Source organism: Salmo salar, chromosome 29 (assembly GCF_965601325.2).
Source record: "Salmo salar chromosome 29, fSalSal1, whole genome shotgun sequence".
NCBI lineage: Eukaryota > Metazoa > Chordata > Actinopteri > Salmoniformes > Salmonidae > Salmo > Salmo salar.
The window spans coordinates 9,602,612-9,890,969 of NC_138319.1; the positions used below are offsets into that span (position 1 = coordinate 9,602,612).

Sequence of the window (288,358 nt, forward strand, 5' to 3'; positions counted from 1 at the left end):
GGCAGAGCAGGCAACAGATGGCACACAGACAGCAGAGTTGGGGACAGATATGCAGGGACAGACTGGCAGAGACAGGGAGTCTCAGGTAAGTTTGTTGAGTCTTTGTTTGGCAACATTATGAAAGGTTCTCCATTTTTTTAACTTGTAAAATAGGAACATAATTGGAAAATGCCATGGATACCCCCACTCTCAACTTAAACTGGTGACTGAACTAAGATTTGTTAAAGGCAATGGTATTGCTGTTGTGATTAGTTGTGTAGTTTTGGGTACCGGTAGTTAGGAGTACGGCAAACACCTTATTTCTTTGGTTCCTCAATATACATTTACCATATTACAATGTAGGCTATGTGTTACAGCACTACTTTTGGTGTCCCCCTCAGGAATTGCTCGAGAAAATTTCATGTAATTGTCCCCTCCAAAGTTGATATCAGATTTTCGCCCCTGCTTCCCACAATAAGTTGGGTGAATTTTGGCCCATTCCTCCTGACATAGCTGGTGTAACGGAGTCAGGTTTGTAGGCCTCCTTGCTCGCACACGCTTTTTCAGCTCTGCCCACAAATTTTCTATAGGATTGAGGTCAGGGCTTTGTGATGGCCACTCTAATACCTTGACTTTGTTGTCCTTGAGCCATTTTGCCACAACTTTGGAAGTGTGTTTGGGGTAATTGTCCATTTGGAAGACCCATTTGCGACCAAGCTTTAACTTCCTGACTGATGTCTTGAGATGTTGCTTCAATATATCCACATAATTTTCGTTCCTCATGATGCCATCTATTTTGTGAAGTGCACCAGTCCCTCCTGCAGCAAAGCACCCCCACAACATGATGCTGCCACCCTAGTGCTTCATGGTTGGGCTCTTCGGTTTGCAAGCCTCCCACTTTTTCCTTCAAACATAGCGATGGTCATTATGGCCAAACAGTTCTATTTTTGTTTCATCAGACCAGAGGACATTTCTCCAAAAAGTATGATCTTTGTCCCCATGTGCAGTTGCAAACCGTAGTCTCTAGGAGACAGAACGCGTCTCCTTCCTGAGTGGTATGACGGCTGTGTGGTCCCATGGTGTTTATACTTGCGTACTATTGTTTGTACAGATGATAGCGGTACCTTCAGGCATTTGGAAATTGCTCCCAAGGATGAACCAGACTTGTGGAGGTCTACAATTTTTTTCTGAGGTCTTGGCTGATTTCTTTTGATTTTCCCATGATGTCAAGCAAAGAGGCACTGAGTTTGAAGGTAGGCCTTGAAATACATCCACAGGTACACCTCCAATTGACTCAAATGATGTCAATTAGCCTATCAGAAGCTTCTAAAGCCATGACATAATTTTCTGGAATTGGCCAAGCTGTTTAAAGGCACAGTCAACTTAGTGTATCTTCTGACCCACTGGAATTGTGATACAGTGAAATAATCTGTCTGTAAACAATTGTTGGAAATATTACTTGTGTCATGCACAAAGTAGATGTCCTAACTGATTTGCCAAAACTATAGTTTGTTAACTTGAAATTTGTGGAGTGGTTGAAAAGCGAGTTTTAATGACTCCATCCTAAGTGTATGTAAACTTCAACACTATCAAAGCTGCAGGCTAAAGTTAAATCGAGACTTGGTGTCCTCTATCATAATCGCTTCTCTTTCACCTGTTAGGGTTGCGTCAATTCGAATCTGGCATCAGAACAAAATAGTCAGCACAGAGTAACTTCTGATTCCTTTGTACTTTAATTAATGCAAATACTTGAATGGTAAATATAAACACCACACAGGGCAGACAGAGAACTGAGTGTCACATCCTTTGTTCTTCCTTAAATACTCTGAGAGATAGTTCCCGCTCACTGCGGGCCTGTCAGAGGGAGGATGAGCATGGTTTAAACTTACTCATCCTATCGTTGGCGTGCAGGCTGGTCCAAGCCTCTAGACGCATCTTTGTTGCCAAGCATAGTTGTCTTCTAGCTTATCTTCATGTGTGTACCCGAGAGTCAGACACCAAAGGACAGTGCCTGTTTTTATGCTACAGTTAGGACAGTTTCTGCTTTTGTGCTACAGCTATCTTCCATTCTACCAGCCCCTCCCGTACACCTGTCCTTGAGCGGCCCCACAACCAGGAATTGTGTGTGTGTGTCACGAGTCTACTCAGCCTACACTCCTACTAGCCAGCATTAGTATTCATAAGCTATGCACCACAACTAGTTTAAGAAAATATAACCCAACACACCCCAGCTGCCAAACTAACCCTGATTCAGATGACCATCCTACCCATGCTAGATTACGGAGGCGTAATTTATAGACCGGCAGGTAAGGGTGCTCTTGAGCAGCTAGATATTCTTTACCATTCAGCCATCAGATTTGCCACCAATGCTCCTTATAGGACACATCACTGCACTCTATACTCCTGTAAACTGGTCATCTCTGTATACCCGTCGCAAGACCCACTGATTGATGCTTATTTATAAAACCCTCTTAGGCCTCACTCCCCCCAATCTGAGATATCTACTCCAGCCCTCATCCTCCACATACAACATCCGTTCTGACAGTCACGTTCTGTTAAAGGTCCCCAAAGCACACACATCCCTGGGTCACTCCTCTTTTCAGCTCGCTTCAGCTAGCGACTGGAACGAGCTGCAACAAACACTCAAACTGGACAGTTTTATCAATTCATTCAAAGACTCAATCATTAACACTCTTACTGACAGTTGTGGCTGCTTTCCTTGATGTATTGTTGTCTTTACCTTCTTGCCCTTTGTGTTGTTGTCTGTGCCCAATAATGTTTGTACAATGTTTTGTGCTGCTACCATGTTGTTGACATGTTGTGTTGCTACCATGCTGTGTTGCTATGTTGTGGTCTTAGGTCTCTCTTTATGTAGTGTTGTCTCTCTTGTTGTGATGTGTATTTTGTCCTATACTTTTATTTTTAATCCCAGCCCCTGTCCCCACAGAAGGTCATTTGCCTTTTGGTAGGCCGTCATTGTAAGGTTAAATAAAATAAATAAAATTGACAGTGCCATGTTGAAAGTCACTGAGCTCTTCAGTAAAGCCATTCGACTGACAGTGTTTTTCTACGGAGATTGCATGGCTGTGTGCTCGATGTTATACACTTGTCAGCAACTGGTGTGGCTGAAATAGCTGAATCCACTCATTTGAAGGGGTGTCCAAATACTTTTGTGTATATGAAGTATAGTTTCAGCCACTTGCGAATTTAAGTAAAGTAGGCCTGCAAACGCTATTGCTGGGTCTGAGCCCTTACAGGCGCTACATGGTCAATCTGCTGCCTGCATTGGCTGTGCAGCATTTACGGTGTTATGGCCTCTGCAGAGCAGTACAGAGCTGTTGTCAAGGAAGTGAGTTTTTGTTTACACAGGACCTCCTGCCCCCACCTACGGTCAACAAATCATGTCAATGATGAGCCCTCTGCATTGTTACAACATTTGAGAGGCGCACAGCAATGAGGCATGGTGCTCAATGTGGCCTCTGGATGATTTGAAATTGTGTTACGTTTTCCATATGGCGCCTCCGAACACATTTTTCGGATCAACCATACATTGTCTCTTAGCCTTGGTAATACATTAAGCGCAAGCTGGGTGTCAGTGGTTTTCTAATTATTTATAGGCATCTCAGGCTATTGATATTTTTTGATTGATTCTAGGACAAGGTCTACCTGTATTTTTTGGGGGAATAATTCATTATTACGCTGATGGGACAACTTGTGGTATTGCTTTTGTCACTAACAAGCGACCAATCGTGTGAGGGGCAACCTTCTAAAAAGGCATCACAATTATTGTTGGTCACCTGACGTAGTAGGGTAAAGTAAACCTTCGGTAAATCGCTTCCGTTGGCAGGGCCAGTGACCACCAGTAGGACACAGGCGGGCAAGAGCCGGGAATTGCGCGACGACTTTCTTTTCTCATCTAGCTCAATTGATTTACGATAGTCTTGCAAAAACAAGGATTGCACTTGATTTTAAACAATGGCTTCACTGTCTATACATTCAAGTGTGGATTATGCTAAAACCCTTCTCCCGGAATCTTGGGTGAGGTAAGGATAAACTACCAGGTGTCATTTAATTTCCCAGCATTATAGGTAGCCTATTTAGAGCTACACCTACTAACACGCGAGAACTGGGACGAAAGTAACACTTTTTTGCTACACCTACTAACACGGGAGAACTGGGACGAAAGTAACACTTTTTTGCTACACCTACTAACACGGGAGAACTGGGACGAAAGTAACACTTTTTTTGTTGGTTTTTGTCTCCTAATTACTCAGATCGAAAGAAGTAGCGACTCCAGATTTTATGAAAAACGTCTTAGTCTGTGTCCTCTACCATTAGCAACTGTAATTTAATTTTCTAGGGTAAATAAAATATACCTTGAACAGACCTATGCAAAGTTAGTTTTGTAACTGCCGGCGGGCGAGAGTAACACAGAATTGTGACAAGTAAAATCTGGCGGGAAGTGCATGCTGTTCTATATCAATATCAGTCTTATGTCTGGTTTGTAATGATCGTTAGTTCATACACTTGAAGGTATCAGCCATAATTGCATGTTTGTTTCAATTGGTATAATTATGCTATAGGTTTGACATCAACATTTTAAGCAATGAAAATGAATCAACATCAATGTTTAGCAAACAATATTTTGCCTTGCAATATTAATGACTAAAATGGAACAGCTATAGTAACCATTTTCTCATCTCACTTTAATGTGAATGTAGTAGGATGTTTTTCAGTTTTCAATGCAAAAACGTACTTTGTTTTTGTACTTGTATTGCTCAAAACCACTTAACTTGGTGTAACATGGTCAGACTGGGCTGTTTTGTTTGGGGGGGGGGGGGGTTGCAGGGTTCATCCTCCATTAGGAATGTGCTGATTTCACTGCATAATTTTAGCTTCTGTTTTATCTGAGAAATGTTTTACTTTCGTCCCAGCTATCCCCCATATCCTACTGCATTTAAGCCACCGAACATGAAATACTATTCTGAATCATCTAAAGACGCACCTGTGAAAGGTAGTCTACATTAGGATTTGCCAATGAGTCATGTCCCCGTGCGAGACAGACCAGTGGCCTTCTTCCAGACACCATATTTTTTTTAAGAGACACGACTGAACTGCAACTTCCGTTTAAGAACAAAACCGATCTCCACATGGTTTTGAGTAAACTGTTTTGCAACAGAATAGGCGTAATGAGTATACCCCTGTTTAACGCGCCACCAGTCTGTCGCGCAACAGGCCATGACTAATTGGCAAATCCTAATTATGTAGACTATGGTGCGTCTTTAGATCATGCAGAATGGTATTTTCAACGTTGAACCTTCAGATACGTTATGTAGAGCAAACATACCTATCCGACATGTAGAACAAGGAATCATGTCCACCCTAGTCATGGCATTTCTACAACTGAGTGTGGCCATGCCCCAAATTAGTAAGACTTTTTAAAGTGGCCATCTTTAACTCGAACATCTGAACTTTAATACAATTATGATAATATAGGCTGAAAGCAAAAGATGTCAAGTAATGTTAATACTTCTGTGATTTGACTAATGCCTGTGGTGTGCCCTTTGTCATACATTTCCACAGAGGTCTACCTCCCCTCTTCTACTCATTGGCAGTGTAATGATGTTGCAATATTATATTGAATAGGACTGAAGTTTTTTTAAATTCAGATATTGTCAATCACTAGGTATTGACTAAATAGTTATGTGACTAGGCATGAAACTCAATTCTTGATTAGCGGACACTGGGAGAACAACCTGTTCAGACTTAACAACTCTAAAGCCTTGTTCACACTGGCAGTTTGAAGTGACAAAAATCCTGTTTTTTTGCATATTTGAATCTGTTATTTTTCCTGCTTTCTGAACATCCAAAAAGCACATGGAATCAGATATTACAAGCCACATTTCAAACCACCTTTGTAGGTGCTTTGAAATCAGATGCAAATCTGGTTGCTGGCCATATGATTTATTTGCCCTCAAGTGGTTTTTAGACTTATTTGGCATAGCTTGCTTGCTTGTTAGCTAGCTATTATGTGGAAGCTCCTTAAAGGAGGAAGGGGAGGACCATCCTCAGTGAATTTCATACAAATGTAAAACGTTTAAAGTTATCCTTTTTAGATAAAACTACACTAAATATAATTACGTCACCAAATAACTGATTAAAACACTATTTTGCAAAGGTCTACATTAGCCTCAACAGCACTCAGTATGGTAGCACCATGGTGTAGCTGGAGGACAGCTAGTTTCTCTCCTCCTCTAGGTACATTACATTAACTTCAATACAAAACCTAGGAGGCTGTTGGTTCTCACCCCCTTCCATATGTAACCGATGTGAAATGGCTAGTTAGTTAGCGGTGGTGCGCGCTAATAGCATTTCAATCAGTGACGTCACTCGCTCTGAGACTTGAAGTAGGGTTTCCCCTTGCGTTGCAAGGGCCGCGGCTTTTGTGGCGCGATGGGTAACGATGCTTCGGTGGGTGTCAGTTGTTGTGTGCAAGGGTCCCTGGTTTGAGCCTGGGTTGGGGCGACGAGAGGGACGGAACCTACACTATTACACACAGACTTGCACAGTAATTATAACAACTTCCAGAGGATGTCCTCCAACCTATCAGAGCTCTTGCAGCATGAACTGACATGTTGTCCCTCCATTCGAAGGATCATATAATTAATCTAGTACTGAAAGCATAAGCTACAGCCAGCTAGCACTGCAGTGCATAATGTGGTGAGTAGTTGACTCAAAGAGAGAAATGAAATATCAAATGTATTTCTTCCAAAATGAAGGAGAAGCAAGAGAAATGGTGTCATTTTTATTTCAGTTTCACTTACTTAGCAAATGCAGCTAGCAAGTTTAGCTTACTGAAACAACCTGCTCAACCAGAGATTGCTATGTTAGCTAGCTGGCTATGACTTTCCAAGTTAAATTGGTAATACCAAAATCTTATTGCCACCGGGCCTGCTGGTGTAATAGCTTAATGACTTGACTGTACACTAATGTTACTGCATAGAAGCTCATTTGAAACTGTTGGACTAAGGATTACACCCTACATCAGCTAGATGCGGGCAAGAGTGTGCAAGGCGGTATTGCATGTCACTGTCTGTCCATGTGTCACTCAAATTTGTCTCACGACCTATGCACCTATCTTGTAAACTTTCATTCATAGGCCTGGTTGTAGCAACCTCACGATGGGTATAGGGGAAGTTTGAGTATCTTGTAGCCTAACCCTATTGCTGTTACATTGAACTGGGTGACTGTAATATGAATGAGTCATCCAATATGCTGTAATAGAAATAAGGCCATCCTCATGAGAGAAATTGTCCTCCCTCAGCTTAAATGTCACTGACCGCCACTGCTTTACATTTTGACAAGAACATGTGATAGGATAACTAGCTTGTTAATTGTTTACAAACAAATTAGTGAATTTTCTAAACTGATAAACCTAACTTGCTAGTTGACTGCTGTAGCTAGCCAAAAAGGACTTGTTTTCAAAGTTGGATCATCTTAACTGTTTTTTTTTAAAGCCTCAAAAGGATAACTTAAACTTTTTCTTACACTATAATTTTGAACATTCAAAGTGACTGGGAAATGTCCATGGCAGCCATTGTCACCTTAGCTTGCTACATAACTTCTTTAGTTATAGGAAGCAGGAGCACCACCAATCAGCCTACACCACTGCACACACACCCGTCATTACTATGAGAAATGGCATGGACATGTCAGCAAATGATTTTCTCAACACACACACACCTGATTTGGTCACTTGTAACCTGCTGTTTGGACAGTCATTATTCCTAAACAGATTGGATAAACTAGGCCTGCAGTGTGAACAAGGCTTAAATGATTAGAAGTTAAATCACATTCATATAAACTCGTTTTCTTTAAAGTTCAATTTCAGTTCTGCACAACTAGGTCTGTCAATTTGTTGACGGCAATGAGGCTATTTAAATCAGGCCTGCAGTGTGAACAAGGCCGCTTGCTCGCTACCAACTGCTACCAACTGAAAGTCGAGTTGCAAGTCATCATATGTGACGAGAGTCCACACCTCTGATATTTAGACTTAGTGTTGCCACCCGTTCGTTTAAAATACAGAACAGTTCCGTATTTCACTGAAAGAATAAACGTTTTTGAAATGATCGTTTCCGGATTTGACCATATTAATGATCAAAGGCTCATATTTCTGTGTTTTTATTATAATTAAGTCTGATTTGATAGAGCAGTCTGACTGAGCGGTGGTAGGCAGCAGCAGGCTCGTAAGCATTCATTCAAACAGCACTTTCCTGCATTTGCCAGCAGCTCTTCGCTGTGCTTCAAGCATTGCACTGTTTATGACTTCAAGCCTATCAACTCCCGAGATTGGGCTGGCAATAAATACTATAGTGCCTATAAGAACATCCAATAGTCAAAGGTGTATGAAATACAAATGGTAGAGAGAGAAATAGTCCAATAATAACTACAACCTAAAACTATTTAACTGGGAATATTGAAGACTCATGTTAAAAGAAACCACCAGCTTTCATATCTTCTGAGCAAGGAACTTAAATGTTTAGTTTTTTACATGGCACACTTTCTTTTCCAACAGTGTTTTTGCATTATTTAAACCAAATTGAACATGTTTCATTATTTATTTGAGACTAAATTGATTTTATTTACTTATTAAGTTAAAATAAGTGTTCATTCAGTATTGTTGTAATTGTTATTATATTTATATATAATATTAATCGGTATCGGCTTTTTTTGGTCCTCCAATAATCGGCATCGGCGTTGAAAAATCATATCGGTCGACCTCTAATACTTATTCTGCTGAGACCTGATGATCCTAATGCGACATTTGAGATGCTGTCTCATCGCTGCGGAGATGTGGTAAAACAAGGAGGTAGACGTACAGTATTTCTCTGTAAGAAGTCTAGCAGGTAGTATCACTCCACACTAAGAAGCTAGGCACAAAACAGTCTAAAAGTCTTAACTGGAGACATTACCTGTCCTGAACACGACCTTGAACTGAACTAATTTTCCTTTTTTTTGGTCCTTTTTACTTCTATACTGACAGGTCAGTGTCAACTATCCAAACAACACTCTCACGCCGGATCCTTCCCCCACCCAAGCCTCGCCCCTTCAGGCTCTGTACCCAGAGTCGAAAGCAGAGGAAAGGGGTAGTGGCCGCCTCCCTGGATGACCTCCTAGACCAGGTAAATGCATACTCCTGGGCTACTACGTTCAGCAGGACAACGTTGTGGAGCGTTCAGATACAAATATATTTAGCAGAACAAACATACCTCTGACAAGTAAAATAAGAAATCACTTGGGTATCTTAAGATGAATGCACCAACTGTAAGTCACCCAGGATAGGAGGGTCTGCTAAATGACTAAAATATGAATGTATTCTGCTCTGGATGTAATTTCTATCTGCAACGTTTGCATTCTGTTTGTGCCGATGGGGTATTCACAATGCTTTGCATTCAACATGTCAGTCTTTTTAAAGTATTCAGAGAGCCATTTCATGGGGACAGAAAATCAGTCTCTCCAACACTTACATCAACCCCACTAAATAATTGGTGTAAGATTTTTTTTCTTTTAAGTAATGTCTTTTTAAAGGAGGAACGTGAGGTGGAACTTCCTGCAAATGAGATGTCATCAAGTCCAAGGACAGGTTACATTACCTTGTGAAGTTAATATACACAAAATTGCAAGCGCTGCTACTAGACAGGCAACTCTGTAACCAAATGTTAAATAAAACGTCAACATTTCAACACATTTAATACACTCCTGGTTTACTGACCCTGTTAAGGTGATGCTGCTTGTTGCAATTGTTGAGTAACCTCACCCGGGAGACTTGGGGTCCGACGTGGAGTGAAATGTTACAGAATGTTCAGATAGAATTATGTTATGTAGAGCAGGGAATCATATGCAAGACATTTCTATCGGAAGAAAGTTTTTCCCTCCTGAACGCAACCCAGTCTCATGTTGTGCAAATGACCTACAGTATTTGTGATTCGCAAATAGTTATAAACTCAGCAAAAAAAAGAAACGTCCTCTCACTGTCAACTGCTTTTATTTTAAGCAAACTTAACGTGTAAATATTTTTATGACCATAACAAGATTCAACAACAGACATAAACTGAAAAAGTTCCACAGACATGTGACTAACAAATTGTATAATGTGACCCTGAACAAAGGGGGGTCAAAATCAAAAGTAACAGTCAGTATCAGGTGTGGCCACCAGCTGCATTAAGTACTGCAGTGCATCTCCTCATGGACTGCACCAGATTTGCCAGTTCTTGCTGTGAGAATGGTGAGGGCTAGGGAATGGCCCTAGCCCTCACCCTCCGATCCAACAGGTCCCAGACATGCTCAATGGGATTGCGATCTGGGCTCTTTGCTGGCCATGGCAAAACACTGACATTCCTGTCTTGCAGGAAATCACGTACAGAACGAGCAGTATGGCTGGTGGCATAGTCATGCTGGAGGGTCATGTCAGGATGAGCCTGGAGGAAGGGTACCACATGAGGGAGGAGGATGTCTTCCCTGTAACGCACAGTGTTGAGATTGCCTGCAATGACAACAAGCTCAGTCCGATGATGCTGTGACACCGCCCCAGACCATGATGGACCCTCCACCTTGCCGGTGATGTCTGGTGAGGACCTGCTTTACAACAGATCTACAAGCCCTCTCAGCCTATTGCGGACAGTCTGAGCACTGATGGAGGGATTGTGCGTTCCTGGTGTAACTCGGGCAGTTGTTGCCATCCTGTACCTGTCCCACAGGTGTGATGTTCGGATGTACCCGTCCTGTGCAGGTGTTACACGTGGTCTGCCACAGTGAGGACGATCAGCTGTCCATCCAGTCTCCCTGTGCGCTGTCTAAGGCGTCTCACAGTATGGACATTGCAGTTATTGCCCATGCCACATCTGCAGTCTTCATTCCTCCTTGCAGCATGGCTGAGGCACGTTCACGCAGATGAGCAGGGACCCTGGGCATCTTTCTTTTGGTGTCTTTCAGAGTCAGTAGAAAGGCCTTCTTAGTGTCCTAAGTTTTCATAACTGACCTTAATTGCCTACTGTCTGTAAGCTGTTAGTGTCTTAACGACCGTTCCACAGGTGCATGTTCATTAATTGTTTATGGTTCATTGAACAAGCATGGGAAACCGTGTTTAAACCCTTTACAATGAAGATCTGTGAAGTTATTTGGATTATTACGAATTCTCTTTTGAAAGACAGGGTCCTGAGAAAGGGACGTTTCTTTTTTTTGCTGAGTTTATGGTTGCTCTTCCAAGGATGGTCACCTGGCACGTCATCCTTAAAACATCTGTAAAAGTGCAGTTCTCCACAAATACAATGTTAAAATTGTTGATTGAACAAAATCGTTATCTACTTTTAGCATATTTTCTTAAAAAAAAAAAAATGAACAACTTGAAAATCACATGATGGTGTGTGCTATGACACCGGTCCTCCCCAGACAGCAAGTGCCTTCCTGTTGACATGCCAGTTCCTCATCCTGGTGCTAGAGGAAGATGGGACAGTGGTGGACTCTGAGGCCTTCTTCCAGTCCCTGCCAGCCAATACTCCAGTCATGGTCCTGCAGGAGGGAGAGATGTGGACTCGAGTACGTATACATGCATGCATACATACAGTTGAAGTCGGCATTTACATACACCTTAGCCAAATGCATTTAAACTCAGTTTTCACAATTCCTGACATTTAATCCAAGTAAAAGTTCCCTGTCTTAGGTCAGTTGGGATCACCACTTTATTTTAAGAATGTGAAATGTCAGAATAATATAATTATTTCGGCTTTTCTTTCATCACATTCCCAGTGGGTCAGAAGTGTACATGCACTCAATTACTATTTGGTAGCATTGCCTTAAACAATTTAAACTTGGGTCAAACGTTTCAGATAGCTTTCTACAACTTTCCCACAATAAATTGGGTAGATTTTGGCCCATTCCTCCTGATAGAGCTTTTGCAACTGAGTCAGGTTTGTAGGTCTCCTTGCTCGCAGACGCTTTTTCAGTTCTGCCCACAAATTTTATGGGATTGAGGTCAGGGCTTTGTGATGGCCACTCCAATACCTTGACTTCTTTGTCCTTAAGCCATTTTGCAACAACTTTGGAAGTGTGCTTGGGGTAATTGTCCATTTGGAAGACCCATTTGCGACCAAGCTTTAACTTCCTGACTGTCTTGAGATGTTGCTTCAATATATCCACATAATTTTCGTTGCTCATGGTGCTATCCATTTTGTGAAGTGCACCAGTCCCTCCTGCAGAAAAGCACCCCCACAACATGATGCTGCCATCCTAGTGTTCCGCGGTTGGGATGGTGCTCTTTGGCTTGCAAGCCTCCCCCTCTTTCCTCCAAACATAATGAAGGTCATTATTGCCAAACGGTTCTATTTTTGTTTCATCAGACCAGAGAATGTTTCTCCAAAAAGTACAGTCTTTGTCCCCATGTGCAGTTGCAAACCGTAGTCTGGCTTTTGTATGTCGGGTTTTGGAGCAGCCTTTCAGGTTATGTCGATATAGGACTCGTTTTACTGTGGATATAGATACTTTTGTACCCGTTTCCTCCAGCATCTTCACAAGGTCCTTTGCTGTTCTGGGATTGATCTGCACTTTTCACACAAGTACGTTTATCTCTGAGACAGAACGCGTCTCCTTCCTGAGTGGTGTGATGGCTGTGTGATCCCATGGTGTTTATACTTGCGTGCTATTGTTTGTACAGATGAACGTGGTAACTTCAGGCATTTGGAAATTTCTCCCAAGGATGAACCAGACTTGTGGAGGTCTACAACTTTTTTTCTGAGGTCTTGGCTGCTTTCTTTTGATTTTCCCATGATGTCAAACAAAGAGGCACTGAGTTTGAAGGTAGGCGTTGAAATACATCTACAGGTACACCTCCAATTGACTCAAATGATGTCAATTAGCCTCTCAGAAGCTTCTAAAGCTATGACATTTTCTGGAATTTTCCAAGCTGTTTAAAGGCACAGTCAACTTAGTGTATGCAAACTTCTGACCCAATGGAATTGTGATTAAGTGAAATCATCTGTCTGTAAACAATTGTTGGAAAAATTACTTGTCATGCACAAAACAGATGTCCTAACCGACTTGCTAAAACTATAGTTTGTTAACAAGAAATTTGTGGAGTGGTTGAAAAATGAGTTTTAATGACTCCGACTTAAGTGTATGAAAGCTTCCAACTTCAACTGTACATACATACAGTCAGGTCCATAAGTATTTGGACAGTGACACAATTTGCAAAATTGTCTCTGTATGCCAGCACAATGGACTTGAAAGGAAACAATCAAGATGTGCTTTAAGTGTAGACTTTCATCTTTAGTTTAAGGTTTTTTTTCAATTATTGTATTAAACATGTAGGAATTACAACCTTTTTTATACATGGCCCCCCAATTTTAGGGGCTCAACTAATTGGACAAACTAACAACCATAAATATAAATTGAGTTAATACTTGGTTCTAAATCCTTTGCTGTCAATGACTGCCTGAACTCTGGAACCCATAGACATCACCAGATGCTGGGTTTCTTCCCTGGTGATGCTATGCCAGGCCTTTAACTGCAGCCGTCTTCAGTTCCTGCTTGTTCTTGGGGCGTTTTGCCTTCTGCAAGTGAAATGCATGCTCAATTGGATTCAGGTCAGGTGATTGACTTTGCCAATGCAGAGCATTGCACTTATTTGCCTTAAAGTATTGTTGCTTTCTCAGTATACTTCGGGTCATTGTCCAGCTGCACTGTGAAGAGCCGTCCAATGAGTTGACACATTTGGCTTAATCTGAGCAGATAATATAGCCCTGAACACTTCAGAATTCACCCTGCAGCTTTTGTCAGCAGTCACATCAATAAATACAAGGGAACCAGTTCCATTGGCAGCCTTACATGCCCACGCCATAACACTACCTCCACCATGCTTCACAGATGGTGGTACTTTTCGGATCATGAGCAGTTCCTTCCCTTCTCCATACTCTTCTCTTCCCTTCATTCTGGTTACAAGTTGATCTTTCATCTGTCCATAGGATGTTCCAGAACTGTACAGGCTTTTAAAGATGCTTTTTGGCAAACTCTAATCTGGTCTTCCTGTTTTTTAGGATAACCAATGGTTTACATCTTGTGGTAAACTCCCTGTATTTATTCTGGTGAAGTCTTCTCTTGATTGTTGACTTTGACACAGATACGCCTACGTCCTTGAGGGTGTTCTTGATCTGGCCAACTGTTGTGAAGGGGTTTTTCTTCACCAGGGAAACCATTTTTCTGTCATCCGCCACAGTTGTTTTCCGTGGTCTTCCGAGACGTTTGGTGTTCCTGAGCTCACCAGTGTGTTCTTTTTTAAGAATGTATCAAATAGTTGATTTGGCCACACCTAATGTTTTTGCTATTTCTGATGGGTTTGTTTTGGTAATTTTTTTTGCCTAATGATGGCTTGCTTCACTGGCAGTGACTGCTCTTTGGCCTTCATATTGAGGGTTGACAGCAACAGATTCCAAATGCCACACTTGAAATCAACTCTAGACCTTTTATCTGCATATTTGTAAATTAACTAATGAGGGAATAACACACACCTGTCCATGGAACAGCTGAGCAGCCAATTGTCCAATTACTTTTGGTCCCTTAAAATGGCTGTAATTCCTACACTGTTTACCTGCTTTGGATGTAAATACCCTCAACTTTAACCTGAAAGTCATTCATTATTTAATGTAAACTCAAATGCTGTGGTAGATGGCTAAAATAACAATGTCCAAATATTTATCGACCTGATTGTACATACACACAGAAGTGAACTTTTATGTGCAAGGCATACTGTTGCCTTGGAAAAAGCATTAGAAGATCACTATCTGCTGCAACTTCATATTAAATGAGGGCTGGCCATGTCGTACTTCTGTTGTAGGACTGTGACTCTTACAAATTTTGGATGTCACGTTTCCCAATTGTGGAGACTTGCTGTATTATCACACACCACAAGAGGGCCACACTTTCACATCAAACCAGGGATCTCCAAGTAGCTCTCTGGAACTAGAGTTGGAGATCCCTGGTTTGATGTGAAAGTGTGGCCCTCTTGTTTTTAGAAATGTTTACAAATGAAAAGCTGAAATGTCTTGATTTAATAATAAGTAGTCAAGCCTTTTTTATGGCAAGCCTAAATAAATTCAGGAGTACAAATGTGCTTAAGTTGCATGGACTCACTGTGTGCAATAACGGTCTTTAAACATGATTTTTAAATGACTACCTAACTTGTACTCCACACAATTATCTGTAAGGTCGAGCAGTGAATCTCAAGCACAGATTCAACCACAAAGACCAGGGACGGTTTCCCAGTGGTTCACAAAAGTGCAGGTAATGATAGATGAAGAGGGGGAAAATAATAATAAATACAAGGAGCTATTGAATATCCGTTTGAGCGTGGTGCAGTTGTTAATTACACTTTGGATGGTGCATCAATACACCGTCACTACAAAGATGCATGCATTCTTCCAAACGCAGTTGCCGGATTTCACCATGAGGCCAATGGTGACTTTAAAACAGTTGCAGAGTTTAATGGCTCTGATAGGAGAAAACTGAGGATGGATCAACAGTACTAACCTAATTGAGTGAAAAAGAAGCCTGTACAGAATAAAATATTCCAAAACATGCATGCTGTTTGCAATAAGGCACTAAAATAATACTACAAAAAATGTAGCAAAGAAATCAACGTTTTGTCCTGAATACAAAGGTGTTGGATTTGCCCCAACAAAACAATCACCGACGTCCACTCTTCCTTTTTTTTTTTTCTAGCATGGTGGTGGCTGCATCATGTTATGGGTATGCTTGTCATCGGCAAGACTAGGGAGTTTTTTTTTTTTAAATAAAAATAAACCGAATAGAGCTAAGTACAGTCAAAATCCTAGAGAAACTTGGTTCTGTCTGCTTTCCAACAGACACTGGGAGACATTCACCTTTCAGCAGGACAATTACCTAAAACACAAGGCTAAATATACACTGAACAAAAAATATAAATGCAACATGTAAAGTGTTGGTCACGTTTCATGAGCTGAAATAAAAGATCCTCAATTTTTATTTCTCTACCATAATCTGACTCCAATGTTTTAGAGAATTTAGAAGTATCTCCAACCGGCCTCACAACCGCAGAACGTGTGTGTGTGTGCGCGAGTAGTTTGCTGATGTCAACGTTGTGAACATGTTGTACCCCATGGTGGGGATTATGGACGGCGTTACAGTTTTCACTTAAATTGTCTTAAATCTATGGCAATAATTGAAAATGGCTGTCTCGCAATGATCAACAACCAACTTGAGAGCTTGATGAATTTGTAAAAGAGTAATTGGCAAATATTGTACAATCCAGGTGCAAAGCTCTGAGACTTACCCAGAAAGACTCACAGCTGTAATCGCTGCCTAAGGTGATCTCTTGACTCCGGGGGTTGAATACTTATCAAATTTTTATTTTGGCATCTTTCAGAGTATTTTGTGATTGTTGACAAAAAATGACACATTTTAATCCTATTTTGTAAAACAACATATTTTGGAAAAAGTCAAGGTGTGAATACTTTGAATGCACTTTATGTCTAAATCATGCCTTGATTAGAGGGAAGAATAAACCAGAAGTGTAACTCACCTAGCTTGCCAGATTTGAATAGCCCTGTCTTAGACTGACCTTTGTCCATTCTTGTACAGGTCCTCCCAAGTTCCAGCCAGCCCAAGAGAAATGGAATTGGTAAATTGAGTTTCGACCTGTACAAGTTGAACCCCAAGGACTTCATCGGGTGTCTAACCATTAAGGCGACTCTTTATGAAATCTACACACTATCGTATGACGTTCAATGCACCAGGGCCAAGGGTATCTTGAAGTGAGTACACTACTACCACACCATCTCTCAAGGGGAAATGTGTGGGGGGTGGGGTTTTTAAATGTCAGGTGAAGTAGACTGATTTACAGGAGCAGTCAAAAGTTTGGACACCTACACATTCAAGGTTTTTATTTTATTTTTCCTTTTTTTTTAGATTGTATAATAATAGTGAAGACTTCGAAATGATGAAATACCACATGGAATTTGTAGTTGCCAAAAAAGTGTTAAACAAATCAAAATGTATGTCATTTCAGAATCTTCAAAGTAGCCACCCTTTGCCTTGAGTTTTGCACACTCTTGGCATTCTCTCAACCAGCTTCACCTGGAATGCTTTTCCAACAGTCTTTAAGGAGTTCCCACATGCTGAGCACTTGTTGGCTGCTTTTCCTTCACTCTGTGGTCCAACTCCTTCCAAACAATTTCAATTGGGTTGAGGTTGGGTGATTGTGGAGGCCAGGTCACCTGATGCAGCACTCCATCACTCTCCTTCTTGGTCAAATAACCCTTACACAGCCTGGAGGTGTGTTGGGTCATTGTCCTGTTGAAAAACAAATCATGGTCCCACTAAGCGCAAACCAGATGGGATGGCGTATTGTTGCAGAATGCTGTGGTAACCATGCTGGCTAAGTGTGCCTTGAATTCTAACTAAATCAGTGTCACCAGCAAAGCACCCCACACCATCTCACCACCTCCTACATGCTTCACGGTGGGAACCACACATGCGGAGATCATCCTATCACCTACTCTGCGTCACAAAGACACGGTGGTTGCAACCAAAAATATTGGTTTAATGTCATTGCTTGTGGTTTTTGGCCCAAGCAAGTCTTATGTGTCCTTCTGTAGTGGTTTATTTGCAGCAATTCAACCATGAAGGCCTGATTCACGCAGTCTCCTCTGAACAGTTGATGTTGAGATGTCTGTTACTTGAACTCGGAAGCATTTATTTTGGCAGCAATCTGAGGCTGGTAACTCTAATGAACTTATCCTCTGCAGCAGAGTTAACTCTGGATCTTCCTTTCCAGTGGCGGGCCTCATGAGAGCCAGTTTCATCATAGCGCTTGATGGTTTTTGCAACTGTACTTTCAAAGTTCTTGGAATTTTCCAGATTGACTGACCTTCATGTCTTAAAGTAATGATGAACTGTCATTTCTCTTTGCTTATCTGAGCTGTTCTTGCCATAATATGGACTTCGTATTTTACCAAATAGGGCTATATTCTGTATACCACCCCTACCTTGTCACAACACAACTGTTTGGCTCAAATGCATTAAGAAGAAGAGAAATTCCACAAATTAACTTTCTGGAATTACAGGCACACCTGTTAATTGAAATGCATTCCAGGTGACTACCTCATGAACCTAGTTGAATGTCAACAGTGTGCAAAGCTGTCATCAAGGCAAAGAATGGCTACTTTGAAGAATCTCAAATATAAAATTATATTTTGATATAACACTTTTGGTTACTACATGATTCCATATGTGTTATTTCATAGTTTTGATGTCTTCACTATTGTTCTACAATGTAGAAAATAGTAAAAATAAAGAAGCCCTTGAATGAGTAAGTGTCAAATCTTTTGACTGGTACTGTACATTTTTATAGGCACTGGTCAAAATGTAAAATTTTTAGCAGAGAAATATTCAAAGTCGGCAGGTCATTGTGTCCTCTTGTGTTTTTGTTAATTCATTCCCACTGGGCACAGACGTCAGTTAAACGTCTAGTTCGGATTTACGTTTAATGGCGTGGCAACTAATGTGAAACCAACAAGAAATTGGACTAAAGTAACAAATGTGTATATACATTTCTTTGCCAGTTTTCCATGTTGATTCAATGTCAGATGGGACAATTGTTCGTGTTTAAATGACATGGAAACAATGTTTAATCTACCAGTTTGTCCAGTGGGTTGGCTGCAAGGATATCTGAAGATTCCAATTGTTTTTTTTAACATGAACAAGTTGGGGCTTACAACTGGGTCTTCACTGAACAAGTTCTGAGATATCACAATATGTGTTTTGACTGTATTAGGAAGTTTTCAGCTCTGCCTTTCGCATTCTCTTTTAGATCTCTTCTGCGTTACCTGACGTGCGTGGCGAGAGTGGCGGGGCAGCTGCTTCTGTGTGGTTCCTCATACATACTGCAGTACATTGGGAATGATGACTACTAGGACATGACCAAAGTCCAAGGCCCTGTTTGAGCTCTTTAAAATGCACCAGGTGAAAAGTGTCCAGGGCCTCCCGAATGCCATTTGTCTCACTAAGTAACTGGGAAAATTCCTTCATGAGATGCGTGTAGGCTTTGGTACCGGCTGGTTTTGTTGAGCCATTGCAAATGTATGTAAAACAACGTTGATACACATCAAATAAAAGCACTGCCTTGCTGGAGGAGGACGTAAATACAATATGCACATTTTTACTATGGGCAACATATTCCAACTTGCATGCATCTCTAGTTAGGATGGTGTGATTTTGTTGATTTTTAGTCATTAAAAAAAAAAAATCTGGTTGGCCTCTGTAGCAAAATATCAATGTTCTTAAACTATCCCTTAATCTGGATGGCCCCATTGTGTCGTATGTTTTTAAAGAGAAAAGCATGCCTGACATGTTGCTTGGATTGACTCGATGGTGACTGTTTTTAGTGATTCCATTCCCCATCAGAATAGCAATCTACTAGGGTGAATCTCAAGTATTTCCTCTCCATGCATCTTCTCAGATTGCATTGGAGGAGATCACCTCAGATCTTGTCCTCCAATGAGTTTTGAGGATGTGAGGAATCGAGCTAAGACTTTATGGCCCAATGCTAGGTAGCATAGGTTTCGAATAGCTGACTCTGAAAAATCTGTCATTGTGCCCTTGAGCAAGGCCCTAATTGCGCCTGTAAGTTGCTCTGGATAAGAGCATCTGCTAAATGACTAAAATGGGGTTTACTCCAGGACCAATTGAAAGCCCAACTGTCTGGGACTGGGCATTGTCTAAGTACAAAAGTTCAATTTGGAAGCACTCTGAAACTGAAATGTCACTGAATAGTTGCCCTGTCTGTCAAATCTATAAATAAAGGTTTTTGTAAAACGTCTCATCTGACTTGATACAAGCTATTAGTTTGTCAATGATTGTATATTTTCTGTGGGCTATGTCAAATACATGGACATTGGGGCTCCTATGCTTCAGTCAGAGCCTAGCTGCAGTCATTTTGCAGACTGCCATGATTTCCTTTGTCGGCCTTAAGCTCTTTAAATCCATTGAGCTGTGTGCTAGTGATGGGTGGTCAGAATTGGTACAGTACATTATCACTAATTCTGCTGGGTAACCACAGTGACTTTTCCATATCCTTCGCCAGAGCAATAGACACACATTTCTGTGAACAGGCATTTAGAATCTTTGAGTGCAATCACACTACTCGTGGACACTTCCCAATACATAACTTATCAATCCTGTTTGTTCTACATGGTACAATTCTATCTGTACATTGTGTATTGTTACACCCTCCTGAACAAAGGGCATTGGTTCCTTTATGGGCAGTCCAAAGTTAGCAGTGTGAAAGCCGCACTTCTGATATCCTCAATTGGGTGATTTGATAATTTTAGTCTTGCAGGAATGTCATCTATTCATGGTCAGAGGAATTAAGGGTATTAGGCTACATTCTGGGTTGTGTTCATAAGGGGACACCGTACCAAACGGCATAAAATGGACAGACTACAAATACCTGTCCGAGACTAGCTTGTTGAGCCATATGAATACAACCCATCTAGTCCCCCTGTTTCAGTCTGGTGTGCTTAACTCACAAATGTGACTCTCCACCTGGATTTGGTGTTACAGTATATTGCAACATTTGAAGAAAAAAAACCCCACACATTTTAACATTGGATAAAAGTTGATTCAGCTACAAAATGTATCATTCACTGCATTTTTGAGGAACAATGGGAAAGTTAATTTTGCTTTTTGAAAGTTGATAAACTTGTAAACTCATTTTTGAGAAAATGGCCTTTGACTCTTTTATCTAGAGAAGAGCTCTTCCTTGTCTACACCCATATGCCATTGTTCACACCCGCTTAAGCTTTAGCCCCACCATCTAATTTCGCTCTCGGCGCGTTCAGAGCGCACACTTGGCGCTCTGGGCCAATTTGTTTAACTCTGGATACCATAAAAACAGCCTACCAGCTCTGCTGGCAATAATTTCATTATGCTTTTTTGTTGACGTTTACTAACACAGGCCATATTCAACGGGTGTTGTACACTTTAGTTTAAGACCAGTAGCTAGCTAGGTAAACAATGTGTAAGATCACACACGTAACGTTAGCTAACGAGCTAGTTAAACAACAATGAACATAACGACACGATTTGGCACAAGAACCCTGCATGAATCTGCTGGGAGCATACCAACCAGGTTCAATGTTCAGCTTGCTAGGCTCTAACTAGCAAAGCAAACGGCTCTGGGATACGAATAATAATGTCATACACGTGACGTTAGCTAGGGAGCCAGCCAGCTAACATTAGCTAGCTAACAGTACACTTTAGCTTGAAATGAAACCATTTTCTGTCAATTAGAAATGTGTAATATCTGAAAATGTAGCTAGCTAGACTATCTTGCCCGTATGCATGATGGACGTGTCTCCCTGTCACGGATGCCCTTAGTTTGAAGATGTAACCCATAGACAGGTGTTTTCTCCATCTCTTTAGCTATCATACTCGAATTCCACTGATTTCAGAACTCAATTCTCCAGAAAGTGGAGCGCAACACTTATGCAGCTCCACTACACGATACATTAAAAAAAGCTGCGTTCGACAGGATTACCAACGCAGACTGACCAGCTCAAATAGACAGAAGCCTTATATTTGGCAGACCAATCCAAAATCCTCTCTCGACATGTCCAGCCCACTCATTTATCTCAGCTAATCATGGCTAGTGGGAAGGTAGCTAACTTTTTCTGTGGCTTAACCAACAAGGCTCGTAATTTAACAATTTTATTCGTATTTACATATGGCATCCAAGTATGTTATTAAGGCACATGAAAGTTCACATGTTCCGGAAGACATTTCTGCCCCAAAAATTAAGTTGTGACTTGCGACATACGCCTAGTTTCCTGAAACGGGTCACAAATGTGCAACATGTACTTCCTTTTGTGTTATCATTTCTTGTCACACCCTGTAAGGTATGTCCATTGTACCTTTTTGCAGTTTGTACCTTTTTATTTTTTTTAGGGTACCACCACAGTGACAAAGATGTTTGTTCCTTTCAAGTGGCAAATATTAACTTAAGTCCCTTACACTTCACCATCCCACTTCTGACAACAACGTAGCAAATTCAGAGGGTAGCCCCAACCGGGACTCGAACCTGGGTCCAGCGACTGTCAAGCCAACACCTTAACCATTACACCAAGAGGTCTGTACTTGACTAGGTGGCTCAGTGTTGGGTTAAGCTCGCTACAAAATGAATTACAATATTGTCACATGCTCTTACGTAAGTCGATTATAAAGATTTCAGAACTGTCAGCAGACATGCTCAAACTTGCAATATAACGATAGACCACAAACTGGTACAACACTTCAACTCACGGGTGGCCAAAAATAACTGAAAGCCACACCCCCAATGATTATACCTTTTTATATTCAGAATATTTGGTACAAAAATGTACAATTACTAGATTACCCGCACATGTACGTTAAAATGTACCGAACAGTACCATGTTAGATCATATGTGTACCTCCTGAAGGTATATTATGTGTATTTTGATGTTTTTGTACCCAAGGGAACTACACTCATAATGAATGAGTGTAGTGAGCTCAACTTCTAACTTTAGCACTTGAAATGGTGCAAGACCTAAAGCAAATACAGCCTAGGCTACTCTTTAATTATTCAACAATGATGTAATAGCCTACATTTGCATCATAAGTCACAACTGAATTGAAGATACATTATTTCAACAAACTAAGCCTGATAATATACTTCTCTTGTGAGAAAGGGGATGGAAGATAACGGTTCACTACTTTATTCCACAGCTGGGGTGTCATTCACTTGTCCAGCCCTACTGGGCGTGGAAGTTCGGCAGAGGTGAACAGGAATTTAGCGCGCCTGCTAATCAGTTCAGTTTACCAGGCTGCATACACACTCCAGCCGCCAAGACACCCTTGCACACAGACAGAATGAGAGAAATAGTTCACATACAAGCCGGACAATGTGGGAATCAGATTGGCACCAAGGCAAGTAGAGACCATTGAACTGAATGACTTTTTCATTAAGAATAACTTTTTCATTTTGAATTAAAACCTTGCATGTTTTGTGTAAAAAAACTATTTCTTAACTTTATTATGCCATCGCACACGGATTTTGTGCGATGGAGCCGATGTTTTTTCAACGGGAATCATCCGTTGCCAGATGAATGACAACGGATGACGGATGAACGGTCTGTCTGTCTTTTAACTCCGAAAATACCTTAGCCTAAATGTTTAGAAGCTGATGTGACAAATTATAGGCTAATTGTAGGCCAATGTTGTATAGCATATGACCCCATGCTTTGGGTCATAGGCTACGACTTTGCCTTTTGAAAATGTAAATTGCTATCGCTTAATTACTAATCTATTTAGCCTATAATAAACTTCATAACGGTCCCTAGCGTTCAGCCATGGAGTGCCATGAAATTCGCGCTGTGCGAGTCTATCCATTTCAGCAGCTGAGTGTGCTTCAGTCATCAAATAAGACCGAAGGATGCACAATGTTCAATCGTTTTTTCATGATGCCTTGATAACTTTCGGATATTTAACTGTAACCTTTTTTCCTCCTATGTTGATAACTCGACAGTTTTGGGAAGTTATCAGCGATGAACACGGCATCGATCCGGCAGGAAACTATGTGGGTGACTCATCGCTTCAAATCGACAGGATTAATGTGTACTACAACGAAGCGTCCCGTAAGTGTGTCTGTTGTAGAATGAGTCATCATGCTTCCAAGTTGTTCCCAATTGATAAAGGGATAGAGCATTTAACATAAACGCACTCATGGTCTGCTACAGGGTCCTTACTTCTGGTGCTTTGACAAATTGCCATTACTCTTTTGCCACCCTTTGCTGCAACCTGAACTCAGTGGTAGATGTAACAATAAACGTAAATCCGAACACTCCATTTAAACTGAACAAAAATAAACGCAACATGCAACAATTAAAAAAATTCAATGAGCTACAGTTCATATAAGGAAAAATAGTAAATGGAAATTAATAGATTAGGTCCTAATCTATGTATTTCACATGACTGGGAATACAGATATGCATCTGGTCAAAGAGACCTTTAACAAAAAAAGGTAGGGCCATGGATAGGAAAACCGGTCAGTATCTGGTGTGACCACCATTTGCCTCTTGCAGGGTGACATGTCTTTCGCATCGAGTTGATTAGGCTGTTGATTGTGGCCTATGGAATGTTGTCCCACTCCTCTTCAATGGCTGTGTGAAGTTTCTGGATATTGGCGGGAACTGGAACACGCTGTCGTACACGTCGATCTAGAGCATCCCAAACATGCTCAATGGGTGACATATCTGGTGAGAATGCAGGCCATGGAAGAACTGGGACATTTTCAGCTTCCAGGAATTGTGTACAGATCCTTGCAACATGGGGCTGTGCATTATCATGCTGAAATTTAAGGATGACTGCGGATGTATGGCACGAGGGGGGGTTCTAACCATGGAGTTATTTTAAGATGGTCATACTATGGATCATTTAACTATTGAATTAAGGACTCCTTTAGGTACAAAAAAAAAATTATGTATGAACAAATGATTTGATATAATACTGAATTTGGCCTTTCCTACTATAGCCCAGAGAAATGCATTGAATAACACATTCATAAATGGCAAAAACAAAAATCATAAGAAACAAGCTCTTGAAGTGTCTGTCCTATATCTAGGAGATATAAGAAAGCTCCGGAAATATACTGTGCATTCGAAAGTATTCAGAACCCTTTGACTTTTCCACATTTTGTTACATTACAGTCTTATTCTAAAATGGATTAAATAGATGTTTCCCCTGGGTCAAACGTTTCGAGTAGCCTTCCACAAGCTTCCCACAATAAGTTGGGTGAATTTTGGCGCTTTCCTCCTGGTCAGGGCTTTGTGATGGCCACTCTAATACCTTGACTTTGTTGTCCATAAGCCATTTTGCCACAACTTTGGAAGTATGCTTGGGGTCATTGTCCATTTGGATGGTCCATTTGGATGACCCATTTGCGACCAAGCTTTAACTTGAGATGTCTTGAGATGTTGCTTCAATATATCCACATAGCTTCATGAGGCAGGAAAATTATCTATTTTGTGAAGTGCACCAGTCCCTCCTGCAGCAAAGCACCCCCACAACATGATGCTGCCACCCCCCTGCTTCACGGTTGGGATGGTGTTCTTCGGCTTGCAAGCTTACCCCTTTTTCCTCCAAACATAACATTTACATCATTTAGCAGACACGCTTATCCAGAGCGACTTACAAATTGGTGCATTCACCTTATGATATCCAGTGGAACAACCACTTTACAATAGTACACCTATATCTTTTTTTTTGGGGGGGGGGGGGGGGGTAGAAGGATTACTTAATCCTATCCCAGGTATTCCTTAAAGAGGTGGGGTTTCAGGTGTCTCCGGAAGGTGGTGATTGACTCCGCTGTCCTGGCGTCGTGAGGGAGCTTGTTCCACCATTGGGGTGCCAGAGCAGCGAACATTTTTGACTGGGCTGAGCGGGAACTGTGCTTCCGCAGAGGTAGGGAGCCGAGCAGGCCAGAGGTGGATGAACGCAGTGCCCTTCTTTGGGTGTAGGGCCTGATCAGAGCCTGAAGGTACGGAGGTGCCGTTCCCCTCACAGCTCCGTAGGCAAGCACCATGGTCTTGTAGCAGATGCGAGCTTCAACTGGAAGCCAGTGGAGTGTGCGGAGGAGCGGGGTGACGTGAGAGAACTTGGGAAGGTTGAACACCAGACGGGCTGCGGCGTTCTGGATGAGTTGTAGGGGTTTGATGGCACAGGCAGGGAGCCCCGCCAACAGCAAGTTGCAGTGATCCAGACGGGAGATGACAAGTGCCTGGATTAGGACCTGCGCCGCTTCCTGTGTGAGGCATGGTCGTACTCTGCGAATGTTGTAGAGCATGAACCTACAGGATCGGGTCACCGCCTTGATGTTAGCGGAGAACGACAGGGTGTTGTCCAGGGTCACGCCAAGGCTCTTAGCACTCTGGGAGGAGGACACAATGGAGTTGTCAACTGTGATGGCGAGATCATGGAACGGGCAGTCCTTCGTCGGGAGGAAGAGCAGCTCCGTCTTGCCGAGGTTCAGCTTGAGGTGGTGATCCGTCATCCACACTGATATGTCTGCCAGACATGCAGAGATGCGATGGTCATTATAGCCAAACAGTTCTATTTTTGTTTCATCAGACCAGAGGACATTTTTCCAAAAAGTACGATCTTTGTCCCCATGTGCAGTTGCAAACCGTAGTCTGGCTTTTTTTATGGCGGATTTGGAGCAGTGCCTTCTTCCTTGCTGAGCGGCCTTTCAGGTTATGTCGATATAGGACTTGTTTTACTGTGGATATAGATACTTTTGTGCCTGTTTCCTCCATCTTCACAAGATCCTGTGCTGTTCTGAGATTGATCTGCACTTTTCGCACCGAAGTACGTTCATCTCTAGGAGACAGAACATGTCTCCTTCCTGAGCAGTATGACGGCTGCGTAATCCCATGGTGTTTATACTTGCGTGCTATTGTTTGTACAGATGAACGTGGTACCTTCAGGTGTTTGGAAATTGCTCCCAAGGATGAATCAGACTTGTGGAGGTATACAGTTTTTTTCCTGAGGTCTTGACTGATTTCTTTTGATTTTCCCATGATGTCAAGCAAAGAGGCACTGAATTTGAAGGTAGGCCTTGAAATACATCTACAGGTACACCTCCAATTGACTCTAATGAGTCATCGGAAGCTTCTAAAGCCATGACATCATTTTCTGGAATTTTACAAGCTGTTTAAAGGCACAGTCAACTAAATGTATGTAAACTTCTGACCCACCGGAATTGTGATACAGTGAGTTATAATTGAAATAATCTGTCTGTAAACAATTGTTGGAAAAATGACTTGTCATGTGTCATGCACAAAGTAGATGTCCTAACCGACTTGCCAAAACTATAGTTTGTTAACAAGAAATGTATGGAGTGGTTGAAAAATGAGTTTTTCCTACCTAAGTGTATGTAAACTTTGTGTGTGTATGTGTGTATATATATATGTATATATATATGCATTACTATTAGTGTCTTAACGACCGTTCCACAGCTGCAATGAGCGTTCCATGCAGCTGCATGTTCATTAATTGTTTATGGTTCATTGAACAAGCACAGGAAACAGTGTTTAAACCCTTTACTATGAAGATCTGTGAACTAATTTGGATTTTTACGAATTATCTTTGTAAGACAGGGTCCTGAAAAGGGGACGTTTCTTTTTTTGCTGAGTGTGATATATATATATACATACATATATATATATATACTCAGCAAAAAAAGAAACGTCCCCATGCAGCTGTGGAACGGTCGTTAAGACACTAACAGTTTACAGACGGTAGGCAATTAAGGTCACAGTTATGAAAACTTAGGACACTAAAGAGGCCTTTCTACTGACTGAAAAACACCAAAAGAAAGATGCCCATGGTCCCTGCTCATCTGCGTGAACGTGCCTTAGGCATGCTGCAAGGAGGCATGAGGACTGCAGATATGGCCAGGGCAATAAATTCCGATGTCCGTACTGTGAGACGCTTAAGACAGTGCTACAGGGAGACAGGACGGGCAGCTGATCATGCTCGCAGTGGCAGACCACATGTAACAACACCTGCACAGGATCGGTACATCCAAACATCACATCTGCGGGACAGGTACAGGATGGCAACAACAACTGCCCGAGTTACACCAGGAACACACAATCCCTCCATCAGTGCCCACACTGTACGCAATAGGCTGAGAGAGGCTGGACAGAGGGCTTGTAGGCTTGTTGTAAGGCAGGTCCTCACCAGACATTACTGGCAACAACGTCGCCTATGGGCACAAACCCACCGTTGCTGGACCAGACAGGACTAGCAAAAAGTGCTCTTCACTGACGAGTCACGGTTTTGTCTCACCGGGGGTGATGGTCGAATTCGCGTTTACACCCGAGGCCTGTACTCTGGAGCGGGATCGATTTGGAGGTGGCGGGTCCGTCATGGTCATCATCATCGGACTGAGCTTGTTGTCATTGCAGGCAATCTCAATGCTGTGCGTTACAGGGAAGACATCCTCCTCCCTCATGTGGTACCCATCCTCCAGGCTCATCCTGACATGACCCCTCCAGCATGACAATGCCACCTGCCATACTGCTCGTTCTGTGCGTAATTTCCTGCAAGGCAGGAATGTCAGTGTTCTGCCATGGCCAGCGAAGAGCCCGGATCTCAATCCTATAGAGTACGTCTGGGACCTGTTTGATTGGAGGGTGAGGGCTAGGGCCATTTCCCCCCCCCCCAGAAATGTCCAGGAACTTGCAGGTGACTTGGTGGAGGAGTGGGTTAACATCTCACAGCAAAAACTGTCAAACCTGGTGCAGTCCAATAGGAGGAGATGCACTGCGGTACTTAATGCAGCTGGTGACCACACCAGATACTAACTGTTACTTTTGATTTTAACCCCCCCCCCTTTGTTCAGGGACACATTATTCAATTTCTGTTAGTCACATGTCTGTGGAACTTGTTCAGTTTATGTCTCAGTTGTTGAATCTTGTTATGTTCATACAAATATTTACACATGATAAGTTTGCTGAAAATGAACGCAGTTGACAGTGAGTTGTTTCTTTTTTTGCTGAGTATATATGTATATATATATTGCTTTACACTTATTTAATAAATTTCTTGGGTAGGCACAAAACGACCTTCATTCTTCCATTCATTTTTTTTAACCCTTACACAACTCCCTTGACACTTATGGGGGTCGTAAAGCAAAACTGAGAACACCATCGTGTTTGTGAGAATCTCCCCTTGACATTAGGGGAGATTAGATTGTAGCCCAAACCTTTCGGACGTTACAAACAGAAGTTGGCACATCGACGGTACCAACGTCAGACGAGTCTCCTGATACCTGTGGGGGTCATGGAGCAAAACCGTTTTGGACACTACAGACGTTTTTGTGAGAAGACCGATTTTTGGGACGTCTCATAGTCTGACAAACACCGCTGTAGCTCTACTACCTTTCACCGCAGATGCGGAAGTGTGATACAAGCTGATGCGGTGGATTGAGATGTGTCCAATGCAAAAATCTACAGCTTTTTTTTAATGTTGCTTAGATTGTTACTTACTATGTTAAGTAAAGTCTGTGAGACCAGGCTGTTTTATATAGCATGATGTGAATACATTATTTCTGAAGCATCTATATACACCTTTTAAATTCATTTTATATTCATTCAGCCTTTAAAGTTAGTGTTAGTTAGGACTGAAATATTCAATGTGAGGGAAAGATGGCAGGCCGCATTGAAAAGGGAAATGTTATCTGGTTGTTGGCAATTCCTTAAGGCATAAAATAAGGAATGTGTTTTAGGTAATAGGTTGTAGGCATACCTGACGAAGTCTTGTTTGTGAAACAATCTACTGTACAATACCATGCATTCTGATACATTTGAAATGTATTCCAATCTGTATAGGTGTTTGGTTGTCTTTTTTCCAGCACACAAGTATGTCCCCAGAGCAGTCCTTGTGGACCTGGAACCTGGGACCATGGACAGTGTCCGGTCGGGGTCCTTTGGACAGCTATTCAGACCTGACAACTTTATCTTCGGTAAGTGGACACTGTAACACTTTACTTAAAGTCAACAGCTAAATAATGCATTATTATTAGGTATTATAGGCATCTAAGAGCATTTAAAATATCCTATTATATGGCTTATTTTGTCTCTATGTAGCTAACACATGTTTTTCCTACTGATTCAAAATGGCTGTTTTTAGGTATGTGTACCATTTCAGTGTTTCATTGTTTCTTCAATATCAAGGACACACAGCATGAGGTTTTGTGGCGGTCACGTGAGGTCTACTGGGCCCAGTTTTTGAAAAACTTTTAATCTGGATCAGAATGATCAGATCGTGCTGGCTGTTTTTGAGACAGTGTTTCAGAGCATAATGGGAAAGATCATTCTGATCCAGATACCACAATATCAAGATCACAGAATACGGATTCTCAGTGTTTCGAACAAACCTACACCTTGCCATCTACTGGACAGGTTATGGTACTACTTCTACACTGTCATAGGGAAACAGAGAGGAAGGAGTAAACTACACAAATAAAGGTACCTGAGATAAAAATAAAATAAAAATTAGCCTGCATATCACTTACAAGTAAGTACATACATTTATTTGACACTTCTCAATATAACAACTGACCACATACCTAAACTGCTGTCAATTTAACACAATTAACCTTTGGTTTTCAGATGTAATGTTTTTTGTTGTTGTTGCCTTTCCTTAGTTTCATTGCAATGTCTTAGTTGTAGTGCTTTTAACCTTTCTAAATACAACCTGAATCCAGCCATCCAGTGGGATCAAAATAATCCAGATTTTCGGCATCAAAACTATCCTAATCACATTTCAAAAATGCAAAAAACGACATTCAAACCTGATTAAAGGTAAAATTGGATTACAAAATCCAAATCCATACCTGCAGGATCAGAATCAAAATTTTCAGTTATGAAAAACCCAATTCTGACATTTAATCCTATCTGATTGTCGAAATCCAATCTGATAACTTTTGAAAAACTGGGCCCTGGGGATCAGAATTGATCAAGTTTATAACACAAAGCCCCTGAAAGCTCCCTAGATGAGTCATGGCATCAAAGCAATGGATGTTTTGGTTCTGAACAGTGCTCTCAAAAAGGATGACTGGTTGTTTTTTAGGAGGGTATTTACTTTAGTTACACGTTTTCACCCATCTCTAATTGGTAACCATAGGGAAATCCTTCAAGGATTTGATAGCAGCATATACAGACTGTTTAAGCTTACTCGAACGGGAAATATGTGAGGTAAATGTGAATATGTGAAGGCTGTTAAAATGGGATCCTCTACAGACATAACAACTGATTGTCAATCTACATCAAGGACTTGCGTGATGTGTTGTCTACTACAAACCAAAGATATGACGTGACTCTAAACTACACATGATTGTCATACAAAAATAAAATTGAATTAAGTGATCTACAGTTATGAATTAAATCGTTCAATCAGCACACATCATAATCCATATGATGTCCTAGTCCAGTTGTTTTCATTAGGGCACACAAATGGAAAACGTTTTAAAATGTTCTGCAATTGAGAACAGAAATTAGTTTCTCATTGGACAAGTCAAGGAAGTCCCTCACAGAGAGTTTTCTTCTGTTCGAAGTCCCTGTACAAACATTCCTACCTGGGTTCAAGTGTGGTGGTGCCAGCAGTATTTTTCAGGAGGTGGATATAGTCATTAGGCACCATTAGGCATCAAATGAAAAAAAGCTGAGTGAAACAGGGAGGGACTACCTAGGTTTGTCCAATAAGAAACACTTTGAAGTTTTCTGTTGCATGACCTAATGAAGACTGGGATGGATCAAGTGTGGCGGTCTCAGCAGAAGTTGTCGGGAGATGCATGATACATGGCCTTAGTCATTTACCTTTTCATTAGCAGCTACGGGGAGACAATGGGAAACTATTTGACAGAACATGTAGCTTGTACAAATGCCAGACTCAACCTACATTCTTGCCTAAATGTCTTTGGACATTTGTTTAATCAACTTTTCAGGGTTTTCACGTGGATTTGAGCCCGAGAATCTCACTTCACACACACACCCTGTACTGACCCCACATTCTCTTGGCTTAGACTGGATGATAAATGGCTCACAATTAGCTTGTGTTTGAGGTAGTGGGGGGGTTGATTTGGGGTTACTGGAGGGATGGGGTGTAGGATTTAACTGACAGTTTTCATCCCTTTTATGCTGTCCTTGCAGGGCAGACGGGTGCAGGGAACAACTGGGCCAAGGGCCACTACACTGAGGGAGCAGAGCTGGTAGACTCTGTGCTAGATGTGGTGAGGAAGGAGTGTGAGCACTGTGACTGTCTCCAGGGCTTCCAGCTCACCCACTCCCTGGGTGGGGGCACGGGCTCAGGAATGGGCACCCTGCTCATCAGCAAGATCCGTGAGGAGTACCCTGACCGCATCATGAACACGTTCAGCGTCATGCCCTCACCCAAGGTGTCTGATACGGTGGTCGAACCGTACAACGCCACGCTCTCTGTGCACCAGCTGGTGGAGAACACGGATGAGACATACTGCATTGACAACGAGGCGCTCTACGACATCTGCTTCCGTACCCTGAAACTGACCACGCCCACTTACGGAGACCTCAACCACCTGGTGTCGGCCACCATGAGCGGTGTGACCACCTCACTGCGCTTCCCTGGCCAGCTCAACGCCGACCTTCGCAAACTGGCCGTCAACATGGTGCCCTTTCCCCGCCTACATTTCTTCATGCCTGGCTTTGCACCACTAACCGCCCGGGGGAGCCAGCAGTATCGCGCCCTGACAGTGCCCGAACTCACCCAGCAAATGTTTGACGCCCGCAACATGATGGCGGCGTGCGACCCGCGCCATGGCCGCTACCTCACCGTGGCCACTGTTTTCCGAGGGCCCATGTCCATGAAAGAGGTGGACGAGCAGATGCTGGCCATCCAGAACAAGAACAGCAGCTACTTCGTGGAGTGGATCCCCAACAACGTCAAGGTGGCCGTGTGTGACATTGCGCCCCGCGGCCTTAAGATGGCCTCCACATTCATCGGCAACAGCACGGCCATCCAGGAGCTGTTCAAGCGCTTCTCGGAGCAGTTCTCGGCCATGTTCCGCCGCAAGGCCTTCTTGCACTGGTTCACAGGGGAGGGCATGGACGAGATGGAGTTCACAGAGGCCGAGAGCAACATGAACGACCTGGTGTCTGAGTACCAGCAGTACCAGGAGGCCACGGCTAATGACGGGGAAGAGACATTCGATGACGAGGAAGAAGAACTCAATGAGTAAGGATAATGTTGCCTGTTTGTAAAAAATATATATATATATATTTTTTTTTTAACATGTTTTGATGTGTACTGTTTTATGCCCAGAGGTCTCGGAAGCTGTGGAAATAAAACCTTTTTAAAGGCTTTGAATGTGTTGTATGTTAAGTTTTTGTCTAGTGCAGTTATCCATTGTGTGATATGTTGTGTATGGGGTCGTTCCATTTGATTTTTATCACTTTTTGACTGCACCCCTTCTGATTTGAACAAAACTTTCTATACCTATTTGACACTGGTGGAAGTGGTCAGAAAGGAACTTTTTAGACTGGAATGCCAAAACATTTAGGGAATAGAGGTGCTCAAAATGTTGCATACCTCACCCTACCAAAAGACATCCATTCCTTCTTCTGGAAAAGATAAAAGGTTGAGTCTCATACCGTTTAAAAGCTTCTGAGAAAGGTTTTCTAACAACTTAATCGTTTATTTTAACGTAAATTATCAACCTCAAAAGATGTCACTAATGTTGTAGCTTAGACCCTATTTTACATCATCAGAGGGTTTTCATGTTGGGTGTCATGTTTTGGCTGATAAATGTACTAAAATGGGAATAACATTTCAACTTTAAAATGGTAGCACAAAGATTATTGGAGGTCACCACATCAGAAAATGTTGTTTTAAACTATAGTGTTAATCTTCAATAGGAAACCTATTGTAATCAAAGAAATACAGTTAATAGAATATACATTCCCATTTAAGTTGACATTCAACTGTGGGTTGACCGGCGGTCACCTTTGTGGTTAATCTATCTTTGAAATTAATATTTCAATTCAATTTAAATTATGTACCAGCTAAATTGCAGTGATCTGAAGGGATATGTCCATTCTATGAATGCTATTTCTATGATTGAAATGACCCACTCAGTCTTCAAGAGTATACTGTGTCTTTTACACATTTTTAGATAATTGACGTTAAAGATGAAAAATAAATAATAATATAACCCTGTTTGTAAGCTTTTAAATGATATCAAACTTAACCGTTTAACTGTTCCAGTGATGAAGACATGGATGTCTGATGGTAAATAAATAAATAAAATCTTATTTACAATGACGGCCTACCCCGGCCAAACCCAGAAGACGCTGGGCCAATTGTACGCTGCTGTACGGGACTCCCAATCACGGCCGGATGTGATACAGCCTGGATTCGAACAAGGGACTGTAATGACGCCTCTTGCACTGAGATGCAGTGCCTAGCCCGCTGCGACACTCGGGAGGGTGGGGTATGCAAAACAGGTCAACTTTGAGCACATATATCTCCTAATTGTTTTTGCATTCAGGTCCTGAAAGTCACTTTCTGAACACTTCTACCATGGGCAAATATGTATAGAAAGTTTAGTTCAAAAAGTGATTGAAATCAAATGGAACAACCGTATATTCAAATCTGTATGTACGTTTCTCAATTCATGTTGGTCAGTTGTGGGCATGATATGTTAGATGGTTGATGTGTATTGATTAGTACATTGGGAGACTGATTTGCTAAGCTTCTGCTCTAGTCTAGTGCAATGCAAATGAAAGACAAAGACAAAACATGAAACTGTCTTAACTTTTCCTTATTCATCTCTTATTCTTTATTTTACCTTCAATTTTTTGTGTTTTATACACTTTAGAATACCTTTAGAATATAACTTGTTCCATTGGAAGTGTCAAGCCTTAAGGGACTTCCTGGATGAATAAAGAACAACACTAGTGTAAATGCTTAGTAGATATAGCTCCAGACTGTGATAATGGACAATACAGAAAAGTACACTGCCAATAGCTTGCTAATCATTCTCCCTCTATTGTGGTTAGAACTTGATTTCCTAGCAGTTCTATTTGGGGGACAAAGAAAGGGAACCAGTCATTGTAAACCCCAAGTGCTTTGTTCATATCCGCCTCAGTCATGTACCACAGCAGACAGGCTTCAACGTTCCTATGGTGGGGGCAAATCCCCCCTCCTAACCCTAGTTACTCACAACAGCTGCTGAGCAAGGCTTTCTCTATTTAGAACTGTGGAGCTAACAATAGGGGACCTCCAGTCTGCACCAAACTATTTAGAGCTATTCATGGCCTCAATGAGTCTTCTGCCATACACGTACTAGCGTAGTGCTAAAGTTGGAAGCATTGAAGTGAGAAACAGATACCAAGTATGTGTGAAAAGGTTTATACCTTTAAAGACAAATTCACTAAATGTCCCAATAAAAGCACCTTGCATGCTGTGTGCTTTAGGAAAATGAAGCAAACAGGAAGTGAGTCTTTCCCCGTGATATGAACAAGATGAAGCATGATCACCATCTGATTTTGAAAGGTCTCTCACTATATCAGCCCAATAGTGGATACTTGGCCCTAACAACATTTACAGGTCTGTAAGGTGGAAGCTCCCCCACACTGCTTACACCTACTGTATACAGATCCTTCAGATCTGTTAACATCTTAGTGTTAGGGCCATGGAGAATGGGCAGGAAGTGAATTGGTATTGGCTGTACGTTGACTTGATGTGGTGGTTGGAAGGGCTTGGCGTGGTATGCACAGCTGGTGTCACAGACGCTCTTGGCCCGGCCAGTTAGCTGGGAAGTCAGCTGCAGAAGTGCTTCATGCCACTCAAGTTACATTGGCGCTGACCCTGAGAACAACTCCAGGGTGTGTGTGTGTGTGTGTGTGTGGTGTGTGTGTGTGTGTGTGTGTGTGTGTGTGTGTGTGTGTGTGTGTGTGTGTGTGTGTGTGTGTGTGTGTGTGTGTGTGTGTGTGCGCCTGAATTATTTTATGTATTACATTATTATTACATTAGTATGAGCAGGCAGTTTATTACACTTTGATCTTGATACATGTTAACTGTATCCTGTATCCAACAGGGAATGGAACCTTGAAGCCCCCATCTTTGAAGACAATGTTATCTCACTGAGCTAAAGCTAAGGCATTAGCATTGGAAACAGAAATATCCAGCAATGATGCTGACAGTGTTTTTACTTTAATAGTGATTGTTTACGTATTATCAGATACTGTAAGTGTTTATCCCTGTAAGGATTCACTGGCTCAGAAATTATCAAATGAATCGTTGATAGCAGAACAAATCTGTGAGCAAAAGAAAGCCAATTGAACTCTATAGAAAGCTGTTCTTGCATTAGAGCCAGATACAGTACGCTAGATTGCAGTATGTCACAACCAACAGCCAACCAAGTAGTTTGCTTTAGTAAGTAAGAGGTTGCAATTATCTTACAGCATTTCGGGTCTGAATAGTATGTGAATCAAACCTCCAATAAATGTTTCCTTGAAATTGTCAATTTGTTGTGAGTTTGATGATTGAAAATAACTACAGTTGGTGAAATTGTCGGACACTGTCTTAAAGAGACAGTACTTGCAGCTGTTAAAGACCAAGTGTAACCCTCCCATGTGTCTCTGTAGCCTCACTCTAGCAGAAACCCACTGCCTATTAAGGGAGGACTGTGCTGGCTCTCAGACTGGGTTATGAAAATATTGCCAAATAAGGGGAAGAGTGACTTAGTATAAGTATTTAATGGAGATGAATGGAAGGTGCACATTGGTACTGCATAGGGAGATAGAGTATGTGCATGAATGGCACCCACTGGTGGGTATATAGTGAACAAATAACTAAAGTAGGACAATGACACTGTTGCTTTTCTGGATGCTTGAGCCAACAAGGGGAATGCTTTTTGCCCTTTTCTTTAACAAAGGTTATGGCATACACCCACAATTAGATCCTATACAGCCTATGGCAGCCTTAGCCTGTAGGCTATTAAAGTTTGGTAATCTTGTATAAGACATGTTCTTATAAACAATAAAGGGATAGCGTTTCTTCCCTCAAGATGAGTTATGCTGCTGTTATAAAATGCTAGTCATTTTAATCAAGTGACAAAGTAGTTATTTAAAGATAGACTAAGCGTTCTAACGTTGGCACAAGCAGCACCCCTTTCCCGCCTAAAATGCTTTTGTTCATAGTGCATTATTGCTCCTTGTCAGTCTAGCCTGGTCTCATAGACTAGACGTAACATAGTAAAAGTAAATATAATTACTCAAATTAGAAGGATTTTATTGCTTTTAGTATGGTTACATAAGACAGATGGTTACTTAGGTTACCAATAACATGAACCTCTAGCAACCCAAAGGTTGTGAGTTTGAGTCTCATTGAGGACAACTTTAGCATTTTAGCTAATTAGCAACTTTTCAACTACTTACTACTTTTTAGCTACTTTGCAAATACTTAGCATGTTAGCTAACCCTTCCCCTAAACCTTTTAGCTAACCCGTAACATATAAGTTTAGCGAATTCGTAACATATTGTACGTTTAGCAAATTTGTAACATATTGTACATTTAGCAAATTCACAACATATAATATGAATTGTAATTTGTAACATACACTATATATACAAAAGTATGTGGACACCCCTTCAAATTAGTGGATTAGCCTATTTCAGCCACACCTGTTGCTGACAGGTGTATAAAATCGAGCACACAACCATGCAATCTCCATAGACAAACATCGCCTTACTGAAGAGCTCAGTAACTTTCAACATGGCACCATCATGGGATACCACCTTTCCAACAAGTCAGTTTGTCAAATTTTTGCCCTGCTAGAGCTGCCCCGGTCAACTGTAAATTCTGTTATTGTGAAGTGGAAACCTCTAGGAGCAACAACGGCTCAGCCACGAAGTGGTAGACCACACAGCTCACAGAACGGGAGCGCCGAGTACTGAAGCACGTTGTGCATAAAAAGTGTTTTCGGTTGTAACACTCACTACTGAGTTCCAAACTGCCTCTGGAAGCAATGTCAGCACAATAACAGTTCATCGAGAGCTTCATGAGCCTAAGGTCACCATGCGCAATGCCAAGCGTTGGCTGGAGTGGTGTAATGCTTGCCGCCATTGGATTCTGGAGCAGTGGAAACGCGATCTCTGGAGTGATATATCACGCTTCACCATCTGGCAGTCCGACAGACAAATCTGGGTTTGGCGGATGTCAAGAGAACGCTACTTGCCCCCAGTTTGGTGGAGGAGGAATAACGGCTTGGGCTGTTTTTCATGGTTCGAGCTAGGCCACTTAGTTCCAATGAAGGGAAATCTTAACGCTACAGCATACAATGACATTCTAGACAATTCTGTGCTTCCAACTTTGTGGCAACAGTTTCCTGTTTCAGCATGACAATGCCCAATGCACAAAGCGAGGTCCATACAGAAATGGTTTGTTGAGATCAGTGTGGAAGAACTTGACTGACTTGCATTCTATTTTTCTGGAAGCTTGCTTCAGGGTATTTTCTCTATACCAGGGAGCTAATTTCTTGTGAATTTTTTTTGTTTGTTTTAGAGGTGTGACTGCATCTAGGGTATTAAGCAAGGTTACATTTTTATCCTTGCTTAGGTGGATAACTGATTTTTTTACGCCGACGTCCTTGGGTAGATGGAGGGAGTCTGGAAGGGAATTTATAGCACAGCTTTTGATAGTCCTTGGTTGGGGTCTGAGCAGGTAGGTCACGTTCCTTATTGGTATTAATTTGTGGATGTCCATCACCCATTTCATATGATACACTACATGACCAATAATATGTGGACACCTGCCCATCAAACATCTTATTCCAAAATCATGGGCATTAATATGGAGTTGTTCCCCCCTTTTGCTGCTATACGGAAAAATTAAATAAAAAATGTATGAAATGTATGCATTCACTACTGTAAGTCGCTCTGGATAAGAGCGTCTGCTAAATGACTAAAATGTAAAATGTAAATGTTCTGGGATGGCTTTCCACTAGATGTTGGAACTGCTGCGGGCACTGATGTCGGGCAATTAGGCCTGGCTCACAGTCAACGTTCCAATTCAACCCAAAGGTTTTCGATGGGGTTGAGGTCAGGGTTCTATGCAAATGGCGCTCCACCAAACTGAAAGTGTTAGCTTGGAAAGACAGTACCGTGCAATATCAAAGAGCCCTCACTGCTGCTCGATCAACCTTATTTTCTAATCTAATTGAAGAGAATAAAAACAATCCAAAATGTGATTTTGATACATTCACAAAAATAACTAAAAAGCAGCATTCCTCTTCACTTCAGCAGTGATGAATTCATCAACTTCTTAAATTAAAAGATCATGACCATTAGAAAGCAAATTACGGACTCCTCTTTGAATCTGCATATTTCTCCAAAACTCAGTTGTCCTGAGTTGGCACAGAACTGCCAGGACCTAGTACCCTATTCTAAGGAAACAACTGAAAGAGCTATTTCCTGTGCTTGGCCCTCTTATGTTGAACATAATAAATGGCTCCCTGTCCTCCGGATATGTACCAAACTCACTAAAAGGGACAGTCATAAAGCCTCTCCTGAAAAAACCAAACCTTGACCCGGAAAATTCAAAAAAACAACTATTGGCCTATATCAAATCTCACATTCCTGAAAGAAAAACATGAAAAAGCTGTTGTGCTGCAACTCACTGCCTTCCTGAAGACAAATAATGTATACAAAATGCTCCAGTCTGGTTTTAGACCCCATCATAGTACTGAGACTGCATTCATGAAGGTGGTAAGGGACCTTTTAATGGCATAAGACCAGACTGTCCTCGTGCTCCCAAACCTTAGTGCCGCTTTGACACCATCGATCACCACATTCTTTTGGAGAGATTGGAAAGCCTAATTGGTCTACACGGACAGGTTCTTGCCTGGTTTAGATCTTATCTGTCTGAAAGATATCAGTTCGTCACTGTGGATGATTTGTCCACTGACAAATCAATTGTACATTTCAGTGTTCAGTTTTAGGACCACTGTTGTTGTCACTATAAACACTGCTCAAAAAAATAAAGGGAACACTTAAACAACACATCCTAGATCTGATTGAAAGAAATAATCTTATTAAATACTTTTTTCTTTACATAGTTGAATGTGCTGACAACAAAATCACACAAAAATAATCAATGGAAATCCAATTTATCAACCCATGGAGGTCTGCATTTGGAGTCACACTCAAAATTAAAGTGGAAAACCACACTACAGGCTGATCCAACTTTGATGTAATGTCCTTAAAACAAGTCAAAATGAGGCTCAGTAGTGTGTGTGGCCTCCACGTGCCTGTATGACCTCCCTACAACGCCTGGGCATGCTCCTGATGAGGTGGCGGATGGTCTCCTGAAGGATCTCCTCCCAGACCTGGACTAAAGCATCTGCCAACTCCTGGACAGTCTGTGGTGCAATGTGGCGTTGGTGGATGGAGCGAGACATGATGTGCTCAATTGGATTCAGGTCTGGGGAACGGGCGGGCCAGTCCATAGCATCAATGCCTTCCTCTTGCAGGAACTGCTGACACACTCCAGCCACATGAGGTCTAGCATTGTCTTGCATTAGGAGGAACCCAGGGCCAACCGCACCAGCATATGGTCTCACAAGGGGTCTGAGGATCTCATCTCGGTACCTAATGGCAGTCAGGCTACCTCTGGCGAGCACATGGAGGGCTGTGCGGCCCCCCAAATAAATGCCACCCCACACCATGACTGACCCACTGCCAAACCGGTCATGCTGGAGGATGTTGCAGGCAGCAGAACGTTCTCCACGGCATCTCCAGATTCTGTCACGTCTGTCACGTGCTCAGTGTGAACCTGCTTTCATCTGTGAAGAGCACAGGGCGCCAGTGGCGAATTTGCCAATCGTGGTGTTCTCTGGCAAATGCCAAACGTCCTGCACGGTGTTGGGCTGTAAGCACAACCCCCACCTGTGGACGTCGGGCCCTCATACCACCCTCATGGAGTCTGTTTCTGACCATTTGAGCAGACACATGCACATTTGTGGCCTGCTGGAGGTCATTTTGCAGGGCTCGGGCAGTGCTCCTCCTGCTCCTCCTTGCACAAAGGCGGAGGTAGCGGTCCTGCTGCTGGGTTGTTGCCCTCCTACGGCCTCCTCCACGTCTCCTGATGTACTGGCCTGTCTCCTGGTAGCGCCTCCATGCTCTGGACACTACGCTGACAGACACAGCAAACCTTCTTGCCACAGCTCGCATTGATGTGCCATCCTGGATGAGCTGCACTACCTGAGCCACTTGTGTGGGTTGTAGACTCCGTCTCATGCTACCACTAGAGTGAAAGCACCGCCAGCATTCAAAAGTGACCAAAACATCAGCCAGGAAGCATAGGAACTGAGAAGTGGTCTGTGGTCTCCACCTGCATAACCACTCCTTTATTGGGGGTGTCTTGCTTATTGCCTATAATTTCCACCTGTTGTCTATTCCATTTGCACAACAGCATGAGAAATGTATTGTCAATCAGTGTTGCTTCCTAAGTGGACAGTTTGATTTCACAGAAGTGTGATTGACTTGGAGTTACATTGTGTTGTTTAAGTGTTCCCTTTATTTTTTTGAGCAGTATATTTTTCCTCTTAGCAATGTCATTCGGAAACACAATCTAAACTTTGACTTTTATGAGAACGACACATACATTTCGATGAAACATGGTGAAGCCCTAAAATTGCCTAACCTGGAAGCCTGTGTTTCAGACATAAGGAAGTAGATGGCAGTAATTTGTTTTATTTTAAACTCAGACAGAACAGAGATAATAGTTCTAGGTCCCAAGAAATAAAGACATCTGCTATTTGATCTGACAACTAATCTTGATGGCTGTACAGTCATCTCAAATAAAACAGTGAAGGACGTCTGCGTTACTCTTTTCTGACGAACATATCAAGACTATTTCAAGGGCAGCTTTTTTCCATCTTCATAACATTGCAAATATCTTAAATGTTTTGTCCAAAAATGATGCAAAGCTAATCCATGCTTTTGTCTGAACCACTAAATAAACTTCAGTTAGTGCTAAACACGCTCTCATGGTGCTCATGAGGACAGCCACAGGAAAGGAAGACCCAGAGATACCACTGCGGCAGAGGAAAAGTTCATTAGAGTTTATTTATTTATAATTTTGAATTAATACTTAAAACATACAATATACTTGCAGTGAAGCCGCTCAACAACTACATCACATTAGTCATCTAACAGACTCACATCCAGAGCGACACACAGAAGCAACCAGGGTCAACACCCTGCTCAAGGGCACATCGACAGATCTCCCATAAGGTCAAAAACGGGGACCTGAACCAGCGATCCATCAGCCACCGGCCCAAGCTCCCAACCACCAGGCCATCATCAGCCCTCCAAGATCCCCCACACAGTTCCCCAAGAGCTGCCCCTCAACCAACAAGTGCTCAGCATATGTGGGAAATCCTTCAATACTGTTGGAAAAGCATTCCAGTTGAAGCTGGCTGAGAGAATGCCAAGAGTGCAAAGCTGTCATCAAGACAAAGGGTGGTTACTTTGAAGAATCTAAATATATTTTGATTTGTTTAAAAAAAAATGGTTACTACATATACCATATGTGTTATTTCATAGTTTTTGATGTCTTCACTATTATTCTACAATGTAGAAAATACTCAAATAAAGAAAAACCCTTGAATGAGTAGGTGTCCAAACTTTTGACTGGTACTGTATGTACGTTTGAACATCTTGAAGAACGATCTGGCCTTAATGTCCATGCACATTTATAATCTCCACCCGGCACAACGAGAAGAGGACTGGCCAACCCTCAGAGCCGGGTTCCTCTTTAGGTTTCTTCCTAGGTTCCTACATTTCTAGGGAGTTTTTCCTAGCCATCGTGCTTCTGCATCTGCATTGCTTGCTGTTTCAGGCTGTGTTTCTGTATAAGCACTTTGTGACATCTGCTGATGTAAAAAGGGCTTTATAAATACATTTGATTTCAGTTGCTTTGATACTAAATAGAGTGTCTCGGATTGAGAATAGGTTGGTCAGCAAAGCACTGAAGAGCTACGACAACGCTCTGTAGCACACAGCTATTCCACCGAGGCAGCTGTGACACTTTTTGGGGGTATGAACCCAACGTGAACCGGCAGGAACTGGCTCATTGGTTGATGCAATCCAACGCCTGAGAAGAGGAACATGAGCATGGAGATGAGTGCAATGCAAGATCTGAGTTCCAGACCAACTATGTAAAATGCCTGTGCAGTTGGCCCTCCCTGGCATGCTGTCAGCCATACCTGGGACAACTTTAGAGATCTCTGTTTTTCTACAGTCAAAAGACTCCATTACAGCAGTTGTTTAGCAGTCAACCTATTTCCTGTAGTCTCAAAATTATTAAAGTTAAAGATTTCTACTTCAAATGGAGCACACTTTGTTAATAATATGTATTAAATCATATGAAATAATGTTATTAACATAAGTTGAATCACCCACATAAGTATACATGGGTGCACAGGTATCAACTTTGAAATATTCTTTGTTTTTGCCTAATGGCTAATGTTGCTTCTAGCACCTAGCATGGCACTTGGTAGTAGCCTGCAATTCACACCTCCCATGTAGATAGCGTTAATTAGCATAACTGTCAGTGCTCCTCTTTCCCGCCCAGAATGACTTTGTTCATTGAGCAGCTTAGCTGCTCAAGCCAGTAGGTGGAAACCAACTTCAGCTCTGCAATTCACTGCCATTTTGCCGACGTAGGCGATGACTATTTCCATTGGTGGCAAAAATGTTCTTGACCACTGGGACACATTTTTTGGGGCTGTGAACCCAGTGTGAACCGGCAGAGTTCTGTCATGGAAGTTCTAAAGAATCAGGAGAGACTTGGATAATTCTTCAAGCAATCGTACTTTAATATCGATTAATTATTACAATAATGGAGCTGGTCAACGAACCACCCATAGGTGATTCGTTGAGAGCCCCACAATACAGAAAATGCTGAGGTCTTATATAGTGGACCTAAAAATGCTTAGCCATGGCTGGTTCCACCTTTCCCCGGCAGATCAGGGAATCATAAGCTACATGTTTTCTTCTTGTGGCTATGTGTATTGGGTCATAGTGCACAAACAAGTGATAACGTTAGTTCCATTACTCCTCTCTGTTCAAGCCAGCCTCTATTCTCTTCATATCTCCACACAGCTGTGCCCTTGGAAGACAGTAAAAAAACATGATGGACTGAAAAACTGTGGTCACTCTCAAGAGGCTCTTTGTCTTGACCGTGTGACTAAGTTGAACAAAGGCAGAGTGGAAAAATACCAGCTCCTTCTTACAAGACCATCAAACAGACAGTGGAAATGTACAGGTTTAAGGCTCATACAGTGCATGTGCATAACAAAGTTTAGCATTAAGACCTATGAAAGTAATTCTTCATTACATTGTCTCTGCTATACAAACTTAAAGAGGTTATACAAGATTCCTGTCGGTTCAAGCTGGTTTCATAGCTGTAAAAAAGTATCCCAGCAGTCCTAAAAAATATGCCGCCGACTGAAGTGGAGTCACAGCCTACGTCAGCGAAATGGCAGCAGCGCGGTATATTATTTAGTATTTTTTTCGGGGGTAGATCAGCTTTAATATTGCAGATAGATTGTGGTTAACGTGTTGGGCCAGTAAAATTATATATATATTTTTTATATATTTTCCTTCTTTATTATTTTCCCCTAACCCTACCACCCCTCCCCAAATTGGAGTAAACTAATTAAATATGTTTTCCTTCTTTATTCTTTTCCCCTAACTCTACCACCCCTCCCCTAATTGGAGTAAACTAACGGACAACAATACTTAGTCTTACACTTCCAGCTTATGCATACTACATAAATTTGAGGGGCAGTATATTTTACATTAGTTAACTTTTGTTTGTTTTTAGTCCAAGCCTTCAGTTACCGTTAACCCCTCCCATCTATCCCTAAAGACCATCCAGTTTTGATTTCTAGATGCCATACATTTTTTCACTGTGCTGTGATGTTATGAAGTTATGAACCTTTCCCATTGTTTCTACAGATTGTAAATTAAAGATAAACACATTTGCTAAGAGTATTATTATATTACTGATCGATTGACTATGACTTTTCAAATCCCCCACAAGTGCTATTTGCAGAGTTAGCTCTATGTAAATGTTGCAATTTTTCAGCCATTCCTGAACCTGTGACCAAAAACAAGCTACATATGGGCAGTACCAAAACAAGTGATCTAATTATTCTGTCTCTTCGCAACAAAATATGCAGAGCTGGGATGGGATGCATTCGGATGGTATTCAGACCTTCACTTTTCCACATTTTGTTACGTTACAGCCTTGTTCTAAAATGTATTAATCCAAAATGTGGAAAAAGTGAAGCGGTCGTAATACTTTCTGAATGCACTGTATGTATAACATTCTATTGGTTGTAAGAATTTTGATAAAGTATATTAATTGAAAAGCTTTACGTTTTGAATCCGGTATCGTTTTGTGTATCAGTTTGTAAACCATGTGCCATGGAATAAGTACATTGAAAATCTCCTCCCAACTATTTTGCAACCTGTATGGTGCAGCTGTCAAGTTGCAGCTTTAACTAATTTTGTCTTAGTTGCTCTACACTGCCTGGGCCATGCAGCAATGCTGCCCGGTTAACAAACAAATGTTTGGCAGGAAAGAAGGGCAGAGCACTGAGTGTTTTGCTTATTATCGCCATCTACATGATGAGGTGTGAATTGCAGTCAATTACCACACGTCATATGCTCAGGTAAAAGCAATAAGCCATAGCCATAAGCCCAAACAAAGAAAACCATGTTTCAAATTTGATACACCCAGGTATACTTATGTGAGTGAGTCAACTTGTTAGAATTTTATGTAATTTAATACCTTTTATTAACAAAGTGTGCTCCATTTTAAGTAGAAATAAACATGATTAAATTAACAAAATTTTTATTAATTTGACACTAAAGGAAATAGGTTGACTGTTATGTTAAATAACTGTGGTCATAGCAGTCTTGTGGCTATTGCAGTCTTTTGACTGTAGAAAAACAGCCATCTCTAAAGTTGTCCCAGGTGAGGCATGCATTCAAGGGAGGGGCAAATACTCCTGTGCCTTCCACCATCTGAACAAGGCCACAGTCACGACTTCCCAGGTCGAAACACTGAAGTTCCAATAACTCCGACAGCACGTGAACTCCCCCCGTTAGTAACTTAGCCAAAAGCTCTGACAACACTGTGCAATTTTAAACTCAGCACTGGACTGAGAGCAAAACATTGAATGAAATATATTTGTCCCATTGTTTTTGTTTACATTTTTTCAACTCCAAGCAATGAGTAACAATGAATCACAGGATCTGATGTGGTGTGTATTCATGGATGCCAAGGGAAGCCAGGCGTACCAAAAACGATTTACAAATAAATTAACACCAATTATAAAAAATGTATCTTTCTTCCCTGTGTTTTCATAATTGTCCTTCAATTCGCAATTGGCTGTATCTATCTCACCGGAGAAAGCGCCCCTCTGTCTCAGAATGTGTACCACATGTATCTGATGCTGTCTGGACAAAAAGAGTATGACATGTTGCTGCCAAAGCGTTTGATTGATTGATGCCAGCGAGCATTTGGCCTCAGTTGATAAACCAATTCTAAAATAATTAGCCAATCAGCATTGAGTTGAGCTCAACTCTGGGTGGTCCTGGCGCAGCAACAAAAAAAATCAAGGGAGGCCAGTTTGGACTTGGCATCACACCAAAAGCAAAATGTCATTGTCAGAAAAAAAATCTGTTTCTGGTCTGGTTGTTGTCCTGCAGTAGCCAGCTAGCTAAATCGGCCCTTTACTAAGGCATGGATGGAGACGGGAATTTGGACTTGCTGTTTTTACTTAATTCTCCGTACAGGCCAATGATTATATTGGCAATTCTGATCTAACTATAAATTCATACATTGTACCACTGGCCTGAGAATATTTAAGTTCAATATGTATCCTAGATGTAGTAGGCTCACGTTAACTAGCTAGCTAGTTTAGCTATGGATATTCAATTTAGTTATGGATATTCAAGTTGATATTCAACATGTCATGAGTCCTTCAGTTTTAATACAATGGAGAAAACGTGTTTATATGTCCTATTGCGCGCTTGGCGCCATTTTGTATTTGTTACAAAGCTTAACAATTCCCAATTCCTCTTCGGATTCACATGCAGATCACCAGGTGGTCTGCTGACTTGCAGAAGGGTCTGGTTTGTGTGTCCTTAACCTGCTCAGGGCCATTCAGAGTTGTAAATGGAGAAAAGAAGAGTAGTTTATTGGTCTTGTGATGGGTTGAATAGGGGCGCTGTCAATTACAGAACTGTAAATCCTGGCCTGGAGTGTGGTACTCTGTCCACTCGTGGGCTAACATTACAACATTCCCCTCTTGTGGTTTCAGCTTGGATGGTTTTCCCGAGCTGTGAACCACAATGTAGGACTGTCCACGAGCTGTCATTTTGATGCTGAGTTTCCTGACCACGTCATCCAGTCAGCCGTCTTGGTTGACCTAGGCAGTAACTTAGCTACAAAGTTAATGGCACATGACATTCAACCAATACACCATTACATTTCCTTTCCTATGAAGAGACGCTGTGGCACTTCATTTGTGGTTGTATGGAAGACTGTTTATGGCAGTTGAGGCAAAAATAGGTAAATAAACACATTCATTCTGGTTACCGCACCTTAACTATCTAAGCCGACATTTTGGAAACATTACTCTATTAGGACACTTGTCTAAGATGTCTTACTTAAGGTGTTCCTACTTCAGTGGTGTGTTGCTTAAGGCACTAGTATACGTGGACTTAGGGGCATCAGCTTAGGGAGCCTGCAGACCTCTGGGGAGGCAGTGGCTGTACTGCTTATAAGACTCTCGGGATCACTTGCCAGCTAACCAAAGACTGGTATTGACTCGGACCTGGCACTGGTGATTCTAGTATAGGTCCTTATTACATCCTCCATTGGATGTGTGCACCTATGCATGTAGTAAGAACAGACGCCAAGGTCAATGAAACCAAGGATCATGATAGCGGTCAAAATACTGTCAGGCATTGTCTACGAGTGGGTGACGGACCAGTCTTTGGACTTATCATCAGCAGGGTTGATTACCAGGCCATCATTAAGTAGACTAAGATCAACGACCATCGGTCCCTCATAAAAAAAATTGGTCTTGAATGGTACAGTTCAGCCAATTCAAGTGTCACAAGCGTCGAAAGGATTGGACCAAGGCGCAGCGTGTTGCGTGCTCATCTTCTTTTATTTATGACAGAGAACACTTAAACAAAATAAACAAATGACAAACGACAGTTCCGTAAGGTACTAACTATACGAAAAACAACCACCCACAAAACCCAAAGGAAAACAGGCTGCCTAAGTTTGGCTTCCGATCAGAGACAACAAAAGACACCTGCCTCTGATTGGAAACCATACTCGGCCAAACCTGGAAAACGAAACATTGAAAATGAAAACTAGAACACATTCCCCTGGAAACAAACAAACCCCAAACCACACAAAACAACCCCCCTGCCACGCCCTGACCATTCTACTATGGCAAATGACCCTTTTCACTGGTCAGGACGTGACATCAAGAGTGCGTTTTGAAAATGAATCAGGAATTTTTATCTCAGTGTCCAGTTTGTCCCGGGGAGATGGTACATAGCTAGGTCGCCTATGTGGACAATTGCTCCCTCTTGCACACTAACAAAGACAGTCTGGTTAGGAATGGTAATTTGAGTGAATGAGTCATGAAAGTCATAAGTCATGGTAGTGGATGTGAATGGTGTGTTAACAAGCCACTTGTCTCCTACTAACTCCACCTGAGTGGTGAACACATCATCCCTGGTTGTCAGTCTTGCATGGCAGCGCTCATCGCTGGCTAGGGGTTTAAAGATGTTCGGTGTTGTCCCTAACAAATGGTTCGCTAGGGCAAAAGTAATGAATGTCTTTAGTTCTAGTACACTAATAGATTGTTTGTGATTTTCACGTGTGTTGTCTTGCCAGAACCCTATGTTGAGTACGGGTTTTAACCTGTAGATATTCCCTACATCAATGACAAAGAGTGTGAGCAGCAATCCCACATTCTTACCAGCTGTACATGGGCATAATCATGATTCATGGCCTCTACCAATTTTCCTACTAAATGAGAGTAACGTGCATGTTAACCCCCAGAATAGTGCCTTGGAGCGTCTTTCCTACATGTTGTAACCTAAGTGACTGGGCTTTCATCTGCTGTTGTATCAGGGGCATCTCATCTGTTAGTTCTCTAACATAATTTTTGACAGTGGCCAGACTGACGGCGTTGACGGCAGTGGTACCTAAAGAGAGTAGTGACCCTACAGCTCTTGCTACTGAGCGTAAGGCTCTAATGAATCGCTTTTTGGGCTCTGGTAATTCTTGGAGAATTTTTGGAGTTGGGCTAACATGTCAGCAGTGTCTAGCTGGGCGTGCTTAACTGCCTGGCCGATCCAATCAGACCCGGAACCCACTCAGGTGTGCACTGGGGGGAATGTGTTTACGGTACACGTTCTCAGAGTCCAGGCAGACATACACTCTCTAGAGATTAGTGGACAAGTGTGTACTCTACAGTTGGTCATTGACCCTATCCCCTCCACTCTTATCCAGACCATTTCCGGAGACCTTCTCACCTCGCTCATCAACTCATCCTTGACCGCTGGCTACGTCCCTTCCGTCTTCAAGAGAGCGAGAGTTGCACCCCTTCTCAAAAACCTACACTCGATCCCTCCGATGTCAACAACTACAGACCAGTATCCCTTCTTTCTTTTCTCTCCAAAACTCTTGAGCGTGCCATCCTTGGCCAGCTCTCTTGCTATCTCTCTCAGAATGACCTTCTTGATCCAAATCAGTCAGGTTTCAAGACTGGTAATTCAACTGAGACTGCTCTTCTCTGTGTCACGGAGGCTCTCCGCAGTGCTAAAGCTAACTCTCTCTCCTCTGCTCTCATCCTTTTAGACCTATCTGCTGCCTTTGATACTGTGAACCATCAGATCCTCCTCTCCACCCATCCCCGGCGCGGCTCACTCTTGGATTGCGTCCTACCTGACAGGTCGCTCCTACCAGGTGGCGTGGCGAGAATCCATCTCCGCACCACGTGCTCTCACCACTGGTGTCCCCCAGGGCTCAGTTCTAGGCCCTCTCCTATTCTCGCTATACACCAAGTCACTTGGCTCTGTCATATCCTCACATGGTCTCTCCTATCATTGCTACGCAGACAACACACAATTAAACTTCTCCTTTCCCCCTTCTGATAACCAGGTGGCGAATCGCATCTCTGCATGTCTGGCAGACATATCAGTGTGGATGACGGATTACCACCTCAAGCTGAACCTCGGCAAGACGGAGCTGCTCTTCCTCCCGATGTACTATTGTAAAGTGGTTGTTCCACTGGATATCATAAGGTGAATGCACCAATTTGTAAGTCGCTCTGGAGAAGAGCGTCTGCTAAATGACATAAATGTAAATGTAAATGTAATAGTCCTGGATCGTTGCGCAGGATGATAACCACTGGGGGTCTGCTCGTTAGTACATTTGGTTGGTTTGATTTGACAATGGCACAGAGTGTCAGGATCAACCAGAGCAATCCCATCCTAATCTGGATTGACCTCAAATCAAATCAAATGTGTTTATATAGCCCTTCGTACATCAGCTGATATCTCAAAGTGCTGTACAGAAACCCAGCCTAAAACCCCAAACAGCAACAAGCAATGCATGTGAAAGAAGCACGGTGGCTAGGAAAAACTCCCTAGGAAAAACTCCCTAGAAAGGCCAAAACCTAGGAAGAAACCTAGAGAGGAACCAGACTATGAGGGGTGGCCAGTCCTCTTCTGGCTGTGCCGGGTGGATATTATAACAGAACATGGTCAAGATGTTAAAATGTTCATAAATGACCAGCATGGTGAAATAATAATAATCATAGTAGTTGTCGAGGGTGCAACAAGTCAGCAACTCAAGAGTAAGTGTCAGTTGGCTTTTTCATAGCTGATCTTTGAGAGTATCTCTACCGCTCCTGCTGTCTCTAGAGAGTTGAGAACAGCAGGTCGGGGACAGGTAGCACGTCCGGTGAACAGGTCAGGGTTCCATAGCCGCAGGCAGAACAGTTGAAACTGGAGCAGCAGCACGGCCAGGTGGACTGGGGACAGCAAGGAGTCATCATGCCAGGTAGTCCTGAGGCATGGTCCTAGGGCTCAGGTCCTCCGAGAGAAAGAAAGAAAGAGAGAAAGAGAGAATTAGAGAGAGCATATTTAAATTCACACAGGACACCGGATAAGACAAGAGAAATACTCCAGATGTAACAGACTGACCCTAGCCCCCCGACACATAAACTACTGCAGCATAAATACTGGAGGCTGAGACAGGAGGGATCAGAAGACACTGTGGCCCTATCCGATGATACCCCCGGACAGGGCCAAACAGGCAGGATATAACCCCACCCACTTTGCCAAAGCACAGCCCCCACACCACTAGAGGGATGTCTCCAACCACCAACTTACCGTCCTAAAACAAGGCCGAGTATAGCCCACAAAGATCTCCGCCACGGCACAACCCAAGGGGGGGGGGCGCCAACCCAGACAGGAAGACCACGTCAGTGACTCAACCCACTCAAGTGACGCACCCCTCCCATGGACGGCATGGAAGAACACCAGTAAGCCAGTGACTCAGCCCCTGTAATAGGGTTAGAGGCAGAGAATCCCAGTGGAGAGAGGGGAACCGGCAAGGCAGAGACAGCAAGGGCGGTTCGTTGCTCCAGCCTTTCCGTTCACCTTCACACTCCTGGGCCAGACTATACTTAATCATAGGACCTACTGAAGAGATAAGTCTTCAGTAAAGACTTAAAGGTTGAGACTGAGTCTGCGTCTCTCACATGGGTAGGCAGACCATTCCATAAAATGGAGCTCTATAGGAGATAGCCCTACCTCCAGCCGTTTGCTTAGAAATTCTAGGGACAATTAGGAGGCCTGCGTCTTGTGACCGTAGCGTACGTGTAGGTATGTACGGCAGGACCAAATCGAAAAGATAGGTAGGAGCAAGCCCATGTAATGCTTTGTAGGTTAGCAGTAAAACCTTGAAATCAGCCCTTGCCTTAACAGGAAGCCAGTGTAGGGAGGCTAGCACTGGAGTAATATGATCAAATTTTTGGGTTCTAGTCAGGATTCTAGCAGCCGTATTTAGCACTAACTGAAGTTTGTTTAGTGCTTTATCCGGGTAGCCGGGAAAGTAGAGCATTGCAGTAGTCCAGCCTTGAAGTAACAAAAGCATGGATTAATTTTTCCGCATCATTTTTGGACAGAAAGTTTCAGATTTTTGCAATGTTACGTAGATGGAAAAAAGCTGTCCTTGAAACAGTCTTGATATGTTCTTCAAAAGAGAGATCAGGGTCCAGAGTAACGCCGAGGTCCTTCACAGTTTTATTTGAGATGACTGTACAACCATCCAGATTAATTGTCAGATTCAACAGAAGATCTCTTTGTTTCTTGGGACCTAGAACAAGCATCTCTGTTTTGTCCGAGTTTAAAAGTAGAAAGTTTGCAGCCATCCACTTCTTTATGTCTGAAACACAGGCTTCTAGCGAGGGCAATTTTGGGGCTTCACCATGTTTCATTGAAATGTACAGCTGTGTGTCGTCCGCATAGCATTGAAATTTAACATTATGTTTTCAAATGACATCCCCAAGAGGTAAAATATATAGTGAAAACAATAGTGGTCCTAAAACGGAACCTTGAGGAACACCGAAATTTACAATTGATTTGTCAGAGGACAAACCATTCACAGAGACAAACTGATATCTTTCCGACAGATAAGATCTACACCAGGCCAGAACTTGTCCATGTAGACCAATTTGGGTTTCCAATCTCTCCAAAAGAATGTGGTGATCGATGGTATCAAAAGCAGCACTAAGATCTAGGAGCACGAGGATAGATGCAGAGCCTCGGTCTGACGTCATTAAAAGGTCATTTACCACCTTCACAAGTGCAGTCTCAGTGCTATGATGGGGTCTAAAACCAGACTGAAGCGTTTCGTATACATTGTTTGTCTTCAGGAAGGCAGTGAGTTGCTGCGCAACAGCTTTTTCAAAAAATGTTGAGAGGAATGGAAGATTCAATATAGGCCGATAGTTTTTTTTATAATTTCTGGGTCAAGATTCGGCTTTTTCAAGAGAGGCTTTATTACTGCCACTTTTAGTGAGCTTGGTACACATCCGGTGGATAGAGAACCGTTTATTATGTTCAACATAGGAGGGCCAAGCACAGGAAGCAGCTCTTTCAGTAGTTTAGTTGGAATAGGATCCAGTATGCAGCTTGAGGTTTTAGAGGCCATGATTATTTTCATCATTGTGTCAAGAGATATAGTACTAAAACACTTTAGTATCTCCCTTGATCCTAGGTCCTGGCAGAGTTGTGCAGACTCAGGACAATGGAGCTTTGGAGGAATACGCAGATTTAAAGAGGAGTCCGTAATTTGCTTTCTAATGATCATGATCTTTTCCTCAAAGAAGTTCATAAATGTATTACTGCTGAAGTGAAAGCCATCCTCCATTTGCGAATGCTGCTTTTTAGTTAGCTTTGCGACAGTATCAAAAAGAAATTTCGGATGGTTCTTATTTTCCTCAATTAAGTTGGAAAAATATGATGATCGAGCAGCAGTGAGGGCTCTTCGATACTGCACGGTACTGTCTTTCCAAGCTAGTCAGAAGACTTCCAGTTTGGTGTGGTGCCATTTCCGTTCCAATTTTCTGGAAGCTTGCTTCAGAGCTCATGTATTTTCTGTATACCAGGCAGCTAGTTTCTTATGACAGATGTTTTTAGTTTTTAGGGGTGCAACTGCATCTAGGGTATTGCGCAAGGTTAAATTGAGTTCCTCGGTTAGGTGGATAAGATACACCATTGCGTTGTAAGGGTTCTTTGTGAAGGTTTGGAAGGTTGGAACTGGCAACAGATTAAGCATCCCTGTATGTGCTGTGTCACATCCTGTTCCATGTGTGGCCAGTGGCCCACTTGTTGCAAGACTTCAGATGTAGCCTTGACATCCTATGGCCTCCGCAAGGCTCATTGTGGGCATGGGCTATCATCACCCCCCTTCGGGGGGGTGATGATGTCTTTGGGACCACACATCTGTGAGTGGTGTTGGTGGACCAGGACACAAGCCAATAGGTTATGCCCAACTTTGGGGTGGAACGAGTGTGTGAGCAGGGCCCCATGTTCATGGGAATCGTAGTTTTATTGAGGCTGACATCACCCGCCATCTAGGAGCGGGTACTCATCAACTGGCGATGGGTCCAGACCACACAAGAAAGCCTCCTTTTTGTTTAGGGGCTGGGTGGAGGGCCATGATTTCTCGTCCACAATAAGGGATGCCGGAGTGACTGAGTGGCCAAGAGGGAAGTCCTTTGTGTCTGGCTCGGTGTCATGGGGTGGTTGAGTAGCTGAAGTCGGCTCTCCACTGTGGAGTACAGTGTTGCACCAAGTGTCTTGGGAAGGTGGTAAGGCCAGGGGAGCAGCTGTGGTCACTTGTCCACACTTGGTTCTTGCTCCAGTCTATCAACGGGACAAAGCAATCTATTAACCTCTCCAGGGTATCTCCAGGATCCAGGTATCCAGGGTATCTCCAGGAAATCGTCCCACCTACTCAAAAGCCAGTGGAATCCCGTGGCGCGATATTCAAATACCTTAGAAATGCTATTACTTCAATTTCTCAAACATATGACTATTTTACACCATTTTAAAGACAAGACTCTCGTTAATCTAACCACACTGTCCGATTTCAAAAAGGCTTTACAACGAAAGCAAAACATTAGATTATGTCAGCAGAGTACCCAGCCAGAAATAATCAGTCACCCATTTTTCAAGCTAGCATATAATGTCACATAAACCCAAAGCACAGCTAAATGCAGCACTAACCTTTGATGATCTTCATCAGATGACACTCCTAGGACATTATGTTATACAATACATGCATGTTTTGTTCAATCAAGTTCATATTTATATCAAAAACCAGCTTTTTACATTAGCATGTGACGTTCAGAACTAGCATACCCACCGCAAACTTCCGGTGAATTGACTAAATTACTCACGATAAACGTTCACAAAAAACATAACAATTATTTTAAGAATTATAGATACAGAACTCCTTTATGCAATCGCTATGTCCGATTTTAAAATAGCTTTTCGGCAAAAGCACATTTTGCAATATTCTGAGTAGATAGCTCGCCATCACGGGCTAGCTATTTTGACACCCACCAAGTTTGGCACTCACCAAACTCAGATTTACTATAAGAAAAATTGGATTACCTTTGCTGTTCTTCGTCAGAATGCACTCCCAGGACTTCTACTTCAATAACAAATGTTGGTTTGGTTCAAAATAATCCATAGTTATGTTCAAATATCCTCTGTTTTGTTCGTGCGTTCAAGACACTATCCGAAGGGTAACGAAGGGTGACGCGCCGGCGCGTATCGTGACAAAAAATGTCTAAATATTCCATTACCGTACTTCGAGGCATGTCAATCGCTGTTTAAAATCAATTTTTATGCGATTTTTCTCGTAAAAAAGCGATAATATTCCGACCGGGAAACCCTGTTTTCGTTCAAAGACTAAAAATCTAAAATGGACTCTTCACGTGCACGCGCGCACCAGTCTCATTGTTCTCAGATCGACCACTTACCAAATGCGCTACTGTTTTTCAGCCATGGCCTGCAAAGTCATCTTTCAACGTTCTGCCGCCTTCTGAGAGCCTATGGGAGCCGTAGGAAGTGTCACGTTACAGCAGAGATCCTCAGTTTTCAATAAAGAGAGTGTAGAAGGCCAAGAAATGGTCAGAGAGGGCACTTCCTGTTTGGAATCTTCTCAGGTTTTTGCCTGCCATATGAGTTCTGTTATACTCACAGACACCATTCAAACAGTTTTAGAAACTTTAGGGTGTTTTATATCCAAATCAAACAATTATATGCATATTCTAGTTTCTGGGCAGTAGTAATAACCAGATTAAATCGGGTACGTTTTTTATCCGGCCGTGCAAATACTGCCCCCTAACATAGAGAGGTTAAGTCTGACACAATTAGCAGTGGCTTGGTTTCGAGGCTGGGAACGTACACAGGGTGATCAAGCGACACGTTCTGGAAGGTTAGCATCGTTCCAATTTTAACTCACGTTTAGCCGGGTTGATGTCAAAATCAAATCAAATCAAATTTATTTTTATATAGCCCTTCGTACATCAGCTGATATTCTCAAAGTGCTGTACAGAAACCCAGCCTAAAACCCCAAACAGCAAGCAAAGCATGTGAAAGAAGCACGGTGGCTAGGAAAAACTCCCTAGGAAAAACTCCCTAGAAAGGCCAAAAACCTAGGAAGAAACCTAGAGAGGAACCAGGCTATGAGGGGTGGCCAGTCCTCTTCTGGCTGTGCAGGGTGGATATTATAACAGAACATGGTCAAGATGTTAAAATGTTAAAATGTTCATAAATGACCAGCATGGTCAAATAATAATAATCATAGTAGTTGTCGAGGGTGCAACAAGCACGTCCGGTGAACAGGTCAGGGTTCCATAGCCGCAGGCAGAACAGTTGAAACTGTAATGTTAGTAATGTTAGAGACATTAGGGAAATGGTAGAACCAGAATTGATCAGAGCTTCACAGGGCAGACAGTCCTCAGGGACTATCGCAAAGGTAAGACCTCTTAGAGTTGTTTTTCCTTGTCATCTCCCCAACAAAGTGGAGAGGGGGTGTTTCATAGGGTTACGGCTCATCATTAGTATTTGTTTTGATGGTTAAAACAGACGTGCTTATTTCGGGGTCTGGAAGTCACATAGTTGGATTTTGAGTGGAAGTGGGAGCGGACACGTTAATGTTATACTGATGTTCCATGCCTAGTCATAGAGATTTGTTTTCCCTGTTTAGCTGGTCACGTCTTTTTATCTCTTTGAGCAATTCTTCCACAGAGGCCGTGCTCAGCATTGCATTCCCATTCCATGTTTTGTTACCTTTTGTCACGCTCTGGCAATAGAGAGGTTTTTGTTCTCTATTTTGGTTAGGCCAGGGTGTGACTAGGGTGGGCATTCTATGTCCTTTTTTCTATGTTTTTGTATTTCTTTGTTTTGGCCTGGTATGGCTCTCAATCAGGGACAGCTGTACATCGTTGTCGCTGATTGGGAGCCATACTTAGGCAGCCTGTTTTCCTTTGGGGTTTTGTGGGTAGTTGTTTTCTGTCTTGTGTGTTCACCTAGCAGAACTGTTGGCTTTTGTTTTCTTGTTTTATTTAAAGTGTCATTAAAGTTAATATGAGCACTTACCACGCTGCATCTTGGTCCCCTCTGTCAGACGATTGTTACAGAACTACCCACCACAACTGGATCAAGCAGCGTGCTCGGGAGGAGATTGACACCTGGTCTCATCAGGAGTGGATTGGGAGGAGAGACTGGACTTGGGGCCAGGTGATCGACAGATATCGGAACCTACCCGGGAAGAATGAGAGGCAGCCCCAAATAATTTTTTTGGGGGGGCACACGGGTAATTTGGCTGGACCAGGGGTGAGGCCTGAGTCAACTACCCATGCTTTTTGCGGTAAGCAGGTGCCTGCCTCTCGCACACTCTCTCCAGTGAACCTGCCCAACCCAGTACGTCCTGTGCCTGCTCCCAGAGCCAGGCCTCCTGCATGTCTCCCCAGTCTGGTGAGTCCTGTGCCTGCTCCCAGAGCCAGGCCTCCTGCAAGTCTCCCCAGCCTGGTGAGTCCTGTGCCTGCTCCCAGAGCCAGGCCTCCTGCATGTCTCCCCAGCCTGGTGAGTCCTGTGCCTGCTCCCAGAGCCAGGCCTCCTGCATGTCTCCCCAGCCTGGTGAATCCTGTGCCTGCGCCCAGAGCCAGGCCTACTGCAAGTCCCGTCAGTCCGGAGCCGCCAGAGCTGCCCACCAGTCCGGAGCCGCCAGATCCGCCCGCCAGTCCGGAGCCGCCAGAACCGCCCGCCAGTCCGGAGCCGCCAGAGTCGCCCCGCCTGTCCGGCGCAGCCAGAGTCGCCCGCCTGTCCGGCGCAGCCAGAGTCGCCCGCCAGTCCGGCGCCCATGGCGAGGGTCCTCAGTCCGGGGTCGGTGGCGAGGGACTCCGCTCTAGAGGCGCCACCTAAGTGGGGTGGGCCAGTGGTGGAGCGGGGTCTGCGTCCCGCTCCTGAGCCGCCACCGTGGATAGATGCCCACCCGGACCCTTCCCTAGAGGTTTAGGTTTTGCGGCCGGAGTCCGCACCTTTGGGGGGGTACTGTCACGCCCTGGCCATAGAGAGGTTTTTGTTCTCTATTTTGGTTAGGCCAGGGTGTGACTAGGGTGGGCATTCTGTCCTTTTTTCTATGTTTTTGTATTTCTTTGTTTTGGCCTGGTATGGCTCTCAATCAGGGACAGCTGTACATCGTTGTCGCTGATTGGGAGCCATACTTAGGCAGCCTGTTTTCCTTTGGGGTCTTGTGGGTAGTTGTTTTCTGTCTTGTGTGTTCACCTAGCAGAACTGTTGGCTTTCGTTTTCTTGTTTTATTTAAAGTGTCATTAAAGTTAATATGAGCACTTACCACGCTGCATCTTGGTCCCCTCTGTCAGACGATCGTTACACCTTTTTGGTCTGACCCTTTGTCTGACTGGTTAGCAACATGTGTTTTATTAGGTTGGCTGTCATACGACCTATTTTGCGCATACCGGTTGTTATTTTTACACCTACCACGATAGGTGGGGGAGTTGCAATTATTGCGTTGCGGTTGGTAGTCAGGTTGATGATTTTGGGGGGTGGCCGCATTCCCTGTCTGTCGTGTGGGTGGCTATGGCAGCGGATACAGAGGAGGAGAAGGTAGTTCCTCCGGAAGTTTAGTTTTCCTCCATTTTTGCTCAGCTGCCCGCTACCCTGTTTTGTAAACTTGCAATGAGTCACTCGTCCACGGAGCAGGAGGGAAGGGCCGAGCCGGCCGGGAGGAAAGGGGACAGTGCGAGTCATAGGATCGGGAAAGGGAGGAGAGTAGGGTCGAAAAGGCAGAATCAGGGGACAGGAGGGAAAATGATTTAGCAGAAGGGAGAGATTATAGGATAGAAGAGGAGAGAGTAGTAGGAGAGAGAGTGAAGATTGCGATGGCGCATGGCCATCTTGGTAGGGGCTGAGTCTGGGTAGGGGCTGAGTGGAGGAAACGGAGACAGAAAAGGAAACAAAGTAGTGATCAGAGTCCTGTAAGGGGGTTGCAGTGAGATTAGCAGGCGAACAGCCTCTAGTAAAGATGAGGTCAAGCATATTGCCTGCCTTGTGAGTTGGAGGGAATTAGGAAAGGGTGAGGTCAAAAGAGGCAAGGAGGGAAAAGAGAGAGTTTGAAAGAAATGAATCCAAGGCAGACGACAGGAGGTTCTCAGTTGCCAAGTTTGAAGAGCGGTGGGCCATCGTCAGGAAATGAGCTTATCAAGGTGTCAAGGTCATTGAGGAACTCTCTACGGGCACCTGATGGGTGATAGATGACAACAATGTTAAGCCTGAAGTGACAGTGACCGCATGGAATTCAAATGAGATGGACAGGTGAGAGAGGGAGAACAGAGAAAATCTTCAGTTAGAAGAAATGAGTAGCCCTGTGCCACCACTGCGATGAACAGATGCTCTCAGACTATGAGAGAAAACAGTCAGCTGAAGAAAGAGCAGCTGGAGTAGCAGTGTTCTTTGGGGTGATCCATGTCTCACTCAGGGCCAAAAAGTCAAGGGACTGAAGGGCAGCATAGGCTGAGATTTACTCTGCATTCTTGATCGCAGATCGGCAGTTCCAACCGCTGCCAGAGACCATGAATTCCACATGGGTTGTCCGCACAGGGTTACAGCCAAGGTGTGGGGAGCATCTGTAAAGCCTACAGAGAGAGGAGCAAATGGGTATAGAAAACACACACATAGTTGCCAAAGCTACAAAAGAGCAAAATGAGAAGGTAAAATACTCAAGTGAGAAAGTGGAGCCTTCCTCTCTTTCCATCCTCGAATAACTTGGCAGAACCGTCTTTGTTTCGGTGACGGTCTTAGCTGACAGCGCTAATATGGGATTATAATGATGACAGAGCTACGTGAGTTTGTATTTTGAATTTTGTGGTCGCACATTGAGATTCGTGGTACTATTTGCATGTGTCATTTAATTTCGCAAGCTTGTATCATGATGTGTGAAAGATTTCACAACAGTAGCAATACATTCAATAAAATGTGCAAGTATAAAAAAAATGTAAGTCAATTGACGAGTATGAATATTCTGCTGTGAATCAAAGATACATTTGCAGATTTAGAATCTGCACATGCTCAGAGTTCTGTCACGTTACCAAGAGATTTATTTGCTTGGAAAAAAGTTTTGTACGTTTGTAGAAAGAGATTTGCAAGTAACATTTTTATTTGCGCTTGGGGCAGGACCTTTTACTCCTGACCAATCAGTTCCCTCTGCCAAAACCACAGCCGCCTAACCATTGGCTGGATTGTTTCATCAATCAAATCTCAGGATGTAGCTACCCACATGAGCAAGAGAGGATGAGGTAAATTAAAACAAAACAAGCATTGTGTCAAGAAGCAGTGCGGCTTGGCTGGGTTGAGTTTCGGAGGACGCACGGCTCTCGACCTTCGTCTCTCCCAAGTCTGTACGGGAGTTGCAGCGTTGGGACAAGACAGTAACTACCAATTGGGTATCACGAAATTGGGGAGAGAAAGTGTATATATATATTTCATACTCATAAATGGAATAGTTCTGAAATTATACTTGCAGATCTTACTGAATTTATTCAAATGTCAAGTAACAAGTTTGAGACTGTTGTTAAAACTTCTTCAGGATTGGTGTGTCCCCTGCGGGATGGTTGAGCTAACGTAGGCTAATGCAATTAGCATGAGGTTGTAAGTAACAAGAACATTTCCCAGGACATAGACATATCTGATATTGGTGGAAAGCTTAAATTCTTGTTAATCTAACTGCACTGTCCAATTTACAGTAGCTATTACAGTGAAAGAATACCATGCCATTGGTTGAGGAGAGTGCACAGTTTTTAACATGAAAAGGTATTAATCAACAAATGAGGCACATTTGGGCAGTCTTGATACAACATTTTGAATAGAAATACAATGGTTTATTGGATCACACTAAAACTTTGCACATACACTGTTGTCATCTAGTGGCCAATATCTAAATTGTACCTGGGCTGGAATAATACATTATTTTACTTACTTACTTACTTACTGACTTTATTGTCCCCATGAGGAAATTTTTAAAGTGGCGTTTAAATACCAATAAAAATATATTTTTTTAAAAGAGACTAGCCTGCTGGCCTTACAGAGTCGATAGTAACATTAGCCCGAGCCATTTAGGAGGGATATCACACCTGGCACAAATGATTGTCTAGTCCTGTTTTTCCTGCTGAGGGGTGCCCTATACCTGCGCCCAGAGGGGAGTAGTTCAAAGTCCGGGTACAGCGGGTGGCTTGGGTCTAAAATGATTTTGTGAGCCTTGAGGAGGGCCCTGACCTTAAAGATTTCCTCCAGGCCTCTATGTTTGACTCCAAGTACCTTGCTTGCTGTGGTAATAATCCTTCTCAGCATATTTATATGGCTGACAGTGGCATTGCCAAACCAACAAACAATACAAAAAGTTAAAATACTCTCAATGAAATATTTGTAAAACAGAGTCAGTTTAGTACAGTCTACATTAAAAGATTCCAGCATTTTTGAGAAAGTACAGTCTCTGTTGGCTCTTTTTGTAGATCAGGTCTGTACATTTACTCCACTGAAGCTTATTGTCCAAGAGGACACCCAGGTATTTGTATTCCTCTACAATCTCTATATTCTGACCTCTGATAGATGTTGCAGAGGTAGGTGTTGTATACTTCCTGAAGTCTATGCACATCTCTTTGGTCTTGTTGGTATTGAGGACCAAGTGTGATTCCTCACACCACTCTACAAAGTCATTTAGGACCGGGCCATGATGTTCCTCGTCATCATGCAACAGGCTTATCAAGGCAGTGTCATCAGCGAACTTAACGAGGTGTCTGTCAGTATGGGAACTACTACAACTATTAGTGTACAATATGTACAGGAGTAGGGACAAAACACATCCCTGAGGAGAGCCTGTGTTGGTATTGCGTATGTCCGACACGTGGGGACCTATTTTGGCTCGCTGTGAGCGTTGGCTCAGGAAGTCCAACAGCCACAAAACCAGCCCCCTGTCACGTCCTGACCATAGTAAGTTGTTATTTTCTATGGTAGTGTGGTCAGGGCGTGACAGGGGGTGTTTATCTGGTTTTGTATGTCTATGTTCAGTTCTAGTTTTTGTATTTCTATGTTGGTCGTTGTTTGGCATGACCTCCAATTAGAGGCAGCTGGTTGTCGTTGTCTCTAATTGGAGGCCATATTTATTAAGTTGATGTTTGTCCCACATGTCCTTGTGGGTGATTATCTTTTGAGTAGTGTGTTGTCCTCTCTGCATCACGGTTTTTTGTTTTCTGGTTAGTTTAAGTATTTTTGTATTGCATCACGTTTCACTATTAAATAAAGATGTGGAAATACGAAAACGCTGCGCTTTGGTCCGCTCCTTCTAACAGTCGTGACACCCCCCATCTAAGGAGAAGTCCCGAATGAGTCTCTGTGCCGGAATGTAAAGAAAAGTCAACAAACAGAACCCTAACATGGGATTTGGCACCCTCTAGACATCTATTGACCATGTTAAGGAGAGTAAGAATGGCATCATCAACTCCTCTGCTAGGCTGATAGGCAAACTGAAATGGGTTGAGAAGCTTCTGGGTGACGCTGAGAATATGACTTTTCACAAGTTTCTCAAGGTATTTCATTACTAAGGATGTCAAGGCGACAGGGCGGTAGTCATTCAGCACAGAGGGATTAGATGCTTTAGGAATTGGTATAGTTATTGAGTTTTTCCACAATACTGGCATGTGTTGCTGGTCGAGTCAGGATGGGAAAATGTCTGTAAAAACACCAGCCAATTGTCCACTTATTTTATCTGGGCCTAGGCTTTTGTATATGTTATATCCCCTGAACAACTTTAAAACATCAGACTGTTTAACAACAACTCTCTCAAACATTTGTAATGATGCTTCCATTTGTTTTACCTCCGACACAAAGTTGTCTGATTCAAATCTTGAGAAGAAAACATTCAGTTCATTAGCCATGTTCTGGCCCTCATATCTCCCAAGGTCAGCACTGGTTTTTCCCCTGCCTATGTGGGGGGGGGGGCACTAGCCATGGATTTAATCTCTTGCCAGGCCACCCTTGCGTTTCCTGAGGAGAGGGTCCTCTCCACCCTTTGCTTGTATGCCTCCTTGTCCACCAGTATCTGTCTTTTGATCTCACGTTGTACATCTCTTAAAGCCTGTCTATCACCCTCAGCATAAACTGCCTTCTTCATATCAAGTAGTGATTTTAGATGTTTTGATACCCAAGGCTTATTGTTAGGGAAGATTTCACAGGTTTTAGTAGGCACAACTGACTCAACACAGAAGTTTACATAGTCTGAAACAACATCTGTGAGTTCATCAAGATCAGAGCTGCCGTGCTCAAATACCTCCCACATAGTACAGTCAAAACACCCCTGGAGACAAGTGATACTGTTGTCATTCCAGGTCTGGACAGTTTTAACTGTGGGTTTCTCCCTCTCCAGGAGCCGACAGTAGGTTGGCCTGAGGTAGACCACATTGTGGTCAGATGTCCCCAGGGGAGTTCTGGTGGTGGCAGAAAACGCATTTGGTATTGTCCCATAGCACAAGTCAAGAGTCCTATTTTTCCTAGTGTGACATTTCACATACTGGTGGTATGTGCGCAGGACTTTGTGCAAGGTACCTTTTGTTAAAATCCCCTAAAATAAATTTGGGTGTGTCGGGGGAGATGGATTCCAGTTTCTGTGACATATTATAAATAATCTCTGATACCTTTTTTATATTAGCTTTAGGTTGAATGTACACAACAGTAACAAACAATTGGGGGAACTCACAGGGCAGGTAGTAGGGTCGCAGTGACACAGAAAGCAGTTCAATGTCGGGGGTACAGAGTCTCTCTCTTACCAGGATCGATTTACACCACTGGTCCCTGACAAGCAGGCAGACGCCCCCGCCATGAAGTTTCCCTGTGACTATCAGATCACGGTCCGCTCTGACCAGAGTGAAGCCGGCCGGCTTCTCTGTCCGGTACTCTGTCATCCAGCCAAGTCTCAGTAAATGCCAGCTAACAGCCCTCCTGATATTCGTGTTGGAAGCGCAGATTCGCTGACACCTCATCCGCTTTCCCCCTCAGTGACCTGGCATTAATCAGCAAGGTGGTGGGTAAGGGAAGTTTGTTCTTTAATTTATTAAGTGTTTGTCTGATTCCCCTGCGTTTTTCCACATTTGCATTTGGGTTTGTAATCCACTCGCAGACAATCAGGGATTAGATGGGCCATTGGGATATCCATCGCATTTGTGTTTGTGTTTGAATTGCATTGTAGTAAGAACTCCCTGCTTTATTGGATTCTGCTGCCAGCAGTGTTTTCATAATTTAGTCCGTTTGTAGCGGGTATGTACACGATCAACAAGATCAGTCCAAAACCCCACCACTGTGAATCCATGGTTGGCAGATTGTTTGTAAATTAAGTGTACAAATTAAAAACATAAAAGAACGCCACACCAAATGTCACACACACTGCAGGATGCAACAGAGCCGCACCCCCAATCAGAGCTGATGGCCTTTCTCTTGCATTTCAAAGATGATGGTACAAAATAAATATAATAAAACTATCTTTTACCGGACCTAATGTGTTATATTCTCCTACATTCCTTTCACATTTCCACAAACTTCAAAGTGTTTCCTTTCAAATGGTACCAAGAAAATGCATATCCTTGCTTCAGGACAATGAAAAAAAAGGGCCGATCCTTAAGAGGTTTTACATCTTTCACACATCATGATACAAGCTTTCAAAATTAAATGAAACATTTGCGAGTAGTACTTGCAACCACAAATCTCAATGTGCGACCATGAAGTTCTCAATACAAACATAGCTCTGTCATCGTTATAATCCCATACACTAATTGTCTAGCAGAGGTGAAAAGCACACCTCCAGGTAGTAATTGCTGATAGCCTAGGAGAGAAGAAACCACTCCCCCTCCAATACAGCCACTGATGACCAAAACAAGTCACAAATTGCCCTGCCCTTTAATCCTGGTTGATGTGTGAAAAATCATCTGCAATGAATGAGTAGTCAGCCATTCACACACCAAGTAGCCAACTGGGAAGACAGGCAGCACTTAAAGTAGATGGCCCTAGCTAGCAAAAAGACAGTGCTAGACATCAACAGATAAAGACAACAATTGTACATCACTCCTGGAGATATCAGGAGTCCTCTAGCTATAGAATGAAGCACACAACTATAGAATGAAGCATACCATCACTGGACATAGTCATATATAACATGTAATAGCATAACACAACAGATTAGATAAACAGGATTGACACTCACTCACGGTTTCACAAACAAAGCTGTGAAAAAAGGACGTCCCCAAATTTTCCTCTGGTTAAATAAAGGTTATATACATTTTTTTAAATATATATTGCGCTGCCGCCACTACATTTTTAATTATCACTAGAAGTTGAAAGAACCCTATCTTGAATTGCAAAGAACCATTGACGGGCTCAAAGGGTTCTTTGGGTCAGTATGGTTCCACATAGAACCATCACCTTTCACAAAGAACCCTTGAGGAACCGTTATTTTTTTGGTGTGTACACCACATCAGGAATTTATGTTTGGAAGATACTTGAATGTTTTATGTTTATCTTATTTTAAAGGTTCACAAAATAGACAGGGTTTAGTCAGATGCACGTGTTGGAGAATGTTACCATGCAATTTTTGGAAAGAGCAAGATATACTGTAAGATGAATATCAAGATCCTAAATGAAGATGTACTGTATGAATGAATACAGGACCTTCTCCTGTTAACCTATCGTAGTTACATGTACCTACGATCAGTAGATGGCGCCATTATACAGCTTTAAGAAGGTGCTATTAGAATTTAGTAAAAGTCTATGTATACTTATAATCTTGGGAAAGTTATAATCAAGTGATCAACTTATTCACCAAGATAGCAAGTGGGTACAAGTTCCCAACAAAGAGACTGAATGGTGTGAAAATACAAATACATATACGGTGTGTCACTATGATCAAGCATATTCTCCTCTGTTCCTCTGGTGATGTGGAGGTTAATCCAGGTCCTGCAGTGCCTAGCTCCACTCCCACTCCCCAGGTGCTCTCATTTGTTGACTTCTGTAACCGTAAAAGCCTTGGTTTCATGCATGTTAACATTACAAGCCTACTCCCTAATTTTGTTTTACTCACTGCTTTAGCACACTCTGCCAACCCGGATGTCTTAGCCATGTCTGAATCCTGGTTTAAGAAAACCACCAAAAACCCTGAAATCTCCATCGCTAACTGTAACATTTTATGCCAAGATAGAACTGCCAAAGGGGGCGGTGTTGCAATCTACTGCAAAGATAGCCTGCAGAGTTCTGTATTACTATCCAAGTCTGTACCCAAACTATTCAAGCTTCTACTTCTAAAAATTCACCTTTCCAGAAACAAGTCTCTCACTGTTGCCGCTTGCTATAGACCTCCCTCTGCCCCCAGCTGTGCCCTCGATACCATATGTGAATTGATTGCCCCCCATCTATCTTCTGAGCTCATGCTACTAGGTGACCTAAACTGGGACATGCTTAACACCCCGGCCATCCTACAATCTAAGCTTGATGCCCTCAATCTCACAAATTATCAATGAACCTACCAGGTACAACCCCGAATCCGTAAACACGGGCACCCTCATAGATGTCATCCTAACTAACTCGCCCTCCAAATACACCTCTGCTGTTTTCAATCAAGATCTCAGCGATCACTGCCTCATTGCCTGCATCTGTAATGGGTCTGCGACCAAACGACCACCCCTCATCACTGTCAAACGCTCCCTAAAACACTTCTGCGAGCAGGCCTTTCTAATCGATCTGGCCAGGGTATCCTGGAATGACATTGACCTCATCCCGTCAGTAGATGATGCCTGGCTATTCTTTAAAAGTGCCTTCCTCACCATCTTAAATAAGCATGCCCCACTCAAAAAACTAGGAATAGATATAGTCCTTGGATCACTCCAGACCTGTCTGCCCTTGACCAGCACAAAAACATCCTGTGGCGTTCTGCATTAGCATCGAATAGCCCCCGTGATATGCAACTTTTCAGGGAAGTTAGGAACAAATATACACAGGCAGTTAGGCTAGCTTTTTCAAACAGAAATGTGCATCTTGTAGTACTAACTCAAAAAAGTTCTGGGACACTGTAAAGTCCATGGAGAATAAGAGCACCTCCTCCCAGCTGCCCACTGCTCTGAGGCTAGGAAACACTGTTACCACCGATAAATCCACTATAATTGAGAATTTCAATAAGCATTTCTCTACGGCTGGCCATGCTTTCCACCTGGCTACCCCTACCCCGGTCAACTGCCTCCACAGCAACCCGCCAAAGCCCCCCACCATTTCTCCTTCACCCAAATCCAGATAGCTGATGTTCTGAAAGAGCGGCAAAATCTGGACCCATACAAATAAGCTGGGCTAGACAATCTGGACCCTCTCTTTCTAAAATGATCTGCCGAAATTGTTGCAACCCCTATTACTAGCCTGTTCAACCTCTCTTTCATATCGTCTGAGATTCCCAAAGATTGGAAAGCTGCCGCGGTCATCCCCCTCTTAAAAGGGGGTGACACTCTAGACCCAAACTGCTACAGACCTATATCTATCCTACCCTGTCTTTCTAAGGTCTTCGAAAGCCAAGTTAATAAACAGATTACCGACCATTTCGAATCCCACCGTACCTTCTCCGCTATGCAATCTGAATTCAGAGCTGGTCATGGGTGCACCTCAGTCACGCTCAAGGTCCTAAACAACATCATAACTGCCATCGATAAGAGACATTACTGTGCAGCCGTATTCATCGACCTGGCCAAGGCTTTCGACTCTGTCAATCACCACATTGTTATTGGCAGACTCGACAGTCTTGGTTTCTCAAATGATTGCCTCGCCTGGTTTACCAACTACTTCTCTGATAGAGTTCAGTTTGTCAAATCGGAGGGCCTGTTATCCGGACCTCTGGCAGTCTCTATGGGTGTGCCACAGGGTTCAATTCTCAGGCCGACTCTCTTCTCTGTATACATCAATGATGTCGCTCTTGCTGCTGGTGATTCTCTGATCCACCTCTACGCAGACGACACCATTCTGTATACTTCTGGCCCCTCTTTGGACACTGTGTTAACTAACCTCCAGACGAGCTTCAATGCCATACAACTCTCCTTCCGTGGCCTCCAACTGCTCTTAAACGCAAGTAAAACCGCACCTGTTCGCCCGTCCAGCATCACTACTCTGGACGGCTCTGACTTAGAATACATGGACAACTACAAATACCTGCGTGTCTGGTTAGATTGTAAACTCTCCTTCCAGATTCACATTAAGCATCTCCAATCCAAAATTAAATCTAGAATCAGCTTCCTATATCGCAACAAAGCATCCTTCACTCATGCTGCCAAACATACCCTCGTAAAACTGACCATCCTACCAATCCTTGACTTCGGTGATGTCATCTATAAAATAGCCTCCAACACTCTACTCAACAAACTGGATGCAGTTTATCACAGTGCCATCCGTTTTGTCACCAAAGCCCCATACACTACCCACCATTGCGACCTGTACGCTCTCGTTGGTTGGCCCTCGCTTCATACTCGTCGCCAAACCCACTGGCTACAGGTTATCTACAAGTCTCTGCTAGGTAAAGCCCCGCCTTATCTCAGCTCACTGGTCACCATAGCAGCACCCACTCGTAGCACATGCTCCAGCAGGTATATCTCAATGGTCACCCCCAAAGCCAATTCCTCCTTTTGTCATCTTTCCTAACAGTTCTCTGCTGCCAATGACTGGAACGAACTGCAAAAATCTCTGAAGCTGGAGACTTCACTAGCTTTAAGCACCAGCTGTCAGAGCAGCTCACAGATCACTGCACCTGTACATAGCCCATCTGTAAACAGCCCATCTATCTACCTACCGCATCCCCATACTCTATTTATTTATGTAGCTTGCTCCTTTGCACCCCAGTATCTCTACTTCCACATTCATCTTCTGCACATCTACCATTCCAGTGTTTAATTGCTATATTCTAATTACTTCGCCACCATGGCCTATCTATTGCCTTAACTTACCTCATTTGCACACACTGTATATAGACATTTTGTTTTCTTTTGATCTACTGTATTATTGACTGTATGTTTTGTTTATTCCATGTGTAACTCTGTGTTGTTGTATGTGTCGAATTGCTATGCTTTATCTTGGCCAAGTCGCAGTTGCAAATGAGAACTTGTTCTCAACTAGCCTACCTGGTTAAATAAAGGTGAAATAAAGAAATAAAAATAAATATTCCATTCAAACAATGAATTGCTCTGTCAATATATACATTCCTTAGCATAACTCAAGATAATGTGAAATCCCTCCCATTGTTACACTTGAGTGTAATTAGATATGTATTGTAGTTTTGACTCTTTCTTTCTTTGATTTTATGAGATTTTTACGTTTCAAGGTTAGATTTAATAGGGTATAACCCCATTTAAACTATATGCTCATCCAGTAATTTGGGAATGGTGTCTTCCCATTAAAATCAACCGGGCATATCTGATGAGTGGCTAGCATTAATGAGTTTGGAGAATAAGAGTGTTATTTCATGTGCCAACACTGAGGAGTTGCTCAACGTACATGAGACTGTTTAATTGGCAATCAAAATTACACAATTTCTCACTAAATGTATAAACATACACAGATCTTGGCAAGGCTGCTGGTGCCTTTTCTGTGAAGTCATTTGAAATTCTGGGCACTTGTGTAACAGGGTTGGTTAGGTTTTGACTTTCCACTGCAGATATGTATTCAATGTTTATGTATTCCGATTGGTTGGTTCGGAATACATAAACATTGAATACATATCTGCAGTGGAAAGTCGAGGCTACCCTTGCAGATAGGGGGAGATTGCGAATGTCAATTCTCCCCAGGATGATGAGTCTATGCAAGTGTGAGGTCACTTTCTAAATTACTGTATTCTATTTTCATTTTAATGTTTACGAGTTCACTATGTACATTTCCTGATGTATGTGTGTATATATAGGGGGCTAATGTGATCGTTACATCTCGAGCATGCTAGCTAACTATCATACATACAGCAATCATACATACAAAAGCACAGGAAGCCCCCAATATCTAACAGGCACTGTGTACACACACACACAGTGTGTGTGTGTGTGTGTACACAGTGCCTGTTAGATATTGGGGGCTTCCTGTGCTTTTGTATGTATGATTGCTGTATGTATGATAGTTAGCTAGCATGCTCGAGATGTAACGATCACATTAGCCCCTGCTAATACACATAGTCCAGCAGGTAGGATAAATAATTGTTCCATTTCATGATACAAATATCAAACATGGTTCACTAATACTAAATGCCTTAAGCAACATTTTAAAGATTGGAGGCAATCTGGGAAGAGTGTCAGTCAACCAGGTTAAACATCCCGATTTTCTGTTAGAAGAAAATAGGGTAAAATCATTCCAAACAATATAAAAATGACATTAATTTAATCGACCCACTAAATAAACTCCACAGATAATATAGACAATCATTCTGATCATAAAGTACTCTTAAGACCTTAATAGGGGTCATATTGATGTAATTTTGACCATAGTCCAGTGCATAGAAAATGATGGACTTTGTGGTAGTGCCGCCAAATTTCAAGTATTTTTGTAAATAGTGCCATCACAGATTTTGTCCTTTACCTCCCTGGTGGCCATTTCCAATATGGCCAGCAACCAGCTGCATTGGGACATATTGGACTAGATGTCCATAAATAATTTGTACATATTACCCAATGATAGCTTAAAATATTTGAGGGTGTCTGGAAAACACTATTTAAAAAAAAACTTTTTTACAAACTTTGTGTTAAGGCTAAAATGTCTTATCATAAAAATATTTGTTAAAATGGTTATCTGCTGGAAATAATGTGATTTTACCTGAAGTGATGTGTACAGGGCAGGTTTCCTGTCATTTTTCATAAAATGTACACATGTTTTACATTTACATTTTAGTCATTTAGCAGACGCTCTTATCCAGAGCATACATTTCATTTCATGCATTTTTTATTTTTTTATTTTTTTTGTACACAAAACAGAATATCATATTACATATCATTGCAGTCAGTAGACTTCAGGGAACACACATTTTACTTTTTAGAGTGTGTACATGTAAACTATTGGAACTAATCGTTTTCACCACTCTTCTACTAAAAGTTTAAATGATACGTATATATGGCATTATTGCGTTCTCCAGACCCCAAATATTTTAAGCCATCGTTGGGGTGGATTTATGGAGATATGGCCATGTGAATCAAGTCCAATATGGCCCTGTGCAGCTGGTTGGGGCCATATTGGAAATGGCCGCCAGGGGGTTAATGGACTAAATCTGTGATGGCACTATAGCCACAAATACTTCTTTAGACATGCCCCAGCTGTGTGTGAATTTTGGTGACTATCACAAAGTAAAAAATAAAATCCCAAAGCCACTGGATTATGGTCAAAATGACTTCAATATGACCTCCATGAAGGTCTTAAAAGTATTTTATGATCAGAATTATTGTCTATATTGGTTTATTTACTGGGTAGATAACATTAATAGGCTTGGGCAGTATACACCGTATACCAGGGTAATTGGAAATAGCCACAGGATGGTTTTTCAATACCGTTGAAACTATTTCTTTGAAGTTTTTCAATACATTTTAATATTTGTAGCTACTTTTTCAGCAGATACCTGCTGTCTTGTGCAATAAGTTAGGAGATAAAGCAGATTGCGTTCCTCATGTCAGATGTCACATTATTTTATATTATGAAGCTTACCATGAAGCTTACCATAGTTCAACAGAACAATCATGTTTTTGTTCGTAAATAGCACAATGGGAAAAAGCGGGAGAAGGTGAGTCCAGCTGTGTATTGACAGGGGTCGCATTTTATATTGAAAGTCAACTATGTTTTTTAGCTTCAATAGGGTGATCAGGGAAGTGCAACTATAGTTGTCCTTCACAGAAAATACATTACTGCAACACATTCGGCAGAAAATATACGTGTAATGCTATTTGGCTGGCAGCCACACAAGTAAAGGAGCTTACAATGAAAAGCAAGGTCTTTTTTGCAAAAATGATGCATGGCCATCATATTTCTAATGTTGATCATTGAAAGAATATAGCCAGCTACATTTCCTAATGTTTTGCTTGAAGTTAATCTTGCATTTTACTGGAAAAAAGTAGGCTGGCTACACCGAGAAAAGTACAGGAGAAAAGTAGCTACACATCAGTCAGAGCGCTGTCTACTGATAGAATGCCCGTTAGTGCATCCAAGTGGAGAAATGCAACTGAAGCACAACATTTGTCTGATGCCGAGCAGAAATTCCAATAAGAAGTTTACAAAACTCAGCAAGATATTTCTATTTGTTTTATCTTTTTTTCCTGCGTGAAAAATGCAGAATTCTGTGTTAACGCGACCCCTAAGTTTAACTTGATAGTTATCTAAGTAGCTGAATTAATAAAGTGGCGGGGCATCATATTGTGTTAGCTTTCTGCCATGTTTAAGAAGTCAAAGCCCTTTGGATGAGTTATTTGTACAGCGGCCATTCTTGATTTCCATGAATTTGTTCTTGGCCGGTCTTCTCCTCCCCCCTCTTGTCCTGAGCAGAGCTGACAACTCTGTTGCCCAAGTGACTCCAGACTTCACACAGACACAGCATGTACACATTCTGCTCCAGAGCCAGTACTGTTCTTCCTTCAGACAGGCATGCATCAAAATGTTGTTCATTTTCACAAATGTTGTTTATTTACATAATACCTCTTGTTCACATTCACTTGCAAACTCACCAAAAATGACATTCAGTAGCTCCTACCTATATATGTATAACTTTATGAGCTGGATTACCTGTCTGCAATTAGTTTATTTTGTCTGCGTTTGTTGGCATATTTAGCTAGCAGCCTCCATGGAAATTCCATATTACTTGTGCTAATTTTGTTAGCATTCTGTTAATAGATGCCCAATTGTCTTTTTTTGCATTTTTTGGAGCCCCCTTGTGCACTATGCCTGTACTAGAGTATATCCTAGGAAGAGATAAGGACGGTATGACGATATGAAAATCTGGACACCAACCCTAAATGTTCCAAAGTAATTTTGATATTGTTTGGAAGGATTTTATCCTATTTTCTTCTAACAGGAAATCTGAATGGCAGCCATTTTATAAAAAAGCCCACCCTGGTTGCCTGTCACACTTCCCAGACTGCCTCCATCTTTACAACGTTCCTTAAGGTACACTACATGACCAAAAGTATGTGGAAACCTGCTCGTTGAGCATCTCATTCCAAAATCATGGGCATTAATATGGAGTTGGTCCCCCCTTTGCTGCTATAATAGCCTCCACTTTTCTGGGAAGGCTTTCCACTAGATGTTGGAACATTGCTGCAGGGACTTGCTTCCATTCAGCCACAAGAGCATTAGTAAGGTCGGGCACTGATGTTGGGTGATTAGGCCGGGCTTGCAGTTGGCGTTCCAATTCATCCCAAAGGTTTTTGATGGGGTTGAGGTCAGGGCTCTGTGTAGGCCAGTCAAGTTCTTCCACACCAATCTCAAAAAAACAATTTCTGTATTGACCTCGCTTTGTGCTGAAACAGGAAAGGGCCTTTCCCAAACTGTTTCCACAAAGTTGGAAGCACAGAATAGTCTAGAATGTCATTGTATGCTGTAGCCTGAAGACTTCCCTTCACTGAAACTAAGGGGCCTAGCCAGAATCATGAAAAACCGCCCCAGACCATTATACCTCCTCCACCAAACTTTACAGTTGGCACTATGCATTGGGGCAGGTAGCGTTCTTCTGGCATCCGCCAAACCCAGATTCGTCCATCGGACTGCAAGTTGGTAAAGTGTGATTCATCACTCCAGAGAATGTGTTTCCACTGCATTTCATGAAGCTCCTGAAGAACAGTTATTATGCTGAAGTTGCTTCCAGAGGCAATTTGAAACTCAGTAGTGTGTTGCATCCGAGGAGAGACGATTTTCGCGGCTGACCCATTGTTGCTCCTAGACATTCCCCCTTCACACAACAGCATGTACAGTTGACCGGGGCAGCTCTAGCTGGCAAATTGACTTTTTGGAAAGGTGGCATCCTATGATGGTGCCACATTGAAAGACACTGAGCTCTTCAGTAAGGCCATTCTATTGCCAATGTTTGTCTATTGAGAATGACTGCATGCTCGATTTTATACACCTATCAGCAACAGGTGTCACTTATTTGAAGGGGTGTCTGCATACTTTTTATGTATATATTGTATCTATAAAGTATTAGTGTACCAAGTTTGACACTTGTATCACAAAGTGGAACGAGCTCTGGTATATTTGGTTCTTAGCCACTGGACTAAAAGTTGTTTCCATGCTACAGATGAATCTACAGCCATCGACAGACTTCTTTCTGTCCTGCACACTTGTTACTCTTGCTCCGAAGATCGCGTTAAAGATTCCCTGAGATAAATTGAGAGTAAAAGATTCCCTGAGATAAAGTGAGTAAAGAGAGAATGAACCGGGAGAGGGAGAGGGAATGGAGCAAGTGCGAAAAAATGTAATTTCCAAAATTAGAAAGTTCAATTAGCGTCTCAAACATGATCCTTCCGGTGAACTATTTGTATTTTCTAAGACTGAGAGTAAAAATAAAACCTTCAGACGAAATCAAATGAAATCAGTTCATGGCGACTGTATTTCACTTGCCGTATTTCATCAACATTTACAAATAGAGCAATTATCAACGAGAGTAAGGGGAGCTGGTCTTTTTCTACGGTTATGCCTGTTACGTGTGGCACAGGAGAAAGCACAAAGATAATAATTAGAATTGGCAGCCCACTCGACAGACACAGCAGCACAGAGACTACAGCAAGTCTTGTCCCAGCTGCCGTGGTAATGTTAAAAGAAAGAGAGTTGTTCAGACGAACCAAAAGGAGGCGCGTCCACAAGAAGGGGGCGGGAGGCAGAGGAAAGGGGGGAAATGTGGGGTGAGCAAGATAAGAGGGACAGATTGAAAGGGAAACTGGGAAAGAAATAAGGGATAGAGGGTAGAGATAGGACGGGAGAGGGAAACTGAATGGGAGTCTCTCCAATTTGATAGGAAGAGTGTAGAATAGAAGAGCGGACTGACGGTGCATGCACTAAACATAGCCTCTCGATCAGAGCACTTGACTGCACTCATTCAAGAAAAACACACGCATACAAAAACAGACACACACAGAGGAAGGAGCTGGGAGCCGGGAAGGCAACCCAGGACGAGAAAAACCGAATGGGGCAAAACGCGTGAGTTTGAGAACCAACAGAAGTTGCAAGGGGGAGCGGGGGTATTCCATAGGGGGGCTCCAGACAAGCGCCAGCCAGCCATGGGAAGCAGAGAGGCGGGAGAGATAGAGAGGGTAAACCAGAGGAACGTGTACCCAGCAGGACACAGACCCTCACCAGCAGCCCTGCAGCTTCCCAACACCAGACGGCCACTTATCCCAGAGATGCGAGACAAGCGGGATGAGAGGGGGCCGGCTAGCTAGCTCTCGCTCCTGAGCAGTTTAACCAGGGGTGGGAGGGGGGTTGCAGTCCACAGATGTGGTCGTTGCGGAGGACCATGGGGCCGGGTCCATCACGGGGTGGCTGTTTGCTCAGGTGGCTGGGGTTGAAAATATGCCGCAGGAGCACGCTGGTGTTCGCCCTGCTCTGGTTCGGCACTTGGGTGTTCCTCAATGGCTTGGTGTTTGTGCACCGGACCATCCTCTCCGACTACTGCACGGATGACAAGAGCAAGAGGATACTGCAGAGAGTGGTGAGTAGCCTACGGGGGATGGAGGGCTCACGCTTACGCATCTGTTTTGATGTTGACACTGAACTTGAGGTTAGTGTGTGTGTGTGTGTGTGTGTGTGTGACAAACATGCCACAAACCACATACTAAGCAAAATAATATAACAGGTTAAGATACTGTAGAGTACACATATTCAAATATTGACTGTTCCAAACAAACTGACTTGGAAACAAAATATTTTCTCAGGGTAAAGTTATTTAATCAATCTGTCTTGGACAAATACCTTTTTAATTCCACCAACCAACACACGCAATTAAGCTGAATTGACTCAACTGAATCACAACTCAATTGAAGAGCATTCCTAAGCTGTAGTAGACAATAAACCTCCCTTATTCTTAACCTCCTCTGGGCTACTGCACAGAAATTAGCCAGTGTTATAATCTTTTTTTTTTAACACAGTGTTAAATCAACACTGAAAGTGTCAAGACTGAGGACACCATAACAGTGTTAAATTAACACACTGCTCTGTGTAAAGCCTTATTCAAATAGTTTTTTTAAAGCTGAGTTCCTTGCCTTCTGAGTAAATTGTAGATTTACCACCCATGACTGTATTTGTTAGTGAGAGAGACATGGTTGTTGCATTTGGACTTAAGCAAGTGATATCCTAAGTGAACATTTTATCATAATGGTTTTTTTTTATGAACACAATTTAACACTGGTCTGGTCTGGTCTGGGTTGTATGTATGTATGTATGTATGTATGTATGTATGTATGTATGTATGTATGTATGTATGTATGTATGTATGTATGTATGTATGTATGTATGTAGGTATGTAGGTAGGTAGGTAGGTAGGTATATATAGACAAAACACTTTGTGTTGATTTAACATGCTGTGTTATTTAAATAAAAAACACTGGAAAATTTGCTGTGTGTATGTAGCCTATCATATTTATGCCTTTTAATACAATTGCTCTATGCGCCCAGAGTCCACAAACAATCCCAATGTTTACTTAGGAGACATAATTATCTCTGCGCTGCCATGCTCTCTACCAATTAAACCGACTAATGTTTCAACCCCAGCATCTTTATGTAGCCCTAGAGGCGTTTCACGGACTATGCATTTCGTGGACTGCAATTCTGTCTGGGATTACTTCTTGGTTCTAAAGTTTTCACATAAATCTCCCTTTGAACCAGTGGATTACACACAATATTGTGTGTGCGATGAAATTCCTGAAGGGAATTCCACTCACAGGGTAGAATTAAAAGATTAAACAAAAGTGACAAACAAACATGACAAGAGCAAATATGAAACATGGCTGTAGAAACAGGTGCCTATAGTAAATCGACACGGTTCTATGACCACGGTTGCTTTTATACAGTTCAGTTGGTAAAAATCCAATAGGAGAAATATTTGATTGTCTATGCCTATTTGCGTACAATCTGCCCAATCAGATATACAGTGCCTTCAGAAAGTATTCACACCACTTGACTTTTTCCACATTTGTTATGTTACAGCCTAAATTTAAAATGGATTCAATTGAGATTGTGTGTCACTGGCCTACACACAATACCCCATAATGTCAAAGTGGAATTATGTTTTTCGATTTTTTTTACAAATGAATTAAAAATGAAAAGCTGAAATGTCTTGAGTCAATAAGTATTCAAGCCCTTTGTTATGAACAACCTAAATAAGTTCAGGAGTAAAAATGTGCTTAACATGTCACATAATAAGTTGCATGGACTCACTCTGTGTGCAATAATAGCGTGTAACATGGTTTTTAATGACTATTTAATCTCTGTCCTACACATACAATTATCTGTAAGGTCCCTCAGTCGAGCAGTGAATTTCAAACAGATTCAACCACAAAGACCAGGGAGGTTTTTTCAATGGCTCGCAAAGAAGGGCACCTATTGATAGATGAAAAAGACAGTGAATATCCCTTATCCCCTATCAATACACCCAGTAACTACAAAGATACAGGTGTCCTTCCTAACTCAGTTGCTGGAGAGCAACTCTAGTTGTTATCTAGTTGTCATGTATTCATTACCTTTAACTGGTTAAATGTTTGTAGTTTGCATCTTTCAGTAATGATTAACATGGTTAAATAGTCATACATCTCTGCTTGATTTAGCTTTTGATATATTTGGCATTTGTATACATATTCTGTATTTCCACTGAAGAAAGCAATAATTAATCAACACTCTACTGGAAATAAATGGACTGTTATAAAACAAAAATTGCTCTACGTAAATAAATGGTGAGAAATGCTCAGTCTGAAGCCATTCGGCTATGGGTTTCACAACCTTATAATAATGATACAAGTTATATCAGCTTAAAAAGGGGTTATTTACAAAGTCTGGGGTATAACATGTTGGGCAAAGTGATATAGGAGAGTCTGACATACAACCCCTAACTTGAGTTCAGTCTTCGCCAATGAGTCGCTCTGGATAAGAGCGTCTGCTAAATGACTTAAATGTAAATGTAAATACCAAGAGTGGCCTAGCTTCATTCTTCATGACTGGGAAAGGCCTAAATTCTAGGCTGTAGAAAATCCTACATCCATCTCTTTAGATGTATAACCTTTATTTAACTAGGCAAATCAGTTAAGAACAAATTCTTATTTACAATGACGGCCTACCAGGGAACAGTGGGTTAACTGCCTCGTTCAGGTGCAGAACGACAGATTTTTACCTTGTCAGCTTTCGGTTACTGGCCCAACGCTCTAACCACTAGGCTACCTGCCGCCCCAGATCAGAACAAGAGGATCAACAGTGATTGATATTACTGGTTTCCATCCTTAAAAAGGATAGTTGTGTTTTGCTGCGTAACACACATTATGTGTCTACCCATATGATGTGGATCATTGTCAGGTTATTAGATGTATAAGCTTCAGTAACAAAAGGACATCATGGTTGTAATAACACTTTAAACAGGCTGTTTGTAAATGTGTAGAATGTGTTTGTTTTGGTCCACACTGGTAAGTTTACTTATGTAAATTTGACAGTCACAGAGGATTTTCTTCAGGGTTAAGCACTTTCCATTCAGCTTCAGGCAACTTTAGTATAAGGCTGGATCACGCCTGTAGTGACTACTTCTATCCGTCACACCCATTGTTGCTTCTCCATTGTTCACTAGATTTATCAATGTAATTACACCCAACGCAATGTTGAAAAACACAATGTTTTTATACCACATAACTAGACGTGAGCTGGACGGGATCCCAACGCTGCCACCAATGTAGAGGAAGAAAGTGAAAGCTGCAACAGGGACTCTAACCAGGGCTCATAACGTGGCAAAATTAGCTCTAACGGCCGTTGACATGAAAGCCTTGTAGGCCTCTGGGCAGAGGCAGTAGGCCTACAATGTTGGCATATGCTTTGCTACAATAGCCTAAGTATATAACATGATCGATACGACCGCAATAATCATCATGAAACGGTCTTCGAAGTGCCATAAGTGTAAGCCAACATAATTCATTATTTTACATTAATCTGTTTAACTGCATTGATATGGCTTAATTGATCATAGTCCAGACTCATTATAGTTGCAAAAACCATGCAGTTGCACCAAGGGAATTGAAACCAAACAGATTTTTTTTGCAGGTCTTCTGTGTCTCCACATTAATTGATTAATGAATTTCCCATCATGAAAATGAATCCCAATTCCCCAATAAATGCAACCCTCATAAAATCCGACATCGCACTAGTATCCCAAAGTAAGGCTACTATTTTATTATAAGTATTTTGTTGACAACCTGGTTGATTAACAATACTGAGTTGTTAATTTTTATATATATATATATATATATATATATATATAAATAAATGTATATATATAAATGTGGGACACAAAGAAATGCAGTGTATTACACACCATCTGCAGAAATACCTTTTTGTATATATTTGCACGAATTGAGTGTGAGATTGTGTTGCCCGAATACAAAGCCTTATATTTGGGGCAAATCCAACACATAACTGGTTACCATTCTTCATATTTTCAAGCATGGTGGTGGCTGCATCATGTTATGGGTATGCTTGTCATCAGCAAGGACTGGGGAGTTTTTTAGGATAAAAAGAAACGTAATGAGCTAAGCACAGGCAAAATCCTAGAGGAAAACTTGGTTCAGTCTGCTTTCTAACAGACACTGGGAGAAGAATTCACCTTTCAGCAGGACAATAACCTAAAACACAAGGCCAAATATACACTGGAGTTGCTTACCAAGATGACATTGAATGTTCCTGAGTGGCCTAGTTATAGTTTTGACTTAAATCGGCTTGAAATTCTATGGCAAGACTTGATAATGGCTGTCAAGCAATGCTCAACAAACATATTGACAGGTTAAAGAATTGAAAAAGAATAATGTTCAAATATTTTACATCCAGGTTTGCAAATCTCTTGGAGACTTACCCAGAATGACTCTCAGCTGTAATCACTGCCATAGTTGATTCTAACATTTATTTACTCAAGTGTGTGAATACTTATGTAAATTAGATATTTCTGTTCTCATTTTAAATACATTTGCTTTAATGACAAAAAAATACAAAATGTGGTAAGGGCAAACACTTAAGTACCAATTGCTTATTGCATTGCTACATTATTAAATCCCAATGAACATTGCGCAAAACATTTTGATAGGGAAGCCTGAACAAACAAAATACACAAGGTAATAATAGCTAGATTTCGTATTATGATTAAATGCAGGTAACCCATTGTCTCCCTTCAACACTTACTCTGCCAACTTCCTAAATAACACCAAACATGCTTTGAAATTATGCAGCCAGTCTAATATATCATGTGGCGAGACAAGAAATGAGCACAAAATAGGCAAATAGTGGTTGCTTTTGCAACAGGCCATCAGTCAGTCGTTTCTGGTTTTGGCTTTGTTGCAGGGCCTTATGTTGGCCAACCTCAAAAAGTATCCCACTCTTTAGGGTCAAACTGACCAATGATTTACTGGTCAGCAATGTCGGCCAAGGTAGGACGCAAGTAAAAACACCCCAACTCTGCATTTTCTGTCTGAGTCTATATTCCTATTCAGACAAAGTTCCTGTTCTGTCTGATTACATTCATCATTATTTGTTTGCATTAGTTACAACACAATCATACTATTCATATTATATACACACACACAGTACTCAGTATTTACTCTGAGTACATTCTGGTAAAATGTACAGATAAAAACATGTTAAAGCTAGGCGTGTGTAGATTTTTACATTTTTAAGTGACATTTCATCATGGCCTATAGATTATTTAGCTTTCAATCTACATTTCATTGCAAGGGAGGCTATATATATATGTATGTATATATATGTATATGTATATATATATGTATATATATATGTATATATGTGTATATGTGTATATATATATATATATATATATATATATATATATATATATATGTATATGTATATGTGGCTTGAGGCGACCACTGAGGATTGTAACTAAATTGTATATAATTTTAACAGTTAAGGGTATTTTTAACTAAGCTACTAGATGAAAACTATCACACTGATACCTTGTGAACCTATTACTAAAACCACACACAGTGAAGGCAGCAGGTAACTTTGTGAGTGGACTTTGATGGAAATGCCCAATATCCTGATGATACAGTTGAAGTCAGAAGCTTACATGCACTTAGGTTGGAGTCATTAAAACTCGTTTTTCAACCACTCCACAAATTTCTTGTTACCAAACTATAGTTTTGGCAAGTCACTTAGGACATCTACTTTGTGCATGACACAAGTCATTTCTCCAACAATTGTTTACAGACAGATTATTTCACTTATAATTCACTGTATCACAATTCCAGTGGGTCAGAAGTTTACATACACTAAGTTGACTGTGCCTTTAAACAGCTTGGAAAATTCCAGAAAATGATGTCATGGCTTTAGAAGCCTGTGATGGGTTAATTGACATAATGTTAGTCAATTGGAGGTGTACCTGTGGATGTATTTCAAGGCCTACCTTCAAACTCAGTGCGTCTTTGCTTGACATCATGGGAAAATCAAAAGATATCAGCCAAGACATCAGAAAAATAATTGTAGACCTCCACCAGTCTGGTTCATCCTTGGGAGTAATGTCAAAACTCCTGAAGGTACCACGTTCATCTGTACAAACAATATTACGCAAGCATAAACACCATGGGACCATGCAGCTGTCATGCTGCTCAGGAAGGAGACGAGTTCTGTCTCCTAGAAATGAACGTACTTTGGTGTGAAAAGTGCAAATCAATCCCAGAACAACAGCAAAGGACCTTGTGGAGATGCTGGAGGAAACAGGTACAAAAGTATCTATATCTACAGTAAAACGAGTCCTATATCGACATAACCTGAAAGGCCGCTCAGCAAGGAAGAAGCAACTGCTCCAAAACTGCCATAAAAAGCCAGACTACGGTTTGCAACTGCACATGGGGACAAAGATCATACTTTTTTGAGAATTGTCCTCTGGTCTGATGAAACAAAAATAGAACTGTTTGGCCATAATGACCATCGTTATGTTTGGAGGAAAAAGGGAGAGGCTTGCAAGCCGAAGAACATCATCCCAACCGTGAAGCACAGTGGTGGCAGTGTAACAGTGTAGGTTCCGTCCCTCTCTTCACCTCAACCCGGGCTCGAACCAGGGACCCTTGCACACATCAACAACTGACACCCACCGAAGCATCGTTACCCATCGCGCCACAAGAGCCACGGCCCTTGCAACGCAAGGGGCAACCCTACTTCAAGTCTCAGAGCGAGTGACGTCACCGATTGAAACGCTATTAGCGCGCACCACCGCTAACTAACTAGCCATTTCACATTGGTTACACTCACCCCCCCTTTGACCTCCTCCTTTTCCGCAGCAACCAACGATCCGGGTCACGGCACCAATGTAACAGTGTAGGTTCCGTCCCTCTCTTCGCCTCAACCCGGGCTCGAACCAAGGACCCTTGCACACATCAACAACTGACACCCACCGAAGCATCGTTACCCATCGCGCCACAAGAGCCACGGCCCTTGCAACGCAAGGGGCAACCCTACTTCAAGTCTCAGAGCGAGTGACGTCACCGATTGAAACGCTATTAGCGCGCACCACCGCTAACTAACTAGCCATTTCACATCGGTTACAGCAGCATCATGTTGTGGGGGTGCTTTGCTGCAGGAGGGACTGGTGCACTTCACAAAATAAATAGCATCATGAGGCAGGAAAATTACGTGGATATATTGAAGCAACATCTCAAGACATCAGTCAGGAAGTTAAAGCTTGGTCACAAATGGGTCATCCAAATAGACAATGACCCCAAGCATACTTCCAAAGTTGTGGAAAAATGGCTTAAGGACAACCAAGTCAAGGTATTGGAGTGGCCATCACAAAGCCCTGACCTCAATCCTATAGACAATTTGTGGTCAGAACTGAAAAAGCATGTGCGAGCAAGGAGGCCTTACTAACCTGTCTCAGTTACACTAGCTCTGTCAGGAAGAATGGGCCAAAATTGACCCAACTTATTGTGGGAAGATTGCGGAAGGCTACCTGAAACGTTTGACCCAAGTTAAACAATTTAAAGGCAATGCTACTAAATACTAATTGAGTGTATGTAAACTTCTGACCCACTGGGAATGTGATGAAAGAAATAACATCTGAATAAATCATTCTCTCTACTATTATTCTGACATTTCACATTCTTAAAATAAAGTGGTGATCCTAACTGACGTAAGACAGGCAATTTTTAGTAGGATTAAATGTCAAGGATTGTGAAGAACTGAGATAAATGTATTTGGCTAAGGTGTATGTAAACTTCCAACTTCAACTGTATATACAGGGACTAACATTGACCCAATATTGCTATGGTTTGCTACGGTTTCTTGATGTGCAGTTAAGCATATCTACAGCTTGGAACAACTTCTCACATTGGTAAGGGGGCATATACACTCATTTCATCACTTCTCAGCTTGCAATAGGGACTTTGTGGTTTAGATAGCATCACGTAGCTGTGCTTCCAAGCCCGGAGCAGACATGAAAGCGTCTGGATGTGTTCAGGACTATTGTCTATCTGTGAGGCGTTCAGTCGGAATAATCAAAGAACGGTAACATCCTCTGAGGATTTCCTCAGGTACAGTCATATTTGTTTGTCAAGTTGCAATATCCAAGAAATCTCTTTTCTCATCCATAGTGATAACAGACAAAGGGGAACAAAACAACAACAAAAAATTTAGACAAATGTGAACTTCAATTTGAATATAACCTAAAAAACACTTTGGAATGCGTGTTTTCTTATCTAACCACATAACCATATAAAGACCCACAACACCACCCCACCCCTAATTGTGCTACTGTATGTAATAGACAGTACTAGATATATTAAAGTTTTCAGGTTCTGATGTAGGATCTTAATTTGATCACCCTGTTTCAGGACAACTTTCCTGCAATGCAGGACATTTTGAACGTGTAGTGTATTTGAGGTTTAAAAAGGCATCTGCGGTTTGTATTTCCCACTTAGAAATGTCAGACTTGATTTTCCCTTAAGAAAAATGTATCAACCCCCGCAAAAATGTCCATTCATTATAATCCACCTAATAATTAAAATGTCCTGTTGCTACAGGATTATTTTACTGCTCTAGCAAACTGGCACAAATTAAGATCCTACATCTATCCGAATGCTAAATTAACAAACTAAACCTTAAAGGATCCCATTCAAAAGGCTATGTTGTGAGTCCTCTTTTTAAACAGTGGTGCCATCTTTTCGGAGGTCTTTTGGCAGCCTTTGCCAGTTGAACAAACCCCTTAAGATTTTTACTGCACACCTTAATAGCTTTCTGCTCCAGGGCTTACACTACAGCTTGGCTATTTTATTCTTTATTTATGCATTTAACCAGGCACAGATGGCAATGCCTGGAGATAGGGAGTGCTGCCAAGGCCACTTCAATGTGAATTCTAATGATGGTTGTGTTTCATAGGATAATTACAGGAGGCTACTGTTTTAAAAAAGTATACGTTATACATTGTGCCATCTGTAAAGTAACTGTAAATATGCTATTGTGTTCCTTTTATACCATGCCATTGTGAATAATATGATTGGTTAAAAATATTGTGATAATTCCACATTTTGTTGTGTTACAGCCTGAATTTAATATTGATTATATTGTGATTTTTCTGTACTGGCTTACACACAATACTCCATAATGTCAAAGTGGAATAATGTTTTTTGAAAATGTTACTAATTAAAACCTGAAATGTCTTAAGTCAATAACTATTCAACCTCTTTGTTATGGCAAGCCTAAATAAGTTCAGGAGTAAAAATGTGCTGAGCAAGTCACATAATAAGTTGCATGGACTCACTCTGTGTGCAATAACAGTGTTTAACATGATTTTTTAATGACTACTTCTTCTCTGTACCGCACACATGCAATTATCTGTAAGGTCCCGTAGTCAAGCAGTGAATTTCAAACACAGATTCAACCACAAAGACCAGGGAGGTTTTCCAATGCCTCGCAAAGAAGGGTACTTATTGGTAGATGGGTAAAAAAAAGAAAAGCAGACATTGAACATCCCTTTGAACATGGTGAAGTTATTCATTCCACTGTGGATGGTGTATCAATATACCCAGTCACGACAAAGATACAGGCGTTCTTCCTAACTCAGTTGACGGAGACGAAGGAAACTGGTGAATTTAAAACAGTTACAGAGAGTTCTGGCTATTATAGGAGAAAACTGAGGATGGATCAACAGCATTGCAGTTACTCCACAATACTAACCTAATAGACAGAATAAAAAGAAAAAAGATGTACAGATATCAAATATTCCAAAACATGCATCCTGTTTGCAATAAGGCACTAAAGTAATACTGCAAAAAGTGTGTCAAAAAAATGTGTCATTAACTTTTTGTCCTGAATATGTTATGTTTGGGGCAAATCCAATACAACACATTACTGAGTACCACTCTCCATATTTTCAAGTATAGTGGTGGCTGCATCATGTCATGGGTATGCTTTTAATCGTTAAGGACTGGAGAGTTTTTCAGGATAAAAAATAAACGTAATTGAGCTAAGCACAGGAAAAATCCTAGAAGAAATCCTGGTTCAGTCTGCTTTACACCAGACACTGTGTCACGCCTGCTCCTGTTCCTCCCCTCCGGCGTACGACGTCGCCAGAGTACTAACCACCGGTCCTGGGATTCATCATTACACACACCTGGCTCATCATTACGCGCACATGTGAATCATTATGATTCACACCTGGACTCCATTACAATCATCATTTCCTCCCCTTTATACGTATGTCACTCTCCCAGGTTCACTCACCAGTTGGTATTGTTCTTGTGTATCGGCGGACTGCCTTATGTTAGTGTCATGTTCTTGGTTTTGTTGTTTTATTAAAACGTTTCACCTGCACCTGCTTCCGACTCACCGCCCCATCATTACACACTGGGTGTTGAATTCAATTCTCAGCAAGACAACCTAAAACATTAGACCAAATCTACACTGGAGTTGCTTACCAAGAAGACAGTAAATGTTCCTGAGTGGCTGAGTTACAGTTTTGACTTAAATCTACTTCTAAAACTATGGCAAGACCTGAAAATGGTTGGCTAGCAATGATCAACAACCAATTTGACAGAACTTGAAGTATTCTTAAAAGAATTATGGGCAAATGTTGCACAATCCAGGTGTGTAAAGCTCTTAGAGACTTACCCAGAAAGACTCACAGCTATTCGCTGCCAAAGATACTTCTACTAAGTATTGACTCAGGGGTGTGAATACTTATGTAAATTAATAAATGTTCAATACATTTGCAAAAATATCAAAAAACATGTCACTTTGTCATTATGTATTGGGTATTGTGTGTAGATGGTTGAGCGGAAAAATCTATTTAATCCATTTTGGGTTCAGGCTGTAACACAACAAAATGTGGAATAAGTCAAGGGGTATTAATGGTTTCTCCTATGGAGATGGAACAGGTCATACATTATATTAATGTTATATTATATTTTTATGTGGTAACTTTTTGTTTTTTATTATGTGCTAGTAAACCAGCTGTTTGAGATTAAAAACAATATGACGAGTGCTTGAATCCCACAGCTAAACGATCAGATCATGCAACACTAGGCTACTGAATAAAGGGGTTTAGTTTCCAAATAAGCAGCAATGAAGTTGTGTATAGTGCATGCATACATAATTATGGGATACTAGTACTTCCAGTGAACTGGACTTCTCGATAAAACAGGCCACCCTCTCAGTGCCCTCAAAATGAATGTATTTATTGTTCCTCTTCACTTAAATGTAATGTAAATGTAAATTTAAAATGAATAAACACAATGAAGTCCACCCCACATTCACACTCCACACAATAAGAGCAATTATGGCTTGATGATTTACAGTACTGGCTTACATTGGCTGTGAGTGAGTCCAAATAATTATCACATTGTTCCCGCTTAGCAAATCGAGCCAAATGTATATAATCTAGGCTACAATGTATATATTTAAACGATTGTCTGTCGAATTATGGGGAACAAAAGGTCTTCTCTGGACGTATTTGAGCATGTCTTTGTTTTCAGACAAATTTTTCCAGTGAGAGAAATCTTAGTAGAGCTAAGGCCACTGTTGTAGGACATTCCAGACATGCCGACTCTGACCAGTGCTTGGGCCAGACTGCGCTCCGCTCAACGGACCACAGCACACTGGTCCACTGCACTTTTCTTGTGTGAAACTTGTGAACTGTCGTGTGAACTGAAGCCACTACAGTTCATCCATTTACAATAATGATACAAAATAAGTACGCTTTTAATAACAGGAAACTAACCATATTTATGACACATGCATTGAACTTATGTAATTCTGAGGGATTAGTTTGTTGTTACATAAATTCTAACGGACATTGTGTTATTTAGCTCCCTTACCCATTAGCTAATAAGATTACAGAATGGTGAGTACTGTAAAACCTATACTGCCACTTCCACGTAGATTCTCTTCATAGGTAGATGGCTTCAGTTTTCAGAATAAGAAGTGTGTGTAAACAGGCAGCAGTTTGTGAACTTTGTCTGTTTGATTGAATCCCAGTCATAGAATAGGAATAAAACATAAATGGTGCAATTAAAAGGCAAATATTTTATAATAGGAAAGTGGACCAATCTTTGCAGTGGTGCAGACGCTTTAGTAAACCTTGCCATTGGGCTAAATAAAAAATTAATATGATTAGCTTTTGTTGGACCTTTTAAGGTCTATGTATTTGGACTTTAGTATATGGAATGTGCCCCAGAGATGGAGTTTGGGCTTTGCCCAGCCAGCAGCGATTTCCCTGATTCTGATTGATGGCCAATAAATGTTTGCTTTGTTCATTGCATTTTTGGGGATTTCAAGACATAAAATGTAAAAGGTGGAAAAGTATAGAAAGCAAACACCTGCAAATTTTTTTGTTGTTGCTTTTTCGACCCTGTAATCATGATGATGTGACTTGGCTGGTTAACCGAAGGTTCATTAATGACTTGGACTATTTCAAAGTCTGGAGTGTATTGTTTCCCTGGGCCCACTTATTCACGTCATTAGCTAGAGTTTGAAATGCCAAACAAACATGCTGTGGGCGTCAGCAGGGCTATTTATTGACTTTAACTCTTGTACTGTATTTTGGCTTCTCTGTACATATCCACATCTGACAGTATGACGTGTAACTATAGCTGAAGCCATTGTTTCGCCACAAAGCAATTATATGTACATTGTAAACTCCAATGCTTATACAAATGCAAGCAAAACCCAAACACCACAGTGGGAATGTTTACATACAAACAGAAGCTAAACACGGCTGCAGTCTGAAATTATGCATGTCCCAGGAAATCCAGGGAATTAAAATGGATGTGTGGAACTTGGATGCCTTGCATAGAAGGAAAAACAGAAAGAAAATACACGATTCAGCCTGGGCTAGATGCCTAGGCTGGGATATTATGGCCACGGCACCGGTTAGCCTACACGAGGCCGAGAGATAGCAGGGGTGCATTAGGGGCCTCAGAATAATTGCAGGGGTCTCTGAGTTCAGCCCTCTGGAGATAAGGGGAGGACACTTAGGCCTTTCAGATGGCTGCAATGACCATCAAACTATGTGATACAGCTCAAGACAGGCCACTTTCATTTGTGTTGTCACCCAGCCTAACAGATAGCAAAGTTGGAGAGCAGGAAAGTCTGCCAATACAACCATAGTATGAGACTCAATATCAGGCACAAGCCCAGCAGAGAAGGATGAGAATACTGTTAACTCTTTTTCATTTATTTTGTGAAATATACACTACTGGTCAAAAGTTTTAGAACACCTACTCATTCAAGGGTTTTTCTTTATTTTTACAATTTCCTCATTGTAATAGTGAAGACATCTAAACGATGAAATAACACATATGGAATCATATAGTAACCAAAAAAAGTGTTAAACAAATCAAAATATATTTTAGATTTTAGATTCTTCAAATAGCCACCCTTTGCCTTGATGACAGCTTTGCACACGCTTGTGTTATGTGTTATTGCATAGTTTTTTCTTCTTCTACAATGTAGAAAATAGTAAAAATAAAGAAAAACCCTTGAATGAGCAGGTGTTCTAAAATGTTTGACCGGTAGTGTACATATGATTATGCCACATGGACCACACTTAACTAGAAGTTGTTGTTATGTTAATGATTTTTGTAACACATCTGCAATGAACATAAAACAATCACTAAATTGTAATGAAAATAAATAGTCCACAACCACAGTTTTCAATTATTATCAGTGAAGTTACTGTTGAATTACATGTAACTACACGTTATTTTACCAATTAATTCACTTCAATGTGTCACTACATTGTGTGCATGTGAAGTACAGTGAGGGAAAAAAGTGGTTGATCCCCTGCTGATTTTGTACGTTTGCCCACTGACAAAGAAATGATCATTCTATAATTTTAGTGGTAGGTTTATTTGAACAGTGAGAGACAGAATAACAACAACAAAAATCCAGAAAAACGCCTGTCAAAAATGTTATAAATTGATTAGCATTTTAATGAGGGAAATAAGTATTTGACGCCTCTGCAAAACATGACTTAGTACTTGGTGGCTAAACCCTTGTTGGCAATCACAGAGGTCAGACGTTTCTTGTAGTTGGCCACCTGGTTTGCACACATCTCAGGAGGGATTTTCTGTCCCACTCATCTTTGCAGATCTTCTCCAAGTCATTAAGGTTTCGAGGCTGACGTTTGGCAACTCGAACCTTCAGCTCCCTCCACAGATTTTCTATGGGATTAAGGTCTGGAGACTGGCTAGGCCACTCCAGGACCTTAATGTGCTTCTTCTTGAGCCACTCCTTTGTTGCCTTGGCCGTGTGTTTTGGGTCATTGTCATGCTGGAATACCCATCCACGACCCATTTTCAATGCCCTGGCTGAGGGAAGGAGGTTCTCACCCAAGATTTGACGGTACATGGCCCCGTCCATCGTCCCTTTGATGCGGTGTGTTACCAATTGTTTTCTTGGTGACTATGGTCCCAGCTGCCTTGAGATCATTGACAAGATCCTCCCGTGTAGTTCTGGGCTGATTCCTCACCGTTCTCATGATCATTGCAACTCCACGAGGTGAGATCTTGCATGGAGCCCCAGGCCGAGGGAGATTGACAGTTCTTTTGTGTTTCTTCCATTTGTGAATAATCGCACCAACTGTTGTCACCTTCTCACCAAGCTGCTTGGCGATGGTCTTGTAGCCCATTCCAGCCTTGTGTAGGTCCACAATCTTGTCCCTGACATCCTTGGAGAGCTCTTTGGTCTTGGCCATGGTGGAGAGTTTGGAATCTGATTGATTGATTGCTTCTGTGGACAGGTGTCCTTTATACAGGTAACAAGCTGAGATTAGGAGCACTCCCTTTAAGAGTGTGCTCCTAATCTCAGCTCGCTACCTGTATAAAAGACACCTGGGAGCCAGAAATCTTTCTGATTGACAGGGAGTCAAATACTTATTTCCCTCATTAAAATGCAAATCAATTTATAACATTTTTGACATGCGTTTTTCTGGATTTTTTGTTGTTATTCTGTCTCTCACTGTTCAAATAAACCTACCATTAAAATTATAGACTGATAATTTCTTTGTCAGTGGGCAAATGTACAAAATCAGCAGGGGATCAAATACTTTTTTCCCTCACTGTATGACCTATGCTTATAGGCTTGCAATTTCAATGCAAGCCTACAAGCCTAGAGAGGAAAGGGTGTGGAAAGACCAATAAACATTTGTGAGGGATGGTGATAAGAGAAACAAAACTATGGCTAACGTGTTAATGCCATGCCACCCAGTCAAGGCTATTAGGCATCTCGCTGAAATCTTGAGAGAATCAAGATGACAGCTGTTGACTTTGGAATGTAGACAGAGAGGGAGTTTCTATGTAATCCTCCTAGGAACAGTAATCATTTCCAACCTCTGGATGTACATCTATGCACTGAGACGTACAACAATCACATTAGCTCGCGAATCGGAGACATAAAAAGCAGGTTAAATAGAGGGCGAAACTGTAGTGTAGTGGGATGTAATTTAATTCACCATCAACTGAAACATTTTCAGAAAATATACTGCCTTGTACAGGATTGTCCATTTTCATTTCAGTAGCACAACAATATAGTGCCATTCCCTTATTAGGATGAGACATGGACTACAAATCACATTTTTCAAATCTGCTGTTCACAAATAAATGTGGTTTCCTGCAAAAATGTTGGTGCCTCATCATTTTAGAAAAAAAAGATTTGCAAAAAAACAACAACAATGTTTTGTGACTCTGCCATGACAACCTTACTATGTACACCAAAAATAATTTGATTTTGTCTGTGTGTGTCTCTGTCTGTCCCAGTGTGAAGAGTACCGCGAGGGTGCCCTGACTGGTGACCTGTGCGAGGACCTGTGCGTGAGCGGTCAGGTGGAGTACAAGCGCTGCCTCTACTACGAGAATGGCAAGAAGGTGATCGAGGCTCGGTGGCGTGGCACTCCCGTGGTGCTCAAGTCCAAGCTGGAGAACTTCTCCTCCTACGAAAGCCTGGGCCTCCTGGAGTACCAGGACCCGGCCGAGGAGCTCGCTCCCCTGGACGTGGTCTTCTATGCCACCCTGGAGATCAGGAACTCCCTGGGGCTGGACATGGGTGGCAACGCCTCGCTGCCACCGCTGTGGGGCCAGAGGCTGAGGGAGCGTGGGCGGCCCTACTCGCGGGCAGAGCTGGCATCGCTTTGGTCCCTGCTCCAGCAGGAGGAGTACGTCTTCCTGAGGGTGCTGCAGGACCTCAGCCGCCACGTGGCCAAGGTGCTGGGTTCCTGCGGACACTTCTACGCCGTTGAGTACTTGTCGGCGGGCCACGCCTGGGACCAGAACATATTCTCTCTGGAGGAGGTATCGGCGGGCCCATGGACGGCGAGGGACATGGTGCACCGCATCGCCCTCAGCTTCCTGGACATGGCGTGGCGCTTCGACAATGACTTCTCGCACCGCCTCCACCTGTGCGACATCAAACCAGAGAACTTTGCCATCCGGAAGGACCTTACGGTGAGCTGACCACGTTTGCACACATACACACACATACGAACACACTCACACACAGAGTACACTCATAGACACACACGCACATGCTTCAAAGCAATAAGTTGCTGACTCTTTCACACAAGAACGCTAAAACAGCATGGAAGGCTCATTTGGAGAGATACCTGTCATTAAAACTGTCCCAGAGCGGCTGCTGGGTACCCCTCACAGATCTGAGATCTGCTTCTCTTTAGTTGGGGAGTTCAGATTCTTTCTCTGTAAACAAGAAAAGGTCAGATTTAGCTCCCTTTTTTCATAGTAAAACAGTAATTAATTAATCCGTGCAATACTGCAGGACATTCATCCGCAGAGTGCAAACCGTTTGATGAGAACAACGCGCCATCTGAAGAATGATGAGGCTCCAAGTTGTTTAATTGTTTCCCACAAGGAAAAAAACAGCCGGTTGTGCCATTTTTCACAATTATATTACGTTGCTTTTTAACATGGAGGAAGCCCATGATCCAGGCAACACACTGAGGAATAGGATGTATTTAAATATGGTTGTTGGGGACACCCCCTATGCATTCAATGATATAAGTTTGTCTGAGTTTCACCTGAGTTTCTCTGTTTGAAACCTATGCATCTTTGGCTGACTCTGACCTATGAAGGACTGAGAGCAAGGTGCATATACACCTCACGTTGCATTTTTGTACCCCAATTGTGCCATCAGTGTGTCAATAATCAGTACAAAACATGTTTTATTTCTGCTGATGGGTGATTCAAAGCATAGACAGATATCCAAAATAATTCTTTCTGAGTAGCCTAGATGAGACAAGGGGAATAAAAAGCGAACCTCATTAACACAAAAGCATAGTGTTACAATAGAGGGTATTACAAACCATTTTCATTTGATTTCCATAGAAATTTGAGAAACTTGCCAGGGCCATAAAGAATAAGCTGTTTGAGCAATCAATGTAAAACATATGTATTATCTTTAGAGTGAGTAAATTTATTTATATTTTCATTCAACTTGGCTTAAGTTGCTGTACACCAATTGCTCATGTTGGCGGCGGCATCCGAAACTGGAGAACATTAGTTTGATGAGGCCCTCGATGAGATAACCATTGTTATAAGGACATCATTTAGGTTGCATAACAGTTAGCATGCCAAAACCCAAATTACCTTTTGAAGTAAAACAAAAAAAAAAACATGCAAGAAAAAAAAGAAAGATGGAAGCTTTTATTTGACTTGTGAATGTTCTGATGTTTTTTTTCTCTGTGTAATTGCGGGTAAGTTTACACTTTATCGACAGCATAGAAAGTAAAAAGATGTTTGAAGTAAAAATATAATATTCTCGTCCCTATTATGGTTTACATAAACCGTGAGCTCATTTGATAGTGTGGACAAAGACCAGGAGAAAGGAGAGGAGTCCAAAGGAGACTTGTTATTGTCTACGTTTCGGCTGCTGCGTCGTCAAAAAAAGTATCCTTTCAATCCCTCCTTTCTTTTTATTTCAAAAGTACATGTATATAGCTCCAGGTGATACTTTGTTTTTTACCGTGCAGCTGATCCCTTATTTCGTTTTCTCATGTGATAATAAACAGAGGAAAGGTATTCTCTGTTATATACTGGGGGGTATATTGAAAGGGTGTATTGTGTACAGTATATTAAATGTTGGGGGGGTATACAGTATAGGGGCTATATTGTATATTAAAAGTGTATTGGGAGTATATATTTGGTTGGCTTGCGTCGTTGCATTAGCAGTGGTAAGTGATACATAGAAAGGATACCAATTATTATCATATCTGTCAGATCTACAGCTCCTTAAAGTGCTATGCTGATTTGGCTGGACATGATGGGTGAGTGAAGAGCAATGTCGAGAATACCATCTCTTATTTTCACTGATCACTAAGGGCTCTATTCAGTCTGTATCGCTGAAGCGTTACAGATTGCACACTAGAAATGTGAAGGTCATTTCCGATTGAGCCAACATACCGTGAATGTAACCACTAGAACGTTGCCTTTAATTGTCAATCACGCTATGAAGCTCAACTTCCGCGATACGGATTGAATAGAGCCCTTAAGATTCTTTCTACCTTTCAGAATTCGACAGTGACTTATTTTTTGGGTGTTCTGACATGTTTGCTACAAATCAGCTGTAACTGACATGAAGTGCTGCAGTGGAGTTATTCCTTCACGGGCCATCACTTAAGCAAAGAGGACGATTATAACAAGCCATACAGATGAAACAGCATCCCAACGCCCTTAAACAACAGCATGTGTGAAAATGTATATCTTTTTTTTTACTGTATAATTCCATGTCAATGAGATTCAAAATATCTCCCACAGGAATAGTTGCAATGTGGTTATTTTGATTTATTATTTTTGCTTAAAAAATAAAAAAGAACAAGTGGTGAAGGTATAGGGAGATAGATGAAAGGGGGAAAGTAAGACTGAAAGTAGTGAACGTAAGTGAAGATAAAGATAAAATACATTTGATTGATTCATACGGCTATTAAACCCTTGCCTCTGGGGTCAATGTGAGTTCCGAAGTTGGCAGCAATGCAACTCGATCAGACTCCGGCACTTACTCCCTCTCTCTGTGCTGTTGTGCAGGTGGTGGCTATAGATGTGGACATGGCTTTCTTCGAGCCCAAAATGCGAGACATCCTCGAGCAGAACTGCACTAATGACGACGACTGCAACTTCTTTGACTGCATCTCGAAATGCAACATGAAGACGAACAAGTGCAGCTCAAAGCGGAGGAATAGCAACCTGCAGGTAAGTGTGATTGCATCGAAATATGAACGTGATTCCATATTATTTTCAACTCACTCTACATCTCACCATTAAGTAAGTTATTCAATTCTTCGGTTGGTTGCTCCTCTGAAGAGCTGTACTGGAGCACTCAACTTTTAATTATTTTTAGTTATGAATGTGTAGTTGAGCGCTTCAAGGAATGTTAATTGCTTATGATAACACTATGGAATTTCAGTGCATGATTATAATACAAGAACCAACCTAAGATAGATAAGACCTCAAGAGACTATTTCCCACTTTCGCTGTAAACACAGAAGAAATCACTTTCGCTGTAAACACAGCAGATGTCCGCTTAAGCAGAAATCACCTTTACGGCCCGGGATTCAATACGATCGTGTTTTGTCAGTATTTGAAATGCTGTTTCCGCGTTTGGAGAGACTATATTCACAGTGAATACTGCATATGTTGACCTTTCAATGGCACATTGTTCAAATCCGCGATCAGTTTGAAACCCGGCCTAAGACGCAATGCAGTACAAAAGCGCAACATGACTGCAAAAGAGACAGGTTGGAATGTCTGAGAAATAGTGGACAAATTAAACTTTTTGGTAAATTAGTGGTGTTTGAATTTGTTGATATGGGATATGATTGTTTGGTTGGACAAAAGGCCAAAATGTGGCACGGTCCCACACAATCCGGAACATGTTGTCACCCTTGTCAATACCTAGTCTTTGACATAATATGCATCCAATTGATAAGTTGAAATACTGTCGGCACTCATACTGCCGGATGCCCTGGAGAAGCGGAGAGCTCCCAGACAATGTCGCATATGTGATGACATCAGGTCCACCTCAAGGCCACAGGTGGCTGCTGCGAATGATACCTTTCCTCCGCTCCTGATCACTTATCGCGACCCTCGCTGACCCCTACCTCTCCATTGTACTGCCTGCCATCCAGGAGACAATGGTGGCTTTGTCTTTAAACGATTGCGGGGGTCAAGGAGACGATTTGTGTCTCGGGGGCTCTCGTCCCCTTCAAACAGGCGTGTAATAAGAATATGACTGATGATGGCCCCGGTGATAATGAAATAAGAACTAAGGAACAGTAGGTTACTCTCACAATGACCAACCCCCCTCCCCTTTTCTCTTGTCCACCCCTCTTTCTTCTCCTCTCTGACTGTCCACTTCTGTCATCCCCCTTCCCCCACTTTCCTTGTGTTTCTGACTGTCCCCTCCTCTTCTCTCTCCTCTCTGTTACCCCCCTTCCTCCTTTCCTCTTGGGTCTCTGACTCACCCCCTCTTCTCTCCTCATTTCTTTGCTCCTCTCTGGACTGTCATCCCCTCTTCTCTCCCCCCTCTCTTCTGCTCTGGACAGGTGATCTGTCAGAAGATCTTCAGGCCCTGGTTCTCTCCCACGCTGCTGGGCGCCAAGGCGGGCCTCCCCCTCCAGGTGGACCTCCAGCGGGCAGTGCAGGAGTGCGCCGAGACATCCTCGGGAGAGGACGAGGAGCGTCCCCAGGCCGTCCAGAAGCGCTTGCTGCACCTCCTTACGCGCCTTCTCCACCAAGGGACCTCCTCTGAGCGTGGGGGCGCAGATGGAGAGGGCATTCACTCCCACACAGCTCTTAACTTCTGAGACATTGCACTGTTCACTCTCACAAAAACTATACACTGAAGAAAACAATCATATTGGCTTCATGAGAGTTATTTCAAGTGTCTAGTTGTTTTGTGATGTGGTTCCTGCAAACTGATACTGGTTGCTGATGTAACAAAAGATGCACTGATGGTGGTAGTACTGACTATGTGTCTTTAGTACCTACAGTAAGCAGACAATTGCAGTTTCTGAGGTAGAACTGCAGCATCTGCCAATAATTGGTGGTCTATCAAGCAAGTGGTTCTTATTTGAGTCATCTTTACATTAAATAAATGCAGATACTTTCTTTGAACCTCTTTGTACAGTCGATCTATTACTATGATCTCATGATGATCACTAAGGATCCGCCCCTTTTCTTCAATTTCCACCAAAAATGACATACCAAATCTAACTGCCTGTAGCTCAGGCCCTGAAGCAAGGATATGCATATTCTTGGTGCCATTTGAAAGGAAACACTTTTTTTTTGTTGAAGTTTGTGGAAATGTAAAAGGAATGTAGGAGAATATAACACAATAGATCTGGTAAAAGATAATACAAAGAAAAAATCTACAGTTATTTTGTACCATCATCTTTGAAATGCAAGAGAAAGGCCAGAATGTATTATTCCAGAACAGGTGCAATTTAGATTTTGGCCACTAGATGGAAGCAGTGTTTTTAGACTGATCCAATGAACCATTGCATTTCTGCTCAAAATGTTGTATCAAGACTGCCCAAATGTGCCTCATTTGTTTATTAATAACTTTTCATGTTCAAAATGTTGCACTCTCCTCAAACAATAGCATGGTATTCTTTCACTGTAATAGCTACTGTAAATTGGACAGTGCAGTTAGATTAACAAGAATTTAAGCTTTATATCAGATATGTCTATGTCCTGGGAAATGTTCTTGTTACTTACAACCTCACGCATTAGCCTACGTTAGCTCAACCGTCCCGTGGAATGGACACCGATCCCGAAGAAGTTTTAATAAAAAGTTACTTCAGTAACAGTCATGCAGTATGGCACACATAGCTTTTTAAAAATATTTCCCAATATCTGTTTGATATCCGCTTGTGATCAACCAACCTAAAATGACAGCTGCCTGTTGTCAGATCCGCCTTTTGTTTCAAGTAACATGTCAACACCTTCCAGGCTAATGGACAGGGAGAAGTATAGATCAGAAACAGCGCTTGGTTCCCACCGTCCGGCCCGGTAGCCTGTTCCAATGGGAAATGGCGATGCTGTCGTGCAAGTACTCCCCTTCTCTCTACAGTGGACTTTAGCTTCCAAGAAGATCAGGTTCCCTACGCTCTCCAGCTGGTTCACCTCAGGATAGGGGGAGGAAAGTAGACGAAACCCAGGCTTTGGACGGGAAGGGCGGGTGGGATGGGGCAAAACCCATCACATCCGCAGGGGGTATCGAGAGTGTGACACGGACCTGGTAATCTGGTAACATCTTACCTACATGTGAACTCCGGCCCTATGGGGACCTACAGAGAGAGCCACTGATTTATGTTCAAGTGTCTCAGCTTTCTCTCAAAACACAGACCTCTGCAGCTCCCAGGGTCTCCAAGGTGATACTGAGGATCTGGTTTGGATCTACTCCTAGGGACTAAGCCAGGGGATGGTGGAGATACTGTAGTATGAGGGAGAGTGAGAGATGAGTGTACTCTAGGTTCTATGAAGGTCTTCAGCCGGATCACTGTCACATTCGGAGATAAACAGATTAGTTTAGATAGAGTTACTGTAAAAGGGAGAGATGGAAAAAGAGAATGAGAGCGCAAGAGACTCTTTCCAGTCCCTACTGTCAACATTCCACTACCTCATCTTCATGGGAAAGAAAAAGCCATGGGCTTTTATTCCTGGGTTCAAGTGTGCAGTGGAAATCTGCTGGCCTCTGTTTTTGTGTGTGCAGACACAGACATCGTAAAACATTGAGTTTTATAAGATTGGATCATAAAACCGGCGTCATCAGCGGTTGCATCCTGTTCATACTCTAACTCTTCATACAAACATAAGGGAAAGTGTCACTTGATATGCCTGACCAATGATGTTCTGAAGTTTTGTGTTTTCTCAACCTATCAGTAATTTGATGATCGCAATGTCCCAATAACTGTCTGTTTCATATTGGCAGATTTCATGAGTTGACGAGATACTATAGCTTGGAATAATTATCTACATTTAATGATCAGAAAAACTTGGGACTTGGGAGAAAATGCCCCCTGCCCCCCCACCCCAAGTGAAATTTATATTTTAAAAAGCAAGGTTTGGTAAGATTTAGATATGTGCATAATGTCTATCCTTAGGCAAACACATTTTGAAGGGAAATAAGTGGGCAGATTTTTGTTGTTATTCAATAGAAACAAAAACTTTAGAAAGGGGGTGTTTTCACCCAATATCTGGGCAAAATGCCCCCTGAAGATTAGTGTGTTAAAATCCATTTTATTTAGTCATTTTTTGGTAATTGACTCCTAAAAGCTAAAGTCTGGGTATCTTATATTAATTAAATAAATCAAATATCAGAACAAAATTACATTGCACATCTCACTATTAATATCCTCACTATATTGAGGTTTTGATGTAAGTCAATGGTACATTTTATATTAAATTTACATTTGTTCCCTTCCTGTCCATATCATCCTAAAGTTTCTCAATTGATTGTGTAACTCAAAGAAGTTACTTATAGATTATTTGAAAAATGCTAATATACAGTGCATAAAAACAGAAATATCACATTTACATAAGTACTCAGACACTTTACTCAGTACTTTGTTGAAGCACCTTAGGCAGTGATTACAGCCTCGAGTCTTCTTGAGTATGACGCTACAAGCTGGGCACATGTATCTGGGTTTCTCTCATTCTTCTCTGCAGATCCTCTCAAGCTCTGTCAGGTTGAATGGGGAGCGTCGCTGCACAGCTATTTTCAGGTCTCTCCAGAGATGTTCGATCGGTTGAAGTCCGGGCTCTGACTGGGCCACTCAAGGACATTCAGAGACTTGTCCCGAAGCCACTCCTGCGTTGTCTTGGCTGTGTGCTCAGGGTCATTGTCCTGTTGGAAGGTGAACCTTTGCCCCAGTCTGAGGTCCTGAGTGCTCTGGAACAGGTTTTTTCTCTGTATTTTGCTCCGTTCAACTTTCCCTCGATCCTGACTAGTCTCCCAGTCCCTGCCGCTGAAAAACATCCCCACAGCGTGATGCTGCCGCCACCATGCTTCACCGTAGGGATGGTGCTAAGTTTTCTCCAGATGTGACGCTTTGTTTTCAGGCCAAAGAGTTCAATCTTGGTTTCATCAGACCAGAGAATCTTGTTTCTCATGGTCTGAGAGTCCTTTAGGTGTCTTTTGGCAAACTCCAAGCGGGCTGTCATGTGCCTTTTACTGAGTCGTGGCTTCCATCTGGCCACTTCACCATAAAGACCTGATTGGTGGAGTGCTGCGGAGATGGTTGTCCTTCCGGAAGGTTCTCCCATCTCCACAGAGGAATTCTAGAGCTCTGTCAGAGTGACCATCGGGTTGTTGGTCACCTCCCTGACCAAGGCCCTTCTCCCCCGATTGCTCAGTTTGGCCAGGCTGCCAGCTCTTGGAAGAGTCTTGGTGGTTCCAAACTTCTTCCATTTAAGAATGATTGAGGCAACTGTGTTCTTGGGGATCTTCAATGCTGCAGAAATGTTTTTGTACCCTTCCCCAGATCTGTGCCTCGACACAATCCTGTCTCGGAGCTCTACGGACAATTCCTTCAACCTTATGGCTTGGTTTTTGCACTGACATGCACTGTCAACTTGCACTGACATGCACTGTCAACCTTATATTGGCAGGTGTATGCCTTTCCAAATCATGTCCAATCAATTGATTTTACCACAAGTGGACTCCAATCAAGTTATAGAAACATCTCAGGGATGATCAATGGAAACAGGATGGACCTGTATTTCAGTTTTTTATTTTAATACATTTGTACAAATTTCTACAAATCTGTTTTCACTTTGTCATTGTGAGTTATTGTGTGTAGATTGATAAGGGAAAAAAAATATTTAATACATTTTAGAATAAGGCTGTAACGTAACGCAATGTGAAAGAAGTCAAGCGGTCTGAATACTTTCCCGAATGCACTGTAAATGCCGTATATTTGATGTTCCGAACACATTCTGTCCCTTATCAACAAGAATGAAAATAGTCAAGACAACTAGCTTAATTGAGCCTCCGCCATGTATATCTTAATACTTTCCGAATGCACTGTAGGTACCATTGACTTGCATTGATTGCCCTGGGGGCATTTTGCCCCCACTGTTTTTGCCCCAAACATACTCACTTTAAATAGTACTACTTTATTAAAAATCATATTTCTCTATTATTATTCAATTATGTAAGCAATAAGGCATGGGGGGGGGGGTGATATATGGCCAATATACCACGGCAAAGGGCTGTTCTTAGGCACTATGCAATGCAGCCCTTAGAGGTGGTGTATTGGGCATATACCACAAACCCCTGAGGTGCCTTATTGCTATTATAAACTGGTTACCAATGCAATTAAAACAGTAAAAAAAAAATGGGGAATTGTCATACCCCTGTATACGGTCTGATATACCATGGCTTTCAGCCAATCAGCATCCAGGAGCCAAGCTACCTGTTTTATAATTATCTTTAGGCTCCCCTACTGGAATGTATTTTTTTTTTTTACGTGTATAGATCTAACATTTCTTAAAATTGACAGAAAACAGAATATCATATTATAGACTGGACAAAAATCTAAACGTAACATGCAACAATTTCAAAGATTTTACATTTACAGTTCATATAAGGAAATCAGTCAATTGAAATAAATTCATTAGGCCCTAATCTATGGATTTCACATGACTGGGAATACAGATATGCATCTGTTGGTCACAGACCTGAGGAAAATTTACTTTGGACTGCTATGCTACAACCCACATGAAAAATACTATAGTATTCCTGTACTGTTTTTGCAGACTACTGTATTTACTTCATTGTCTTTGTTTGATTATCTTTGACATAGAAGGTTTCACCTACAGAAGAAATAACGAAAGAGTACATTTTCCATAACCTGTAGGTAGAACTGGGGTCTGACCAGATAGCTCAGCACTTCTGCTGTTTTATATAACATTTAGAGAACACAATATATGGAGTATATTTGGCATGAAGGTTTCTCATTTATGGGTGGCACAAATGAGGAGGGGAATGGGAAGGGAATATGTAAATGAAATACTGTAGCATTGACTATAGTTAAAAAAGTAGAATTCTATCGTTAGTACTGTAGTATTCTATTGTAAACTGTAGTAATTCATGTGGGAGGGTGACAACACAACAGCAGTTTTTCAAACAGCAGTAGTCCCAAAGTAGTGATAGGAAATGTAACACAGAAAGCTAGCTCAGTGCAATTATTAACCTTATCACTATTGAAATTGCCTCACTGCAATTTAAAGGGACAATACACTTCAAAATCGAAGTTTGTCCTATATTTTCAGACCTCACAAATGATCTTCTGTTTAAATAAATCCATGTGCCAGACCATTTGTTTTATACATCCAGTTATATAGCACAACCCAATATGAATGGAAAAGATAAGCACAAAAAACCTGGAAATAATATGGTGCTTATCTTTCCAACTCAGATGGGTTTGCGGTGGCAAAAAATACTTTTGAGGTTTAAAAATATTTGAGAAACTTTGATTTAGGAGTGTAATGTCCCACTAACTAGATACATCTGCATAGATAAATAACTGGCATGTTCTCATATCCAGCGAATTTAAAATGTTTTGTTGAGAATCTTGAATGGCACCATCCATCTGGAAGTCATAGAGGAAATTTGTAGCTAGGACTTGATCAACTGCTATCATATGGGCCACCGACTTGATATACGGCTGGTAGGTCCAACTAAACAGTTTCACATGTCTCCGGCAGAGATTCTCCGTTGCGCATCAGTCATCTGGGCAATTTTAGCGATGGGCTATGGAAGGAAATATGTGGGTTAGGCAAAATTCTCTCACTGACTTTATATCTAGTGATGGATTAATGTGTTGACAATCATCAGTGTCCTTTGGGAACCAGCGCACCGCTGTGGATTGACTGATATGGACTCATGACCAAAAAGTCAAGAGTTCAAATGTTGGTTAGGAAAATGTTATGCTCTAAAAAAGGCTGGGTTAAAAACAACCCAATCTGGGTAAATATTGGACAGAACACATGTTGGATTATTTTGACCTAGCCAGTTGGCTCACAAACAACCCATTGCTTTCTTTAAATTGGGTTGCTGAGGCTGGGTTATTGAGCTATGAGCCACTGGGTCAGATCAGAAAACTGGATGCATGGCTTAGTAGGGGTGTGGCTTTCATGTAGTTATTTTTGGCCACCCGTGAGAGTAAATGTCAATATGTTCTGTTTTATGGTCAACACATTCAATTCTAATTGAATATTATATGTTATATGTTATATGTTATATATTACTGTAAAAAATTATCACATTCGTTGTGTATAATCATATATTTTGATACATTGAATGTTAGTTTCACAATATTATGTTATACATTTTGTACCTCCTGTTTCAGGAAGTGATGTCACTGAGTACTGCCCCAATATATAGGACCTTCCACCCCCACCTGGGATATGGATGCCTGATGAAGACCTAAAGGTCGAAACGTTGTTATAAATAAATATCACCTGCGAGCATGAGCAGTAATGTGCTGTGTTTTCCTTTCTGTTTTCTCTGAAATAAAAGACCCCAGAAATTTTTCAGAATGCTCAAAAAGCGAATTTCTTTCAAATTTTGTGCACAAATTTGTTTACAACCCTGTTAGTGAGCATTTCTTCTTTGCCAAGACAATCCATCCATCCACCTGACAGGTGTGGCATATCAAGAAGCTGATTAAACAGCGTGATCATTACAGAGGTGTCCTTTGTGCTGGGGACAATAAAAGGCCTCTCTAAAATGTGCAGTTTTGTCACACAACACAATGCCACCGATGTGTCAAGTTTGAAGGGAGCTTGCAATTGGCATGCTGACTGCAGGAACGTTCACCACAGCTGTTGGTAGAGAATGGAACGTTCATTTCTCTACCATAAGCTGCCTCCAATGTTGTTTTAAAGAATTTGGCAGTATGTCCAAACGTCCACACAACCGCAGACCACGTGTAACCATGCCAGCCCCGACCTCCCCATCCGGCTTCTTCACCAGCAGGATCGTCTGAGACCAGCCACCTGGAAAGCTGATGAAACTGAGGAGTATTTATGTCTGTAATAAAGGGAGGCCTATGCCCTCCCTGGGAGGCCTATGCCCTCCCAGGCCCACCCATGGCTGCAATAATACAAAAAATGAATTCAATAGGTGCTAATCTTTGGATTTCACATAACTGGGCAGGGGTGCAGTCATGGGTCGGCCTAGGAGGGCATAAGCCCACCCACTGGGGAACCAGGCCCACCCATGGCTGCACCCCTTGCCCAGTCATGTGAAATCCATAGATTAGTGCTTATTGAATTTATTTCAATTGACGGATTTTCTCATATGAACTGTAACTCAGTAAAATCTTTGAAATTGTTGCATGTTGAGTTAAAATATTTTTTCAGTATAAATATTTTGTCATTTGTATCACACTGGGCTGAACTACACTCCAATGTATTTCGTAACAAGATGCTTTCGAGAGCTGTAATTTTTATTTTCTAAATACAAAATACTTCTATACCATTTATTATAGCGGTTCATAATTTTGTGCCCCCCTTTCACCCTGCATTGGTATCAGAAGTCTAATGGCACTATGGTGTGATAAGAGTGTCTGCTAAATAACTAAATATCAATGTATATGTAAAAATGTACAATTCCAAAGAATGCTGAGTATTATTCTTATGAGCTCCTCCCCAAAACAAGGCCAATAATAATAACACTCAGTGTGCTTTGCAATTCATTTTGGTATGTTAATTTTCACGTATACATTTTGGTCATTAAGCAGAAACTCTTATCCAGAGTGACTTACAGTCAGTGTGTTCAACTAAGGAAGATTAACATATCACAGTCATAGCAAATAAAACGTTTCCGTAACTGTTACTGAGAATGTTGTTGCAGTTTGGGCCAGCTACTTTTAAAATACTAAATACAGTTGAAGTCAGAAGTTTACATACACCTTAGCCAAATACATTTAAACTCAGTTTTTCACAATTCATGACATTTAATCCTAGTAAAGATTCCCTGTCTTAGGTCACCACTTTATTTTAAGAATGTGAAATGTCAAAATAATAGTAGAGAGAATTATTTCTTTCAGCTTTTATTTCTTTCATCACAATCCCAGTGGGTCAGAAGTTTACATACACTCAATTAGTATTGATAGCATTGCCTTTAAATTGTTTAACTTGGGTCAGACGTTTTGGGTAGCCTTTCACAAGCTTCCCACATTAATCCCATAATAAATTGGGTGAATTTTGTCCCATTCCTCCTGACAGAGCTGGTGTAACTGAGTCAGGTTTGTAGGCCTCCTTGCTCGCACATCCTTTTTCAGTTCTGCCAACATATTTCCTATAGGTTTGAGGTCAGGGCTTTGTGATGGCCACTCCAATACCTTGACTTTGTTGTCCTTAAGCCATTTTTCCACAACTTTGGAAGTATGCTTGGGGTCATTGTCCATTTGGAAGACCCATTTGCAACAAAGCTTCAACTTCCTGACTGATGTCTTGAGATGTTACCTCAATATATCCACATAATTTTCCTCCTCATGATGCCATCTATTTTGTGAAGTGCACCAGTCCCTCTTACAGCAAAGCACCCCCACAACATGAAGCACCTCCGTTCTTCACGGTTGGGATGGTGTTCTTCGGCTTGCAAGCCTCCCCCTTATTCCTCCAAACATAACGATGGTCATTATGGCCAAACAGTTCTATTTTTGTTTCATCAGACCAGAGGACATTTCTCCAAAAAGTATGATCTTTGTCCCCATGTGCAGTTGCAAACCATAGTCTGGCTTTTTTTATGGTGGTTTTGGAGCAGTGGCTTCTTCCATGCTGAGCGGCCTTTCAGGTTATGTCGATAAAGGACTCGTTTTACTGTGGATATAGATACTTTTGTACCTGTTTCCTGCAGCATCTTCACAAGATCCTTTGCTGTTGTTCTGGGATTGATTTGCACTTTTCACAACAAAGTACGTTCATCTCTAGGAGACAGAACGTGTCTCCTTCCCGAGCGGTATGACGGCTGTGTGGTCCCATAGTGTTTATACTTACGTACTATTGTTTGTACAGATGAACGTGGTACCTTCAGGCATTTGGAAATTGCATTTGGAAAGGATGAACCAGACTTGGGAGGTCTTGGCTGATTTATTTTGATTTTCCCATGATGTCAAGCAAAGAGGCACTGAGTTTGAAGGTAGACTTTGAAATACATCCACAGGTACACCTTCAATTGACTCAAATGATGTCAATTAGCTTATCAGAAGCTTCTAAAGCCATGACATCATTTTCTGGAATTTTCCAAGCTGTTGAAAGGCACAGTCAACTTAGTGTATGTAAACTTCTGACCCACTGGAATTGTGATACAGTGAATTATAAGTGAAATAATCTGTCTGTAAACAATTGTTGGAGAAATGACTTGTGTCATGCTCAAAGTAGATGTCCTATCCGACTTGCCAAAATTGTAGTTTGTTAACAAGACATTTGTGGAGTGGTTGAAAAACAAGTTTTAATGACTCCAACCTAAGTGTATGTAAACTTCCGACTTCAACTGTACATGTATTTTAAATCAAGACATCTCAAAATTCAAATATTTTGTAGTTTATTTTGATAAGTTGATTTTTATGTTATTTTGTAATCGTATTTTGTAATTATTTTTACATTTTTGCCCATCCCTGTCTACAGTAATGTATCCCTTTCCTTGTGGTATATAGCTGGGAAACATTTGCTATGTCCAATCAACAAAATTCAGGAAAGGAAAAGGGTTCCTCATCAAGTAACCGAGACAAAATTCATCAAGAGGATGGGGAGAAGAAAACCTTTTGATGCACAAAACAAGCTGTTTGTTTGATCTTATTCATAATCTGGCCCTGCGAATGAAATGAAATGCTTAGTGAGATGAAGTCTCCAGTCACTTCATTAATCCTCATGGTTCTTAATACATTTTCTAAAAGAGCAGCCGAGTTCAAGTAAACGTGTTGACCATAAATCATATCGTATCTTCGCAAATCCTTGTGAACTACATAGCTGTACACTGTTAGACGTTTTTGCAATTTTATCAGTAACTTACTGTACTAATCAACACTATACTGTATAAACTGAATACAGTAGATTACTGTAGAATGTACAGTAAAGTACTGTACATTTGTACTACAGCACACTAACACCTATCTGTATTTTCAACAGTAAAACACTAGAATGCATAGTAAAATACGTAAATGTGTTTAACAGTGTTAATTATGGCACATTGTGAGAAAGTGTTGTGGGTGGGGAAATAGTTTCTGGCTCATTAACATATTTTAAGGCATGCCTTGAAAGAGGCTATATTTGTTGCACGCATGAGTGAGAATCCTGTACCCCCACAAAATACAGTAATATACTGTATTTTGTAACATGTGCGCTGGGAGTCGGGAAGCAAGTTCAGGGAGTGGATAATTTAATGAACAACACAAGAAACACGAACAACACACAGACAAGAAACAATAACACCTGAGGAAAGAACCAAGGGGAGTGACAGATATAGGGAAGATAATCAAGGAGGTGATGGAGTCCAGGTGAACGTCATGAGGCACAGGTGCACGAGACGATGGTGATAGATGTGCGGGATAATCAGCAGCCTGATGACCTAGAGGCCGGAGAGGGCGCATACGTGACAATTTTATGGATTCTCCAAACTCAACAGTAAATTACTGGCCAATTGCTGCCAGTAATGTACTGTAATTCAGAATACAGTACCATACCGCCTTATTGGAGCTACAAAAATAATTCTCACTCGTTAACATATTTTAAAGCGTCTTGTAAGAGGCTATATTTGTTGCACCCATTATGTGGTAGAGGTTCCCTAACAATTAAATCTAGGGGACAGAGCAGAAAGACAGCAAGTCTCAAACCTTGAATGGTTCGCCATGTTCATTTGATCTGGTTTGCTATGTAGTCACTGTCAGTTTAGAGGACTTTGTTAAGGCCTGAAGTGCAAGTGATATTAAACACCAAATGTCAGCTGGTATGCTGTAATATATAATACAATATATTCACTCTTAGCAATTGCTGATTTTATGTTCACTACAATTCAACAACAAAGTGCTGTTTTGCTATATATTATTTTGCAGCATACTGTAAATTATGGTGCATTGTGGAGAATTATTGCGGAAGGAGAATCTCTGGCTCATTAACATATTTTAAGTCGTGCCTTGTACCATAAGTGGCTATAAGTTTTGACCCGTTAGTGAGTCCTGTACCAATTTAAGTGATATGTGGTAGTAGTTCCCTAATAATTGAACAGATCAGAGTGGTAATGGGTATTAAACCTTTTAATAGTTGAATATTTACTCATGTCCATTTAATCTGTTTTGCCCTGTAATCAAGGCCATTTTAGAAGCCTTTATTTATGAGGCTAGAAGTGCAAGTCATATAAAACACCCAGTATTCATAAATATGCTGTAATATTCAAAGACAACCTGCTTGCGCTAATCCTTTGTAATTACAGTAAAATACTGTAGAAATAATTTTCTTACAGTTAATAGTCACATTTACAATATTGTACTGTGATTCATTGTTCTGGTATCAAGTTACTGTGAATATCTCAGTATTGTATTGGGGCACCCGAGTGGCGCAGCGGTCCAAGGCACTGCATCTCAGTGCTAAAGGCATCACTACAGACCCTGGTTCGATTCCAGGCTGTATCACAACTGGCCAGCGTCATCTGGGTTAGGGTTTGGCTGGGGTAGTTTGTTCATTACTGACTTGCCTAGTTAATTAAAGGTTACAAAAATGTAAAAAAACTATCCAACAAGATATCTTGATGTAATTACAATCACAATGAAGACCAATGTATCCTTAACTACAACAACATTTTCAGTAACAGTTATGGATACTTTTTACTTGCTATGACTGATATGTTTTTTTTTTTATCATCCTGTAAATTGCCAAGGACAAGACTGCCTGCTAAAAAATCTAAATGTAAAAATGTAAACTTGCAAAGAGCACTGGGTAATATGTCGCTGCATGGGTAATTCCAATAATATACCGTAAATTAGATTTCAGTAACATTTTCGGTACCGTAAAATGTATTACTGTAAAATGTATTACAGTAGCTGTGCTGTAACATAAATTACAGTAACTTACTAGACAATTGCTGCCAGTAAGTTCCTGTAAATTTTACAGGAAATATTTTACAGTGGAGTCATGGAAGGATATGGAATATGGTTGAAGTTAACTCATAGGCACAAAAGTATCAATAGCAATGATAATCAAATTGCATAAATAGATTAAATATTTGATGCACGCAGGCTGTCCTTTATTCAGGCCTAATACATATGATGAAGTTTTCAACAATGAAAACAGCAATGAGGTTTAAAAGAATCAAGGCAGTGCTCCTTTGAATAATTTGTAGGACCACGCATTCCACATGAGCAATGAAAGTGGAAAGTGCGTAATAATACCTGATTGGAGGGATATCGGCAGTCACATAGTGCTCATGTACGGCATTCTTGGCCAAAAGCCTTCCATTCCTTAGTGAGATTAATTGGCTAAAGTAACTGCATCTAAAATTCGGATAACTTCTCAGTCATCATCTTTTCGGTCAAGACCATGTCATTCACTACATGTAATCTTGCCAGAGTAAAAGGATCGGTAGGAACGCATTCTTTGAGGGGAAATACATATAATTTAAAGCACTTATGGTTTTTTTAAAGGTGCTGAGTGAATAATGGTGACGAATCAGGGCTAGACTCTAGTCATGTTCCCAAGTAAGGCTATATATTTCCAATGTGTCATGGAAAAACACACTGCTGCCGTGTTTGTATGGGATCCCTCAAATTATATATATGTTATACTACAAAGAGATTGCGCTCACATCAAAGGTTCAAAGCGCTTCATTTGGCATCTCGGTAAACAATATTTTGTGATTGCACAACAGGGGTACAATTAAAAAAGTGTCCAGAGCTGAATTTACAGTTGAAGTCGGAAGTTTACATACACCTTAGCCAAATCCATTTAAACTCAGTTTTTCACAATTCCTGACATTTAATCCTAGTACAAATTCCCTGTTTTAGGTCAGTTAGGATCACCACTTTATTTTAAGAATGTGAAATGTCAGAATGGTAGAGAGAATTATTTATTTCAGCTTTTATTTCTTTCATCACAATCCCAGTGTGTCAGAAGTTTACATACACTCAATCAGTATTGGTAGCATTGCCTTTAAATTGTTTAACTTGGGTCAAACTTTTAGGGTATCCTTCCAGAAGCTTCCCACAATAAGTTGGGTGAATTTTGGCCCATTCCTCCTGACAGAGCTGGTGTAACTGAGTCAGGTTTGTAGGCCTCCTGGCTCGCACAAGCTTTTTCAGTTCTGCCCACACATTTTCTATAGAATTGAGGTCAGGACTTTGTGATGGCCCATTTGCAACCAAGCTTTAACTTCCTGACTGATGTCTTGAGATGTTGCTTCAATATATCCACATAATTTTCCTGTCTCATGATGCCATCTATTTTGTGAAGTGCACCAGTCCCTCCTGCAGCAAAGCACCCCCACAACATGATGCTGCCACCCCCGTGCTTCACGGTTGGGATGGTGTTCTTCGGCTTGCAAGCATCCCCCTTTTTCCTCCAAACATAACGATGGTCATTATGGCCAAACAGTTCTATTTTTGTTTCATCAGACCAGAGGACATTTCTCCAAAAAGTACGATCTTTGTTCCCATGTGCAGTTGCAAACTGGCTTTTGTATGTCAGTTTTGGAGCAGTGGCTTCTTCCTTGCTGAGCGGCCTTTCAGGTTATGTCAATATAGGACTCATTGTACTGTGGATATAGATACTTTTGTACCTGTTTCCTCCAGCATCTTCACAAGGTCCTTTGCTGCTGTTCTGGGACTGATTTGCACTTTTTGCACCAAAGTATGTTCATCTCTAGGAGACAGAACACGTCTCCTTCCTGAGCGGTATGGCGGCTGCGTGGTCCCATGGTGTTTATTCTTGCGTATTATTGTTTGTACAGATGAACGTGGTACCTTCAGGCGTTTGGAAATTGCTCAAAGAGGCACTGAGTTTGAAGGTAGGCCTTGAAATATATCCACATGTGCACCTCCAATTGACGTCAATTAGCCTATCAGAAGCTTCTAAAGCCATGACATAATTTTCTGTCATTTTCCAAGCTGTTTAATTTTTATTTATTTTACCTTTATTTAACTAGGCAAGTTAGTTAAGAACAAATTCTTATTTTCAATGACGGCCTAGGAACATTGTTCAGGGGCAGAACGACAGATTTGTACCTTGTCTGTCACGGTTATCGATGGTGAAGGAGGACCAAAATGCAGCAGGACTGTGTTTGTTCATCTTGAACATTTATTAAACTCAAAATGAACTACAAAACAACAAAACAAAACAAAACAAACTCACGATCACCGAACAGTCTTCTCAGGCTCATACACGCTAGACAAGAAACAATCTCCCACAAAAACCTACACCAAACAATTACCCATATATAGGACTCTCAATCAGAGGCAACGAGGAAGCACCTGCCTCCAATTGAGAGTCCCAAACCCCAATCAACCTAACATAGAAATACATTAACCAGACTACACATAGAAATACATAAACATAGACCATAAACCAAAAACCCGGAAATAATAAATCAAACGCCCTTTTACCAAAACACCACCCCGAACCACATAAAACAAATACCCTCTGCCACGTCCTGACCAAACTACACAATTAACCCTTATACTGGCCAGGACGTGACATTGTCAGCTCGGGGATTTGAACTTGCAACCTTTCTGCCATGATGGAAATCACCTGGCCAACAGTGGAGGGTGTTGGCAATTGTGATGAGCATTTCATAAAGATTGAGGTTCCATGAATCTCCAGTTGACATCTGTAATAAGTTATAGAAGTATATCCAAGGATTCCAAACAGTGGCTGTTACAGTAGGTTTCCCAGATGCAATTGCAACTTCATAACATTCTCATAGAAAAATACCTTTCGCTGTTGATGCCTCTTATCAAGCGCATTACGTACTGTAATGTAGATGGTACGGTGAACCACACTAATGTAATGAGTAGACCTGAAGACGTACGTTAGGTCCCCGAGCTAATGCCTAGGCAGGTCCTCGAGCGGATGCCTAGGCTTTAGCTCAGCGGGATTACACAGCCCTGTGGTGTGCAGCAGACACAGCTTTGTACCCAGTCAATCACATTACTGTACATACCACAAGTACAGTCTACATAGTATTGCCCTAAAATATTGGACCGTTTTTGTTTCTCTGTTTGTGCTAAAGGAAACTTCGAAAACCTCCTGTGGTGCAGTGCAGAAGATGAGAAGTACACAAATTATACATCACCTCATTGACGTAGTGTGGATGGGAAAAGCAGGGGAACATGAAACATTCACCCAATGAATGTAAAGTAATGGAATTTCATGAAGGTCAATCAAATCAATCACTTGTATTTATAAAGCCCTTTTTACATCAGCAGATGTCACAGTGCTATACAGAAACCCAGCCTAAAAACCCAAACAGCAATGAATGCAGATGTAGAAGCACGGTGGCTACGACAAACTCCCTAGAAAAGCAGGAACCTAGGAAGAAACCGAGAGAGGAACCAGGCTCTAAGGGGTGGTCAGTCCTCTTCTGGCTGTGCCGGGTGGAGATTATAAGAGTGCATGGCCATTTGAGGTCAGATTGTTCTTCAAGATGTTAAAAAGTTCATAGATGACCAGCAGGGTCAAATAATAATCACAGTGGTTGTACAGTCGAGGCAGAACAGTTGAAACTGGAGCAGCAGCATGACCAGGTGGACTGGGGACAGCCAGGAGTCATTAGGCCAGGTAGTCCTGAGGCATGATCCTAGGGCTCAGGTCCTCCGCGAGGGGAGGGAGAGAGAATTAGAGGGAGCATACTTAAATTCACACAGGACACCAGATAAGACAGGAGGATTACCCCAGATATAACAGACTAGCCCCCCGGCACATAGACTATTGCAGCATAGACACTGGACACTGAGACGGGTGGGTCGGGGGACATTGTGGACCCCTCAGACGATACCCCCGGACAAGGCCAACCAGGCAGGACATAACCCCACCCACTTTGTCAAAGCACAGCCCTGACACCACTAGAGGGATATCAACAGACCGCCAACTTCCTAGCCTGAGACAAGGCTGAGTATAGCCCACAAAGATCTCTTCCACCGCACGAGCCAGAGGGGGCGCAAAACCGGTATAGTCGAACACCATCAAATCATGGGGGACTCTGCAAAGAAAAAAAAATTACAACTTTGATGGCAGTCTCGACAGACATTCCAATATAGATAGGGAAGATGCCATTTTAACTGCTCTAGTAATGCACACCTTTTCCACCACCATACATTGTCAAAGACAAAGGGCATTGACTATCACCGCACAGAGAAAAGGATGGAGAATCAAAAAGGTGAACTGATTAATTAAAGGGACAGCTTGCGCTCAGAAAATTTGAGAAAATTGCAAGTTTTCAGGACAACCTATTAGAGTGAGGGAAATGAGAAATGTCACCGAACAAAAGCAGGAGTTTGGCTCGGTGAGTTCAGACAGAGTGAGACTTTTTTTATGGTTGTCAGTATCTTTTTATGTTCTAGGTCAGCAACACACCAAATTAATAAGTCCTTTCTCTGTCCAACCTTTGTCAAGTCAAATAAAAGAAGGGGGAAAACTTGATAGATGATAGATCGATGACATTTACAGCAGTTAAATCTCTAAATAATCCCCAGTGCTGATTTGATACATTTCTTAAATGTATTGTCCTCATTTATCCTAATTTATCTAAATTGAAGACAAAGATCAAAAGTAACTCCTTTCTGCGCACCCACATGGGCAGTCCCTGAGTACTGTATGTTGAACGATAGTGACCTGGCAAAAAAGGAGGGAGGGACATTGTTTCCTCTGAGCTTGAAGGATGGCCAATGTGGTAAATGTGACTTGCTAAAGAAAGAGTGAGCTCAGTCATCTCCAACTGCACACTCTTGAAATAAACAATGTTTGAATACCTTCAAAGTTGATCACATTTTTTGCATTTAGTATAGCAGGGTGTAACATTTTTAAGTTCCCTGGCATTTTGCACCTGTGTTGAGGCAGGTCTCTCTCCACACTTGGCTAATCGCTCCCTAGGGGCTGGATTAAGTCTGCAAAAACTCCATGCCGGTCTCCACCTGTCCTGCCATCTCCACAAGTCTGAAGCTCTACTCAATTAGAGGATTTCCGATAATCCTTCTGTTTACCAGCTTGTAGACAGCCTTTTCATTGTGGGGGCAATCAGGGTTTACAAGGATATTCCCATTAATATTGGCCTTGGCTTGCGACAATCTAGCTACCGTCTCGCAAAAACAAAAGCGGCTTTGTGATGTCTGACGCCTCTCTCCCATTGGCTGACGCCAGCTCCTTGGGAAATAAAAACAAATAGCAGCCATTCAATATAATGCTTCTAAATTTAGGAGCAGGCTTTCATACAGGAATCCATTAATTTTGGGATGACAAGTTTCCACTTGCTCTGAGGCCAGTGCTTAAAGGGATTCAGAGTTGCAGTGCAGCCAAGAGTCCTGGTTACTACTACCAAGTAGTAGTCTGCACAGTAAATAACAGACAATATTCAATGTTTCTGAAACATTTTCCTGAGGGCACAAACTCTGATGAAAAGGCCACATAAGCCACAACACGTATTCTGAATGGTACTGTGTCTGTCATCCTTATCATCGGAGTTTGAACCCTCAGGAAAATACAGACATGCTGATTATCATGAATATCAGGTTATTTCCAAGGCAGACTCAATGACCATACCTTCAGGGGACAAGTACGTCAGATTAGATAGAGGTGAAAAGTTTAGAGGTTGAGCTATCAGTATATTTTCTCTGCTATCTTTTCAGCTCTTAGTTTATTTGCCCAGAGGGGCCACCTAAACCCACCAGTCCTAAATCAGTCACATTTACTACAGAGCCTCATCGGCTGCGAGTAGAACAACTGGCCCATGAGGTTATAGTGACAGGGAAAATGCAGCTAAATCTTTCAGCTATTTTCTCACCTGAAAATATGACCTGTGACATATTTGATCAAATGTGGAGACAGAATGGGTCTGCAAAGTCCATGGAGAACGATAGAGCTGCAACTCCTTTCCTTCAGGCATTTGCATTTGAGATGATCTGTCCCAAGCCTCTATAAACTGTGAGCTGACATTGAGACAGTTCAGAGGGTGTAAGGCAGAGGGAGGGGTGTGAACTGTCCTGTGATGCCTCACTTCCGAGATATGTTCCATATTTGTTTCTCTGAAAAACGTTGTCCCTCTACAGTGCAGATGTATCCAAGTGAAGGTATGTGTCCATGCAAGAACAGATTCCCATCCCTGATGGCTAATGTTTTATTTCGGGAGGCTGGACGGGAGGCTTCATCCCCGGTGAGGAAAGCCAGGTCAGGAAGCAAGGAATGTCACTCGGCGGATATGACAAGATTAGGGGGAAGTATCTCTTGGCTACTCCCCAAAATGAAGCTGAGCCATCGCCATAAAATGTACAGCGAGAATGGTTTAAGTGAGGGAGCGGTCTCAAAGAGACAAGTGGACCAGATGTAGTGAAATGTAAGCAGGGATGGGGGAGCACTGATATGTTAATGCTGGGAGGGCACAGGAGTACAATGATTTCACCTGTAAGGAATTTTACTATTCTTTAAAGTTGAATTGGCACAGCCAACTCTTGAATAAACAATGCAAAATATCCCCATAAGGCAAATCATGGAAATACTTTCACCACATGAATCTGTTTGTGAGCTGCAGAGCAGGAACTATGTGATTTCGATTGAATCAATTCAAACCTTATCATAACATTAATTTGGACACATTACTTTAGAGGGGACATTATAATAATATTCTGGGATATTTCTAAAGGCCATAGATGACTCTTAGAAACGTAGGTAATGAAACCTAATTTGATTTGGCAAAATTTTTTCTTTATTTGTTTGAGAAATTCAAACAACTGAACTCGGCATTACTGGGTGTACAGTGCATTCGGAAAGTATTCAGACCCCTTCACTTTTTTCACGTTGTTATGTTACAGCCTGATTCTAAAAGTGATTAAATAAATGTTTTTCCTCATCGATCTACACACAATACCCCATAATCACAAAGCAAAAAAGGTTTTTAGAAATTTTTGCAAATTAATGAAAAAAAAAACAACTGAAATACCCTATTTACATAACAATTCAGACTTTGCTATGAGACTCGAAATTGAGCTCAGGTGCATCCTGTTTATATTGATCATCCTTGAGATGTTTCTACAACTTCATTGGAGTCCACCTATGGTAAATTCAAATGATTGGACATGATTTGGAAAGGCACACGCCTGTCTATATAAGGTTCCACAGTTGCCAGTGCATGCCAGAGCAAACACCAAGCTACGAGGTCGAAGGAATTGTCCATAGAGCTCGAGACAGGATGTTGTTGAGGTCTGGAGAGACCTGAAAATAGCTGTGCAGTGATGCTCCCCATCCAGCCTGACAGAGCTTGAGAGGATCTGCAAAGAATGGGAGAAACTCCCCAAATACAGGTGTGCCAAGCTTGTAGCGTCATACCCAAGAAGACCCGAGTAAAGAGTCTGAACACTTATATAAATGTGATATTTCAGTTTTTTATTTTTAATACATTTGTAAAATGTATAAAAACCTGTTTTCACTTTGTCATTATGGGGTATTGTGTGTAGATTGATGTGAAAAAATAAATGTCATACATTTCAGAATAAGGCTGTAACGTAACAAAATGTGGAAAAGGTAAAGGGGTCTGACTACTTTCCAAATGCACTGTAAATGGAAACTAAAGGCTAGGGTAGTATATGTATGGACTTCCCAAGGGAAAAGCCAAGAACAGTAACATTAATCCATCAGGACTATAATATTAGCACGTGTGTCTATGAAAATTAGAATTTATGGGTCACAAAGTGATATCAATATTCTGTAACAAATCTTAACTCATTGATAATTTGAGTCCAAAGAAAACACAATTTGTGCCAATTTTGAGTTTTTTCATTTGAGGGATTTATTTTCCCACCAGATAAAAATTGTTCCATAGCCAATGCAGCTGGCCTCTCCCTATCAAAATCCAGCAACCCTCTTATGGCAGTGTGGAAATGGACTCTCCAGCTAACAAAACAATAACTAGTACATTACATGAACTGCTCTATCTCAAAAATGAGAAAATAATAAGTCGCTGTGAATCTCTCATGTTCATTAACTATGGGAGTGCAATAGTCTGGGTCCCCAGCCCTTAATATCGACAGAGGGACCAATACTTATTACACTTGAGTCCTTTATGTGAGGCTAGCCCTTCTCCACCTACTCTTTTCTCCTCTACCGCCCTTTGAGTACAAACTCATGATTGTTTCAAATCCAACCCTTTCCAGCCATGATTCAAACCACCGAACAGTACAATGACTTTTGTTTAAGAGCCACAGAAACAGAAATACAGCAAGTGTTTGGTCACTACTTAGTTGTCATTTAACCTTTATTTATAAAGGTTATTCTCATTTAGATAAAATCTATTTTGCAAGCGAGACCTGTTCAAGTCTTCCAACATTATTGACCAACCTATGTGGGGGGGTGAATGTTTTGGGAGACATTTTCGAGAACTGCCCTCAGGGGTGACTGGGTAACATCAAAGGTATCCCATAAGAGCACCTCGTTGTTACTAGCTTGCATCGAGAATCAGGGGTCAGAGAAAGGGTTAAACAGATGTATTTGGATGGAGCGGAGTAGGTAAATGAAGCCAGCTGCCACCTGCTACAGAGCTAACACAGCCTGACTAAAGCCATGGTTGAAGATGAAAAAGGTTAAGACAACGGGATTCTAATTTCCCATAACTCTGCAAAAATGGGACCAGCGATGCTACTTGAATTTTTATGTTGTCTTACACCTGTATATTTTTGACCTAGACTAAAGCGTGGTAATGGCGATGTCCCAGTGGTAGTGTTATCCATATTGCAGGAACATGAAGGAACCAAGAAGAGCGTATCCTGCTAACTGTGTCAGCTTCGCAGAGAGCTGCTGAACTGCTTGTATGCTGATGAGCAACTCCCACCACAGGAAAAAAGCACCCATGAGAGAAAGCTTCTTGCTGCCCGAGTGGGTTATACTCAAATCAATAGCTGGATAGAAATGGCAGCATACAGAATACAGCATTTGGGTAGAAATAAGAACGATCAGTGCTACACAGTGGATGCGAATCCTCTGGGGCTGTAAAGAAAAACAAGGCCTTTCTCACTTCAGGGCCATACTTGCAAACATTAGAAAAAGTAAAAATGTTAGTTTAATCATCAGCCAATTAAAACCGTCAATGTAGTTGGACATGATCCAACACTTGTTCATGAAAGCCTCTTTAACAAAATTACTACAATACACAAAATTACTACAACACACAAATGTATACTGGATAATTAGCTCAAAGTCGCTAGACTAACTTCTAGTACTTTTCACCATTTGCAGCAAGTTCAAATCCCAGGTGTGATTTTGTTTTTTCCCCTTTGAAATGTAGAATTACATTTGTTGTGATAGTGTGTTCAGCCAAAACCTTGTAAATTAACATTACAAATATATTTAATGAGGAACTTCTTGGAATCCCTCTTGCAGACCAACACATAGGCTACCGCTACACAGGGGTGCAGTGCTGCCAGTGTCACCACATCTCAGAATGGTGCTCGTTTAATGTGGACCCCAGGAAGAGTAGCTGCTGCATGTGCAGTGGCTAATGGGGATCCAAATAAACTAAACAAAACAAATAAAGTTAGCATCAAAGCTGAATCAATGCCTTGCAAGATCATATAATAATGAATTAGTATTTTACATAGGTTCTAATATAGCGAATACAACAGCATAGTAAAACGTTACTGTTAGACCTAAAACACCACTTAAATTGTGTAGGCTTCACTTACATACACAATGTTTTATTTGCATTATTATAATCATCCACTTCGTCACATATGCGTTATTTGAATAGAGCATCAAGGATCGGTAGTAGATCGTTTTTTCCTTAACAAAAAAGCTTGACAGGAGGGGGGCTCGTAAAAGGAAATGGATGTACAGTACCAGTCAAAAGTTTGGACACACCTACTCATTCAAGGGTTTGTCTTTATTTTTACTATTTTCTGTAGCAATGACCTCCAATTAGAGGCAGCTGGTTGTTGTTGTCTCTAATTAGAGGCCATATTTAGTTGTGTTCGTTTCACTTGTGTTTTGTGGGTGGTTGTTTTCTGTATAGCCGTGTGCCTTACAGAACTGTTGATTGTCGTTTGTTATTTTTGTTTAAGTGTTCACTCTAAATAAATACACGAAGATGAGCACTATACCCGCTGCGTTTTGGTCACCTTTTATCGACGCCTGTGACAGAACCACCCACCAAAGAAGGACCAAGCAGTGGAGGAAGGAGCAGCAGGAGAGCTATTTGGAGTCATGGACATGGGAGGAGATCCTCGATGGTAAGGGTCCATGGAGCCAGGCTGGGGAGTACCAGCGCCTGAAGGAGGAGCTGGAGGAAGCTAAGAGGGAACGACGGAGGTATGAGGCAGCCCCAAAATTATTTGGGGGGGGGGAGGCATACGGGGAGTTGGGCTAAGTCAGGGGGGAGCCCTGACCTAACTTCCCGGGCATACAGGAGAGAGCCGTGGAGCAAAAAGGAGCCAGTCAAGGAATCAAGCGAGGAGCTTGACGCGAGATTCCGGAGAGAGGTACTGGCGGAAAGGGCACGAAGGAGCACCTGTGCTTACTATGGGGAGCGACGGATCAAGCAAGCACCATGTTATGCGGAGATACGCACGGTATCGCCAGTGCGCAGCTACAGCCCAGTGCGCTTGGTGAAAGCTCCTCACAGGTGTCATGCTAGAGCCAGCATCGAGCCAGGACAGGTGATGCAAGATGCAAGCATCAGACCGCCGGTGAGGGTTCATGGCCCAGTGTATCCTGTTCCTGCTCCTCGTACTCTTCCTCCAGTGAGTCAGCCCAGTCCAGTATGTCCTGTTCCTGCTCTCTGCACTAGCCTTGAGGTGCGTGTTACTAGTCTAGCGCCTCCAAAGTCAGCCCCACGCATCAGGCCTCCAGTGTGTCTGCCCAGTCCGGTATGTCCTGTTCCTACTCCTCGCACTAGCCCTGTGGTGCGTGTTACTGTTCTGGCTCCTCCAAAGCCAGCCCCATGCATCAGGCCTCCAGTGCGCCTGCCCAGCCCAGTACGTCCTGTTCCTCGCACTAGCCCTGTGGTGCGGGTTACTAGTCTGGTGTCTCCAAAGCCACCCCCACGCATCAGGCCTCCAGTGTGTCTGCCCAGTCCGGTACGTCCTGTTCCTGCTCCTCGCACTAGCCCTGTGGTGCGGGTTACTAGTCTGGCGACTCCTAAGCCAGCCCCACGCATCAGGCCTCCAGTGCGCAGTCCCCGTCCAGAGCTTCCGGCGACAGTTTGCCGTCCAGAGCTTCTGGCGACAGTTCCCCGTCCAGTGCTTCTGGCGACGTCCTACAGTCCGGAACCGACAGAGACGGCCTACAGTCCGGAACCGGCAGAGACGGCCTACAGTCCGGAACCTGCAGAGACGGCCTACAGTCCGGAGCTTCCAGCGACGCTCCCCAGCCCTGAGCTTCCAGCGACGCTCCCCAGCCCTGAGCTTCCAGCGACGCCTCCCAGCCAGGAGTCTCCAGCGACGCCCCCCAGCCAGGAGTCTCCAGCGACGCCCCCCCAGCCAGGAGTCTCCAGCGACGTTCCCCAGCCAGGAGTCTCCAGCGACGCTCCCTAGCCCGGAGCCTCCAGCGACGCTCCCAAGTCAGGGGCATCCAGCGACGCCCCTCAGCCCGGGGCCTCCAGCGACGCCCCTCAGCCCGGGGCCTCCAGCGACGCCCCTCAGCCCGGGGCCTCCAGCGACGCCCCTCAGCCCGGGGCCCCAAGCGACGCCCCTCAGCCCGGGGCCTCCAGCGACGCCTCTCAGCCCGGGGCCTCCAGCGATGCCGCGCAGCCCAGAGTCTGCTGAACGGGAGCTACGGCCAGAGCTACCTCCGTGGTGGGACGATTGGGAAGGGGGGGCGGGGGGGTGTAGCACAGGAACCGTCGTTGACGGTGGCCACCCTCCCTTTAGGTTTGGGGTTATTTTTGTGAGTTTTGTTTTGAGGTGCATTCGAGGTCTGCACCTTTTGGGGGGGGGGGGGGTACTGTAACATCCTGACCAGTAAAAGGGGTTATTTGTCATTGTAGTTGGTCAGGGCGTGGCAGGAGGTGTTTGTTTTTGGGTGTTTTGATGTTTTTGTTCTATGTTTATTCTAGTTTTCTAGTTCTATGTTGGTTTATGGCAATGACCTCCAATTAGAGGCAGCTGGTTGTTGTTGTCTCTAATTGGAGGCCACATAGCCGTGTGCTTTACAGAACTGTTGATTGTCGTTTGTTATTTTTGTTTAAGTGTTCACTCTCTCTAAATAAATACACGAAGATGAGCACTATACCCGCTGCGTTTTGGTCACCTTTTATCGATGCCTGTGACAGTAGGCTGACATTGTAAATAAGAATAGCCTTTACACAGCCTGGAGGTGTGTTGGGTCATTGTCCTGTTGAAAAAAAATAATAGTCTCATTAAGCGCAAATCAGATGGGATGTCATATCGCTGCAGAATGCTGTGGTAGCCATGCTGGTTAAGTGTGCCTTAAATTCTAAATAAATCACCAACAATGTCACCAGCAAAGCACCCCCACACCACCTCCTCCATGCTTCATGGTGGGAACCACACATGCTGAGATCATCAGTTCACCTACTCTGCGTCTCACAAAGACACGGCGGTTGGAACCAAATAGCTCACTTTTGGACTCATCAGGCCAAAGGACAGATTTCCACCGGTCTAATGTCCATTGCTTGTGTTTCTTGGCCCAAGCAAGTCTCTTATTATTATTGGTGTCCTTTAGTAGTGGTTTCTTTGCAGAAATTCGACCACGAAGGCCTGATTCACAGTCTCCTCTGAACAGTTGATGTTGTCTGTTACTTGAACTCTTTTAAGCATTTATTTAGGCTGCAATTTCTGAGGCTGGTAACTCTAATGAACTTATCCTCTGCAGCAGAGGTAACTCTGGGTCTTCCTTTCCTGTGGCAGTCCGCATGAGAGCTAGTTTCATCATAGGGTTTGATTGTTTTTGCGACTGCACTTGAAGAAACTTTCAAAGTTCTTGACATTTTCTAGATTGACTGACCTTCATGTCTTAAAGTATGGATTGTCATTTCTCTTTGCTTATTTGAGCTGTTCTTGCCATAATATGGACTTGGTCTTTTACCAAATAGGGCTATCTTCTGTATACCCCCCTTCCTTGTCACAACACAACTGATTGGCTCAAACACATTAAGAAGGAAAGAAATTCCACAAATTAACTTTTAACAAGGCACACCTGTTAATTGAAATGCATTCCAGGTGACTACTTCATGAAGCTGGTTGAGAGAGTGCAAAGCTGCCATCAAGGCAAAGGGTGGCTACATTGAAGAATCTCAAATATAAAATATAAATGTATTTAACACGTTTTTGGTTACTACATGATTCCATATGTGTTATTTCTTAGTTTTGATGTCTTCACTATTATTCTACAATGTAGAAAATAGTAAAAAATAAAGAAAAACCCTGGAATAAGTAGCCGTGTCCAAACTTTTGACTAGTACTGTATATGAAACAGCTAAGCACACACGTGATTTTGTCATAAGCAAAAACGAGCTTGGTCTAACGTAAAATTAGTACGTAACCTAGTCAAGGATGATCATGCAATACCTTGAATTTGGAGGTTTAAATATATCCCTCTGGTTGCCAAGTTGATCTATTTTCAAAAATGTAATTTGTTGTGGATAAAAAGTTTAAGATCTTTGATAGGCTGATGCAAATTTGTTACAGGAATCAATCACTGCCACCTAGTAATGTTAGCATAAGGCTAAATGTGCAGGTTATGTAATGGGAACAGCTAACGTGAAGCCTTTGATCAGGTGCAACTACGTCAACAATTTTAGTTGGCTAATGCTTAAACTAAACTTTTTCTCATGTTCACTAGTATGGCCCCAGTGCCTTTTTCATTGAGACTGGTCTTGAGACAGACTTTGTTGCAAAAACATTGACGTCAACATTAAACAGTCTCCCCGAGTTCCCTTTATATTCCATTGTCCTTGTTTTTCTCTAAACATGTATGGGTAAACATTAAATATGCAGCAAAAAGGAAGCCTGGGGACTATTTGCAGCCCACCGTCTGATTTAATGACACCCCCTAAAGTTTCCAACCTTTCCAACTCTTACATACCTCTGTTTCCAAGACTATTTGAAAGGAATACAAATATGTTTGAAGGAAAAAGCCAGTCAGTTAATGCTGTTTAGTCAATGAGCAATTGCTGTAAGCATGCGACTACAGTACAGGCTAAACAGGGATGTAATATACATATTTTTTAGGCCTCCTGACATTTGCCTTGAAAGGAGAACAAAACCACCATTAAGGAACACATGACAAGGCTGTAATAAGGGTACAGAGAACTTAGTCTCATTAGTCTGTGGATGGTGATCATTAACAGTATGTAGGTTACGTAGATCAGGTAAACAGAGCATTGTCATGCAGCAGCCCGTGAATAAACTGCACACCGATGCGAGACACGGCATGCCTCAGCCCGCGGAATGTGCGCTCCAACCCTGGAGCGACAGCATTCAAAAATAGGGTGTTTCTGAGGAACTCAACCTCCGACTCCTCCAGCTACGGTGCACACCTGTCTGTACACCTCTCTTTTTGTCAAGTCTCTGTCTCTACACCTCTCTGTCTGTGTCTCTAACTCTCCAACTGTCTGTCTGTCTGTCTGCACCTGTCTGTCTCTACACCTCGCCGACTGACCGTCTGCACCTGTCTGTCTCTACACCTCTCTGACTGTTTGTCTGTCAGTCTGTCTCCACACTGACAAGAGATTAAGGCCAATAGCTTTGATGTGATTTTGGCCTCCATTTCTCTCCGTAGCAAGCCACACAAACACATTATTGCCAAGCAATCACACCCCATAGTAATTGATAGTACCCGTAGGCATTGTAAATGAAATATGAAACCCATATTCCACAAAAGGAATGTTGGACTATGGCATAGATGATGTCTCTCTGCAAGACGAGTGAAAAACACAACTACAGTACTATGGGTAATGAATTGTTACATTTTTGTCATTATCAGACGCTCTTATCCAGAGTGACTTACAGTTAGTGCATTTATCTTAAGATAGCTAGGTGGGACAAACATACATTTCAAAAGTACTCAGACCCATTGACTTTTTCCACATTTTGTTACAGCCTAATTTTAAAATTGATTAAATAGCCCCCCCTCATCAATCTACACACAATACCCTATAACGACAAAGCAAAAACAGGTTTTTAGAAACTTTTGCAAATGAATAAAAAACGGAAATATTACATTTACATAAGTATTCAGACCCTTTACTCAGTACTTTGTTGAAGCACCTTTGGCAGCGATTACAGCCTCAAGTCTTCTTGGGTATGACGCTACAAGCTTGGCACACCTGTATTTTCTCCCATTCTTCTCTGCAGATCCTCTCTAGCTCTGTCATGTTGGATGGGGAGCGTCACTGCACAGCTATTTTCAGGTCTCTCCATTGATTCAAGTTCGGGCTCTGGCTGGGCCACTCAAGGACATTCACAGACTTGTCCCAAAGCCACTCCTGAGTTGTCTTGGCTGTGTGCTTAGGGTCGTTGTCCTGTTGGAAGGTGAACCTTCGTCCCAGTCTGGAGTGTGCGGAGTGGAGTGTGCGGAGGAGCGGGGTGACATGGGAGGATTTAGGATGTTTGCAGAGAACGACAGGGTGTTGTCCAGGGCCACGCCAAGGTTCTTTTGCACTCTGGGAGGGGGACACTGTGGAGTTGTCAACCGTGATGGAGAGGTCTTGGAATGGGCAGGCCTTCCCCGGGAGGAAGAGCAGCTCCATCTTATTGAGGTGGTGGGCCAACATCCAAGATCAGATATCTGCCAGGCACGCAGAGATGCGTGTCGTCACCTGTGTGTCAGAAGGGGGAAGGGAAAAAAGTAGTCGAGTGTCATCCGCATAGCAATGATAGGAGAGACCATGTGAAGATATGATGGAGCCGAGTGACTTGGTGTATAGAGAAAAGAGGAGAGGGCCTAGAACTGAGCCCTGGGGGCTAGACACAGATCCTCTCCATGTCACATAGTAGGAGCGGCCTGCTAGGTAGGATGCAAACCAAGAGTGTGCAGTGCCTGAGATGCCCAGCCCTGAAAGGAGGATCTGATGGTTCACGGTGTCAAAGGAAGTTGATAGATCTAGGAAAATGAGAATAGAGAAGAGTGAGTCATCTTTGGCAGTGCGGGGAGCCTCCGTGACACAGAGAAGAGCAGTCTCGGTTGAGTGACACATCTTGACGCCTGACTGGTTAGGGTCAAGAAGATCGTTCTGAGAGAGACAGCGAGAGGGTTGGGCAGAGACAGTACGCTAAAGTGTTTTTGAAAGAAAAGAAAGAAGTCGAGAGTTGGTTTGTTGAGGAGGGGAGCAACTAGGGCCATTTTGAAGTCAGAGGAGACTCAGCTTGTGGTCAGGGATGAGTTGATGAGGGAAGTGAGGAAAGTGAGGAATGGGAGGTCTCCATAGGTGGTCTGGAGAAGGGAGGAGGGGATGGGATCGAGCGGGCAGGTTGTCGGACAGCCAGACCTCCTCACTAGTCACAGGATTTCATCTAGAGAGAGAGGGGAGAAAGAGGTCAAGGCATAGGGTAGTTCTGTGTGAGTGGGACCAGTGGACTCAATAGGCTGAGTGAATGAGGAGCGGATGTCGTCTTCCTTATTTTCAAAGTGGTTGACAAAGTCGTCCTCAGAGAGGGAGAAGAGAAGGGGGAGGAGGATTAAGGAGAAGGTGGAAAATAGTTTCCCAGGGTTAGAGGCAGAAGCTTGAAATTAAGAGTGATAGAAAGTGGCTTTAGCAGCGGATACAGAGGAAGAGAAGGTAGAGTAGGGAGTGAAATTAGGTAATGACTAAATATCAAAGTAATATCACATTACTGTCACAAAGAGCACATGCATCCATAAAAGAACCATGATGCTTGGAGCCATTAAATCTAATGACTAACAGTTGCCCTTAAAGCCAAGAAAGGGAAGAGGAAAAATTCACACGGTCTGTTTCACATTACAAACTGTGATGTATGAAATACCACCCCTCCAAAATAATGGCTTTAAAAAACCTTGAAAGAAACATTGAAACTAAATGCAAAGCTCTCGATGTCAGATTTGTACGGATCATTAAGCTTTTGCCTGAATAAACCATAAAGAAAGAGCTTTAAGTCTCCTCTTTGAAAGACACGCAGTTTGGCTTCTGATGCTTGCGATCAAAGTCGCCACCCATTTACATTCCACACAAATGATTTTTACTCTTTTGCAGTTGATCCAGACTGAGGGTATCATCATTATAGCTGGCTCCAACAACCATCGCAGCGCTTTCCATCATACTTAGTTATACAAGACTTTGTGCTGTCGCAATAGCCATCACACTCTAGAATTCTGTCTCTAGCTAGGGTACCATCCAACTACCGACAGATTTTCATGCGAATATTCCAAAATCTGCATGAAAACAAAATGCCTATTTTCCCACCAGAGATGTGTTTCCATCAAATTGACTTGTTGCGGATAATAGGCGGTGCGTGATGACATAGTTCACATGAAAATAACTTTTTGGGGTTAAATTCCTATGTGCCGAATAAAAAATACATGTTAAATGGGTTTCCATCACATTTTAAACTCTACTGATGGTTTTGTCACAAGAAATTATATAGCTAATGTGCCCACTCTGGTCTTGGCACGTGCGCTCTAGACAACAGCTCGCAGATACAGTGCAGGTATAGCCTACATGATGAAATTATTATGGACGAAAGAGCAAGATTATTTTTATTTGTCAATGGCAGCCAAGCATCAGTCACCAGAATAAAACCCTCGATATTTATTGAAAAGGAGTATCAAGCTCATTACCGTGCACTTTCACCACCCTGTGAAGTTCATCATAACTTATTTCATCTGTAGCCTAATAAACTGCATGCTTTCCCGAGTCATAGTTGGAGGACCACACAACATATCATTGCGTGACTCCAAGTTTACTTTGATATAATTATTATATCAATATTTGTGCATAAAGGCATTTCCACCACCATTTCTCACATAATTTAAATATCCCACCTTGTCTAGCGTATTTTGTTTTGTCGACATTTGGAAAGTTTACCGACAAATTTGCTGTTTTCATCAGGCTTGTCATTACATTTTTTATCCGACATGTACTTTACTTGCATAAAAAGGTTGGATGGAAACCTGGCTAGTGAGAGAGGCATTGAAGAGAATTTGTGAGTTGACTGGCTGGCTCAGTAAACATAGCACACTTCAATCAATGAGGTCAGAGGTAGACCTGGGTTCAAATTCTATTTGAAATCAAACGCCGGCCACCTGGCACTCCTGTAGGTTAAAGCAAACACTCCCACAAAAAAAATAGATTTTCGAATAGTATTGGAATCCAGGTCTGGTCACAGAACATTCACTCTGCAGAGAGCAGAAAGTGTAAGGGGGGCATATTCATTTTACATGGGGAATCCTTTCTATTTAATATTAAAAACATCTGTTTTATTATGGCAATCAATGTGTATGCACAATTTCAAAGGATCTGAATATTGAATAAGTACTAATATGAAAATGAAAACTCCACTAACAGACATTTGCTTTTATCTTTTCTGAAATAAAGCTCAGACATACTACAGAAAATGACATCTTGAACAAGAAAAGCAAGAAATGGGGATTATTAAAAATTACTAATATATAAAACAAAACTATATAAATAGGAGATATTACTCTTTTTATGTTAAACAAATAAATTCAATAAATATATTACATAAAACTATCTGTTCTTACCTCAAACTCAAGGCCAGAAACATCTTACTAACTCAGTTGAATTGACTTCTGTGGCCAGTGGGTATTAACTTCATAACAAGAACACCATACAGGTACAGTACATATCATTCAAGAATGATAACACAGAGACCTAATAGCAATACAAAGCTCACTATCAATGACCCTTAAAACCAGCTCATTCTCTGTGATGTTGCATAGTGTAAAATGACCCTCTCTGTGTCTGTCTGGAAGGTGACCCTCACTACTCAAGATTCACTCAGGCAACGCATGACCTTTGACACCAGCTCCTCTTTCCTTTCCTTGGACCGTACCACCACTCCGCGGCTCTTCAGCCAGGCCTGCAGGGTCGTTACATTGATCTTCGACAGCTGAATAAATAGCAAACAAGACATGTTCAATCAAAAAGCCAATCAATCAATAAAATGTATTTCATAAAACCCTTCTTATATCCTACTTATCCTACTGTAGGTCAAGAAACAATCTGAGGTGGTAGAGAATTTCCTCACAGGTATACTGTAATCTTTGTATAATGTCATCTTTCGGATGCTTACTTTGCTTACATTCGTTTCTGAATTATAGCTCTCAAATTGGACCGATAAGGAAATATTTATTTTTTGAAAATCCTTCAGCTTAGTTTACAATTAGCGGTTTGAGAGTGATGTCATCAGACACAGTGGAGACACCTTCACCTTCTGAAGGGGGAGCATATCAAACATTAAGACATTTCTTATGTGAATCCTCCATACATTATGTGTTGAGATCCTTTATTTTGTTCACTCTTCATTGTACAGGAAAATGTACTTTCTGTTGATTGGGTGTAGATGTTGGCAAATTTCCTGGCTCCATTGGCTGTTTGCTTACAGAGAAAAGTATAAATGACCTAAAAGCTCAAATCAACTCGGACTCCCATAGTTTACCTTACCTGTGTTTATTCAAATAAAACCAAAACCAAAGCAACTACAAAAGATAAATGACTGCAGTTGTAATAATGAACTATGCAGACGCTGTAAAGTCATTTTGAAGAGTAACATCCCTATAGATTACATCTGGCCCTCCCTGAAGTATATTAGGTAAGGTCACTATGTCCATTCAGTGCCCATGTGTGTTCCAGTCCGAAAACGAATCAGTCAAAATGGCAGCAATCATTCTAATAAACTTTCCCCCGGCTCCCTCGTAAAAATGATCAACCGAGTCGTAACTTTTGTGAAATAGTATCTGTAAATAATGGTATCTAGCTCGGGAACAAGACACAAGACGGATCTCATTTAGTAAAAGCTTGTAATGGAATTCAATTAGGGGTGTAGTGGGAAAATCTATTCGGTTTATGGATCTTGCTAAACACTTACCCTGATGTATCGTCCCCTAATCAACCTGCTTTGGTGGGATGTTTTGCCTCCCTCAAACCATTTGTTGAATTTATCACCTCTCTCAACATGCAGAACATTTGCAAAATACATACTTTTCACTGTAAATCAAAGCTATGGTAAAGGTCAAGGTAAAAGTACAGTAAAGGACATACCTGGTTACTTCTCGCGTGCTTCTCCACGTCCACATCCTGCACTGCAGACTTTGGCTTCTTTGGTTTTGACTCAAACCAGTCCCTCTGAGAGGTGAGAACCCATTACTTTAATTACAATACAATATATCTTTATATATATATTAAAAAAAAAAGAACAATTCAAATTCTCAGCAAATACACACACATAAAACATATTTGACTACTGCACAGTCTCAAACATACAGTACAGGGACAAATCCTCACCTGGGAAAAGCATTGACTTCACACAAACAATCAAGCACTGAATGCAATGGGAGATATGCCCTTAAATTTAAATTAGGCGAGCTAATCTTAATTCCTAAGATTGAAATCCCATCGTAGCCCTTTCCTGCAGTAAAATGACCTAGTGGCCTCATGGGTGGAATGTTATTCATATTTTCTAAATTAATAAACAATATTCATTTTTTAACGCTGAAAATACAGTGTTTGTGTCAAAAAGTTTTGTTTTCAGTCCTCTGTGATGTTCAGTATATATAGTGTAATGTTGGGATGCAAACAAAAAACTCTATATCTGACATGGTACATGTGTCTTCTTTTTTAAAGCCCATAACCATGTACGTGAGGTGTATACTTTTGTTTCAAAGGAGATTTGTTTAAGACTACCAAGAATCACTCTGTGTGACCCTGATTTAGCCCACTGCAGTAAAAGGTTCAACTGAAATGTGATTGGACTAAATCTCAAATTACAATTACATCTAGAGTGTGTTTGGTGGTGACTCACCCCTCTGTTGCCTAGCAGGCCAGATGGAAGAAGATGAGGGGGACCCGAGGCGATCTCGTCCCTCACTCTGAAAGCGCTCTCACTGGCGTGCACCTGGGAGGAATGTGGGTAAACCCCTTCAGGCCTCGGACAGGGGGTCAAGTGAGGCATGGACGCTGGAGTGGGCCGGCGGGCTTCCTCTGTCCACTTGGAAGAGGTAGACGAGGAAAGCAAAGAGAGGGGAACAGACGAGGAGGAAAAGGAAGAGGAGGAGCAGAAGGCTGGGCAGGCCCTCTTCTGTCCCGAAACAAGTGTCTGCCGTTGCTCCTCGGCTCTCCTCTGCTGCTTATCAGCCAGAAGCTGGGTGACATTGACATGGCGTGGGAGGGCCTTGTTCTTGAAGATGGGTACCATCTTGGGTCCAGTTGGTGGGGCCTGGCTGTGTTGGGGGTGTGTGGTGGGTTGGGGAGGGGCAGCACTGGGATAGAGAGAGGAGGAGGGCAAGCCTCTCTCTGGGGTATAACTCTGAGTGGGATGGACCCCCGGGGTTCTTCCAGTGCTGAGATAGCTGCTGCTGCTACTCTGTCCCACTGGCTGGCTGAGAGTCTGGGCGCATGGTGCCCCCCCAAATGAGGGCTTGATGGGGCAGGGAGCATGGAGTTGACTCAGCACGGGCCTGCTAGCTGACTTGGTCGTCAAGTTCACCGGTTTGCCACTAGCCACCTGCGACCACAAAGGAATGCACAGTGCAGTGATGTTGGAACATGGGAACATACAGTTCTGGGAATTCAAAAAGTGAAACTGTACTGCAGCTCAGTAAAAAACATTTGCTTCAAAGTGGATGTACTGTAACTGCACCGTCGTTACATGTTGTATTGCTAATTAACTAGCATTTGGCACCATGTTCGTCACATTAACAATGTACCTTCTTGCTGAAGCAGGGCATTTAAAAAAAATATGATATAATGGCCAGAGTTGCACCAGCTTTGTATACTATAAATGTATGAAATTAATCCATAATGACTCAATAATACCTAAGAACCATATATCACGTTACCCCAAATATAGGTACATATTAGAGGTCGACCGATTATGCTTTTTCAACGCCGATACCGATACCGATTGTTGGAGGACCCAAAAAAAAGCCGATACCGATTAATCGGACGATTTTTAATTTTTATTTATTTATTTGTAATAATGACAATTACAACAATACTGAATGAACACTTATTTTAACTTAATATAATACATCAATAAAATCAATTTAGCCTCAAATAAATAATGAAACATGTTCAATTTGGTTTAAATAATGCAAAAACAAAATGTTGGAGAAAAAAGTAAAAGTGCAATATGTGCCATGTAAAAAAGCTAACGTTTAAGTTCCTTGCTCAGAACATGAGAACATATGAAAGCTGGTGGTTCCTTTGAACATGAGTCTTCAATATTCCCAGGTAAGAAGTTTTAGGTTGTAGTTATTATAGGAATTTTAGGACTATTTCTCTCTATACCATTTGTATTTCATATACCTTTGACTATTGGATGTTCTTATAGGAACTTTAGTATTGCCAGTGTAACAGTATAGCTTCCGTCCCTCTCCTCGCTCCTACCTGGGCTCGAACCAGGAACACATCGACAACAGCCACCCTCGAAGCAGCGTTACCCATGTAGAGCAAGGGGAACAACCACTCCCAAGTCTCAGAGCGAGTGACGTTTGAAACGCTATTAGCGCGCACCCGCTAACTAGCTAGCCATTTCACATGGGTTACATCAGCCTAATCTCGGGGGTTGATAGGCTTGAAGTCATAAACAGCGCAATGCTTGAAGAATTGCGAAGAGCTGCTGGAAAAACGCACGAAGGTGCTGTTTGAATGTATGCTTACGAGCGTGCTGCTGCCTACCATCGCTCAGTCAGACTGCTCTATCAAATATCAAATCACACAGTTCGCAATGAGCCAGGCAGCCCAAACTGCTGTATATACCCTGACTGCTTGCACGGAATGCAAGAGAAGTGACAGAAATTCATGTTAGCAGGCAATATTAACTAAATATGCAGGTTTAAAAATATATACTTGTGTATTGATTTTAAAGAAAGGCATTGATGTTTATGGTTAGGTACATTGGTGCAACGACAGTGCTTTTTTCGCAAATGCGCTTGTTAAATCATCACCCGTTTGTCGAAGTAGGCTGTGATTCGATGAGAAATTAACAGCCACCGCATCGATTATATGCAACGCAGGATACGTTAGATAAACTAGTAATATCATCAACCAGGTGTAGTTAAATAGTGATTATGTTAAGATTGATAGTTTTTTATAACATTTACATTTACGTCATTTAGCAGACGCTCTTATCCAGAGCGACTTACAAATTGGTGCATTCACCTTATGATATCCAGTGGAACAACCACTTTACAATAGTACATCTATATCCTTTTTGGGGGGTGGGGGGGTGAGAAGGATTACTTAATCCTATCCCAGGTATTCCTTAAAGAGGTGGGGTTTCAGGTGTCTCCGGAAGGTGGTGATTGACTCCGCTGTCCTGGCGTCGTGAGGGAGCTTGTTCCACCATTGGGGTGCCAGAGCAGCAAACAGTTTTGACTGGGCTGAGCGGGAACTGTGCTTCCGCAGAGGTAGGGAGGCGAGCAGGCCAGAGGTGGATGAACGCAGTGCCCTTCTTTGGATGTAGGGACTGATCAGAGCCTGAAGGTATGGAGGTGCCGTTCCCCTCACAGCTCCGTAGGCAAGCACCATGGTCTTGTAGCAGATGCGAGCTTCAACTGGAAGCCAGTGGAGTGTGCGGAGGAGCGGGGTGACATGAGAGAACTTGGGAAGGTTGAACACCAGACGGGCTGCGGCGTTCTGGATGAGTTGTAGGGGTTTAATGGCACAGGCAGGGAGCCCCGCCAACAGCAAGTTGCAGAATCCAGACGGGAGATGACAAGTGCCTGGATTAGGACCAGCGCCGCTTCCTAGGGGTCGTACTCTGCAAATGTTGTAGAGCATGAACCTACAGGATCGGGTCACCGCCTTGATGTTAGCGGAGAAAGGTGTTGTCCAGGGTCACGCCAAGGCTCTTAGCACTCTGGGAGGACACAATGGAGTTGTCAACTGTGATGGCGAGATCATGGAACGGGCAGTCTTTCCCCGGGAGGAAGAGCAGCTCCGTCTTGCCGAGGTTCAGCTTGAGGTGGTGATCCGTCATCCACACTGATATGTCTGCCAGACATGCAGAGATGCGATTCGCCACCTGGTTATCAGAAGGGGGAAAGGAGAAGATTAATTGTGTGTCGTCTGCGTAGCAATGATAGGAGAGACCATGTGAGGATATGACAGAGCCAAGTGACTTGGTGTATAGCGAGAATAGGAGAGGGCCTAGAACTAAGCCCTGGGGGACACCAGTGGTGAGAAGACGGATTCTCGCCACGCCACCTGGTAGGAACGACCTGTCAGGTAGGACGCAATCCAAGAGTGAGCCGCGGCGGAGATGCCCAACTCGGAGATGGTGGAGAGGAGGATCTGATGGTTCACAGTATCAAAGGCAGCAGATAGGTCTAAAAGGATGAGAGCAGAGGAGAGAAAGTTAGCTTTAGCAGTGAGGAGAGCCTCCGTGACACAAAGAAGAGCAGTCTCAGTTGAATGACCAGTCTTGAAACCTGACTGATTTGGATCAAGAAGGTCATTCTGAGAGAGATAGAAGAGAGCTGGCCAAGGACGGCACGCTCAAGAGGTTTGGAGAGAAAAGAAAGAAGGGATACTGGTCTGTAGTTGTTGACATCGGAGGGATTGAGTGTAGGTTTTTTGAGAAGGGGTGCAACTCTCGCTCTCTTGAAGACGGAAGGGACGTAGCCAGCGGTCAAGGATGAGCGAGGTGAGGTAAGGGAGAAGGTCTCCGGAAATGGTCTGGAGAAGAGAGGAGGGGATAGGGTCAAGCGGGCAGGTTGTTGGGCGGCCGGCCGTCACAAGTCGCAAGATTTCATCTGGAGAGAGAGGGGAGAAAGAGGTCAAAGCATAGGGTAGGGCAATGTGAGCAGGACCAGCGGTGTCGTTTGACTTAACAAACGAGGATCGGATGTCGTCAACCTTCTTTTCAAAATGGTTGACAAAGTCATCCGCAGAGAGGGAGGGGGGGGGGGGATTCAGGAGGGAGGAGAAGGTGGCAAAGAGCTTCCTAGGGTTAGAGGCAGATGCTTGGAATTTAGAGTGGTAGAAAGTGGCTTTAGCAGCAGAAACAGAGGAAGAAAATGTGGAGAGGAGGGAGTGAAAAGATGCCAGGCCCGCAGGGAGGCTAGTTTTCCTCTATTTCCGCTCGGCTGCCCGGAGCCCTGTTCTGTGAGCTCGCAATGAGTCGTCAAGCCACGGAGCAGGAGGGGAGGACCGAGCCGCCCGGGAGGATAGGGGACATAGAGAGACAAAGGATGCAGAAAGGGAGGAGAGGAGGGTTGAGGAGGCAGAATCAGGAGATTGGTTGGAGAAGGATTGAGCAGAGGGAAGAGATGATAGGATGGAAGAGGAGAGAGTAGCAGGAGAGAGAGAGCGAAGGTTGCGATGGCGCAATACCATCTGAGTAGGGGCAGAGTGAGTAGTGTTGGAGGAGAGCGAGAGGGAAAAGGATACAAGGTAGTGGTCGGAGACTTGGAGGGCAGTTGCAGTGAGATTAGTAGAAGAACAACATCTAGTAAAGATGAGGTCAAGCGTATTGCCTGCCTTGTGAGTAGGGGGGGACGGTGAGAGGGTGAGGTCAAAAGAGGAGAGGAGTGGAAAGAAGGAGGCAGAGAGAAATGAGTCAAAGGTAGACGTAGGGAGGTTAAAGTCACCTAGAATTGTGAGGGGTGAGCCATCCTCAGGAAAGGAACTTATCAAGGCGTCAAGCACATTGATGAACTCTCCAAGGGAACCTGGAGGGCGATAAATGATAAGGATGTTAAGCTTGAATGGGCTAGTGACTGTGACAGCATGGAATTCAAAGGAGGAGATAGACAGATGTGTCAGGGGAGAAAGAGAGAATGTCCACTTGGGAGAGATGAGGATTCCAGTGCCACCACCCCGCTGACCAGATGCTCTCGGGGTATGCGAGAACACGTGGTCAGACGAGGAGAGAGCAGTAGGAGTAGCAGTGTTTCTGTGGTAATCCATGTTTCCGTCAGCGCCAAGAAGTCGAGGGACTGGAGGGTAGCATAGGCTGAGATGTACTCTGCCTTGTTGGCCGCAGACCGGCAGTTCCAGAGGCTGCCGGAGACCTGGAACTCCACGTGTGTCGCGCGCGCTGGGACCACCAGGTTAGAGTGGCAGCGGCCATGCGGTGTGAAGCGTTTGTGTGGCCTGTGCAGAGAGGAGCGAACAGGGATAGACAGACACATAGTTGACAGGCTACAGGAGAGGCTACGCTAATGCAAAGGAGATTGGAATGAAAATTAACTAAACAACTGGGGAAGCGAGAGAGCAGGGCCTCCCTCACTAAGATTCACTGAAACACTCAAATATAACTTTTCCAACTTCCACTTTAGAAATTATAATTGATGTAAACTACAGTGGTTCAATGTTTCCAGGAATAGGCTCAAACATGGTTTATTCAGCTAGATAACTTGGTACAGTATTCTTCCGTGAAACCCACCCAGTGCACTGTATCCTATGAAGCCGTAGCTAACTAGCATGCTAGCATCCAATAACACACGGTTAGCACCAATACTCGGTTACAACAAACTACCAATGGATCATTCGTGTCCGTGTCTAGTTCCTTTCACAACGCAGAAGTAATTAAACGTTGGCTAGCTAACACAAAGTCAGTCCTGCTAGCTACACAAGTGGACTACACAACTCGAAAGTTCAGAAAGTTAAGCTTACGTTGCAAAAATCTTATTGACTAAAAATGATACAGTACTGCTAGCTGGTAGAGTTGGCTAGCCGTGGCTGCGTTTACCTTTATCTTTTATATTTGATACAGAGACAACTGTGTAGCTAGCTAACATTACACTAATCAAATTGTTCTATTGTAATGTATTTAGTTTCTACAGTACTGCTAGTTGGTCAAGTTGGCTAGCTAGCAAGTTTAATAAGTTTAATGCTAAGCAACTTACCTTGGCTTCTTGCTGCCCTCGCATAACAGGTAGTCAGCCTGCCATGCAGGCTCCTCGTGGAGTGTAATGTAAGGTAGGTGGTTAGAGCATTGGACTGTTGTTCTGCCCCTGAACAAGGTAGTTAACCCCCGTTCCTAGGTCGTCATTGAAAATAAGAATGTGTTCTTAATCTGACTTGCCTAGTTAAATAAAGGTGTAAACATTTTTAAATAATAATACAAAAATAAAAATAGGCAAATCGGTGGCCAAAAATACCGATTACCGATTGCTATAAAATCTTGAAACCGGCCCTAATTAATCAGCCATTCCGATTAATCGGTCGACCTCTAGTACATATACAGTTATTACTCCTGTAAAACGGAGTATTACTGTGAGTTCAAGTCCTACTTCATTAACTTCTTAATTAAACACTGTAAATACCCACTTGGCACACACTGGTTGAATCAACATTGTTTCCACATTATTTCAATGAAATTACATTGAACCAACGGGTAAACGACATTGAATTGACGTCTGTGGCCAGTGGGTAGGGTGTTTCAACAAGCTCACACATAATTTGTCAAACTTTAATAACAGCGTCCCGTTCCAGGTCCAGCACAAATAAAACTCTATTCACTTTGACAGCGAGAGCTTCCACCACCAACATCTGTGGGCAATAACAAACCAGGGTCGTATTCACTAGGCACCAAACAGACACAAAACGGACTGAAACAGGGAGGGACTAACCTGAAGTTGTTTTCATGGCTGTTTTCCATTGCAAAACCTTTTGCTACGGTGAGTACTAATGAATATGACCCAGGGAGGAGGATATGACCTAGCTGCTAGCAGAACGCTTTGCCATTGTTTCAACTTGAAAATTCAAGGATTTTCTCTGCCTTGTATTATTCACCCAGATTGTACTAATCAATCACCAGAAAGGGTCGGTGGACGGAGGAGGGAACTGGAGCCTTCTCTCTCTTTCTGCTCGTTTCTCACATCCTATTGGGAGGATCCAGACATTTATCATCACACCTCCTTTCTGACAGTTTGGGATAAAAAAAACTGTCAAACTTAAATTTGGATCTAGAAAAATGTAAGGCGTAAATCTTATTTTGTGAAGATAAATTCTACAGATAAAACTAAAGTGGGAAATATAAAAAATCTACTATTAAAATAAAATCTTTATCATGGATAGTGTCTCTTTTGTAAAACTTCTAAAACATAGAAATCTTGCATGTGTAATTTGAAATACAAGAGAAATATGAGCTGCACCAAGGCACAATATAGTACCAGTATGTGCGTCTATGTGTGCAAAATGACATACGTTGTATCAATGACAGTCTGTAGTCCTGTACCTGTGAGTGTGTCTGTGCGTACGAGTGTGTGTGCAGTGTGCACTAGTGATGCGCGGGTTGACTCATAACCTACAGTCCACGCGGATACCGCGGGCCGGACGGGTTTAGGGTAATTCAATATAGTGTGGATAAAGGGCGGGTGGGTTGAATAGAGAGAAAACAATACCTTACAAAATCCATAAATGTATCATTCTTGTTCAATTTTTATATTTGTAGACCCATGAGCCACTGTTCAGTTTTTTTGTGGCCCCACACCCATCAAAGTTACCCATCCCTGATGTATAGGCTAATAGAGTTTTTTCTCTCTCATTATTTTAGGCTATCTGGCATTAGTGCACAAGCTTAAGCTGTAGGGCCTAACTGTATGCGTGCCAAATAGCCTACACATCAATCGCCAAATGCTTTTGGGAACGGGCAGAAAAAGTTCAGGTCAATCCACGGTGGCAAAAAGGGCAATGTCGGAGTTTAATTCAATAAGAAAAAAGCTGTGAAAGGAGAGTGAAAGTGAAGAGAAGGCCAGAAAAGTAATGTTGGGAAAGATTGGTTGAAGTGCTAAAAGAGGATGATAGCAATGCAGGCTATGTTATGTGTGATGATTGTGAGGCACTAAACAAATTCAACAGTCACAAGACTGTAGACTTCAAATAGGCCTATGGCATGTCAAGGGAATTGTAGCCTGCTGTTCAAACGGGTTAAATGGAAAGTGAAATCTGGACCTCACATAGCCTTAATATTAACTCCTGCAAAATTAACCACTTCTTGCAGTAAAATAATAACCTACACCAAATGTAGGCAACATTTTGACTTGGGAACAGGAGTGGAGAAATATGATTTATTTCTTTCAGCATCTTGAGAGAATCAGTTAGATACCATCTGTAGAGGTACTATATTTATCAGCATCATAAAAGCTGATAGTATTTCAACCACATAAAATATGCATCCAAGCCAACCTGAAATCTTATCAGAAACATGTTGGATTGTTTTCACAGCTTTACATTTCCTTACAACAGATCAAACTGATGTCATTTTTTGGGAGTTACTGCATTTTCTCCCGATCCCTAAAGGTCTTTGCTCCATGAAAGAATTTGACAGAGAAAACTTTACCGATGTCAACTAGATTTAAGCATTCATTCTATCGATTCAAGACATTATTCTGGTGAGCAAGAGTTTATTTAGTCTTCTAGGGCAACATATAATGACAGAAGAGAAGCTGCATGGATCTAGTTGACGAACAAATAGCCTACCAAAAATGTCCTGCACCCTGCCCAAATATCTTTCCGCAGTCTTTGACTGTAGCCTATAGAGCATTTTCTATATTAGCGGGTTAGGGTCGGGTGCGGGCCTCAGATTTTCACTTCATCACATATAGTCGGGCGGTTGTGGATTATTAGCAATTATGGGCATGTGCGGGTGAACAAACAGCTGACCCGCTCACCACTAGTGTGCACCCTGTACCTGTGCTGAGGCGATGTTGAGCAGGCTGGTGGTGTGGTAGAAGGGCTTGCTGGTCATGCGGGCTGGGAAGCCACAGACAGTCTGCAGGCTCTCCCTCAGGTGGGATAGGAAGGAGCTGAGCGCCCCCTGGAGGTCCACCCTGGGACAGCGCTGCACCGGCTCAGTCCGGATACAGCTCAGAGGGTATCTTAGCAGACTAGTTAAAGGTCCAATGCATCTGTTTTTATCTCAGTATCAAATCATTTCTGGAAAACAATTAAGTACCCTACTGTGAATGTTTTCAATTACAATGGTCAAAAATTAAACAAAAACAGCTTCTTAGGAAATAGCAATTTCTCAAGCAAGATTTTTGATAGGACTGCCTGGGAGTAGTCTGAGTAGGGAGGGGAAAACTTAAAATGAGCTGTTACTGGCAGAGGTTTGGAACTCTTTCTTATTGGTCTATTAACCGTTGACTGGTGATGTCACCAGGCAGGCCAAAACTTCCTCCCATCTAAACAGGCTGAAATGTCATGCAGTCTTTTCAAAACAGCTCCTACACTAAAAGGGCATTATCAACATTTTCACAATTTCACAGTATTATTCAACCTTATAGTGTGGAAGTATATAAACTCAGCAAAAAAATAAACGTCCCCTCACTGTCAACTGCGTTTATTTTCAGCAAACTCAACATGTGTAAATATTTCAATGAACATAACAAGATTCAACAACTGAGACATAAACTGAACAAGTTCCACAGACACGTGACTAACAGAAATGGAATAATGTGTCCCTGAACAAAGGGGGGGTTAAAATCAAAAGTAACAGTCAGTATCTGGTGTAGCCACCAGCTGCATTAAGTACTGCAGTGCATCTCCTCCTCATGGACTGCACCAGATTTGGCAGTTCTTGCTGTGAGATGTTACCCCACTCTTCCACCAAGGCACCTGCAAGTTCCCGGAGATTTCTGGGGGTAATGGGCCTAGCCCTCACCCTCCGATCCAACAGGTCCCAGACGTGCTCAATGGGATTGAGATCCGGGCTCTTCGCTGGCCATGGCAGAACATTGACATTCCTGTCTTGCAGGAAATCACGCACAGAAAGAGCAGTATGGCTGGTGGCATTGTCATGCTGGAGGGTCATGCCAGGATGAGCCTGCAGAAAGGGTACCACATGATGGAGGTGGAGGTCTTCCCTGTAACGCACAGCGTTGAGATTGCCTGCAATGACAACAAGCTCAGTCCGATGATGCTGTGACACCCCGCCCCAGACCATGACAGACCCTCCACCTCCACATCGATCCCACTCCAGAGTACAGGCCTCGGTGTAACGCTAATTCCTTCGACGATAAAAACGAATCCGACCATCACCCCTGGTGAGACAAAACCGCAACTCGTCAGGGAAGAGCACTTTTTGACAGTCCTGTCTGGTCCAGCGACGTTGTCGCTGGTGATGTCGGATGAGGACCTGTCTTACAACAGGCCTACAAGCCCTCAGTCCAGCCTCTCTCAGCCTATTGCGGACAGTCTGAGCACCGAAGGAGGGTAGGTGCGTTCCTGGGGAACTCGGGCAGTAGTTGTTGCCATCCTGTACCTGTCCCGCAGGTGTGATGTTCAGATGTACCGATCCTGTGCAAGTGTTGTTACACGTGGTCTGCCACTGCAAGGATGATCAGCTGTCCGTCCTGTCTCCCTGCAGCGCTGTCTTAGGCATCTCACAGTACGGACTTTGCAATTTATTGCCCTGGCCACATCTGCAGTCCTCATGCCTCTTTTGCAGCATGGCTAAGGCACGTTCACGCAGATGAGCAGGGACCATGGGCATCTTTCTCTTGGTGTTTTTCAGAGTCAGTAGAAAGGCCTCTTTAGTGTCCTAAGTTTTCATAACTGTGACCTTAATTGCCTACCGCCTGTAAGCTATTAGTGTCTTAACCTGTTGGGGCTAGGGGGCAGTATTTGCACGGCCGGATAAAAAACGTACCCGATTTAAACTGCTTACTACTCTTGCCCAGAAATGAGAATATGCATATAATTAGTAGATTTGGATAGAAAACACTCTAAAGGTTTTAAAACTGTTTGAATGGTGTCTGTGAGTATAACAGAACTCATATGGCAGGCCAAAACCTGAGAAGATTCCATACAGGAAGTGCCCTGTCTGACAATTTGTTCTCCATCTGTGGTATCTCTATCGAAAATAAACCATCTCTGCTGTAACGTGACATTTTCTAAGGCTTCCATTGGCTCTCAGAAGGCGCCAGAAAGTGTAATGGGGTGTCTGCAGTCTCTGGGCGAAAAACAGCAGCTCTGTTTGTGAGTGGTCAGGCTGGGAACAGTGAGACTGAGAAGCGCGTTCAGGAGAATTCTCCATTTTTTTCTTTCAGCCTTTGAATGAATACAACGTCGCCCGGTTGGAATATTATCGCTATTTTACGAGAAAAATAGCATAAAAATAAATTTTAAACAGCGTTTGACATGCTTCGAAGTACGGTAATGGAATATTTTGAATTTTTTTGTCACGAAATGCGCTCGCGCGTCACCCTTTGGATACTGACCTGAACGCACGAACAAAACAGAGCTATTTGAATATAACTATGGATTATTTGGAACCAAAACAACATTTGTTGTTGAAGTAGAAGTCCTGGGAGTGCATTCTGACAAGAACAGCAAAGGTAATCCAATTTTTCTTACAGTAAATCTGAGTTTGGTGAGGGCCAAACTTGGTGGGTGTCAAATTAGCTAGCCGTGATGGCCGGGCTATGTACTCAGAATATTGCAAAATGTGCTTTCGCCGAAAAGCTATTTTAAAATCTGACACCGCGATTGCATAAAGGAGTTCTGTATCTATAATTCTTAAAATAATTGTTATGTATTTTGTGAACGTTAATCGTGAGTAATTTAGTAAATTCACCGGAAGTTTGCGGTGGGTATGCTAGTTCTGAACATCACATGCTAATGTAAAAAGCTGTTTTTTTTAAATATCAATATGAACTTGATTGAACAAAACATGCATGTATTGTATAACATAATGTCCTAGGAGTGTCATCTGATGAAGATCATCAAAGGTTAGTGCTGCATTTAGCTGTGGTTTTGGTTTTTGTGACATATATGCTTGCTTTGAAAATGACTGTGTGATTATTTTTGGCAGGGTACTCTCCTGACATAATCGAATGTTTTGCTTTCGCTGTAAAGCCTTTTTGAAATCGGACAATGTGGTTAGATTAACGAGAGTCTTGTCTTTAAAATGGTGTAAAATAGTCATATGTTTGAGAAATTGAAGTTATAGCATTTTTGAGGTATTTGTATTTCGCGCCACGCGATTCCACTGGCTGTTGACTAGGTACAGGTGCATGTTCATTAATTGTTTATGGTTCATTGAACAAGCATGGGAAACAGTGTTTAAACCCGTTACAATGAAGATCTGTGAAGTTTTTTGGATTTTGACAAATTATCTTTGAAAGACAGGGTTCTGAAAAAGGGACGTTTCTTTTTTTGCTAAGTTTCTAAAACACAGGAAAATCTAGTTTGCCTGAACTGGGCCTTTAAAGAAACGTGTTCACTGTCTGGATGGAACTCACTTTAAAGGACCCATCTGGAATTGGTACATCCATTTTTGGACTTTTAAATTAATGATGTATAGCCATTGATGTTTGAAAAATATAACTTCCTCACGAGTTTAGTTCAACTGTTGTACCCCATCAGAAGCCAAAATATAAGCTTGTTTTACTCCATTATTTGTAAACAATGTAATTGCCCCTTTAAGATGAATTGAAATGTCTGCCAAATTTGAATGAATTTAAAGAGTGAACACTGGCTTGAAGAACACCATATGTGAACCATTTTACACTGTTTGTTTTGATATTTTCTCTCTCCAGATTTCGATTATTGTTTCATTTTACAGACTATCAAGGGACAAATGCTGGTTACAAGTTACAAGAAAACACTAACTGTGCCTTATCACAATAATAGTTGCATGAGTAGACATAAACGCGACAGTTTTGAGTCAGTGTAACAACATAACAGTCAACAGGTGGGCCAAAGGCAGATGCCTCAGATGGGCCCCAATCCATACCACAGGCTTAAAAGGATACGAGAACAGCCTTTCTCCAACCAGTTTGAAGTATACGTTGCAATAAATCACTTCTTCCTCATCAATTTGGGGGAGTTGGTAGCCATACTGAAAAATAAGAAAAAAAACAGGAAGAAGTAGTAAGGACAAATACGTTAACTGTGTGTGAGTGTGTATTGTGTGTGTGTGTATAAGCTAGCAGTGTCAAACAAAGGGTGTGAGTAGAAGAGACAGCAAGGGAGATTATTTGTCTGTGACCCGTCTCTGGATGTTAAGCACTCACCCAGATGTGACGACAGACCAACACCAACACTAACGTGTCGAGCATTACTATCAGCCAGCTGTCCCGTCCACTTGTTCTATCCACTGGCCCAACACCACAGGCCAGTGAGAGCTCTTGTTCAAGGCTGAGATACAATAGTCATACAGCACTATAATATACTTAATTAATAACACATGTTGGGGAGAGGGCTTTGGCAATGCATGTTTATCATTGGGCATTTTAGGAGCAACAGGACCTTAATTAACAACATGATGGTAGAGTAAACTGTTAGGCAGCGTGGGTGTGAAATCTGATGGCTTGTTTCCAGCCAACGTAAGTGGGTCATACCGTCATTCTGAAGGGCCAAGTCCACACACAAACACGCACACACACTGTCACACACACACTCACACGCATACAGGCACACTAAAGCATACACACTGCGCCGGGCCAAGTCCATGTTCAGTTGCTGACAGATGTTGACAGACAGGATGTGAGCAATGGGATGTCATTCACCACCGTCGAGTTTGGTCCTGTGGTTGTAGTTAGAACAACAGTTCCCTGGAGTAGTCCATGTGTGTGTGTGTGTGTGTGTGTGTGTGTGTGTTGTGTGACGCCAATGTGAGTTTGCATTACTGATGACAAAACAGAAATCAGTTAATGCCAAATAACTTGACATGGTTGTGACACTACATATCATTTAGATAAGCTAGCAAGCAGGCGTTATGCCTAGCGAATTACAGTACCGTAAATTCCGGACTATAAGCCGCAACTTTTTTCCCACACTTTGAACCCCGCGGCTTAAACAATGACGCGGCTAATATATGGATTTTCAATTTTTTTTTCTAAAAAAAAACATTCTGTGACGTGCTCAGTTTTTTGCGGCATGAAGCTTTCATTAGACCAATGGAATTGCCGAACGGGTTAAGGTCAAACAACTTTTTTGTTTACTGTTTAAATTAAATCGAGTGCTCTCAAACTTCCCATCATTCTGATTACGGTAGTCATTTTGTCACCCTCATCATGGCAAAGACACGGAGAAATGCATATGATGCAGCTTTCAAGTTGAAGGCGATTGATCTGGCTGTTGGAAAAGGAAATAGAGCTGCTGCACGGGAGCTTGGTCTTAATGAGTCGATGATAAGACGTTGGAAACAGCAGCGTGAGGAATTGACTCAGTGCAAAATAAAGCTTACTAATAAAAATAAATAATTGTTACAAGCCGTGTTTCGTTAAAGCCTATTTATTTTTGTTACAAGCCGTGTTTCGTTAAAGCCTATTTATTTTTGTTACAAGCCGTGTTTCGTTAAAGCCTGTGTAAAGTTAATTTGTTTCAATGTACCGGTAGGCACCTGCGGCTTATAGACATGTGCGGCTTATTTATGTTCAAAATAAAATAAAACAAATAATTCAGTGGGTGCGGCTTATATTCAGGTGCGCTTAATAGTCCGGAAATTACGGTAGGTAACCTATTAGTGAATAAGTCTGATTTTACAGTGACACATGGTTCACTAAAGTGAGCTTGACCCAACCTGGAATCATAACCTTTAACTAGGGCCCAGAGCTTTTCCTAGTCAGGTAACGTGGTTAGGAAAAACTCGTAGTTATGACATATGAGATGTCTCTTTCATGGCAGCCCTTATGAAGAGTAGTTCATGTGAAGTGTAACTTACCTAGCCTGGTGTCAGATCGGTTTGTGCTGTCTTGCCAACTCCTATGGCCATTGTCATGACAGTGATTATAGGAGTTGGCAAGACAGCACAAACAGATGTGGGACCAGGCTGTAACCTACCAAACTGCTCCAGTGATTCTGGATGTCAGCGTAGCACTGGAAGGGGCTCTCAGTGGGCATCCGGTGACTGATGCTGACGATCTGACCCCTTTTCATGCTACACACAACACAGACGGAAGCTATATATCAAGTGTACCTATAACATATCAGTAAAGACATACAAGATTGACAGGTTGTACAGATGTCGGACCTTCATTTGGATCTTAATTTGTCAAATCTGAGCCAGTTTTGCTACAGCAGGAAAATAATCCCGCAGCAACAGGAAACGTGAATTATTATTTGATTATAATTAATGGACATGTTTGTAGGGTTTGATATATTTATCTTAAGGGAAAATCAAGTCTGAAAATTACAAACTTCAGAAGCCTTTTTAAACCTCAAATTAAGAACCTAAACCTATATTCTATTTTGATCAGTTTTGGGCTCAATTCCATTTCAATTCAGTAAATTCAGGAGGTAAACTGAAATTACAAAATGTATGTTCACTTCCTGAATTGAAATGGAATTGAGCCCAACCCTGATTTTGATGTTCTTACGTTTTGTTATTCTCTGCTCATACATAAGTATTCAAGTTCCATGACATATCAACAGTTCAATCCAACCTGTCATCGCAATGTTTTTTTTTCTCCATTTATGCCATTCCAGCCATTACAATGAGCCTGTACTCCTATAGCTCCTCCCACCATCCTCCATTGGTTTACACAGTGTCTTTGTTTTCAAACTCCTGCCTGTGTGCACGTAGCTGTGTACAAACCCCTGCCCGTGTGCTTGTAACACTTGTTATTATGAATACAGAAAGAATCTGCATGGTGCTTGCAACGCTAGGGTTGTGGGTTCGATTCCGACAGGGGACCAGTATGAAAAAAGTACGAAAATGTACAGTGCCTTCGGAAAGTATTCAGACCCCTTGACTTTTTCCACATTTTGTTATGTTACAGCCTTATGAAAGAATCCTCAGCAATCTACACACAATAGCCCATAATGACAAAGTGAAAACAGGTTTTTAGACATTTTTGCAAATGTATTAAAAATACAAAACAGAAACACCTTATTTAAATGTGTATTCAGACCCTTTGCTATGAGACTCAAAATTGAGCTCAGGTGCATCCTGTTTCCATTGATCATCCTTGAGATGTTTCTACAACTTGACTGGAGTCTACCTGTGGTAAATTCAATTGATTGGACATGATTTGGAAAGGCACACACCTGTCTATATACAGTCCCAACAGTTGCAGGGATTTAAACTGGTAAAGGCCCAAAAAGGTGACACTTTTCCCCCCGCCCTGAAACATGCACAAAACTCTGCTAGTGGGAAATGCAGGTTTTAACTAATTAAATAGCAAAGAATATATGAGCTACATGATCAGTCTCTATGTGTAAAATAAAACATTTAAAGAAAGCAATCCAATCTTATTTGTTGCATGGCGATTTCACAAGGCAAACTCCTAAATCCCCAAAATGGGAATTTGATACAAAATGTCCACATTTTGAGAAGGTGGGAATGGTCTGTGGACACTAAAAGGACGAGTATGACGAGTGTGTTTCATTTGGTGACCTCAGAGAGGACAGGAAACACATAACAACAGTATATCTCTGAATATGTACATTTCTCAATTATGGGGTTTGTATTTAACTCTTGTATAAAATGAATGAGTAAAGATGCAACTATTTGTGAAATAATGTAAGGTGATGTTAAACCTTTAATGACAGAGAATTGTATTCCCTTTAAAGTTTAACTAAGTCACTGGCCCGCCCCCATGAGCACAGACATGATCTGGCTTCATAGACCCACCTTTTCTATTGTTACGAATAAAACCCCCTCCTGAGGAAATCCTCTTCAGACCACGCGTACCTCGTTGCAATGGTTGTTGAATTCCTAACCATACCACGTGGAGCATTGGCTTCACGGCGGGAAATGGTTAAACTCTCTGAGACTATCGATCCCGACAGAATAAGAGCAAATCTTAGATACTAATTACTAGTCTGCAGCTAGAAATTATGTCAACCTGGGATGCAAAGACCGACAACTGCCGAAATATCTATTCTATGAGAACATTTCTGAATGGTACTCTGAAGACTTTGATCTTCAGGGAAGCAGAGAGAGACGATGATGAACTGACTCTCCAACAGAAGGACTGACAATTCCAACAGAGATCACGACGACACACTGGGAGTAAATATATATTGATTTCAATTATTCCCGAATGAGTGAGCGTTCATGTGCAAAGGATTAGCATTTCAATTAATAGAATTATCAACTGTGTAGTGACTCCTTTTGTCTTTCCCGCCCTTCTCAGTCCACACCCACTTCCCTTTGTCCACCAAGCCGTCATATCGGCTTAGCCCACTAGGGAACCTCCCCTATCATTTCCTACTGTTTGTTTGTTTATGCATTTCTGTGATTATTTAGTTAGTTAGTAAATAAATGATTAAGACAATTGGTGTATGGATTATTCATATTAAAAGCTGGGTTCGTGCAGATAACCAACAATTTATGACGTTTGGAATGAGACTAATGTGAGGTAAAGAATAATTAATTAATTAGAAGACTAATTGATCAGATATTAAAATATCTGAAGAGTTAAATTAGGAAAATTATAACTTTGTAATCTGAAGATTTTCCTTGGTGCCCCGACTTCCTAGTTAATTACATTTACATGATTAGTTTAATCACGTAATAATAATTACAGAGAATTGATTTGATAAAATAACCGTCTTCACTTTAATGATGCCAAAGACACGACACCTCTATAGTGGCATTCAGCATAAGCCAAGCCCTACTCCAGCTACACTTGATCCCTGAATCCACTTGTTTCACAAGCAACGCCTCATTTTCACCTAATTCACTCATTCTGAAAATTAACCACATACTGTCAAGGGAAAACATTAGTTCACAGATAGTAGTTAGTTCATTTGTTAGTTAACATTTCACACAGATTGCCAAGAGTCCAGTAAGCAACTAATGCGTTATAACTTGAGGAACGGCAAGGAGTCGTATACCGGTTAATACTATAGCCAATTGGTTAGGTTACTAACGTTAGCTCATCTGATGTTGTAACGTTAGCTAGCTGTCAGTCTTTATTAGCCAGCAAATTTTCACACCAAAACCTCAACTATTTGATCAGTTAAGTTGGCTAATGTTGCTCAACATTTCTCTGGCTAGCTAACGCAGAATTCGATCCAGCTAGCAAGATACTTAACAATGCTAACAATACTTGTTCCACCACACTTTCTCCCACACCTCAAACTTTCCAAATGCCAGTTGTTTTTCAGTTACAGCTCATGAAGTACGCTTCATCACCTTCTCACCCCCGTCTCCGTGGTCAGGCTTCTCACCTACCTCTTTGTTATCGTTCAGGGGATGCGCTTCTGTAACTTGCAAACTGCCTTCCAATTCTCTGCTGTCTTTCCAGAGCGCGTACTGATGCTGCAAATTGGTTGTCTCTTCAGTCGCATGCTGCATTCTGCTAAGCCTTGGATACAGCCAGTATTGCTCCAAACGCGCATCACTCGTTCGCTTACAGCCAGTATTGTTCCAAAGCCCCCCCCTTCCCCCGCACAAACTTTTGTCATCGGATCTACACGAATCACGTAGGTCACCTATTTTGGATTCAAAACAGTGAATTTCACCGAAAGGTGATTAGTTTTCAACCCTGAACAGTTGACAGTGCATGTCAGAGCAACAACCAAGCCATAAGGTCGAAAGAATTGTCCGTAGAGCTCCGCGACAGGATTGTGTCAAGTCACACATTTTGGGAAGGGTACCAAAACATTTCTGCAGCATTGAAGGTCCCCAAGAACACAGTGGTTGAACGTCCCCAAGAACACAGTGGCCTTCATCATTCTTAAATGGAAGAAGTCTGGAACCACCAAGACTCTTCCTAGAGTTGCCGCCCGGCCAAACTGAGCAATAGGGGGAGAAGGGCCTTGGTCAGGGAGGTGACCAAGAACCTGATGGTCACTCTGACAGAGCTCTGGAGTTTCTCTGTGGAGATGGGAGAACATTCCAGAAGGACAACCATCTCTGCAGCACTCCACCAATCAGGCCTTTTGTCACGACCGTGCGGAGAGACGGACCAAAGCGCAGTGTGATCTGGGTTCCACATATTTTATTTCAAGTGAAACGCACAAAACAACAAAGAATAGACGATATGTGAAGCTCAAGCAGTGCTCATAGGCAACTACACAGAAACAAGATCCCACAAACACAGGTGGGAAAAATAACTACTTAAATATGATCCCCAATTAGAGACAACGATACCAGCTGCCTCTAATTGGGAATCATACAAAAACCCCCTAATAGAAAAAGAAACTAGAGCACAACATAGACATAGATATACTAGATCACCCCCTAGTCACGCCCTGACCTACTACACCATAGAGAAACAATGGCTCTCTATAGTCAGGGTGTGACAGTACCCCCCCAAAGGTGCGGACTCCGGCCGCAAAACCTGAAACCAAATGGGGAGGGTAGGGGGGGGGGGGTGATTAGTGTCGGTGGCGGCTCTGGTGTAGGGCGAAGTACCCACTCAGCTTGCAGATCCGCCAGCATCGGTGGCGGCTCTGGTGCGGGACGAAGAACCCGCTCATCCCGCGGATCCACCAGCATCAGGGGCGGCTCTGGTGTTGGACGAAGAACCCGCTCAGCTCGCGGATCCACCAGCTTTGGTGGCGGTTCTGGTGTGGGCTGCCGAACAATCCGCTCATCCCACGGATCCAGCCATGGACCCGAGCTGAACACTGTGCCTGGACTGGACCTCGGTGTCAAGGAAGGCTCCTGCCATGGAGCGGGACTGGACACCAGCCCTGGCCTGGACATCGGTGCCGATGAAGGCTCCGGCCTTGGAGCTGGACTGGACACTGTGCCTGGACTGGGCACCGGCGCAGAGGGAGGCTTCTGCCATGGAGCTGGACTGGACGCCGTGTTTAGAAGCTCCGGACCATTGACCCTCGCTGAAGGTTCCGGACCGTTAACCGTCGCTGGAGGTTCCGGGTTGTGGACCGTCTCAGGAGGTTCCAGACTGTGGACCGTCTCAGAAGGTTCCGGGCTGTGGACCGTCTCAGAAGGTTCCGGACTGTGGACCATCTCAGGAGGTTCTGGACTGTGGACCGTTGTTGGAGGTTCCGGGCTGTGGAACGTCGCCGGAAGCTCTGGACTGGAAACTGTCGCCGGAAGCTCTGGACTGGAAACAGTCGCCGGAAGCTCTGGACTGGAAACAGTCGCCGGAAGCTCTGGATTGTAACCATCGCCGGAAGCTCTGGACTGGTAACCGTCGCCGGAAGCTCTGGACTGGTAACTGTCGCCGGAACCTCTGGACTGTGAAGGCGCACTGGAGGCCTGATGCGTGGGGCCGGCACATGACGTACCGGACTGGGGAGTCGCACTGGAGGCCTGGTGCGTGGAGCTGGCACAGGACGTACTGGGCTGTGGAGACGTACTGGAGACCTAGTGCGTATAGCCGGCATCAATGGTACCGGTTCGATGACACACCTCACACGGCAAGTGCGAGGAGCTGGCACAGAACGTCCTGGGCTGTGAAGGCGCACTGGAGACCTGGTGCGTAGAACCGGCACAAATTGTACCGGAACGGTGACACACACTTCAGGGCGAGTGCGTGGAGGAGACACAGGACGTACCAGACTGGGGAGGCGCACTGGAGGCCAGATGCGTGAAACCGGTGCAGATGACACTGGACTGGTGTCACGTTCCTCAGCACGCCCATGCTGCAGCACTCTCATCGCCACCACATTTCTCCGGAATCTTTCATCGAGTTCCTCCTTCGACTCCCTGACGGTCTCTGGCTCATTCCTCGGCTCCGCCGACCAACCCGTGTGCCCCCCCCCAAAAAAAAAATTGGTCTGTCTTTATGGCCGCGAACCCCGGCGTCGTCGCTGTCCTCCCTTCTCTCCTTGCGTCTGCTTCCACGGAAGGCTTTCGTTTCCTGACATGATCTCCTCCCAAGTCCAGGATATTTTCTCATCGATCTGCTCGTAAGTCAAGGATGCCATCTCCTCCTGGGCACACTGCTTGGTCCTGTTGTGGTGGGATCTTCTGTCACGACCGTGTGGAGAGACGGACCAAAGCACAGCGTGATCTGGGTTCCACATATTTTATTTCAAGTGAAATGCACAAAACAAAACAACAAAGAATAGACAATACGTGAAGCTCAAGCAGTGCTCATAGGCAACTACACAGAAACAAGATCCCACAAACACAGGTGGAAAAAATAACTACTTAAATATGTTCCCCAATTAGAGACGATACCAGCTGCCTCTAATTGGGAATCATACAAAAACCCCAACATAGAAAAAGAAACTAGAACACAACATAGACATAGATATACTAGATCATCATGCCTTAGTCACGCCCTGACCTACTACACCATAGAGAAACAATGGCTCTCTATGGTCAGGGCGTGACACCTTTATGGTAGAGTGGCCAGACGGAAGCCAGTCCTCAGTCAAAGGCACAAAACAGCCCGCTTTGAGTTTGCCAAAAGGCATCTAAAGACTCTCAGACCATGAGAAACAAGATTCCCTAGTCTGATGAAACCAAGATTGAACTCTTTGGTCTGAAGGCCAAGAGTCACATCTGGAGGAAACCTGGCACCATCCCTACGGTGAAGCATGGTGGTGATAGCATCATGCTGTGGGGATGTTTTTCATCGGCAGGGACTGGGAGGCTAGTCAGGATCGAGGCAAAGATGAACGGAGCAAAGTACAGAGAGATCCTTGATGAAAACCTGCTTCAGAGCGCTCAGGACCTCAGACTGGGGCAAAGGTTCACCTTCCAACAAGACAACGACACTAAGCACACAGGCAAGACAACGCAGGAGTGGCTTTGGGACAAGTCTCTGAATGTCCTTGAGTGGCCCAGCCAGAGCCCGGACTTGAACCCGATCAAACATCTCTGGAGAGACCTGAAAATAGCTGTGCAGCAACACTCCCCATCTAACCTGACAGAGCTTTAGAGGATCTGCAGAGAAGAATTGGAGAAACTCCCCAAATACAGGCGTGCCAAGCTTGTAGCATCATACCCAAGAAGACTCGAGGTTGCAATCGTTACCAAAGGCGCTTCAACAAAGTGCTGAGCAAAGGGTCTGAATATTTATGTAAATGTGATATTTCAGTTTTAAATGTTTTATACATTTGTAAAAATGTATAAAAAACTGTTTTTGCTTTGTCATTATGGGGTATTGTGTGTAGATTGATGAGGGAATTTGTTTTAATCAATTTTAGAATAAGGCTGTAACCTAACAAAAATGTGAAAAAGTCAAGGGGTCTGAATACTTTCCAAAGGCACTGTCTAGCTACAGTATATTTTCAGATATTATACGTTTCTCTCTATAAGCACTCTCTACTGTAAGTCGCTGTGTATAAAAGTGTCTACTAAAATGTGATTACGTGACCGATGTGAAATTGCTGAGTCTACCTTTAAAAGGAAAATAAAACGTGTCAAAGTACTGACCTTGGCAGAATGTAACACCAGTTGCTGGACATGGAGGTCTGGATAACAGCATCTGGCTGGCTATGGAAGTTCCTCAGGACCATGGGAGGGATGTCAAAGTCCGCCAACTAAAAGTCAACCATACAATCCTTAGCAAGTAAATGTTACGGAGTACAACTAGAGATAACTAATGAGAATTTAAAAAGAAGGCTCTGAGAACAAATTATTATAATGACAACCTGATGAATGGTTAAGGTAGAAATACTTGATGAAGGTGTGTAGTTTGTTAATGTCTGTCTGGCAGTGTGATGCATGGTACAAGATATTGTGTTGGGGCGGAAACAATTGCCAGTGAACGTACTTCTGTTTTAGCAGTGTTCTATGGAATATCAGACAGTGAGACAATAGCTTTTTTTTTTACTGCAATATTTAACAGATGGCTGTGTGTGTGTGTGCGCACGCGCACGCGTGTGAGTACGTAGGGGTGTTTTGACTGGCTGCTGGGCTCACCCTGATTGGAGGGAGTCGGACAGTGTTGGCCTCCACACTGACACACAGCTGGCTCTCATTGGCACTCAGCTCCATCACTGGCAATGGAAACATAGAACCTTGTCATTCTGCTGGATTAGAGGTCGGTAACACTTCATTTTAAAGTGGCCTATATAACCCAAAATATAATTCAGTATAATTCCATCAAATACATATGAGGACTGTACAGTACAGGGGCGAATCCTAACATCTTTCTACTCAAGTAGATTTTTCACTTCGTCATGCCATATCAATGTCAGGTGGAAGTTTATATGTACAGTACAGTCCTGTACACCATATGTATTTCGACAGTAAAGCTATACTCCAGCAATTTGAATTGGAAATCAAATCAAATTTAATTTGTCACATGCGCCGAATACAACAGGTGTAGCCCTTACTGTGAAAAGCTTACCTACAAGCCCTTAACCAACAATGCAGTTCAAGAAATAGAGTTATGAAAATATTTACTAAATAAACTAAAGTAAAAAATGTAATAAAAAGTAACACAATAAAATAACAATAACAAGGCTATATATAGGGGGTACCGGTACCGAGTCAATGTGCAGGAGTACAGGTTAGTGAAGGTAATTTGTATATGTAGGTAGGGGTAAAGTGACTATGCAGATAATAAACAGCGAGCAGCAGCAGTGTAAAGACAAAGGGGGGCGGGGTGTCAATGTAAATAGTCCGGGTGGCTATTTGATTGATTGTTCAGCAGTCTTATGGCTTGGGGGTAGAAGCTGTCAGTATCTGGTGTGACCACCATTTGCCTCATGCAGCGCGACACGTTGTCCCACTTGTCTTCAATGGCTCTGCAAAGTTGCTGGATATTGCCGGTAACTGGATCAAGCTGTCGTACACGTCAATCCAGAGCATCCCTTATATGCTCAATATGTGACATGTCTGGTGAGTATGCAGGCCATGGAAGAACTTTGTTTCAGAACATTCTCTAGCAATAGCTCTGGTTGACATTCCTGCAGTCAGCATGCTAATTGCACGCGCCCTCAAAACTTGAGACATCTGTGGCATTGTGTTGTGTGACTAAACTACACATTTTAGAGTGTGCTTTTATTGTCCACAGCACAAGGTGCACCTGTGTATTGATCATGCTTTAAATCAGCTTCTTGATATGCCATACCTGTCAGGTCGATGGATTATCTTGCAAAGAAGAAATGCTCACTAACAGAGATGTAAACAAATCTGTGCACAAAATTTGAGATAAATACCCTTTTTGTGCGAATGGAAAATGTCTGGGATCTTTTATTTCAGCTCATGAAACTTGTGATCAACACTTAACATGTGTTTATATTTTTGTTCAGTGTAGTAAGTAGTCTAGCAGTATTTGGTCCCATATCGCGTGAACCCAATGACTACATCAACATTTTGACTACAAACTTGTTGGGTGCATTTGCAGTTTGTTTTGGGTGTATTCTTTCCAATAGCAACTGAATGGGGAATGGTATCTGGAGTCATTTTCTTCGTAAATGAGCAGAGATGTTTCTGAACACTTCTAAATTCATCTTGATGTTGCCATAATTCAGATAATTCATGAATGGATCATGAATAATGATGAGTATAAAAGTTACAGAGGCTACAACAACAGATGCTAACCAATCACCATGACGAAAAACTGAAAAGTTAGCATTTTTTCGGGGGTATCATCTTTGTGCCTCTTACATTCTCACTCATCATCATTATCTCACTCATGATTTTTTTTATAATCATGGCAGTATCCAATGAATATAAGAGTGTTTATAGCCATCTTCTATTTTCACAAATCTCAATTAAAAGGTGACATTCTGTACTGTCGCCTCATATGAACTAATTTGATCTGAAATATAAAATGCTGGAGTACAGATACACATTTTTTTATTTAGCTTCGCTATTCAAATACATCGTGAGAACTATTTGAATTGACTATTTGAATTGACTAAGATTTGTAATTTACTGAGCAATTAACAATAACTCAGAGTTAAGCCTAATGCACTTGGCTATAGCAACTAGAATTGTCATTATAGCCTTTCCACTATAGGAAACCTTCAACCCAGAGCCATATATAGTATAGTGACCTCTATATCTCTATTTATGGCTCTGCGTATACCACTGTGGTTCGAGAGCTAAAGGTTAAAGGCTTTGAGAAATAGCTTAAATAGCTCAAATAACCTCTAAACCAATGTTGTAAAGGATACTGAAAGTGTAACAGCTGATCCTTCACACTCAAACACCTACCAATGGCGTTGAGCTTCCCCGAATCAGCCAGAAACTCCCTCCCTAGAAAGTGAACAAGATCAATAGATATGGTTAAGTAATCAAACCTACAGTAGTGTTGTTGCAGTACAATGTAGTTGGATTAGTACTAGTCATCTATTGATGAGTGTGTGTTTCTCTCTGTGTGTGTCTATGTGTGTGTGTATACGCGTGTGTGTGTCTCTCTGTCTGTGTGTGTGCGTGTCTATGTGTGTGTCATTCTGGCAGCCATGAAAGACTAGATATAAAGTAATAAAGTTGGCAAGGAAGGTCGCGTTTAGCACGGAACAAACTTCCAAGTTGAAGGACAGTCTGGCCTTCCCCCGGTCTGTTATCATAAGACATGGACGCTTATGTAAAACATTAAGGTTTTGGAGGACCTCAGATAAATGTTCTCTCTTCTTGGCCAGGCTCTTGAGATGGAGTCATAAAATAATCATCTTAATTTATTTATAGATTATGGGGGCTGGGTGGTCTGCAAGAGAGGAAACGGCAGTAATGACGCAGCATTAATGATAACATTACTGTAGTTGTCTAAGCAGCGCTGTTCTCATAGTCATAATCTAAATAAGTGCCAGACGGGCTGTTCATGGATCCCATCCATTCAAATAGCGGAATATGTTGGAAGGCAACAAAAGGCAATCCAGGTTAAGTGCAAATACATTTTCACCTTTTCTCGTTTCAGTCAAGGGCAAGAAAACATTTGGAAATAGACAGCGGCCTGTGTGTAGGCCGTCATTGTAAATAAGCATTTGTTCTTAACTGACTTGCCTGGTTAAATAAAGGTTCAATAAAAAAATGAAAATTCCACTAGTCATCTATTGATGAGTGTGTGCGTTTCTCTCTGTGTGTGTGTGTGCGTGTGTGAGACGTGTGTGAGTGTCTCTCTCTCTGTGTGTGTGTGTGTGTGTGTGTGTGTGTGTGTGTGGTGTGTGTGTGTGTTGTGGGTGTATGTGTGTGTAGCGCCCTGTGTGAACTCAGAATCAAATACTCACTATCATATCAAATAGGCCCAAGGTGAAGGTAATGGAGGGTGGTGTAACATATTTGCAGAGTCACTGCGATTATAGACATGCCTTCTCAACAGGTCTGCGATTAAACAGTGACCTTTGCAACTGCCTAGCGAAATCACTTCCAACTAGAAGCAAAATTCCACAAAAGACAGGCAAACAATTTAATGTTATCAGGCCAAAGAGAATGGGACCTGTAACAGTTTATTAATTATCCCCTTTTCTTACTTTGTAAATGACAAACGCTTTAATTTCATGATGAGCCATAAAAAAGGGCAAGGGAAAATACCAGGGATTAGGGAGGGGCTTTCAAAAGGGGCTGCAGTTAGGGCTGCGCTAGGGTAAGGGTAATGTTTAAAAAAAGTGAGACTAGGGTTATGGTTGTGAAAAAGGCTGGAGATATGGGAAGGACTATGTTTGCACCATTGTCAGATTACTATTCATCCATTGATACCACTGTCAACTTTCTACAACATGGCCGTTTCTGGGGTTTGTTACTGTGTAAATGTGAAATTCCGTCACCCATGACGGATGAGTTTAAAACAACACAATTTAGAAAGAAGGCCTCCTCGATCTCCTCTCCTAGATAAAACAGACTGGTGATAGGCTAACTACTGTACATCATAATAACTAGCCCATAACAATATTACTAACTTAAAACAGTTCCATTATATTAATTCCATATTCCTATATACAGTACTAGTACAAACCAGCAATAAGGAACTGTCCGACTTTGTTCCAGTTCGGAGCCAGCCTGCTGGTCAAGGAGTAGGACAGACAGGTCTGCAGAATACCAGGGAGAACCCTCTGAGGAGAGCCCATCTGCCCAAACACAACACAGAGAGACTACATGTAACTTAACTGACTAGACGGGACAGCATCCACCCGTCTCTGATACAGCATTCTATATCAGTGATTCTCAACCAGGAGACCTAGTACTGAGCCCTGTGGGGCCTCAGTGAGCTTTCAAGGGGTCACAAGAAAAGCAGGGCAAGACCTCTCAAGTAGTAAATAACAGCAATAAGAACAAAATATCTCACATTTCATGGAAAACAACTGTTTGACATGCAATGATATTTAAAATGTGGATGTGGATAATGAATGTAAAACTAACATACTTGTAAAAATGTATCTGAATTGGTTTCTAAACTTGGTCAAAATTGCAAAAGTAATGAGTGAAAGTGAATGACAAGTAGGCCAGCCCAAGCTTACCTGCAGACTGTGCCGTTGTACATAAGCTTGTACTATTCCTCTTTTAAAAAAGGGAATCTGTTGGGAGAAAAGTTAGAATTCAACAATATGAAACCTCACAATTATTTGGTCAAATAAGGGATCATTGACTCTTCTGATGACACACTCGGTTAAAGGGAAGATTGTTAAACAACTGCAACACAGTCAACGTGTCACGACTTCGGCCGAAGTTGATGCCGCTCCTTGTTCGGGGGGAGTTCGGCGGTCGACGTCACCGGTCTTCTAGCCATCACCGATCCATTTTTCATTTTCCATTTGTTTTGTCTCGTTGTCCCACACACCTGGTTTTCATTTCCCAATTACTGGTCATGTATTTAACCCTCTGTTTCCCCCCATGTCTTTGAGTGTGATTGTTATTTGTTCAGGTCGGAATGTTCCGGCTGGTTTGTACCGGGTGCTGTTTATCACCCATGCTTTGTGGCAACTGTTCTTTTTGCACTTTGTAAATTGTTTACTTTGTGCTGTCGAGTAAAGTACGTTGTTTCACTCATCTCTGCTCTCCTGCGCCTGACTTTATACACCAGCTACACCCACCAACCTGACACAATGATTCACCAGAACTGTGTGTGGAACACTAGTGAAAGCAAATGGAGTGCTAGAGCAGATGCACAATGTAGATTACATGTTTACATGCAGGGGTTAATAATGTGGATTTTCCAGTTAGGAAGTTATTGGTGTTTCACAAATAGAAAACAATTGATTGATTGTTTTTGTTTGAAATTAAGATTAAAATATGAAGAACCTGTTGTTTTTGTAAAGCAGCTCAAACCGTTATACGCAGCTTAAAATGATACTACATTTGGACAATTCTAATATTGTTTTTGTTTTTCTATTATTTTGGCTACAATCCAGAAGGGGTGAAAAAAATGACAGTGTTTGGAATGCAGACCAACTATTTTGGGTTGCATGCAACATGCCTCTGCACGATATGTGTAGGCACGTACACACATACCTTACACTCACTCACACATTTCTCATTTTCTCACGCACTATTAACCTGTTTACATCATCCATTTAAACCAGAGAACGTATTTCAGTGGATGAATGAATGAAAGAGTACCCTTATGTTGCATTATGCTACCCATTCCATATACGATTATTAAACACTACTATTAAATGAGTTACAATGATAGATTAGATCGAGAACCCTATTTTGTAATCGTGCAATGTGAAACGGGGTAAATCCCTCCTCAAAATCCCTAGAAAATCCAGGGTCGGATTCATTAGGGCATGCAACAGAAACTGCTTTCAAACTTTTTGCAACTGAAATCGACAATGAGCGTTTCTTATAAGTCCAGGAAGTCCTTTCCCATTTCAGTCCATTGTCTTCCATTTGGTGCCTAATGAAGACAACCCATATATCTCCCTCTAAGGAAATCAAACCATTTCCTATGACTGGAGAGTTGTGACAAAGCCTCCCTTGCGTGCACACCTGGTTGGTGTCATGTTACATGGCATGTGAAGGTGGTGTTTTACTTACTGTGCACTTACATAACCTCCAACAATTGGTAAACAAGCCAGATCAAAGGCTCCAATGACCTGCTTTAGTGCAGTCATTGGTAATCATACTAATGAAAGTGTATGAGACAGAGTATAAGGGGAACTACTTACAATACTGAGTAAAATACATTTCACAGAATTCATAAATGCATGATTTTCAACTGATTGGTTCAAAAAGTGTATCATCATCTTACTCAAATATTTGCAGGAGAAAACGAATTGTGTTGGCTGGTTGCCACAAGTACATTTTGCCAAACATTAAAACCAGAAGTAAATTATTGTGTAACTTGGTCAGCTGCCTGATTCATTTCTGTGTTTAAACGTGTTAGAAATTGAGTGTTTCCCAGCAAAAATTAAGTCTTCACCCTCGCAAATGGAAACTCACAGCCAAAGCACCCCCCCGAAGCACTCATGGGCAAGCGGTTTAAGCACCGCCTTCGCCCAATCCTGATATGTCCAAATTACCAAACATGAAAACCCAAAAACTGGAGCTAATGCTGCTCGGATATCACACATCCCATTCAGTCCTGGCAGATTCCCTCGGTCTACACTCAGAATCTTCCCACGGGAGATTAGTCTGTCTGTTTCATGGACTATTAAATACGGACTTGAGTGCACACTTACCGCCATCACCATTGTGATCTCTGAGAAACACCCCAATACCGGAGAGGCAATGATGTCTGCATACAATAACAACAGCTCCCTGAAAGTGAATATAGGAAAGTTAATTCAATTGGTCCGCTTATTAACCTGAGAACAGCAACAATGCACTTTAATACAATGTAAATAGTTGATTTTAAACTAGAGAATAACTGTGCAATCTTTCTGTGCATCCTTTCTGCACCTCAAAGGGTTTTATAATTCATTCAAAAACAACCTGAGTTTCTTACAGAAAGATTACCATTGGGTTAAGAAGAGATTGGGCATTTTGAGGTTTGCTTTCCTTTAAGCATAAGAACCTGTATTTATTCAAGCAACCTCCAATCAAACTCTGAGCAGCTGTCTCACCTGCATGTTTTCACCTGCTTGTTTCTCACTTCTCCGTCATCAGACTGCAAGGACAGGGTGACACAGCACAGCTTCCTCAGGTCAGGGAGAATTAGAAAGAACAGGGACTGCTCTCCACCTCCACTCATCCTGCTGAAAGACAGAAATAGAATTGAAAGGGTGTTAGGCTGTGTCAAGCAATGAACAATTGCTCTGTTGGTACAGTGTCCTACAGTGCCTTGCAAAAGTATTCACCCCCCTTGGCATTTTTCCTATTTTGTTGCCTTACAACCTGGAATTAAAATAGATTTTTGGGGGGTTTGTATCTTTTGATTTACACAACATGCCTATCACTTTGAAGATGCTAAATATTTGTATTGTGAAACAAACAAGAAACAAGACAAAAAAAATTTAAACTTGAGTGTGCATAACTATTCACCCCCCAAAGTCAATACTTTGTAGAGCCACCTTTAGCAGCAATTACAGCTGCAAGTCTCTTGGGATATGTCTCTATAAGCTTGGCACATCCAGCCACTGGGCTTTTTGCCCATTCGTCAAGGCAAAACTGCTCTAGCTCCTTCAAGTTGGATGGGTTCCTGCTGGAGTACAGCAATCTTTAAGTCATACCACAGATTATCTGGGCTTTGACTAGGCCATTCCAAGACATTTAAATGTTTCCCCTTAAACCACTCGAGTGTTGCTTTAGCAGTATGCTTAGGGTCATTGTCCTGCTGAAAGGTGAAGCTCCGTCCCAGTCTCAAATCTCTGGAGACTGAAACAGGTTTCCTCAAGAATTTCCCTGTATTTAGCGCCATCCATCATTCCTTCAATTCTGACCAGTTTCCCAGTTCCTACCGATGAAAAACATCTCCACAGCATGATGCTGCCACCACCATGCTTCACTGTGGGGATGGTGTTCTCGGGGTAATGAGAGGTGTTGGGTTTGTGCCAGACATAGTGTTTTCCTTGATGGCCAAAAAACAAAATTTTAGTCTCATCTGATCAGAGTACCTTCTTCCATATGTTTGGGGAGTCTCCCACATGTCTTTTGGCGAACACCAAACGTGTATGCTTATGTTTTTCTTTAAGCAATGGCTTTTTTTCTGGCCACTCTCCGTAAAGCCCAGCTCTGTGGAGTGTTTGGCTTAAAGTGGTCCTATGGACAGATATTCCAATCTCCGTTGTGGAGCTTTGCAGCACCTTCAGGGTTATCTTTGGTCTCTATGTTGCCTCTCTGACTAATGCCCTCCTTGCCTGGTGCGTGAGTTCTGGTGGGCAGCCCACTCTTGGCAGATTTGCGGTGGTGCCATATTCTTTCAAAAAAAATTACAATGGATTTAATGGTGCTCCATGGGATGTTCAAAGTTTCGGATATTTTTTTATAACCCAACTGTCACGCCCTGACCATAGAGAGCCCTTGGTTCTCTATGGTGTTGTAGGTCAGGGCGTGACTAGGGGGTGTTCTAGTCTTTGCATTTCTATGTTGGTGCTCTTGGTATGGTTCCCAATTAGAGGCAGCTGATGTTCCTTGTCTCTAATTGGGGATCATACTTAAGTTCTCCATTGTTCCCACCTGGGTTGTGGGATATTGTTTTGTGTTAGTGTGCTGATCACTACGACTTCACGTTCATTGTATGTTTGTTGTTTTCATAGTTTCACTTTAATAAAATATGTGGAACTCAAATCACGCTGTGCCTTGGTCTGACCTTTTCTACGAGCGTGACACCAACCCTGATCTGTACTTCTCCACAACTTTGTCCCTGACCTGTTTGGAGAGTTCCTTGGTCTTCATGGTGATGATTGCTTGGTGGTGCCCCTTGCTTAGTGGTGTTGCAGACTCTGGGGCATGTGACAGATCATGTGACACTGAGTTTGCACACAGATGAACTTTATTTACTTAATTATGTGACTTCTGAAGGTAATTGGTTGCACCAGATCTTATTTTGGGGCTTCATAGCAAAGGGGGTGAATACATATGCACGCACCACTTTCCCGTTTTAAATTCTTTTGAATTTTTTTAAACAAGTCATTTTTTTCATTTCACTTCACCAATTTGGACTATTTTGTGTATGTCAATTACATGAAACCAAATAAAAATCAATTTAAATTACAGGTTGTAATGCAACAAAATAGGAAAAATGCCAAGGGGGGTAAATACTTTTGCAAGGCACTGTATGTTCCTGTCATTGTGCTCAAGGCTTCCAATAACTGTGGAATTGATGCCTTTGCAACCATCTTTAGTGTAACGCTCTCTAACATTAACTTGCAAGTGATATTGCAATGTAGGGTGTAACAGCTACAAATGATTGGTGACAATCATGTGTAGCTAGATCAATTTGGTTTAACATTCTAGCTAGTTATAGCCTAACATTACCAAGCAGATAGGTTTGAGGTTACCCTCAAACCTATCTGAAGAAAGACATAATTGTTGTTTAAAAATGAACCTACCTATGAACAACCAAAACATAAACATGGAGTTGAAGCTAGCTAGGTCCTTTTTTTGTTGTTGTTATGAATCATAAGGTGTTAAAGCAAATTCTAGAGCAGTTGTTCTCAAACATTTTGGGGCTGGGGACCCCTTTTGTGATCGTAAATTCATCAGGGACCCCCTCACAATCAGAACACCCCTCGAGTGAGAAAAAATTGCATACAAGGAGTTTTACTCTGACATCGACAATGCATGGCCGGACAAACCAAGTCTTAGGCCCTGGGAAGGAACACTTTAAAGGCTTGGCATCGGAGAGAACATTTTGCACATTTCAAGCTATTGTGATTTCCTGCAATTCTACACATTGCAGCTTTAAAGGACGCCACCAGAGGGCAATGCCAGCCCTATTTCGACGTAATTCCTGTTCTAGAGCGGAAATGTAGAGTAGTAGTCATTATCGCCAGGGGGCAATTAATTTTGCAGCGCATAGTAAAAATACATGAACACATAACAATGAATATACACAAAAACAATATATACAGAAATATGTACACAACTACCAGAAATACTAGCTTATTGAGCAAGCTGATAGCAGCTGGTATGGACGAGAGTTTAACCCTATTAGTTTATTTGCTCGTTTAGGTTCGTTTAGGTTCCACCTCTGAAGAATGACTTATACATGATACTTATAAAAATATTCACGAATTGGGGGTGGGAAGGAACGCAGAGGTGATTTCCAATTGGAGTGGAGAAACATCAACAAATAGGGCACTGACAGCTGTCAGTGTAGCTAACTAGCATGCTAACCTTATCTAGCTAACCTTATCTAGTTGTATTATCTCCAAAGTTTGGGCATTTTCCATAAATTGCGGCCGAGAATCCGCCATAGAAATAGTAATAAGATGAAGAAGCTCTGGTAATATGGTTAACTATTGAAAGGTTTAGAGACATGCGTTTTTCTACATTGGAATTGACAAGGTGCCACCTTTGGAACAGTAGGTAGGCTGCTGGCAGGCATCGGCTGTGGTACAGCAAAACCAAATCATCCCCTGCTCATGGTTCTCACAGGGGATGTGAAATGATAGGTTACAATGACTTTGCTCATGATGCACGTCGCAAATGACACCTAACAACACCCTGAGCGCATCGGATTCGAAACACTAATACAAATGTAACAACAGCACACCAAAATAGGTAAAGAGGTTCCTTGAATTTTCTTTTGTGGGGCCGTTTCATTATAGGACAGACACTTGTGGTTTTTAGATGCACCAACCAAAGCAGTGGAGCATGTAGTGAAGCAAAACTTTAGTGGTCAAAATCATTCATCTTGGGGTGACGGGGGAGAGAGGGTTTGACGAACTCAATCATATCACACAATTATACCATTTATATTTTTTTCAAATACAGACTAGCTCAAAAATAAGTGAAAATTGACAAATTATCCAATGGATTATGATAATTTCTGGTTAAAAAAAAAGTGGAGCTGCAAAAAGAAGTTTGCTCCCCCTATTTTAATTTGCTCCATGGCTCAGGTGGCCAAATGGACGAAAGGCTGTTTGGCTCAGCTCAGTAGCAAAGATGAAGAAATGTTGTCTGAAAAGTATTTGAAAGTCATCTAATAAGGAAACACAGCATTGCCAAGTATTTCCACAAATCTCCCACTTCGGATTTCCCACTTCAAGCCAAATATATCATACTAAAATTACTTGTTGACTTAAATCGTTGTGCAACATCATGGGTAAGCTCTGGGCATCGTCTTTCATTTGAAAAAAAGTCAATTTTCCGCTGTTGTTGTACTTTCAAGCTAATATCCTGAAATTCTACAAATTTTGCCATGAGGCAGAGAGAAAACTTTGCAGTTTAAAATCTTAAATTGCAGTGCATTTATGTTAAAGAAAAACACAATTTTGGGGGAATACAAGAAGTATTGAGTTGAAAAATAGATAACTGGTCGAGTACTGTTGATACCAATATCCCTGTGAGCCTCCCAGGCCCATGTTGGCCAGGGTTAAGAACATAAATTGTAGATTAATAATATTACATTATATTGTATTGAATTACACCCTCTCAACTTATTTTGCTGATCCCTTGGCCAAAATGAGTTTAATCTGTCCTTAGTAATATTGATTCAAAAGACGCGCTGACGGAGAAGGGCGACATCTTAAGAGTTCCAACCCAACTTTGCTATTTAGTGTTTACCTTAACTTTTTGTATAGAAAGGTCATACTATTATCACATATGACCGCCAAGCACTTCTGGACATGAGATTGTCAATTACTAAGCTCGATTTTCACTTCAACTCTGACTGAGCTGTTTCCCTGTTCATACCGGACCCTATCTATTCCTTTGTTCCATGGGCTACCAAAGCACCACAAGTATAGATGCAGTAGAAGAGCTGGAGTCCTGGTGAAAATCGAACGGCGCTCCCCTCCGTTCTATTGGCAAATGTCCAGTCACTCGAGAATAAGCTGGATGAACTTCGTTCAAGTCTCCTTGAACGAAGAGACTTGAAAAGCTGCAATATTATACCAGCTCTCACAGTCTCACGTCAGAATCAGACGTTCATCCATGCTTCTCAAACGTCAAATTTTGAAGTTCTTCCAAACGTCAAATTTCAAAGTGTTTGAGGTTAAGTTTAGCGTTAAGTTCAGGCATTAACTCTAAATTCTTAAGGTTAGGCATGAACTCCGAATGGTTAAGGTCAGGGTTATAAGGTTTGGGATAGGCTTAAAACACACAAAACTTTCTATCGCTTGATTTGAACTTGCAACCTTTGGAATCAGAGGCAGATGCTTACGCCCATCTGCCATCCCCATCCCCAACACCATAAACCTACTTGAAGGTAACTAGTGGCCGGTTTACACGTCATCTCCTGACGTCCTCAGACATGGATGGACATCGAATACTGACTTGTATCACGGTTGACCTGGCTGGCAATATTATGTCTTACAGAGACGTGGCTGGATGATGACACATAGTACTTAGTGGATTCTTCATGCAGCAGCATGATCGGGCGGCGGCTTCAGGCAACTCTAAATGCATAGACGATGTTGTCCCCACAGTGACTATATCAACATATCCAAACCAAAAACCATGCATTAAAGGCAATATCCATGCTTGGCTAAAGGCTAGAGCTACTACTTATAAGAAACGAGGCATAGACATGGACGCATACAAGAAAGCATGCTACAACCTCTGACGAGACCTGAAACATGCAAAAGGACAATATAGGAGGAAGGTGGAATCTAATTACACTGGCTCTGACCCTCATCATATGTGGCAGGGCTTGCAGACGATAACAAATTACAAAGGGAAACCCAGCCGTGAGTTGCCCAGTGATGCAGAACTCCCATACAAGCTAAAAGCCTTTTATGCTCGCTTCGAGGAATACAACACTGTGTCTTGCGTGAAAGCCCCTGTTTTTCTGGATGATGGGTGATCTCGCGCGCCGTGGCCGATATGAGCAAAATGTTTAAACAGGTTAACAATCACAAGAAATAACAGGGCGCGTTCTCAAAGCATGCACAGACTAGCTGCAAGTGTCTTCACTGATCTCTCCTTGCCCCAGTCTGTAATCCCAACATGTTTCAAGCTGACCACCATTGTCCCTGTTCCCAAGAGCTCCAAATTTAACCTGCCTAAATGACTATCTCACATCTGTAATAATGAAATGTTTTGAAAGGCTGCACATGACACACATCAACACCATCATCCCAGACACCCTGGACCCATTCCAATTCGCAATACCGCCCCAACAGATCCACAATCTCAATTGCACTTCACACTGCCCTGTCTCACCTGGACAAAAGGGGAAATAACTATGTGAGAACGGTGTTGATCTACTACAGCACAACGTTCAACACCATAGTCCCTGCCAAGCTCACCACCAAGCTAGGGACCCTGGGACTGAACACCTCTCTCTGCAACTGGATCTGAGACAGCTTCTACCGCCAAGCCATAAGACCACTAAATAGCCGTAAGACTGCTAAATGGTCAAATAATGGTTACCAGAACTATCTCTACTGACCCTATCTTGCGCTGACCCTACGCACACTCACTAGACAATGTATAAACACTATATACACACTCACACACACTATACATTGACAGTGCCACACAAAACCCGTCACAACACAAACACACATACATACACACACTTTTATACTAATCATTTGCGGCTGCTACTCTGTTCTTTATTTTACTCTTATTATTATCTATCCTGATGCCTAGTCACTTTACCCTGCCTTAATGTACATACAGTGCATTCGGTAAGTATTCAGACCCCTTGACTTTTCCACATTTTGTTAAGTTACAGCCTTATTCTAAAATGGATTAAATAATAATTATCCTCATCAATCTACACACAATACCCCATAATGACTAAGCGAAAACAGGTTTTTAGAATTATAATTTTTTGTAGAGTGCCTTCAGAAAGTATTCACACCCCTTGACTTTTTCCACATTTTGGATTTAATTGTCATTTTTTTGTGAACGATCTACACAAAATACTCTGTAATATCAAAGTGGGGAAAAAATTATAAGATTTGTAAAAAAAATTATGAAAATTAAAACACTAATATATCTTGATTAGATATGTATTTAACCCTGAGTCAATACATTTTAGAATCACCTTTGCCAGCAATTACAACTGTGACTATTCTGGGTAAGTCTCTAAGAGTTTTCCATACCTGGATTGTGCAACATTTGCCCATTATGTTTTTCAAAATTCATCAAGCTCTGTCAAATTGGTTGTTGATCATTGCTAGACAACCATTTTCAGGTCTTGCCATTGATTTTCAAGTAGATTTAAGTCAAAACTGTAACTCGGCCACTCAGGAACATTCACTTTTTTCTTGGTAAGAAACTTCTGAGTAGATTTGGCCTTGTGTTTTAGGTTATTGTCCTGCTAAAGGGTGAATTAATCTCCCAGGGTCTGGTGGAAAGCAGTCTGAACCAGGTTTTCCTCTAGGATTTTGATTGTGCTGAGCTCTATTGCATTTATTTTTTATCCTAAAAAACTCCCCAGTCCTAAACGATTAAAAGCATACCCATAACATGATGCAGCCGCCACCATGCTTGAAAATATGAAGAGTGGTACTGTCCTCAGTGTTGTATTGTATTTGCCCCAAACATAACACTTTGTATTCAAGACAAAAAGTTAATTGCTTTGCCACATTTTTTACAGTATTACTTTAGTGTCTTATTCCAAATAGGATGCATGTTTTGGAATATTTGTATTTTGTACAGGTTTCTTTCTTTTCACTCTGTCAATTAGGTTAGTATTGTGGAGTAACTACAATGTTGTTGATTCATCCTCATTTTGATCCTATCACACCATTCAACTCTGTATCTGTTTTAAAGTCACCATTGGCCTCATGGTGAAATCCCTGAGCGGCTTCCGTCCTCTCTGGCAACTGAGTTAGGAAGGACACCTGTATTTTTGTAGTGACTGGGTGTATTAATACACCATCCAAAGTGTAATTAATAACTTCACCATGCTCAAAGGGCTAAGCTTTTTTTTAAACTGAGGGACATTACAGGTATTGTACATGTGGGGGTACAGAAAATTAGGTTAAACACTATTATTCCATACAGTGAGTCCATGCAACGTATTATGTAACTCATTAAGCACATTTTTACTCCTGAACTTTATTTAGGCTTGACATAACAAAGGGGTTGAATACTTATTGACACAAGACATATAACATTCTCATTTTGAATTAATTTGTTTTAAAAAAGAATGAAAAACTGAATTCCACTTTGACATTATGAGGTATTGTGTGTAGGCCAGTGCCAAAACCAATCGTAATGTAATCGATTTTAAATTCAGGCTGTAACACAACAAAATGTGAAAAAAAGTAAAGGTGTGTAAATAACTTACTTTCTGAAGGCACAGTATTTACCTAAACTACCTCGTACCTCTGCACATGTATCTGGTACTGGTACTCCCTGTATAATATATAGCTCAATTCTTGTGTAATTAATTCCAATTCCTCTTGTGTTACTATTTTTTTATTTTTTACTCTGCATCCTTGGGAAAGGTTCAATGCAAGCATTTCACAGTAAAGTCTACACCAGCTGTATTCGGTGCATGTGACAAAAAAGTATTTTCATTTCATTAAAAAAAATCCATGTATAACGTTATACTTTGAGGTCTGGGCATGAACCCACTGCACTTCAGTACCTCCGCAGACCCCACTTTGAGAAGTCCTGTTGTAGAGAACACAATCATGAGCTTTGGCAGCCTTTCACCATCATTGGCCTGGCGTTTAACAATATAGCTAGCTATCTCCCAACAATGATAACTCACCTGCAGAACAGTTGTATCACAGATATGTTCCTGGATGGAACTGGATTCTGTACCTAGCTAGCTACCGTTAGCTAGCCACCTTTATTTAGTCACATTGTCCTCTTTGACTGGCTAGCTAAATAACTAACCTGGTTAGGCTACACAAGTCTATAAGCAAGAACACTATCTGACTTGACTGGGTAACAACGTTTTAATTGGGACAATGCTGTGACCGCTAACTAGCTAAACTACCAACGAAAATATCAGAGAGCATCAGAAATTCGAAATAGATAACTCTTCGTGGCACATTCATGATGCTCATTCGGGCGGGAAAACCATCGCGTGCATCCGGAACCATGCTCTGCCTGCATCATGCTATCATTAGACATCACAAAAGAGTAATCTGCTGCACATTTCATCAATGTGTGTGGTTGCAATGTTTAATGTCAACATTTTTATCAGTGCATAGTTCCATCGGTTATCTAGCCGATGTATAATCAATAGCATTCACTGTAGCCCATACATAACGCATATACGTTTTTTTAGTTGTTTCTGTATTTATTGATTTACATTAGACTAAGCTAAAGAGTCGCCCAAACAGCATTTAGTTAGACTTGCACACAGTAGGAAAGGACAACGCCTTTTTGCACTTCACATTGTTATTTTGTTGCATTTTTTTTTCAACATTCCTATACAATGCACCAGGTAGAAATGCATGTCCATGTTATTGCGTGAGAGATAGGCCATCCGGATGAACTTTTGTGAACCTTAGCCGAGTCACCCTGAATGCTATTTTATCTGGGACAGACTGACATGGAGTACACCAATAAGAGAGCCTCAGAATGAAAAGGAATATTAAAATAACCAATCACCGCATTTATGGGCAAGTCTGGTGGAGCTTCCCGGTGCGTGCCAGGAATTACAATACAAATCTCTGAACTCACTTTGTCATCTAGGCTAAATGTCGTTACGTGTGTACTTGTACATAGTCACTGCATCGAAATATTTGTAAGATTGGAACATAATTCTTTCCTGGATTCACATTAGGTGTATTTATTTAAAATATAAATGGAGGATAAAGAGGAGAACGGACAAGCTGTAAAATACTACCGACTGTCAGAAATCGAGGAACAGAATACGTTCAAGAGTACATGGATTATAATCAATTTTAACGTCTACGATGTCACCAAATTTCTGGAAGAGGTGAGAAAGTTAGGTTACACGAATGGTTCATATTATAGCCCATCAAATGTTACTTGATTTAGGCTAACGTCCATATGGCAACGGTCAACTAAACCAGTGTTTCTCTAGCCTAGGACCAGGATTGAGAAACACTGGCCAGTTTTTCTCAGCAATCATCCAAGGCTTCATTTCATATAGGCCTACAATTGTGTGAACATCCCATAAATAATGTTTATGTGAGGATAGTAACGTCACATTATAGCATGAATAACTATCAGACCATTCTCTAGCAATCAAACCTGCTGAGGGTTTGTAGCATTTTGGTTCCTGGTAGCCAGCAGATTAAGACCCCTACCATTATGCTTGTTTACACCGAGCTGCGCTGGGGTCGGAACGCAATCATGGTTACATTAAGACACTGTGGAGCCAGCGCTAGATGTAGGTCGGAAAACGTACCTCAGTGCAGGGATGGGATATGCCACTGTACTCCAAATTGTACCATTATCCACACTGATACATTGAGAAGATTTAAATACTGCTATTTGTCCCAGAAAACTGCCCTTTTTGTCCTCATGCTAACTAGCAGTATTTCAATATTCTCTGTGTATAACATTTTGAGTATTTCACAGATGAAATGTCTAGGGTTATAGGGTTTCCAAATGGACTGTTCTAAATTGGTTCATAGTACATAGCCCTAATTAACTAAATTTACACAAATATGATTGGTCTCAGTCAGCTCATGTCTCAAACTGGATTTGTTACCCAAACTATTAAGTGTTCATAACATTCATCAATATAATTTTCTCTCTTGGGTTTCTTTGCACTTTTCATGGGCCTATCCTATTGTTATTACAATGTAGCTTAACCTCTCTGGGGTATGTGGGACGCTGCGGGACACACTATTCAACAGCCAGTGAAATAGCAGGGCGGCAAATTCAAAACAACAAAAATCTCATAATTCTAATTTCTCAAACATACAACTATTATATCCCATTTTAAAGATACACTTCTCGTTAATCCAACCACATTGTCCGATTTCAAAAAGGCTTTACGGCGAAAGCATAACATTAGATTATGTTAGGACAGCACCTAAACAAGAAAAAATACACAGCCATTTTCCAAGCAAGGAGAGGCGTCACAAAAACCAGAAATACAGCTCAAATGAATCACTAACCTTTGATGATCTTCATCAGATGGCACTCATAGGACTTCATGTTACACAATACGTGTATGTTTTGCTCGATAACGTTCATATTTATATCCAAAAACCCCATTTTACATTGGCATGTAATGTTCACAAATGTTTTGCCTCCCAAAACTTCCGGTGAATGAGCACATAAATTTACAGAAATACTCATCATAAACGTTGATAAAATATTCAACAGTTATTTAAAGAATTGTAGATACACTTCTCCTTAACCTGTTATGACTAGGGGGCAGTATTTTCACAGCCGGATAAAAAAACGTACCCGATTTAATCTGATTATTACTCCTGCCCAGAAACTAGAATATGCATATAATTATTAGCTTTGGATAGAAAACACTCCAAAGTTTCTAAAACTGTTTGAATGGTGTCTGTGAGTATAACAGAACTCATTTGGCAGGCCAAAACCTGAGAAGATTCTGTACAGGAAGTACCCTGTCTGACCACTTCTTGGCCTTCTTGATTATCTGTATCCAATACAGGGGATCTCTGCTGTTACGTGACACTTTCTACGGCTCCCATGGGCTCTCAGAAGGCGGCAAAAAGCTGAATCGTGGCTTTGCAGGCCCTGGCTGAAAAACATTAGCGTGTTTGGATAGTGGCCGGTCAGAGTACTATGAGACTCAGGCTCGTGCACGAGGGGATCCCATGTTTTTATTTTCTCTCTCTTTGTACGTAAACACGCTTTCCCGGTCGGAATATTATCGCTTTTTTACGAGAAAAATGGCATAAAAAATTGATTTTAAACAGCGGTTGACATGCTTCGAAGTACGGAAATGGAATATTTAGATTTTTTTTGTCACGAAACGCGTTGGGCGCGTAACCCTTCGTCACCCTTGGATAGTGTCTTGAACGCACGAACAAAACGCCGCTATTTGGATATAACTATGGATTATTTTGAACCAAACCAACATTTGTTATTGAAGTTGCAGTCCTGGGAGTGCATTCTGACGAAGAACACCAAAGGTAATCAAACTTTTCTAATAGTAAATCGGAGTTTGGTCAGGGCTAAACTTGGTGGGTGTCAAAATAGCTAGCCGTGATGGCTGGGCTATCTACTCAGAATATTGCAAAATGTGCTTTCACCGAAAAGCTATTTTAAAATCGGACACCTCGATTGCACAAAGGAGTTCTGTATCTAGAATTCTTAAAATAATTTATGTATTTTGTCAACGTTTATCATGAGTAATTTAGTAAATTCACAGGAAGTTTGCGGGGGGTATGCTAGTTCTGAACGTCACATGCTAATGTAAAAAGCTGGTTTTTGGATATAAATATGAACTTGATTGAACAAAACATGCATGTATTGTATAACATAATGTCCTAGGGTTGTCATCTGATGAAGATCATCAAAGGTTAGTGCTGCATTTAGCTGTGGTTTTGGTTTATGTGACATTATATGCTAGCTTGAAAAATGGGTGTCTGATTATTTCTGGCTGGGTACTCTGCTGACATAATGTAATGTTTTGCTTTCGCTGTAAAGCCTTTTTGAAATCGGACAGTGTGGTTAGATAAAGGAGAGTCTTGTCTTTAAAATGGTGTAAAATAGTCATATGTTTGAAAATTTGAAGTTTTGGTTTTTTTGAGGAATTTGTAATTCGCGCCACGCCTATCATTGGATATTGGAGCAGGTGTTCCGCTAGCGGAACGTCTAGATGTAAGAGGTTAATGCAACCGCTGTGTCAGATTTCAAAAAAGCTTTACGGCGAAAGCAAATTTTGCAATAATCTGAGTACAGCGTTCAGACACGAAACCAAACCCGCCATTTTGTGGAGTCAACAAAACTCAGAAATAATATTATAAATATTGACTTACCTTTGATGATCTTTATCAGAATGCACTCCCAGGAATCCCAGGTCCACAATAAATGTTTGTTTTGTTTGATAAAGTCCATCATTTATGTCCAAATACCTCCTTTTGTTTGCGCGTTCAGTCCACTACTCCAAATGCAGGAAGCCCGCACAAATCTCATGACGAAAAGTCAAAAAAAGTTATATTTACATTCGTAGAAATGTCAAATGATGTATAGCATCAATCTTTAGGACGTTTTTAACATAAATCTTCAGTAATATTCCAACCGGACAATTCCAATATCTTCAGAAAAGAAAAGGAACACAGCTAACTCTCACGTGAGTGCGCGCCTCTGAGCTCATGTCATTTTCTCACTCATCAACTTCCAGGCCCTCTTGTTCACTCCATATTCACAGTAGAAGCATGAAACAACGTTCTAAAGACGGTTGACATCTAGTGGAAGCCTTAGGAAGTGCAAAATTAACCCTAAGTCACTGTATACTGGATAGGGAATCACTTGAAACTACAAACCTCAGATTTCCACACTTCCTGGTTGGATTTTTCTTAGGTTTTTGCCTGCCATATGAGTTCTGTTATACTCACAGACATCATTCAAACAGTTTTAGAAACTTCAGTGTTTTCTATCCAAATCTACTAATAATATGCATATCCTACCTTCTGAGCCTGAGTAGCAGGCAGTTTAATTTGGGCACTCCTTTCATCCGGACGGCAAAATACTGCCCCCTACCCTAGAGAAATGAATGACAAGATGAAATAATGCCAGATAAAATAGTTAAAAAAATTGGCATTTAAGGCAATGCCAGACTGGCCCATTGATTTTATCCATATCCGTGATTTCCAATGCTTTCTCAATGGGAGTCGTACATTGATGGTCAGCGAAGATGTCCATATCCATCCTTGAGCAAGACACTCAAAGCTGCAATATATAACTTTTTGGGCGACCTGACCAAATTCACATAGAAATGTGAGTTATAGATCTGTCATTCTTATTGAAAGAAGAAGCAGTAGATCTCTTCTACAGTATGTATGCTATTTCTAGGCTTCCCGTTCTTAGGTTGTTTTTGCATCTTTTACTTCTGGTTTTGTATGTCAGCTTAAAACATCTGAAAATACGAAAATGTTTGATTATTGCAAATATATTTCACAGCTTTTTAGATGGTACGATGATTCTCACATAAACTGAAGTTAGGCGAACTATTTGAATTTTAGCAACCAGGAAATGGCTGAGTGATTTCTGCATATTGTACCTTTTTAACCCTTAACTTCTCCAGGGGAGCTGCACTGTGGTAGACCGTGTGTGTGTGTGTGTGTGTGTGTGTGTGTGTGTGGGTGTGTGTGTGTGTGTGTGGGTGTGTCTAGGGGGTTGGGCTTAGGAGCAAAAGACAAATTCCCTTCACAAGATGGGCAATAAAGTACTATTCCATAAAGTTCTATTCTACTCTGTAAAGTTGTTCATTTTTTCAGTAGGGTTTTAAAAAGGTATCTTAAAAACAAGTTTATAGTGGAATTTGGGGAATCCTTATTTAGGCCAATAACACGCAGTCAATAGGTCAAGCATGACAAATCTTACTGTTCCATTATTAAATATTTGAACCTGTTGTACAGTCTCCAAATGTAGGTGTGTGTTCTAGACTTTTTATGTTTCTGTAATATTATGCAAAAAATACTATGTTACATTATTTCTTCCAGTTCTCTCCTTGCCCAATTGGCCATTTAGTTACAGTTTAACATTAGCATGGTTGAGAATTAAAGAGTGGTAATGGACACTTGTTAGTATGCCATCAACAAGCCTAAATTGCTTGAAAAGAACTACTCTGACATGTACAGTATATTACAGCACCCAGGTGGAGAGGAGGTCTTGAGGGAACAGGCAGGCGGTGATGCCACAGAGAGCTTTGAAGATGTCGGGCACTCATCAGATGCCAAGGAGATGGCTGCCAACATGATCATTGGAGAACTGCATCCAGTAAGCACTCTTCATGTTTCAAATATGCCTTTTAAAAAGCTTTACCTAACTTTTGTCTCTGGCAATAAGAAACAGGGGTTCTACCGAGTGTTATTGCAGTATCCCAAAACCCAATAATATGGTGTTATTTGGTCATGGGGAAGAGAGGTATGTTTAGGGTACTACAGTGTAAATGCTCTAATTTTACATTACTACAGTATACTAACAACCTGTATACAAAACTCTTTGTAGCACTTGCGGTACTGGTTGCACTATTATTCAACTGGTAGTGTTTGTCTTAATGAATTCCAAAAGTAATTCATAGGTTGTTATTGTTTCTAAGTAAGTACCCGTCATCTTCTTTACCATAAAATTAAGTTGTATAGGTTTCAGAGTTAGCAGGCAAATTCTTCTCTCTTTTGAGGCATGAGACTGGATTGTTAGAATACAATATGGTATTGTGGTTGTGTTGTCCGCCCTGTTGTGTTCATTGAATGTAAGCATACTGACATTGGCTACCCTTCCATTCTCTTTTTGTCATCTTGATTGAAGGCATATGACCAAGATGTTGTGTAGGACGTTTCAGTGGTCCCATAGTCCTGCTATGGCAATGATATGGAAGAGACCTCTTAATTTTCATTGGGTATATTTGTTGAGTAATGAATCATTCTGGTTTCAGTTGGCTGATGTGACACTCAATAGCTCTACATTTTGTCTGTTTTAGTGAACTGCTTTGCTGCAGAGTATAGAAATAATTTAGTTCTCAACCTTCATTATGGTTGCAAAGGGTCTGAACTTTTCTGTACATTTCCTGAATTTTTCTGCAAATTTCCCTTGGCAAGTTAAGACCGGGAATTTTGCTTAAATTCATCAAAAAAAGTTAGCTTATAACCGTGAACCTTTTTTGTGGGATACACATAAGGCAATTCTAGGTCTTGTGGCATATTTTGGTTAAACAATCCCCAATTCAATGGAATTGCAAACCTCTGCATGCACAGTGCATTCTTCCATCACATGTACAGCTGATTCTCAAGATCTTGCACACTAATGAGATGCTATTGAGCCCACATTACTACACTGTGTGAGCCAAAGACTACATGTTTTCTGGTAAGTTTTGATTACAATACTGGGTGGGGTGGATATTATCTATATGACATGCATGATTTTTTGTTAACTAGTAAATAGTGGCCTACAGCAAAGTGTGTTTAAATAATTTCTAACTTGTTAACAATTTCTGTTAGCTAGTTTTCGCTACCATGTGGTTTTTAGCTTGCTTGAGCCTGCTAACTGATGAGTGTTAATTCACCTGTTTCCATACATGTTTCATTTAAAAAAAAAACATTTATCTTACAAAGGATTTGTTTAATCTAACTGCTTAACTATCTGTACATGGAATTGTATATATTTCTTTTTGACTCTATACTATATATCTTTTTACTCTTGACTATATATTTTTTTCTTATAATCTTTACAGTGCCTGTGGCAGTTTCCTATCTGATGTGTGGAGACATTTCACTGCAGCTAATGTAGAAGGAAAAGCTGTGTACATTTGCAAATACTGTGCCAAATCATATGTGAAGAATTCAACAAAGATGCAGAATCATCTGGCCAAGTGCATAAAGTTCCCTCAGCGCTCACAACAAGCAACCTCAACTTCTATTCGAGGTGAAAATGATGACTCAGACACCTTATCGATAGCAACAGCTCATGGTCCTCCTGGAATCAGAAGTTTTTTTGTCTCAATGGAGGAATGTAGTCAGAGAAATGCTAATGAATGTCTGGTTCACCTCTGATGCTCACAGTCAATGTGCATTGGAAGAGATTTCTGAATGTTCTTCACCCAGCATACACCCCTCTAACCAGACATGCTTTATCTACTCATTTGCTGGATGCAGAGTTCAACAGAGTTCAAGTGAAGGTTAAGCAAATCATAGAGAAAGCAGACTGTATTGCAATCATCTCTGATGGGTGGCCGAATGTTCGTGGGCAAGGAATAATTAACTACATCATCTCCACCTATCAACCAGTATTTTACAAGAGCACAAACACAAGGGACAACAGACACACCGGTCTCTACATTGCAGATGAGCTGAAGGCAGTCAATGACCTTGGACCACAGAAGGATTTGCACTGGTGACAGACTGCTGCGAACATGAAGGCTGCTTGGTCTAAAGTGGAGGAGTCCTACCCTCACATCACACCGATTGGCTGTGCTGCTCATGCATTGAATCTGCTCCAGAAAGACATCATGGCACTGAAAACAATGGATACACTCTGCTCCAGAGAGCCAAGGAAATGGTTAGGTATGTGAAGAGTCATCAAGTTGGGCAGCAATCTACCTCACCAAGCAAAGTGAGAAGAATAAGAGCACCACATTGAAGCTGCCCAACAACACCCGTTGGGGTGGTGTTGTCATCATGTTTGACAGTCTCCTGGAGGGGAAGGAGTCTCTCCAAGAAATGGCCATATCACAGTCTCCCGATATGGACAGCCCCATCAAGAGGACCCTCCCGGATGATGTATTTTGGGAGAGAGTGGTAAGCAGCCTGAAACTCCTGAAACCTATAACAGTAGCCATTGCACGGATTGAGGGAGACAATGCCATCCTGTCTGATGTTCAGACTCTGCTTGCAGATGTAAGAGAAGAAATCCATACTGCCCTACCCACTTCACTGTTGCTCCAAGCAGAGGAAACTGCATTTCTGAAATACATCAAAAAGCATGAAGACCTCTGTCTGAAGCCCAAACACACCGCAGCGTACATGTTGGACCCCAAGTATGCTGGCAAGAGCATCCTGTCTGGTGCGGAGATCAACAAGGCCTATGGTGTCATCACTACCGTGTCTTGCCACCTTGGCCTGGATGAGGGCGAGGTTCTTGGCAGTCTTTGGGATGGAGATGCAATATGGCAGTCGTGCCAACATATCTCATCAGCCACCTGGTGGAAGGGACTTTGTGGATCTCAGGCTCTTTCCCCTGTTGCCTCCATCATCCTCCAAATCCCACCAACATCAGCCGCCTCAGAATGCAACTGGTCCTTGTTTTGGAACACACACACACCAAAGCACCCAACAGGCTGACCAATACAAGGGTTGAAAAATTGGTGGCCATCTGGGCAAACTTGAGGCTTATTGAGCCTGACAACGAGCCATCCTCAACAAGGTTGGAAAGTGACAGTGAAGATGAGGACTCAGAGTCTGATGTTCAAGAGGTGGACATTGAGGAGGTCCAGGGAGAAGACATGGAAACCTGAGAGGAAGACAACCAAAGCTTTAGTTTCTAGACTATCATTTTACAGATGTATGTTGAAAATGTTTTTGGGAGATGCGATGGATGATTGGGGATCATTCAATATTCCCTTTCTTTTGTTCTTCAGTGAAGTCATTCCATGTGAAGAGTCAACTCATTTAATTAAAGTTAAATTCCTAACTAAATTGTTTTGTTTTTTATTTCTATTGGAAGGATTTAATTATTTGCAATTATGTCTACTTATGATAAGGTAAAAGGTTTATGTTTCTGTCTCCATATGATATGGTAAATATATCCAATGCAAAAAAAATCAACATTTAAATGGTGTTAATATTAATTTGCATATATTCCCATTAATTCCCATATATTCCCACATAAAATTTCCACCTCTGAATATTCCCCAAAATGTGCAACCCTAGCCTTCATCCACATCTAGTGTAATCTAAAGGGGAAGGAAGGCCTGGTCTTATTTTTTTTTTATGCCTGCCAACTCCTAGCATAATAAACAACCTCTCCCTCTCTTCCTTCCTCTCTCTTGTGTAGGATGATCGGCCAAAGATGGCCAAACCTTCAGTAAGTAAAACAACGATCTCAAATGTGAAAAGTTACGCTACTCAAATTTCAGCACACATAGTAAGGTGTAACCATATGTTTTTGCTCCGACGATAATAAGTCACTGACATTTCGATGGTAAGCTGCCTTCATCAAGGTTTATTTTGAAAACTGTAGTTCACATGTACAGTACATATAAAACAATACAATTAATCATAAAGATAGGTCTACTCAAAGATAGAGATATCCATGTAAAGATTTGTGAGGTCTTACAGACTTTCCTTTTCTAACAGGAGTCACTTGCCACCACAATCGAGGAAACCTCAAGGTATGTAGGCACCCCTGATGCCATTTTCATATTCTTGGTTTTGAACCAGGTTGAAACAAAACTGATTAAAATTAGAATTTATTATGGCAAGTTTGCATTTGCATGAGCTATGGATATTTTCTACATTGTAGAATAATAGTGAAGACATCAAAACTATGAAATAACACATATGGAATAATGTAGTAACCAAAAAAGTGTTAAACAAGATTTTAGATTCTTCAAAGTAGCCACCCTTTGCCTTGACGACAGCTTTGCACACTCTTGTCATTCTCTCAACCAAGCTTCATGAGGTAGTCACCTGGAATGCATTTCAATTAACAGGTGTGCCTTGTTAAAAGTTAATTTGTGGGTTTTATGCGTTTGAGCCAATCAGTTGTGTTGGGGTGGTATACAAAATATAACCCTATTTGGTAAAATACCAAGTCCATATTATGGCAAGAACAGCTCAAATAAGCAAGAGAAACGACAGTCCATCAATACTTTAATACATGAAGGTCAGTCAATCCGGAAAATGAAAAGAACATTGAAAGTTTCTTTAAGTGCAGTCACATGAACCATCAAGCGCTATGATGAAACTGGCTCTCATGAGGACCGCCACAGGAAAGGAAGACCCATAGTTACCTTTGCTGCAGAGGATAAGTTCATTAGAGTTTCCAGCCTCAGAAATTGCAGCCCAAATAAATGCTTCACTGAGTTCAAGTAACAGACACATGTCAACATCAACTGTTCAGAGGAGACTGTGTGAATCAGGCCTTCATGGTCAAATTGCTGCAAAGAAACCACTACAAAAGGACACCAATAAGAAGAATAGACTTGCTTAGGCCAAGAAACACGAGCAATGGACATTAGACCGTGGAAATCTGTCCTTTGGTCTGATGAGTCCAAATGTGAGAACTTCAAGACTGTTGGAAAAGCATTTCTTATGAAGCTGGTTGAGAGAATGCTACTTTGAAGAATCTAAAATTCAAAACATATTTTGATTTGTTGAACACTTATTTTTGGGTCACTACATGATTGCATATGTGTAATTTCATAGTTTTGATGTCTTCACTATTATTCTACAATGTAGAATACATTGAATGAGTAGGTGTGGCCAAACTTTTGACTGATTCAAAAATTCTATGGGATGATTTTTCAAGTGCAGGTTAGTCCTGCAATCTGGCAGAACTATTGTTTGCTATTCTATGACATTAGTGTTTATCATTTTTGTGCTGTTTCAGCTGTCCGTTTTACTGATGTACTTACTGTATCTTGTTCTTCCTCTGCCCTCAACAGTTGGTGGACAAACTGGTTGATCCCCGGTTTGGCTGCGGCAGTTATCACGGTTATGTACCGCATGTACACGTCCGTGGAGCAGTGACCGTGCCATTGGTCTGTCACCTTTGCCAATCAAATGTAAATCACAATCACTGGCTACAAAATGACCGCTACAGAGCCTACATTTGACCCCTGAGAAACCACTGCTAGTTTTGGGGATTTGCACAGCTCATATGCAGTACTGCAATATCCATGATTCATTTAATGTTTTTCACCCAATTACTCGGCATCATGTTAATGAAGGCATATACTTTTGTTATTTTGTTAATCTTATTTTTCCTCTCCTGATTTACATATTGATATTTCAGACAGATTATTAACAAGAATGAATTGAGAATGTAAAATTGTTATTATGTTATTGTAATATGTTACGATTCACTATTACTCGAACATACTGTAACCCTTCGATTGAAACTGAAAATTGCAGTTTAGCTTAAAAGAGCAGGCTATGACATCTTACCTGTGCATAGCTAGACTGAATTTACCTTCATTTTGGAACGGAACTAATGAGTCTGCAGCTCAACCCACTGCCATTTCAAATCATAAAGGCTCAGGTTACATAATGTTTTGCATTAGCTGTCTTTTTTTAAATCAATATGCATATAGCAAGAGACATGCTTTAAATTGCACAATGTATGTCAGTAGAGTACTGTGTGCATAATATATGCTATAAAGAGTGAATGAGTTCATTTAACATCAATATGCAAAACTGTAGACCCAATGGTCCCACATTTCTGGTGCCATTGGTATCAACATTCCATAGACCAAGTAGGCCAAAAGCTTGCATTGTGTAACAACTAAGTGGGGATTAAGTTGACTCCATGTGACTTCCCTTGAACCGTACAATGTGTTTTTCCCTACTTGCTGCTAATGTGTGTAAGAAGTTCACCACTGAATGTTCTAATCGACAGTCAATCAAATGTAATTGTACAGCGGCCATTTTAGTTTTTTCAATAAAATAATTCATAGAAGTGTTACAGTTGTCTAATTTTACCATAAATATAAACAATTATGCAGTGGTACACGGTGGGTATTAAACCATCAAAAGTATGCTAATTTGTCACATGCCTTACTTTATTATCACACTTTGATTAGGTATTCTTTTTGTAAAACCTACCTCTGTGCAGGCTCTTTATACTGTTAAGTTTGTACTTGTAGATAGTGATAGAGCACCATCTACTGGACAAAAAGTTGCTGTGCTAAGAAAGGTTTTATTATAGAGCCAACACCTAGGATTTTGCTTGTCATCAGGAAATCGTTGGTTGTTCACGCAATCTCACTTGTGTCAGTAGTTCTAACCGATTAGCTAATACAGCTTTTTAAAATGTTTTTTATATATATTTTTTGCTTTATGGAGATAGTGATAGGCCTAGATTTGAATAAGGGGGAGACCGAGAGAGAGGGACAGACAACTTTTCACTTTCATAGTCTGGATGAAACATTAACCTAAGAAGTACTGACAAACATTGATACACTTGATATAATCTACACAGAGACACAAAATAGGCCATTTGATGACATGCGAGTCAGCAGATATGAAAATAACAGTACGTACTAGATGCTGTTGATGTTAACAGATATCCTCACTAGCTTGAACAAATATGGTGAAAATTCTAACAAAAAGTTAACCAAATGTCGTAGGTATGATGTGCGTGCAGCTGACCTCTATTGATTTTGTTAGCGGTTTTGTCTACTGTGACGCAACTGGAACTACAGTAGGCTATCACTTATGCAATTGTTTTGTTGGCTTAAATAACAGCCATGATCATTTTATCAGAATTAAAAAAATTGGTAACACTTAATTTTAAGGGGTACTTATTACAGTGTAATTACATATGTAATTACACTAACAAGTATTGTAGTTAACTGTAACTCATATTCACACTGTAATAACAACAGGTAACTGGTTGTAATTGCAGTCTGTAATTACAGAGATGTTCTTGTTACAAATGGGCACATTTCCACTAAATTCATAAATTTTTGTTTATACTAAGCTGCATCTGATTCACTCTTGTGGACTGATGGGCTGGGTATCCGAGATTGCAAAGATTGGATGCTCAATAGGCTCTAATTGGATCCCCAGACAGATTCATGTAAGATTATCCCTGTTTCGTTCCATGTGCTTCCGTTTAAGAAACATTTTTCAACAGAATAGGTGGAATTAATACACCCCTGATCACACGCAAACAGGTCACTTTCATAGCAGCCACATAAAAACAGTGTGATCACTTTGCTCGTTGTATATATATAATTCCTCGCAAATATCTATGTGCTCTCCTCCTCATCTTTTCCCTTCGCTTGTGGATTTCAGTGCACAACACATCAGCTGTCACATCAGCTGTTTAGGCTAAACTAGCTAACAATAGCTGCATTCACTAGCTAAGTGAAAGTTTAAAAAAAAATACAACCAAATATAGCTAACTCTCTCTCTTTTGCTACTTCTTAATTTTGTAAGAAATGTATTGGTTCAAAACTGTTCAAATATTGTCTTTCTCTCTCTGAGTCAACTACTCACCACATTTTATGCATTGCAGTGCTAGCTAGCTGTAGCTTTATTCTCTGATCTTTTGATTGGTTGGACAACATGTCAGTTCATGCTGCAAGAACTCTGATAGGTTGGAGGACTTCCTCCGGAAGTTGTCATAATTACTGTGTAAGTCTATGGAAGGGGGTGAGAACCATGAGCCTCCTAGGTTTGTATTGAAGTCAATGTACTCGGAGGAGGACAGAAAGTAGCTTTCCTTCGGCTACACCATGGTGCTACCCTACAGAGGGCTGCTGTAGACCTTCATTGCAAAACAGTGTGTTTTAATCAATTATTTGGTGACATGAGTGTCGCCAATATTTAATCTATTTTTACCTCAAAAGGATAACCTTTTAAGTGTTTCACAATTTTTATTTTTATTAAATTCACTGAGGAGGATGGTCCTTTTCTGAGGAGCCTCCACTGCTTGAGGTGTACTTACTTGTGATTATTGTGTACCTACAAAGTACTTTACCCATTCTGACAATCTCATCGTCAGCTTCTGAAAGCGCGATCCAAGTGAGAAAAAAACGCACTAATACACCACAGAGTACATATCTGTAATATCTGCATAAGTACAAAGTTGTCGCTAGTTCTTACACAGGATTTAGCTATTTAAAGTGAAGTGTAACTTTATAGTTACCTATGACCAATTTCTATATAATTACTTATTACTCATTACTAAGTGAAAAGACCTACAAACAAAAGATGATAAAGTCAACTTTATTGCAACATGTAAACAGACCTTACATTTCTTATGAAATAATAAGGATTTTTATTGTTAAATTCATAATTTGATTAATTAGATTAAACAAAGATACAGTGCATTCGGAAACTATTCAGACCAATTGAATTTTTCCACACTTTGTTACATTACAGCGTTCTAAAATGGGTTAAATAATTGTTTTTCCTCATCAATCTACACACTATACCCCATAATGACGAAGCAATTTTTTTTTGCTAATTTATTCAAAATAAAAACAGAAATACCTTATTCACATAAATATTCAGACCCTTTGCTATGAGACTTAAAATTGAGCTCAGGTGCATCCTGTTTGCATTGATCATCCTTGAGATGTTTCTACAACTTGATTGGAGTCCACCTGTGGTAAATTCTATTGATTGTACATGATTTGGAAAGGCACACACCTGTCTATATAAGGTCCCACATTTGACAGTACATGTCAGAGCAAAAACCAAGTCATGAGGTGAAAGGAATTGTCCGTAGAGCTCCGAGACAGGATTGTGTCGAGGCACAGATCTGGGGAAGGGTACCAAAACATTTCTGCAGTATTGAATGTCCCCAAGAACACAGTGGTTTCCATCATTCTTAAATGGAAGAAGTTTGGAACAACCAAGACTATTCCTAGAGCTGGCGCCCAGCCAAACTGAGCAATTGGGGGAGAAGGGTCTTGGTCAGGGAGGTGACCAAGAAGCATGGTGGAGGCAGTATCAGGCTGTGGAGATATTTTTCAGCGGCATGGACTGGGAGACTAGTCAGGATAGAGGGAAAATTGTACGTAGCAAAGTACCGAGAGATCCTTGATGAAAACCTGCTCCAAAATGCTCAGAACCTCAGACTGGGGCGAAGGTTCACCTTTCAACCGGACAACGATCCTAATCACAAAGCCAAGGCTACGCAGGAGTGGCTTCGGGACAAGTCTCTGAATGTCCGGACTTGAACCCGATCTCTGGAGAGACCTGAAAATAGCTGTGCAGCGACGCTCCCCATCTAACTTGACAGAGCTTGAGAGGATCTGCAGAGAGAATGGAAGAAACTCCCCAAATACAGGTGTGCCAAGCTTGTAGTGTCATACCCAAGAAGACTCGAGGCTGTAATCGCTGCCAAAGGCACTTCAACAAAGTACTGAGTAAAGGGTCTGAATATTTATGTAAATGTCATATTTCAGTTGAATATTTTTATACATTTGCAAAAATGTTTAAAAAACTGTTTTTGCTTTGTCATTATGGGGTATTGTGTGTAGATTGATGTGTAGACAAATCTATTTAATCAAGAATAAGGCTGTAACGTAACAAAGTGGAAAAAGTCAAGGGGTCCGAATACATAAAAATATATATATACTGCTCAAAAAAATAAAGGGAACACTTAAACAACACAATGTAACTCCAAGTCAATCACACTTCTGTGAAATCAAACTGTCCACTTAGGAAGCGACACTGATTGACAAAAAATGTCACATGCTGTGGTGCAAATGGAATAGACAACAGGTGGAAATTATACGCAATTAGCAAGACACCCCCAATAAAGGAGTGGTTCTGCAGGTGGTAACCACAGACCACTTCTCAGTTCCTATGCTTCCTGGCTGATGTTTTGGTCACTTTTGAATGCTGGCGGTGCTTTCACTCTAGTGGTAGCATGAGACGGAGTCTACAACCCACACAAGTGGCTCAGGTAGTGCAGCTCATCCAGGATGGCACATCAATGCGAGCTATGGCAAGAAGGTTTGCTGTGTCTGTCAGCGTAGTGTCCAGAGCATGGAGGCGCTACCAGGAGACAGGCCAGTACATCAGGAGATGTGGAGGAGGCCGTAGGAGGGCAACAACCCAGCAGCAGGACCGCTACCTCCGCCTTTGTGCAAGGAGGAGCACTGCCAGAGCCCTGCAAAATGACCTCCGGCAGGCCACAAATGTGCATGTGTCTGCTCAAACGGTCAGAAACAGACTCCATGAGGATGGTATGAGGGCCCGACGTCCACAGGTGGGGGTTGTGCTTACAGCCCAACACCGTGCAGGACGTTTGGCATTTGCCAGAGAACACCAAGATTTGCAAATTCGCCACTGGCGCCCTGTGCTCTTCACAGATGAAAGCAGGTTCACACTGAGCACATGTGACAGACGTGACAGTCTGGAGACGCCGTGGAGAACGTTCTGCTGCCTGCAACATCCTCCAGCATGACCGGTTTGGCGGTGGGTCAGTCATGGTGTGGGGTGGCATTTCTTTGGGGGGCCGCACAGCCCTCCATGTGCTCGCCAGAGGTAGCCTGACTGCCATTAGGTACCGAGATGAGATCCTCAGACCCCTTGTGAGACCATATGCTGGTGCAGATGGCCCTGGGTTCCTCCTAATGCAAGACAATGCTAGACCTCATGTGGCTGGAGTGTGTCAGCAGTTCCTGCAAGAGGAAGGCATTGATGCTATGGACTGGCCCGCCCGTTCCCCAGACCTGAATCCAATTGAGCACATCTGGGACATCATGTCTCGCTCCATCCACCAACGCCACGTTGCACCACAGACTGTCCAGGAGTTGGCGGATGCTTTAGTCCAGGTCTGGGAGGAGATCCCTCAGGAGACCATCCGCCACCTCATCAGGAGCATGCCCAGGCGTTGTAGGGAGGTCATACAGGCACGTGGAGGCCACACACACTACTGAGCCTCATTTTGACTTGTTTTAAGGACATTACATCAAAGTTGGATCAGCCTGTAGTGTGGTTTTCCACTTTAATTTTGAGTGTGACTCCAAATCCAGACCTCCATGGGTTGATAAATTGGATTTCCATTGATTATTTTTGTGTGATTTTGTTGTCAGCACATTCAACTATGTAAAGATAAAAGTATTTAATAAGATTATTTCATTCATTCAGATCTAGGATGTGTTATTTTAGTGTTCCCTTTATTTTTTGAGCAGTGTATATTTCACCTTGTCACGTCCTGACCAGCAGATGGAGCTATTGTATTAGTTTTGGGGTCAGGACGTGGCAGTTTTGTGTGTGTGAATGTTTGTGTTGGTGATTGGGACTTCCAATTGAAGGCAGGTGTGTTGAGTTGCCTTTGATTGGAAGTCCTATATAGGTGTGTGTGTTTTTCTTTGGGGTTGTGGGTAGTTGTTCTTGCACTGCGTTTTTGTATGCCTGTAAGACTGGTCCTGTCGTGTGTATTGTTTTTCCAGTGGATGCTTTACTCCTTTTTTTGAATTAAAACATGAGCATCCATATTCCCGCTGCAGTTTGGTCTATTCAACACGGCTCTTTTTGTGACACACCTTTATTTAACCAGGTAGGCCAGTTGAGAACAAGTTCTCATTTACAACTGCGACCTGGCCAAGATAAAGCAAAGCAGTGTGACAAAAACAACACAGAGTTACACATGGGATAAACAAACATACAGTCAATAACACAATAGAAAATCTGTATACAGTGTGTGCAAATTAAGTAAGGAGGTAAGACAATAAATAGGCCATAGTGGCAAAGTAATTACAATTTAGCAATTAACACTGGAGTGATAGATGTGCAGATGAGGATGTGTACGTATAAATACTGGTATAAATACTGGTGTGCAAAAGAGCAGAAAAAAAATGTAATATGGGGATGAGGTAGGTAGTTGGTTGGATGGGCTATTTACAGATGGGCTGTGTACAGCTGCAGCGATCGGTAAGCTTCTCTGACAGCCGATGCTTGAAGTTAGTGAGGGAGATATGTCTCCAACTTCAGTGATTTTTGCAATTCGTTCCAGTCATTGGCAGCAGAGAACTGGAAGGAAAGGTGGCCAAAGCAGGTGTTGGCTTTGGGGATGACCAGTGAAATATACCTGCTGGAGCGCGTGCTACGGGTGGGTGTTGCTATGATGACCATTGAGCTGAGTAAGGCGGGGCTTTACCTAGCAAAGACTTACAGATGACCTAGAGCCAGTGGGTTTGGCGACGAATATGTAGCGAGGACCAGCCAACAAGAGCATACAGGTCGCAATGGTGGGTAGTATATGGGGCTTTGGTGACAAAACGGATGGCACTGTGACAGACTGCAGCCAATTTGCTGACTAGAGTGTTGGGGGCTATTTTGTAAATGAGATCGCCGAAGTCAATGATCGGCAGGATAGTCAGTTTTACGAGGGTATGTTTGGCAGCATGAGTGAAGGAGGCTTTCCGAATGCACTGTATATAGGCCTACTCAATAACATAAGAATAACTATTCTAGTGATGACTCAAATCTGTAGCCTATAGCATGGTGAGTAGCCTAGATAGCTGGCTAAATGGGATTGTCTTTTTCTTCCCTTTTTAACATTACAAGTAACAATGGAAATTGACAACTCTGTCTCTGTCTTCAAATGTTTCTTGTAAGCATTTTCCCTTCCTGGACTCTGAGACCTTGTGGGAATCTGTGGTAGAGAAGAAGAATGTATGACAACTTAGCATAGACACTATACATTACCCTTAGTTATCATCATTGTGATTTCTATAGTTTAGGCATATAGCTAGCTAGGCCTAACTAGTTGTTGTGTTATCCATCTAGCAATAATAGTGCTTGTGTTGACACAAGTAGCCAGCTAGCTAGTTAACATGCTGAGTGTCTCACGTAATACCCTTTGGGTATGGATAGCCTGAGAACTAGGTTCAGGGAAGATAAGACCATATAGCCCAGCTAACGTTAGCTAGCGAGTAGAGACCATAGCCTATTTGCCACAAAAATATAAACGCAACATGCAACAATTTCAAAGATTTTTACTAAGCTACAGTTCAAATAACGAAATCAGTCAATTGAAATAAATTCATTATGCCCTAATCTATGGATTTCACATGACTGGGAATACAAATATGCCTGTTGGTCACGGATACCTTAAAAAAAAGGAAGGGGCGTGGATCAGAAAACGAGTCAGTATATGGTGCGACCACACTTTTGCCTCATGTAGCGTGACACACCTTCTTCGCATAGAGTTGATCAGGCTGTGGAATGTGGTCCCACTCCTCTTCAATGGCTGTGCAAAGTTGCTGGATATAGGCAGGAACTGGAAAACGCTGTCGTACACGTCAATCCAGAGCATCACAAACATGCTCAATAGTTGACATGTCTGGTGAGTATACAGGCCATGGAAGAACTCTGGCATTTTCAGCTTCCAGGAATTGTGTATAGATCCTTGCGACATGGGGCCGTGCATTATCATGCTGAAACATGAGGTGATGGCGGCGGATTAATGGCATGACAATGGGCCTCAGGATCTCGTCATGGTATCTCTGAGCATTCAAATTGCCATCGATAAAAAGCAATTGTGTTCATTGTCCGTAGCTTAAGACTGACCATACCATAACCCCGCTGCCACTATAAGGCACTCTGTTCAAAACATTGACATCAGCAAACCGCACAACCACACGATGCCATACAGCTGTCTGCCATCTGCCTGGTACAGATGAAACCGGGATTCGTTGTGAACCCGTTTTTGCCATTGGGACATTGGGCCTATTGCATAGTTGTGTCAATGAGGTGGTCGGTTTTCAACTGATTTACACTTATCACGTGGTTTGTGCAGGCTGAAATATGGTGCATCTGGATTCTATCGAATAAAATGTTTACATTTGTAACAAGCACGGTAATAAGCAATCATTGTTATTACAGACTACAATTACTACCAGTTACATGTTGTTAATACAGTAACTATGCATTATTATAGTTAATTACTGTAATTAATTATGTTTTTACACTGTAATAAGGACCCTCTAAAATGTAGCGTTAACAAAAAGTTAGTCTTCCCTGTGGCTCAGTTGGTAGAGCATGGTGTTTGCAACGCCAGCATGGTGTTGTGGGTTCGATTCCCACGGGGGGCCAGTACAAAAAAAAAATGCATGAAATGGTATGAAATGTATGTATTCACTACTGTAAGTTGCTCTGGATAAGAGCGTCTGCTAAATGATTGTGATGTAAGTATGAAAGGGTTTGAGTGTCGCCAATTTAGGTCTATTTATTCACCAAACTATATGTATCCTAGATGTTGGCATAAAACAGTCATTTGTTTATTATGAATAATTCGATGACTTTGTAGCCTAATAACGTGCGTCTTTGGCACTCGCTCCTGCGCGCTGGGCAGGTGAGTTGTTGTTTGTACATTTGAATTAGGCCTACGTTGCAATGACGTATTACAATGACGCTGAATACAGCAACAGGCAGTTAGTTGTATGATGAGCTTTTAAGTGGGCGTATCACACTAAGTGAAAAGTTCCATCGAGAATCTAAACTCCCGGAACTGTTCTGGTGCATATCCATAACGCACACATTACCGATATGTCCGATTCAGCCCTCCTGCGTGATTCCAAGCAGTGTTCTCCAAATTCAGGGGGAACCATGCTATCAGGGAGTGAAGATGAGCCAACGGAGAATAGTGATGAGGACTTGGAAGATGGCTTAATCGAACCACCAGAAATGTATAAGAAAGACAGGCGAAGGGCGAAATCTCTGCCCGCATATCCGGAGCAGGCTATGCTTTTTGAAGAAATAGCCAGTAACGGCCGAAAACGGGTGAAGTTCGCAGACTCCATGGGGCTTGATTTAGCAAGCGTGAAGCACTTCAGCACAGCAGAAGACCCGAAAATCCCTTCCAAGGTATTGTCGAGATTGCAGAGCTTTCTCCCTCAACCACAGGACCGAGAGTATACAATTGCGGACCTGTGCGTAAACTTTAAATCTACCTTGACCATGGACCGTCTCATCCCAACTTTCAAGATGCCAGTTGAGTCTGATGATTTTGAAACCAAGGTATTAGAGCGGCACGTCCACCTGGAGAAGGTGACCATCACTCAGTTTGACATCCGTGGGCAGATTCGATCGAATACTCAAAACTGTTGCAAGAGGGAAGTTGGTGTGAGGTACACATTCAACGAGTGGCTGTCTTTCGTGAACGCGCAGGCGACACCCATGCCTTTTGATGAGAATACTGTCGGTGAGCGCTACACATTTACCATGTACACACCTCCGTTCCTAGACCCATCTTCCTCTGTGCACTTCGCCGTGTACATCAGGAATGACCAGGGCGAGTTTTGGGATAACAACCATGGACAAAACTATACCTTGAAGTATCACTGTGCAGGTATGCCGACTTACGAGAGCGCAGCATTCCATGCCACCTGAAATCCGACGTTACGCACGTGCGTAAAGATGATGTCGCTCAACCAGGTCTCTTATGAAGTTGTTCTCCATCACGTGGATTGATATATACTTTTCAGTGAAGTGAATGTATTTTCTTCTTGCTCTCTGAGCCCACCGTTTTGTTATCAAGGTGTTCATGAGTTCATCATGATTGTTATGATGTTAGGCCGACTGTATCATCCTTCTTTAAAGTAAAACATGGAGTTGACAAGTTTGCCTCTGTCCAATTGTGTCTTCTGTTCTGCAATGACATTTAATAACACAAGAATTTACAATAATAGTCGTTGGACTGATTTGCAGTTAGATCTCATTTTCTGAATTGAGGAAGTTAACAAATCAGGACCCATGGATGGACTGATGAACATTTCTCAGCTACACTGCCAATGGGATCTACACAGACACGGGACTATACTAAAATACTTTAAATTAGGCATTTTAGGATACATGATACACAGTACATCTCATATCGAAGAGGACTTCACCTGTTCTACATCACATTTGCCTATCATGTCATCGACTCAGGAGAGCTATCCTACTGTGCTGAGTTGTGGATTCAGTTCAGTCATTTATAGGAATTGTGTTGTGTTATTCAGTTTCATGATTTTGCTAAACTTGTGGCACACTATTTCCTATAGATAGCACTACTTTTGACTAAAGGGAATGGCTGGTCAAAAGTAGTATACTTTAAAGGGAATAGTGTACCATTTCAAACATTGCCTTTGATTCAGGGCCCAGAATAGTGCAGAGTATGAACATGTGTGATTTATCCAAGTTATAATGCCATCATGGGAAGCAAAATCTGTCAAAGAGTTCTCTGCCATGAAATATATGATTTCCTGTTTATACTCCCCTGGGCACAGAGGAATGATTAACGAGCAATCTGTCTGTCATATTAGTGTGCATGGCTACTCAGTGAACAGCTTGATCAAATGGTCTGATGCAGCAGGTTCGTGGAACATGATGCACAAAACGTATTTACTGCTCTGTAGAGCATTGGTTTCCCAGTGTTGTTAACAGCATTTCTGTCCCAATTACAGCTATGACTGCATTATATCTATTCTACATGTTATGTTTGGGGGTCCTAATAGTTGTCAACAACTGTATATTTAAAAGCATACATTACACATCTAGGGAGCTATAAAGTCATACAATAGGCCCATTACAATATTCTGTAATACAGTTGTTTAATGTAAAACATATCTGTTGGCATTATGACATCCATACAATTATATAGGATCTGTATATCACCTTACCAAAACTCCTCCACTGCTTTCTCTACAATCAGAACATTCAGAGGGCGTTTGTAAATCTGTTGATGGGTATGTGAGCAGCACATGACTGATGCCAGTGATGTTACTTCCCTTGTTTGGCCTGTCATGTACCCTTTAATAAAATACTACATGGTGGCTGTCAGGTTGTTGTCCCATACCTGTCCCCTGACCAAAGTTCAAGAGGCAAATCAGCAAATCACGTGGAGCTGTTTATTCTGTCAACAGAGAGTGGCTAGTTTCTAGGCTTCAGCTCTGCAGTGATCTCACCAGGCAAGATCCACACGGACCTGGGTTCAAATACTATTTGAAATCATTTAGAATAGTTCTAGAACCCAGGTCTGGCGTCCGGACAACATCCATGCTGATGGAACGTGTACTCGTTCATGTAACTGTTCAGTCGGTCTCAGAATCTTGGGTTACTGAACTGAATGTAAAAATAGACTATAGACAATGTGAAAATGCAAAGTTAATCTCAATCTTAAATGGTACATGCATGTACGTTGATGTAACAGTAACATGATATGGTGACATTTTAACCTTAGGATTCATGCACTGTACATGACATCAACTGGGCTATTGAATATCAACCAATAAAATAGACCACATTTTCAAACGCAGAATCCTCTTCTTTTTTTTCCAACAGTACATGACATATTGAAAATGATTATAAACTGTCCTTATCAAGTATCCTTTCATATTTTTCAAATGCCATCAGTCCAAGTTGTCTTACAGTGATACCTCCTGGGTTCAAATACTATTTAAAATCTTTCAAATAGTTTTGAGTGTTCGCGCTAGCCTGCCTGGAGTACTAGATGGTCGAGGTTTGCCATTTGGAACTGTTCTATTGGATAAAGTATAAAGTATTTCAAACAGTATTTGAACTCAGATCTCCTCCCCTTGATGTTCATGTACTTCAAATCGGCCTTTGTTGATCACCCTAAAACGCTGATCAGAAGCAGAAAATATATTTAGAGAGGACGTCTGGGGGAGCTTTAAACTTTGACTCTTATTTGTTGAGTAATATGATCTTTACACCCGTCTCAATCTACTACTAGGTCACTGCTCATCCAAAACAAACAAAAAGGGTCTATTTTGTTTTTAGAACAGGTGGCCTTGTGGGATACATTCACCCTCTTACCCAACCTGAATTTCAAATATCGACAATAACATCCATTTCCATTATTATTGGCCATTGCATATTATTATTCTGCCGGTATAATGCATTGTGATGCAGATTTAATGCATTATAACACTTATGGTAGAATAATAATATATGCCATTTAACAGTTGCTTTTATGCCTGCATACATGTTACGTATGGGTGGCCCCAGCAGGAATCGAACCAGCGACCCCTGGCGTTGCAAGTGCCATGCTCTACTGACTGAGTCACGACTAAAGAATAGCAAGACAGTAATTCAATTCAGATATGCATATCTTTAATCCATTTATACACCATCTTACATGACAACAAATCATATACACAATACACAATTAAAAGACTGGCAAAAATATAACAAAGGAATCAAGGCTGTCTGTACACTGTCTGTTGCACCATTACGGCTCACAAAAGAAACGTGAAAAGCGGAATATACTATGGTGAAGAGAGGGTATATAGTGACCAAGAACAATAGTAATCGACGCAGGACAGTTGCCCAGTCGGAAATCAACCAACCCCTCACATCTTCCATATTCCCACCTCGTAGATCTGTATTATACTTTGAATCTAGGTGCCTCCCACAATGCTTTCCCCCATATCCATCCAAAGGTTGTGGGAAATTAAGCTTCTGTGTGGAAAGTGAAGTTAGGTTGAGGTTCAGTGCTCCGTCTGCCATGGTTTCTTAGACACCGTTTCCTGTCGTTTTAAGGCAAACTCAGGGGCGGAAATCCCGGGGGGGACGGGGGGGGACACGACCCCCCTATCCTGGGAAAAATATGATTTGTCCCCCCTATGTCATTTAAATAATATTAATAATATGCAATGAAAGCAATTGTGCTGATTATAGACACTTAATAGCGCGTTTTTAAGTTTCAAAAGATTGCGACCCCCCCACCCTTTGCCTCACAATGGTTTGATCCACTGCCAGTTCCTTATTTGGCAAGGTAACAGAGGGGTCGTATCCACTGTCTGAAAGGCACTCAATGAACGTAACTGACGTGAGGTTAATCCAGTCAATCGCGCACACACACTAGCTGAATATGCAGAGCTAGCGGGCAAATATTAACTATTAAGCTAGCTAGTACCTATTCCATTTATGTGGCCTCGTCAAAGATGGAATCTTTGCTATCGTCAATTTATTCCAAGATCAGCATGCAGATGATGTAAGTTAGTGCTTCAAAGTCCCTGTGATAAGGTTAGCGATAAACTGAAGTCCAAACTGAACAGAACTACACTCTCTTCTACCATTGTCTTAAATATATTTAATGGTCTCGTTGCAAAAGCTAAATTGTCGCAAGGGAACTTTTATTTATTTATTTTATTTCACCTTTATTAAACCCGGGTAGAAAAGATTATAGCAAACACCACTGAAACGGAATTGGTGCTCGCTAGCTTTGCAAATTCAGCTATTGTTGGAAGCCAGCCAATATGAAACAAACTATTAAAATTACAAAAGGTTGCAGCATATGTTGTGTAAATGGTGAACTCATACAGCTGTCAACTCTTGTCATTTTAATCCGTTTCACATTTGCTAGCTACCTTTTAGATCGAAGCCCAAATTGAATGATAAAAGATAAGATGATAGAAGCCCATCTCCTGCTGTAAATAACCTACACACTGTGTGTGTGTGTGTGTAGCCAGCCAGCCAGGTAGAAAAATGTCAGAAAAATAAAAGACGGACATCAGAGTATTTTTCAGTACACCAAAACGCAAAGTAAGAACCCTAGTAGGCTAATATCTCAAAGACTAGTTGATAAAATGTTCATAAGAAAGAAATTAAATTCTAATGGAAATGTTTCACAATGATGTCATTAGGCAGAGCAGGCAACAGATGGCACACAGACAGCAGAGTTGGGGACAGATATGCAGGGACAGACTGGCAGAGACAGGGAGTCTCAGGTAAGTTTGTTGAGTCTTTGTTTGGCAACATTATGAAAGGTTCTCAATTTTTTTGACTTGTAAAATAGGAACATAATTGGAAAATGCCATGGATACCCCCACTTTCAACTTAAACTGGTGACTGAACTAAGATTTGTTAAAGGCAATGGTATTGCTGTTGTGATTAGTTGTGTAGTTTTGGGTACCGGTAGTTAGGAGTACAGCAAACACCTTATTTTTTTGGTTCCTCAATATACATTTACCATATTACAATGTAGGCTATGTGTTACAGCACTACTTTTGGTGTCCCCCTCAGGAATTGCTCTTGAGAAAATTTAATGTAATTGTCCCCTCCAAAGTTGATATCAGATTTTCGCCCCTGAAGGCAGTTCATCACTGCCCCAATGCCCATCAGAGGTTCCTCTTTGACCCCTACCCCTCAACGATAGTCTTCTGGGTCAGGTACATCTTACCTATATGGAGAGAAACAAAAAGTCCGCAATTTGATATGTCGTTCTTCACATTGAGATTTGTTATGGTTGATTTTGTAAATTCACGTCACTTTATAGGGAGCATTTGTGTGCCCAAAATACTGTAAATGCTTGGCTGGTGAGGTTGTCAGACAACTAAGACTTAATTTTCCCACAACATTTCAGTCATTCAGATGAATACTGTGGGGAGACTATGTGTAACAAATCAATATTGAACTGTAACCCTTGGTGCAAAGTTCAGTTCACCCATACTACAAGTTACAACAGTGACCTACAGTATCAATATCTGGTGACCTGTTCTGACAGTCCGCTGTGAAATTGAAATAGACAGTCCAGACTCCTCATGAGTGCACATTAGATAAATGTTCAATCTGTTTAAATGTGCTGCCAGTTCAACAGTTCAGATTCAAATGCATTTTTTGCACTTGCATATAATGCACAGATTCATGACAGTCACCAGCTATTGCAAATATCAAGATTCAACTATCATTGTCTATCCTACACACACATAGCCTTTGAATCACATTTCACTGGTGTTAAGTTGTTCACAGCTTTTAACTCTTATCAGCACTCAGTACACATACGGTACACACACACACACACACACACACACACACACACACACACACACACACACACACACACACACACACACACGCAAAAAAACTGCTGTATCGACAGAACCAAAGCAGCCCATCCATCTCTCCCCCATTGCAAACAGTTTCTTGACTGACACCGGGGCTAAACCTAACATATGGCTTTGGCATTAAAGACACCTCAAAGTGAGTCAAGGAAGCCATTGGTTAAAAGCCTGGCTTGTAAAGTGCGGCAAATTGTTGCCCCCACGGGAAAAGGGAAAAAGCAGAAGCGAGAGAGAGAGGGAGAGCGACGGTCAAAAGATGCAAGGTCAGCTAAGGCTGCGCCCAATCATTTCTCAAAGAGATGGCTCAGCAAAGAGGAGCATTAAGATCCATTTCGCCGAGCCCCCGCCCCTGTGTAAATATGTCCCGTGTCCTGTTAACATGGGCCATCCGTCAGAACCCCCTACGGCTGCCTTTAAAAAGAGCCACAGCCAGAACAGGGAGCACAGCCATCTACAGTATGTTGACATATAAACCAACCAGCCTTGTAACTGTATATTACAGTTTGCACCTGCTTAAATGGACGGTTTTAAAAAGAGTAGAGCTTCAGTACTGTGCCTGTTCATAAACCTACCAAGCCTTTGCAAGAGGAACCTGCCCCCCCCCCCCCCGTTGCTGTGTGCTACAGTTTGCGTCGGTTAATATAGCTGGCAGGGAATACTGAAAAAAAAAAGCGCAGGGAATACTGCAGTGTTCCCCTCCCCCACCAGAGTGGCTTATTCACAATTCACCAAGGACCTTGGTGTTATTTTGGAGGTCTTTCCCTGGACATGAAAATATTGAGGAAAGACTTCAACACTACTTGTTCAACTGTATAAAGGCCTGGGTCCTGGTTAGGATTGTATTCTGTGCTCCATTTTTGCCATTTTGTAGTATGGGACCGGTATAAGAACCCATTCTTGATTGCATATTGAACGCCAGTTCAATATTATGTTTTAACCAAAACAGGACAGGCTTTGCTGTGTGTGATAAAACTCTACGTTCATCTGGTATGTGCTGTGTTGCTCAGTGTATTATTTATGACTGACTGCTCGGGCAGATGACAAGAAAAAAAAACGTGTCTTTTTCTCCATTCACCCAGCACTCTGCATCTCTCTCTCTTGCACTCTGTCACACTTGCATTATTCCGCACAAGTCTACACATGCCTGGTTCTCCTCACTGTCGTTTGCTGTGCTTCTCTCCAATGTGGGCATTGAATAGTGAGAACACACCCGAAAGCGGACCACTGTTATGCTAATCATATGGACAGAGTACAATTGGTTCATGGCATAGCGAATTCTCATACTAGAGGAGGGGCAATCACCAACCTATTCCTTATATACTTTTGACCAGGACCTTTTATAGGGAATAGTGTGAGATTTCAGACTCAGACTTGCCAAGTCTACCCTCTATGCTCTTACCCTTGCCCTGTGCCATCCCTACAGTGTTTCAACCTCATGCCCTTTAACAGTGTGCCAGTCCTGCAGTGCTAATTGCCCTGGGGCCAATGTGGAGTGGCAATGCAGATGTCTTTTTCCCTGACATCAGCAGGGCATAGGGATGGCAGGCACCCCAGGGGGGCACCTGTGTTCCCACAGATAAACTGCAGCCAGGCAGACAGGCAGTCGGGCGGGCATGCCCTCGTCCTTCAGCCCCTCCACGGTGGCAGCAGATATTCTTCTCCTTTACCCATACCTTCTGGATACAAATTGCCAATAAGCACTGGGTATAGATCTAGAATCAGCTTGCCCTCTCCCAATCTTAACCTTAATCATTAGGCACATCTAGGATCAATCGTAACCTTTACTATTAGTATGCACAGATCTAGGATCATTGTCCTGCCCCAATCCAATCCTGAACCATTAATCACAGATCTAGGATCACTTTGCCCTCCTCCAATCCTAACAATTGCTGATCAGTCTAGGGGCAACTGTGTTTGACTTATACAAACCAACCCACCACACACTAGCTCCATCACAATAGTACCCTTTGCTGCTTCAACGGTATACTCATTTGGGTGTACGTGCGTTTTGTCTACAACCTTTATGTAGATTTCACTATTCGGGTGGCACAAAACTAATCTTCTGGTAAATACCACAACCACCACTGCAGATCATTTGTGTACTGTACTTAAAACTATATTTACAGGTGATACCATTGCGATTTAAAATGGAGACATGTTCCCGAGATAGACAGAGGACGCACTTTATAGGTTTTATTTTAGCAGTGCTATTTCGGGAGGTGAAGAACATGCTACGGTGTGGGGAACCGTTATCTCGTCAAACTCACACGCATTTCCCGACCTCCTAGTGCTTTTTCTATATTTAATCTCCTCGCGGCTGGTGAGAGGCCAGATGTTTCCAGCGAATTTCAAAGACGTGTGAACAGCTGGCTGTGTGTCATATAGGGAAGACTTTTGAAGGGCGAAAGAGAGAGAAGGTGGGGGAGAAGAGAAAGAGGCAGGTAAGAGAGAAGGAGAGAGAGCGAGAGAGAGCGAGGTGAAATGCATCGTTCCCTCCCCCGCTAGAATACCAATTCCTTATCTGACAAAGTTTGTACCATAGTTTGTACCATATTTCTCTCACCGATCAACATCAGCAAACTCCTCAGGGAAAGAAGGAAGGAAGGAATGGAAGGATGCCCTTGATCGTATTGGAACGGGGCCCTCCTTCAGCCTGGCTGATTGTCCCCTCCTCTCAACCTGTCAAGGGTTGCCACAACTAGTAGTATCTCTACATTCTGACACTCCCCCTCTAACGCGCCAGTGCTGTTAATACACACCTCAATTAGGTGAATAAACGCGTCTCTATGCCAGTCCTCTGTGGTGCCATTAGATTCTGCCCCAATTTACTTGGCAGACCGGGTTGGGAAAGCCATCTGAAGTAGGGTTGTCACGATAGTCAGCTGGCAAGGAAACGGACTTCATTTCTTGAGGAAAATAGTCCTAATGTTATGGGAAAAAATCACCTCATGTTGACTTAGTGTCACATTTGCTTATTTTACAAGCTAAAGCACACACTATGTCATAAAGCAGGTTCTTCAAGTAGCAAAGAGTGAAGTCTACTTCGTGTTTTCTATTTTGCCATGGAAAATCAAATATCATAATAAGGCGATACCATATACTCTAATCTGAAGCAAGCTTGTTGGGAGCGGGCCTGCTGGCTCCTTGTCCTAGTAATCGCTATCTCCTGCTGTTGTGCCTTTGAGCAAGGCACTTAACCCCTAAACAGCATCTGACCCTGTGCTTCAACGTGTGTGTGTGTGTGTGTGTGTGTGTGTGTGTGTGTGTGTGTGTGTGTGTGTGTGTGTGTGTGTGTGTGTGTGTGTGTGTGTACGCTGACAAATCTCTGTCCTGTGACAATAGACAATAAAGCAATCTTCTTCTACCCATTGAATGTCAGCAAAGTGACCCCATTCCAAGACAAAGCCTACGTGGAAAAAGTTATCCCCAGTTGGACAAAAATATACATCTTTTTTTTTAAATCGACAAATTGTCTAGGCTAAGTGTCTGGCACGCAAACAAATAACAACGAACAGCAAAAAGGCGGTATAACTCAGGGGAGACGGTTGCGAGCAAGACATGCAAGACACTCAGTCAAGCCAAGAAACATGCTTGCTAGACTTAGACAGCCCACACAAATGCCCTGTTGTTGTCAGTGGCTTTTCAAACAGACAAGTTTGATGTATCCAGTGGCTCCATTGAAAAAAAATATGTATATCTCAAATGGGACTCGTCTGGTTAAATAAAAGATGCATCAATAAGTTCATATGTGATTTATATAGGAGGATTAGTCTGGTCTTTGCTTGGAATTGTAGGCCTCTCTGAATGGGCGATGCTGTTGAGTGGTCATGTTTCAGCAGTACCACAAGAAGGCAGCAGTTACCTTCTCAATCTGTTTAAGTCTCCTACTATTTCATTCTGTCGTTCACATTCTTTCCGTCTCCCTCTTATTCTCTGACGCACACACACACACACCATTCGTCTGTGGGTGTATCCCGGTACGTGAGATGCATCCCGAGCCTCCAAAAAACCACACACAAACGGTTCTTTAAATCCTCCGATGTGTGGCTGTGAAGTGGAGGGGGAGGGAAGGCGTGACTTGTTGCCGCTGTAGAAAGCAGGCGGCTGATAGCAAGGATGTCACACCGCGGATTCCCAACGCATGCACGCACGTACACACACACACTGTGCAAAGACAAAGCAAACTGATGACACAAACCTTTCAAATATGGCACTGTGATTGCACAGGAGAACCACACACACCATGCCACGCATCATGCCATGATCACATATGATCATGAAAACCCCACCAGTGTACAGACAGAGAAAGGTACGAGAAGAAACAGAACCACGTTCAGTACATACAAACACTGTTCTCTCTGTAGTCTCTGTAGTCCTCTCTCAACTCTCGGTTGGTTGGGAGAAACACGACTCAAACGACAGAAAGACAAACAGAAAGACAAACAACGCAGCTTCCAGAGTTGAAGGTTAATGTTGGATTCCCTCTCTTTCACACAAGTCGTGACTGCTTCTGTACCGAGCCCGGAGATCATCTCACACAACACACACACACACAAAGGTTATTTATTATTCACCGCATTCAGTGTAACCTTAAAATAAGACTGTGTGGTCTCTGAGCAAATAGAAGAGGCACATTATATTATTAGTGGAGAAGATACCGATAGATATTGGGAGATACCGGTATTGGGTGTCAGGCATGGATGGTGGGGGGGGACACAGAACAGAAGGTCAGGGAGGGATTAGGGATTCCCCTCTTCTAAGGGAAGCTCCTACCTAGGGTAATGAGGTCAGCTATGTTGGACTAGGTACGCCTCACCACCCTCTATAATACATATTCCCTGTCCTCCTCATTATCCCCACTTCGAATAAAAGGTTCCATTCTGTACGGTTGCCTCATGTTCACCATTTTACCTCAAATCCAAATTGATGGAGTGTAGAGCTTCACTGTCCAAATACATATGGAGGGCTCTGTATCCATCTGTCTGTCAGTCTTGGAATGGTATTGTACTGTTATACCCGACAAGACCAATTCTTGACAATACATTGTACTTTTACCAGGGGGATTTCAATATAGAGCTGGTAAGTGGTAACTGATATAGTATGAATCTCTAGTCATCTTCAGAAGGTCATCAAAAAAACATTATGGTTTCAAGTAGGGACTATAAAAAGGTACAACGCTGAATGGGAGAGCAGTCATCATTTACAAACCTAACATGCAAAATTCATAGTAGAATCATGTTCCTTAGAATCATGTCTCAAGGTAAAAGCTATTTTTAATCCGACCACTTCACATTTAACAATGTGCAATAAGTGGATCTCTTTATCACTGGGGTTGACTGCAGCACAGCGGAGTCCAAGGACTGTTTTACGCAAATTTTAAATATTAATAGCAAGTGTTCTTTCAATCGCTAACGCAAGATTCCAGCTAGAGTAGGGTTGCGTTCATTAGGCAGAAAATGGAAGAAAACCAAGTAAATTGGGAAGGTACTACCTGGACTTGTCCAATTAGAAACTTTGATTTTCATTTTCGGTTGTGAAATATTTGTAAATGTTTTCTGTTGTGTGCTTGTCTATTGAATACAACCCAGGTGATGAAAACGTACAAGAGGGGCGACAGACCAGATGGAGTCCACGGGTGAAAAGAGAGTGGGAGAAAGATAGCTGGAGATGGAAACATAGAAAGAGAGAGAAACCCCAGACTTCAGTCAATTAAAAAGAGCGCTTTGCCTCCTACTGACAACTTTTTGTGGAATAAACAGGCCCTGAAGAAAACTGAGTATAGTGTTCAGATGTCGCTTGTCAGATCTCTCTCTCACAGAGTTTTTGCCCATCCTCAAGCTAGCTTTTCAGCAGGCGGTAAGCTACGGGTAACACAGCCACAGAACATGAACAGATTTTTTTTTATTTTTTTTAAAGCAACTCAAAGTGAGCGTATGTCTGTGTTTTTTTAAATATAAATAATAAACACGAGCTGGGGCTGGTTACGTTCTCAACATCTTCTCAATCTCGTTTCAATTTTTACTTTTGTTATCGCTCTCTCTCGCTCTTAAAACACACACTTTCCCTAAGTCACACACATGTAAACACACAAATGCACGCACACACCGCAAAGTCTTCTCACTACTCTGCAGCACAGCGCCTCTCTACAGGAGCGAATGCAACGAGACCCTCCCAGAGCTCCTTGATGGATTGCAGAGCGACAGGAGCCATGAAAGAGTAGAAGGGTGTAACATCATCACACGCAGCGGTTAGCCTTTTTGGGCATCTATCCCCCTCCACCCGACCCTCCTTTATCTAGCTCCTGTGTCCCAGGAGTGGGGTTCTGGGACCTCTTTGATTCCAGTTTTCATCTACAGTTGCCGTAGGCACCATTGACTGTGGAGGCAAGCCTTTGAAACTGGGGGAGAGAGATGCCCCCATTGTCCCCCAGCTAACTCTGCCCCTCATAGGGTTACACTAGCGCGCTGCGGCTCCACTGCACACAAAATGGCTTCCATCCACTCCCCTATATTAGTTACGGTATCTTCTCGACCAGAAGTATGAAAAGACAGACACGATTGGTTAGCATGTATAGGTTACTTTGTGAATGTGCGTAACTCAATGAACAACACTACATGTGTCAGTGTCATGGTTCCCCGGTCAAGGGGGAGGAGTATTTCTTGTTGTCCATGTGGTGAGCTGTGGAAAGAATTTCCCTCTTTATGGATAACAACAAACATTCATTCATATAGGTTAGTACACGTACAAAAGACCAAGTCAGTCAGAATGTAAGAGTACTATCACTGACCTTTTGGGAGGAGGGAAACACTACCAAGCGTATGTTGACTTTCTTGTCAATGCTATCTTTTTTTGCGTCCAGCTCCTGTACTGCGTTTGGGCGGTGTGCGATTACAGTTCTCTGCTTTCACAAATGTACAGTAAAAAGCAGAGTGTGCAGTGGTTTTCTGATGGTCATACCCCCTCTCTAATCTCCCTCTCCACACACACACACACACACACACACACACACACACACACACACACACACACACACACACACACACACACACACACACACACACACACACACACACACACACACACACACACACCTCTCATCTCTCTGCAGTGGTGGCATTCATTATAGTTTAATGTGTTTTTCATGGGCACAGGCCTGCCACTAGTTTTACTCATCGTTGTTGATGTGTGTCGATGTTCAATGCATGTGTGTGCGTGTGTGTGTGTGTGTGTGTGCGAGGCTGAGAGCGTGGGTTAGTGATTCTGATGTCTTCATGGCTTGGTTTTCTGATGGCTAACAATATCTGTTTTAGGTCTGATAACGGAGGCAGGAGAGTGAGGAAGAGGGAGGAAGAGGAAGGGAGAGAGCATGCCCTGATTTGTTATGGTGGCGCCCATATCACAGCAGCCTCGGGCACTCCTGTGCAATTCAATGCCTGGGTCCCCCTGCATTACCTCCTTCCTAACGTTTGGTATATCGCATCACGGCTATTTACTGAATCAAGGCTATTTTCAGGAGAGCCTCCAGCTACAAGACTTGGGCTGCATCTCAAATGGCACCTATTCTCTATATAGTGCACTACGACAAAAGTTGTACACTAAAAAGGGGAATAGAGTGCCATTTGGGACGCTGGCCTGGCTGGCGGTGGTTCCGTGTCCAGAGTACACAGGCAAGGAGAGAAGCTCTCCACTGAAAGGAAAGGCAATGCAATGGGGCTCGTCTGAAAATGGAGAGAGTGTTGTTTGTTTTTGGGAGATAGGGGAGGCCTAAGGCCATTAGAACTGCAGCATAACTGAACACACCTGTTGTTGTGCACAATGGCCCAGTAGCGTCCTTATACCAAACACACAAGCACACACACCAGTTAACAGGTCTTCAGGTCTGCTTCACACTGCACACACTTGCAGGACTGAACAGCAGCGATCGTTTCCCTTTTTCGAGGAATTCGTTCTCCCCGTGCCCGTAAACTACATATTAAAGTCACTGCTCTGTGGCTGGTTGCCAGTTGATGAATAATGAATTGCATATAAAACTGTTCTGAAATGACTCCCCACGTTGAAGCGCCTTTTAACAAGATATGCAGCATGCCACAGGAATCCGTTAAGTTCCACCTCCACGCCGCTCTGAGTGCCGCAGTGATAAAGCCGATTTTATTAACGACCCAATCCCCGGCCCTGAAGGGGGGGAAAAAAGGGAGACGAACTTTCTGTTGGCGGCCAAGTTTAAACAAAAACGTCTTCTTCCCGACCGATGTAGCATCACGCCCAACTAACTTTTTGCAGGCTGCATTTTAATTAGGGACACAATGCTAAACAAGCTAGCTCGTCTTTGGGTTTGTCGTCTAATTGGGCCTGCACGCACGCATACACAAAGGCCATGGCCCAATAAGCTTTGTCTGATCAAACGACGGGAACCAATGAAATACCATTATGCCTAATTCGAATGAAGTCACCCTATTCGATTAGCTCTTGCCCGGTCTGACCACACCCAGCTAATAATGAGGTATAACCACGCCACCAAGATAAAAGTGGAGGTTTATTCAAGCTTCACCCCAATCAAAAGAGCTTTCTCCACATCCACACACGGGCTTTACTAAACTAATGAGCATGGCTTCTCCGCTATAGTGAGTGAGTGCGTGTATGTGTGTTTGGAGAACTGAGCTGTCTCTGCCTCATATCTCATCACATAGAACACACATGCTCTAATTGGGGATGGTGAAGAGATGAAGACACCCCAGAGGCACCGTATGTGTGTGTGTGTGCTCATGGAGTTCCCTCAGCACCACTGTTCACACAGACTAGCTCTGATCCTTCGCTTCAGTCCACTGCACAGCACAGCATAGCGAAGAGTGCGGGTTAAAAATAGCTAGCCCAGTTAAACTCTCATTGTTCTCCAGCTCTCTTTCTGAGTCTCCTCATCTCCAGCCTCTTCTCATGTTTCTGTCTGAACAAAACTTATGTGGGAGTTTTGCTGCAGTGAGAGGTCTGGACTCTGTTGGGATCAAATTCCAGGGGACCAGGCACTGGCTTGGAGCACTGTCCCTTTAAAAGGGCTCCATCAATTTAAGTGAGCTCCATCCCCTTCAGTGGCTTTAATCAATAAGTACTTAGGGGCCACTGGCCGACAAGGCCTATCCAGCACAGCCAGGCCAGATGTAGGCGACTGGCTCTTGACTTGCTCTCTCAGAGCCGCAAGGCCATCTGATCCCAAGTGGGAGAGAGAAGGATGGAGAGAGAGAGAAGTGGAACAGAAAGAGAGAGGGCAAAAGGGAGAGAAGGGGGGAGGAAAAGGGAAAGAAATGGAGGAGTAGAACAACGGAGAGAGAAAACAAATGAGAGTAGGCTTATGTGAGAGAGAGCAAGAGAGGGAGGGGAATGAGTGTGTAAGAGAGACAACAAAGGAGAGAACAAGAGAGAGAGCGCGAGATGGGCAGACCGAAAGACAGAGAGAGAGCGAGAGGGGCCGACCAAAAGACAGAGAGGGAGCGAGAGGGGCAGACCGAAAGACAGAGAGAAAGAGGGGCAGACCGAAAGACAGAGAGAGAGAGGGGCAGACCGAAAGAGAGAGAGAGAGAGATAGGTAGAACAAAATTAGCATTCAGTACAAAGAATTTGAAACTGTAAATTATTTATTGGTTTGGCAGCCAAATATGTGTCCTGTTGCCACAACCCGAGGGATGGCCAGTGAAAAGTGCAATGTAATGTCAGTAATATTTCCAGCTTTGTTTTTTTTTGGGCTTTCATACCAGGTGGATTTTCAGTCATGTTAAGACTGGCCTAGTACTATTGCTTTAATGTATTATTAATAGTTGTTGTAGTTGCTGTTAATGGTAATACCATTTCAACTACTACTGTTACGGATACAGGTATCCTGTGTGTATTTCTTTTCTCTCCTTCTCCCCTACTCACAGGTGGCAATCACCATTGCCTAATCAGTCGCTAATCAGAAGACACACCTGCTCCTTTTCCCTTACCCAATCACATCCCCTTTCCCTTGGTTTAAAAGTATCCCAATCAGTTCTACCAGATCTCTCTTTTGTTTTTGCACCTACGTGTCACTTTGTCCGTTATCCTGTGAGTATTGTTATGGTGTATGACTGTTTGTTGTTGTTGTTGGTGGGAAAGGGGGCTAACCAGCCAAGTCGCCCATGGGACTACATTGCCCGTAGGAAAACAGTGTCTAAATACCCTAGTTAGAACTGGGCGGACCACCCACTGTATTTTTGGTTAGTTAGGTAGCTGTTCTTAAAGCAGGCTAGACTAGCTTATGGATTTGTTTGGATATGTATTTCTTTCCCTGGGTCCAGCTCAGCCCCTTTTTCCCACAGCCCAAATACTGTGTGTTTAAACAAACCATTAGTGTTTGACGGTAAATTTAAGTTGTCTGTGGCTATTAGTTCTCGCTGTTCCTTTTCACTATTATGATTTGTATGATATGTTATAGGTCTCGTTTCCATCCCCCCCCCCCCCCTAGACTGCAGGGCAAAAGGGATTCGTAACAACTACTATTATTATTGATGCCATATTGCTGTTGGTCCCACCATTGTTGTATATGTATACTTTGACAATGTAAGTAATTTAACTTGCCATGTCAATAGTCTACTGAATTGAGAGAGATGGGCAGAACGAAAGGGGGAGAGTGAGGAAAAATATCCTCTGTGCACAACGTAAAACACCAAATAATGCATGCAGACAGAATTAGGCTGATGCCCGCTAATTATCAAAATCCAGAAAAGAGCTGTTAAATTCTACAATCGCGAAAGTGATTCCCAAACCTTCCATAACAAAGCCATCACCTACAGAGAGATTAACCTGGAGAAGAGTCCCCTAAGCAAGCTCTCTCTGTTCACAAACAGAGCCCCAGGACAGCAACACAATTAGAGCCAACCAAATCATGAGAAAACAAAGAGAATTCTTTCCAATGTGTCAAGTAACAAAAAAAACTGAGCAAACTAGAATGCTATTTGGCCTTAAACAGAGAGTACACAGTGGCAGAATACCTGACCACTGTGACTGACCCAAACTTAAGGAAAGCTTTGCCTGTGTACAGACTCAGTGAGTATAGCCTTGCTATTGAGAGAGTCTGCCATAGGCAGACCTGGCTCTCAAGACAAGACAGGCTATGTGCACACTGCCCACAAAATGAGCTGCACTTGCTAACCTCCTGCAAAATGTATGACCATTTTAGAGACACATATTTTCCCTCGGATTACACAGATCCACAAAGAATTTGAAAACCAATCCAATTTTGATAAACTCCTATATCTATTGGGTGAATGACCAGTGTCATTACAGCAACAAGATTTGTGACCTGTTGCCACAAGAAAAGGGCAACCAGTGAAGTACACACACCATTGTAAATACAACCCATATTTATTTTCCCTTTGTACATCGTTACGCTATATATATAGCCATAATGACATTTGATATGTCTCTATTTCTTTGGAACTTCTGTGAGTGTAATGTTAACTGTACATTTTTTATTGTTTTTCACTTTTGTTCATAATCTATTTCACTTGCTTTGGCAATGTAAACACGTTTCCCATGCCAATAAAGCCATTTGAGAGAGCGAGAGATATGCAGACTGAAAGAGTGAGAGAGAGAGATGGGCAGACCGAAAGAGATTGAGTGGCAGACTGAAGAGATATATATATATATAGGCAGACAAAGAGAGAGAGAGCATGAGATGGGCAGATCGAAAGAGATGAAGAGAGAGAGCTAGGCAGACCAAAAGAGAGCGAGAGTGAGAGCGACAGGCAGACTCACCGACCTCAACCCAGAGTCTCTCAGAGCCTTCACATTCAGCCCACTAACACCTCTCTCAGACCACAGTAAAATCACAGTTTATCTGAGGAGAGCGGAACCTAACCATGAAGCATCACGGCCCAATAAATTACATGCTACTAAACAGGCTTACAGACGGAGTGTAAACATTACAGAAATCTACCAAAAAGCAATTAGTAGCCAACAAATACAATCTCTCCTGGATAACTTTTTAGCCTTAACATTCTCCTACAGCAATGAAGATGTAAATTTGGACGTTTGGAACAGAAACTTTATATTTGACAAATTAGCCTCCTTGGCTAATCTAAAAAACATAAGAGCAAACCAAAAATAATAGATCATGAAAAATGGTCTGATAATGATAACAACAATCTAAGGAAGTCATTGAGAAATGTATCTAATCAAAAACAGAGAACCAGACAAAAATACACTCTTTCAATATGGGGAAACACTGAAGCAATACAATCACACCCTAAGAACAAAAAAGAAACAGCACATTAGAAATTAGCTGGATGTAATTGAGGAATCCATAGAGTCAAACCACTTCTGGGAGAATTGGAATAAATTAAACGAACCACATGAGGAATTGGCTATCCATAATGGTGATATGTGGAGAAATCACTTTGCAAACCTCTACAGCAATATAACAAAGAGCCCAGAACAACAAGATATACAAGAAAAATTACAAATCCTTGAATCAGAATAAGAATTATTAGAAAAACAATACACTCTACAACCCAAAAAGGCCTGTGGTGCTGATGGTATTTCAAATGAAATTATTAAATTTACAGACCACAAATTCAAATTGGCTACACTCAAACTTTTCAACATTATCCTGCACTGCAGGTATTTTCCCCGATATTTGGACCCAAGGATTGATCACACCAATCTATAAAAATCGAGACAAATTTGACCGAAATAATTAAAGAGGAAGTTGCATTAACAGCAACTTGGGGAAAATTCTCTGCAATATCATAAATAGCAGACTGTCATTTCCTTGATGAACACAACGTCCTGAGCAGAAGCCAAATTGGATTTGTAACAAATTACCGGACAACAGACCACATATATACCCAACACACTATAATTGACAAACACACTAAACCAAAACAAAGGCAAAATCTACTCATGTTTTGTAGACTTCAAGAAAGCATTTGATTCAATTTGGCACAAAGTTTTTTTTTAAAATAAACTAATAGAAAGTAGTATTGGAGGGAAAACGTATGTAATTAAATCAATGTACACTATAAACAAATGTGCAGTTAAAATGGGCAACTAGCAAACATCTCTGAGACGTGGAGTGAAACAGGGCTGCTCAATAAGTCCAACACTATTTAACATCTACATGAATGAATTGGCAAAAACATTTGAAGAATCTGCAGCACCTGGTCTCAACCGACAACACTGAAATCAAGTGTCTGCTGTACGCAGATGACCTGGTGCTGCCGTTTCCCACTAAGGAGGGATTAAAGCAGCATCTAGATCATCTGCACAGGTTCTGTCGGACCTGGGCTCTGACCGTTAACCTAAAAAATAACGAATGTAATGATATTCCAAAAGAGGTCGGGAAATCAGGATCACTAATATAAATTATATTTGGACACAGTTCTATCAGAACATGCTAAAAACTACACACGTATCTAGGACTAAATAGCAGAAACACAGGTAGCTTTCACATGGCTGTGTACGATCTGAGAGACAAAGCAAGAAGAGCATTCTATGCCATTAAAAGGAACATTAAAATTAAAATTCCAATTAAAATCTGGCTAAATTTTCAGATCAGTTATAGAACCAATTGGTCTATATGGCAGCGAAGTATGGGGTCCATTCTCTAATAATGAATTTACCAAATGAGACAAACAGCCAATCGAAGTACTGCATGCAGAGTTTTGCAAGACTATATTGCAAGTGCAAAGAAAAACTCCAAATCAAATTTATTTTTATATAGCCCTTCGTACATCAGCTGATATTCTCAAAGTGCTGTACAGAAACCCAGCCTAAAACCCCAAACAGCAAGCAAAGCATGTGAAAGAAGCACGGTGGCTAGGAAAAACTCCCTAGGAAAAACTCCCTAGAAAGGCCAAAAACCTAGGAAGAAACCTAGAGAGGAACCAGGCTATGAGGGGTGGCCAGTCCTCTTCTGGCTGTGCAGGGTGGATATTATAACAGAACATGGTCAAGATGTTAAAATGTTAAAATGTTCATAAATGACCAGCATGGTCAAATAATAATAATCATAGTAGTTGTCGAGGGTGCAACAAGCACGTCCGGTGAACAGGTCAGGGTTCCATAGCCGCAGGCAGAACAGTTGAAACTGGAGCAGCAGCACGGCCAGGTGGACTGGGGACAGCAAGGAGTCATCATACCAGGTAGTCCTGAGGCATGGTCCTAGGGCTCAGGTCCTCCGAGAGAAAGACAGAAAGAGAGAATTAGAGAGGGCATATTTAAATACACACAGGACACCGGATAAGACAAGAGAAATACTCCAGATGTAACAGACTGACCCTAGTCCCCCGACACATAAACTACTGCAGCATAAATACTGGAGGCTGAGACAGGAGGGATCAGAAGACACTGTGGCCCCATCCGATGATACCCCCGGACAGGGCCAAACAGGCAGGATATAACCCCACCCACTTTGCCAAAGCACAGCCCCCACACCACTAGAGGGATGTCTCCAACCACCAACTTACCGTCCTAAGACAAGGCCGAGTATAGCCCACAACGATCTCCGCCATGGCACAACCCAAGGGGGGGGGGCGCCAACCCAGACAGGAAGACCACGTCAGTGACTCAACCCACTCAAGTGACGCACCTCTCCCATGGACGGCATGGAAGAACACCAGTAGGCCAGTGACTCAGCCCCTGTAAAAGGGTTAGAGGCAGAGAATCCCAGTGGAAAGAGGGGAACCGGCAAGGCAGAGACAGCAAGGGCGGTTCGTTGCTCCAGCCTTTCCGTTCACCTTCACACTCCTGGGCCAGACTATACTTAATCATAGGACCTACTGAAGAGATAAGTCTTCAGTAAAGACTTAAAGGTTGAGACTGAGTCTGCGTCTCTCACATTGGTAGGCAGACCATTCCATAAAAATGGAGCTCTATAGGAGAAAGCCCTACTTCCAGCCGTTTGCTTAGAAATTCTAGGGACAATTAGGAGGCCTGCGTCTTGTGACCGTAGCGTACGTGTAGGTATGTACGGCAGGACCAAATCGGAAAGATAGGTAGGAGCAAGCCCATGTAATGCTTTGTAGGTTAGCAGTAAAACCTTGAAATCAGCCCTTGCCTTAAATAACACATGCAGAGCAGAATTGGGCCAATACCCCCTCCTTATTCGAATAGAAAAAAGAGCCATCAAATGTTGCAAGCATCTAAAAACAAGCATCCCCGAAACATTTAATCACACAGCCCTACAATGTCAAGAGATGAAACAAAAGAAGAAGAGTCCCCTTAGCTAGCTGGTTCTGCGGCTCAGTTCACTAACCCAAACCAACCCCATAGAGCCTCAGGACAGCACTCAGAAATTCTGGCACAAACAAATCATTACAAAGCAAATATACAAATATCAACTATTGGAAAGACACCACCAAAAATGTAAGTAAACGTCAATGCTATTTGGCTCGAAACAGACAGTACATGGTGGCAGACTATCTGACCACTGTGACTGACAGAAAACTGAGAAAAACACTGATTAGGTACGGGGAGAGGTTGAGACAGAGCTGCATTTCCTATTACACTGTGACAAATACTCAGATCTAAGACAATCTTTCTTTCCCAAAATGTTCATTCAGTACAAAGAATTTGAAACTATAAAAGATGAAGAAAAAATCTATTTATTGGGTGAAAAGCCAAAATGTGCAGTTTTGGCAGCCAAATGTGTCCTCCTGCCACAATCTGAGGGACGGCCAATGAAAAGTGCAATGTAATGTCCCATTTTGTTTTGGCTTTCATACTAGGCGGTATTTCAGTCATGTTAAGACTGGCCTAGTACTATTGCTTTAATGTATTATTATTCTCATTAATAGTTGTTGCTGTTAATGGTAATACGATTCCCACTACTACTATTATTGTGCCTTATTGCTGTTGGTCCCACCATTGTTGTTATATGTATACTTTGACATTGTACAGTTGAAGTCGGAAGTTTACATACACCTTAGCCAAATACATTTAAACTCAGTTTTTTACAATTCCTGACATTTAATCCTAGTAAAAAATCCCTGTCTTAGGTCAGTCAGGATCACCACTTTATTTTAACAATGTGAAATGTCAGAATAATGGTAGAGAGAATGATTTATTTAATTTTTTATTCCTTTCATCACATTCCCAGTGGGTCAGAAGTTCACAGACTCAATTAGTATTTGGTAGCATTGCCTTTAAATTGTTTAACTTGGGTCAAACATTTCAGGAAGCCTTCCACAAGCTTCCCACAATAAATTGGGTGAATTTTGGCCCATTCCTCCTGACAGAGCTGGTGTAACTGAGTCAGGTTTGTAGGCCTCCTTGCTCGCACACACATTTTCAGTTCTGCCCACAAATTTTCTATAGGATTGAGGTCAGTGCTTTGGAAGTATGTCCATTTGGAAGACCCATTTGCGACCAAGCTTTAACTTCCTGACTGATGTCTTGAGATGTTGCTTCAATACATCCACAGAATTTCCTACCTCATGATGCCATCTATTTTTGTGAAGTGCACCAGTCCCTCCTGCAGCAAAGCACCCCCACAACATGATGCCGCCACCCCGTGCTTCAAAGTTGGGATGGTGTTCTCTGGCTTGCAAGCCTCCCCCTTCTTCCTCCAAACGTCACAATGGTCATTATGGCCAAACAGTTCTGATGAAACAAAAATAGACCAGAGGACATTTCTCCGAAAAGTATGATCTCTGTCCCCATGTGCAGTTGCAAACTGTAGTCTGGCTTTTTTTATGGCAGTTTTGGAACAGTGGCTTCTTACTTGCTGAGTGGCCTTTCAGGTTATGTCAATATAGGACTCATTTTACTGTGGATATACAGTGAGGGAAAAAAGTATTTGATCCCTTGCTGATTTTGTACGTTTGCCCAATGACAAAGAAATGATCAGTCTATAATTTTAATGGTAGGTTTATTTGAACAGTGAGAGACAGAATAACAACCAAAAAATTCAGAAAAACACATGTCAAAAATGTTATGAACATGAGTGTATGTAATCTTCCAACTTCATCTCGAAGTAATTTAACTTGCCATGTCAGAGAGAGAGAGATTTTTTTTAATGTTTAAAACACTAAATAACCCTATTATCCAAAACACACAGAGAAATCAATCAAATTGTTAAAGAAATGCAAACCATATATTTGACAAATTGGGAAAATGAATTAAAAACACAATAAGAGAAATTGCTATTTGGCCCTCAAAAGAGAATACAAATTGGCAGAATATCTCTACTCTTTCAGAGATACAAAACAGAGACAGATACAGATCCTGATCAAATACAGGCTCAGCGACCATCAATTGGCTTTAGAAAAAGGGAGACACAAAAAGACATGGCTACCCAAAGAGGTGCTTCTATGTAGACACCACACAACACGGGAAGTAGAGATAGAGATGCATTTTTTCCTTTACTGTGAGAAATACTCCCAAATAAAATCAGATTTTTTCAAGAAAATATCTCAATCGATTCCCAACTTCCGTGCATGTACTAACCGCAAATATTACTGACAGACATGTATGAAGTATGATTGCCATAGCCTGAGGGACATTCCATGACCATTAATTCCTTAAAGTAATACATAGCTGTAACCATCATCATGTGCATTTTGTTGTTTATTTATTAGCCATTCTTACATTTTGTTGTTTATAATCTTATTTTTATTTAATTAAATGTATTGACCGAAGATTACACAATAGAACAGCAGTAGTGATGTGCCTGTATACATGATAATACAGTTTATAAAAGCAAACATGCTTCCTCATGTACAGTACCAGTCAAAAGATTGGACACACCTACTCATTCAAGAGTTTTTCAGTATTTTTACTATTTTCGACATTGTAGAATAATTGTGAAGACATTAAAACTATGAAATAACACATATAGAATCATGTAGTGACCAAAAAAGTGTTAAACAAATCAAATATATTTTACATTTATTTTAGATCCTTCCAAGTAGCCACCGTTTGCGCTCAACCAGCTTCACCTGGAATGCTTTTCCAACAGTCTTGAAGGAGTACCCACATATGCTGAGCACTTGTTGGCTGCTTGTCCTTCATTCTGCAGTCCAACTCATCCCAAACCATTTAAATTGGGTTCAGGTCGGGTGATTGTGGAGGCCAGGTCATCTGATGCAGCACTCCATCACTGAAGGTGTGTTGGGTCATTGTCCTGTTGAAAAACAAATGATAGCCCCATTAAGCGCAAACCAGGTGGGATGGCATATCGCTGCAGAATGCTGTGGTAGCCATGCTGGTTTAGTGTGCCTTGAATTCTAAATAAATCACAGACAGTGTCACCAGCAAAGCACCCCCACACCATCACACCTCCTCCTCTATGCTTCACGGTGGGAACCACACATGCGGAGATCATCTGTTCAGCTACTCTGCGTTTCACAAAGACACAGCTGTTGAAACCAAGAATCTCCAATGTGGACTCATCAGACCAAAGCACAGATTTCCACTAGTCTACTGTCCATTGCTCGTGTTTCTTGGCCCAAGCAAGTCTTTTTTCTTCTTATTGGTGTCCTTTAGTAGTGGCTTCTTTGCAGCAATTCAACCATGAAGGCCTGAATCACGCAGTCTACTCTGAATAGTTGATGTCGAGTTGTGTCTGTTACTTGAACTGTGTGAAGCATTTATTTGGGCTGCAATTTCTGAGGCTGGTAACTCTAATGAACGTATCCTCTGAAGCAGAGGAAACTCTGGGTTTTCGTTTCCTGTGGCGGTCCTCATGAGAGCCAGTTTCATCATAGGGCTTAATTGTTTTTGCGACTGCACTTGAAGAAACGTTCAAAGTTCTTGAAATTTTCCGGATTGACTGACCTTCATGTCTTAAAGTAATGATGGATTGTCATTTCTCTTTGCTTATTTGAGCTGTTCTTCCCATTAGATGGACTTGGTCTTTTACCAAATAGGCCTATCATCTGTATACCACCCTTACCTTGTCACAACACAACTGATTGGCTCAAACTCATTAAGAAGGAAAGAAATTCCACAAATACATTTCTAACATGGCACTCCTGTTAATTGAAAAGCATTCCAGGTGACTACCTCATGAAGCTGGTTGAGAGAATGCCAAGCGTGTGCCAAGCTTTTATCAAGGCAGAGGGTGGCTACTTTGAAGAATCTCAAATATGAAATGTATTTTTATTTGTTTAATTTTTTTTTGGTAACTACATGATTCCATGTGTGTTATTTCATAGTTTTGATGTCTTCACTATCATTCCACAATGTAGAAAAAAGTAAAAATAAAGAAACTCTGGAATGAGTAGGTGTCCAAACATTTGACTGGTACTTTATGTACTTTTAATATTACTACTGAAATTAACTGTATTTCATTATCCTCATTGCATTGTACTGTATTTACCAAAGTGCTGTACCACTATACTGCTTTGGCAATATCTACAAACTGTATTTCATGCCAATAAAGCAATCTGAATTAGAGAGAGAGAGGCAGACAAATATATTGAGAGAGGCAGACAAATATATTGAGAGGCAGACAAATATATTGAGAGAGGCAGACAAATATATTGAGAGAGGCAGACAAATATATTGAGAGGGAGATGGGCAGACGAATATATTGAGAGAGAGATGGGCAGACTGAAAGAGAGAGATGGGCAGACTGAAAGAGAGAGGCAGACCGGGAGAGCGAGGCAGAGGCAGAGAGGTCGATCGGCAAACCAAAAGAGGGAGAGGGAGCGAGAGGCAGGGAGAAAGGCAGACTGAATTATATTGAGAGGGAGAGAGAGGCAGGGGAGAGAGAGGCAGAGAGAGAGGGAGAGAGAGGTAAACTGAAAGAGAGAGCGAGGCAGATCGAAAGAGAAATGGGCAGACTGAATTAAATTGAGAGAGCGAGAGAGAGCGAGGCAGACAGAGAGAGAGCAAGACAGACCAAAAGAGAGAGAGGGAGGCAGATCGAAAGAGAGAGCGAGAGGGGCAGACAGAAAGAGAGAAAGAGAGCGCAAGGTAAACTGAAAGAGAGAGAGGGCGAGGCAGACCGAAAGAGAGCGAGAGAGCGAGCGAGGCAGACTGAGAGAGAGCAAGGCAGACCCAAAGAGGGAGGGCGAGGCAGACCGAAAAAGAGAGCAAGACAGACCGAAAGAGAGCGAGAGAGACCGAGGCAGACCGAAAGAGAGCGAGAGAGACCGAGGCAGACTGAAAGAGAGAGAGCGAGAGGTAAACTGAAAGAGAGAGGGCGAGGCAGACCGAAAGAGAGAGAGAGAGCGAGGCAGATCAAAAGAGAGAAAGAGAGCACGCGAGGCAGACCAAAAGAGAGATGGGCAGACTGATTTTATATTGCGAGAGCAACCGAAAGAGTGAGAGAGAGAGAGGCAAACCGAAAGAGAGCGAGGCAGACCGAAAGAGAGAGCGAGAGGCAGACCGAAAGAAAGAGAGAGAGCGAGCGAGAGGCAGACCGAAAGAAAGAGAGGGAGAGAGCAAGGCAGACCGAAAGAGAGCGAGGGAGCCCGAAAGCGAGGGAGAGCGAGGCAGCCCGAAAGCGAGAGAGAGCGAGGCAGACCGAAAGCAAGAGAGAGCAAGGCAGACCGAAAGCAAGAGAGAGCAAGGCAGACCGAAAGCGAGCGAGACGGACCGTAAGAGAGAGAGAGAGAGAGCGAGCAAGGCAGACTGAAAGAGAGAGAGAGCGAGCAAGGCAGACTGAAAGAGAGCGAGTGAGAGAGAGTGCGAGGCAGACCGAAAGAGAGAGCGAGAGGCAGAGAGGCAGAGAGGCAGAGAGGCAGAGAGAGAGAGACCAAAAGAGATGGGCAGAGTGAATTTATATTGAGAGACCGAGATTGACCGAAAAAGTGGGGGAGCGAGAGGCAGACCGAAAGAAAGAGAGAGAGAGAGATGGAGAGGGAGGCAGACCGAGAGCGAGCGAGGCAGACAGAAAGAGAGCGAGAGCGAGCGAGGCAGACCAAAAGAGAGAGAGAGAGAGAGAGTGCGAGGCAGACCAAAAGAGAGATGGGCAGACTGATTTCTTTGAAGAGAGCGAGAGCGACCGAGAGAGAGAGCGAGAGGCGCCCAGCCCTACACTGAATCCTCAGGAACAGAACATCCAATCAATCAGGTCAAAACAAATTACAACACAGTCGAAACAAAACTACATTACTTATTGGGAAAAACAAGGACAAGCACAAAGCAAAATGCAGTGCTATCTGGCCCTCAATCGACAGTACACCGTGGCAAACTATTTGACCATGGTTACTGATCAAAACATTAGAAAAACCTTGACAAAAGTACAGGCTCAGAGAGCACAGCCTTGCCATTGAGAAGGGTAGACAGGAAAACATGTCTCCCTGTAGAGGAAAGGCTGTGCAACTACTGCACCATAGCAGAACCCAGGACAGAGCTGCATTTCCTGACAAAATGTACAAAATATAAAACAATTAAAGAGTGTAATTTCCCCAAATTTGAAACCATTATTCAAGGTTTCGAAGACCTCTCTGATGAGGACGCAGAGAGCTGTGGGTTGGCAGTGCACTACATTGCTGCCTGCCATAAGATGAGGGACGGTGTCTGACAGACCAACCAACCTGCACATGTCCTCTATGCTTATTGTTATTGTTCAATGTATGGTTATTTTGACCCTTGGTTATTGTTGTTACTGTTGTCCCGTTGACAATATTGATTAATTATGTTAATATTTTAAATGTACAAAGTAAGCTTTGGCAATATGTACATTGTTACGTCATGCCAATAAAGCAAATTCAATTGAGAGATCGGCAGACTGAAAGAGAGAGAGATGGGCAGACCAAAAGAGATTGAGAGACAGAGACAGACACATGGCTTTACTATTTTAGATTGAAAGACAGAGAGAGACAAAGCATGGCTTTACTATTTTAGTCCTCATATTTTACACCGAGGTAATTGATAGGGACATTTGCCGTATCAATAACCTTACATTTCCACAGTAAAAACATCTGATGCTGAGTGAAAAAGGTTCAGGATATAACCTATTTTTGTTTTTGCGGCCTTGTCTGCTGAGTACAGTCAGTGTTCGTCTCATAGGGGATTTATTTCAGGAAATAGGACAATCTAAAGGACTGCATTTCTGGAGTGTAGGTCAAAGCCTTGGACTGCAGTGCCTAGGATGATTTTGAACAAAGTGGTATGGTGATTTGGACCAGTAATTAGTAGATTTCTTAACAAACACTATTTATACCAAAGTATAGTGTCCTGCGAAAGTATTCACCCCCCGTTGCATTTTTCCGATATTGTTCCCTTACAAACTAGAATTAAAATTGATTTTTGGGGGGTTTGTATCATTTGATTTAAACAACATGCCTACCACTTTGAAGATGCAAAATATGTTTTCTTGTGAAACAAACAAGAAATAATACAAAAAAAACCTGAAAACTTGAATGTGCATAACTATTCACCTCCCCAAAGTCAATATTTTGTAGAGCCACTTTTTGCAGCAGTAAGTCTCTTGGGGTATGTCTCTATAAGCTTGGCACATCTAGTCACTGGAATTTTTGCCCATTCATCAAGGCAAAACTCCTCCAGCTCCTTCACGTTGGATGGGTTCCGCTAGTGTACAGCAATATTTAAGTCATACCACAGATTCTCAATTGGATTCAGGTCTGGGCTTTAACTAGGCCATTCCAAGACATTTAAATGTTTCCCCTTAAACCACTCGAGTGTTACTTTAGCAGGATGCTTAGGGTCATTGTCCTGCTGGATGGTGAACCTCCTTCCTAGTCTCAAATCTCTGGAAGACTAAAACAGGGTTCCTCAAGAATTTTTCTGTATTTTGCGCCATCCATCATTCCTTCAATTCTGACCAGTTTCCCAGTCCCTGCCGATGGAAAAACATCCCCACCGCATGATGCTGCCACCACCATGCTTCACTGTGGGGATACTGTTCTCAGGGTGATGAGAGGTGTTGGGTTTGCACCAGACATAGCGTTTTCCTTGATGGCCAAAAAGCTCAAATTTAGTCTCATCTGACCAGAGTACCTTCTTCCATATGTTTGGGGAGTCTCCCATGCCTTTTGGCGAACACCAAACATGTTTTCTTATTTTCTTCTTTACGCATTGAGAGAAAGAGATACAGTTATTAAGCTACTTTAAACTAGTTCAGAACTAGTTCCCAGTTGATATATCCAAAGCACGTCTCTACTAAGTCCTCATATTTTGCACAGAGGTCAGTGGCCAGCGGCTATTCCATACTGATGAATGGAACATTTTGAAGGGCCATTTGCCGTATTAATAAACTTATATTTCCACTGTAAAAATGTTTGATACTGTTCTAAATTATAGATACAAGTGTGTAGTTGCTAAGTGAAAATGTTTCAGAATGTTACCTATTGTTAATTTGGCAGCGTTGTCTGCTGATATAGTTTGAGTTCATTTTGTAAAACAAGATTAGGGTTAGGGTAAAGACCAGCCTCAAAAAGTCCCTACTGTGATGTAAATCCATGATTATCTGAAAACAAAACATATTTTGTCATTCAAAAGTTACACACTACAGTGTGTAATAGCATGTTCTAAAAGAGCCATCAACATGATTCTAGAAAACATACTGTTTGGATATAGTTTGAGTTAAACAGGGTTACGGTTATGGTTTGAAAGAGGCAATTTTTTCAATCTTAGCTATTTTCATAGTTAAAAAAAAAAAGATAACATATACAGTTGAAGTCGGAAGTTTACGTACACTTAGGTTGGAGTCATTAAAACTCGCTTTTCAACCACTCCAGAAATTTCTTGTTAACAAACTATAGTTTTGGCAAGTCGGTTAGGACATCTACTTTGTGCATGACACAAGTAATTTTTCCAACAATTGTTTACAGACAGATTATTTCACTTATAATTTACTGCATCACAAATCCAGTGGGTCAGAAGTTTACATACACTAAGTTGACTGTGCCTTTAAACAGCTTGGAAAATTCCAGAAAATGATGTCATGGCTTTAGAAGCTTCTGATAGGCTAATCGACATCATTTGAGTCAACTGGAGGTGTACCTGTGGATGTATTTCAAGGCCTACCTTCAAACTCTGTGCCTCTTTGCTTGACATCATGGGAAAATCAAAAGAAATCAGCTAAGACCTCAGGATAAAATTCTAGACCTCCACAAGTCTGGTTCATCCTTGGGAGCAGTTTACAAATGCCTGATGGTACCATGTTCATCTGTACAAACAATAGTACCCAAGTATAAACACCATGGGACCACACAGCCGTCATACCGCTCAGGAAGGAGATGCGTTCTGTCTCCTAGAGATGAGCGTACTTTGGTGCAAAAAGTGCAAATCAATCCCAGAACAACAGCAAAGGACCTTGTGAAGATGCTGGAGGAAACAGGTACAAAGTATCTATATCCACAGTAAACAAGTCCTATATCGACATGACTTAAAAGGCAGCTCAGCAAGGATGAAGCCACTGCTCCAAAACCGCTATAAAACAGCCAGACTACGGTTTGCAACTGCACATGGGGACAAAGGTCGTACTTTTTGGAGAAATGTCCTCTGGTCTGATGAAACAAAAATAGAACTGTTTGGCCATAATGACCATCGTGACGTTTGGAGGAAAAAGGAGGAGACTTGCAAGCCGAAGAACACCATCCCAACCGTGAAGCACGGGGGTGGCAGCATCATGTTGTGGGGGTGCTTTGCTGCAGGAGGGGTGGTGCACTTCACAAAATAGATGGCGTCATGAGGAATGAAAATTATGTGGATATATTGAAGCAACATCTCAAGACATCAGTCAGGAAGTTAAAGCTTGGTCGCAAATGGGTCTTCCAAATGGACAATGACCCCAAGCATACTTCCAAAGTTGTGGAAAATGGCTTAACAAAGTCAAGGTATTGGAGTGGCCATCACAAAGCCTTGACCTCATCCTATAGAACATTTGTGGGCAGAACTGAAAACGCTTGTGTGAGCAAGGAGGCCTACAAACCTGACTCAGTTACATCAGCTCTGTCAGGAGGAATGGGCCAAAATTCACCCAACTTATTGTGGGAAGCTTGTGGAAGGCTACCCGAAACGTCTGACCCAAGTTAAACAATTTAAAGGCAATGCTATCAATACTAATTGAGTGTATGTAAACTTCTGACCCACTGGGATTGTGATGAAAGAAATAAAGCTTAAATATATAATTCTCTCTACTATTATTCACATTCTTCAAATAAAGTGGTGATCCTGACTGACCTAAGACAGGGAATTTTTACTAGGATTAAATGTCAGCAATTGTGAAAAACTGAGTTTAAACGTATTTGGCTAAGGTTAATGTAAACTTCCGACTTCAACTGTATACAGTTGTTTGCCATGAACATGGAATGTGTCTAGTAAATTCCCACAACAGATAAAGCATGAGAATGAAAATATATGTATTTTTGGTACATCTGACAGGGCCTCTGTTACCTATGACCAATATTTGCTAAATTTTTTCGGCACTGAGCAAATTTCAGGTCTGCTGAGCAACTTCTGGTGCGCGTTTACTGTGAAAACTTAAAGCGGGTACAGCCTCAGTGACAGTTTTAACAGTGGCAAAGTAGGCTACTGTGGCTATTTGATCATAATGTAGGCCTACCAGAGTGGCCTACCATCAAAAACAATGGAGAAAAACGCTTTCCCATAAAATGTTATCATGGAAATAGCTGTTCTATCATTCAGCCTACAGTAGCAGCCAATGTGTGGTGTTCAAGGCCTACATTCCATTAAACTTGTGTAGAATACAGGCTTGAGTCGTTCCCATCCAATGCGCTCTGCCTACAAGAAAATCTCTTGCACAGTTAGTTTTGCAAACTAAATCTAGCATAGTTTGTTGTGTTTCAGTATATTACATTGTAAGTGGCTAATATTGTGTTGATTCGATCACAATTGCCACAGTATAGTGAAACATTGACAGTGTTAACTAAAGGGGAAAACTGTAGAAAGTTAAGTGAAGTTCAATCCCGTGCTTCTCTGCGTGTGCTCATATTTCTTCTGCGCAGGAATCCGAGGTGAGCTGCGCAGGCACAGCTAGATGGAACATTGCTTATGACTCAGTTTGAAATTATCGTAAATCCTACATTAAATGAGAGAACATTGTAAAACTTCATGCAATGAACAGAAGAGGTTGTAGGAATATTCGGACAATGTTTGAACCCTCTGACAGCATCAGATCATGTAAAAGTATTATCCACCTATGAAAATTGATTTGATATGATTGCCTACAGAGCTGTGAAGGGAACGGCACCTCCATACCTTCAGGCTCTGATCAGGCCCTACACCCAAACAAGGGCACTGCGTTCATCCACCACTGGCCTGCTGGCCCCCCTACCTCTGAGGAAGCACAGTTCCCGCTCAGCCCAGTCAAAACTGTTCGCTGCTCTGGCACCCCAATGGTGGAACAAGCTCCCTCACGACGCCAGGACAGCGGAGTCAATCACCACCTTCCGGAGACACCTGAAACCCCACCTCTTTAAGGAATACCTAGGATAGGATAAAGTAATCCTTCTAACCCCCCCCCCCCCTAAAAGATTTAGATGCACTATTGTAAAGTGGTTGTTCCACTGGATATCATAAGGTGAATGCACCAATTTGTAAGTCGCTCTGGATAAGAGCATCTGCTAAATGACTTAAATGTAAATGTAAATGTAAAATTGCTTTCGAATATCAGAGAGATGCACTATCAAGCAATCCGCTGGGATTTTTTAAAAATATTGACAAAAAAATTGACCAGAGTCCAGTGCTGCTGAGCTCTCCTACAAGCCAATCTATCAGATGCGACAGTCTCTTTATCCAGCATGGTGCCTGTCCACTACGGGCCATGGTGGCGGCTGTCACGCAACCAACTGACTTCCGCTGCCGACTGTATCACTCACTATCAGAGGTGTAATGGCCGTCTAGATGGATTGACACGAACCATATCAGCGCAAATGCATGTTTCACTTAACACTAGCCTACACCTAGTTTAAAATATAACAGATCTAGACTGAAAATTGTTACGATACATGGTACAAAGGTTTGAGAATGGGATATTGGAAAGAGTAAGCCAACATACTGTATCTGGGCACAAAATAGGTATTTCAATTAGAATAGATAGACAGAACATATGAGCACAGAATAGATAGATGGGTAGAGTTAATTAATGGTGACTCATGCATACATCTTGCATTTTGCCCAAGCTGTGAGGAAGCGAGACATGCGTGACTGAGTTTTTTTCTCTGGCGCCGCTCGCAGTGGGGGTCCAAATGAGACTTGCCGACCCAGGCAACACACACTGGCAGTGTTCAACCGACCAATATACTCGCAAAGCAATTTTCACCCTTGGCCTACAACAAAAACCCTGGGTTTCGTTTCAAATCGTAACTCCCCCCACCCCATGCACAAAGGAACATTTCGGTCTTTTGAGAAGAACACAAAAGTCAAAAATAAATCTTCTCCCCACACTACCTAGTCCTACTCCATTTGCAATATTGTATCAGTGTGGTGAACGACAGCCTCTGGGTCAACGGATGAGAAACATTAAAACTGTGTTTTAATAGAGAAAGGAAAGAAAAGAAAATAAATAAAAGAAAAGTGGATGACAGGTGGTTCCGGGGATTGAAAAACATGACCAAGAAATGTATCTGGCCAACCAATTTGGCCACCCCTGCCTCGAATGACGGATATACCGTAGCACACTTCATGGAAGTCAATTCCATTGGAATTTCATTCCACTCAGATGGCTCCATTTGTATTCATGTGGATGGAATTCCGAAGAGCACAATCATTCACTTTTATGGAGTATTCGGCTGTTAATATGGCATTAACTACTGCTAGGCCTAGCTCATTCGCTGGCCTATTCCATTATGTCCCAACTCTCCTTCTATCACACGTAACCCTACATAGGCACGCACAAGGACACAAACATATTTAAACATGCACATAGCAAACAAGTGGACACACAAGCTCAGGCACAAACACACATGGGTAAATCGTACAGGCACACACCGATTAACACAAACAAACGCACACACAGATTGGATTCACACGTCATCTACAGTAGCCTAGCCTAAATAGCTTTCCAAAAGCTAACTAAGAGCAGTCAAACCGACAACATATCCTTGTAGCACATTCTTTTTAGGCCCAGATATACTGTAGGTAGGTCTTGATACCCTTACAGGGTGATGAGGTATTGGAGTTAGGCTATACATTTTGCCGATGTCCTGTTGCTCCTGTTTCTTACCTCGAGCCTCAGTCCTAGCCACACTGCTAATGCCAATATCACTCATTCTTAATGCAGTCCAATCACACACGCTAAAGAAGTTATTAGCCTCATTACAGAGTTATTACTGGGAGTCTACACTAACATTGCTAGCATAATCATTGTCATTAATCAAACGTCTCCATCTCATAGACCCACAAAATGAACGTCGGCTGAAACTCATCTGTTCGTCATTTGGTGTGTTTTTGTAATCAAGCGCGCTTAGAATGTGTAAGGCTACTGAGGCAACAAGTTTTGGTGGATTCCAGGTAGAGTAGCTTGAACCAACTGTGCGTCTTAGCCACAACATCTGGTTAAACCTAGCTTTTCACAGCCAATTCTCTCCCCTGACGTCTACCTCATATTGTTCTTCACATTTAAAATCCCTGGCTCATTTGGAGCCTCAGCTCTACCACATCATGATTCGTCAAATGGGTATGCAAATCCCAAAAAAACCTTATTTTTGTACTTTTATTTATTCAGGGGAGCCCAATTGAGACCAGTGTCTCATTTGCAATGGTGCCCTGAGGACAAAAATATCATCAACACAACAACAAAAGATAAACTACAAAACATTACCCTCAGGTTATTACAAGAAGATATAATAGTCAATAGAAACAATTCCACACTTCAGTAAACTCATTTAACAACAGAGTTTTAAAATGCCCTATCGGCACCAGGGAATCCAGGTGTAATCTGTTTTGTAAGGTATGTGATAACTGTGGTATGTTAAAACTAAAAGGTGGATTTACCAAACTTTGTGGAGACAAACTGGACCTCATGAGTTCACCAAACCCTGCAAACGGTATCTTATATTTCAACAGGGAAGTGAGGTATGTTGGAAGCTTGTGGAGCAGAGCTTTGTAAACAAGAAGGGAGTAATGAAGTGATCTATAGGACTTTAGTGAGGTCTAGCTGACCTGTTTCAGAATGCTGTGATAAGTATCAAAACTGCCACCTGTAACAAAGCAAAGGGCGCAATGGTGGGCGGCATCCAATGATTTAAAAGTAGTGGCTGCTGCATTCTGGTAAATGGTGTCACTGTAGTCAAGAAATGACCTGGAGTTCCAGGTCTCCGGCAGCCTCTGGAACTGCCGGTCTGCAGCCAACAAGGCTGAGTTCATCTCAGCCTATGCTACCCTCCAGTCCCTAGACTTCCTGGCGCTGACGGAAACATGGATTACCACAGATAACACTGCTACTCCTACTGCTCTCTCTTCGTCTGCCCACGTGTTCTCGCATACCCCGAGAGCATCTGGCCAGCGGGGTGGTGGCACTGGAATCCTGATCTCTCCCAAGTGGACATTCTCTCTTTCTCCCCTGACCCATCTGTCTATCTCCTCATTTGAATTCCATGCTGTCACAGTTACCAGCCCTTTCAAGCTTAACATCCTTATCATTTATCGCCCTCCAGGTTCCCTTGGAGAGTTCATCAATGAGCTTGACGCCTTGATAAGTTCCTTTCCTGAGGATGGCTCACCTCTCACAGTTCTGGGTGACTTTAACCTCCCCACGTCTACCTTTGACTCATTCCTCTCTGCCTCCTTCTTTCCACTCCTCTCCTCTTTTGACCTCACCCTCTCACCTCCCCCCCCTACTCACAAGGCAGGCAATACGCTTGACCTCATCTTTACTAGATGCTGTTCTTCCACTAATCTCATTGCAACTCCCCTCCAAATCTCCGACCACTACCTTGTATCCTTTTCCCTCTTGCTCTCATCCAACACTTCTCACTCTGCCCCTACTCGGATGGTATTGCGCCGTCCCAACCCTCGCTCTCTCTCTCCCGCTACTCTCTCCTCTTCCATCCTATCATCTCTTCCCTCTGCTCAAACCTTCTCCAACCTATCACCTGATTCTGCCTCCTCAACCCTCCTCTCCTCCCTTTCTGCATCCTTTGATTTTCTCTGTCCCCTATCCTCCAGGCCGGCTCGGTCCTCCCCTCCTGCTCCGTGGCTCGACGACTCACTACGAGCTCACAGAACAAGGCTCCGGGCAGCCGAGCGGAAATGGAGGAAAACTCGCCTCCCTGCGGACCTGGCATCCTTTCACTCACTCCTCACTACATTCTCCTCTTCTGTCTCTGCTGCTAAAGCCACTTTCTACCACTCTAAATTCCAAGCATCTGCCTCTAACCCTAGGAAGCTCTTTGCTACCTTCTCCTCCCTCCTGAATCCTCCTCCCCCTCCCCCCCCCCTCCTCCCTCTCTGCGGATGACTTCGTCAACCATTTTGAAAAGAAGGTTGACGATATCCGATCCTCGTTTGCTAAGTCAAACGACACCGCTGGTCCTGCTCACACTGCCCTACCCTGTGCTTTGACCTCTTTCTCCCCTCTCTCTCCAGATGAAATCTCGCGTCTTGTGACGGCCGGCCGCCCAACAACCTGCCCACTTGACCCTATCCCCTCCTCTCTTCTCCAGACCATTTCCGGAGACCTTCTCCCCTTCCTCACCTCGCTCATCAACTCATCCTTGACCGCTGGCTACGTCCCTTCCGTCTTCAAGAGAGCGAGAGTTGCACCCCTTCTGAAAAAACCTACACTCGATCCCTCCGATGTCAACAACTACAGACCAGTATCCCTTCTTTCTTTTCTCTCCAAAACTCTTGAACGTGCCGTCCTTGGCCAGCTCTCCTGCTATCTCTCTCAGAATGACCTTCTTGATCCTAATCAGTCAGGTTTCAAGACTGGGCATTCAACTGAGACTGCTCTTCTCTGTGTCACGGAGGCTCTCCGCACTGCTAAAGCTAACTCTCTCTCCTCTGCTCTCATCCTTCTACACCTATCTGCTGCCTTTGATACTGTGAACCATCAGATCCTCCTCTCCACCCTCTCCGAGTTGGGCATCTCCGGCGCGGCCCACGCTTGGATTGCGTCCTACCTGACAGGTCGCTCCTACCAGGTGGCGTGGCGAGAATCTGTCTCCGCACCATGCGCTCTCACCACTGGTGTCCCCCAGGGCTCTGTTCTAGGCCCTCTCCTATTCTCGCTATACACCAAGTCACTTGGCTCTGTCATATCCTCACATGGTCTCTCCTATCATTGCTATGCAGACGACACACAATTAATCTTCTCCTTTCCCCCTTCTGATAACCAGGCGGCGAATCGCATCTCTGCATGTCTGTCAGACATATCAGTGTGGATGACGGATCACCAGCTCAAGCTGAACCTCGGCAAGACGGAGCTGCTCTTCCTCCCGGGGAAGGACTGCCCGTTCCATGATCTCGCCATCACGGTTGACAACTCCCTTGTGTCCTCCTCCCAGAGTGCTAAGAACCTTGGCGTGATCCTGGACAACACCCTGTCGTTCTCCACTAACATCAAGGCGGTGACCCGATCCTGTAGGTTCATGCTCTACAACATTCGCAGAGTACGACCCTGCCTCACACAGGAAGCGGCGCAGGTCCTAATCCAGCCACTTGTCATCTCCCGTCTGGATTACTGCAACTCGCTGTTGGCTGGGCTCCCTGCCTGTGCCATTAAACCCCTACAACTCATCCAGAACGCCGCAGCCCGTCTGGTGTTCAACCTTCCCAAGTTCTCTCACGTCACCCCGCTCCTCCGCTCTCTCCACTGGCTTCCAGTTGAAGCTCGCATCCGCTACAAGACCATGGTGATTGCCTACGGAGCTGTGAAGGGAACGGCACCTCCATACCTTCAGGCTCTGATCAGGCCCTACACCCAAACAAGGGCACTGCGTTCATCCACCACTGGCCTGCTGGCCCCCCTACCTCTGAGGAAGCACAGTTCCCGCTCAGCCCAGTCAAAACTGTTCGCTGCTCTGGCACCCCAATGGTGGAACAAGCTCCCTCACGACGCCAGGACAGCGGAGTCAATCACCACCTTCCGGAGACACCTGAAACCCCACCTCTTTAAGGAATACCTAGGATAGGATAAAGTAATCCTTCTAACCCCCCCCCCCCCCCCCCTTAAAAGATTTAGATGCACTATTGTAAAGTGGTTGTTCCACTGGATATCATAAGGTGAATGCACCATTTTGTAAGTCGCTCTGGATAAGAGCGTCTGCTAAATGACTTAAATGTAAATGTAAATGGCAAGAAAGATGACTGCACAATCTGCTTCCCGCTGTTCATGGAGGAGGCAAGATCCAATTCTAAAAAAAGAAGCCCACCTTTTAAGCTTTGTAACTAGCTCATCGTATGCTTTTTAAACGTTAGCGCTTCATTAATCCAAATGCCCAGATACGCTATTTTTAGGCTGCAACCTCCTTGATGAGAGAGCCATCCAATGAGTGAATATGTAGAAATGAGAAATGTTGTTGTGAATTACAGAACATATTTAGTTTCGCCCGCATTAAGTACACATTTTAAATCAACAAGGGCTTTCTGCATTGCAGCAAAATCAGATTGCAGCTCTAACATACAGTATATATACAAAAGTATGTGGACGCCTTTAAAATAGTGGACTCGGCTATTTTAGCCACACCTGTTGCTGACAGGTGTATAAAATCGAGCACACAACCATACAATCCCCATAGAGAAACATTTGCAGTAGAATGGCCTTACTGAAGAGCTCAGTGACTTTCAACGTGGCACCGTCATAGGATGCTACCTTTGAAACAAGTCAGATCGTCAAATTTCTGCCCTGAAAAGCTGCCCCGGTCAACTTTAAGGGCTGTTATTGTGAAGTGGAAACGTCTAGGCCACACAATCTCACAGAATGGGACCGCTGAGTGCTGAAGCATGTAGCAAGTAAAAATGGTTTGTCCTCAGTTGCAACACTCACTACCGAGTTCCAAGTACTGTTCGTCGGGAGCTTCATGAAATGGGTTTCCATGGACGAGCAGACGTCCACAAGCCAAAGATCACCATGCACAATGCCAAGCGTCGGCTGGAGTGGTGTAAAGCTCGCCGCCAATGGACTCTGGAGTAGTGGAAATGCGTTCTCTGGAGTGATGAATCACACTTCACTATCTCGCAGTCCGTCGAACGAATCTGGGTTTGGCGGATGCCAAAGGAACTGTACCTGTCTCAATGCATAGTGCCAACTGTAAAGTTTGGTGGATGAGGAATAATAGTCTGGGGCTGTTTTTCATGGTTCGGGCCAGGCCCCTTAGTTCCAGTGAAGGGAAATCTTAACGCTACAGCATACAATGACATTCTAGATTCTGTGCTTCCAACTTTGTGGCAACAGTTTGGGGAAGGCCCTTTCCTGTTTCAGCATGACAATGCCCCCGTGCACAAAGCTAAGTCCATACAGAAATGGTTTATCGAGATTGATGTGGAAGAACTTTACTGGCCTGCACAGAGCCCTGACCTTAACCTTATCGAACACTTTTGGGATGAATTGGAACACCAACTGCAAGCCAGGCCTAATCGCCCAACGTCAGTGCCCTACCTCACTAATGCTCTTGTGGCTGAATGGAAGCAGGTCCCAGCATCAATGTTCCATCATCTAGTGGAAAGCCTTCCCAGAAGAGTGGAATGGCATACATAACTGTAGCGCCTGCATGCAGATGAATATGACAGGATTTAATACATAGACCAATATTATTTTTGGAAATCTTATGAAAAAATGTCACTGTATCTGTTTTCTGGCAGAGATAGATAGAAAAAAGAACAGATAGGCAGAGGAACACTGCATTGAAGCAGCAGCAGCAACCACGTTCAGTGGTGGGGGCTCAGGAAGAATATATGCCTCCGCCCAGCTTTTATCTGCAGTATATTTGGTATTTGGCAGCCCCTGCCAGGCTCTCCGCAAACAATTCCACTTTTATTGGGCACTTTACAGCCTCACGGCCCACAGGTGCTGAAATGCATTATTGGACAAGAGGCTAGCGGTCCGGATCCCGCTGTCAAAACTTTATTAAAACCGAAAGAGAAACACAGTTGGATCAATTGTGGGATAATTTTATTGGGTTCCTCAATGTACCTGGATGGAAACTGTGTGAGGCACGTTTTTTCATTTATTGAACCTTTAATGCAATGTAGCTAACTCCTGGACTCTGTAGTGGAGTTACGGAAGGAACATATCGACCAGTAGCAAATCAGGTCAAGACGACCCCACTTCTGACCATTTGTTTCTACGTGGATAGATTATATATTATGTAGCCTATATTATAATATTTTTCTCTAAGTACCCTGCTCACACACACCTTTTCTCCCTCCCCTTTGTAACTATTTTGCGTCTTCAATTGCAGCTGACCACGTTTAGACACAGGACACAAAACTGTCTGACTGTGCGACTATGTGGGAGGTTAACTGACCTCACGAGGGCAGCGACTAGAGCAACGAGGCAGCATGGGTAATGACTCACAGGTGACATCCTGGCGTTCTCTCAATACCTGCCTGCTTCTGGAACCCCCTCTGTTTTCCCACTCAGTGAGCAAGGATGAAGAGAAGAGCCATTTAAAACTTGTTTAGCCCTGAATAAGGAGTGTTGTAGACGCCTGGTGTTGCCTCCTACGGATGTGCTAATGTGTTTACTGGGTTATGCCAGTCACTCTGCTCAAGGCCCATACACGTACAAGCGTGCATGCACGCACGCACACACACACGCACACACGCACGTGCACTAGTGGTGCGCGGGTCAGCTGTTTGATCACCAGCACCCGCCCGCAATTGCTAACAACCCATCCACAACTAGGCTAGTCAGAGATAGCGGAACAATTTTTATACAGCGGGTGCAGGTTTTTTAGTGTGCCTAATTTAGATAGGTTTCTGGTGCTAATTTCAGAAGTTTTGGTCAACTATAATTAGATACATGCAGTTCACTCACTCAAATGCAATAACTTGTTAAAAAAAAGGGAAACATTTGAGCAAAATGTCCTAATGGCATCAGTTTGACCAGTTGTAAGGAAATAGAAAGCTATGAAAATGACCCAACATGTTTCTGATAGGATTTCAGTTTGGCCTGGATGCTTATTTTATGTGTGGTTGAAATACTATCAATTTTATGATGCTGATAAAGATAGCACCTCATACTGTTGGTATCTAACTTCACATTCTCTCAAGATGCTGAAAGAAAGAAATAGATCTTTCCACTCCTGTTCCTGAGTCAAAATGTACATTTTGGTGTATCATTTTACTGCAAGAAATGCCAAATTCTGCAGGAGTTAATATTAATACTATGTGAGAGGTTTTCGACCTACAGTCAGTGTCCAGATTTCAGTTTCCATTTAACCCATCTGAACAGTAGGCTAGAGTTCCCTTGACGTGACATAGGCATATTTGAAGTCCCTGTCTTGTGACTGTCGAATTTGTATAGCACCTCACAAAAATCACACAACATAGCCACTGCAATCATCCTTCTTTACCACTTCAACTTTCCATTTCGCAGCTTTTCTCTTATTGAATTAAACTCCGACTGTCCTTTTTGCCTCAGTGGATCAAAGTTAACTTTTTATGCCCGTTCCCAAAAGCGTTTGACGATTTGGCGAGCGTAAAGTTAGGCCCTAAAGCTTAGGCTTACGCATAAATGAATAGCCTAAACATAATTAAAGAAAAACCTCAATGTTGCCTATAGATATAAATTGCACAAGAATTATACATTTGTATTTTTTTATGTATTTTCTCTTTATTCATGGAACCCTGACCTGTTCACCGGACGTGCTTGTTGCACCCTCGACAACTACTATGATTATTATTATTTGACCATGCTGGTCATTTATGAACATTTTAACATTTTAACATCTTGACCATGTTCTGTTATAATATCCACCCTGCACAGCCAGAAGAGGACTGGCCACCCCTCATAGCCTGGTTCCTCTCTAGGTTTCTTCCTAGGTTTTTGGCCTTTCTAGGGAGTTTTTCCTAGCCACCGTGCTTCTTTCACATGCTTTGCTTGCTGTTTGGGGTTTTAGGCTGGGTTTCTGTACAGCACTTTGAGATATCAGCTGATGTACGAAGGGCTATATAAAAATAAATTTGATTGATTGATTTGATTCATCTCGACCGCCACCCACACACCCTTCATCCACAGAATATTTAATGACCCTTAACCAGCCCACCATAACCGCGGAGACTGCAGGTTATGAGTCAACCCGCGCATCACTAACTTTAACACATATTCACAAACAAAAATGCTGTGTGCTCATTATCAAGACAATGAGATGTAAGTTGTTTTCCAAGATGCATCTTTCTTTCATTTAGAGTAGACTATAGAGCTTGCATAAGTCTTTTGGAATCTCATCTGAGCCATGAAAATGAAGTGATTATCATAATGATGCGTCTGCAGTTATGAAAGCTATTTTTTTACGGAAATTGTGTACCGTAAAAATTATATTAAACATGAGTCTCATATAGCCAACTGCCTGTCCCTTTAAATCGCTGGACAACAGCACACATTTCAGCAAATAAACGTCTGTTTCAAATAAATGCCAGGTTGAAATTGTTTACAAGGTAACCATGAATTATCATGAACACATTTCAGCAAATAAACGTCTGTTTCAAATACATGCCAGGCGAAATTGTTTACAAGGTAATCACGAATTATCATGAATTGTTTACGAGGTTTAATGTTTGATTTGTTACATTAAATAATTCAGTAATGACTCGAAAGAATGATGCAATCATCCGTTTTTATCACCAGTAATAAACTGCTAGCTAACTGGAAAGCACATAAACAGTCAAAAACTTTGGGAGTACAGACCCCTGGAAATCGTCAGATCGCCCTCTAGTGGTGAAAGTAAGAACTGCCGAAAAAGCAGAGTCAGAAAATAATAATTACGTCAAGGAAGTTATTTTTTTTAAATAGAGGCATAATAAGACAAAATAAATGTGACAGTGTGTAAATGATAATACAGTGCAGGAAATAAAGCAACTGATTAAAAATTAACTCCACAAATGCGCAAACACTGTGTGCATTAAGGAAATAGACACCTGTCTCAAATAGAAGCCTGTATCTAATAAGTGTCTGTTATATTCAGTGATTTAAGCAAATAAACACCCATTCTATAAATTGAATTTTTACAGTAAGTAAACTATGTTAACCACGACAATGTGGTTGTGGGAATTTTTATGAAAACTTTGAATGAAGACACGTGATACTAATATATTCAAGGTCTCCAAAGATGGATTCTGTACTATTTCGAAGATCTCCACAAGTGACCTAATAGAAATTTGGTAGCTAAGAAAACACTGTCAATCTCAAATCACATCAAATTTTATTTGTCACATACACATGGTTAGCAGATGTTAATGTGAGTGTAGCGAAATGCTTGTGCTTCTAGTTCCGACCATGCAGTAATATCTAACAAGTAATCTAACCTAACAATTTCACAACTACCTTTATGTAGTACATAAAAATATATGAATGAGTGATAGCCGAACGACATAGGCAAGATGCAGTAGATGGTATAGAGTACAGTATATACATATGAGAGGTCCTGTGTGGCTCAGGTGATAGAGCATGGTGTTTGCAACGCCAGGGTTGTGGGTTCGATTCCCACGGGGGACCAGTATGAAAAAAAAAAATGACGAAATGTATGCATTCACTACTGTAAGTCGCTCTGGATAAGAGCGTCTGCTAAATGACTAAAATGTAAATGTAAAATGTAGATGAGTAATGTAGGGTATGTAAACATTATATAAAGTGGTATTGTTTAAAGTGGCTAGTGATACATTTATTACATCAATTTTTCCATTATTAAAGTGGCTAGAGTTGAGTCAGTATGTTGGTAGCAGCCCCTCAATGTTAGTGATGGCTGTTTAACAGTCTGATGGCCTTGAGATAGAAGCTGTTTTTCAGTCTCTCTGTCCCTGCTTTGATGCACCTGTACTGACCTCGCCTTCTGGATGATAGCAGAGTGAACAGGCTGTGGCTCGGGTGATTGTTGTCCTTCTTGTGACATCGGGTGGTGTAGGTGTCCTGGAGGGCAGGTAGTTTGCCCCCGGTGATGCGTTGTGCACACCTCACTACCCTCTGGAGAGCCTTGCGGTTGTGGGCGGTGCAGTTGCCGTACCAGGCGGTGATATCTGTAAAAGTTTGAGTGTTTTTGGTGACAAGCCGAATTTCTTCAGCCTCCTGAGGTTGAAGAGGCGCTGCTGCGCCTTCTTCACCACGCTGTCTGTGTGGGTGGACCATTTCAGTTTGTCTGTGATGTGTACGCCGAGGAACTTAAAACTTCCCACCTTCTCCACTACTGTCCCGTCGATGTGGATAAGGGGCTGCTCCCTCTGCTGTTTCCTGAAGTCCAGGATCATCTCTTTTGTTTTGTTGACATTGAGTGTGAGGTTATTTTCCTGACACTATACTCCGAGGGCCCTCACCTCCTCCCTGTAGGCCGTCTCGTCGTTGTTGGTAATCAAGCCTACCACTGTAGTGTTGTCTGCAAACTTGATGATTGAGTTGGAGGCGTGCATGGCCACGCAGTCATGGGTGAACAGGGAGTACAGGAGAGGGCTGAGAACGCACCCTTGTGGGGCCCCAGTGTTGAGGATCAGCGGGGTGGAGATGTTGTTACCTACCCTCACCACCTGGGGCTGCACTCTGTGATTTTCTGCCTTCTGACTTCCACTGAGCCATGTTTGTGGTTCTGATGAAATATACACTCAGTGGCCAGTTTATTAGGTACACCCATCTAGTACAGGGATGGACCCCCCTTTGCCTCCAGAACAGCCTAAATTCTTCGGGGCATGGAAACGTAGCTCAATTGGTATCACGGGACCTAACGTGTGCCAGAAAACATTTCACACCATTACACCACTGCCACCAGCCTGTATCGTTTCCATCAGGCAGTATGGGGCCATGGACTCTGTTTACGCCAAATCCTGACTGTGCCATCAGCATGACACAACAGGAAACGGGATACGTTGGACCAGGCAATGTTTTTCCACTCAATTGTACAGTGTTTGGTGATCGCATGCCCACTGGAGCCGCTCCTACTTGTTTTTAGCGGATAGGAGTGGAACCCGGTGTGGTCATCTGCTGCAATAGCCCATCTGTATACATTTGTATTTTTTTTTAATGTATTTTCTCTTTATTCATCTCGTCCGCCACCCACACACCCTTCATCCACAGAATATTTAATGACCCTTTATTGACCCTTAAAACCTGTTGGGGCTACAGGTTAGCAATGAACCCCGAGCCGGGATTGCTAACAAGGCTGGAAATTCAAAACATCAAAAATCTAATAATTTCAATTTCTCAAACAATCAACTATTTTACACAATTTAAATGATAAACATCTCCTTAATATAACCACATTGTTCGATTTTCAAAGAGGCTTTACGGCAAAAGCATAAAGTTAGATTATGTTAGGACAGTACATAGCCACAAAAGTACAAACATCCATTTTCAATTCAAGGTCAGGCGTCACCAAAAGCAGAAACCAGCTTGAATTATGCACTAACTTGTCAATCTCCATCAGATGACACTCCTAGGACATTATGTTATACAATACATGCATGTTTTGTTCCATCAAGTTCATATTTATATCCAAAAACAGCATTTTACAGTAGCATGAAATTCAGATTTTTTTCTTCTCTGAAATGCTTCCGGTGAACATAACAAAATTACTATTCGAAAACATTGGTAAATTATAATATTGTCATTCAAAGAATAATATATTATCATCTCGTAATTGCTACCGAATGGCCAGATCTCAAAATAACTTTACTGGGAAATCACATTTTGCAATAAACGGGGTGCTATGCTAAGAACAACAGGCTATGCTATACAGTTAGCATCATCTAAAATCGATAATAACATTGTAAATATCCCCTTACCTTTGATTATCTCCATCAGAAGACAGGCATCCCAGGTCCGGAAGGCATCCCAGGTCCGGAACAAATGTGGTTTCTTTTGACAAAGTTCATAATTTATGTCCAAATAACACCAAGTACTTAGCGTTCATTATGCTCCCACAAAACGTGGTGGGGGACTGTAAAATCACGCCGAAAAGCTAAAAAAAAACGAGTAAATAATCTATTTATGTTCGTTCAAACATGTCAAATGTTGTTTAGCATTAATCTTTTGGTCCATTTTTAACGTTAAACATCAGTAATATTTTCACACAACCTATCCTATGTCGAGATAAACAATGAAGACAAAACTCACGTTTCTCAGATTTATGCGCAGGCGCAAAAAAATGAAGTGATGACATGTCAACTTCCTTGGATTCTAATTTGCTCTCTGTTTATCATAGACGCTTCAAACAACTTTATAAAGATCGTTGACATCTAGTGGAAGCCGTAGGTGTTGCGAAATGAATCCTTTCTCACTATGGTATCTATAAAACAATGACACTAAATAGTACAGTCACAAAATGCACATTTTTTTTAATCTATTTTTCACAGGTTTTTGCCTGCAATATGAGTTTTGTTATACTTACAGACACCATTCAAACTGTTTTAGAAAATTCAGAGTGTTTTCTATCCGAATGTGTTAATAATATGCATATCCTAGCTTTTGAGTTGGTGTAGGAGGCAGTTAAAAATGGGCACATATTTTTTTCAAAATGTCTCAATACTGCCCCCGAGCCCCAACAGGTTTTAATTAACCAGCCCTTAACCAGGACTGACAAGTTGTGCATTCCGAGATGCCGTTCTGCACACCACTGTTGTTTTGCACTGTTATTTTCCTGTTTGTGGCCCGCCTGTTAACTTGCACGATTCTTGCCATTCTCCTTCGACCTCTCATCAACAAGCTGTTTTTGCCCACAGGACTGCAGCTGACTGGATCTTTTTTGTTTGTCGCACCAATCCCTAGACACTGTCGTGCTTGAAAAGCCCAGGAGGCCAGATGTTTCTGAGATACTGGAACCGATCATACTACGCTCAGTCGCTTAGGTCACTTGTTTTGCCCATTCTAACGTTCAATCGAACAGTAACTGAATGCCTCAATACCTGTTTTATATAGCAAGCCACGGCCACGTGATTCACTGTCAATAAGAGCAACCCATTTTAGTGAATGGAGATGTGTACCTAATAAACAGGCCACAGTGTACATGCAGTGTGACATCACATCACTAAATTGCTGGCAACAGGGCAGCCATCTTGTGCCAGTAGCGGATAGCCTATAGAGCTTTGTGTCATGGCACAGTACGTCAGATATAATTCACTAAACTCTCTGACATTTCATCTTCATTGACCCAGAATGGTTGAAAGGCTTTGACATCAAGTGCCATTAGTAGCAGCCACTTGTGATGGATTGTCCTGCGGGGAATAATATTAGTGGGAACATTGGAGAGGTAAATCAGATCAATAGTATATTTCAAAACAAGAGTGCAATGGAAGTCATGGTCATAGACTCGTCACTCGCTGACAAAATCCCTTCTCAAGGCTCCGACACGGGCTGACGGACGACGTCTGGCAAGGACGCATGCACTTGTGGAAGTGCGCACGTGGGCACACACACAAACAAAAATAATAACAGACAGAGATAGAAAAGAGAGAGAACAGAAAGTACAAAAGCAGATTAGTCTTCTGGCATTTGTACAAAGAGCTATTTTTCATTGTTCTCCTATTAAAAGAAAGGCCACATTCGTTTTGGCAAGATGATCCTGCGGTTCCCTACATAAACACCATCCTGCAGGTGCCATCCTTCATAATTACATTTAAGCCGACTTATAAAAGATTGACAATGTACTGTTGCAAAGGAACAAGAAAGGGCAGAGAGGAGAAATAATGGAACTTTGGAAGAAGAGCAAATTCTAAACAGAGGTGTCTAGCAGAAAGACTAGTATCTGACATGACTCACATGAGGGAAGGGGCCTTTTCAAACCCACAAAGCCTAGCCCTGTAATAAAGATTAGCACACCATGACTGGTATCAGGGGCCTGAAGTGTTTGAGATAACAAAACACCACCACAGTGGCTTAGGTGGCTAAATTGATGGGAACATAGGGCCAACATTTGCCACACATTATGAATGTGAAGTTTGAAGTGTAAATCTCATGGATAAGGACTACAATATAGGGATAATGGCAATATTAGAATATCCTAACATTAGATTGTCAAGTCCAATACTCCACTACCAGACTGGTTTCAAATGCTTTTTGAAGTAATTTCAAATATACTTTTTCTGTGCTTGATTGAGCTTGCCTGGTTTAATGGACCAATAAGTCCCAAAACTGCAAGCCCCACCCGTCTGACATTTGAGTGAATTAAAACAGTTTTTGAACCCACGTCTGAGCTCCATTGAGAGGCGAAGTTGCGTCCTCCTGAGCCGGGGACATTGATCCAAAATGTCCGGCTGAAATAGAGCCTGTCTTTTCCCTATACACTACTGCTCTATCTGGAATATCCTGCTAGGTATATCGTGCTTTCCCACTGAACATGGCCCCCTCACTGTAGTGCAGATTCACAGATGGGTGTAGCCCTGAAAGCAAAACTCATTGGGCTCAGCCACCAATGAAACAGGCAATGTAAGGTGCAGGGCAAAAACGTTCATGGCATGAATCAATGAACTTTGAATGCACTGTCTGACCTTGGTTTTAGCAGCAAAATTCACACAGCCAAGTCAAAGGGTGGCAAAATGAGGCCTGTCTATACTATACTGCTCAAAAAAAATAAAGTGAACACTTAAACAACACAATGTAACTCCAAGTCAATCACACTTCTGTGAAATCAAACTGTCCACTTAGGAAGCAACACTGATTGACAATACATTTCACATGCTGTTGTGCAAATGGAATAGACAACAGGTGGAAATTATAGGCAATTAGCAAGACACCCCCAATAAAGGAGTGGTTCTGCAGGTGGTGACCACAGACCACTTCTCAGTTCCTATGCTTCCTGGCTGATGTTTTGGTCACTTTTGAATGCTGGCGGTGCTTTCACTCTAGTGGTAGCATGAGACAGAGTCTACAACCCACACAAGTGGCTCAGGTAGTGCAGCTCATCCAGGATGGCACATCAATGCGAGCTGTGGCAAGAAGGTTTGCTGTGTCTGTCAGCGTAGTGTCCAGAGCATGGAGGCGCTACCAGGAGACAGGCCAGTACATCAGGAGACGTGGAGGAGGCCGTAGGAGGGCAACAACCCAGCAGCAGGACCGCTACCTCCGCCTTTGTGCAAGGAGGAGCACTGCCAGAGCCCTGCAAAATGACCTCCAGCAGGCCACAAATGTGCATGTGTCTGCTCAAACGGTCAGAAACAGACTCCATGAGGGTGGTATGAGGGCCCGACGTCCACAGGTGGGGGTTGTGCTTACAGCCCAACACCGTGCAGGACGTTTGGCATTTGCCAGAGAACACCAAGATTGGCTAATTTGCCACTGGCGCCCTGTGCTCTTCACAGATGAAAGCAGGTTCACACTGAGCACATGTGACAGTCTGGAGACGCCGTGGAGAACGTTCTGCTGCCTGCAACATCCTCCAGCATGACCGGTTTGGCGGTGGGTTAGTCATGGTGTGGCGTGGCATTTCTTTGGGGGGCCGCACAGCCCTCCATGTGCTCGCCAGAGGTAGCCTGACTGCCATTAGGTACCAAGATGAGATCCTCAGACCCCTTGTGAGACCATATGCTGGTGCGGTTGGCCCTGGCTTCCTCCTAATGCAAGACAATGCTAGACCTCATGTGGCTGGAGTGTGTCAGCAGTTCCTGCAAGAGGAAGGCATTGATGCTATGGACTGGCCCGCCCGTTCCCCAGACCTGAATCCAATTGAGCACATCTGGGACATCATGTCTCGCTCCATCCACCAACACCACGTTGCACCGCAGACTGTCCAGGAGTTGGCGGATGCTTTAGTCCAGGTCTGGGAGGAGATCCCTCAGGAGACCATCCGTCACCTCATCAGGAGCATGCCCAGGCGTTGTAGGGAGGTCATACAGGCACGTGGAGGCCACACACACTACTGAGCCTCATTTTGACTTGTTTTAAGGACATTACATCAAAGTTGGATCAACCTGTAGTGTGGTTTTCCACTTTAATTTTGAGTGTGACTCCAAATCCAGACCTCCATGGGTTGATAAATTGGATTTTCTTTGATTATTCTTGTGTGATTTTGTTGTCAGCACATTCAACTATGTAAAGATAAAAGTATTTAATAAGATTATTTCATTCATTCAGATCTAGGATGTGTTATTTTAGTGTTCCCTTTATTTTTTTGAGCAGTGTATAAATGTGACTTTTTTGTCACATTCACTCAGGTGGCTCGTTACACTGTTGTTAGCCAAAGTGCTCATCAATGACACCCACTGTTTTTCAAATGGGGGAAATGGAGTAGGCAAAAATGTTAGCTTGCACCAAAATGATCTGAAATACATTAGCCTTCATCACAATAAAATTCAATTCAAGGTGGGGACACGCTGCCAAGCACGCCGTTATAGGAATGGGAATGTGGTGGTGTGCGTGTTATTGCTTCACCTGAATCCAGATATTTAATGCTTCTTACTCCCCCAACTAAAGTGCATTTTGAGATAGGGAGCATATTAATAATGCATATATCCTACATTTACTTTAATATTTCCCACCGGGCATTTTTGGTAACAGTGTGTAAAAGCAAGGATCATGGTGCAGCCGACAAAATAACAAATGGCACAAAAACGCCCACGTAACCCACGGCTGCAAAGAAACGATTCAACATGGTTGATAGCCTTGAGGTTAAGAGGAGAGCCAGTAACCTGAGGATTATTGGTTCAAATCCCAGGGCTGATGAGAAAATCTGCCATTGTACCCTTGAGCAAGGCACTTGCTCCATTCTGTATGCAGTGTGTCAGGTTGGGTACTGTCTGACAGCAAATAATAGAGAATGTTGATGCAAATGGATGAACAAAGATCTAGCCTCTCCTTTTGAAGCTGGGGAGGGCTAGAGAGCACTTGGGTTGTTCCACGAAAACACTGCCTTTTGCATCCCTTTGATATTTTAAGTAGAAATTGTGCACCAATATTGCATTTTAAAAGCATGTTATATTAAATTAAGTGACCTTTAATATAGACCACATGTAGAATTCAATAAATCTGATTTTTTATATGAATAAAGACGTGCTAAAGTCCCAAATTTCATCATTTTGACATGTCCCTTCATGCACCCTCTGTGACTACTAGGAAGATTTTAATCCCAACATTGCCTCAAGTTTTGACCATCATTGTAAAGCCCTAGTTATTTTATTGCTTTGACAAATTCATATCTGACTATTATTTATTTAATGTGATTAATTCACACCTGTTCCTCATTTTAAGGGCAATACTGTTAGGTGAACTGAACTCTCGTTTTAATATGGTGAAACTGTTCTGAGTGGCACAGTGGTCTAAGGCACTGCATTTCAGTGCTAGAGTAGTTACTACAGACCCTGGCTCGATCCCGGGCTGTATCGCAACCGGCCGTGATCAGGAGTCACATAGGGCGGCGCACAATTGACCTAGCGTCGTCTGGGTTAGGCGAGGGTTTGGCCAGGGTAGGCCGTCATTGTAAAATAACAATTTATTATTGACTGACTTGCCTAGTTAAATAAAGGTTAAATAATTTTTTTAAATAAAAAATGTTTTCAAAAAGAAACATTGACCATCTAACAGTCAAATCATAGCGTCAAAGCTATAGAAAAATGGCCACGATGTCTTGGGTGAACAGGGAGTACAGGAGGGGGCTGAGCAGGCACCCTTGTGGGGCCGCAGAGTTGATGATCTGCGAAGTGGAGGTATTGTTTCCTACCTTCACCACCTGAGGGCGGCCCTTCAGGAAGTCCAGGACCCAAGAAGGCGCAATAGTGTCTCTTCAACCTCAGTAGGCTGAATACATTTGGCTTGGCACCTAAAACCCTCAAACTTTTATAGATGCACAATTGAGAGCATCCTGTCGGGCTGTATCACCGCCTGGTACGGCAACTGCACCGCCCGCAACTGCAGGGCTCTCCAGAGGGTGGGACGGTCTGCCCAATGCATCACCGGGGGCAAACTACCTGCCCTCCAGGACACCTACACCACCTGATGTCACAGGAAGGCCAAACAGATCATCAAGGACAACAACCACCCAAGGCACTGCCTGTTCACCCCACTATCATCCAGAAGGCGAGGTCAGTACAGGTGCATCAAAGCTGGGACTGAGAGACTGAAAAACAGCTTCTATCTCAAGGCCATCAGACTGTTAAATAGCCATCACTAGCACATTAGAGGCTGCTGCTTATATACATAGACTTGAAATCACTAGCAGCTTGAATAACGTGTACATATTTTGCATTACTCATCTCAGTATGCATTTCCTGTATTCTATTCGTCTTTATCTTAGTCTATGCCGCTCTGACATTGCTCGTCCATATATGTATATATTCTTAATTCCACTCCTTTACTTAGATTTGTGTGTATTGTTGTGAAATGTTAGATATTACTTGTTAGATATTACTGCACTATTGGAGCTAGAAACACAAGCATTTCGCTACACCCGCAATAATATCTGCTAAACACGTGACCAATAATTTGATTTTGAAGCAGGTGACCTGGTTCTACTCTTTTTTGCAATATCTGGTGTTTTGTGGTGGAAAACCAAGAAGGTCGCCCCATAACACGTCAACCCTGTTACCCATAGATAGACAGGATAGATATGTTTTAAGAAGATTTTTTTGTTGTTGTGAATGTTAGGGAATAGATTAGGCAATTTAGACAACACACTACAGCTCACTACCTGTAACAGAAGTTGTCATGGAGAGAAGACCAAGGCGCGGCAGGTATGTGAATACTCATATTTAATTTTAAAAAAAGGAGTAAAGCATCCACAGGAAACAATAAACACGACAGCAGCAACAGTTTGCAGGCTAATAAACGCAGTGCAAAACAACCACCCACAACCCCAAAGAAAAACACACACACCTATATAGGACTTCCAATCAAAGGCAACTCAACACACCTGCCTTCAATTGGAAGTCCCAATCAACAACACAAACATTCCCCATACACAAAACTGCCACGTCCTGACCCCAAAACTAAAACAATAGCTCCATCTGCTGGTCAGGACGTGACACTACCACTTCCACACTCCATTCCCCCAGGGGGCAGCAGCAACCTTGTCCAGGTGCTGAGCCTGGTTGATAAGAACATCAGGTGCTGCCAATTAGGGTGATCAGTCAGACTGCCAGCTTGGAGAGCTGTGAGGCTGCTGGTTGGTTTGGTGGCCGGAGGCCTTTCATTTGGTTGTGAAAATTGTGAAATCAAAAGTTTAATGTTTTACCTAGTTAAACATCTCAAAAGGCACCAAATTTGTTGAACGACCTACTTGGTGAGCAAGTGAATAGCTTAGTCATCCACGTGGCAGAGACACCGATCTGTCATTATAAAACACACAAAAAATATGACTTTACCATGTCGTGTGAGGCTTCATGTGTATGCAGGAGGGCCTGCGTGCGTGTGTGGTTGAGGGAGTGGGTGGACGTAGTGTGACTCACTCCAACCAAACACAGCCAGCGCGGTGCCACCCCCACATTACCCACTTCATGCCCACTTGCATTGGCACCCACACTGTGCCTGCTAGAGAGAGGCAGAGAGCCAATAATATTCTCTGCGTCAAAATTGCCATACTTCCTTGGGCACACAAGTTAGAGGTTGTCACGACACTTGAGCATCCATATGCGCACGTGTGTGGAAGGCGTGGGCCTTGCCCTCTCCATAAGACTGTATTGCATCTGCAGGGATATTCAAGCACACACACGTGCACATACACGCTGCTGCTCTATTCTGCTGCTTAGCACTCTCACCAGTGACAGAGCAGTGGGCAGTGCCACCCACACAGCTTCACTTACACACTTATTTCACACACACACACACACACACACACACACACACACTCACATCTGAACAAAACCACACTGTTTTATGCAGACTTGCGGTTCAATTCACTGACTGTACAGAAAATAACTGTCTTAACTGTACTAGTCTCTCTTTATAACAAGTAGCTTGAGAAGTCTTGCGAGATGTGGAGTTTTGTTACTTTATTGCATGAATCTTTTATTTTCATTCTATATTCTTATTGAATAGGCCTGTGGGATGATGTTTATATTGTTTTTATACATAAATCGGAAGAGCTCCATGCATCTCCAAGCAAACATTACTGTGTTTACCAATTGCCAGATTCTTCTTTGCAGGTCATGGACCAAGTCTTTAATTCCTGCTGATTATCAGCACAACTGTAAAACACAGGGCCTAGGGGAACCAAGGTTAGGTGTTAGATAATATCGTCCACCAGCCATCTCTCTGTTGAACCATCTGGTTTCACAGCACCTCCGAATGGGACTTGACTGGAAGTCTATGGTAGGAGCGGATGAAAAAAAAAAAACTTTAATTGGCTGATCTCTGTCCACCACCATCGAGCATAACCCTTAGAACCTCCCCATACATTGTGGACTCCAAAGCATGAGCAGAGAAAGAGATTTTAACAAGTGAGTTCACTGAAAGTACACATCTTAGAATTAGTTTTCACATGAACTTCTTATGCCCGAACTCAATCAAAATTGGGCTTCTCAAAAATAATGGTCACTAGAGCTAGGTTTCCATCCAATTTCCGACAGATTTTCATGCGAATATTCAAAAATCTGCATAAAACAATATGCACGTTTTCCCACCAGAGATGTATCCATAATACTGCATTTTTGCGGATAAAAGGCTTTGTGTGATGTAGTTTTTCTTTTGCTAATCGGGCAAAAGAAAAAGTGTTTGAAAACCTGTTTTCAAAATGCCACCAGCTGTCCATCTCCACTGTAAATAAAAACACAGCATCTTGTTTACATTCTTTATTGTAACTACAATGTCTCAAATAATTTGTATCTACCTTTCCAATCACTTTTACAGTTTGGGATTTACAAATGTGTGGTTTTCATGTCATTTTTCGTTAAATCCAGTTCGGATTTAAGCATAACCTTTGAGTGACGCCTTTAGTGAGAGGTCTAATGCTTTAATATTTAATAATATCTGCCCTCCGAATTCATATCCAAGGGGCATTTTTCGCGCTATTATTAGTTACATTGTTTTAGTTTGAACGTGCAGACTGGCACTAAGAACAGCGGGAACGTTTTCCTAGTCAGCGCCATTATTAGCGCAATGCCCCTTAAAGTGTTGCTCCATGCTACCCAGTGGGGCGGGGTGGGGGTCCACCCCTTCCTCCTCCTCCCTTCCCCATGGGCTAGGTCCGTCTTCTGTGCGCAACTCTGCGGCCCATTCCGTGCCCCCTGCCCTCGTGCCTTCAACCTTGCACGCCCACCTCTATTTCAGTGGATACAGCTGGAGAACTGCAAAGCAATCCCATTGTGCGCCACTCGGGAGCTATGACCAATATATATTGTCCTGCTAATAACAGGGTTAATAATATATCTGTGAGAATATCCAAGGGGCTTTTATATAATTCTAAATTAATAAATCGAGTTGTTAAAAAAAATATATTTCGTTTTCAAATAACGTAAAACAAGCGAGAAAAAGGCCATTCTTGAACATGGGGTGAGACATTGTTACTAATTTGTAAATAAAGCCAGTTTGTTATTTAGAATTATTTATTTCTGTTTTTAGAGGAAGAGAAACCAAAAACCTACAGTCATTTCATGGATCTCCCAAGTTGAGTCCTGCATGGGTATTGAACCAGCATCTGTAGCAACACAGCTCGCAAATTTCTTCACCTCCCTGAGGTTGAAGAGGCACTTTCTTCACCACACTGTGTGTGGGTGGACCATTTGTCAGTGATGTGTACGCAGAGGAATTTGAAGATTTTCACCTTCTCCACTGCAGTCCCGTTGATGTGAATAGGGGCATGCTCAATCGGTTGTCTCCTGAAGCCCACAATCAGCCCCTTCGTTTTGTTGACGTTGAGGGAGAGGTTATTTTCCTGGCACCACTCTGCCAGGGCCCTCACCTGCCTGTAGGCCATCTCGTCATTGTTGGTAATCAGGCCTACTACTGTTGTGTAGTCTTCAAACTTTATGATTGAGTTGGAGGCATGCGTGGCCATGCAGTCATGGGTGAACAGGGAGTATAGAAGGGGGCTGAGCACACACCCTTGTGGAGCCTCTGTTGAGGATCAGCGTAGTGGAGGTGGTGTTTCCTACCACCACCACCACCACCTGGGGGCGACCCGTCGGGCTGTCCAGGACCCAGTTGCACAGGGCGGAATTCAGACCCAGGGCCCGAAGCTTAACGATGAGTTGAGGGTACTATGGTGTTGAAGGCTGAGCTATAGTCAATGAACAGCATTCTTACATAGGTATTCCTTTTGTCCAGATGGGATAGCCTCTCAAAGCACTTCATGATGACAGAGGTGAGTGCTATGGGGCAATAGTCATTTAGTTCAGTTACCTTTGCTTTCTTGGGTACAGGCACAAAGCAAGTGGGGCCAGCAGACTGGGATAGGGAGAGACTGAATGTCCGTAAAACACCAGCCAGCTGGTCTGCACATGCTCGGAGGACACGGCTAGGAATGTCGTCTGGGCCGGCAGCCTTGCAAGGGTTAACACGGTTAAATGTCTTATTTCACATCGGCCACGGAGAACGAGAGTCCACAGTCCTTGGGAGAGGGCCGCGTCGGTGGCACTGTGCTATCCTCAAAGCGGGCGAAGAAGGTGTTTAGCTTGTCTGGGAGCAAGACATTGGTGTCCGCGGCTGATTTTCCCTTTGTAATCCGTGATTGTCTGTAGACCCTGCCACATATGTCCTGTGTCTGAGTCGTTGAATTGCAACTCCACTTTGTCTCTGTACTGACGTTTTACCTGTTTGATTGCCTTACGGAGTGAAATAACTACACTGTTTTCATTTAACCATAATCCCAGTCACCTTGTCGTGGTTAAATGCGGTGGTTCGCGCTTACAGTTTTGCACAAATGCTGGCATCTATCCATGGTTTTTGGTTTGGGTAGGTTTTAATAGTCACAGTAGGCACCTCCCCTATACACTTCCTTTTGAACTCAGTCACCGTGTTATTCTCAGAGGCAACCTGGAACATGTCCCAGTCCCCGTGATCAAAACAATCTTGAAGCATGGATTCCGATTGGTCAGACCAGCCTTGACTAGACCTTAAGCAAGAAGTACACATGCTGAGTTTCTGCCTATCGGAAGGCAGAAGCAAGATGGTGTTGTAATCCGATTTTCCGAAGGGAGGGCAGGGGAGGGCCTTGTAGCCATCCCGGAAGGGGGAGTAACAATGATACCGTTTTTGATGCACGAGTACTACAGGCAATGTGTTGACAGAATTTCGGTAGCGTTTTCCTCAAATTTGCTATAATAATATTTCAGCAAGTGTATATAGCAGTTGATTCTCTTTACAGAAGCCTACAGTCATTCAATACAGTTACATTTTGTTGTCCTCTCTGTCTCTTTCTCTCTGATAGTCTCGAACATCTCAGAGTGGTCATCAATCCTGGTTTCTGTGCCAAGATCTGCGACTCTCCTCTCTTTTCAGAGTGAGTTGCTAATATTGATATTACAACTAGTAGTTGTTATGCAGTTGCTTCTCGCCTCATCATGTTGTTAGGTTCTTATTTTTCAGAGTAAATAACTCACGGACACTAGAGAAGCTTTAACCAAGTTTAATCATTCCCCAAAGGTTCTGTACAGCTGAAAACAGACAACTCAACATTTGTCCCACTCAGATATATATCCCACTTAAGACACTCCTCCTTACAGTTTATGGCTCCACAGGAAAGAAAGTAACCAGATACTAACCTTGATTACTCCCTTAGGGGGAACTGACCTCACCCCTCACCTCAACCCCTCCACCTAATCCACCAATATCCATCTGTCTTCCCTATATCAACACATCGCTCTGCTTTCCTCCATCAACACATTCCAAAGCCTTCTTCAGAGAACCATCAACTCTTAACACAACACCCAGTCTGTCATTTCCTATCATTCATTTACTACCTCAATGATCAAAGTTTATCACATTCCAACAATGTGAATGACTATACAGTTTTTCCTCTCTTGCATAGTCTCAATCACCTAGTCTCTGTGCTGTTACTTTTCCTTCCAACTGTTTGAGGTTAGTTTTTCACATAGTTGCGTGAACAAAAATATTTATATTTCATAACTCAAAAGGCTGAAACCTTGCTCTTGTGTCTTTGAAAATTCCTTTTTAGAAATAAATGAATAGGAAGACAGCACCAGTGCCTAACTCGACTAAGGCAGAGGGCACGTGTGGACTTAGATAGGCGACTTGGACACAATAGGGATGACGGTAGGATGGGTGTAGCAAGTGACATAGGCCTAGCTGTAGATGATGAGTCAGTTGCAGAAGGTGACTGACCCCATAGACAACTCTGATCCCATAGATAATGAGGACATGGATACAGATCCTGGTGGTTATGAGGATAATGTAGATTGGTATGAGGAAATCTTTGATTCAGATCAGGATTCTGATTAACCAGATTTAGAACAACCATGTACCCACGCTGATAGGCTATCCAACTGGGCCCTCACCTTTGTCATCTCAATGGTTGCTTTGACAGCTCTATTGAGTCTTATGGTTCTACCACTGGGACCTGCCCAAAGATGCTAGAACTGTGCATAGGACCAAAACTCAATACACCATTCTTGAAAAGGCTGGAGGTCAGTATCAGTATTTTGGAATTCTTACATCTCTAAAAAAGGCAATCGTTAAAACAATAGCGTCCACTACAGATGGCTGTACCCTCTTACAAATCAACATAGACAGCTTGGCATTCTTTAAGAGCTCCAACATTCAACTACGGCCCTTCCTAGGACTCATAATTAGTGCAAACATGAAGGAACCTGTTGTAATTGGACTTTACTGTGGACCTAAAAAACCCACTTCAGTAGAGGAGTTCCTTAGAGATTTTGTTACAGAGCTTCAGGAATTAGAGCAAGGGTTTACTTTTGAACAGAAAAGGCTATTTTTAAAGTTACAGTGTAATAGGTTGTACCCCTGCAAGATATTCCGTAAAAAAAATAAAAAACACCAAAGCTCACAATGGGTATTTGGGTTGTGATAAATGTTCTCAAATGTTGTTTGCCTGCCAAAGTTATGGACGGTATATCATCCCATCTCATAGAAACGCACCCTCACATTTAATTTGCCCGAAAACCCAGACCACACAGGGATGTTGACCGCTGGAAGGCAATTGAGTTTAGGCAGTTTCTGCTATACACGTGTCCTGTTGTTCTGGCTTCGTTTCTTGGCAGTAACGTGTACAACAACTTCCTGCTGCTCTTTTGTGGCATTTCCATTTTAGCTAGTCCAACCCTCTCCTCATCGTCAGTATGCACAGACATTGCTCACAACTTTTGTCAGCCACTATTGTGAGATATATGGAAAAGACCAACTAGTTTATAATGTGCATGGGTTAGTTAATCTTTCACCTGATGTGCAACGGCAAGGTTGCCTAGACTCAATTTCAGAGTTTCCATTTGAAAATTACCTTCAAAAGATGAAGTTTGTGAGGAAGCCAGAATACCCCCTTACCCAGGTCATTAGGAGACTGTATGAAGTAAAACAACATATTGTGAAGAACACTGGTTTGGTCTGTCCATTGAAAAAGCAACACTTGTTGGTCCTATTCTCAGTGGTTTTTCAGTCACAGCACAATATCAGGAAATGTACAGTGAGCAATGGGCCATTAAAGTATCAATAGGGGATATTGTTTTTATCATTGGAAACAATGTGTGTGTCATACACAACATTGTCAAATGTAGTGATGGAGTGTATGTTATGTACAAAGTTCTCAGAGAAGTCACAATTCTTCAGGGGGGAAAGCAAGAAGCAAAAGTGAGTATTTTTCTTCAAATGTTTTTTTCTCTCGACATGTTTACTCTGAAATCACCATCACCCACAGATTCATTTGTACTTTTTGGTGATTTGCTGAGCTTGTAATGCATCTTTAAAATATTAGCTACAACATAGCCAATTCATAGTAACCATATTTCTCCTTAGTCAGTGTGATGTACTGTATCTGTACTTGTCATGTACTGTGTGAATGTTACTGTTATACACCCGATGTTCCCACTGGGAAGTTACTCTGATAAAAGTAATTGTGTTGTCTACCATTTTAGACATACGGAGATACTGACTGAGAGCGACTCCCAACGGAGGGAACAGTTATTTTCATATACAGTATTACACTAGCTAGTAATCATTTCCCCTCGATCTCACTATGCAGAAACATGGTATGGAACTCAAATTCTATCAATCTTAATTTTTTTTTCAGCAGCAGCTGAACTCCAAATCCTAACACTGATGGAGCACATGAAACCTCAGCAGTCGCAACTTGCTGCAATGGCCAAAAGCCTAGATGGAAGGATGGAGAACAACTTGCACCAACCAGACGATGACCTAAAACAGTGGCTACAGGACGGCACAAATGCCAGGATCAAAACACAACATGGTATGATTCTTAAACACATTAGGACTGTGTATGTGTACATGTAGAAGTACACTACATGATCAAAGGTATGTGGACAACTGCTCGTCAAACATCATCCCAAAATCATGGTCATTAATATGGAGTTGGTCCCCCATTTGTTATAGCAGCAGCCTCCACTCTTCTGGGAAGGCTTTCCACTAGATGTTGGAACATTGCTGCGTGAACTTGCTTCCATTCAGCCACAAGAGCATTAGTGAGCTCGGGCACTTAGGATTAGGCCTGGCTCGCAGTCGGCGTTCCAATTCATCCCAAAGGTGTTCGATGGGGTTCAGGTCAGTGCTCTGTGCAGGACAGTCAAATTCTTCCACACAGATCTTGACAAACCATTTCTGTAAGGACCTCGCTTTGTGCACGGGGGCATGGTCATGCTGAAAAAGGAAAGGGCCTTCCCCAAACTGTTGCCACAAAGTTGGAAGCACAGAATCCTCTCGAATGTCATTGTATGCTGTAGCGTTAAGATTTGCCTTCACTGCAACTAAGGGGCCTAGCCCGAAACCATGAAAAACAGCACCAGAGCATTTTTCCTCCTCTTCCAAACTTTACAGTTGGTACTATGCATTGGGGCAGATAGTGTTCTCCTGGCATCCTCCAAACCCAGATTGGTCCGTCAACTGCCAGATGGTGAAGCGTGATTCACTCCAGAGAACGCATTCCCACTGCTCAAAAGTCCAATGGCGGCGAGCTTTACACAACTCCAGCCGACGCTTGGCATTGCGCATGGTGATCTTAGGCTTGTGTGTGGCTGCTCATCTATGGAAACCCATATCATGAAGCTCCCGACGAACAGTTATTGTGCTGACACTGCTTCCAGAGGCAGTTTGGAACTCAGTAGTGAGTGTTGCAACTGAGGACAGACAATTTTTACACACTACAGCACTTCGGTTCTGTGAGCTTGTGTGGCCTACCACCTCTCGGCTGTGCCGTTGTTGCTCCTAGACATTTCCACTTCACAATAACAGCACTTACAGTTGACTGGGGGCAGCTCTAGCAGGGCAGAAATTTGATGAACTAACTTGTTGGAAAGGTGGCATCTTATGTCGTTGCCACGTTGAAAGTCACTGAGCTCTTCAGTAAGGCCATACTACTGCCAATGTCTGTCTATGGAGATTGCATGGCTGTGTGCTCAATTTTATACACCTGTCAGCAACGGATGTGACTGAAATAGCAGAATCCACTCATTTGATGGGGTGACCACATACTTTTGTATACAGTGGTTCCTCCTTTAAAAGTTGCGAGCTTACACTGCGGGATTTAGAGGTGCGCTGCGTCACGGCTTCATTGCTCCAGATCACCACAAGGGGGAGTTAGAGCACTCATTATGCATTTGGGTCCCAAAGGTTTTATATGACCAATTATATCGAGTGGTTCCAATGACGAATTTGACTCGAGCCAACCGTCCCTTGTGACTTTCTTCAGCAAAGATGGCTGACAAAACATTACGGGGGAAGCAAATTTAAGTAATTATAACGTCATAACGAGTCAAGCCAAAAATGTACAATTGAGAGGAATATGTTTGTTAATGTAGAGACAAAACGACTGTGCATATTTGTCATCAAGTTAATTTACGAAAATCGCTATTTAGCAAGATCTGACTAGCTAACATTAGCCAGCTAGCTAGTGTTAGGAGAATGAATTTGTAATTCGTGTTGTTTAATGTTTTAGGGACTCCTGAGAAAAGCAGCAAACCAGGCTGTTGTCTTGTGAAACAGTGGATGTAAAGAATCTAGCTAGCTAAAGCATTTACTGCTAATTGAATGTACAATTGTGTAAGCTTGCCTTGCAATGCAGCTGAAGTAACATAGCTAGCTAACTATTTACTTGCTTATTGTGTAGTGGAGGATAAAAACAACTGTATGCCTATGACTGTGTAGCTAGCTACTGTATGTAGCCGATCTGTGTAAGGACCCTAAAACGTTTGGTATGAATTTTAGTTCAGAACCTATGAACCTCAGCTATCATAGTTCAAGTCTGAATGGCATTAATGAAGCCTTTGGATAGAGTAGAATATAATAACTTTATTCTGCCAAGGATGCAAGTCCTATATACATGTGCTGTAGTTATTACCATGCATGAGATCCCCACATTGTAGCCTGTACATTGAATATATTCACAGATCATGTACTCTTCCTTGGCAAATAAAGGTGCGGTTCAGATTCTTTTTCAGTCATATCCAATACCAGGTGTATCAAACTCCATTATTTGAATGATGCTGTGTCTGGATGTATGTACTACAATTATACACTTCAACAGTGTTTACCACTCCTGCTCCTGGGACATCAATGATTACACATTGTAACTATGCAATAGACTAGAAACATGATGTAAGTAAAAGCTAATTTGTAATTCATATATACAAAAAAACGATGCATATCTAACTCCCTTCATCTGCATTAATCTGAGGGCACAGGATAGTATTTCAACCAGTGCAGAATGTGAAACGCTTTATTGAAAGCAGTTCATTATCCAGGTGTTATAAATACATACTTTATAATAATTGTAATATTAGAAATACAAGTTCAATCTGTACTTCAATGCACATATGGTGTGCATGATAAACAAAGAGGTGAAGAGAGAGGTGTAGAAGACAAAGGGAAAGAGGTAAGAACAGAGGCAGACAGCATATGATTAATGAAATACAGTGCTACCCTAATATTCTCTCAGTTCATCACAATTACAGTGTCTCTAGCGGTGTCTCCTAACCAGCCATGGGCCCCAGTTGGCCCGAAGGTTATCTTAAGAGCGGGTGAGGTGGCGATGACGGGACTGGCTTCCTCTCTCACATCAAAACATACCTGCAGACGAGAGACAGATGGATAGAGAGAGCATGATTAAGCCTTGTTTTTTTTATTCTAACACGGTCAGTCAGTCAATCATTAGGAGGTGAAAATGCTAAACTGATCTTGGATCATTAACTCTGGGACTACTACATCTACCTGTATTTCAATGTAAAGCATATCTTTAATAATACTTCCTGTTGACCCGACCAAGTGACCTCTCACCTATGATCATGCTGTACCCTCTGTCAGCCAGTTCAGATGCGGGAAGGGTTCACCAACACAGCTGATATAACCTAGAGGATTTAGGGAGAAGGGGGATGAAGTGAAAGAGAGAGCCTTATTGTGTGTGTGTGTGGTCTCACCTGGTGTCCACACTAAGTGGCTACAGAGTACCTTATGCTGAAAAACAGACACGAGGACAAACAATAGAAGATGTCATTATTAGATAAAAACTACTTGAAGCTTGTAAAAAAAAGCTAACCGTTGCACTGTCACGGCTGTGATAAGGAGCGGACCAAAGCGCAGCGTTTTCGTAGTTCCACATCTTTATTCAATAGTGAATCGTGATGCAATACATAAATACTTAAACTAACCAGAAAACAACAAACCGTGACGCAGAGAGCGAAAAAACACACTACTCAAAATATAATCACCCACAAACAACATGCAGAAACACCCCTACTAAATATGACCTCCAATTAGAGGCAACGAGGACCAGCTGCCTCCAATTGAAGGTCAACCCAATAAACCCCAACCTAGAAAGACAAACTAGAACTACAACATAGAAAGAGAAAACATAGAACAAACACTAAACACCCCCTGTCACGCCCTGACCACTCTACCATAGAAAATAATAACTTATATTGGTCAGGACGTGACATACGCTGTCATGAAATATGATTATATTTCGACTATGAAACAAATATGACATGGTCTGCTTATGAGTTGCCATGAAAATAAGTTAGATTAATTCAACTGAAAATGGCAAGAACAGGCGTTCGTAGCTAAATGCTTTTGCTTAGCTTGAGAATAATAATTGCATGATTTATCATTCTACTGTATGTATGTATGTATGTATGTATGTATGTATGTATGTATGTATGTATGTATGTATGTATGTATGTATGTATGTATGTATGTATGTATGTATAGTGAGGGAAAAAAGTATGATCCCCTGCTGATTTTGTACGTTTGCCCACTGGCAAAGAAATGATCAGTCTATAATTTTAATGGTAGGTTTATTTGAACAGTGAGAGACAGAATAACAACAAAGAAATCCAGAAAAACGCATGTCAAAAGTGTTATAAATTGATTTGCATTTTAATGAGGGAAATAAGTATTTGACCCCTCTCAATCAGAACGATTTCTGGCTCCCAGGTGTCTTTAATACAGGTAACGAGCTGAGATTAGGAGCACACTCTTAAAGGGAGTGCTCCTAATCTCAGTTTGTTACCTGTATAAAAGACACCTGTCCACAGAAGCAATCAATCAATCAGATTCCAAACTCTCCACCATGGCCAAGACCAAAGAGCTCTCCAAGGACGTCAGGGACAAGATTGTAGACCTACACAAGGCTGGAATGGGCTACAAGATCATCGCCAAGCAGCTTGGTGAGAAGGTGACAACAGTTGGTGCGATTATTCGCAAATGGAAGAAACACAAAAGAACTGTCAATCTCCCTCGGCCTGGGGCTCCATGCAAGATCTCACCTTGTGGAGTTGCAATGATCGTGAGAACGGTGAGGAATCAGCCCAGAACGACACGGGAGGATCTTGTCAATGATCTCAAGGCAGCTGGGCCCATAGTCACCAAGAAAACAATTGGTAAAACACTATACGCGGTGAAGGACTGAATTCCTGCAGCGCCCGCAAGGTCACCCTGCTCAAGAAAACACATATACATGCCCATCTGAAGTTTGACAATGAACATCTGAATGATTCAGAGGACAACTGGGTGAAAGTGTTGTGGTCAGATGAGACCAAAATGGAGCTCTTTGACATCAACTCAACTCGCCGTGTTTGGAGGAGGAGGAATGCTGCCTATGACCCCAAGAACACCATCCCCACCGTCAAACATGGAGGTGGAAACATTATGCTTTGGGGGTGTTTTTCTGCTAAGGGGACAGGACAACTTCACCGCATCAAAGGGACGAGGGACAGGGCCATGTACCGTCAAATCTTGGGAGAGAACCTCCTTCCCTCAGCCAGGGCATTGAAAATGGGTCGTGGATGGGTATTCCAGCATGACAATGACCCAAAACACATGGCCAAGGCAACAAAGGAGTGGCTCAAGAAGAAGCACATTAAGGTCCTGGAGTGGCCTAGCCAGTCTCCAGACCTTAATCCCATAGAAAATCTGTGGAGGGAGCTGGAGGTTCGAGGTGCCAAACGTCAGCCTCGAAACCTTAATGACTTGGAGAAGATCTGCAAAGATGAGTGGGACAAAATCTCTCCTGAGATGTGTGCAAACCTGGTGGCCAACTACAAGAAACGTCTGACCTCGTTTTTCAGGATTTTTTTGTTGTTATTCTGTCTCTCACTGTTCAAATAAACCTACCATTAAAATTATAGACTGATCATTTCTTTGTCAGTGGGCAAACGTACAAAATCAGCAGGGGATTAAATACTTTTCCCCCTCACTGTATGTATGTATGCATGCATGCATGCATGCATGTATGTATGTATGCATGTATGTATGTATGTATGTATGTATGTATGTATGTATGTATGTATGTATGTATGTATGTAATATAGTAGAATGTTATGAACCGACATTTAATCGTAGGAGCTAACTACTAGCTATGTAAAAGTTGGACGGAAGAACGCCCAGTGCTGCTTACCTAAGATGCCATCACACAGTCCTTCGTAGGTGCCCGCCATGACTTCCTTTGTGTCAGAAAAAGTTGCTTTCAGAACAATTATTTTTGATTGAAAATAAAAGTTTTGCTCTTGACAAAAAGACACAAATGTACCTCCATAGCATATAACAATTTGCCTATGAATAACCACACCTTCCTACAAACGTGCTACTGTATGCAGAATTCTTGACGCACAACCGAAGGTGCTGCCATATCCTGCCAGCACACCCACAAGCGAGCCACTCAGGCGCAGAATGACGTCGCATGGAAGAGGGCGAGGAACGAGATGGGAGTAACAATTTGTTGTAAATTGGGGAGGGGGACTAATAGCTGAACAATAGACCATTCTTTAGTAAAGGCTGAATAGTCTAAAAGCAGAGCTAGGTATGAAAACCCCCCCTCCTATCACAGACCAGATTTGCCCTAATGACCAAGGGGTAGCTTGCTACTCAATGTAATGACTTTCAAATAAGTTACCTTACACGTTATATTAGCTGACAATTTGTTAGCTACGCTGTCCTTACGAACCACATAGCATATCATAACAGCACTATGTACCGGTATGTTAGCTAGCTACCTAACGTTAGTAGTTATTCTTCAAACTTGCCAGTATATTAACTACATGCTAACTACCCAATGTTTATTGACTTGATTATTCCCGTCATTCTTAGCTTAGCTAAACGGTATAGTCGTTGTGCGTTCTCAATGGACATTCAGGTGCTTTCGTAAATTCGCTCTGGCTATCTACACCGATTTCAGAGCACTCTCGTCTGAGTGTACCAGAGCGCTGAATAATGAATTTACGAGAGCTCAACACCCTTTGAATATGGCCGGTATCAGTAAACTTCGGCAAAAAAACGTAATTCAATTGTTTCACACCTACTCATTCCAGGATCTTTCTATATTTTTACTATTTTCTACATTGTAGAATAATAGTGAAGACATCACAACTATGAAATAACACATATGGAATCAGTTAAGAACTCATTCTTACTTAAAAGGACAGCCTACTCCTTCCTCCCTGTTGGGGGATTGAATCCCGGTCTCCCGCGTGCTTGCAATATGCAGACTATCAAAGGCTTCTCAAAGTTGCCCTCTGGTGGTCAAACTAGCAATAACTTGCATTAACAGAAAACATATCTGACAGATAACGTGCCACAGAATGCTGCTGCAGCCCGCAAGGTGTGCCGTAGTATGACGCAACTTTTAAAGGAGGAACCACTGTATATAGTATATATCTAGGGATGCTTCACCTTCAGTCACTTGCTTCAATGACTGTTGCTTTGGCCAGAAGCTGATGTCATTAGACATTGTCTAGCTTTCCTCAGGTGTTTCGACCCTGAACTGTAACACCCTCCCATTGGCGGGTCAGAAGTGGCGGCCAGGTCACTGCCCATCTCTTTTGAACTCCTCAGGCGTTGGATCTCCCCTCTGTTTGGCTGGTGTGCAGTTCGGTTCTCCTTCTCCACTGTGCCAGAGCATTCTCTCGCCAGATAAGTGATTTTCTGTGAAGGAGTCAACTTTCCATTAAGCTGTCCCGGCTAGTGGCTCTAGGACTTTGTTGAGGTCTTGGACTAGTTGGTTCCATTCCTTGGTTCCCTCATCTTGGGCTATTTAATTATCTTGTTGGTTGGCCTTGGGTTTCTTGGGTGGCAGATGGGTCCCTCTTGAGGCCTTGAGGTGACAAAGGTGCTGTGAGATTTCCAGTGCTGTGGAGTGTTTCCTGACTGGAGTTCTTGTGTCTTACGAGGTGTTACTACTTTGCGCTGCATGTGTATCTCCCCTCTTCAATACTTGGTCCTGGCTTGTTGTATTTTCAGCCTCTATCGGTTCTTGGTCTTTCCGCAGTGCCACTTTACTTCTATTACCTGATTATACCAGTAAATTGTTAATTATTTGTAATGTCATAATGCAACATATGGAATTCTGTTGTATTTTAATATGGGAGTTGTGAGAGAGCTCTGACGAAGGCCTTGAGGCCGATACGTAAAGCTTAATCTTATTCAACTTTTACCATGCACCTGCAACAAAGACAGCTCAGATGTGCGAGTGCCTTTTGAAATGTGATTCTCGTCTATTATAGTAAAATAATATCTCAATGTGTTTGTGTCCATATGACCGATTCGGTTGGACCAAACCTCAAACCAAACCTTGAAACCGCTTGCTGTCAAAGAGGAAGTGATCGTTCATCTTTGTTGTTTTGAGTAGCAGGAGCTTGCTGTGTGTGTGTGTAAATGGGAAAGTGCACAGTCACAGCAGAAGAAGCAAAAAGAGATGAGACAAAAAAACATGACAACAAGTGGACGTAAGTGCTCATAAAAAAACAAGTTGATGCTTGCGACACAGGCATTTGGAATACTGTGATAAAACAACCTCAAATTAATTCGATATATCACCCAGCTCTATGATACGTATTGCGATTCAATATTGCGAATTGATGTTCCAAACATATTGCTCACTATGTCTGCTGCAGAGAGACGAGAGAGCATGAGAAAACGAGTTTTGATCAGTGAGGGAAATAAAAATGCTTAGCACTATTTAGAAGATGGGAGAACAAGCTAAAGGATGAAAAATACTAGTGTTTTTTCACAGGTACAGCAGACTAGCACTACCCACAGTATGTATGCATGTATGTATATTTTTTTTTAACTCATCGTTCAAATATAATATTGCGATATGTAACTCGATTTTTTCTCATCACTACAACAGAGGTATGACAATGGCTGGACGTTTTAATTATGGCGTGTGGGCCCGTCTGTGTAGATTATGGACTACGTGGCCGTTTTACTAACGTCATATTTTAATGTATGTTATCCGTCAGTCAAACTACAGCAAAAGTGAAACGTACCTGGAATACTTTGGGATTTTGGCATCTACTTCCCCAGAGTCAGATGAATTCGTGGATACCATGTTTAGGTCTCTGTGTCCAGTATGAAGGAAGTTACAGGTAGAGAAAGAGTGAACGATATGCAAAAAGAGAAAGCGAGAGAGAAGACAGACCGATGGAGATATACCTAAGAGAGAGAGGGTTGTAGCCTTCGCCATGATCCCCTGGGAATGGGTTTGGAGGTTGGAGTGCATTATGGGGACAAAGCAGCCAACAGCAGGGCATCAGCTGTGATTAGTACTCTGTTGCAGCGGCACTGCGGGAGAGTCGACAGGTAGACACTTAACAGGTGCTCATCTACATGTATCTGGGCATGTTTGTGTAGAGGGGTTACCCGAGGGGGAGTGAGCAACGTAGGAGGATGGGAAATAAGAACCCCCACTGTTCTTAGAAAACCTACAGTACAGAGAAATGCTGGCCAGGGGACATTTTTGTGGGTGATTTAACAGAAAACATTTATTTGGATGAATGATTGTTGGGGGAAAAGATGATGCTGTGAGCATCAAAATCCTCACTGGAATAACTCTGTTCTTTCATGAACCAGTGTGTGTGTGTGTTGCTTAGCCTACCTGTCTTTGGATGATGTCTAAGTTATCTCTGCCCTGGTTTAAGAGCTGCTCCACCGTCTTAGGGTCTTCTACACTCCGGTTCGCCCTGAAAGCATCCTGCACCCGGCGCAAGGTATACATCCTGAATGAAAGTACACAAATGATCAATCTACACATACAACTCTGGAGGAAAACATATCCGGCATTCAGTATACAAATCAATAACAAATCTGAAGCAATTGATTAACGTGGCACTTGTCAAAGTGGGGAAAATCGTTATTTAACGCCACTAACGATGCAATGTAGGCTACACACAATGAAAATGTGTAAACCCCTGCCAAATCCGGTTCAATGCACATTGATTCCCATTATAAAATCCAAGAATCCCATTGACAGGACTCATTTATACAGAGTTTGGCAGCGCAAATAACCCGTTTAATTTGATTAGGAAAAATGCTGTTAGCCAAGGGGCTGTGTCATATGAATGCCACGAGATGCTAAATCAGCTTTCTAGTTAAGGGGTTGCGGATAACAGGGGTGGGGTTCTTCGTTTACTGGGAAACAAGAGGCTGGAAATGAGTGGCTGTTATGCCTTTTATCTGGTATCCCGAGCCCTGTGTGAAGCAGGCAGGAAGTGCAGTGCCATGCGAAGATCAAAGAGGCTTCCTGGCACCCAGGGATGCTCTTCTGCTGAGAGATGAACTGACGAGCAGCTCCTATTGACAGCCAGGACCCAGCTTTTTTCTCAAAACAAGGTGGAGGATGAGGAGAGAGTCAACGAGTGAGTGCAAAAGAGAATGAGTGGGTAGGGAGGGGGGGGTAGCTCAAAACTGGTTGAGGAGCAGTTGAAAAACTGGATGACAAAATAAAACGTTTGCTCACTGAAGAAAAAGTACCGCTGTTATTCTGACAGACAGGAATCTTAAAAGGCTTTGAAGCGAACAAATAACATGTTGATTTGTCTAAGGTGCATTTGCGTTATCTAATTATTAGTTGCTTAGGAAGTAAAATTGGATCTGCTTTAAAACATTGCAAAATATTTTTTTAACATGACTGAGCAAGATATTTTATTTTCAGTTCACCAAGTGGAAAAAGTAGGCCAAATGCCAAAGGGAATCGATACAGTATATCGTATTGTTTAGACAAAATTGCATTACTTTTTGCGCTAGTTGGCTGTACCTGCACCAAAACTTCATAGCTTGTTCGCCTTCTTAAATAATTATTTTTCAGCACTTTTATTAACATGACTAATTAGTTTCTATCTTGTCCCTCTGCAGCAGACATATGGTGAGCAATATGTTTGAAACATCGAATCGCAATAAAATCACAATGGACTTAAAAGGAAAACATGTAGCGCTCGTAGTCGATAAACTGTACAATAATAAGCAACTGTTCTGAGACAGACTACTTCATGTCTATTCTAAATAATACAAAGCTCCCATAAAGGAGTCGAATAATGGAACACCCAATAATATTCATGGTAGGGACTGTAATAAAGATACAACTGGAAAACAAAATACAATTGATAAAGAAATAAACTACAAACACACTATACCATTCAAGATGAGGAATGTTGTAAAATAAATAGTATTCAACTTTCTATTTATAAACGTGACCCGATTCAGGAAACAAGGCGTATGTCGCAAGTCATGACTTTACAGGAGAGCCGTTTGAACGCAAAACATTTTTTGGCAGAACTTTCATGGCATACAAGTTTGTTATTAAGGCACATCTGTAGATACAAATAAAATTGTTAAATTACGAGCCTTGTTGGTTAAGCCACAGAAAAAGATAGCAACCTCCTCACTAGCCATGATTGGCTGAGATAATGAGTGGCCTGGACATGCCGATTTCGGAGTTTGGATTGTTCTGCCATATTCAAGGCATCGGTCTATTTGAGTTCATCAGTCTGTGTTGGTAATCCTGTCGAACGCGGCTTTTAAAAACATTTATTGTATAGTGGAGCTGCATAAGTGCAGCTCTCCACTTTTTTAAGATCAAGTTTTGAAAATCAGTGGAATTAGAGTATGATAGCTAAAGAGATGGAGAAAACGCCTGTCTCCGGATTACATCTTCAAACTAAGGGCAACCGTGGTATGGCATTACTGACAGGGAGACGTATCCATCATGCATAATGATGTATGCAGGTAAGATGGCTTGCTACGTGTTCAGATATTACACATTTCTAATTTTGACAAAGTGTTTTTATTTTAAGCTAAAGTGTACTGTTAGCTAACGCTAGCTGGCTGGCTCCCTAGCTGAGGTTATTATTAGTCTCCCAGAGCGGTTTGCTTTTCTAGTTAGAGCCTAATGTTACGCATTGTTGGAACTTTGTTTGATTAGCTAATGTTAGCTGGCTAGCTCGTTAGCTAATGTTACGTGACGTGTGTACAACACCCGTTGAATATGGCCGGTGTCAGTAAACGTCTGTAAAAAAGCGTAATGAAATTGTTGCCAGCAGAGCTGGTTTAGGCTGATTATGTTATCCAGAGGTGAACAAATCGGCCAGAGCGTCAAGTGTGTGTGCTCTGAGAACAAAACAAGATGGGTGGGGCTAAAGCTTAAGACGAAGTGAACGATGTTGAATGGGTGTAGACAGAGCTCTTCACTAGATACCAAAACATGCAAAGGCCATTTTCTCAAAACGTGAGTTTACAAGTTGATCAACATTCAAGGCAGAATTACTTTCCCATTGTTCCTCAAATGCAGTGTATGATATACCATTTTGAAGTGCTGAGTCTCTACTTTTATCCAATGTAAAAAACACCATTTCACATTTTGCTACATAAGACCGAATCCAGGTGGTGAGTCACATAGATAAGCCAGTATTAGTAGAAAGGATAATTATTGAAATAATACATCTTCAAATTTAAGAAACTGGAACACAAAAATACTCAAAAGCTTGAAATTAGGTCAGAATCAACATGTTGGGGATAAAAACACAGCAAACAGGACATAGAAGGTACAGTATCTGGGAATGTGTGGGTGTAATGCGATGGAAGGTGGGGTGTGTGTTTATGTGTTTGGAAAAGCTTGGTGTTAAGTGAGTGAAATAGGAAAATGGTTGCAAATGTCAGAGCCCATGTGTGTCTGCGAGCAAGTGTTGAGAGCTTTCAATTTTGTGCAGATATGAGACATGCATTTTAAAATAAATTATAAATATAGCTTATGATGGAAGGGTCCCCAACCCTATACCCTAGACACCCACCTGAGCGACCCACTCACAAAGGAAAAGTCATTATCTGTTTTATAGGCCTATGGCAAATAGCCTATACCGAAAGATAAATGTGGTCACAGACCCACTAAAGCAGCACTGCCCCCTCAAGAGTATGAACCTGCCTGGCAGGGTTGGTCCATCAAAGCCCCCAGATGGGTGAGCATAATATTACAAGGAATTTCTCAAAGCTGCTAATGAGAACCTTTATGACCTTGTACCTAGCCAGTGTGAATTACAGCGGGGTGGCCCCACCCAGCTAGTGGCAGTGCTGGCAACACTAGCTGCAGTAACCCATGGCGAGGTGGTCACACTCAGACAATCAAATAAAATGTTAGTCACATGCGCCGAATTCAACAGGTTCACCTTAGAGTGAAATGCTTACTTAAGAGCCCCTAAAAAAAAAATATGGATAAGAAATAAAAGTAACAAGTAATTAAAGAGCAGCAGTAAAATAACAATAGCGAGACTATATACAGTGGGGTACCGGTACAGAGTCAATGTCAGGGGACACCGGTTAGTTGAGGTAATATGTACATGTAGGTAGAGTTAAAGTTATAATCGAAGTAGGCTGTGATTCGATGATAAATTAACAGGCACCACATTGATTATTTGCAATGCAGGACAAGCTAGTTAAACTAGTAATATCATCAACCATGTGTAGTTAACAAGTGAGTATGTTAATATTGACAGTGTTTTATAAGATAAGTGTAATGCTAGCTAGCAACTTACCTTGGCTCCTTGCTGCACTCGCGTAACAGGTGGTCAGCCTGCCACGCAGTCTCCTTGTGTAGTGCAATGTAATCGGCGTCCAAAAATGCAGATTACCGATTGTTATGAAAACGTGAAAATCGGCCCTAATTAAATCAGCCATGCCGATTAATCGGTCAACCTCTACTCTGTAGTGCCCTGCGGTAGGAGGCTGAGCAGTAGCCAAACCAGGCAGTGAAGCAACCATTCAGGATGCTCTCGTTGGTGCAGCTGTAGAACCTTTTGAGGACCATGCCAAATCTTTTCAGTCTCCTGAGGTTTTGTCGTGCCCTCTTCACGACTGTCTTGGTGTGCATGGACCATGTTAGTTTGTTGGTGATGTGGACGTCAAGGAACTTTAACCTGTTGGGTCTAGGGGGCAGCATTTGCACGTCTGGATAAAAAGGTGGGACGCTAGCGTGCCACCCGTGGTGCACTCCATCAACAGCAGGTGCATTTCAAGAGCGGCAAATTTGAATCCAAATAAATGTCAAAATTAAAATTTTTCAAAAATACAACTATTTTACACCATTTGAAAGATAAACATCTCCTTAATCTAACCACGTTTTACGATTTCAAAAAGGTTTTACGGCGAAAGCATAAATTTAGAGTATGTTAGGACAGTACATTTACAAGAGTTGTGTGTAATGTTTTGTCAAGTCAAAGACAGGGTCACCAAAACCATAAAACCAGCTAAAATGATGCACTAACCTTTTACAATCTCCATCAGATGACACTCCTAGGACATTATGTTAGACAATGCATGCATTTTTAGTTCTATCAAGTTCATATTTATATCCAAAAACAGCGTTTTACTATGGCATTGATGTTGAGGAAATCGTTTCCCTCCAATAACCGGCAGTCAAGTCAGCGTCAGAAATTAAATAATTAAAATTAGAAAACATTGGTAAAATATTATATTGTCATTTAAAGAATTATAGATTTACATCTCTTGAACGCAATCAACTTGCCAGATTTAAAAATAACCTTACTGGGAAATCACACTTTGCAATAATCTGAGCACTGCGCCCAGAAAAATACGCGTTGCGATACAGACTAGACGTCATGTTGGGGAGATCTAAAATCGAAAATACTATGTAAATAATCCATTACCTTTGATTCTCTTCATCAGATGTCACTTCCAGGTATCACAGGTCCATAACGAATGTAGTTTTGTTCAAAAAAGCTCATCATTTATGTCCAAAAATCTCCGTCTCGTTAGCACATGATGTAAGCCAGCCGGACTTCTCGTCATGAACGAGGGGAAAAAATATATTTCCGTTCGTTCAAACATGTCAAACGTTGTATAGCATAAATCATTAGGGCCTTTTTTAACCAGAACATGAATAATATTCAAGGTGGACGAATGCATACTCTTTTATAACGTATTGGAACGAGGGTACCCAACATGAACTCGCGCGCCAGGTGTCTAATGGGACATCATCGTTCCATGGCTCTTGTTCGGTCAGATCTCCCTCCAGAAGACTCAAAACACTTTGTAAAGGCTGGTGACATCTAGTGGAAGCAATAGGAAGTGCCAAAATATTCCTAAGCCCCTGTGTTTTTCAATGGGATAGGTTTAAAGTCAATACAACACATCAGGTATCCACTTCCTGTCAGAAAATGTCTCAGGGTTTTGCCTGCCAAATGAGTTCTGTTATACTCACAGACACCATTCAAACAGTTTTAGAAACTTTAGAGTGTTTTCTATCCATATATAATAAGTATATGCATATTCTAGTTACTGGGTAGGATTAGTAACCAGATTAAATCGGGTACATTTTTTTATCCAGACGTGCAAATGCTGCCCCCTAGACCCAACAGGTTAAGAATGTAGAATGTCAGAATAATAGTAGAGAGAATGATTTATTTCAGCTTTTATTTATTTCATCACATTCCCAGTGGGTCAGAAGTTTTACATTTAAATTGTTTAACTTGGGTCAAACGTTTTGGGTAGCCTTCCACAAGCTTCCCACATTAATCCCACAATAAGTTGGGTGAATTTTGGCCCATTCCTCCTGACAGAGCTGGTGTAACTGAGTCAGGTTTGTAGGCCTCCTTGCTCGCACACACATTTTCAGTTCTGCCCACATAAATTCTAGGGGATTGAGGTCAGGGAGTTGTGATGGCCACTCCAATACCTTGACTTTGTTGTCCTTAAGCCATTTTGCCACAACTTTGGAAGTATGCTTGATGTCATTAACCATATGCAACCACGCTTTAACTTCCTGACTGATGTCTTGAGATGTTGCTTCGATATATCCACATAATTTCTCCCTCATGACGCCATCTATTTTGGGAAGTGCACCAGTCCCTCATGCAGCAAAGCACCCCCACAACATGATGCTGTACCTGTTTAAAAAGGTACAGTCAACTTGTGTATGTAAACTTCTGACCCACTGGAATTGTGATACAGTGAATAAGTGAAATAATCTGTCTGTAAACAATTGTTTGTGTCATGCACAAAGTAGATGTCCTAACCGACTTGCCAAAACTATAGTTTAACAAGAAATGTGTGGAGAGGTAAAAAAATGACGCCAAGCTAAGTGTATGTAAACTTCCGACTTCAACTGTATGTTGATAGTGTCGTCGTTCAGCCACGACTCCGTGAAGCATAAGATACAGTTTTGAATGTCCCGTTGGTAATTTAATCTTCCGCGTAGGTCGTCTATTTTATTCTCCAAAGATTGCACATTTGCTAGCAGGATGGGAGGAAGTGGAGGTTTATTTGATCGCCTACAAATTCTCTGGCCCCTTTTTCTCCACCTCCTCTTCATGCAAATCATGGGGATCTGGGCCTGTTCCTGAGAAAGCAGTAGATCATTCGCGGTGGAGGTTGTCAGACTCGTTAAAGGAGAAAAAGGATTCTGCCAGTCCGTGGTGAGAAATCGCAGTCCTGATGTCCTGAAGTTATTTTTGGTCATAAGAGATGTAGCGGCAACATTATGTACAAAATAAGTAAAAAAATATTGAGTTAAACACAAAAAAAATAAAATAAAAAAATAATCAGTCGGGGACATGTAAAACGTCAGCCTTCTTCTCCGGCGCTATTGTTACTGGGGACAAATGATTGTGGGCCTAGTTGCACAAAATAATTAAAGTCTGACTGCACAGAGATGCTTGGTAAAATGGTCACAATGGAGGACCAGCATGTGTGTTTCAGGGTAGGGGGGTGTATCTGAGCTCCATCAGCTAGAACTTGACATTGGTTTATCAAATCTACCCATTCTTGCTCAATTGTGCATGCCTTCACAAACAGCTACAACTGTATATGCATTCTTACATCAAGTATTCATGAGTTGGGCTCGAGGATGGAACAACTATTTAATATCTGAGCTTGTGGTTGTTTGTGGGGGAAGGGTGTGTGTGTGTCCCACATCTGTCGCTATGGGATAATGTTAGAGACACTACAGGCTGAATCCCAATAATTGTTTGCCAAAATATGAATTGCTTGCCAAATTGTTTTTGAATGCCAATCCTGGTTATACAGCTAGATCTCTGAAGTTATTTTGCAAAGAGGATGAGCCAGGAAACACAAAATAGTCACCTATTCCTTGCAACTGAGTCAGCAGTAATCTGTGTCCTGATGATAAAAGCATTTGTTTGATAAAAGGCATCTGCCAATTGACCCTCAATTAATAGATAGTAGTTATTTACATACACTTCTTTTTCAGTATAAGCTGCTTGATGTGCTATCAACAACAAACAAACACCCTTATCCTACAAAATTGTGTGTTTTTACTTAAAAGCAGAAAATGATGCATATGTGTACAATAAAAAAAAGAAAGCGATGACTAGATAACTTAATACAAAGACAAACATATTGACATTCAGTATAACCATTTAGTCATATGGTGTAACCGGAATTTCTGGTGACTGCAAATTATCATTTTGGTTATACTGTATGACTTTTCACATAAACATGTTTTAGAGGCAACTGCTTGCATACCCATGTGAACACTTGACTTTAACATCAAGTATGTATCTTGAGTATTTAAATGAAATAGGCTTTTCAGATAAAAATATAATTATTGGATTTTACCGTTCACACCGCATGATCAGATTTTGGGAGTATAACCTAACAGGAACTGTAAACTTAAACATTTACGAGAGAGACTTGCAAACCTTTATTCTTAACCAAGACAGGCATCTTAATGGATGTCACATGAGTACCATGTGATTTGATCCAAAATTATGAATGTGTCAGTCGCGGCGAATGACAATGGGACAAAAGTATTTAAAATCTTTCTGCCTAAACGGTCTTACCCATTCAGACGTATAGTGAAATAGTCCATTTAAAATATATATATCAACATTAAAACATCTCAAATAATAGCAAAACTGTAAAACCAATTATTCTGGAATATATATATATATATTCATTCCAGAATAATTGGTTGACAGTTTTGCTATTATTTCAAATGTTTTAATGTTGATATAGATTTCATGTCTTAGGACAGTCGATCCATATGACTTTAAAACACTGAAGTTGAGTTCACATTTAACCATGAACTATTTTAGGACTCATTAAAAAAGAGCCTAGTTAGATAACATAAAAAATGTATAATTTGGCTGTTGATTTTGGAAAATATTTCATTCGGACACCAAAATATGCATGTCATGTCATTGACCCAAGTGCTGTTATTGTGAAGTGGAAACGTCTAGGAGCAAAAGCTCTCAGAACGGGACCACCGAGTGCTGAAGCACGTAAAAATCGCCTGTCCTCGGTTTGCAACACTCACCGAGTTCCAAACTGCGTTTCGAAGCAACATTAGCACAAGAACTGTTCATCGGGAGCTTCATGAAATGGTTTACCATTGCCCAGCAGTCACAAGCCCAAGATCACAATGCCAAGCGTCGGCTGGAGTGGTGTAAAGCTCGCCGCCACTGGACTCTGGAGCAGTGGAAAAACGTTCTCTGGAGTTATGAATGTTGTGGAAATTCAGTTGGTCATGTCGTCAAACAATCATCTTTATTTAATATCGATTATTTATTGCAATAATGAAAGTCAGCCCAACAGTCTTGACTGTTAGGCTGAGAGCCTACCCTTTACAGACCATGCTGTTCCTTATATACATCATACCAAGATTGCTCAGTCATAGTTGGTTCAACGTTCTTTTTTCAGGACCCAGTCTTTTAAAGATACTTTGTAAAAATCCAAATAACTTCACAGATCTTCATTGTAAAGGGTTTAACCTCACTAGGGTAGGGGGCACTATTTTCACCTCCAGATGAAAAGTGTGCCCAAAGTAAACTGCCTGTTACTCAGGCCCAGAAGCTGCATATAACAGAACTGATATGGCAGGCGGAAACCAGAGAAAAATCCATCCAGGAAGTGGGATTTTTTTATGTTTGTAGTTTTCCATTGACTGATTGATTGATAGATGCAGTATCCAATGACTTAGGACTCAGATTGCACTTCCTATGGCTTCCCCTAGATGTCAACAGGCTTTAGAAATTGTTTCAGGCTTGTATTCTGAAAAATGAGGGAGTAAGACTACTCTGAGTGAGTGGATAGTGGAAGTCCCCAGACCTGTTTTCTGCCCACAACCGAGAGCGCACCTTTCTTGTTTTTCTTTTATATTGATGAAGCTATTGTCCGGTTGAAATATAATTTATTATTATGACTAAAAACAACCTGAGGATTGATTATAAACATCGTTTTACATGTTTCTATGAACTTTAGTGATACTTTCGGGATTTTTCGTCTGCCTGTTGTGACCGCCTTGGAGCCAATGGATTACTGAACAAAACGCGCCAACAGGGACTTTATCGAACAAAACAAACATTTATTGGGTAACTGGGAGTCTTGTGAGTGCAACCATATGAAGATCAAAGGTAAGTGATTAATTTTACCGCTATTTCTGACTTTTGTTACTCCTCTACTTGGCTGTTTACTGTTTGTAATGTTTTGTGTGCTGGGCGCCGTAAAGCCTTTTTGAAATCTGACAACGGTTGGATTAACAAGAAGTTAACTTGTTATGGATAGGGGGCAGTATTTTCACGTCCGGATTAAAAACGTTCCCGATTTAATCTGATTATTACTCCTGCCCAGAAACTAGAATATGCATATAATTATTAGCTTTGGATAGAAAACACTCCAAAGTTTCTAAAACTGTTTGAATGGTGTCTGTGAGTATAACAGAACTCATTTGGCAGGCCAAAACCTGAGAAGATTCCAAACAGGAAGCGCCCTCTCTGACTATTTCTTGGCCTTCTTGATCATCTCTATCCAAAACAGGGGATCTCTGCTGTAACGTGACATTTTCTAACGCTCCCATTGGCTCTCAGAAGGCGCCAGAACATTGAATGATGACTTTGCAGGCCATGGCTGAAAAACAGTAGCGCATTTGGATAGTGGTCGATCTGAGAACAATGAGACTGGGGGCGCGTGCACGAGGCGACTCCATGTTTTTATTTTTTCATCTTTGAACGAAAACAGGGTTTCCCGGTCGGAATATTATCGCTTTTTTACGAGAAAAATCGCATAAAAATTGATTTTAAACAGCGTTTGACATGCTTCGAAGTACAGTAATGGAATATTTTGAAGATTTTTGTCACGAAACGCGCTGGGCGCGTCACCCTTCTTTACCCTTCGGATAGTGTCTTGAACGCACGAACAAAACGCCGCTATTTGGATATAACTATGGATTATTTGGAACCAAACCAACATTTGTTATTGAAGTAGAAGTCCTGGGAGTGCATTCTGACGAAGAACAGCAAAGGTAATCCAATTTTTCTTATAGTAAATCTGAGTTTGGCGAGTACCACACTTGGTGGGTGTCAAAATAGCTAGCCATGATGGCCAGGCTATCTACTCAGAATATTGCAAAATGTGCTTTCACCGAAAAGCTATTTTAAAATCGGACATAGCGATTGCACAAAGGAGTTCTGTATCTATAATTCTTAAAATAATTGTTATGTTTTTTGTGAAAGTTTATCGTGAGTAATTTAGTAAATTCACCGGAAGTGTTCGGTGGGAATGCTAGTTCTGAACATCACATGCTAATGTAAAAAGCTGTTTTTTGATATAAATATGAACTTGATTGAACAAAACATGCATGTATTGTATAACATAATGTACTAGGAGTGTCATCTGATGAAGATCATCAAAGGTTAGTGCTGCATTTAGCTGTGGTTTTGGTTTTGTGACATTATATGCTAGCTTGAAAAATGGGTGTCTGATTATTTCTGGCTGGGTACTCTGCTGACATAATCTAATGTTTTGCTTTCGCTGTAAAGCCTTTTTGAAATCGGACAGTGTGGTTAGATAAAGGAGAGTCTTGTCTTTAAAATGGTGTAAAATAGTTATATGTTTGAAAAATTGAAGTTTTGGGATTTTTGAGGAATTTGTAATTCGCGTCACACCTATCACTGGATATTGGAGCAGGTGTTCCGCTAGCGGAACATCTAGATGTAAGAGGTTTTAATCTTTAAGCCGATGAATAACACTTGTATGTTTTATGAATTTTTATTATGAGTATTTCTGTTTTTGAATTTGGTGGTCTGCAATTTCATGGGATGTTGGCCAGGTGGGACGGTAGCGTGGAACTCTGAAAAACACCAAAAGAAAGATGCCTTAGGAGTACCTGGCCAGATGACTCCTTGCTGTCCCCAGTCCACCTGGCCGTGCTGCTGCTCCAGTTTCAACTGTTCTGCCTGCGGCTATGGAACCCTGACCTGTTCACCGGATGTGCTACCTGTCCCAGACCTGCTGTTTTCAACTCTCTAGAGACAGCCGGAGCGGTAGAGATACTCTGAATGATTGGCTATTAAAAGCCAACTGACATTTACTCTTGAGGTGCTGACCTGTTGCACCCTCGACAACCACTGTGATTATTATTTTTTGACCCTGCTGGTCATCTATGAACATCTTGGCCATGTTCTGTTATAATCTCCACCCGGCACAGCCAGAAGAGAACTGGCCACCCCTCATAGGAAGAAACCTAGAGAGGAACCAGGCTAGGTTCTGACCTTTCTAGGGAGTTTTTCCTTGCCTCCATGCTTCTACACCTGCATTGCTTGTTGTTTGGGGTTTTAGGCTGGGTTTCTGTACAGCACTTTGTGACATCAGCTGATGTAAGAAGGGCTTTATAAATATGTGATTGAGATGCCCAAAGTCCCTGCTCATCAGCGTGAACGTGCCTAAGCCATGCTGCAAAGAGTCATGAGGACTGCAGATGTGGCCAGGGCAATAAATTGCAATGTGCGTACTGTGAGACACGTAAGACAGCGCTACAGGGTGACAGGACGGACAGCTGATCATCCTCGCAGTGGCAGACCACGTGTAACAACACCTGCACAGGATCGGTACATCCGAACATCACACCTGCGGGACAGGATGGCAACAACTGCCCGAGTTACACCAGGAATGCACAATCCCTCCATCAGTGCTCAGACTGTCCGCAATAGGCTGTACTGAGGGCTTGTAGGCCTGTTGTAAGGCAGGTCCTCACCAGACATCACCGGCAACAACATCACCTATGGGCACAAACCCACCATCGCTCGACCACACAGGACAGGCAAAGAGTGCTCTTCACTGACGAGTCGCGGTTTTGTCTCACCAGGGGTGATGGTCGGATTCGCTCTGTAAGTCGCTCTGGATAAGAGCGTCTGCTAAATGACTAAAATGTAAATGTAAATTCGCGTTTATCGTCGAAGGAATGAGTGTTACGAGGCCTATACTCTGAAGCTGGATCAATTTGGAGGTGGAGGGTCCGTCATGGTCTGAGGCTGTGTGTCACAGCATCATTGGACTGAGCTGTAACGCTGTGTGTTACAGGGAAGACATCCTCCTCCCTCATGTGGTACCCTTCCTGCAGGCTCATCTTGACATGACCCCTCCAGCATGACAATGCCATACTGCTCGTTCTGTGCTGAAAATAAACACTTGACAGTGACCTTTCTTTTTTTGCTGAGTTTAGATTGGATGCACCATAAGCCACTTTGGGTTCATCCTCTGGTCATCTGCCTCTGGTGCTGTCTCCCAGATGCCAGGAAGACTAGGAATACTGAGGCCTTTGTTCTGTTCCTCCAGGCTCTCTATCTCAGTGAGACCCACCACATTTATCTATGGCATGCCAGCTGTAGGTTTTTACCTAGCCATCACTTAAGTTGCCGGCCCCAGCTTAACCTGTTAGAGCTAGGGGGCAGTATTGACACGGCCGGATAAAAAACGTACCCGATTTAATCTGGTTACTACTCCAGCCCAGTAACTCAAATATGCATATAATTATTGGCTTTGGATAGAAAACACCCTAAAGTTTCTAAAACTGTTTGAATGGTGTCTGTGAGTATAACAGAACTCAAATGGCAGGCCAAAACCTGAGAAGATTCCATGCAGGAAGTGGCCTGTCTGACAAGTTTCATCTTGGCTCTTTTTATTGAAGGATCTTTGCTCTAACGTGACACTTCCTACGGCTCCCATAGGCTCTCAGAGCCCGGGAAAAAGCTGAACGATATCGAGGCAGCCTCTGGCTGAAACACATTATCGCTTTTGGAATCCCATGGCGCGATTTTCAAATACCTTAGAAATGCTATTACTTCAATTTCGCAAACATATGACTATTTTACACCATTTGAAAGATAAGACTCTCCTTTATCTAACCACACTGTCCGATTTCAAAAAGGCTTTACAACGAAAGCAAAACATTAGATTATGTCAGCAGAGTACCCAGCCAGAAATAATCAGACACCCATTTTTCAAGCTAGCATATAATGTCACAAAAACCAAAACCACAGCTAAATGCAGCAATAACCTTTGATGAGCTTCATCAGATGACACTCCTAGGACATTATGTTATACAATACATGCATGTTTGTTCAATCAAGTTCATATTTATATCAAAAACCAGCTTTTTAAATTAGCATGTGACTAGCATGTGACTAGCATTCCCACCGAACACTTCCGGTGAATTTACTAAATTACTCACGATAAACGTTCACAAAAAACATAATTATTTTAAGAATTATAGATACAGAACTCCTTTATGCAATCGCGGTGTCCGATTTTAAAATAGCTTTTTGGTGAAAGCACATTTTGCAATATTCTGAGTAGATAGCCCGGCCATCACAGGCTAGCTATTTTGACACCCACCAAGTTTGGTACTCACCAAACTCAGATTTACTATAAGAAAAATTGGATTACCTTTGCTGTTCTTCGTCAGAATGCACTCCCAGGACTTCTACTTCAATAACAAATATTGGTTTGGTTCCAAATAATCCATAGTTATATCCAAATAGCGGCGTTTTGTTTGTGCGTTCAAGACACTATCCGAAGGGTAACGAAGGGTGACGCGCTCGGCGCGTATCGTGACAGAATTTCAAAATATTCCATTACCGTACTTCGAAGCATGTCAACCGCTGTTTAAAATCAATTTTTATGCGATTTTTCTCGTAAAATAGCGATAATATTCCGACCGGGAGAAGTTGTTTTCGTTCAAAGACTCAAAGAAGAAAATGGACTCTTCATGTGCACGCGCGCACCCGTCTCATTGTTCTCAGATCGACCACTTACCAAATGCGCTACTGTTTTTCAGCCAGTAACTGCAGTCATCATTCAACCTTCTGGCGCCTTCTGAGAGCCTATGGGAGCCTTAGAAAAAGTCACGTTACAGCAGAGATCCTCTGTTTTGGATAGAGATGACAAAGAAGGCCGAGAAATGGTCAGAGAAGACGCTTCCTGTTTGGAATCTTCTCAGGTTTTGGCCTGCCATATGAGTTCTGTTATACTCACAGACACCATTCAAACAGTTTTAGAAACTTTAGGGTGTTTTCTATCCAAATCAAACAATTATATGCATATTCTAGTTACTGGGCAAGAGTAGTAACCAGATTAGATCGGGTACGTTTTTTATCCGGCCGTGCAAATACTGCCCCCTATCCCCAACATGTTAATCCAGTCACCTTTTCAGATTTCAAAAAGGCTTTATGGCGAAAGCATACCATGCGATTATCTGAGGACAGCTCCCCGTTTACAAAAGCATACAAACATTTTCCAACCAAGAAGAGGAGTCACGAAAGTCCGAAATAGCGACAAAATTAATCACTTACCTTTGAAGATCTTCATCTGGTTGCAATCAGAAGGGTGCCAGTTACACAATAAATGGTTGTTTTGTTCGATAAATTCCCTCTTTATATGCCAAAAACTCAGTTTTATTGGCACGTTTTGTTCAGTAATCCACTGGCTCAAAGGAGGTCAAAACATGCAGACTAATAGTACCGGTAAAGTTTGTCGAAACATGTCAAATGTTTATAATTAATCCTCAGGTTGTCAATTATCTAAATAATCGATAATATTTCAACCAGACAATAGCGTATTCAATAGAAAATAAAAAGAATGAAGGGTGCGCACACGGTCACTCACGCAAACCAGTACTGCATGATTGCCCAGTCCTCTGACAGAAAGGTCTCATTCTTCTTCATTTTTCAGAAAACAAGCCGGAAACAACGTCTAAAGACTGTTTACATCTAGTGGAAGCCATAGGAACTGCAATCTGGGTCCTAACCCATTAGATACTCAATAGGCATTCAATTGAAAACCACCCACATCAAAAACATCCCACCTCCTGTATGGATTTTCCTCAGATTTTCACCTGCCAAATCAGTTCTGTTTTACTCACATACATTATTTTAACAGTTTTGGAAACTTTAGAGTGTTTTCTATCCAATACTACCATGCGTATGCATATCCTAGCTTCTGGGCCTGAGTAACAGGCAGTTTACATTGGGCACCTCATTCATCCAAACTTCCAAATACTGCCCCCTATCATAAAAAAGTTAAGTAATTAATTGCTAAATATCAAACAAATCAGGTAAATTATTCTATCACATGAATCACGCTTCACCATCTAGCAGTCCGACAGACTAATCTGGGTTTGGCAGATGCCAGGAGAACGCTACCTTCCCAAATGCATAGTGGCAACTGTAGAGTTTGGTGTACCGTCCACAGTACATCGCGCAAAAAGCAATAAAGAACTCTCCGGGAAGAAGGCATGGTGTATGTTGTTTCATGATTAACTACTCATGGTGTGATTGTGATAATGTACAGGAACTCAAGTCCTTCTGTTCACCTGACCTAGAATACCTCAAATGCCAACCGTATTACCTCCCAAGATCGGTTAGTCACAGCCGTGTATATAACTCTTCGGTTAGTCACAGCCGTGTATATTCCCCCTCAAGCCGATACCACAACGGCCCTCAAGGCACTACTCTGGACTTTGTGCAAACTGGAAACCACATACCCTGAGGCCGCATTTATGGTAGCTGGGGATTTTAACAAAGCAAATTTTAGGAAAATGCTACCGAAGTTCTATCAACACATTGCCTGTAGTACTTGTGCATCAAACTGTCGACCATTGCTACTCCCCCTGTCACGTCCTGGCCAGTATAAGGGTTAATTGTTATTGTAGTTTGGTCAGGACGTGGCAGAGGGTATTTGTTTTATGTGGTCCGGGGTGGTGTTTTGGAAAAAGGGTGTTTGATTTAGTATTTCCGGGTTTTTGGTTTATGGTCTATGTTTATGTATTTCTATGTGTAGTCTAGTAAGTGTGTTTCTATGTAGAGTTAATTGGGGTGGACTTCCAATTGAAGGCAGCTGTGTGGTGTTGCCTTTGATTGGAAGTCCTATATTAGTTGGGTGTGTTTGTCTGTGTGTTTGTGGTAGATTGTTCTGTGTTTAGCCTTGTGCCTTGCCAGACTGTCTGTATATCGTTCGTTCACTTGTTTTGTTATTTTGGTGTTCATTTTGGGAAGTTTATAAACGTCAAGATGAGCTTACACATACCTGCTGCGTTTTGGTCCTCCATTACCGACGAAAACCGTGACACCCCCTTCCGGGATGGCTACAAGGCCCTCCCCTGCCCTCCCTTCAGCAAATCAGATCATGACTCCATCCTGCTCTTCTCTTCCTATAGGCAGAAACTGAAACAGGAAGTACCCGTGCTAAAGTCTATTCAATGCTGGTCTGACCAATCGGAATCCATGTTTCAAGATTGTTTCCTCTGAGTATAATATTGACATATACACGGACACGGTGATTGAATTCATCAGGAAGTGTATCGGGGATGTTGTTCCCATTGTGACTATTAAAACTTACCAAAACCAAAAACTGTGGATAGATGGCAGCATTCACAAAACTGAAAGCATTTAAATTAGTACCCTCCAAGCTCATCATCAAGCTCGGGGTCATGGGTCAAACCCACAGGTCACTCCCTAGGTGGTGAAGGTAGACAACACCCCCACTACGCTGATCCTCAACACAGGTTCCATGCTCAGCCCCATCCTGTACTCCCTGTTCACCCATGACTTCGCGGCCACGCACGCCTCCAACTCAATCATCAAGTTTGCAGACGACACAACAGTAGTAGTCCTGATTACCAACAATGACGAGACAGCCTACAGGGAGGAGGTGAGAGCCCTGGCAGAGTGGTGCCAGGAAAATAACCTCTCCCTCAACGTCAACAAAAGGAGCGGATCGTGGACTTCAGGAGACCGAGAGAGCACGCCCCTATCCGCATCGACGAGCTGCAGTGGAGAAGGTGAAAAGCTTAAAAGTCTAGAGTACACATCACTGACAATCTGAAATGGTCCACCCACACAGACAGTGTGGTGAAGGCGCCTCTTCAACTTCAGGAGGCTGAAGAAATTCAGCTTGGCTCCTAAGACCAGCACAAACTTTTACAGATGCACAATTGAAAGCATCCTGTCGGGCTGTATCAGCACCTGATACGGCAACTGCACTGCCCGCAACCGCAGGGCTCTCCAGAGGGTGATGCAGTCTGCCAAACGCATCACCGGAGGCACACTGCCTGCCCTCCAGGACACCTACAACACGATGTCACAGGAAGGCCAAAAATATCAAGTACATCAACCACCCGAGCCACAGCCTGTTCACCCCGCTACCATCCAGAAGGCGAGGTCAGTACAGGTGCATCAAAGCTGGGACAGAGACTGAAAAACATCTATTTCAAGGCCATCAGACTGTTAAATAGCCATCACTAGCCGGCTACCACCCGGTTACGCAACCCTGCACCTTAGAGGCTGCTGCTATATGTACATAGACATGGAATCACTGGTCACTTTAATAATGTTTACATACTGCTTTACTTATTTCATATGTATATACTGTATTTTAGTGAATTGACATTGCTCATCCTAATATTTATATATTTCTTAATTCCATTTTTATTTTTAGATTTGTGTATTGTTAGATATTACTGCACCCGTAATGTGACCAATAAAATTGAGGAATAATGGTCTGGGGCTGTTTTTCATGGTTCGGGCTGTTTTCATGGTTAGATCCAGTGAAGGGAAATCTTAACGCTACAGCATACAATGACATTGTAAATGAATCGGTGCTTCCAACTTTGTGGCAACAGTTTGGAAAAAGGCCCTTTCCTGTTTCAGCATGACGATGACCCTGTGCACAAAGCGATGTCCATACAGAACTGGTTTGTCGAGATTGGTGTGGAAGAATGTGACTGGCCTGCACAGAGCCCAGACCTCAACCCCATCGAACACCGACTGCGAGTCAGGCCTAAATCGCCCAATATCAGTGCCCAACCTCACTAATGCTCGTGGCTGAATAGAAGCAAGTCCCTGCAGCAATGTTACAACATCTAGTGGAAAGCCTTCACAGAAGAGTGGAACTGTTATAGCAGCAAAGTGGGGGGGACTAACTCCATATTAATGCCGATGCTTTTGAAATGAGAAGTTCTACGAGCAGGTGTCCACATACTTTTGGTAATGTAGATTATATAGAAAGCATTCACTATGTCAAAGTGGTATTGTTTTTCGAAATGTTCAGAAATGAATAAAAAATGTAAAGTGAATTGTCTTCAGTCAATAAGTATTCAACCACTTTTATTGCAAGCCTAAATAAGTACAGAGGTAAAAATATGCTTAACAAGTCAAATTGCATGGACTCATTCTGTGTGCAATACTTTTTCTGAATGACTACATCCATCTCTGTACCCCACACATACAGATACTTGTAAGCCTAACAGATAATTTTAAACACAGATTCAACTACAAAGACCAGGGAAGTTTTCCAAAGCCTCAAAGGGCACCTACTGGTTAAAAAAAAAAGCTGACATTGAATATCCCTTTGAGCATGGTGAAGTTATTAATTACACTTTTGATGGTGTATCAATACACAGTCACTACAAAAATACAGGTGTCCTTCCTAACTCAGTTGCCAGAGAGGAAGAAAACCACTCCGGGATTTCACATGAAGGCCAATGGTGACTTTAAAAACATTTCCAGAGTTTAATGGCTGTGATAGGTGAAAACTGAGGATGGAACAACATTGCAGTTACTCCGCAATACTAACCTAATTGACAGAGTGAAAAGAAAAACCTGTACAGAATAAAAATATTCCAAAACATGCATCCTGTTTGCTACAAGGCACAAAAGTATTACTTAAAAAAAAAAATCCTGAATAAAGTGCTACATTTGGGGAAAATCCAATACAAACATTACCGAGTACCACTCTCCATATTTTCAAGCATAGTGGTGGCTGCATCATGTTATGGCTATGCTTGTTATCGTTAAGGACTGGGGAGGTTTTTCCCCCGGATAGAAATGGAGCTAAGCACAGGCAAAATCCTAGAGGAAAACCTGGTTTAGTCTGCTTTCCATCAAACACTGGGAGATGAATTCACCTTTCAGCAGGACAATAACCTAAAACACAAGGTCGTATCTACATGAGTTGCTTACCAAGAAAGCAGTGAATGTTCTTGAGTGGCCGAGTTAGTTTTAAATTAAATCTACTTGAAAATGACGATCTGATCCACGCCCCTACCTTTTTATTAAAAGTTATGACCAACAGATGCATCTGTATTCCCAGAATTTCTCAATTGACTGATTTCCTTTCATTTCCTATTAACTAACTCAGTAAAGTCTTTGAAATTGCTGCATGTTGCGTTTATATTTTTGTTCAGTGTATATACACTTCCCAATAGAAAAGGTGTGTACAGCAGTAGTTATATAGGATGAGCCATGACTACAATACAGTACAGACATTTGAAGTGGGTGAAATGGTATGGAAATGATTCAAGTGACCAGTGTTCAATGGCTATGTATACTACTGGTTAAAAGTTTTAGAACACCTACTCATGCAAGGGTTTTTCTTTATTTTTTAAATATTTTCTACATTGTATAATAATAGTGAAGACATCAAAACTATGAAATAACACATTTGGAACCATGTAGTAACCAAAAAAAGTGTTAAACAAATACTTCAAAGTAGCCACCCTTTGCCTTGATGACAGCTCTGCACACTCTTGGCATTCTCTCAACCAGCTTCAGGAGGAATGCTTTTCCAACAGTCTTGAAGGAGTTTACACATATGCTGAGCACTTGTTGGCTGCTTTTCCTTCACTCTGCAGTCCGACTCATCCCAAACCATCTCAATTTGGTTGAGGTCGGGGGATTGTGGTGGCCAGGTCAGCTGATGCATCACTCTCCTTATTGGTCAAATAGCCCTAACACAGCCTGGAGGTGTGCTGGTCATTGTCCTGTTGAAAAACAAATGACAGTCCCACTAAGCCCAATCCAGATGGGATGGCATATTGCTGCAGAATGCTGTGTTAGCCATTAAGGTTAAGTGTGCCTTGAATTCTAAATAAATCACAGACAGTGTCACCAGCAAAGCACCCCCACCACCTCCATGCTTTACGGTGGGAAATACACATGCGGAGATCATCCGTTCACCCAAATCGCATCTCACAGACAGTCTCCTCTGAACAGTTGATGTTGAGATGTGTCTGTTACTTGAACTCTGAAGCATTTATGTGGGCTGCGATTTCTGATGCTGGTAACTCTAATGAACGCATCTTCTGCAGCAGAGGTAACCCTGGGTCTTCCATTCCTGTGGCAGTCCTCGTGAGAGCCAGTTGCATCATAGCGCTTGATGGTTTTTGCGACTGCACTAATTTTACGTACTGACTGACCTTCATGTCTTAAAGTAATGGACTGTTGTTTCTCAGTGCTTATTTGAACTGTTCTTCCCATAATACGGACTTGGTCTTTTACCAAATAGGGATATCTTCTGTATACCCCTCCTACCTTGTCACAACACAACTAAATCAGCTCAAACGCGTCAAACCCACAAATTAACTTTTAACAAGGCACACCTGTTAATTGAATTGCATTTCAGGTGACTACCTCATGAAGCTGGTTGAGAGAAAGCTTTGCACACTCTTGGCAGTCATCAAGGCAAAGGGTGGCTATTTGAAGAATATCAAATATATATAACATTTTACATTTACATTTAAGTCATTTAGCAGACGCTCTTATCCAGAGCGACTTACAAAATGGTGCATTCACCTTATGATATCCAGTGGAACAACCACTTTACAATAGTGCATCTAAATATTTTAAGGGGGGGGGGGGGGGGGGGGGGGGGTTAGAAGGATTACTTTATCCTATCCTAGGTATAAAACAATATATAACACTTTTTTGGTTACTACATGATGCCATGTGTTATTTCATAGTTTTGATGTCTTCACTATTATTCTACAATGTAGAAAATAGTAAAAATAAAGAAAAACCCTTGAATCAGTAGGTGTTTTAAAACGTTTGATCGGTACCTGTTGTCCAGACCTCTGGCAGTCTCTATGGGGGTGCCACAGGTTTCAATTCTCAGGCCAATTCTATTCTCTGTATACATCAATGATTTCGCTCTTGCTGCTGGTGATTCTCTGATCCACCTCTACGCAGACACCATTCTGTATACTTCTGGCCATTCTTTGGACACTGTTAACTAACCTCCAGACGAGCTTCAATGCCATACAAATCTCCTTCCATGGCCTCCAACTGCTCTTAAATGCAAGTAAAACTAAATGCATGCTCTTCAACCGATCGCTGCCCGCACCTGCCCGCCCGTCCAGCATCACTACTCTGGACGGTTCTGACTTAGAATATGTGGACAACTACAAATACCTAGGTGTCTGGTTAGACTGTAAACTCTCCTTCCAGACTCACATTAACTTGTTATGGATAGGTGGCAGTATTTTTACGGCCGGATAAAAAACGTACCCGATTTAATCTGGTTTTTACTCCTGCCCAGAAACTAGAATATGCATAGAATTAGTAGCTTTGGATAGAAAACACTCCAAAGTTTCTAAAACTGTTTGAATGGTGTCTGTGAGTATAACAGAACTCAAATGGCAGGCCAAAACCTGAGAAGATTCTGTACAGGAAGTACCCTGTCTGACCATTTCTTGGCCTTCTTTGTCATCTCTATCCAAAACAAAGGATCTCTGCTGTAACGTGACACTTTCTAAGGCTCCCATAGGCTCTCAGAAGGTGCCAGAACGTTGAATGATGACTGTAGTTACTGGCTGAAAAACAGTAGCGCATTTGGTTAGTGGTCGATCTGAGAACAATGAGACGGGGGGGCGCGTGCACGTGAAGAGATCATTTTACTTTTTCAGTCTCAACGAAAACAACGACTCCCGGTCGGAATATTATCGCTATTTTACGAGAAAAATGGCATAAAAATTGATTTTAAACAGCATTTGACATGCTTCGAAGTACGGTAATGGAATATTTAGAAATTTTTTGTCACGATACGCGCCGAGCGCGTCACCCTTCGTTACCCTTCGGATAGTGTCTTGAACGCACGAACAAAACGCCGCTATTTGGATTTCACTATGGATTATTTGGAACCAAACCAACATTTGTTGTTGAAGTAGAAGTCCTGGGAGTGCATTCTGACGAAGAACAGCAAAGGTAATCCAATTTTTCTTATAGTAAATCTGAGTTTGGTGAGTACCAAACTTGGTGGGTGTCAAATTAGCTAGCCTGTGATGGCGAGCTATCTACTCAGAATATTGCAAAATGTGCTTTCACCGAAAAGCTATTTTAAAATCGGACACCGCGATTGCATAAAGGAGTTCTGTATCTATAATTCTTAAAATAATTGTTATGTTTTTTGTGAACGTTTATCGTGAGTAATTTAGTAAATTCACCGGAAGTGTTCGGTGGGAATGCTAGTTCTGAACGTCACATGCTAATGTAAAAAGCTGTTTTTTTATATAAATATGAACTTGATTGAACAAAACATGCATGTATTGTATAACATAATGTCCTAGGAGTGTCATCTGATGAAGATCATCAAAGGTTAGTGCTGCATTTAGCTGTGGTTTTGGTTTTTGTGACATTATATGCTAGCTTGAAAAATGGGTGTCTGATTATTTCTGGATGGGTACTCTCCTGACATAATCTAATGTTTTGCTTTCGTTGTAAAGCCTTTTTGAAATCAGACAAAATGCTGTAAAATAGTCATATGTTTGAAAAATTGAGGTTTTCGGATTTGAGGAGTTTGTATTTCGCGCCACGCCTTATCATTGGATATTGGAGCGGTGTTCCGCTAGCGGAACGTCTAGATGTAAGAGGTAAGCATCTCCAATCCAAAATGAAATCTAGAATCGGCTTCCTATTTCACAACAAAGCATCCTTCACGCATGCTGCCAAACATACCCTCATAAAACTGACCATCCTACCAATCCTCGATTTCGGCGATGTCATTTACAAAATAGCCTCCAACACTCTCCTCACTGGATGCAGTCTATCACAGTGCCATCCGTTTTGTCACCAAAGCCCTATATACTACCCACCACTGCGACCTGTACGCTCTCATTGGCTGGCCCTCGCTTCATTCTTGTCGCCAAACCCACTGGCCCCAGGTCATCTACAAGTCCTTGCTAGGTAAAGCTCCACCTTATCTCAGCTCACTGGTCACCATAGCAGCACCCACCCATAGCACGCACTCCAGCAGGTATATTTCACTGGTCACCTCCAAAGCCAATTACTCCTTTGGCCGCCTTTCCTTACAGTTCTCTGTTGCCAATGACTGGAACGAACTGCAAAAATCACTGAAGCTGGAGACTCATATCTCCCTCACTAACTTTAAGCCCCAGCTGTCAGAGCAGCTCACAGATCACTGCACATAGCCCATCCAACTACCTCATCCCCACACTGTATTTATTTATCTTGCTCATTTGCACCCCAGTATCTCATCATCTATCACTCCTGTGTTTAATTGCTATACTGTAAATACTTCGCCAACATGGCCTATTTATTGCCTTACCTCCCTTATCTTACCTCATTTGCGCACACTTTATATATACTTTTTCTACTGTATGTTTGTTTATTCCATGTGTAACTTGTTGTATGTGTCAAACTGCTTTGCTTGATCTTGGTCAGGTCGCAGCTGTAAATGAGAACTTGTTCTCAACTAGCCTACCTGGTTAAATAAAGGTGAAATAATATTTTTTTTAAGTGTACATAGCAGGGTTTTTTTCTGGATCAAAATGGGACTTAGGTGGTGGATGTGGTGGTATGGAAAAACATTCAGTTTAAACTGAAAATGACCTAAACCAGATATTCAGTATGTAGAAAAGATAATGGACCTATATACACTGCTCAAAAAATAAAGGGAACACTTAAACAACACAATGTAACTCCAAGTCAATCACACTTCTGTGAAATCAAACTGTCCACTTAGGAAGCAACACTGATTGACAATAAATTTCACATGCTGTTGTGCAAATGGAATAGACAACAGGTGGAAATTATAGGCAATAAGCAAGACACCCCCAATAAAGGAGTGGTTGTGCAGGTGGGGACCACAGACCACTTCTCAGTTCCTATGCTTCCTGGCTGATGTTTTGGTCACTTTTGAATGCTGGCGGTGCTTTCACTCTAGTGGTAGCATGAGACGGAGTCTACAACCCACACAAGTGGCTTAGGTAGTGCAGCTCATCCAGGATGGCACATCAATGCGAGCTGTGGCAAGAAGGTTTGCTGTGTCTGTCAGCGTAGTGTCCAGAGCATGGAGGCGCTACCAGGAGACAGGCCAGTACATCAGGAGACGTGGAGGAGGCCGTAAGAGGGCAACAATGCAGCAGCAGGACCGCTACCTCCGCCTTTGTGCAAGGAGGAGCAGGAGAAGCACTGCCAAGAGCCCTGCAAAATGACCTCTAGCAGGCCACTAATGTGCATGTGTCTGCTCAAACGGTCAGAAACAGACTCAATGAGGGTGGTATGAAGGCCCGACGTCCACAGGTGGGGGTTGTGCTTACAGCCCAACAACGTGCAGGACGTTTGGCATTTGCCAGAGAACACTAAGATTGCCAAATTTGCCACTGGCGCCCTGTGCTCTTCACAGATGAAAGCAGGTTCACACTGAGCACATGTGACAGAGTCTGGAGACGCCGTGGAGAACGTTCTGCTGCCTGCAACATCCTCCAGCATGACCGGTTTGGTGGTGGGTCAGTCATGGTGTGGGGTGGTATTTCTTTGTGGGGCCGCACAGCCCTCCATGTGCTCGCCAGAGGTAGCCTGACTGCCATTAGGTACCGAGATGAGATCCTCAGACCCCTTGTGAGACCATATGCTGGTGCGGTTGGCCCTGGGTTCCTCCTAATGCAAGACAATGCTAGACCTCATGTGGCTGTAGTGTGTCAGCAGTTCCTGCAAGAGGAAGGCATTGATGCTATAGACTGGCCCGCCCGTTCCCCAGACCTCAATCCAATTGAGCACATCTGGGACATCATGTCTCGCTCCATCCACCAACGCCACGTTGCACCACAGACTGTCCAGGAGTTGGCGGATGCTTTAGTCCAGGTCTGGGAGGAGATCCCTCAGGAGACCATCCGCCACCTCATCAGGAGCATGCCCAGGCGTTGTAGGGAGGTCATACAGGCACGTAGAGGCCACACACACACTGCTGAGCCTCATTTTGACTTGTTTTAAGGACATTACATCAAAGTTGGATCAACCTGTAGTGTGGTTTTCCTCTTTAATTTTGAGTGTGACTCCAAATCCAGACCTCCATGGGTTGATAAATTGGATTTCCATTGATTATTTTTGTGTGATTTTGTTGTCAGCACATTCAACTATGTAAAGAAAAAAGTATTTAATAAGATTATTTCTTTCATTCAGATCTAGGATGTGTTGTTTAAGTGTTCCCTTTATTTTTTTGAGCAGTATATATATATATATATATATATATATATATATATATATATATATATATATATATATATATACACACATACATACATATATATCTCTATCTATCTATAGATCCATCTATATACATATACACACACACACACACAATTTTACACTGAGTGTACAAATCAACATGCTCTTTCCATGACATATCGACTGACCAGGTGAATCCAGGTGAAAGCTATGATCCCTTATTGAGGTCACTTGTTAAATCCACTTTAAAATCAGTGTAGACAAAGGGGAGAAGAGGTTAAATAATTACTTTTAAGCCTTGAGATAATTGAGAAATGGATTGTGTGTGTGTGGTGTGCGCGCACACCATTCAGAGAGTGAATGGGAAAGAAAATATTTAAGAGCCTTTTAATGGGTTACAAAGCTACTTGTATACATTCTAGACAGTAACATTGCTCGTTCTGATATTTCGTAATTTATATTTCTGGGATTATTGTTTTGCTAGGTATTACTGCACTGTTGTAGCTAGAAACACAAGCATTTCGCTGCACCTGCGATAACTTTTTCAAATCTCTGTTCGCGACCAACTAACTTTGATTTGACACAAGGATCATTCCAAGATTGAGTTTTGCATAAGTGATCATAATAGCAAATAAATTATGGATGATACTTTAAATCATGCTGCATTCTTTATTTATAAAAGGCTTATTTTCCCCCTACATTCCATATGCCGATTTTCTTATGAAAAAGACAATTCAGACCATGGCCCAAATTTCTCAAACAGGCCTATATCTATAGGCCTAGTAACCTATTACAAGAGTTGATAGATCAGATGTGCCATTTCTTACCAGAAGGCCATTTCTATGATCATTTGATAAAAATGTGGGCCATTGGTTATTATGAGTGAGCGAGAGCCATAGTCATTCAAACATGAGAAAGGCAGAGTGGGTTGTTGGAAGTGAAAAGTGGCGTAATTTGTGGCCAATACTTTTGCTCACAATTTAAAAATGTTTCCTGTTGTGTGCCCTAATGAACAACACCCACATGAGCATGTAGGTACACAAATGGCTGGCTTTTCTGTTGACATTGGTGTCATACTTGCAAACACTAGCAAACAATTTATATTTAAAACTGTTTCTCCGGCTCAAAATGAGCATCAGCCAATTAACATTTACTTGGACGTGACAGCATGCTAAATTGTAGCTGGTCCCATCAGATAAAATGCCGCATGTTAGCCATACGCTAACATCACCAGGTGGCAGTGATTATATCCTGGAACAAGTTCATCAGCCAATTAAAATCATTGCAGTAGTTGGACGTGTTCCAACACTTGTTCATGGAAGCGTCCTTAACATACTTCAGTTCAACAGCCTTCAGCTCAACAGCATGTTCTGATCATCAAAGCAACTATCATATGTATTTGACTGACAGGTCAAATTACTTTTTGTAAAGTTCCTAATCCATGTAATTGTTTTAGATTGTGGCAAGGGTTCGGATCTCACATGAGTTTGTCCCGCACTTTGAAATTTAGATTTACATGTATTGTGTTAATAGATTGAAAAAGGTCATAACTTTAATTTTCAAGCTGTAGGTTAAGAATGAATTTAATAAGGAGAAACCTCTAATCCTTGCACAGAAACATACTGCTATTGCCTAGGCTATATTCAGTGGTGTAAAGTAAAAATACTTTAAAGTACTACTTATCTGTACTTTACATTTTTAACAACTTTTACTTCACTACATTCCTAAAGAAAATATACTTTTTACTCCATACATTTTCCATGACACCCAAAAGTACTTGTTACATTTTGAATGCTTAGCAGGACAGAATGGTCAAATTTTCACACTTATCAAGAGAACATCCCTGGTCATCCCTACATCCTCTGGTCTGGCGGACTCATGAAACATAAATTCCGTGTTTGTAATCTGAGTGTTGGAGTGGGACCCTGGCTATCCATATTCGTTTTATTTATTATTGTGCAGTCTGGTTTGTTAAATAAAGAATTTTTAAATATTAATACTTAGGTATATTTTAGCAACTACATTTACTTTTGATACCTAAGTATATTTAAAACCAAATACTTTTACTCAAGTAGTTTTTTACTGCGTGATTGTCACTTTTACTTGAGTAATTTTCTATTAAGCATCTTTACTTTTACTCAAGTATGAGAATGTAGTACTTTTCCCACCACTGGCTATATTACATGGATGTGTACATTTAAATGTAGGCCTACATTGTTTTATAATTATCTGCTTTGTTACTTATGTATTATAAAGTATACCTGTACGTTGTGTTGAAATTGTATTTTCTGTCTGAGAAATATAGCTAATTGTCTACTCACTTTATATGTACATACTGTATTCTCGACCTGGCTCATCCTATACAACTACTGCCACCTACTGATTCCAGTCTGCCGTGAAGCATTCATCCATGTATACGAGTAAGAGTCTAGCCACATTTTCAAATATAAAAAGTCTAATTGTCAGTCATTTTCATTGCAAGTTAAAGCGTACCGTTAACTAGCGAACGTTACCTTGCTAGCTCGTTAGTAATATTATTCAAATCAGAAATCCATTTGCATTACTAGTTATAGCCTAATGTTAGCTAGCTAACTTTGAACCTAGTTGGTAAGCTTTAGCTACCTGCAGATTCATATTACAGCTATGCCATCTGTTTGTAGTGGTAGTAGTACGAGTTGGGATTATGCCGGTTCATTGTTTAGCTAGCTACATGTCTAACCAAAAGACTCCACTTCGCCAGATTATTACATCACCCATCAAGTTAGACAAGTGTGTCTGGGGGTGATTACGGCAAACTATTGTATTTCATGAATATGTGCACATGTCTAGACAATAGTGCAAATATGCAAGTAACTATTTCACTGTACCGTTTACACCTTCCATATCCTGTGCATGTGACAAATAATCTTAGATTTTATTTGATATAGTGTGTGTTCAGAGACAGTAATGTGAAGAACATGACCTGCAAAGTCAGATTAGGATATAGGCCAAGGACTAGATCAAGTGTATTTTTACCTGGAGTTTTTCCCTCATTGTAGGCTACTACTTTTAGTCTTGAGAATCCTTAAGAGGTTGGTGGGGCTAAGGCTTAAGAGGGTGTGAACAATGCTGCATTTGCGTCGTAGACAAAGAAGCACTCTCCAGTAGGTGTACCAAAACATTCAAGGGACATTT

The 288,358-nt window shown here is 42.1% G+C and overlaps 6 protein-coding genes and 1 long non-coding RNA gene across 7 annotated transcripts; 6 read left to right on the forward strand and 1 right to left on the reverse strand.

Moving 5' to 3' along the window:
• Positions 1-3,771: 3,771 nt before the first annotated feature.
• On the forward strand, positions 3,772-19,882 carry cidea (cell death inducing DFFA like effector a). Its single transcript, XM_014180632.3, has 5 exons — positions 3,772-4,022; positions 9,023-9,161; positions 11,428-11,574; positions 16,645-16,817; positions 18,875-19,882. The coding sequence occupies exons 1-5, from the start codon at positions 3,955-3,957 to the stop codon at positions 18,975-18,977; spliced, it is 630 nt and encodes a 209-aa protein (XP_014036107.1). The 5' UTR covers positions 3,772-3,954; the 3' UTR covers positions 18,978-19,882.
• A 2,928-nt stretch (positions 19,883-22,810) lies between these two features.
• tubb6 (tubulin, beta 6 class V) lies at positions 22,811-36,145 on the forward strand. The gene is made up of 5 exons (XM_014180633.3): positions 22,811-23,007; positions 23,606-23,714; positions 29,495-29,605; positions 31,794-32,853; positions 35,717-36,145. Exons 1-5 carry the CDS (start codon positions 22,951-22,953, stop codon positions 35,769-35,771), a joined length of 1,392 nt encoding a protein of 463 aa, XP_014036108.1. The 5' UTR covers positions 22,811-22,950; the 3' UTR covers positions 35,772-36,145.
• A 38,589-nt stretch (positions 36,146-74,734) lies between these two features.
• dipk1c (divergent protein kinase domain 1C) lies at positions 74,735-103,145 on the forward strand. Its single transcript, XM_014180634.3, has 4 exons — positions 74,735-75,555; positions 91,343-92,026; positions 94,616-94,780; positions 96,133-103,145. Exons 1-4 carry the CDS (start codon positions 75,340-75,342, stop codon positions 96,391-96,393), a joined length of 1,326 nt encoding a protein of 441 aa, XP_014036109.1. The 5' UTR covers positions 74,735-75,339; the 3' UTR covers positions 96,394-103,145.
• A 23,994-nt stretch (positions 103,146-127,139) lies between these two features.
• Positions 127,140-168,675, reverse strand: c29h18orf63 (chromosome 29 C18orf63 homolog). The gene is made up of 14 exons (XM_014180635.3): positions 168,389-168,675; positions 159,672-159,803; positions 159,288-159,366; positions 157,125-157,181; positions 156,623-156,734; positions 154,885-154,926; positions 152,638-152,714; positions 152,149-152,255; positions 144,681-144,777; positions 142,649-142,734; positions 138,583-138,769; positions 129,742-130,443; positions 128,982-129,065; positions 127,140-127,830 (listed from the first exon to the last, which is right to left on the reverse strand). Exons 2-14 carry the CDS (start codon positions 159,797-159,799, stop codon positions 127,708-127,710), a joined length of 1,881 nt encoding a protein of 626 aa, XP_014036110.1. The 5' UTR covers positions 159,800-159,803; positions 168,389-168,675; the 3' UTR covers positions 127,140-127,707.
• Positions 168,676-169,244: 569 nt separating this feature from the next.
• Positions 169,245-180,931, forward strand: cyb5a (cytochrome b5 type A (microsomal)). The gene is made up of 5 exons (XM_014180637.3): positions 169,245-169,570; positions 174,403-174,531; positions 178,303-178,332; positions 178,605-178,639; positions 179,915-180,931. The coding sequence occupies exons 1-5, from the start codon at positions 169,436-169,438 to the stop codon at positions 179,997-179,999; spliced, it is 414 nt and encodes a 137-aa protein (XP_014036112.1). The 5' UTR covers positions 169,245-169,435; the 3' UTR covers positions 180,000-180,931.
• An 8,462-nt stretch (positions 180,932-189,393) lies between these two features.
• LOC106590089 (protein phosphatase 1 regulatory subunit 3G) lies at positions 189,394-192,233 on the forward strand. The gene has a single exon (XM_014180638.3). It carries the CDS (start codon positions 189,489-189,491, stop codon positions 190,329-190,331), a length of 843 nt encoding a protein of 280 aa, XP_014036113.1. The 5' UTR covers positions 189,394-189,488; the 3' UTR covers positions 190,332-192,233.
• Positions 192,234-246,489: 54,256 nt separating this feature from the next.
• On the forward strand, positions 246,490-252,329 carry LOC123731556 (uncharacterized). The gene is made up of 4 exons (XR_006762726.2): positions 246,490-246,974; positions 247,108-247,179; positions 249,940-250,116; positions 251,818-252,329. It is a non-coding gene; the product is annotated as an uncharacterized LOC123731556 (long non-coding RNA).
• The last annotated feature ends 36,029 nt before the right edge of the window (positions 252,330-288,358 follow it).

Coding starts and splice junctions, on each gene's coding strand:
- cidea (XM_014180632.3), top strand. CDS start 3,955: ATGGCTTCACTGTCTATACATTCAAGTGTGGATTATGCTAAAACCCTT. Junction 9,162..11,427: donor TGGATGACCTCCTAGACCAG/GTAAATGCATAC, acceptor GGTCCTCCCCAG/ACAGCAAGTGCCTTCCTGTT. Junction 11,575..16,644: donor AGGGAGAGATGTGGACTCGA/GTACGTATACAT, acceptor ATTCTTGTACAG/GTCCTCCCAAGTTCCAGCCA.
- c29h18orf63 (XM_014180635.3), bottom strand. CDS start 159,799: ATGAGTGGAGGTGGAGAGCAGTCCCTGTTCTTTCTAATTCTCCCTGAC. Junction 159,367..159,671: donor AAGCAGGTGAAAACATGCAG/GTGAGACAGCTG, acceptor ATTCACTTTCAG/GGAGCTGTTGTTATTGTATG. Junction 152,715..154,884: donor GGGGAAGCTCAACGCCATTG/GTAGGTGTTTGA, acceptor TTCCATTGCCAG/TGATGGAGCTGAGTGCCAAT.
- dipk1c (XM_014180634.3), top strand. CDS start 75,340: ATGTGGTCGTTGCGGAGGACCATGGGGCCGGGTCCATCACGGGGTGGC. Junction 75,556..91,342: donor AGAGGATACTGCAGAGAGTG/GTGAGTAGCCTA, acceptor TGTCTGTCCCAG/TGTGAAGAGTACCGCGAGGG. Junction 94,781..96,132: donor GGAGGAATAGCAACCTGCAG/GTAAGTGTGATT, acceptor TGCTCTGGACAG/GTGATCTGTCAGAAGATCTT.
- LOC106590089 (XM_014180638.3), top strand. CDS start 189,489: ATGTCCGATTCAGCCCTCCTGCGTGATTCCAAGCAGTGTTCTCCAAAT.
- cyb5a (XM_014180637.3), top strand. CDS start 169,436: ATGGAGGATAAAGAGGAGAACGGACAAGCTGTAAAATACTACCGACTG. Junction 174,532..178,302: donor TCATTGGAGAACTGCATCCA/GTAAGCACTCTT, acceptor TCTCTTGTGTAG/GATGATCGGCCAAAGATGGC. Junction 178,640..179,914: donor ACAATCGAGGAAACCTCAAG/GTATGTAGGCAC, acceptor TGCCCTCAACAG/TTGGTGGACAAACTGGTTGA.
- tubb6 (XM_014180633.3), top strand. CDS start 22,951: ATGAGAGAAATAGTTCACATACAAGCCGGACAATGTGGGAATCAGATT. Junction 23,008..23,605: donor GGAATCAGATTGGCACCAAG/GCAAGTAGAGAC, acceptor ATAACTCGACAG/TTTTGGGAAGTTATCAGCGA. Junction 32,854..35,716: donor GAGGAAGAAGAACTCAATGA/GTAAGGATAATG, acceptor TGTATCCAACAG/GGAATGGAACCTTGAAGCCC.